General features: G+C 38.1%; 1 protein-coding gene and 1 pseudogene across 1 annotated transcript; both read left to right on the top strand.

Annotated features, from left to right (window-relative positions):
- The first annotated feature begins 9126 nt into the window (after positions 1–9126).
- LOC129411160 (5S ribosomal RNA) lies at positions 9127–9244 on the top strand (annotated as a pseudogene).
- A 17599-nt stretch (positions 9245–26843) lies between these two features.
- On the top strand, positions 26844–181014 carry magi1b (membrane associated guanylate kinase, WW and PDZ domain containing 1b). The gene is given in 26 exon segments (XM_055160545.1): positions 26844–27623; positions 97335–97451; positions 121073–121192; positions 122051–122284; positions 125830–126055; positions 126522–126604; positions 126994–127029; positions 132100–132157; positions 134032–134150; positions 136506–136625; positions 138169–138354; positions 138437–139096; positions 149879–149910; positions 150289–150333; positions 154506–154752; positions 159310–159401; positions 160133–160285; positions 160287–160326; positions 162118–162513; positions 166228–166395; positions 170633–170726; positions 171500–171584; positions 173743–173886; positions 176652–176790; positions 179050–179855; positions 179857–181014. Coding segments are annotated over 26 exon segments (5094 nt in total). The 5' UTR covers positions 26844–27337; the 3' UTR covers positions 180265–181014.
- Positions 181015–222809: the final 41795 nt, after the last annotated feature.

Genomic DNA, 222809 nt, shown 5'->3' with positions numbered 1-222809 from the left:
TTGATTATTGGATAAAGCAAGCACTTAATTACTTGTTTAGATAGTTGCAATTACTTATGATTAAACAACTTTGCAAACTACATTTTCTTACTCAAAATCAGTGCTGGTATGGCCACAGTTATTTTGTATTGATTTATTTATTTGTTTGTTTTTTTGTTTATTTTTTTCATTGTTTGTTTACTAGTAATATTAAATATGTTTAAATACAATTCACTATTGTTGTAAATAAATGTAACACCTCACTAATCAGTTTAGAGTATGATAAGTCAGTAAACAAATTCTCCACAGTTTCCAAATAACAATCTTTTTAAATATTCTAGCAAATGAATGTGAGTAAAGCAGGGGCCCCGGTTCTGCTGGGGCCTTATCTGTGGTTTAAGAGGGACACCTAGTGGTCAGAGTGCGTTCCTTTAGTTTGAACAAATGCAAAAAACAGCACTGACAGTACAGTATGTAGGCACACTTTCATTATAGTCAAATGAAAATGCTATTTTAACATAAATCAAAACAATGCACCCCATTGTTGTCATAGCCACATATTACACAGAAGAACTTAAGTTTTACCGTTGTGTTGTATTTTATTATTTTTGTAATTATTTCCCCTTAAAGTATATGGTAATATTCTTATCAAATAGTTAGATTTTTATTGTTACTATCTGTGTTCTTAATTGCCTTTTATTCTCCTGCTGTTTCTCATGTTTTGTAAATCAAACTTTTTATAGAATCTGTTTCACAAATAAAGATCATTTTATCTTATCTCATTATGGATTGATATGCAAATTCATGCATTTCTTTGTTAGTTCAATATGACTGGCTCTCCACACTAAATAATGAGCAAATACCTTTCCTTAACATCTGTCAAACTATGATTTTCCGACATATGGACTGTTATGAGTCACTGTCGAGAAAAAGCCCACGGGAGGAGTGTGCTGATTGTGCTAATAACTAATTAATGTGCTAATATCACTATCCATCTCTGTACTAATTGCCTCCATTAATATAAACAGTGGCATCATAAGGGAGTCCCGCAGGGTTTGAAAATCCTTGATGTAGGGTATATGCTTGTCAGGATTCATGAACACTTTTACATAGGCTGTACTCAATTATAGCAGCAGTCTTGAACTAATTTATTATTCAATGTACAGTACCCAGTCATATATGTTATTGTTAAAGGCCCTATGTTACACAAAACTGACTCTTTTGAGCTTTAAGTCATGTTAGGATGTTATTACCTCTTTTCACTCACATATGTTTGAGTAACTCTTTATTATTAGTTTGTCTACATGTCCAAGCCTCAAAATGCTTTGTTACACCTTGCGCTGTCATAAAGCAGTAGTTTTCATGTTAACAGCTACCTTTTACCTTTACTTCAATAGTTTGGCAGTTTCAGGTTTGAAATTATCCAAATTATGCTAGTGATAGTGTATGGACTTTAAAAATTCAGCGGAGAACTTCTAGGAACTGAGAAGAACTCAGCGTAATATGGGCCCTTAATTTATCAACATGACACTGAAGAAAACGTTCAAATTCAGGCTTTACTTCCATAGACCTATACAGTAACTTCAGCTGTATGTTTTTGGCTCACATGTTTATTTATTTTATTTTTATTTTATTTATTTATTTATTTCGGTCACAGGTATATTTTGACATTAATTCATAAACAGTCATATTTAACATATACAGACCGAAAAGGTGCAGGCTGAAGCTTAAGCTTATTATGCCTACCCTTTATTCCTTTGTCAGAGCGTCATCTTGACATCAGTTCATCTTCATAAATACAGCAGGAGGAAACAAACTAATCAGTAACAGAACAACGAAGTTCTACAGCACAAACTAAGTATCATATTTCATGTATCTGTCCAGAGTTAAACATTTAAACTTCTTTATGAAGTGAAAGAAAGTGGTGCACAATTTTAGGTTTTCTGTACAGTTGTTCCAGAGCTCCACTCCTTTAACAGATATACAAAATTTCATAATGTTTGTTCTGATTTTCTTTTTAATAAACATGGTCGTTCCTCTGAGCTCATATTGGCTCTTTTGGATTTTGAACATGTTCTGTAACGATTTTGACAGGAGATTGTTGTTTACTTTGAAAATGATTTTCAGAATATAAAAGGTCGACTAAATCATAAAATTTCAGTGTTTGAAGGTTTATAAATAATGCATTGGTTGGTTCGTTATAAGTTGATAATGTGATTGCTCTTATTGCCTTTTTTTGTAGAGTAAAGATTGGCTTTGTATTAGTCTTATATGTATTGCCCCAAATCTCAATACCGTAGGTTATGTAGGGCATTACCAGCCCTACATAATTAATAAAAAGACAGTTTTTATCTAGGGTATATCTATATTTATATATAATTGCGATCACTTTGGATAATTTGTTTATAATTGTATTTATGTGTGATTTCCAGTTTAAATTATGATCTATGGAGACTCTTTCTAGTGGTGTATTATTGAGCATAATTTGTACATGATTTTGTACTTTTCGCTTTGCAAATATCATAAATCATATCATATCATGTGACAGTCCTTTCTTTCTTTCTTTCTTTATTTTTATTTATTTATTTTATGTATTTATTGATGTATTGATATATTTATTTATTTATTTATTTATTTATTTATTTATTTATATTTATTTATTTATTAAGGAGGCCTACCAAAAGTGTATAGAGTACTTCCCTAATGGCTAGCAATACAAAAAAAAAAAAAAAAAAAGCGCACATATGTGGACAATTTTGTGGTTTGCAAATGTTGTAGGCGTAGGTATAATATGATAATATAGGGGATGGGGTAGCGATAATTACAACTGTTACCCTCCCACGGTGTAAAGTGTGATGTTTATATGCACCAGCAGAGGGAGTACTTGCTTTACCAATTTCCTTAAACATACCGGTCATACCAAAAATTCCAAGAGTACGTTTTGGTTTGTTTGCAAATAGTCTGTTTTGATACTGTGGAGGCCATTTTGAAGCTTTGTTTTGTTTTGTTTTGTTTTGTTTTTTTGCCATTTTTGTTTAGTGCTGTGTAGAAATACCAGAGATTTGCTTAGCACTGTGGTATTTAAACTTTTTTTTTTTTAATGCAATTTAAAGAATTTGAGGATTCTAGTTTCCTGCTTGTCATCATATGTGGTGATCTTTTGCTGAGTCAAAACACTGACACTGATTATAATCCATACAGAATGCGGAAGGGAGTAGAAGGACATCACTTTACAGGCTCAACAGGTATATATTTTGTTGATTAGTTTCCTCGTGGTAAATTAGATAGTCACTACAAAAGTATTTGTGTACATAATTGCAAGCCTTAAAGTGGGACATCTGAGCTACGCCCACATTTCAAATAAAGCTGCGAAACTAGCAGTACCTGGAAGACTAAATAAAAGAGTGATGGGGGAGGAAGGGCGGAGTCAGTCTGCTGGGGTATAAAAACACTGTGATTGGTCGAACAGGTATCCGCACTTTAAACTCCATTCCTACAGCCAAGTGTTTGTGATCAGAAACTTTGTTGAAATCAGGGCAGTGTTGAGTGATGTCACATAGTACCTGAAATTGCAGTAGCCTCTGAAGCCACCCATTTTTATACAGTTTGTACCACATTTTTGAGCTGCAAGTTTACCTAGTTTGTAAAAAATGACTAGAAAAAGCAGACAATGCTATTCAAATCCCATATTTAGTAGCAAAAAACATTGATTTAGCATTTAATTCCACTTTAAATCATGTCTGGCATAAAATGAATTCTAATCTGAAAATGAAATGTGTGTGGTAAGTGGCCAAGTGTGTGATCTGTCATGTGGAAGGAGGAATTCTTTGCATCTCCGAACTCATTTGAATATTCAAAAGCCTGTCTGCGCCACTGAAACTTTCTCATGCTCCTTTGGCTCATGTTTGGCCGATCCATAAAAGGGAATCGCTTGTTAAAATAGCATCAGTTGGTAATCAGATCGACTCTTTAGAAATTAAGAGATGGATGACAAACTAATCTTATTTAACCAGTTCTAGACTGGTTCATATTGCAGACAACAAAAAGAACTAAACACAAAAAGAACAGACTCCAGGAGTGCTTTGTAAACCTGCGCATAATAGTAGCTTCATTGTACTTCCACTTGAGGAAACACATTTTGGAGTTGGTAGGACTTGCTTCAATGAGGAACTGAATGGCCAATTATCACACTTCTATTGCTGTGGATAATTGGAGAGATGAATTTTTAACAAGAAAAGAGGGTGGCAAAACTTATACCGCTTCATCTGGTGTTTACAATATAACTAAGAGTCCATAATAAAACTCAAGGTTGTCATGGGTGCCCCTAATTGCTAAAGTAAGTCCTAAAAGTATAAAATTGCCAATTGTTTTCATACTAGTTAAAGTTAAACTAATGAGGAGAAAAATAAATAAAACAGCTCAAGCTTACTTTTTGCATTTTTTTGTTTTTTATTATGTAAGAAGACAGGTAATTTTCATAATCTAGAGAGAATATTCACAGTGCTCCAAAAATTCACAGAAAAAGACCATAAAAAATTCGCACACCTTTTTATTTAAAGGTGCTTTTTGTGTATCAGCTTGTCACTGAGATGTCTATGCCTTTGCCCAGATTATTCCACAGTATAAACTGAAACTAAATGTATCTCTGTGAAGACAAGACACAAGCCCAAGTAACAGGATAGATCTGTGAAGAGGCAAGCCCACTCACAAATGTATGTTTTGAAGATACTATTTGCAATTTTTAAAAAAAAAAAAAAACTTGTAATTTAAAGGGACAGTCCAGAATTTTGGACATAGGACCTCATTTCCTAGTTAGCCAGAGTGTTGGAGACGTGTGGAGACACTTTTAAAAAATATTCCATCCAGTCCTTTTATTTGCAGAGGTCACTGGTGCTAGGCTAGCGCATGTCAATGGCCATAGTTAGCCTGCCATTAAAAACAGTCTTAACCACTCCACAAAGCACCCGAAGCAAAACAATTATAACACCAGGCTGTTGATGTAAATGTTTGTGTCAATAGAATAATTTTAGAAGTAAAACCAACCTTGCATTTGAAGGATTTATGTCTGAGCAGCAGCAGTGAGTTGTACTTCCTGATAGAAAGCTTGGCAGCAGTGGACTGATATATGAGAAAATAGTCCCTCGAAGTTAGTTTTATTTCAAACTTTATTCTATCAAAACAGGAATTCACATCGACAGTCTGGCGTAATAATAGATTTACTTCAGGTGTTTTGTGGAGTGGGTAAGACTGTTTTTAGTGGCAGGCTAACTATGACCATTGACACGCACTAGCCTAGCACCAGCGACCTCTGCAAATACAAGGACTGGATGGAATATTTTAAAAAGTGTCTCCACACGTCTCCAACACTGTGGCTAACTAGGAAATTAGGTCATATGCCCAAAATTCCAGACTGTCCCTTAAATCAACACAATATATTATGTTTGATCCCATTCTGACTAACCACCAAAAATATTACATAAAATGACTTTAAGACTAAGTTCATTTGTTTTGGTTTGGTTCTGGTTTCAGCACATTTTAGTTGTGATGCTGTCGTCTTGTTTTCCTGTCTTATTTCTGAATTTAGTCCTAGAGACAAACAAACTGATCTGAAATCACACTATCATATATCTTAATCTCTGAAAGTTATGCAATCATCGGACTACTATTTTTGAATCCATATTGAATGTCCTGGGAAATAACATTGTTTACATCTATCTGATTAGACATGGATGCTCAACACACCCCTCTATGATAAGAGAGGATAGATTAAAACTTAAAACAGACTAGTCATTACCAGTCTGTGGGAACAAGCTTCTCTGTCACATGCATCAATTATAATTATGTTTGTGTCCGCCCAACAGGGTGGAGTGCTGCAAAGTGACTAAGTGTTATCACCCTATGGTTTGTCTATTTGCATGGAAGATACATTCTGATAAATCAAACTTAAAGGACATATATTACGCTATTTTCTGATTTTCTGAACATTATGTTATAATATTGTTGTTTCTTCATCATTTCTCACACGGAAATGATGGCTCCACTGTGCTTTTAAACTCTATACACCTCTGGGCTCGACATTAAGCATTTACTTTACATTACTAATTACTTGCCCGGGCAAGTGGCTATAATTTTTTATTTGCCCGTTAAAACAAAATAGTGATCAATTATTATTATTTTTTAAATATATATGCACAGGCTAGTGTCGTAGTACTCGAGACTATTTTTTAAGGTTAATCTCGTTTCGGACTCTACCACATTTGGACTAGGTCTTGTCTCGGTCTTGAAGGCACTTAGACTCGGCCTTGTTTAGGACTCTTCAAGCAGACAGTCCATCGCTTTGTTTTTCAACCAAATACATTTTATTATTAATGGGGGACTAGACTTGTGTCGCCGTATTTTCACTTGCCCACTCAAGCAACTAGGCAAAACAGAGCACTTGCCCAAACAAAACGTTTAGTTGCCCCGGGCCAGCGGACAACTTTTAAAATCCAGTACCTTAACCAGAATCATTTGTACAATTTTTTATGATATAGGACACACAAACAGACAATATATTACTAAAATGTTTAGAAAATATGCTTAAAATGTTTCAGAAAATATGTTGAAACAGAATGTGAATTAGATATCATGTACTTTGACTCTACTACCATTGATACAAGATGATATTATTTCAGTCTCATTACTACAACTTATATACAGCTAGTATCTGCTATTACAAATTCTCTCTCTTTAAATCCTCTTTAAAATTCCTATACTGATGTTGTTTTTGTCGAATTGTTTGGCAACCACTCTTTCTTCAGTCTGACCCAGGGCTGAGGTCAGAACAGTCAGAGGTAACGAGTAAGTGAATGTGTAAATTCTAAAGCAGCTTTTGGTGTATCACACATAAAACAATTATTTTGGTTATACATATTTTTTATTTTTTTACATATTCATTTACGTTCTTTTACAATCTAACTTAATAACATTCATATTGACATCAGTGTGGTCGTATCAACAGAAACAATAACTTGTCCAAAAAGGAGTGGGAAGAAGAAAAACTGAACATCATTACACATTATTATCATCATTACACAACTGCAGCTTCATAAAGAGACACAATAAATACACTGTTTTTAGCACTACAGCAATTTAAAGCACAAGATAAATGGTAAATCTTCAACTGTATGGGGAGAGAAGGTGAACAATACAGCAGGTTATTCCGCAGTGTAAATAGAATTGTTTACACTGAGGTCATAGTAGAGGTCCCTGAGGTGATGGAGCTGTTTATGAGAATGTACAAAGAGATCAATATTGTGGACTACAGCAGGGAAGCCAGGAGACATGACATCTGGAGTAATACCAATCTGTGATCGATCAGAGAATGGTCATATAGCTATTGTGTGGTGATGATGTATAGAGCTACTGCTACCACTACTACAACTACTACAAATACTTCTACCTGTCCTAAAGCACTACTACTACTGTTACTACTACTATCAGCACTACTACTACTTCTACCTCTCCTACTGCTCTACTACTACTGTTACTACTACTACAACCTCTCCTACCCCTCTATTACTACTGTTACTAATATTAATAAATAATGCATCAGTTTTATATAGCACTTTTTTGGACTTTCAAAGACACTTTACAGATCATTATTCATTCACTCCATGTCCGGTGGTGGTAAGCTACTATGGTAGCCACAGTTGCCCTGGGGCAAACTGACAGAAGCGAGGCTGCCAATCTGCACCATCGGCCCCTCCGACCACCACTACTCACACACACACCACTTTCATACTAGGCAATGAGGGTGAAGTGCCTTGCCTAAGGACACAACAACAGTTTTTACATTTGGCACCAGTTTCCCATCCAAGTACTAACCAGGCCTGGCCCCTCTTAGCTTCTGAGATCTGATGGGATCAGGCTTTGAAAAGCCGGTATGGCCGGCTACTACTCTTAGCACTACTACTAATACTTCTACCGCTCCTACTGCTCTACCACTACTGTTACTACTACTGCTACTACCACTACTACCATTACTACTGCCTCTCCTACCACTCTACTACTACTGTTACTATTACTACTGCCACTCCTACAACTACTACCTCTCCTACCACTCTACTACTACTGTTATTACTACTACTACTACCACTACCACTACTACAGCTACTACTGCTTCTCCTACTACTCTACTACTACTGTTACTACTGCTACCTCTACTACTACTTCTACTTTTCATACCACACTACTACTCCTAATATAGTAAGAACCTCTCCTACCTCAACACTACTACTACCTCTCTTAACGTACTACTTCTTCTTCTACTACTTCTACTACTACTACTACTACTACTACTAATACTACTACTATTACTACTACTTCTACTACTATTTTAATGTCTCTAAACCTTTGTGTACGTATTGTGTTACCTTACTTACTTACCTTGCCTTTGCCTTGCCTTACTACTACTGCTACTACTGCTGCTACTAGTATTATTATTACTACTATTACTACTACTACTTCTCCTACCACAACAGCACTACTACTCCTACACAAACTACTACTATGTCTCCTACCATAACACTTGAAGCACTTCTACTACACAATGCCTGTATAATAATAGAAGAACAAAGATTGCTAATTCTCTCACTGTCTCTCAGGATAATGTGCTCTTATTGCTATAGTATCCTTTTATCCACCAAGGGAAAAAAGCTTTGCAAGTAATATTAAAATGATCAATAACCATGACAGAATAGACAACACTTAACACTTATATTTGAATGGCCTTTTCTTGTCCATGTACGTATATTGTGTGAAGATTTGCCAGCCTAATGATTAGGAAAATTAGAGGCATATTAGACCATTACCTCTGTAGGTACTGTCCAGTAAATATAACGACAAATGCAGGCGAAGCAGGAAGACATGCTTTCTGGAGTCATTAAATACTAGTTGCTGACTGTAGAATGTCAGATGGCAATTACAGATAGCTACTACTATTACTACTACTGTAGCAACAACAACAACTATAACAATTACTACTACTACTACTACTACTACTACTACTACTACTACTACTACTACTACTACTACTACTACTACTACTACTACTACTACTACTACTACTACTACTACTACTACTACTACTACTACTACTACAATCCAGTATGTGGCCATATTGGCTTGTCAAAGTCTGATCCTGTCAGATCTCAGAAGCTAAGCAAGACCAGGCCTGGTTAGTACTTGGATGGGAGACCACTAGGAATTCCAGGTTCCACAGATTGTACACATTGTGTCCTTAGGCAAGACACTTCTCCCACTTTGACTAGTATGAAAGTGGTGAGTGTGTAAGTGATGGTGATGGTCGGAGGAGTTGATGGTGCAGATTGGCAGCCTTGCTTCTTTCAGTCTGCCCCAGGGCAGCTGTGGCTACAGTAGTAGCTTACCACTGTTGAGTGAATGAATAATGAACTGTAAAGAGCTTTGGGTATCTTGAAAGCCACTGTATAAATGCATAAATGTAATGATAAATTAACAACTAGTACTAATACTAATACCTTCTTCTTTTATGACAACCCTACTACTACAACTACTACAACTACTACTACTACAACTACTACAACTATTAAGACTATTACTACCACTACCACTACCTCCACAACCCTACTACAATAACAACAGCTACTACGCAACTACTACTACTACTACTACTACTACTACTACTACTACTACAACACTAATACTAATACTGCCACTACTTACCTCTTTTATCAAAACCCTACTACTACAACTAAACTACTACAACTGCTAGTACTACTGTTACACTAATACTAATACTGCCAATACCCACCTCTTTTATCACAACCCTACTACCTCAAATACTACAACTACTACTGCAACTACTATTACAATTATTATTACAACTACCACTACCTCTCCTACCACAACACTTAAACCAGCACCACAAACATCACTATAATATTAGAGGAACAAAGACTGCTAATACTCTCACTGTCTCTCAGGATAATGTGCTCTTATTGCTATAGTATCCTTTTATCCACCAAGGGAAAAAAGCTTTGCAAGTAATATTAAAATTATCAATAACCATGACAACACCTTAATAATTTACAGTATTGACCTTTCCTTGTCTCTGGCCAAAATACAGTAAGATAGAATTTTCCTGTGTATATGAGGGGATTTGTCACAGTAATGATTAAGAAAATTGTGGTCGTATTGGACCCCATGCACTTCAGATAACGTCTAGATTACCTAACAAAGCAAAATATAGCAGCTAATTCCCCCTAAGGCATGTGGGGGATGATTTGCTGATGCATAATTGTATTTTTCTGTTGAAAGATACAGGGAAAGACAAAAAAAAAAAAAGTATATATACAGTTCTTAAAGGTCCTATATTACAAAAAATTTACTCTTATGAGCTTTAAGTCATGTTAGAATATTATTTTCTCAAAAAACATAGCTGGAGTTGTGTTTTGTTTCATTCACACATATTTGAGTGATCCTTTATTATTAGTCTGTTTACATCTCCAATGCTCAAAATGCTCTGTTCCACCTTGTGATGTCATGAAGCAATAGTTTTCAAGTTAACTGCTTCCATTTACCTTCTGTTCAGTGAAGGTTCATGGAGTTTAAAAACACATGGAGCACTTCCTGTATTACCACATTACATCACAAGGTGGAACAGAGTGTTGAATGTATGAATGAAGCAAAAAACAAGTCCAGGTTTGTTTGTGATGAGGAAACAACATGATAACAGATCAGAAAGCAGTTTAATATGGGCGATTTAATGTTAAATACCCATAAAATTCCTATTGAGAGATTAGTATTTTTGTTGTGTAAGCGTGATGTCAGGTGATGGTAAAATTCTTCTGGAAGATTCCTGAGGCGATGATGAAAATTGTTATGTAAACTGTAATAGTTTCATAACACACCTCTGAGTAATTTGTTGTTATAGCGAACAAAAATGTCAAAATAATGACCTAAAGTTACAGACTTGTATGTTATATCAGACACATGCAATACAAAACGATGAGTGCAAAATCCATACTGAAACATTAGAAAATAGTTTGTCTGGATATATTGCTGTTGTGCCCTTGGGCAAAAGACTAAAGACAAACAAATGTTATTACGTAAAGTATTTATCTACGTATGAAAGTGTGGCAAACACCATCTTGTGTTCACATGCATGTCTCATATGATAATTACAATATACATGGTCTTAACAAAAAATTATCATAAGTCTATAACATAGTTTAAGCCTTTATGGTGCTACTACGATTAATAATCATTACCATATAAAAGAAAAAAAAAATAAGACAGATTATTTCCTGGTATTTAGAATCAAACTAATAGCCTTATAGAAACAGTTCCTCTGACTTCTTGTTCATAATTAGCCAGGCTGGCGCCACCTTGTGCCTCCACTCAATTTCATTTCTCGCTAGTAAGTAGGTCAGGAATCAGAAACCATTAAACGGTTTGCACAAACCCCAGAAGTGCGAAGAGCCATCTTCTTCTGTGTTGGCAACGATTCCTGAGATCGAGGATTTAAAGTCGGAACAAAGAGAATGTTTGGTCATTTCAAGTTGAAGTCTAATTCCTTTTAGATAATTGCAAGTATGTAAAGAACAGTGGGTGGGGATAGGGGGTAGGTGAAAACAGACATTTCCAGAGCACTGAAGCCTAAGGACAAGATAAAAACACAACAAAGAGTGAGCTAACGATGAGGAAACACTGATAAAACATGGTTCAAATCTTATAACAATTCTGTCTAGTATGTCCCCTTTAATTACACTGTCCCTGTGGTTAAATGGGCTGTTATTGGATGAAACATGACCCTTGACCTTAACTAGCAAAATGTAGCTTTGTTTCTTTATTTCAGAAAACCCAAAATGTATTCATCTCTTGGTTTGTATCAGATTTTTCCACATTATTCTTATTTCTTTTTAGTTGCAGTGTTTTGGACAGGCAAGTAGCATGAATGAATGGTGAAATGGCCTTAGCTGAGCCTCTGCTTTGAATTATTCCCCACTTCCTGAAAACCCAAATGAAACTCAATCCAGGGCTGACATCTATACGAGGAGCTTCAGAAAACAGAGGCACTCCCGGCCCCTCTCTAGCCCACAGGCAGGCCCTCTCTCTGGGGGTCAGCTCTCTCCTTCTCCCCTTACATCTCCTGGAGCTCTGTCAAGCCTTCAGTCAACCCAGCACTGGCACAAGGACCATTGTTACAGCGATGTAAAGAATCTATTAAATCATACCACAAACTTTGGGATGACTTACGGGCAAACTGTACTATAGCTACAAATATGACAAAAACACTGGATTTTCAAAGCATTTTTTTGAATTGTCACTGACTTGTCTAATTATAGAAGCAATGGTTTAGAAATAGAACTGTATTGTGTGTGTGTGGTTGTTTTTTTTTACAATCGTTTGAAAGCCATGTCAAGTGATGTAAGTGTGATAAAAATAAAAGTGTTTTTAGAGATCTTGGTGTATGGATCAATGCAATGTCTATTTGCCCAATGTTACAATTTGCATCCAGTTTATTCACACGTATAAATAAGTAGTGTGTTCTATTTATGTTGTTGTTGGTTTGGTTGTCACTAAATAATCCAAATGTAAAGTACACATGGATTTTTACCAAATACAGTACAACTATAAGTATAACAATGCACCAGAGCAAGTATAACAATGCACCAGAGCACTTAATGGATCTCCTGACACCGTATATTCCACCATGTGTACTCCGCTCTAGTGAGGAATCCCTTTTTGTGGCTAGGACCAATCTGACCACCAGAGGGGACAGGGCCTTTTCAGTTCATGCTCTTGTCTATGGAACTCACTGCCCCTTGAGCTCCAAAAAGTTTAATGTCTTGGCACCTTTAAAACCAACTAAAAACATTTTTATTCCTGCAAGCATTTGTTTGATCGTATCCTGTAGCATTTTTGGCAATTCTTTGTATTTGTATTTGTATTTCATTGTGTTTATTGCCTTAAATGTATTAGTTTTATTATGGGAGGTTTGTATATTTGTGTAACTTTTGTTTTGAAAAGTACTATACAAATACAATTTTATTATTATAATTTAATTAAAAGTGCTCTATGTAGGGCTTGAAAATAATACGATAATATTACGATTTTGCAATACATGCTGCATACAATAATCAATACATGGGAGATGCTACTCTGCAATATATCAGTATTTTTCTAACTAAACTACTAACTAAATACATTTTAACAACATTATTTCTTTTGTTAATCCACTATCTGTATAAACTTAAAGGGACAGTCTGGAATTTTGGACATAGGACCTCATTTCCTAGTGAGCCAGAGCGTTAAAAATGTGTGGAGACACTTTCTGAAATATCCCATCGAGTCCCTCTATTTGCAGAGGTCGCTGGTGCTAGGCTAGCGCATGTCAATGGCCATAGTTAGCCTGCCAATAAAAACAGTCTTCTCCACTCCACAAAGCACCTGAAGCAAAACAATTATTACACTAGACTGTCGATGTAAATGTCTGTGTCAATAGAATAATGTTTGAAATTAAACTAACCTTGCATCGCATGAATCCTTGCATGTTGAGGGACTATTTTCTCAGCAGCAGCAGAATTTTACTTTGCTGGTAAGATAGGTGCTAGGTGATATCAGTCCACCGCTGCCAAGCTTTCTATCAGGAAGTACAACTCACTGCTACTGCTGCTCAGACATAAATCCTTCAAATGTAAGGTTGACTTTACTTCTAAAATTACTCTATCAACACAGACATTCACATCAACAGTCTGGCGTAATAATAGATTTGCTTCGGGTGTTTTGTGGAGTGGGTAAGACAGCTTTTAGTTGCAGGCTAACTATTGCCATTGAGGTGCACAAGCCTAGCACCAGCGACTTCTGCAAATACAAGAACTGGATGGAATATTTTAAAAAAGTGTCTCCACAAATCTCCAACACTGTGGCTAACTTGGAAATGAGACCCTATGTCCACAATTCCAGACTGTCCCTTTAATTTGTTATACATGCATTTTAATAATCAAAACAGTAATTTGTCAAATGTATTTTCAAGCACTTGAAAATATTTAAGTGGTTGTCTTCCGGGTAAAAATCTCAAAAATGCACATAGAAATAGCACTCTGTCTGTCTCTTTAGAAAAGTTAAAAAGCCTTTATTGCACCTTGGCTATTAAGGTTAAAAATATAGAAAGCATGGCCTTCATCTGTCCTTGGTGAAAGCTATGTTGGCCGAAACTGCAAACTGTCTTTTCAAACTACCTTTGTGCTCAGTGCCTAGTTTTTTTGTTGTCTGATTTTCTATACGCATTTTTGAGATTTTAATTATCAGACAATCATTTATCCACCTCACACTGTTTGCATTATTTCAATATTTTGCACACTCCTAACACTGTGCAACTTTTGAGCCACCTTACTCCATGGAGATTCTAATATTTTTGCCTGGATGTCCCACATTATGACATTCTGTTTGCCAATCTTGTATTTATTCAACTGCAACTGTTTAAAAATACCATGAAAAACAAAGCCTATCCATATTGTGAGAGACGAGAGTTGAGAAATAAGCAAGTTTGAGGAAGTTTGGGGAAGTTTTTGTTTTTTTCCTGTGCACATTTTTAGTAAGAATTTCTCCATCCCCAAGTTAGTGAATCTTTAAGTTTTTTTTTTTGGTTTGTTTGTTTGCTTGTTTTTTGCAACCAGGCAGAAAAATTCAATGTGGTAAATTACAAAATGGGAATCAAAACCACATGAAACCTCTAGATACATAATCATACAAGCATTGTAGTATTGACAGGCTGGTCAGTAACATTCACTGTGTTATAATGATCTTATTTGAAACAGAAGACTACCCACTAACTCTATGTTTCTTTAATTTGAACTGACTTTGAGGACCTATATTGCACTATTTTCTGATCTATGTTTTAATGTTGTTTCTTCATGTTCATGTTCATGTTTCATTCACATGTTTAACACACAAATCCTGCATATTTAGGTTAATCTCTCAAATAGAAAACGCTCTGTTCCACCTTGTGATGTCATGTATTGATAAAGGAGGTGCATCAGTGTGTTTTTAAACTCCATTCACCTTCACTAGAATCATTTGGATCTACTGAACAAAAGGTAAACCATAGCTGAAAACTACCACTACATACCATCACAAGGTGGAATGTAGCATTGGAGATGTATGTTTAGGACTTGAGACTTGACTTGATAAAATGGACAAAGACTTGGGACTCGACTTGGACTTGAAGGTCATTGACTAGGGACTTGACTCGGACTTGAGGCCTGTGACTTGGGAAGACTCGAGAAGCACTTTTAAATCTGAATTCTCTCTATTCTAAGTGTAATGATTTACACTAAGATCTTGTCACAACATTTAAAAAGGAAAGATTACAACTTATATACTCTATAAATACTCATATATAAATATACTATGATTTTTTTTTAAAATTTAGTTTGAAATCATATAAATTGCAAAAATCTAACTTATATTTGGTACTTAAGACTTGAAATGACTTGAAGCTCAAAGCAGACAACTTGGACTTGACTTGGACTTATGGGCCACTGACTCAAGACTCAACTTGGACTTGCCTGTATTTGACTTGGGACTTGACTCTGACTTGCGGTAATTGACTTGAGACTTAATTGAGACTTGAAAAACAATGACTTGGTCCCACCTCTGGTATACAGACTAATAAATCAGGATTAACCAAACGTGTGAAAGAAACAAAACACAACTCTGGGTTTGTTTTTGATGAAGTAACAGCATTATAACATGGTTTAAATCTCACAAGAATCCATTTTGTGTAATATAGGACATTTAACGTGAATTACCATTGCCAGCACTCCTTCACTGTACAGACCTCATAGCTGCAGCCTTTTCCACAGTTACATAATAGCCACTCCTGTCTATGTCTATCTAAGTCTGCCTACTGTCAATATTTGCCTCTGTGCTGGTGCGGGTCCAAGTCTGTTGTGCCACTCCAAATATTATAAGGTGCTGTGTCTTCTAAATTTACTGTTGTGTGATATTGTTGTTACATAATGTTAATTCTTCGGATCTCGTGGGCCAAATGTTATCTTTCACAAAAGCCTATCTCAGCAAATTCAATCAAACAATCATTAAAAGTCTCATATTGAGCTATATTGTATCTATGTTATAATGTTGTTCCTCATCAAAAACCTGGAGTTGTGTTTTGTTTCATTCATACATGTTTAATACATAAACCCTGCATATTTAGGCTGTGATCTTCTCTCAAACAGAAAACACACAGTTTCACTTAAAACTCCAACTTCACTAGAAACATTTGGATAGTTTCAACTCTGGATTTGCCCATCTCTACTGAACTAAAGGTAAAAGGTAATTGTTGACGTAAAAACTACCGATTCATGACATCACAAGGTGCAACAGAGCATTTTGATCTTTGGAGATGTAGACAGACAAATAATACAGGATTACTCAAACATGTGTGAATGAAACTAAACACAACTCCACGTATGTTTTTAGTCTAACATAAATTAAAGCTCACAAGAGTAAATTTTGCATAATATAGGGCTTGAGACCCAAGTTTATGACAGTGGACCAGCCTCTCCACAGATCAGACTTGTAACTTTGTTTGGTCGATTGTCTATATTGCAATAACATCTCAAAGGAAAAACAAACGCAGCAGAAAAGTTACATATAGTGCACTTTTAAGCTTAAAATCATGCCAATGTTTGAAAAACCTTCAGGTCTGCAAAAAACAAACAAACGTCCGACCGCTCAGTTGACCCTGCAATGAAATTTCTAAACAACTGGAGCCTATTATCAACACCTCCTCCTATAGGCCTATAACAAAATGTCTTAGCAGCATGTTTCTATAAACTTTCCTCATCTGTATAGTGTTTTACTGTAGTTGTCAGCCACTGATTTTTACTCTTTTATGAGACTTTACACAGTTGTATCATTATTGGTTCCAGCTGCCTCAACATAAAGCGCTTTGTCCACTCCTGAACTGTGAGTAAGAGGGGAAAGCACCTGTCCTCCCCAGACAGTCCAGCCCATCCTCCTGAGGCCAGTCCTCTCCAAGCTCTAAACATTGGAAACTGGACATGTTCTTGTACTTTTAGTTAAAAAAATAAAGAGTGATAATTACGTTTGCACCTGAAGTCTTATATTACCTTTATTTAAGTCTTATATTACACTTTAAGCTGTCATAAAAAAAAAATAAATAAAAAAAATAAAAAATTTGACAATGTTTAGGTTCAAAACGGTTTTGTTTAGCTGTACCGCTTGTTTAGCTGTACCGCTGAGATCTTTTTATTCTGTACTCTTTTCTTTTACAGTTAATTACATATTTGTATTGTAAATTGTTAAAAGCACTTTGAATTATTTGTGTATGGATTGTGTTCTACAAATAGGCTAATTATCCAACTGGGCATGATAGAATAGCTCAGATTTCACAAGCATTCATTTGTGTTGGACTGTAACTGTAAACTGTAAATCTATATCTGTTTTCACATTTGGTCATTTGGTCGTTCTTTCTGGAAATATTCTAATGCTGATGTTCACTTAAGATTCTCATAGCATGTAAAAATATTTTGGATTGCAGTACATGACCTGTTGATACACAGTTTTCCATACATAGCATTTCTTTGTTTTGGCCTGCTTCCCAAAGGCACTACACTCCAAACACACAATATCTAAAAGAAGTAAAAAGACCTGAATCCCACGTTAATTTCAGCAGTTTTGACAGGTTTTATTGATTCGTTATTTCTTTTCTTTTTGTCTTATAGTTGTCTTATAGTTTACTTTTAAAGGCACACTGTGTAATATCTGGTGTGTCCGTCCCCCACATCTGCTTGTCTCCATGACGTTGTTGATTTACGACTGCTTTCCTGCTATGATCTACACTTGTTCTACTCATCTATCTCCATGGAGACAAGCAGGTAGCACCACCAGCCCAATTACAGGTCAGATCTGTGAAGAGGCGACATCACACACAGTAAAAATGCATGTTGTTTAAAATATTTTTGAGCAGTAAAAACTAAAAATAACAGCTAGATGATGCCAGAGTGTAGAACAGAACTAGCAAAGCAATAACATCTCCATGAAGATAAGCAGGTAGCAGAAAAAGTTGCATAGTGTAGCCATTTTCTTCTTGAAATTTGAAAAAAAAAATAACAATTTATCATCATCTTGACCAATCAAAACAATTATCATTCTTATCATTCTTGTAAAACTAAATCAAGGCTATGTTTATATGATGATGGTCTGAACAGAAGATGCAAATGTGGCGTCGTGTCTTCACTTTTGATTCCGCATTTAGACAAGCGTTTTCTGGAGGAAATGACGCAAAAGCATGTGGAATTCGATTGGGTATGCATGCCAGGCGGCTAGGTGGTGACACGAGGTGGTGATGTATGTGACGTAAATGCATACACGATGTGAGCAGATCGGACCAGAGTTTTGCGTCTTGGGCAGTGTAGACGGAAACGCTACGGTGGAGCGTATTCAACTTTTTCACTCTGAAGGGTGGTTTCAGATTTTTGCATTTTTAAGCCCCAAAAACACTGCCACCATCTAAACAAAAGGCACTTCCGATAAACTATTTTGTCATTTTTACCAGCAAGCGTTCTCGTGTAAACAGATCCCAAGATTATCCTGAATTCAAGTAGATTTCAGTTTCAGTTTTCCGCATTGTGTAACTTTTCTGGTAGAGGGCCGGTCATATGGTTTTCTCCAAGGAGATATTATTGCTTTGCCTGAAATGTTTCACAGTATGGCACTGAACTTTTCTATCTTCATGGAAACCAAACCAGACCAACTTAAAGGTCAGATCTGTGGAAAACCAACCTCACAGTCAGACTGCTTGTTTTTCTAGGTATTTTTAACCTATAAAACCATCTATAATTTGTTTAATGTCATACTGTGCAACATTCCAGGCAGAGCAATGTCATATCCATAGAAACAAGCAACCAAAAAGCTAGATAGTCCACCTTTCAAATGAGCTGCACATAAAAACAATATCTTAGCAGCAAGACCAGCTTTAAGAATGCCTGAGCTCTGAAGCGGTGTGTTCAGACATAAGCAGGATATCTTGCAGTGTCATGAAGCACATTCTCACTAAGAAGGGTTCTTTGATTTGTTCTAATCCTGCGCTGTAAAGTGACTTTCCCATGGGCTTGTGTTGTTGGTTAGACTCTGTGATCGTGCCCAGGAGCCAGGCAAGGTCAGGCAAACAAAGACACACCTGGACACAATGGTTGCCTTGTTGGCCACTGAGAGACAGATAGTTTCGGAGTTTCACCAATGGTTCAATTGCACATGAGTTTCGTCTGTAAGAATTTGGATATTTCTAAGCTGACTTAAAGGTGCATTGTGTAACTTTTCTGGTGGAAGGTCCGTCACCTGCTTGTTTCTATGGATATGTCACAGCTCTGCATGGAATGTTCCACAGTGTGACATTAAACAACTCTACCTTACATTTATTCAACTGTTCTAGGTTTTTTTTTTTTTTTTTAGATCAAAAACCTGTAATTTGGTCTGGTTTGGTCTCCATGAAGATAGAAAGATTTAATACCATACTGTGTAACATTCCAGACAAAGCAATAATATCATGAAAGAAAGAAGAAAAGTATCTGACGGATCCTCAACCAGAAAAGTTACACAATGCACATTTAAGAAAGAAGTTTGCTTTTTAATGACAATAAAACAAATAAATATGTAAAAAAAAAATAAATAATAAAAATTAATATAGACTTCCCCAAGGTGATTGAATTTCTTGTCTCCAACTCACACTTTTGTATAATAGGCCCTATACATTAACCAGGAAGACATTTGAAAAGATGCAATTACAACTTCTGGAGTAGTTACAGACACTGGGCTCGCCTAACATGGATCTATTAAAACCAAGACTGAGAAAATCCATTGAAGTAAATGACGTCAGTGGTAAAATGAAGACTGTGAACTTTGGAATCATCTTGAATTTGACTCCCTCATCTCTTCTAATTGCATGTCCCCAGTGCACTCGGAGTTGTGTGTCAATGGGGAAATGATGAAAACTAAGATATGGTTGTAATTGTTGATTAGTCGAACATAACAGAATACTACAATGACATGGAGATGAAGAAAACTGGGTCTGGGAAGTTGTAATCTCATCTTTCCAAACATCTTCCTGCTTTGTGACATAAGCATGAATAGAGCCTATCCCGTTGAATAAAGCATATTGTTTGTTTTTTTAAAGACATTGCTGGATTTGAGATCACTTCTATCTAATATGAGGCTTAATTGAAGGCTTTCCTGTTGTCTCTCCTGAGTTCATCTGGCTCCCCTTGGACACTGGCTGTGATGCCTGGGCTGCAGGACAAAGAGGAAAGACATTTTTGTCCTGAGGGCTGTTTCTCCCCTCGTCTCAAACTGCCCTGGTTTTTGCTGTTTTTCTTTGATGAACCCCCCAGTTGATTTGCACTGAGATCTTTCGGGTTTGTATTATTTACACTTACAAGAGGATGTACCAACACTATCCATTCCTTTGAGGATAGTGAGGCACAGATCTTCGCCAGAGAAAAGAATTAGTTTGAGAGGGAAGTAAAAGAGATTTTTGTTGGGAAAGACAATACATTTTTGAACAGAAATGGAGGGCTCAGACATCATCTCTCTCCTATTTGCAGCTCCATCCTAAATCAAAACAAAGAAAACAATAGTGATAGCCTGTATGCTCAAAGGCGTGAAAGCACCCATCAGGGACTTGAATGACTATGACAATATGATTCAGAAACTCTAAACAAGTAGGTGTGTTAGTTTCAGAGTAGTTGGTGCCTCCCTTCAGGCAGATATAAGGCAGTGTCCACCAGCAATTTGATCAGAAGTGAAGAAGCAGCTTGCCAAACATGTTAGGTCAAAAAACTTTTCTCCAGTTGACAGAATTGAATTTCTCCTTTATTTTAGGTTTGTATTACTTTTTATTCTTGTATTTTTACTGCTAAATGTGCTTTAAATAGCCCCTCGGTGATAAATAAAGATATACTGATTGAGTAATTGATTGATTCACAGCTCTCTAATATTTGAGACGGTGAGCAGGAAGTATGTTTTGTAGTATAGCAAGTTCAAGAGTCTAACCACTTCGAAGAATTTTGTTCTGAGTGTTATACTAAAAATGTAGCTGCTGGGAAAACTGGCTCTTGCCCCCATCTGGGTGCATGTTATCATCACATTGTAGAGTCTGAAAACAACGTATAAGGAGTGAACTCATAGGCTCCTGTGAAGTAAACAAATAATAATACATTTTTAATTCTAAATCCGCTGAATCTTTAAAACTGCCAGAGTAGTTTTATCGTTTTCATTATTAAAGCTAAAATAAAAGCCAATATTTGTAGCCTTTGAGACATTTGGTTGCTCAAGGCAAAATTCAGAAAGCATCCATCAGACAGCTCCAAACTTTTCTAATTTATTTTTTTGTGTTTGCTCACATTCTAAGACTTTTGGATACAGGTGGGTGGAGTATGGCGGACTATAGCAGGCTGGCAGAGCTCTGTGGAGAATTTTTGTTGTAGTGAATTATTCAGTTGCACTTAAACACATGACCTAACCCAGTCATACCACATCATCACTGAGAGTTAGCATCACCCTTCTCTGCACCTCTCTTCTCATGTCCATGTAACTTATACTGCCTGTCCATTTGGAACACATCTTAGTGGTTTTGAGAGTTTCCATAAAAACTCTATGGTATGCTTTGTGCAGTCTACTGTTTTTTTCTATAACAGTGTTTTTACAGTTCAATATCTGTGCACAAAAGTTTAGTTAATACAAATACATAACCAAAAAGTATATTAGATTACATATGTTTTCGTACTAATGTAAACTGCATGCTACAACTTTTTTTGCAAGAATCCAAGACACATTGAATCAGTAAAAGTAGAGAAATAAGGAGCAGCCAGTACAAAGGATTTTATAGAAGACAGACACATACGCGATTATGGAAGTTTATATCCAAAATTGTGTGTTTGGATGAACTGCACATGAACACAGAAATCATGACAAAATGTAATTTAACAAAAAACTAATGTATACAGAAAATGTATATACAGTAAACCGTAGCAATTACTTTTACTTTTTTGTTTTTGCATTGGTTTGCTTTAAAGCAGTTTTGTTTTTGCTCTTAAATTATAAATATACATATGTTTGAGCTACTATTTCCAAATTGCCCATCAGAATGATCAATTTTGCTGATATTAAAGGTGCACTCTGTTACTTTTTGAGGGGGAGGGGCTGTTATATGCTTGTAACCATGGACAAGATATTGCTTTGCCTAAAATGTTCCACAGTATTAAACATATATTACTTGCATGGTCACTTATCCGTAGCTCTGACCTGTAACTTGTCCTAGTAGCTTACTTGCTTGACTCCATGGAGATGTGCAGACAACTTTCCACTACAAAAGTTACGCAAAGCACTTTTAAGTCACAGTCTATCCCTGTTTAGAACTATTTGTTGAACAATCCTTGGTGCAGAATTGGAATTATCTCATCAGTGTCATGTGTTGCTACAGAAAATGCATGTACCCTTCAGATTGAATTTCTATAAATCAAAGTACAACCTATATGTACAGTACCCCAATTAAACACGCACATCTTTGCATACTAAATACCATCTTGTGTTGTTGTGCTTCATCAATGTCTTGGAGAAGCTTAGTGTTTGCAGCATTTTTTCCCCACATGGAGCCCAGCCAGCATCACAAATGTGCTGACGTGAATTTAGGCACTTAAATATGCTGAATATAGTGGATCACTCACTCAGCGCTTACCAGCCCTACAGAGCCTCAGTCAATACGGACGCTTCTGGATTATTCTTAACAATACAGTTTAAAGCCAATGCAAAACCCATCCTTTGTTAATGTAAGTTAATGTAAGGTCATAGAAGTTAATCGTGTATAAATGAAACAACTAAAACTGGCAGGCTTGTTTGATTAAATGAATAAATAAATACATACATACATACATAAATACATACATACATACATAAATACATACATACATGTTTTTCACATTCTCAGTATAAGTCATTCCTCATATGAAATTATATGAAAGCTCAGAAGCCCAGATCCTCCAGAATTTCCTCACTGAGCTGCAGAGGCTGAACTAGCAGTAATTATGGATGGTCTGCAGATGCTCGGGTTTATGCAATCCAAATGTCAAAAAAAAAAAGAGCAAAACTCATGTGAGGCTCATTCTACTTTCTAATTTGATAAGTAGCTTGAGAACCAGTGAGAGAGTAGGGGACACACATAGTTTATGTTTACAAAATCTACAATAAAAATAATTCAGACTGTCCCTTTATAGGAATCATACATTTGTATTTAAATAAAACATAATACTGAAACTGCATAGAGCCCCAGTGGTAATCAGACTACAGTTTGAGAAACACTGTGCTATAGATTACCTACTTCAGTAGTTCTCAAAGACATCAAGTATCACAAAAGAAAAGATTTGGCTTTTCAAGTACCTATATCTATGTACGTATATGACAGGATTATTCAAGAAGGACAAAAAAGTGGATAAAATGAACTCTAAATATTAAGTAGTTAAACCTACAACCTGAAGAGCTGCCCAGATATCACTTGAAGTAGCTTTTACCACAGTCTGACCTACTTCATTTTAGAACTTAGACAGTATTGACTGAATTCATGAACATCTTACATCGAGGGAAGGCCAGTAAAGCCCCAGCCACTCAGTCATGTGACATAAGAGCTCTCCACAGTCTTATAATCTGATGTCCCTTCTCTGCACCTCCATTCATTCTTTAATCTTTCAGAGGAACACTGAGCCGCGCATGGCTGATTTCTAACTAATGCTTTGTGGATATGATGATGAACGAGGCATTATCAGGGCACTCTGGGAAACTAGATTAATGTGACCTGCCTCATTTGCAGAGCCAGGATTGTACAGATGGGTGCACAGAGGTCAAAGGTCAGAGAATGGAGTTCACCAAAAGTTGTCATGGTAACAAAGGGCAAACAGTCACACAGGTTGCAGCTATGGAGATGTCTCGTGTTGGGACTATATATTTTGTAGCATATATTCAATATATCTGTGGAATTTTTCCTTTGTTTTTTTAAAGGGACAGAATTTTGGACATATGACCTCATTTTCTCGTTAGCCAGAGTGTTGGAGACATGTGGAGACACTTTTTTAAAATATTCCATCCAGTCCTTGTACTTGCAGAGGTCTCTGGTGCTAGGCTAGTGCATGTCAATGGCCATAGTTAACCTGTCACTAAATACAGTCTTACCCATTCCACAAAATACCCGAAGCAAATCTATTATTACACCAGACTGTTGATGTGAATGTCTGTGTTGATAGAATAATGTTTGAAATAAAACTAACCTTGCATCGCATGAATCGTCGAATGTTGAGGGACTATTTTCTCAGCAGCAGCGGAATTTTACCGTGTTTTGCCAGTAAGACAGGTGCTAGGTGATATCAGTCCGCCACTGCCAAACTTTCTATCAGGAAGTACAACTCGCTGCTGCTGCTCAGACATAAATCCTTCAAATGCAAGATTGGTTTTACTTCTAAAATTATTCTATCAACACAGACATTCACATCAACAGTCTGGAGTTATAATTGTTTTGCTTCAGGTGCTTTGCGGACTAGCCTAGCACCAGTGACCTCTGCAAATACAAGGACTGGATGGAATATTTTAAAAAGTGTCTCCACACTTCTCCAACACTCTGGCTAACTAGAAAATGAGGTCCGATGTCCAAAATTCCTGACTGTCACATGTTTTTCAATCATATGTTTACTCAGTAATCCACTCTTTAATGAATCACACGCAAACACTCCCCACCCACCCCCTCTTATTGCTCAGCCTCTGTCATGTCATAAGTGAGTGACAAGTGGATTTAACCAAACACAGTTAAATCCCAACAATTACAAAAAATATATGAACCATGAAAAAAAAAAAAAAAAAAAAAAAAAGCGATTTAAGCATGGCCTTCAGATAAATGTATTCTGTGGAACATTTCAGGCGAACAATAGCATCTCCATGGAAACAAGCAGATGGTGGACCCTTCACCATAGTATTTACATAGTGCACATTTAAATACCATTTGTGAATATATCTTTTATTCATTGTTGTTGTACGATATGTTTTTTTGTTTTTTGTTTTTTTTTGGAATGTAGCCCAGATAACACAATTATTTTCTTTGATTAGTTGTGTAGAAAGAGAAAGAATATTGATCTGTGGCTGTTTATAGAAATACACAAACTTCACAAATTCCTATAAGTGCCTCTAATAAATGAAGCTGTAACATCACAGTTGGACACACACACACAGATGAACAGATAATGAACGACAGAGGCCAAATTGTGGTGAAACAAGTTGAAGTAGCGTGCAAAGAGATCTGGACAAGCATAGTCTGATGGATACGTGTAAAAAGAATATGAAATGTGAGGCCAGCGGGTGCCTGTGTGTCTCCATGATTTGGGTGATGCTGTGTGACAGGAAGCTGGCAGACACGCTGGGTGACCCTCATCATTGGAGGTCAGAATGATCAGAGCAAAATAAGAAACAAGCATAAAACTTCATACATAGCAGCAGTATTAGCCGTGATTTTGCAAATGTGAAAAGGATGTTAGAAAGAAGAGACTACAAGCATTCAGAAAGCAGCACCATTTTCTAAAGCTATGGCATATCTTATAAGAAGTAAACAATGAATAAAAGATATATTCATTACTGACTTCATAAGCATGGTTCAGATACAAATGGTATTTAAATGTGCACTACGCAACTATTCTGGTGAAGGTTCATCATCTGCTTGATTTCCATGGAGATGTTATTGTTCACCTGAAATGTTCCACAGAATAAACATATATGTCTCCATCAGACAACGCCACATACCAAGTTACAGGTCAAATTTGTTTAGAGTCGAGCCTACTCACAGTAATATGCATGTATTTTAAGGTATATACAAGCATTTAATAAACCTTTAATTGAAAATGCATGATAAATAAGTTGAATGCCATACTGTGGAGCATTAGACAGAGCAATAAATAAAGCAAATAAATTCATTCTCCATGAAGACGAGCAGATGGCTGACCCCACACAATGAGTTACAAAGAGCACCTTTAAGGTGTTAACAAATTCTGATATAATATGGTTTATTTTGTAGCTCTGAACATGAGGAAAGAAAAAAAAAAACAAAAAAACAAAAACTATTTAAAATCATTACTGGATGACTAAAGGCTGAACCAAGTGGGAGGTTTTCCTGAACTTGTAAAACCAGAATAGCAGATCTGCGACACCGGAAGCATATGATTTCTTTCTTTCGTTTGTGATTGTGAATTGCCAGATTAAAAATGGATTTCAAATAAATGTATTGTACTACGGTTTATAAGAGACTTAATGCTGTGTTAGAAAGAACAAAATTTACTTAATAACCCTAATATTAGTCTAATTATAGACCAACCCATACAACTTTTGCAATCAATTATTATTATTGTAGCCTATTTTATAAAGTGTTAAAAACTCTTCATACATGTGGTCTTTGTCAACTGTTTATTGGCCTAATACTGGAAAAAGAACAAGGAAAGACCTTAACCACTTTGAAACAATACGCATGCGCTCATTGTAATTGTGCTGCATTCAAGAGCCTTTCGTAATCTCTACGCATGTTTGAAGATTTTTCTACTGCAATTTCACTGCTGTAAATCCGTTTTTAATAATTGGCTAGTAATACAGGAATGTCTGTAGTTTCTATTATATGTGGAGTGTTACATTAAATTATGTTTATGTCCTGGGAAAATACCAATGGACACCTCTATTCTATATAATATGTGGGTAAACTTGGGTGGATGTTACATTTTCCCATGGCACATGAAGTGCGCATGAACAGCAACACAGCCAACACATTTGAGCTGCAGAACGAGCACGGAGTAGTCAGATAAGTAGTAACCAACACGAGAGCGGTCTTCCTGCTGTGGGCAGAGGCACTCGGCGATAAAGTCGCTCTTGGTAAACGAGGAGGACAGCGTTTAGTCACTTTTTACGCAGAGGATACAGCAACACGCCAACACCTGAAGTGAGTTTGGGCAACAAGGGGAATTGCTGAGTGGATACGCTATATGAGTGGCACTGTAGCAGATATAAGATGACATCGATGAAGCAGAATTAAAGTGGACAATGATCCGAAGAGTGTAGAGAGCGCGTAAGGGGCCGTGGGGATGCCCTGAATTGTCCCACAGGAGAACCGTGGGCGCACTTATGCTTCTGTGGAGAGGAATAAAGTTTCTACTTATTCTTGGATTTACTGCTCTAAACACACTGCCGCAGTGAGTTTGTTTTATCATTTTGGCAGGGCCGCTTGAAACTGTTCATTATGGCCAAGAAAAGCCACTGGAGCTCCAGAGTGAACGAGTGCGCTGTGGGTAAAGATGCTCGTGGGGAGCTGAACGTAGCGCTGCGCGGCGGCGCGGAGCACGGGGAGTTTGCCTACATCGGTCCCGTGAACAACGCCGAGGTGATTTACCACTACGGGACTGTAGCTGAGGGAGAACTGCTTCTAGAAGTGGAAAACCTGTCTATTTCTGGATTACCGCTTTACGACGTACAGACGGTCATACGGAACTGCAAAGGTCCAGTCAGGTTAAAGACTGTCAGACAAGGTAAGAGTGTGAGAATGAGACACATGACACACTTTTCTATTTTTATTGGCCCACATGAAGTGTATTAATCCAATCTGAACTGTTTTACACTCACTTTTTCTAGACACGTTTTGTAGGCTTAGAAATCCTCCCTCTAGTTGTTACTGTAATTACTAAATGTTAGGCTTCAGTTCAGTCCACAGCTTTCACTGTGTGTGAACACGCCCTCCTGAAACTAGGGTTTTATTTAAAAACATCGCCACAACACTTGGGCATATGATCCTATCGCGTGTCCTCTGAAAATACCCACAAGAAAGGTGCCACCTGTCGCGTCATAGGGCACCAACCATACAGCTCTCACACCCTGTTTACACAAGCTGCACTTATCACTGCAAACAGGGCCACACAAAGCACAGCACACACACCAAGCCTTTCCAGTAGCCATGTCCTCCTGGTAGCACTGGAGCAGGTGTCATACTCTATAGATCAGAGTGGCTGCAGATATTCATGGGGTTATTCCTCTGTTGTTTAAATGAGCAGGTTTTCTAGAGAGACGTGATGGGTGGCAGTTTTGCAACACTTGGCCAGGACCTGTGCCAGCTACAGTCTGTCAGCAGTGTGTCTGGTCGGGGTAGTTTGTGGTCAGTTGCCCTCAGCGGGGCTCGATGGGTGACACTGAGGCACTGTGACATGCTCAGGCACTGCTGTTGAGCGCCAACAACTTCACACATCGACTCTTCAAGGACATTCTCACAATGATATCAAAGTCTGTGAATGCAGGGCTGGCAGCAACTTTAAACTATCTGGTTTAAACACGCACTTTAGTCTAGTGCAGTATTGTACTAGCAAATATGAACCATTTTAACCAAAGAATTTGTCTTTTAATATTTTTTTATTCACTGATATGAATGTTTTAGTTGGGCTGTCTTATTAGAAACTGGATACGGTAAGTTAAAGTGCCAAAATAAATAGGCTTATGTGTGGATGGTCATCTGATACAAAGTTGACACAGGTGGATGTGTGCTGAACAGAATACAATGACAAACAGGAAACTTGAACATAGGTTTAAAATTAGCTGTAGTTATCACAGCAGTCCACCTCTGTTAACAACATCCTGCCTCTTTACTACTCCCAGTCTGATTTGGGACAATAGCAGGAAAGCTCTCCTTACATTCAACCACGGAGAGGGTCCCACAGCCACCCGTCCTGTTTGGGAATGCTGCCTGTCACCCCATACCTTGTCCCGGGACCAGATTCCGTTTCAGTTTTTTTAATAATTCACACTGTCTGGGAATACCCCCCTCCCTAATCAGGTCTAATTGGAAAAATATGCCTGAACAAGGACCATCTGTAAAATCCAAGTGACCTAATTCTAGCCAGCCTATTTCTTGTTCTAATCAAGCAAGATGTGAGCATAGGTGCTGCTGCAGTCTTTGCCAGCAGCTTACAGTAGAAAAGTACAGGCCATTCATCAGTATGTCATGTACTGTATGCTATATAAACAGCCTATAAGACGGGAATGCTTACTTAAGTTTTATTCACCGCCAAACATAACTATTACAAGTCATCAGAGCTCCATATTGTCGTATCGCTGCTGGAGCTCTGGGGAAATTACCTTTGACCTTTTGGGGTTTATTGCAACATGTTTGATGCTTTGAAAAGATAACACAATAGTCTGACCCAGTAAACCACATACGCAATATAATATCTGCACTGTATGACATAATCAATGAGACAAAGAGAGATTACAACTGTGAAACTTGTGAATGATCTTGCGTTTGAGTGAGACTAGGAGTGGCTCAGTGCTTTGAGTGTTCGCCCATTAAACTAAAGACCAGCGGTTTCTTGCTTAGACCAGTAGCTTTATGCTTTATTATTTATAATTTACTGTCTTTTATTGTATTAATTTGTCACAGCACTTTGGAAACTCTCATGTTTATAAAATGTGCTATATACATAAAGTGGATTGGATTTTGTTGTTGTGTTATTGAGCAAGACACGTTACCCATCTTGTCTGTATTAAAGGGACAGTCTGGAATTTTTGACATAGGATCTAGTTTACTAGTGAGCCAGAGTGTTGGAGACGTGTGGAGACACTTTTTAAAATATTCCATCCAGTCCTTGTATTTGCAGAAGTTGCTGGTGCTAGGCTAGTGCATGTCAATGGCCATAGTTATCCTGCCACTAAAAACTGTCTTACCCACTCCACAAAGCACCCGAAGCAAATCTGTTATTACACCAGACTGTTGATGTGAATGTCAAGAGAATAATTTTAGAAGTAAAACCAACTTTGCATTTGATGGAGTTATGTTTGAGCAGCAGCAGCGAGTTGTACGTCCTTATAGAAAGCTTGACAGCGGTGGACTGATATATGAGAAAATAGTCCCTCAGCATGCAACGATTCATGTGATGCAATGTTAGTTTTTCATTTCAAACATTATTATAAACAAAACATTATTATATCGACACAGACATTTATCATTTATTATCTGGAGTAACAATCGATTTGCTCTGGGTGCTTTGTGGAGTTTATAAGACTGTTTTTAGAGTCAGGCAAACTATGGCCATTGACATGCGTTAGCCTAGCACCAGCGAAGAGAGCAAATACAAAGACTGGATGGAATATTTTAAAAAGTGTCTCCAACACTCTGGGCCTCATTTCCTAGTTAGCCAATGTCCAAAATTCTTGACTGTCCCTTTAATATGTGGAGCATGAGTGAGTGAGTATTGGTGGTTGGAGGGGCCGATGGCACAGTTGGTAGCCTAATTTTCTTCTGTCTACTAGAGGACTCCAAGTTTAGAGTTGCTGGGTAATGACTGCAGTCTTGTGCTCAGAGAACTGTGTATATTTTATACACAATAACGAATTTAATGAACAATACAATATTTAGGGTTTTATTGCTGTTTTTATTTCATTGTATTCCAGTTCAATGCAAAATCTTCTTATAACCATTTCACAGCAATTACCAGAGCATTTCCATCTTGAGTTCTGATGCAGACACATGACTCACTGTTGAATTAGTCTCTGTAAATATGTTAATTTGACCTTTTCATGTTTCAGATGATACCGTATAGTAAAAGTAGTGGTATAGTATAGTATTGACCGTACCATGCACCGTACAACCAGGGCTGCACAATAACTATGCACTGTATTGTGATAAAGATATAATTATGATACTCTTTAACATACTTTTTGGTCCAATAAGTTCAGTAAAAAAAAAAAAAAAAAAAAAGTTCATGCTTTTATTTACTAGTCAAACTGTTAAAACAAAACATGACAGAAAAAAACAAGGCTAAACCAAGTAGGACCTAATAAGGAAATTCATGGGTAAAATCAGACTTTTTGTCCATTTTACTTAAAAAAAAACAAAAATTTAGCAAAGTTGAGAACTTTGTGTTATATTTCTTGTCTTGCTATATTGACCATTGCATCATCCAGTATTGCAATATCAATATTTTTGCAGTACATCATGCAGCTCTAGTACAAATCTGAGCCTGGCCTTTACTCCTTTAGTCTTATCTCCATCTGCTTTGTGTCAATCTGATACTCTCAGTGGTAAACTTGTCTTCATAACATTTTGTGACAGCACTCTTAATGGCTCCATGCTGTCAGCTTTTCAAATCTCACACATGTAAATGGGTGATGACATATTTTATTGGCCCACCATTCTTTTTGCGTCAACCCAATGCGCTAGATCTTTTTCTCTCTCTTTCTTTCTCTCCAATGTACACAATGCATCATGGTTCTGATTGTGCCTTGAACAAAACCTGACCTTCTGTGCTCTGTAGGACTTGCGTAGAGACTGAATGTGGTAAAGGTCTCGTGTACTTGATCAAACAGATAAATATAAATGGCGCAGTAGTGGAATAGTTGATGGTACTCCCTGGGATATGTGCGTGGGGGGGTCAGTTGAGTATAGAGGAAGCATGGCCACTTTTATCAGCAAAAAAATCAAAAATCTCTCCATTTAGGGTATTCAAGGAAATTACACACACGATGACTATCGAGACCCAAAATATACTGTTCCAGCTTTCATATATTGAACGAGAAGCCTATGTAGTAATTATCGTGACAGGCCTACTATAAATGGATCCTGAGATTGAAAATAAAAAAAAACTTGCATCTTGGACCAGTTCATATAAAACTGTTTGTTGTTTTCCAGAGTTATAGCTCACTTACCTGCATTTGATCACCCTTATTCTTCACCGCACACTTTATAAGATCAACTCTCAGAAACAAGAGCTGAGAATTGCAGTGGTGATTAAGCAATGCCAAAACTGCAGAGATGTTTTTAAATGTACAAATAAAGTCATTGGTCTTCCACACAATCTATTAAAAAAATTCAGTTATATGAACAGTGTCCTTGTGGCACACTGAAAGGTTCGGTATGAATAACTCTAATGAATGGGTTGAATGTTTTTGTTGTTTCTGAATAGATCTCATCTCACAATTTTAATTTGATAACTCTATGTTCACAATACAGGAAATTCCACTTTCTTAAAGCTGCACTATGCAACTTTTTGTTTTGGGGGTCCTTCACCTGCTTGTTGCTATGGATATGCTATTACACTGGCTGAAATTTCCCACATTATGACATTAAACAGCTTTACCTTACATTTGTTCTGTTACAGCTGGTTTTATATCTCAAAAATGCCTTGAAAAACAGGTATTCTGACAGTGAGCGGGGTCGCCTATGCACAGATCTGACCTGTAATTTGGTCTGGTTTGGTCTCCGTGAAGATAGAAAGGTTTAATACCATACTGTGAAACATTCCAGACAAAGCAATAACATCTCATTGAAGAGAAGCATTTGAAGAACCATCTACCAGAAAAGTTACACAATGCACCTTTAACACTTGGACTTTGCTTTAATTCAGACATGTCCAAACTATGGCCCGGGGGCCAAATGGGGCCCTCAGACAAATTTTTTTGGCACTCAGACTTCCAGGTGAATTGGCCCAAATTACCTTGCATCAATAAAAAATATTTTTTACTGCAAGTTTTTTGAAAATCTACCTTGATAAAGCTAATATTTAATATTTAGTTTGTGGGTTTAAGGATCTTAGCATGAATAAAGACTGATGGCTCATTCTAACGTGTTAAACATGCACATATTTCAATTATTCACTGTACTGAGCATCAGTCTACAGCCCTCAATCGGCCCTCTGCTTCGTCTGTGTTTAGATATGTGGCCCTTGATGAAAAAAATTTGGACACCCCTGCTTCAATTCATCCATGCTTCGATATTTTATGCCACCATTTGCAGTCCAGTTAAAGTTAAAGCAGGTCTATGACTATGAATGGGGGTTAAATAAGGTTTGGTCACACTTGACATCTTCAGTTTCATACTTTAGCTTCGTAACTCAACACCACAAAGAGAGAAAGGGAGCCATTGCACTAGCTGTTGTGATTTGCGTATTGATTTGTATTGATTGTTATAAATTTTTTCTCAAACGTCTGTAAGAGACTGGAGATTTAAGTTTTCAAAGCACGTGTTTCTGTTTAGTGGAGGTTTAAAGAACAAATTTCAATTAAAATATTTTACGTTCCTGTGTTTTTCAACCTTGCTTTGTTGACATATTAAATGACCTATATTTGTTGATATGATATGGTCTTCACTTCCACAGACATTCGTTGTCATTACATCTAATCACCCTATAGTTTATCTTTCCTGATTGCGTCCATAAATCTATACTTGATGTTGTGCCTGTGGACATGTAAAGACTCTCTTCTCCATTCTCCAACGATCTCCATTCTTCACCTTAATTACGTTCTGGTGAAGGCCTCGGGCTCAGTTTACAGATCCCATTAATGTACAGCTTTGTTAGTGCACATTTGCCTTTGCACTACAAGATGGTTTGAGACCAGATTAAGAGGATTTAGTCCAAGTGTGTCTGTCAGCAGAATCTGGCTTCACAACAATACTTCAGCAAGCATACAGGAAAACCGGATAACCCGCGTCGTCCAATTTAAACTGATTTATCAAAATGCATGTAACAGTTAAAGATGCATTGTGTAACTTTTCTGGTGGAGGATCATTCAAATGCTGTATTAAATATTTTTTATCTTCATGGAGGTCAAAACAGACCAAGTTACATGTCAGATCTGTGGAGAGGCGACCACACTCACCGTCAGAAAGCCTGTTTTTCTCAGTATTTTTGAGCTGTAATTGAATCAATGTGAGGTAGATCTGTTTAATGTCACACTGTGGAACATTCCAGGCAGAGCAATGACATATCCATAGAAAAAAACAGGTGACGGATCTCCTAACAAAAAGTTATAGTGCACCTTTTTCGATTTTCCCAGATAGGCCTGTCACGACAACAAATTTTGAAGTACAACATACAGTATATTCTAGTGACACAGTAAATCCTAAGGCAGAATTACCCCCAAAAACTATTCTAAATGTATAACTGCAATAAAATACATAGCAGAATGAAATGTCAAAAAAAGAAAAATGTCATTTTGTATCTATAATGAGTCATAGAAGTTATTTATTAAATTCTCTAAGCTTAAATCTTATTGTAGAACAGAAAAATGTCAAAATAATTCTCCACTAGTACAAAGAAAAAGTACCCATGACAAATATTGACCCCCAAAAATGATTTTTCCAGCCAGCTTTTGTATATTGAAGGATAAGTCGATATAGTATTTATTGTGACAGGCCTACTCCCATATCCTAATAACACATCTGGAGAAGACTGTTTGTACTCTGATTTCTGCTGTCTGTAACCACGTAGTCTGATTACATTAGACACAGGGTAGGAGAGGCATTCATTTGCACACGATAAGAAACAGCCAGGAAAATTTTAGACATGTGTTTGGACGTGTAATCGCTCGTTTCATATCAGCAGCAATTTCAAACTATGAACCCCTTCACTATGTTAAAAGCAAATAACTTGTGAGTAACGCAATGCCTGTCTGATAATCAAATGTTTAAAGGGCCCATATAATGCTATTTTCAGATCTGTTACAATACAAGTTCTTCTCTCAAACAGGAAACGCAATGTACTACCTTGTGATGTCAAGTGGGTGTACAGGAAGTGCTCCACTGTGTTTTTAAACTCCTTATACCTTTATTAGAATCATTTTGATAATTTTTGATCATTTCAGCTCTGTAGACATGTGTGAATGAAACAAAACACAACTCCAGGTATGTTTTCGATGAGGTTACAACATTATAACCTGGCCAAAAGCTCACATTTTGCACAATATACATTACATTATCTTTGTTTGCCAAGAGTGGTTATATGTATGATAGCAGTATTTTAAAGCAATTATAGCTGCAAAGTTTCAGCGCTAATGCCAAACTACTATACACACCTGAATGCCTCATAGCCCCCCCTTCGCACTTATTCGGTTCTTTACCGTGTATGTAGACTGAGACAAGAATGATCTGGTTTATGGGTAAAGACGATTTGAATTAATGGGCTTATACAAACTTTACTGATCCACAAGGGAAATTATTTGGACACAGGAGCTCACACATCACAACATATTCCTACAAAGAGCAAAAATATAAATGGTAATGTTAAATTCTAAATAAGTAGCAGAAATAACAAGAGACTGGTTTCAACAAGGCATAGTTATATCAATGTATATGTACAAGTAAATATAAAAAAATGGAAATATAGTAATGCGTGTATTTAGCATTATCTCCATGCATGCAAACGTAGTGATATCATTTTTCTCTTATTGTTTGCTATCTTTGTCTTTTCAAATATGTCTCCCATTCTTCCCACAGTCTTTGTTGTATTTAGGCCTTGGACCATTGTGATTTGCCATGTCTGCTTCCTGCTTAAGTCCTCTAATGAAAGGGCTCCTCTGCAGGCCACTTCACTGGGGTTATGGGTGACAGGGTTTTGGCAGCTATTGTTCAGAGAGATTAACAGCGAATCACATTTTCTGGATTAACCTTTAAGAAGCATGTTCCTATAGTAAGATCCAAAATGGTGCTGTTTAAGGGGGCTTTGATTTCTTATAGAGCTGGCCATAGTAAGGGTTTGCACAAGGGTTGGAATACCATGCACATTGTAATGTTTTTAAATTATGATGACAGCTACTGCTTCCTTTTTTTTTTTTCATATTTTATCAAGTCGTCAACCCCATCACCCATGAAGCTTAGATGGTGGTCCAAATTTTTAATGACTCCCGGCCAATAAGCTGTTCAGACTCATTTGTTATCACCGGTTGAATCACCAGTTTTTCGTTTTATCAATGTTTCAATGTATAGTATATAGCCGCAAAAGTGCAGAAATATTGATTTATTATTATTTAATTTGGAAGACGCGGCGTTTCTGTCTTTTTAATGTCATTTTTAGTGTTTTAATTGTATATGATATACTATGATATACTATATGATATAACAACAAATGTGATATTATACATTTTTTATATATCTCCCACTCTTAATGGTACATGCATGTGCGGACTTCATCAAAATACAATGAACAAGAAAGACACATTTTTGGCAATAGGTGCAATCTGTTACCTTTTTTGATGAAGAGAATACCACCTGCTCATCTCAATATGTATGTTGCCAGATACTCGGCTCCACATTCTGCCATTAAACATACCTATTTTGTACTTACCAGTTTAACATGCTTTCTTATTTTGACCAGGGTTGTCTCTCCACAGATCGCCACTTACTTGTCTCTTTGGTGCTAGATAAGTTTGATGTCTTATTGTGGAACATTTCAGGTAAAGCTATAACATCTCCATAGAGACAAGCAGATGGCACACTCCCCCATTAGAAAATATTAGAAATTAGAAAAGCCCCATATTGCACCTTTTTAAGAAGTGTGCTCATCAAAGTTGATAGACCTTTTTATTGTTGACAAATCACACCATAAATTTCACAAGAAGCGATGCCCCATGCAGCTTGTGGGGCACCTCCATGACACAAAATGGCTATTGTAATTTCACTTAATGACAGGGGGAGCGCTGGTCTGCCATTAGCTGTGCAGGTGGTCTCTTAGCACTGATAGACCAGCAGTGGAGAAGCAGCTCAGTCTAGTGAGGGCAGATTTCAGCTGTTACTGTTTGCCCACTGCAGCCTGATCCGCTCCATTGTTACTCTCAGTAAATTGGACCACACACAAGATTTAGTTCCTGATCAATAAAGATGCAAAATACAGCTTCAACGTTTTGCTGGTTGTGCTGAAATGTAAAGGAGATTGTTGGACGCAGCATAAGCCAGTTTGTTGATGGCTGTCTGTTCAGGCTTCAGTGGCCTAAACTGCCAATTTATTCGAAGTGGCTTTGTCTGATTTTTCTCTTATTTTATTTTATTATTATTTTTTACAATACATTTGTACAGCTCTTCAAAAACTGCATCAGGTTTTATTGTCTGAGAACCAGGACGTGTGTCATTAGTTGGCATTGTAGCGGCAAAACTGCGCTGGTCGATGAAAGTGGTGAAAAGGGCTTGCAAACTCATTGTGGTGCATAGTTGCTAGGAAAATATTAGGAAGGTAACAATAACTTTAGACTACTTGGGTTCAGTTAAAACAAATGTATTGGTAGAATTTGATGTACTGTACACAGAGAACTTTGGGCTTCTTTGATCAAGCTGTATTTATAATAATGATAATTTTTTTCATGTGATCATACTTCTGTAAAAATGACTGCCTGATTGACTAGGCCTGTCACAATAATACATTTTGAAGATTTCACTACGGAGATATACTGTAATAAACAATAATATTGAAACTACTTTATGCCACTCACATAAAGCAGGATAATCCCAATAAACCAGTTTTTAAATATATTGTATCATTACACAACAAAAAAAAAAAAAAGCAATAATTAGTCATAGAAGTTAGTTATTCTACCCTCTGCAGGTCAGTCTTCAAATCACACACATGACATTACATAAAAATGACTAAAATCTCCAAGTCGAGCTCCAAAACATATTGTTCCAACTTTCATATATTGAACGATAAATCGATATAGTAATAATTGTGAAAGGGCTACAATACCTGCTCAGCTGAGTATCTTGTAGCTTTTTTTCTTGCCATGAGTTTGTATCTAGGTATGACTGTTTCTCACGAGTACTGGGCGACTGCATTATATTTATAGCTCAGTTTTTGTTCAGGGAGCCTTCACCTGATCTGAGTCACCATACTGTGAGGAGTACCACTGGAACACAGGTCCACCCAACAATTTAAACCAGACTCACTTCTGCCTCATTTGTCTTTAGCGACAGAATGACTCCACACGGATAGGACAGGCTCAGTTTAACAACCTCTGTGATGCAATGCTGACAGCCCACTGATAGAATCTTAATTAGACATGTGGAGACTAATTAGCAAAGACAGGAACTGGATTGAGTCTTAATTAAGAGGCCATTGGCGTCCATCTTGTTTCTCGGCGGCTGACAGATGTGTTAGGTTTGGCATCTTCAAAATCCTGTGCACAAGTTTGAGCCAATTATCAAATGTGACAAAATTGGCATATTCATTTTGTTAGAAATTGAATAGAGAAGCATAGATGTGATGAAACAGGTATCAAACTTAAAGGCACTGTACCAGATTTTTACATAAAAAACTTAAAAAAAAACAGATTTTAAATGGTTTGCTGTGGTCCAAAGTTATTCCCCACTTACCTTATGCATTCTGAGTATCCTAATTATTCACCGCGATAAGTTTGTAGTAAGAGTTTTTCATAATTTTCAGATACCAGTGCCTAGTGTTGCCATTACGGTAAAGCTAACAACAACTAATATGCTAACAGTGCATTTCCTGACCATTGGACACTGACATGCTTTATAATTAGATGCATACAATATATAGTGGACTTATTTTGACCTGAAGAGTTGCTTATACAATACCTGTGTACTGGGGCAAGACAGAATTTTGCTCAAATGCATGAGGGTAAATTGGTTACAGGACCCTCAACCAGAAAAGTTAGTGCAATTTTTTAAATAGTAGCCGGTCAACCAGTAAAGTCGTAATGTCCTTTGAAGTGGTACATTTGTCTATGTCAACAATAAATCAAGATAACATTTTCTGAAAAGGTCATCCACCATTAAACGAACTGCACAGAGCTCTCCTATGTCCCAGTGTTGGCGGGCTCCCCTCTGCCTACAGAATGAGAGCTTGCTCATGTGCTGGAGGAATGCAGTGTTTACTTAGCTGGGTCTGGCTCAGATCACTACACCAGTGTCTCAGGTGTCTGCTCCGGGTCACTGCTGCTGGAGTTTATGGACCTCTGCACTCATCTGAAGCTAAACGTGGTACATTTATCAGAGGATTGGAGAGTTTTGATAGATTTCCATATAAAAATGACTCTTCTGACATGAAAGATGCGCTATGTAACGTGGTTGGAGGGCTTAAGTGTACGCCACCTGTTTGACTACTTAAGATGTTGTCTGGAATGTTCCACTGTATGGCATTAAACTTATGTATTTTCCATTCACTCTTTTACAGGCGGTTTATTTCCAACAAAAACACATTGAAAAACATGATCTGACCTGAGCCATGGCCTGGTAGCTTCACTTGTCTCTTTGGAGTAAGGCAGGTGGCGGATGCTTCATGAGAAAAACAGAAAAGTTACATAGTTCATCTTTAGAGGGACATCATGTCCCTTTCTGGAGGTGGCACATCACCTGCATGAATCCCAAAGTAAAGTTTGGAAAGATAAAACCATATTTTGGTACATTTTTAGGGGATATAGATATGTTTAATGTCATACTGTTAAATATTATGACCAAAAGAACAACATTTCGAGGCCCTCTTCCCACATCCAGGCCAAATAATAATAGTCAGGTTTGTGGAGCTGTAAGCTTGCTCACAATAATTCTGTAAAAACCAAGATGGGGGAAAAAAAAACACTTTCTATTTTTTGGCTAAAAAGTTAAACCTATCTATCTCTTTCTTGAGCAGCGTGATGGACATGGGGCCAAAGCTTTTTTTCAGCCTGTTACTTTGACACCTGCATCACCTTCCTGATGAGAGGTGCCTGTACTCAGAGTTAAGTGCAGGATGGCCCAGGCAGGATCCTTTGGGCCATCCTGCACATGAAGGAGGGAGGGAAAGTCATTTAAGTTCATTTCTTTCATTATAACTTAACTATCCTCTATAGATTGTTCTTGTAGTGGTTTTCTTTACAACTTTGTATGACGGATAGACCAAAAAGTTCACTGATTGTTGAACAAATTGTCTTCTTTCTGTTTGATTAGAAAGTTCTTTGCATCAGTGTGTAAGTAGTATATACCATCATGTTTTTTCTTAATGATCTCTCTGATATCCCACCTTGGAAACAAATGACAGCTCCCTCAGCCATTGATGTATTGCACCAATCTACTTACAACACACAGACAATAACTTACTTATAAAAAGAGACAAATCTGCTCATTGGTGCAAATAGTAGAAAGATTGGAGGCGTACACAGATGTCCCTCTTGTCCTGAGGCTGCACTGGGCTGCGAAGCTCATAAATTAGACAAGAAATCTAATTTCCCTGTGGGGCTTTTAGACTCTGAGAGCTCCGAGACACGCGGTTCCTTCTCCGAGCGAGTTGACTTCTATTCCTCCTGATGTAAATGGGCTGATAAAGGGACAGCGGCTGGATTGTGCCCTAGTTATGCACTTGCTGAGTCACAGGGGTAGGGTCTCTCATCAGAGGTGGGTAGAGTACAGGGATGGTTCCATATGGAATTTTTTTTTGCTTATACTGACACCCAGTATTTGTCTTGCTGTTGTGGAAGTATAAAAGATTTAAATTCCATAGCAAAGTCTACTTACGTATCGTAAGTTAATAAAGTTCACAAATTAACTAGAGTAAAAATAATAATATAATGTGGGTGTCTGGGATGTAGAATCAATTTGTTGCAGGATTGTGTAAACATGCTGCCATATTTTTATCCTGCTCTTCTATTTCCATTTTTACTCCTGAGTCTGTTCAAAAAAACAAATCAGATGTATTGAGGACAAACTGGAAAAGACACATGGGCACACACAGACTGGGGCACTGCAGAATAAAGAGATGCCAAGTATCGGCTAAACTTTCTACACTGGACCATTGCCAATATCTGGGTAAAAACCTTACATCACCAATAACCAAGTAAGAGTAAAGTTACTTCCAAATACTTCTCCATGAAATTACTCAAGTAAAAATGTAATGTAAAGAAACTGATACTAAAGAGTTGTAAAAGTAGTTGTCTGGAAGGAACTTCTGAATAAAAAAAAGAGGACAAGAAGCACAAATGTTCAAATCATTTAATATTGTCAGTATAAAGCTTATGTCACTTTTGGGATTGTAGACTCACAGTAAGAAGAACTTTTACTCAAGTGGGAGTATAACAAAATATTTCTCAACTAAGTATTTGAACAGTATCGGCACAATAAAGTTATTCAAGTAAATTCAACAAAACTGTAACTGACTGCTTCTCGCCTCTCATATGTTTGGGCTTGGACTCCTGTGCGTTGTTGAAGTATATTGGTGAACAGTTTTAAACACCCAGGGGTCAAAGAGGGAGACACACTTGGTTTATAATGTTATCGCTCCGAGCAGCTGGATGGGCACTGTGGGAATGACTGTGATAAACTTCTACATTTCACTACTTTGATATTTGACTTTGCTCCTCCATTGTGGAGAGGGGGCTTTAGGTGATGTTGTGCTTTATTCTACTATCTCAGATTCCACTCCTCTCCAGTTCCTGTGTCACTTCCTTGGCCCATTGTCTGTTTTCTGCTAGTGCTTTTAGTTCATGATTGCATTTCCTGCTTTGTTCTTTTAACTCGACTCAAACACATTAAATAAAATCATTTGAAGACGCCCAAATCTGTATTCTAGTTAGGCCACTGTTTTTATCTCATATCTCAGTCATATCAGACTATATACCCACAATGAGAATACAAGTCTTTGCTCAATTAAATGTTGTCATTAAAGGACCTGTACCTGATTTCTTTTCCATGCATTTGAGCAAAGTGTCTTTACCCAGTACAGATATATATTGTATAAGAAGCTCTTGGTATCAAAGTAAGTCAACCCTGTACCGTTCATTGTTGGGGAACTGTGGTGTTAAGGGCAATACTCTGATTTATAAGTGCTTTTTCCATAACTTTTAAAGATAATGTAAGAAACTTGACACATTTTGAAGTTTTTATGCCAGTAAAATATCAGTTCCAATGCTTTTAATTCCTGTCAATGTCTTTTATGTTACTTTATAATTCTCAAAGGCTATATATTGCCAACAGACTGTTAACAAATAGATTAAAAGATGAAAAAAATAAAACAAACTTGTATTGAAATTGCTGTAAGCACTCACTGCGTATGACAAAACAGTATGACCCCACCCTGTAGCTGCCACTGCACTACTCTGATCATTATATCCGGGCCCGGCTGGTTCATTGTGCTTTGGGGAGGAATGGTTGGAATCCTACACAGCCAGTTGGGGCGGTTTATCATCTCCACATCTCTACTGCGAGTTACCGGAGAGTACAGACCCCTCCCTTCCCCTCACCGCATTTGTGTTCACAGTAAATACGCGAACTTTGTAAGGGTGGACAGGATAATGAAAACAATACTAAATATGTTTGTTTTGGGTTTTTTTTTTTTCATTTTTGAGGGAATTGTTTCTAGGTCGCTAAAATGTTAATTGTTGTTTCCAATTGCAGGGCCAGTCGAAACAGGATGGGGTGAAACTGTGGCTTTCTTCCATTGCACCTGACTGTTGCTAAACTGGGTGGGGCTCAGTACAGCACCTATGATGATGAATGGACATGGATAGCAATCAGGGTCGGGCTACGAGATTGCGCAAGCCTTGAGGCGCATAACAGTGTCAACTGTTGGCGGGTTTATTTTTGAGCTTGCTTGGATCTAGGTTTAGAAAAAAATAGTTGGAAATTGGGTGGAGCACAGTTCAATTAAAAAAAGGCGGAGTGTTGTGATAAAATGTTTTGATTTCCTGAAGATAAACAAGACCAATTTCTAATCATGGCCATGTAACACAAAAAAGTCTGTGAAGCTTTTACTGACAAAGCTCTCAATTCAAAATACTGAGCAGTGACGATTAGACATGATTGATTCTCTATTTTCATTAAGAATGTATTTTGAAAATGTAATCATACTTAAATCACCAGGAGCAAATAAAATCTGAAAAACACAAATATTAGTCAAATTCATAAGCATTACGCAATTTGGTACCTACCAACACTGACACAAAATAAGCTGTCCACAAAATTATAATAATCATCCAGCTGAACCTTTTATAGCAACATCCATGTGTATATACCTTTTGCATTTTAATTAGCTTTCTGCACTGGTTGTCCATATTCATAAATACTAAACACTGGATAGCTCTCTTCCTTCCACTCTTCTTCTGCTGAGTGTAAACATGACGTCGGGGGTGATTGGTGTCAGGTGACCTTTCGGTTTCCCGGGCAACGGGGTCCTAAATCCTAAGGCGCCGGTCATCTCCAGGGGCTTGGCTGATTACTAAATAAAATCTTCCCACACACGCACCCAACCACAGTGACTTAGAGGGCAGCAGATAAACAGTGGAGGGGAGTGCATTTCAGTCCCATGATGTTGCAGGCAGATAACTTTGTTTAGCTGTCTCTGTACAGACCGGCTGCATTCTTGTCATTGCTCCGCCAGACACGAGGTATGCCAGCACAGTTGTCCCTGTTTGGGCTGGATATTGTTCAAGTAGTAAACAATCTAGAGTTTTGGATTAGTTTATTAAGTGAATTTAAGATATGTTTGCTATAAATTGCTTCTACTAACTTGGCTCTACTTTCAGGTATTAAAAAGTAAGGATGAATGTCTTTTTCCAGTCAGTCAGCTCAGCAGTGAAGTGAAAGCGCGTGTCCGTATTAGGCTCTGTGTGAAGTGGGCTCTGCTCTTGTTGCCAGCACCTCTCCCCCCCACTGCCTTGCCCTCAGATAAGCTGCCGCCTGCTTTGGAGCCCCCTGCTTTATAATCTATGGCACGCACTGGAGAGGTCAGAGGACTACCTCCACTAACTCACTAATGATGACTTACTCCAGCCATTGAGTTCAGTGTTTCAGGTTTTATAGAATGTTTAATGTACACATGTGACTAAGAGGTAAAAAATTTGCCATTGTCACTGTGATATCCGCCACTACTGGAATAGAACATATTTCTTCTTAATATCCTTCTCTGCAGTCGGTCCTAAAACCATATGTGACTTAATGTATACAGAAAGGGCAGAAGGAGATAGAGCAGTCACTTTTCCACAGGAAATCTGTTACGGAGGTTTATGTTTCAAAACTATATCTAATATGGTCTCCCGCCCGCTCCCGTCTGTTCCAGAAAAGGAAAATCCTTTGTTCTAAGTCGACAAATGCCACCACAGCTTTCTTGTGCAGCTTCTGTGTGGTCTAAATACAGCTCTTTCTGTTACTCAAATTTATAGTGTGCCAAAAGGCACAAACAAGGTCATAAAGTGACTTTGTTTTGTTGCACTAAACATAGACCAACCCTTTATTTCATAGTCCTGTCCACAGGCACTTGTGTCTGTGTTACTCTGCAAGCACTCTATATTCAGCTCCTGTTTACTCACAAAAGGCCAGGCGAGAATATCATTTTGTCATCATTTAGGTTAGCCATTCTCTTATCCAGCCTGTGCACTGGACTGTTCCTTCTCTTGCTCAATGTTAATGATCTGTGGGATATGAGAATGTATCTCACCTGGTGCTGGAGCCTGAATGTGCTGACCTCAGTGTCACACTGGATTAACCCCTGCTCTCATCTCACTATAGAGACACACACAGAGACACAGACAGCAGCACACACTCCAATCTGCACTCACTACTACCAGAGCACACACTCCATACAATTTTGACCACGATATGTTGCTACAGAGAAATACCGACTATTCCCAGTAAACCATTTTTAAATCAACGCCATCCTTTTAATGATGAGAATTACATTAAAAAGCCTGAGCTGCAACAAGTGAATAGCATAATAAACTAATTATTAGCCATATAAGTTATTTATTCTACCCTCTACAACTCAAATCTTGTGTTATTACATAAAAATGGCAAAAATCTCCCCACTTTTGAAAAGAAATTGTACACATGATAAACACTGAGTTCCAAAATTTTTCCAGCTTTCATATTAAATAAGGCCTACACACACTCCACTTGCACTCATAGCAACCAGAGCAAGCACGCACACACACACACACGCACATGCACGCGCAAGCACACGCACACGCACACACACACTGACAGTGTTGCTTCTCTGTGTAGTTAGCCTCTGTCCTGCTGAACCAGCTGTACAGTAACTGAGAAAGTCAACATTTGAATCAGAACATCCAACTTTTTGGTTTTAAAACAAACTTTTTTTTATATCTGATGGTTTGCCTGCGAAAAGTTAAAGATGACAGGTGTGACATTTCTTACCATTCAGTTTCTTATTTTTGACATTTCGCTTTGCCTTGGGGGTTGTAAAATTTGAGAAGGTGCCTTGACCTCCTGTGCACCCAGGGGTTGACTGAGAAGAACGTGCTCAAGGTCTCACCCCCACCCATCACCACCCCTCGAGACCCCACCCCCTCCATATGACTAAACACTCAAATGACAAGACATTCAAGTTCTTAGTAGTTAGTTCATCCTCTGATCTTCTGTTGTCTCTCCTTTTCCATATCGTTATTTCATTCATCTTTCCAAGGCAGGTCTTGTGAATATCTGACTCCTGTCACCTTTCGTTCCCTCCCCTCACTCTCCCCCCCGTCCTCCTTCTGGGCGCGTGGTCTCCAGTGCATTCCCACACTAAACACTGCCATTGTTGACGCTGTTCTTGCAGAATTATCACGTTTTTGTGACACGGGAGCTAGTGAACCATGAATGCGTGCAGAACCAAAGCACAGCCACCTGTATAGACTCTGAATGCGCTCATTTTGTTGTTAGGATGTTGGCAGAGCTGCTTTAACATTTCTGTTGAGTAATTATTGTGCTACTTATTTTATTAGGAGTGTGCTCTCACTTGATCGTGAGGTTGAAGTAGGTAATGTGTGGCCCGGGGGTCTCATTTACAAAGTGTTATATGGAAATGAGCGTCCTAGTCCAAAAACTCTTGGAAGTTTGTAATTTGTCTGTACTCTTTTTAGAATTTCACATGTTTGTTCTTCGGGCTAGAATTAGAGCAGGGCAATATGGACTAAAATGCTATCATGATTTACCAAAGGCTGCTTAGCTGTGGCTTTGATCAAATTTGTACTTTTGGGCTATTTAAGTTATAGCTATTAATTCTGCTTCCACTCCACACATTTTGTCTCTGCAGAGCCTCCACAGTCATTAGCTTTGATCAAAAACATATCCGGTGTTGTGTTTTGTTTGATTCACACATGTTTAACGCACAAATCATGCGTATATTTTTTTTTTCTTTTCTCTCTTCCACCTTCTAATGTCATACAGGAAGAGCCCCACTGTGATTTTAGACTCCATACACTTTCACAATAATCATTTGGATAATTTCAGCTCAGGAAGTGCCAAACTTTAGTTAACAAAAGGTAAAAAGTTAACTTGAGAACTACCGCGTCATGATATCAAAAGTTGGAGCAGAGCATTCTGACTTTTGGAAATAAAGGATTACTCAAACATGTGTGAATGAAACAAGACACAACATCAGGTATGTTTTTGAGGAGCTAACAGCATTTTAACATGGCAGTTTTGCGTAATAGGCTCTTTACAGGCTTACGTCACAAACCGGGAAGATCCTTTGGAAACATGCGATGACAACTTCTGGTGTAGTTACTGACACTGGACTTGCCGACCGACTGTAATAAAACCCTTTGAAGTAAATGTGATCAGTGGAAAAATGAAGACTGCATATGTATGTGCTGTTTAGAATCATCTTGAATTTGGCGCCTCATCTCTTCTAATCGCATGTACCCAGTGCACACAGAATTGTGTGTCAGTGGGGAAATTATGAAAACATGAAATGGTTGTAATTGTTGATTAGTCAAACATAACAAAACGCTACAAGGACATGCAGATGAAGAAAACTGGACCTGGGAAGTTGTAATCGCATCTTTCCAAACATTTTTCTGGTTTGTGAAGCATGACTACAGCCTATATAGGACCTTTAACAATTATATCAGTACAAAATAAACATTAAACATTTGATAGCATCTCCCTGTATGAAGATTTATCACCAGTTATGTGATATTTTTTAGCTTGGCTGTTACAAGATAAAAAATCTCACAATCAAGTCATTAGTCTAGTGGCTGTTCATGCTAACCACGAGACTAATGACTTAATTGGTGGTTAATTAGTTTTACAATGATCTATCCATGATACAAGATGCATACTGCCTTTAGTGCTAAGTGATTGGGATAGGTTCCAACTAGAGATGCGCCGATCCTGCTTTTTCACTTCCGATACCAATTCTGATACTATGGCTTTAAATATCTGCCGATACTCGATATCCGCCGATACAAGTGCAGAGCATTTATTACCTTAAAACAAAAATAAAATAAGTCAGAACTGATCGGAATGTGTTATGTATCTGTTATTTATCTCTCAAGTAACTACAGAACAACTTTGTATAAATAAAAGTTAAACATAATGAAACTTTCTGGGCAACTACCACCAGTAAATAGTCTCATTGCATCAATCAATATCCGATCCAGCAAATTTTTCTGTATTGGTGCCAAAATCTGATAAAAGTATGATCAGGTCTGTCCATCCCTAATTCTAGCCACTCCAAATTCCCTTCATGTGTACAACAAAAAGGTTACTTTAAAAATAATGATAATTGTTACTTTCATTTACACGTCAAAAGTCTTTATAAACATGCATATCAAGGGTCTTCACCATTAAAAGAACACATTTTCTCTGTCTCAAAACAAATAATTATTCTCCTATTAGACCAGTCAGCTTGGTCGATGAGCGTGGGTCTACAGCCAGTCCTCTGTCAGTAAAAGTCTGTGGCTTGGAGCTAAGTGCAGAGTTTTGTGAAAGAAACTTGACTATCTTTGTCTTTTCAAATGGCTATTATTATAAAAAGTCTGTATTATATTAGTCTGTTTATTTTGAGGGCCTGTACCCAATTTTCTCCATAAATTTTCTTGCCCCAGTACAGATATAATGTATAAACAGCTCTTGAAGTCAAAATAAGTTACCTGTGTACTGTATGCATCTAATTATAAAACCTCTTTTTTCTGGGAATCAGGAAGTGTGTAGTTAGAATGCTAGGTGCTGTAAGCATTACCATGATGGCAAAAGGGTCCGCTTACCATTCGTTCCTTTGAATTTCAATTAAGAACGAAAAACAATAGTGACAAACATAAAAACAGGTTTCGACCTCTATTTCCAATATTTTATTTAAAGTTGATTTCAAATAACATTAATCAAAAAACAATCTTGATTCCTATTTCAGTTTTGGTATTTTATTCTCTCTGGTTTATTTGCCCCGGAAGTTCTGCTGCTAGAAGGACTCACCTGAAAAATCGTTGCAGTTCTGTGGACAAACATGTCCTCCTCTTTTATAGCGACGCATTTACTTTCACATCTTAGAAAGTCATTGTTGAACTCCATGACGAGAAACAACAAAACATATTGAAATAGACACAAAGACAGTTTTTTTATTGGTTTTATTTGAAATAACACTAAAATGGAAAAATGAAATAACAAACTGTTTTCCCATTTTATTGTTTTTTGTTCTAAGGAACTGAAATTCTAAAGAACAAATACACGGATAGCCAGGCTGGTGCCACCGAGTGCCTCCGCTTAATTTCATTTCTCTCCAGCAACTATGTCAGGATTCAAGATACACTAGACAGTTCACAAAAACTCCAGAAGTGCGAGTTCAGGCACCAGCCAATCAAAGAAGAGCCATAGTTTCTGTGTTGGCAATGATTCCCGAGATCAAGGATTTAAAGCCGGAACATAGAGAATGTTTGGTGAATTTTATCAAGGGGAAAGACGTTATTGCCCTTCTTCCTACGGGATTTGGGAAAAGCTTAATATACCAGTTAGCCCCGTTAGCAGTGCATTACATACGTCACGACCAAATAGCAGTGATTGGTTAAATGAAAAAAAGTACCCGTCTACTGTCGAGCGAATGAATTCTAACGCTGAGAGGTCAGACGGTTTCTACGAAGTGAAACCAGCTGAGGAATCAGGCTAGTACACGGACCCAAAAGCACTTATAAACTCATTGTGGGGAATGATTAGGATGCTCTGAATACATAAGGTAAGAGGAAAAACTTTGGATCATTGTAAACCATTTAAAATGAACCAGTTCTGTTTTTCATAATACCAAGACAATCAGGTACAGAGGCTTTAACATTGAAATGTATTTTATTGTTACTTTGTCTTTTATAAAAGCAACATTAAATCAAAAATTGGGATTGAACAATATGAGGGGGACATTTGTTGATTATTTTTTTCCTATTTGTTATCATCCAATCCTAAAGTATGTCAGTTTTCTATTAGCTTTTTATTGTACATCTGAATTCTTTGAGCTGTATGCATCCTCCAACAGAAGGTACAAAATATGACCTCAGTATTTTGTGTCAGGAGTCACACTGCCCCTGCCCCTCATCTGTCTAATTAACCTACAGTGGGTGGTGCCAGGGAGCCAAGGCCCAAATCACTATTGACTTCCTGTTGTGGTTGGAGGTGCGATGGAGGTGTGATGGACCTGTACAAGTTTTCACCCTGCACTGTGTGGGCAGGGACAATATGCTAATTTTGTTAATGTATGTGGCTACAGAAGGTATAGACAGATGGAAGTGACTATGGCCTGTAGGTCACGTTTGTGTGTATATATGTGTGTGTGTGTGTGTGTGCATGAATTAACGCAAAACACTTTGAAACAAAACACATTAACCCTGCATACTTGCCGTGTATTTGATTACAGTGAGCCCTGGTGACATCTTTGGGGGATGGGCTTCTGAAAATTGATGCTGTAACATGGCTTGCAGTTATAGAGCTGGGAGATGGGGCTTTTTTTTCTCTTTACATTGATCAATCTTGATTTTTGATTACATTTTTTATTTTATTTTCAGATTTAGCACAAAAAGAGTCACATTTCCTGACAGTCAATTAGTTGCTTGCTCTAACAGACATGACTCATTGTCAGTGTTGATTTAAGTTTGCTTATTTTCCCTACCCAACTTTAAGTGCTGTTATTTGTAGGGATGTAACAATATCAAAATCCCTCTATATGATATTTACTGTGATATTTGTGAAAGCTTACAAAATTGTGAATATGCCACTTTTTCCTTTTAAAAGCCCCGGAAAAGCCTTGAAAAGCCTTTGGTACTGTCATAACATGAAGAATTAAGAATTAAAAGTGCTTAATAACATCTATTTCTTCATGTTGTCTGCACTGACAACACCAAAGGATCATGGTCTATGTAGTTCCCGCTGTTTTTTAGCTATTACTGGACCATGGCAAGGCAGGTTTATTTATATAACACAATTCACACACCATGTAATTCATGCTTTACAGAATAAGGAAGACATTAAAATCACCAAAACTGTTAATTTAAGCAAAGAGACTTCTAATTCGGTATATTTTTTGCTTGGCCCCCGATATTATTGTGACACTTTTGACTATACGTTATCAAGGTATTTATATTTACTTCACAGGATCTGAGAGGCTACATTTATTTGAGTGGTATTTGACATGATGACATAATCTTATTGCTGTGTTTTAGGTGACAATACAACATTCTATAGGCCTGTAATATTTAATGCAATTGTTTATTTATTAAATATGTATGGAGTAAGAAATCTTTCAGAAATATTTGTGTGCATAGGAAATCTGTGCATATTTGGTTGTAGTTGAGCTGAGCATAAAATAAATAGTCATAAACTCTCGAATGAGTCCAGTTATACATAAAATGTATCTTGTGTATTGTATTCACTAGATACAGATCTGATGGATAAAATACAAACAATACATTTTATGTACGACTGGTCTCATTTGAGAGTTTACAGATATTTTTTAAATGCTCAACTGCAGCCAAATATGTATGGATTTCTGTCCTATGCACACAAAGATTTCTGAAAGCTTTCTTACTCCATAAGTATGGAACAATGCACATTAATCTGTGCGTGTGTATTAGTATAGCATGTATTTTCATCCCTATTCCCGCTGGCAGGTTTTTGCAGAATATAGTGATCTATTTACTAAAAGTAATATCAAATAATAATCAAATTATTACCTTCTAGATATTTCTTATGAGAGTACAGTGTAATCAATATGGAAAATTGTCTTTTACCACCAATCATCTTTGCATTCTAGAAAACCTTCAATTATAAGAGATTATTTTCATTTATCAAAGAGGTATAAAGTCCAAGCATACTTTTGTTTAAATGCTTTTATTGTGTCTGAACTGCCATTTGAGAACCAATGTTGTATAAGACATTGTCAAAATGACAAAGAAAAAAATCACTCCAAGATTTATACTCTTTTAAAAGCCCTAAAATGTATCTCCAATTTTCATCTTAATTGGATTAGCTTGACTGATTTTTAATTGGACACACTTTAATGGGGTCAGTATTTGAAAGAAAAAGACATTCAAAAATAATCCCTCAGTTCTTTGTAATAATTAAATATATGGTTGTGAATGAAGGGATATTGTGTGGGATGGACTTATGGTACGTGAGCATATGTTTGTATATTCTGAACAATAAGCATGCACGGAACCTGAGCCCTCTCGCTGTTGTAAACTCCCCAGTTGTAATCGCTTCCACATGGGGTACACTCTGACCCTGCTCCTGGCTCTACACCCTGCAAACCAGCCCGCTCAAACTCGTATTCCAACCGAGAGCTCTCTTATATATCAGCCAAGTGTGTTAATAAGCAGATTTTATGTGTAGAAAAGTTAATATCTCCTTTTATTTTTGTTTTTTCAAATTCATTCTAATTTAAAGGTGCATTGTGTACCTTTTTTGGTGGAGAGTTCAGTTGTTTTTGCTTTGTCTGGAAGGTTTCACAGTATGGTATTAAACCTTTCTATATTCAGTTGAGACTAAGACCAGACCAAGACCAAGTTACAGGCCAGATCTATGGAGAGGCGACCCCGCTCTCAGTCAGAATGCTTGTTTTTCTCGTTTTTTTTGAGCAGTAAAACCACCTGTAACTGAATAAATGTAAGGTTAGAGATGTTTAATGTCATACTGTGGAACATTCCAGGTAGAGGAATGAATGAATCTCTTTAGAAACAAGCAGGTGATGGACTCCTAACCAAAAATTGACATAGTGTTACATGATTTAAGTTTTAATTCTGCTGTTTTTTTTTTTTTGTTTTTGTTTTTTTTTTTTTAATGCCTACAAACCGGGCAGACAAAACCAAAAGCTTTCATGAAACTTTACAAAGACGAATGGGTCTGGAACCGAATTGTTTCTCGCCAATTTGAGCTTGGCATGACTGGCAGTTGGATTAACCAATCAGATGCATCGTCCCTTTGTGTCAAAACATATATGGCGGCTTACACGTTAAAAAAATATAATAGCAATATGACGAGGACCAAGAAATTGCTGCAGAATCAAGCAAACGACTAAACTGTCATTTCTCAAGTAAAAGAAGTTATACATTTTGTTTTGAATCTTACGAGAATTTTCGAGAGTTGTCTTCCATCAAACCGTCCCAAGTTTGGGCACCGAATCGGACCATAGAGTTTCCTACCAGAATGTAGAAGGGACTGGCTGGTAATGCAACCTACAAAGTTGCTTGTGGCTGTTTGCCATGCTGTGTAAGAACTTGTATCCATTTTCAGTGCATTCATGAAATTCATCTTCTTGTTTATATTTTGAGGACTTGTGCCAATTCAAAAGATGTAATATTTAGTTTTGGATCCTTAATTGTTATGGCAACGCTGCTAGATTTCCATCACTCTGAAACCCATGAATAGAGAATTGCAGCTGATTGCTCTAAAACCAGAAACTGAGTGATTATGTAGTTTTTCCTCAAATGCAAGTGGAATATCAAATAAAGTCATTGCCAAAATCTGTACTTGGATTGTAGAATTCTCAGGATAATATTGAAATGTCAGTGACTAAAAATGTATTAATGGGCCCATATTACACAAATTTTTAATCTATGTTAGAATGTTTCCTCATGATAAACATACCTGGAGTTGTGTTTTGTTTCATTCACACATGTTTAAAGCACAAATCTGCATATTTGGGCTGAGTTTTGTTCCACCTTGTGATGTCAGGTGGTAATACAGGAAGTGCTCCAGTGTGTTTTTAAACTCCATATACGTTCACTACAATCATTTGGATAATTTCAGCTCTGGAATTGCCAATGTCTACTGAATAAAAGGTAAAAAAGTAGCTGTTTACATGAAAATTACCACTCCAGCTATGTTTTTGATGAGTAAACAACACTATAACATGGTTTAAAGCTAACAAGACTCCATTTTGTGCACTATAGGACCTTTAAATTGTTCTAAAGTTGTTTTTCTTGCTATATGATCTTTTCCGGAAAGTGTATTTTTTATGCTTTTTTCCCTCCAGTAGTTCCAGTGAAGTGTTTATAGGGGCCTGAGTAATGACTGCCCCCTCTCCTCCTTCACTTATAGCACAGGGGTTATCTGAGGACTTGTCTAAAATCAGCGTTGTCCAGATGGCTGTGCTCTGCCTGTGTGTCCGTCTCCGCTGATGCTACCTGTGTCCTGTGCATAATCACTCCACCTCTTCTCTTGTTGACTAGCCCACTTTCTGACCATCTGTTTGCCTCTGCTCAGTTCATTTCTGCCAAATATCACGGCAATTCTTCTTCCGAACCAGTGATTGTGTTTTTATTGAAGTAATAACATTGTGTGCAAATACGGATGAGATAATAGTTTGTTTTGTCAGTTTTGCTTTTGAAAAATTGTACCTTGTGTCCTATAAGCTTGATTTCCTGTCCATCTGTGCACTTTGTTGCTTGTTCTGTCTGTGTCATCTTTAGTTACTGGTTTACCTCTTCAACACAATGCAATATTGCAATCACAACAGAGAAAAGTTTGGTATTGTTACTTGGTATGTGTGAAACTGAAACAAGATCCTTTACAGCACCATGTATATCTGTAAGTGCATCTCCTTGTAGGGCAGAGAAATATGACCACAAACTTAAAATGTGTGTAGACATGTAATCTAATGTAGTTTAGTTTACTTTAAATTAGAATGTTGTTTTTGCATATACATTTTTATGCACGATTGACTTTTGTGAAAATTAAGAGATGTCATAATGTTGTTACCTCCTCAAAACATGTGTGACTGTGTTTTGTTTCATTCACACATGTCTGAGTAATCCTTTATTATTAGTCTCTCTACATCTCCAAAGCTCAAAATGCTCTGTTCCACCTTGTGATGTCACTTAGTGGTATTTTTTAAGGTAACAGCTACCATTTACCTTTTATTTAGTAGAGACTGGAAATATCAGGGATGAAATATGATTCTAGTGAAGGTGTATGGAGTGTGTGGAAACACTTTGGAGCGCTTCCTGTATTACAACATAACATACAACAGAAACATGTGTGAATGAAACAAACACAACTCCAGGTATGTTTGTGATGACAAAACAACATTATAACATAGATCAGAAAATTGTTTAATATAAGCCCTTTACGTGTGACTCTGTGTTTCCTCCCTTTCCCCTGACATCACAACAAATCTCAATTTAGCAATTTAGCTATTTTTTACATCATCGATGTGTAAACACACAAATGTCCAAATCATTTCTCTTGTGGATCAATAAAGTTTGTCTAAGTAAATAAAATTAATTCTCCATTTTCCTGTAGAGTTTTTAACCAAAGCGGTAGAACTTGTAACCTTCTGGAAACGTCTTAGCTCTCCAAACTTTTATGTATGTTGATGAAAAGCAGAGCGGAGGTGATGGGTGATGCTGTGGAGTTAGAACTGAATGTTACCCATGCGGTCAGACCTGCTCAGAAGAATGTGTGTGGTCTGATGTCAGCGCTCACACACGCACGCAGTTTCTGTTGTTACACCGTGCGGGCCAGCTTTGGTTTCTGTCTTCTATAAACCTTGTGCAGTACTCTGACTTTGATCTCCCATCACATCTCCATCAGCATTTTGGTGAGTATTTTTCTTAGGGTTAGGGTTAGGTTTAGGGTTAGTCTTTCCCAGAATTTGACTTGTCATCTTTCTCTCTTTGTGATTCAAATTCTGCATTTAAAGTAAGTTTCAAAATGTAGTTGTCTTTGTAAAGTGCAGTGACAGAAGTGTGCTGGTAGGTAGCCCGTCCCACAGCGGTACAGCAACGTATCAGCAGGTGTGTTTGTGTAATGCTTGTTTGTAGACATTATCAACAGTACGATTTGCTGAGGAGTCAGGATAAACATCAGAGTCACACAGGACAGGCTCAAGTTAACGCTACTTCTGGCAACGCTGATTAAAATAAAGGTAGGATAAGTTTTTGGTGTATTTAAGCAGTGGATTATATCTTTCTTCTTGCTATGCCATTTCTTAAAAAGGTACATTGGAGTACATTGTTGGCCGTAGTAGTGATGAGAGTTGTCATCATATTGGTACTCAGTATTTGTTAACCTAAGATGTGGTACTTATTTGAGTGTGTAGTACTGAAAATACATATTCTGAATGCAAATTTTGAGTACCAGTATAGTTTCTCTTTCACCAGTATAATTACTCTTTCAGTACAGTTACTTTCTTAAATTAAAAGTACTACATGATGGTACTTCATCATACATTTTTTTGTTTTAAAATGTACAGAATTAGTGAGGGAAAAAAGAAAACACAGCTCTTGCAGTGTGTGCACGTGCAATTTCTTTTGTAAGTAATTGAACATAAATTAATGCGTAACAACAAAAGTAAAGCTGTTTGTGATTATATGTCTTGGTTTTGTACCGCAATTTAAATGCAACTCAGTTCAAAAGTATTCTAAGTATTTAAAATACAGTACTCTGATTTGGTGACGTAACTGAGTGCATTACAAAATACATTTTTATTTGGGTATTCTGTAACTAAACATTTTCAAAGTATTCTTCCCTTCACTGCTTCCTTGGTAAGTGGTAATGCATGGACTACTAGTGGGCTACCTTTTTTAATTTAATTTTTCAGTATAGGGCTGTCAATATATAATACATGGATCTTTTTTGTCTTTCTGTACTTGTATTTATTTAATTTTTCAATCCTGTTCAATTCAATTTCATTTTGTCAAATAAAAATGGTGTAGAATATGAATTTAAAACTAAAAGTTGTTATATTTCTTCTCAAAACTATTGCTTTTACTGAGGGCTTGGCTCAAGATTAAAGGCTTGGCAGTAAATTAAAAAGACCCATGCTGATAATTTAATGATTTAAAAATGACTCATGTCTCGATTAAAATTGCTGATCCTTATTTGGCTATCACAACTTCCTTGTACCTATACCTTTTTAAAGTGAACTACTGACGTGACATCTTCCAGATGTAATGGGCAACTTCTAGGGATGGGACAAGATCTCATGCCACAAGATCTCATGAGATGTGAGATTTTTATTTATTTTTTTTAACATTTGGATTGGATCAAAGGTTACGTGTTGGTGAGTAACATCTATTACAGTTCCAAAAAACAGTACTAGAATGGAATGAAATATATTAAATAAAATAAATAAAAAAATGTGAGGCCAAAATTGGAAACTGAATCTTGTATCTTATCTTGACTTGTCTCTTCCCATCAGTTGTAATTTCATAACCTAAGTCAGTCATGGCTCATATACTCCTGAATTTAAACTATGTATTACCCAACTAACTTAAAAGTACACTGTGTAACGTTTTGGTTGGGGGTCTGTCACCTGCTTATTTCTATGGATATATCATTGCTCTGCCTGGAATCTGCCACAGATCTACCTTACATTTATTCAATTACAGATGGTTTTATAGCTCAAAAAATACCTTGCATTCTGACCGTGAGCAAGGTTGCCTTTCCACAGGTCTGACCTGTAACTTGGTCTGGTTTGGTCTCCATGAAGATAGAAAGGTTTAATACCGTACTGTGAAACATTTCAGACAAAGCAATAACATCTCCATGGAGAAAAGCTTTTGATGTACCCTCCACAAGAAAAGTTACACATTGCACCTTTAAACTATAACCATTAGCTCTGTCATCCTTTTTTATGGTATTTTGCTCTTCTTTGGAGCGAACCCACTGCATGCACACGTTATGGCCCACTTTGTTGTGTCAGGCTTAGCAGCTGCTTTGTCCCATGAGGCTAGTGCCATATGCTGCTTTTGATTTAGCAAAATAGCTTGTCCTGTCAGAGAGATGTGCATGGAAAACAAACTGCAAGATTAATAGAACTTTTGTCGTTTCCATTGTCTAAGTGAAGATCTGATTTTTGTCCCCAGAATGTGTTTATTTGGCCAGTGTCTGGTGTTTTTGTGTAATGCTTGTTTGTAGACATGGCAAAATTATGATCCCTTAATCCTTCACTTGCTTGTGTTTCATTGTTTTATGTCCAGTAAAAGTTTCTAAATCACAGTACGATGTCCTCTAGTATCTGTTTGATATACATGGCTGATTACATCAGCAATTTCTATTAGCAATTAAAGCTATCTATAATGCATTGTAAATCTAAGATAAATTTAAATGACCTGAACCAGTGTTGTTTAACCTTTTTGGAGTCATAGCACATTTTTTGGTTTAAAATGACCTGAAACATAATACAATCACACATTTAGCTCATGCCACATTGATATGAGTCACTCTGAATTGAATTCTACACATTATTCATCTGGGATGGCTCTCGCTGAAAGAGATCGGAAAACGTGAAGTCATGACGGCTCTTTGAATTTGATTGTCGCAGTGTCAAAGCAGCAGAACAAGTTGAAAAATCAAACTTTAGTTGAAGCCATGTTTGATTTGGTTCTTTTGGGCGCTTCCGCACACACCTCAGTGCTGCTCTGTGATTGGTGTGACCACCGCCTGGCAGGTCCTATCGCACCATCAGGCACACACCAAGACGGATTCTCATGAGTTTGCGAACTCACAAATATTGCAAGAATACATCTTGCTGTGCAAGGTACGAGTATTCTCAGAGTATAATCGGACACCAAGCATACTGTGAGTACTCATATGTGCATGTGAACATTGTGGGTGAGTTTGGGGCGTGAATCTATAATCCCAGATGTGTTGTATTTCTTCCGTGAGGTCAGGAGCCGGTCACCACTACCGTACATGAAAGTCCACGCTGATGTGCAGTGGGTGTCCTGGAGGATGATTAGATAATTGTTCCCAGTGCACTGGATCTGGAGCGCTGAACTTATTGAGACAAGCTTATTGAGACTTGATGACTTGTAAGACAGATGGGGAGGTGTGATGTAATGCGAAAAGAAGTGGTCATTGAAGAGATGTTAATAGTGTCACGGTACACTTTGTCAGATCTATTAAGGAAAGCCTTGGTTGCAAAATGTTAATGTGTTCTGCTTGTGTGAGGAGAATGTGCCTTGCACAATCTTTGAAATGTGCAGAATTTCAACTACTACATTTGCTAAACCATTTACTTAACATATAGGCTACGTGTGACCCACTCACCCTAGGCCGCCACAGCTGTAGTTGCTATGATACTCTAGCACTTGGGAGGGGCTTGTTGCGTTGCTATGGATTCTTTACATCTCTGAGGAGCTTTCATTGATTTGATCACAAGTGCGGTATTGACACCAGCGTCCATATTATCTCAACACAAAGATTTGAGTTGACCTTTAACAAGTACGCAAGTAGTTTAAAGTTGTACGATATATGGACATTTTACAGACTTGTTTGGTAATGGATGATATAAGTTGTTTTACATAATGATTTTTTACTTTTAGTAGACGTTTCTATCATGTCCTATCAATAATGGACTTAATGATCCAGATCTAAACCAGGACTAATCCATGATCTTGACCAGTAAAGCAAAACTGGATCAGGATTGAAATGATAAGATGAATAAATATCCCCAGAAGAGCCCTGTTCTCTGGTATCAGTTCCCGTTTCTGTTTCATAGAGTAATCGATCAGCTGACAGTGGCCTTAACCGCTGTGTTAAATAATAAATAAACAGGCTTCATATAGTTACAAGTCACACTTTAAAGGGGACATATTACATAAAACCTACTGTTATGAATTCAACCATGTTATAATGCTTTTCCTTCTTCATTAGCTTACTCAATGTTATATTTTGATTGAGTCATGCTTGTTTGAGTAATCTTGTATTGTAAACGTTTGAGGCTTGAGTGCTTAGAAAATTTCAGCTTTCACCTACCCCCTATCCCCTCCCGCTGCTATTTATACTCTGTACTACAATTTTTAAATGAAAAAATACATTTTACTCCAGGCCATGAGCTAAGGAGTCAAATTTGTCATGTACATTATCCAACAATAAAAATACAATTAAAAAGTTCTGTAATTTTAAATAGGATATCATTACATCTGAGTATTATTATGCTGTTTTAGGTTAATATTGCAATTTTGAAATGAACAAAATGTAAAATAATTAATAAAGTTATTGTTTCATACAAAAAGCAGAATATGTCTCCTTTAACTGCATATTCTGGCCCACAGAAGTCTGGGGCAGATGTAAAGTTACAAGTGCACTATTAGCGACTCCAGACAGTGGCATCATTCACTCTCAGTCTGTGTTGATTCTGTTTGTCCATAAATGTGTTTTTGAGAGCGGATACAGTGCCTCCGTCTGCAGTGGTCCACAGAAATCAAAGTAAACAATATTAACTGCTCAGCTCACAAAGTTTCATAGGAGCATTTTGTTGTTTTTGCAGCAACTTCCAATAAAGTTTGTAATGTTTTCGACTCCACCATTTTGAACTTTACAATGTTACTAGACTGGACAGAGGCAAAATGTTACAATAATTTAAAAAGTATAACTTACATAGATGGGATGAAAGTTAACTCAGTTTCCCAATATTTCCTAGTAAAAGACGCGGGGTAGTGCAGATGGACAACATACAGGGCTGAGAGACTCCAGGCTTACTTTGAAGCTTTCCTCTGTTTTGTCCATATTCCATTGCATTATAAAAAATGGAAAACAGTATTGTAGTCATCTGAAATGACCAAACCAATGGTGGTGATCCTGTGGCTGATTCCAAGTTAGTGTCATGTAGCCACTCATCACTGTCTTTTTCATGTTATTAATTCAGAACAAAAATTTGTCTTTTCTTTACCAAACCTTAAAGGTGCTAAATTGTTTGCAGAGGGCCAAACTCATTCCTAACTTAGCTTATGAATTGAGTGAATCCTTTATTGAAGTTTATGAGTGTGTTTTACAACTTTCAGAGGTAAGAGCAGTTTTGTACATCATACTAATGCTAATTGCACACTTCCTGATTCTCATGGATTTGTTTGATTACAGCGTGTATAGTATTGTTCTCAGAATAAAGAGTAAAAGTGATGTTTCTACATCATACAGATTCCAATACAATTAATTTTAAAATTACACAATTGCACTTTTAAAACACAAAATACTCTTTTGTATCGTCATATCTTATATATCTGATAGAGATCATTCCAAAACTATTAGGAAAGGTCCATCTTTGTTCTTTTTGAGTTTTTTGTCTGTAGTGGTACTTCATCTGATCATCTAGTAGTGATCTACTAGTTTTAGTCATAATTCTTTACAGTCCTAATGTACAGTCTAAAATAAGTGAAATTTGCCAAAGTTACATTTTGACACGAACAATTACAGTGACTGAGCAGTATTTGCACTGGTGGATTATACAAAGCTAAATCATCCTGGCTAATGGGTTTTCAGTGGTCAGCTCTGCATTGTTGGCACCTCATAAACCTGCACCATTATAATTTCACTCTGCACTGGCTTCTGCCTCATCTTGTTTCATAATAGCTCCCAGAGTGTGCCATTTTGACCCCATTTGAACGCAAACACCTTCTACATGATAATTAGTCATTGATTTGTCTTTGTCCGCACTGCGCATTTGTCATTTACTGTGTAATTTTACTTTTCTCATTACCTTTCACCTCTTTACCACTTTATATTGATGCGTGTATTGTCACTGTACTAAAACTAAGTTTTGATACTATGGGAAAGGCTGGGTACTCAATACTAATTAAAAAAAAAAGAAAAAAGAAAAATACAAAACGCACATCTTTAGACATTTTCTGGGATTACACAGACATCTTTTAATATGATTTTATTCCAGTTCTTATATTCATGGATTTTAAAGGGCCTATATTACGCTATTTTCTTTTATATATTTATATATATTATTATATTTATTTCATATAGTATAAAAAGACATCAACAGTGTCACAACATCAAACATACAAGAAATGAATGAATGAAAAAGAGCAGAAAGAAGGGTAATCTTATGTTATCTGCCCCCTTTTCCAGACAATACATCAACATCGATAGTTACTTTAAAACATTTCAAATGAGTACATTTCACTTCAGGCACAATTATTAATCGACTGCAAACAGAAATCTTCACTATTATGCACAACAACTTAGTTTCCTTTTTCATACATACACATTGCATTTGATTTTATATGTTTTTTTAATGCCATCATTGTACTTGATTCTTTTATATCTTTGTCAAGACTATTCCATAAGTTAACTACTTTCACAGCGATGCTTCGCTCCATAACCTTGGTTCTGAATCTGGGTTTTTGAACATGTAGGTTCCTTTTAATTTGTAGCAGCTTGTTCTTATCTCAAACAGACCTTGAATATTTACAGGTAATACTTTGCACTTTGCTTTATACATTAATTTGAGGAGAGTTAAGTCAACAACAACAACCCCATTTTCTTTATTTTCTGATCTGTTATAATGTTGTTTCCTCATCAAAAACATTCCTGCAGTTGTGTTTCTTTTTTTTTTTTTTCATTCACACAACAACACACAAATTCTGCATGTTTAGGCTGTGCTCTCAAACTGAAAACACTCTGTTCCACTTGTGAGGTCGTTTGTTAATACAGGAAGTGCTCCACTGTGCTTTTCAACTAGACGTTCACTAGAATCATTTGATCAATTCCAGCCCTGGACTTGCCAGTCTTTACTCAACTAAAGGTAAATGTAGCTGTAGCTTGTCTAAATGAAACAAAACACAACTGCAGGTATGTTTTTGAGGAGATAACAACGTTCTAACATGGCTTAAAGCTCACAAGAGTAAATTTTGTGTGATTTAGGACCTTTTTAAAGCTCTGGCAACAATGCCCTATCGCCATATCAATTAAGGAATTTAAATTAGACTATTACATCTTTTCAATCTTCACAAAAACTTCAAATCAGGAAGGAAATGTTTGCTGAAAATCCATTAGCAGATTACAACAATTGTAAAACTGTTCAACAAAGCTTAACTCTTGTCTTATTTATGCATTTTTTAGTAACGGTAGTTCAAACGAGTAGCTGATTTTTACACTATGTTTTTTTCCCCTTTACTTCTGTTTACAGTAAAATTAAAAATAGAGACATGGCGTTTCCATAGATCAACTTGAGTGTCTACAGTTTCTTGTTTTATAGTTTAGGTCTTAACATTTATAAATGACTTGCTACACAGTTTTGAAGGATCACTAATTTATACAGTGCATTAAGTGGGCTTTTCCTTTGCCAAAACCCTTGTTACCCCGCATGTGTTCCGCATAAAAATGTCATCCGGGGAATTGGCTTCTTTTTAATGAATTTTCCCCCTTAAGGAGATGACATCATTATGGTACAGGGTGAGTTTTCTGGGTTCAAAAGAATGAAAGGGAGGGGTCTTGTTGTAGGCCTAATTCAATTGAGCTTTGAATGGAGATCAAAAGGTTGTGTTGAAGTTGTTGAATTTTAGAGATTTATAGATTTACTGTTTTTGAAAAGAAATATTCAAATGTCAAACGTTTAGACCACAAATGTTGAATTTTAAAGGTGCATTGTGTAACTTTTCAGGTGGAAGGTCTGTCAAATGCTTTTCTTCTTTGAGATGTTATTGCTTTGTCTGAAATGTCAAACCTTCTTATCTTCAGTGAGACCAAACAAGACCAAGTGACAGGTAACATCTGTGGAGAGGCGACTCAGCTCACAGTCAGAATACCTGTTTTTTTTTTAGGTATTTTTTGAGCTATAAAACCACCTGTAATGGAATAAATGTAAGACTTGAGTTGTTTAAATGTCATACTGTGGAACATTCAAAGCCGAGGATTGACATATCCATAGAAACAAGAAGGTGAGGAACTCCTAACCAAAACACAGCGTACCTTTTAACAGTGTTTGTTTGGGATTGTCTCCACATACTTGTCATATTAATCTTACATCTTAAAGTCCTTTCAGCTGACAACAATCAGATCTTTGCGGTTGAATAATGGAACCACTTTCTGAAGCTATTGTGAAAAAAAATCACTTTTAATCATTATGTGTATACGCCCAGTAATTACAGAGATATTAACCACACACAGACTGAAAAACTTCTCAGAGTTAAAAGGCAAATTCTAGCATAGAATTCTGACCTGAACTTAAACAAAATTTAAAGGTGCATTATGTAACTTTTTAGTCCGTCACCTGCTTGTTTCTATAGATATGTCATTGCTCTGCCTGGAATGTTTCAAAGTGTGACATTAAACAGCTCTTTTTTACATTTATTCAATTACAGGTGGTTTTATAGCTCAAAAATACCTAGAAAAACAGACTGTGAGTGGGGTTGCCTCTTCACAGATCTGACCTGTAACTTGGTCTGGTTTGGTCTCCATGAAAAAAGTTTTAATACCATACTGTGAAACATTCCAAAACAATAACATCTCCATGGAGAAAAGTATTTGCCGGACCCTCCACCAAAAAAGTTAAATAATGCACCTTTAAATTATAGTTACTCTAGAATTTTGTGATACAACCTATAGGATTTTGAGCTTTTTAGAGCGTTGGCTTAAGCTTTAAAATGGGAACTGTTCTGACCCAACAAATTCCCAATCTGTTGTCTGTCAGTCAGTATTTTCCCAACAGCAGCTGAACACTTTGTAATTAGTCTACCAAAATTAAAAAATAATAATAATAGAAAAAAAAGAATCTAGGCTGGTTTTAAAATCTGGTTTCCCTGTACAGACTCTCAGCTTTCACAAAGAGCCCAGCCATTTGTGTATACTCCAAAGGGTTCAAAAACAGCTTCAGTTTTAATTGGGGGTAATTTTAGTCAGGCGTTTTAGGAAAAATCTGCCATCATGATAAAGAATTCAAAACAAAACTTTCCTAATGCATTCCTAGCATCCGATTTATTCACAGATGAGTTTCTAAGCACTTTTCACAACTTTCAGAGACCAGAATGGAGTTTGGCCTTCGCGCTAATGCTGACAACAACTAGCATGCTAACAGTGCACCATTGGATTTGCTTCATAATTAGATGCATCCTACAGTGCAGCCCTTTTTTTTTTACAATATGTCTGTGCTGGGGCAAATTCTACTCTATCACATGAACCTATAAATTGGGTACAGCCAGGGGTATAGTGAGCGGGGTACGTGGGGGTACACCATCCACCCACTTTTCCCGACGTGAAATATAAAAAAAGTATACAAAAATTTGTCCTGGTTTAGACTTGGTGTAGTCCTGGTATAGTCCTGGTATAGTCCTGGTTCAGTCCTGGTTCAGTCCTGGTTCAGTCCTCCGGGTTCAGTCGCGAATCATGCAACCCCACTTAAAAAAATCCCCACTGCATCACTGGGTACAGCCTCTTTAAAGGCCCTATATTACACAAAATTGACTCTAGTGAGCTTTTATCTATGTTATAATTTTGTTACCTCTTCAAAAACACACCTGTAGTTGTGTTTTATTTCATTCACACATGTTGCATTATTACTGCATATTACATATTGTACATATAATATTATTGCATTATATAATATCTACATCTCCAAAGCTCAAAGTGCTCTGTTCCACCTTGTGATGTTACAAAGCTGTAGTTTGCAAGTTAACAGCTTCCTTTTACATTTTTGTTTAGTAGAGATGGGCAATTCCAGGGCTGCAGGGGGTGTATGGAGTTAAAAACACAGTGGAACACTCACTGTATTACCACATGACATCACAAGGTGGAACAATGTTTTCTGTTTGAGAGGAGAACTCTAAATATGCAACTAAAACAAAAGTCCAGGTATGTTTTTGATGAGGAAACGACAAGCTTCAAAGACATAAATGCCTTGGCTCATCTTCTTTGTGGTAATGTTATCTGAGTGCAGTAGAGCAAATACCAAATACTCCTCCCTGTTTTAGTGCATGTAATATTCCTCAAGACACTCCCTTTCGTTTCTTCAAAATGTTCCCCAGTATTATTTCTCTACAGGGAACTCAGAGAAATTCCTCCAAAGGGTTGAACTCATTTTCATTGCAACAGCTCATGGCTCGGCCCCAGGTTAAACAGAGAAAAGATAATATTTGGTATAAGATGGATGGATAACAAAGAAGTAATGTTAATTTTTGGCCATTTTATAAAGAGTCAGTGTTGTAGTACAAGCACAACTTGTTGTACAACAAGGCCTGTCATGAAAAATACCAATAATATGGAGTTATCGTTCAATACATAAAACAAGGAATACTAGTCAATATTTATACCTGCTAAAAGTACTTTCACTTTTCCTTGCACTAATAGGAAATTTTTGGTTATTTTTCTATTCAAGGATGAGATTTGTAGCCTGATTCATCAGCTGGTTTCACTTTGCAGAAACAGTCTGACCTCGCAGCATTAGAATTTGTTTGCGAGACGGTAGGCGGGTACTTTTTTTCATTTAACCAGTTGCTGCCATTTGGTCATGATGCATGTAATGTGCCGCTAACGGGGCTAACTGGTATATGAAGCTTTTCCGAAATCCTGTAGGAAGAAGGGCAATAACGTCTTTCCCCTTGATAAAATTCACCAAACGTTCTCTTTGTTCTGGCTTCAAATCCTTGATCTTGGGAATCGTTGCCAACACAGAATATATGGCTCTTCGCTGATTGGCTGGTGCCCGAACTCACACTTCGGGGTTCTTGCAAACTGTCTAGTCTACTCTGTTTCCTCATCTAGTCGCTGGAGAGAAATGAAATTGAGCGGAGGCACTATGTGGCACCAGCCTGGCTATGAGATTTGAGCTGTACAGGGTTGAATTATGAACTGGTATGACTTATTATAAATACAAACTTACTATGTATACCTTGTATTCTGTTAATTATTTTTTGCAGTTTGTCATTTTTTAACAATTTTATACATTTAGATTTTGTTTATGTGGGATTATTCTGCCTATGGTTTCGTTTCAATATTATTGTTCATTGTCTATATTTACTTACTGTGACAAGCCCGTGTACAAGTTATGTCATAATGTTCAGTGCAGCAAACCAGCTACAGAAGTTTTTATGGTTTCTTTAGACTGTGTAATTGCAGTAGTCAAGTGTCTTGCCCAAGGATACAAAGGCAATTATGTGATTTGAGCCTCTCATTATCCAGTTAGTCCAGAACTGCCTATGTTAAAGAGTCTCTAGTGGGAAAATGGTTAACTTGTCTGGTATGCAGCACTCTATTGGGTTAACGATACCCAGATACCAACACTAAAAATTCTTACTGAAACTGGATAGTGATTTGAGGAGGTATTGCTACTAGGGATGGGCACGATTAGTCGATTAATCGATAATTGATCACTAAGAATTTCATCGATTACGTTAATTTTAATCGACAAACCGAATGTAGGTTGCTGTGTGTACATGTGTCTCTCTGCACACAGAAGGAGCAAGCAGACACAGACAGTCGGTCAGCCTGCAACGTACTGAAGCACAAATGCATATTTAACGATGACTTCTACAAGAAATTCCACGCTTTCCGTTGCGTTCGGGACAAGTGTGAGGCCATGTGCACAGTGTATAAAGCAAGAACATATGTTTCGGTGTCCAGTGGGAAAAAGCTTTGCCAGGTGAGAGAAGCGCAATGTCGATGACGAGTCCCACCTCCCACCTCCCGTACGGTGTCCTGGTTTTGACAAACGCAAATATGGTCACATTAACCTGTATTCCATTGAGTCATGTCTTTTAATCTGACAGAAGTTGACTGCATCAGCGACACAAGAGCTGTAGTTTTATCTTTGCTGAGTTTATGCAAATTAGTGATGCGGTTTTAAGTTTCGTTTCTGTGAGAGTTGCGCAAAACTGAATTAAACACATTATAATGTCAAAAGGATTGATGTGGCTCTAGAGTGGTTACGGTTTATATGTCGTAAAGTTGAATTTATTTATGCAGATTAGTAGTGCAGATAGTAATAATAATGATGATCATTTTAATATAAAAACGTTAATGATTAATCAGTAATCGATCGATTAAGAAAATTTCATCGAATGCCCATCCCTAATTGCTACTGAAAACAAATTACTACTGTCATCATCAAACGATTCTAGTGAAGGCGGGTGGAGTTTAAACACACAGTGGAGCACTTCCTGTATTACCACATGACGTCACAAGGTGGAACAGTGTGATTTCTCAGAACTCATCTTAAATATGCAGGGTTGTTTAACACGCACATGTGAATGAGACAAAACAACATAAGAAACAACATAATAAGATGAGAAAATGGCGTAATATGAGCCCTTTAATTTCATAATTTTACATTGTGTAACTGATTTAATCAAATGTCTTGCCCAGGGACACAATTATGTGATTACTCCACTATCCAGTTAGTCCAGAAGTGCCTATGTTAAAGAGTCTCTAAATGCTTAACTTGTCTGGTATACAACAGTCTACTGAGTTTCAAAAATATCAATACTGAGACAACTGATACTAAAATTCTTATTGAAACAAAAATTCTTATTGAAACTGCATACTGATTTAAGGAGGTATTGCTACTGAAAAAATGCATATATTGTCATGTCATCTTAGTATGAACTACAAGACTAGCGCTGTGCAAAAATATCGAAATAGTTATAGATCGTATCATTTAATGTGATGATACAGTATCGATATCGAGGGCTGCTGTATCGATATATATCTATATTTTGGTGTATTTTACTAAATTATTTTGTTACAGCATTACAGTTTTGTTGCTTGGTATGTGTCGTTTATGCGATGCATTTAGCCTTTATTTTTTATTGAACTGTATCAAATCGATTTGAAATATATTGTAGCGAACCGAAAGTGCACTGTATAAAGTTATGTAGCGTATCGTAGCCTGTGTATCGTATCGGCAACTTCTTAATGATACCCAGTCCTATACAAGACTACATAACTGTCTACCTCTATTGCATTGTGTTACAAAATTACATAAAAAATACTGTTTAATTATCATTGTGACTTTGGAATCTGTATTCTGAAATTTCAGTATCATGCCAGCACTGGTACTAACCTCAGCCTTCAGCCTTGGCCTCAGTGCTATCTCCCACAGGCAGAGGAGGGAGTGTTTGCAGAAGTTGACTAATTATTGTATTATGGGATGCGGTGCTTGGCGCTCATTCACTCTATCACTGTCTCTGCTGCAGCCCCTCCCCTCTCTGTTTTCACTCCTGTGGGACCCAAGGCCGCTCAGTTTATCCATTCCTTCTTCCTACTGTTTGTTTTGCCTGCATTTATGTCATCAGGTGAGATTTTCCCAGAAGGCTCCCCCTGCAGGCCTGCACAGTAATGACACGCTATTGACTTCAGCTTTGGTTAGAGGTAATAAGTGCTGCATGCTGTGGAGTTATGAAATCTGGTCTCCCATGGTTCTGAGAGGCTTAGTAAGGAAGAAATCTTAGTATATTTGTAGATTAGACTGTTTTCTCTTCACTAAAATTGGCTTGGAGCAAAATGCTGTTCTTGCATTTTGTGTGATAGGGTTCCTACTGCTTTCCCCACACTCCTAATTGAGACTTTGCAGCTGATGCCATCAACATTCCCTGGGGGTGTGATGCTAACTATAAGCATTGCGCTGTCTGAAATTACTCAAATTAGATTTTAATCTGAGCCAGAAGAAGCAGATTACGGTGTTTTGTTTTGTTTGTTTTTTTTAAGTGGATTATGTAACTTTTCTGGTGGAGGTTCCATCAAATACTTTTCTGGAGATGTTTTTGGTTTGTCTGGAATGTTTCACAGTATAAACATTTCTATCTTCATGGAGACCAAACCAGACCAAGGTACAAGTCAAATCTGTGGAGAGGTGACCCCGCTCACAGTCAGAATGCCTGTTTTTCAAGGTATTTTTGAGCTAAAAAATCACCTGTAATTAAATATATGTAGAAGGTATGTATAGGTAGAGCTATTACATTTCATACTGTTAAAAGGGACAGTCTGGGATTTTGGACATAGGGCCTCATTTCCTAGTGCGTCAGAGTGCTGGAGAAGTGTGAAGACACTTTTTCAAATATTTCATCTAGTCCTTGTATTTGTAAAAATCACTGGTGCTAGGCTAGCGCATGTCAATGGCCATAGTTAGCCTGTCACTAAAAACAGTCTTACCCACTCCACAAAGCACCCAAAGCAAATCTATTATTATGCCAGACTGTCGATGTAAATGTCTGTGTCCAGAGAATAATGTTTGAAATAAAAATAACCTTGCATCGCATGAATCGTCATTTTGAGGGACTATTTTCTCAGCAGCAGCGGAATTTTACTTTGGTGGTAAGATAGGTGCTAGGTGATATCAGTCCACCGCTGCCAAGCTTTCTATCAGGAAGTACAACTTGCTGCTGCTGCTCAGACATAAATCCTTCGAATGTAAGACTGGTTTTACTTCTAAAATTATTCTATTGACACAGACATTCACATCAACAGTCTGGTGCAATAATAGATTTGCTTCAGGTGCTTTGTGGAGTGGGTAAGACTGTTTTTAGTGGCAGGCTAACTATGGCCATTGACATGCACTAGCCTAGAACCAGCGACTTCTGCAAATACAAGGACTGGATGGAATATTTAAAAAGTGTCTCCACACGTCTCCAACACTCTGGCTAACTAGGAAATTAGGTCCTATGTCCAAAAACTTTTACATGAGTTGTGATAAAGTCAAAATCATGATATGGCTCAAAGAAAATGTTCATTATTATGATCTTTTTCCTTCATTTAGTCTGCCCCACATGGAAGAGTGATTGGCTGGTTCTCTGTTGCTGATTCTGCAGTGGGCAAGATGCTGCCAATTTCAGAAAACATAACTCAGACATTTCTGCAGTACACACTGAATGCCTTCTTTAAATGTTATTTTATTTATCTGTTACCTAACACAGCACCAGCTGTCCCCTGTCACTCACCTGACCATCCCCTTCACTCAGACTGAAGTTTCTCCAGATTTCAAGAGTTAGCCACACCTCACTGCTTCTGTCCATTCTATGAGCTGTCACTGATTGAAGCTCATTTGCATATAAATGTACCACTAATTCTCTTCTATTTAATTGTGCTTGAGTAAGGCCAAACTGTCTGAGCAAAGTTTTCAAGTAATCTCAAATACTATTTGACCCCTTACCTTTTTACAGATGAGAGAGTGGTTAGTGTAGCCTGTCTAGTTTTCTTTCAGTGTCCTTTTGTACTTCACCTTTTGGGTAGATTGGCTGTAGGGTTATAATGGACTAAAGAAATGCTGTTTGACTAAAACATGCCCTGTGTAGAAAATGGGCAGTGTAATTGGCAAAAACATATCTTTGATTTGGCAATATACAGTGTACTGACTGAACTAGGGCTGCAAGATTAATCATAATGAAATCAAAATCACAATTTGATTGAAATGAGCAAAGAAATTAATGTTTTAAATCCTTTGCAAACAGCCAAATATCCTGTCTTATGATCTAAAAAAGTGGCTAACTTTGTAGTTTAGACCTCTAAACATGTTCTGAAATATGAGTCTTGTATTCTGTATGTTTAGCAGTTTTTATTTCAGTCTTCTCTCAGATATTAATGTTTAAAATGTGAACTTTGAACAGAATCTGAAATTGAAAATGTAAATCACACATCATAACCAAAATGTTTGCCAGAAAAAAAAAAAAAAAAAAATATATATATATATATATATATATTATATATATATATATATATATATATATATATTTATTTATTTATTTATTTATTTATTTATTAAATTTTTTTTTTTTCAAATTTGGCCAAAATCGTCCATCTTTATTGACAAGACAAAGAAAATTGCAGAATACGTTCTCAATTGATTCATAAATCTCTGGCTCATATATGTCTTCTCCTTTGTCCATGTTCACAATTCACAATTAAACAACTATAATATTTGCTCAACTGGGAAAACATTGTCCGGTTAATTATCTCAACATCTAAAGCCCTGATGAGTTGTCTGCTTAGGTATGTGGCTCATTTTGTTATTTTAAATTTGGAACTAAATTATCAGGAGAAAGAATAAATACTTCATTAAAATTACAGACATAAATACACAAAAGAGCTTAGTGAAACAAAACAAAACAACAAAAAAATGCACTCAACAATACATTTATCAATATTTTGCGTATATTTTATTGTGTATTCATTTATTTAAAATCCAGGACCTTTTTGTTTTGTTTTTATTTATTAATGTATTTGGTTCTTATCTGGATTCAGACCATTGAAACAGCGAGCACCAAACAGAGAATCTTGTATCCATAGAGCTGCCCTCCCCTCCTCACTCCTTCCTGACCCTCTCTGACTCATATCCTCTGGACATTCCTTCTACTCTTTGCAACATTTCCCTTGTGTTTTTAGCTATTTTTTGTTCTACTAAAATTGAAAGCGTAATTTCTGATTCTAACCTCAATTCTGGACCTTAAAGATTAGATTTAAAGACATGTAAACTGCAAAATCCAATGTGAGTGATCAGAAAATATATAATAATGAGAAATAAATGAGATGATTTGGGTTTTACATGTCATTTAAATAATCGTATGACTTCAATGATGTGATATTAATCAGATTTTGAGTGTGCATGTAACCAACGCCACATTGGAACATCCATGGCTTTTCGAAACCTGATTTTAATACTGATATTCTGAGCAGTTAGGGCATGTTTCCTTTGGGAGTTTAGATTTGTTTACATTAGCAACTAGAACCAATATGGCCATAGGTGGTGTTTTTTTGTAATTATGTCATATTTGAGAAATTTAAACTTTTGTTTTCATTGTAAACAAATATATTCGCCCAAATTGTATTGCATATTTTGAATCTTTACCTGTGTAGAACAAAATTATACCAAATAGAAAGAGGTTTGTAGATTCAAGTGTTCTGGGTCTTCTGAGTTCAGGATTAACAAACTGTCAGAGTATGTATTCTTGATGAATGAATAATATTACTGTGAAATTTTGACTGTGATTTGTAAACCATAAGATTAAAGGTGCATTGTGTAACTTTTCTGGAGGAAGGACCATCAAATGCTTTTCTCCATAGAGATGTTGCTGCTTTGTTTGGAATATTTCACAGTACGGTATTAAACCTTTCTGTCTTCATGGAGATCAAACCAGACCAAGTTTTTCTAGGTATTTTTGAGCTTGTAATTGAATAAATGTAAGGTAGAAATATTTAATATCATACTGTGGAACACTCCAGTCAGCAAAAAGTTACATAGTGCACCTTTGAAGGCATACTAGTGTTTCCCATAGATTCTAGGGAGACTACGGTGGCACAAATAATAAAAAAAATATACAATCTGTACAATTTGTGGAGTATAAATTGTGTTTAATGCCTGTATTTAATCTCAAAGGTACACTGTGTAACTTTTCTGGCATCTTTCACATTGTGGAAACCATTTGACCTTGCAGCATTATGATTCATTCGCTTGACGGTAGGCGGGTACTTTTTTCTTTTAACCAATCACTGCTATTTGATTGTGATGTATGTAATGTGCCGCTGACAGGGCTAACTGGTATATTAAGCTTTTACCAAATCGTGTAGGAAGAAGGGAAATAACGTCTTTCCCCTTGATAAAATTCACCAAACATTCGGCTTTAAGTCCTCGATCTCTGGAATCGTTGACAGCACAGAATATATGGGTCTTCGCTGATTGGCTGGTGCCCGAACTCACACTTTATGGGTTCTTGCAAACCATATAGTGTATTCTGTTTCCTGACCTAGTCACTGGAGAAAAATGAAATTGAACGGAGGCACTAGGTGGCGCCAGCCTGGCTACTGGCATCTGGAGATGTTGCTTTACCTGGAATATCTTGGTATGGCATTACACGTATCCATCTTGCCTTTACTCAATAACATGGGTTTTTATTGACACCAAAACTGGAACATGCCAGGCAACATCTCCATGGAGAGAAGCAGATAAAGGACCCTCCACCAGAAGTTACACAGTGCTCCTTTAGAGTATTCCTTTGTGTAGTTACTTTTAAATGTTTATGATAATACAATGGGCAACAAAGTATGATTTTATAATGCCAATGTCCTGGTTGTTTTCAGACTATGGGAGAGAATTTTAGACTATGGGGGTAGGAGCATCATAGTCTCCTCTACCAACTGGAAACACTGGGTAGACTTTAATATCCTTAAGGGGGTGTGAGATGAATTGCAAATCAAATTGAAATTACAAGTTGAATAGACGCAATTAGCAAATCACAAAGGCTGCAAATTTTTGAAGTTTCATAATTTCCACCACAAACAACAAAATATCTTGTCCCACTCTGCATAAAAATTGCTAACTGCCTCTGGACTTGTTTTTAAAATGTGAACTTTGAACAGAATCCAAATCGTGACGCTTGTTAGAAAAGTTACAAATTTGGTATTTTTTCCCAAATCTTTCAGCCCAGTCCATAGAAACTTTATCTTCTGCATTGGACCCATCCTTCACTGCCACTTGGAAAACCTATCAGGAGCAGTGGGCGACCGCAATGCACCCATCTTTAGATCTTGAGCCAGGTTTGATCACTTGACTGCCTTAGCTGGAGCATTTTCCTCATTTTTTTTTTGCGACACATAGTTGTTGACAAAGCACTTCACTTACCAAAATCATTTTTTTTGTGAACTTATATCGAGCATTTCTTCAACTGCTTTTTTATATATAAAGTTTCCAGCGACGGATACCCTTAAATTGATTTTAATGCTGCTGAGAGTTTGTCCAGGTTCCAAACAGCCATAAAAAAGCACTAGAGTTATATTTTCTTATATCCTATAGCCTATTGGATCTGCTTTTTGGCACTAACACAGAGCTATGTTTTAAAGTCTGGCATAAATTCAATTATTGAGCGCTGGAGCCCAAATAGATGGTCTCTCGATTAATCTTCACACTTGAGATATAATGGACGCGGTTTGTAATGAGCAGCTTCTTCCTGACAGGCTGTGACAGGAAGTGTGACAGTGGCTGACCCCTCACGGTTTGAGCTTGTCTATCCATGGATCCTCTCAATTAGCTTATCATTGTCAATTTTCACTTTGACATCCTCTTTCTGTACAGTTATATGTACTATAGACCCGTCCAGTGTCCATAAACTGTGCCATACATTTAGCTCCAAACATTTTCAAACTCCCCCCATAAAAATCAAAGCTGTTTTGGCAACTAAAAACCTATCACACGTAAGTAACACAAAGAACCTCATTAGTAAGCATTTCCACGTGTAGCACTGTTTTCATTATTAAAGGTCCCATATTACACTATTTTCTGATCTATTATATAATATTGTTTCATCATCAAAAAGTAGTTTTTTTGTTTCATTCACACATGTTTAACACACAAACCCTTCAAATTCTTCCCTCAAACAGAAAACAACTTCTGATGTTAAGTAGTAATACACGACATAATCCTCTGTGTCCCATTTACATGAACACAGGTATTTTAAAAACTGAGACATTTCTCTTCATTTGTACCCATCTTTTATGTGCAAATGGCAAATTCACCTCTGAAAGTGAATCTTTTTTAAAACTTTGGCTAAAGTGGAGATTCAGCAAAAGTACGGTTTGCGTGTAAAGTGTGATAAACTGAGTTTTAGGCAGCTGATGCTCCAAAAGTGCAACCAGTGTTCCGTTTTGTTATGATGACGATCATGGAGCATTCAGAGCAGCATTCCCATTTGTTCTGGTGCAAACACTTTTCACCTGTTTGCATTTGCACACACAGCTGATAGATCATATCCATGACCAGAGACGAATGAGCTCAGAGGTCAGTGATTTTGCCACCTCTTTAACATATCTGTGGAGAGGCGAGCCCACTCAGTAATGCATGTTTTCAAGGTAGCGCTTGATGGTGTATTTATGCGGGTTGATGTAAATGAAAACTTTTTTGAAAACGATGCTATGTGCACAATGTTATTTTGGAAAACAGAGGGAGGGAAATATTGGTTTCTCAACATACCCAGCTATGTGTAAATGTAGCCTTAATCTCCATACATCTGCTCTAGAATCACTTAATTTCAGCCCTGAAATTGCCAATCTAAACAAAAAGTAAAAGGTGACACTTAACTTGAAAACAACTACTAATAATAAAGTGTTCAAACATGCTTGAATGAAAGAAAACACAACTCTAGGTATGTTTTTCATGAGGTAACAACATTCTAACATAACTTAAAACTCACAAGAGTCAATTTTACATAATGTATGACCTTTAACATTAGCAACTGGTTCCAAAAAAGGGCATATATGCCAACAACCACATTATAAACCTTTAAATAATAAATCTGCACAGTAATAATATAACAGGCCACAACAATTTGAATATGAAATTTTACTAACCACCACAAATCCTGGGTAGCCTGTAGTAAACTTGAGCTGGAAGTTAGATATTGGCAGAATTACTCATTGTCAAAACACATAAACAACCATTTAGCTGTTGTTTTCAAGTTAACAGCTACCTTTCCACTTTTTATCAGTAGAGATTGGCAATTCCAGGGCTGAATGATTATAGTGAGGGTGTATGGAGTTCAAAAACAGTGGAGCAGTGTTTATAAATATAAAAATGAATGTTTATTTTAATTTTATTTTATTTTGGTGTTCTATTAAAATGAATGGACTAAAACTTTGATATCAGTGTTACCAGACTATGTACCCAGCCTTTCTACACACATCACTCCTGGAAAGGTTCATAGAGAAGGAGAGCTAGCGATATGCAGCGTTCCTTGCTTTCCGAGACAGTGATAAATGGCACACTATTTCTAAGTAGGCAAAATCAGCGCCCCAGTTTTGAAGAGCATTAATTGCATCACTTACAAATGCTTTTAACAACAAGGGACTAACATGTGTTTTTCATTTTAGGTGGTTTTATGAGTTTATTTTTGGGTAGCCTACAGTGGAAATTTGTTTTCTGTTAGTTCACTTATAATAATATTTGTGGATTCATCAATTGGTAGTACTAGCAGCAGTAAAAGTACCAACAATTGTATCAAGATGTTGGAGTCTTCTTAGCCACAGTCCACAGGTCTACAGTATAGTTATAAAGGGAAAGTAGTTAGTAGACGTTGACGACACATTTTAGGCTATCGGTAAGCTTTGAAGTAGTTGAAGTGGTTTCAGTCCTTACATTACAATACTGACACTTACAATGGTAAAAAACATACTTTATAATGCAACCTGTAATTGAATATTCCACAGTATTTATTACATTAAACTTTTCGAAACAAGAAGTTCACGCCACTAGGCCAAGTTACAGTCACATCTGTGGAGAGGCGACCCTGCTAACAATTACGATGCATGTTTTTTAAATTATGTTGTAAATGTTTTATATCATATCGTGGAACATGCAGATGGAAAAGCTTGCGTGTAATGCATATAACTTGAAAAACGTTGGTACGTGTTTTGATCCTTTCCTACCTTCGTGTTATAATAGCTTTGGATTTGACTCTTAAATGTGCTTTATTCAGGAAAATTGACTTTAAGCCATGTTATAATGTTGCTGCCTCATCGAAAACATACCTGGAGTTGTCTTTTGTTTCATTCACATATGTTTGAGTAATCCTTTATTATTAGTCTCTCTACATCTCCAAAGCTCAAAATGTTTTGTTCCACCCTATGACACCATTTAGAGGTAGTTTTCAAGTTAACGACTACATTTCCCTTTGGTTCAGTAGAGATTTGGCAATTCCAGGGCTGAAATCATCCAAATGCTTTTAGTGAAGGTGTATGGAGTTTAAAAACACAGTCAAGCACTTGCATTATCATAGTGTAATAGGAGTTTTTTAACACTGGTACCACATGATTTTACATTTTTAGATCTTAAGACACTATCATCAACACCAGAATCCCTTTACGCACAGTCAAAACTTCCAATTTCCACTCTCTCATCTCACATTCTCATTTGACCCCCAGATCTGCCAGGACCTGCACACATGCTGCTTGGGTTATCAAGGCCAGATTGTGTTACACTGAAGGGATTTGTAATGGGAGCTTAAACACCTCTTAAATTTCACCCCCTTAAATAACATCCCCCAATTTTTCTATTTGCAGCCACGGAACCAAACAATTGAAAGATTTTTGTTATATTTGTTATTTTCGTGTGTGTAATAAGTTTCTAACAAGATTCTTTTTTCTTCTTCTTTCATGGTTTTGCTTCCCTTGACGTGTGATTACCTTGACGCATCATTCCCTTCAATTTTTTAACCAGGTAAGCAAAACACTCACAATACACACAAACCCTCTGCTTGTATAACTGAAAAGATAAAAAAGATGTGTTAAGACATTACACATAAGTATCTTCAAAATAGGGCTGTGCAATTTTCTTTATTGAGCTCAAGATTAGAGATTGACCAATATGGGTTTTTCAATGTTTGATGCAGATTGTTTTAGAATAGACAGCAACTAATGTCCAATAAGATCTGCCGAATATTTTTGGGCCGATTTTGATTACTTTCCTCAAATTATGAAACTTAAATTCACTACAAACTCATCCACAGTCTTCTCTTTTACCACAAACCTTTAAGAGAGCAGTGTAGTCATGTTTTGTTCAGAAATCTATTCATCTTTAAGTGTTAATAAAAAGTTTCGTGTGTATTTTTAGGCAGCAAAACAAAACACCAGGCTATGATGAGATTTAAGACCGATCAATAGCTGATATGCTAAAAAGCCCAAATATCAGCCCAATATATCAGCCAACCGCCATATCGTTCTATCTCTACACAAGATTCATTCATTAATTTCTAATCATCAGTAATATGTGTGGGTCTGTTTTATCAGATGGTCTCTACAGCCAATCCTTTGTCTGTAATCTAAGATAAGAAGAACCTTTATTGTTCCACTTTCAGAATGAATGCATAATTTGATGTTTTTGTATTAAATGGCAATGATTCAGGTTTTAATAAGCTCTATTCATATTGTAAATTGTTATCAGTCATTATTAGGGAAGCAGTCTGGGTTATGTTTGTGCCATATCACCCAGTATCATCTTACATTTTATCTCTAAATGAATCGGCCATTCTGAAGTGTAGATTTTTTTCAGCTACTTTTTACACACCGGCAGTTACACATTCTTACAAAAATATTCACCAAGACTGAATGCAATGTGGGTTACATGTCTTGCTCAAGAACACAACAACAGTTTTTTAACAACTCTGAGCAGACAGAAACATAGACCAATTAGATAACAGATGTATCTCTTAAAGGGACGGTCCAGAATTTTGGACATAGGGCCTCATTTCCTAGTGAGCCAGAGTGTTGGAGACGTGTGGAGACACTTTTTAAAATATTCCACCCAGTCCTTGTATTTGCAGAGGTTGCTGGTGCTAGGCTAGTGCATGTCAATGGCCATAGTTAGCCTGTCACTAAAAACAGTCTTTTCCACTCCACAAGCACCCGAAGCAAATGTTTTATAAGGCCAGACTGTCGATATGAATGTCTGTGTTGATAGAATAATGTTTGAAATAAAACTAGCCTTGTATCACATGAATCGCCGCATGTTGAGGGACTATTTTTTCAGCAGCAGCAGAATTTTACTTTGCTGGTAAGATGGGTGCTAGGTGATATCAGTCCGCCGCTGTCAGGCTTTCTAGCAGGAAATACAACTCGCTGCTGCTTCTCAGATATAAATCCTTCAAATGCAAGGTTGATTTTACTTCTGAACACAGACATTCACATCGACAGTCTGACGTAATAATAGTTTTGCGTCAGGTGCTTTGTGGAGTGGGTAAGACTGTTTTTAGTGGCAGGATAACTATGGCCATTGACATGCACTAGCCTAGCACCAGTGACCTCTGCAAATACAAGAACTGGATGGAATATTTAAAAAAGTGTCTCCACATGTCTCCAACACTCTGGCTCACTAGGAAATGAGGTCCTATGTCCAAAAATCCTGACTGCCCCTTTAAGCTCCTTCTGCTGGCATGAAGTAACTATCACTATCAATAATGAATAGAGTTTAAGTATCTATGAGTACAGAATGATTAAATATTTGGAGTGTTGGCATAGCAATTAACATTTTAAAACTTCATTATTATATCTTTTGAATGGGGAAAACATCCTCAAAATTTTTCGTGCAACAGGAAGCTAAAATCCACGAATTAAATCTGTGTGTGGTCTATATGAGCTGTCCAGCCAAAGCTTAAGCACAATAATAGTTTTTCAACAGAAACTTGTGAGGAGTAAATAGCTGGTGCCATACAGTAAGGATTACGTTAAGAGCTGTTTTCTCTGGATGGTAAAAATCTGACCCCCTTTCCCCATCTCTGGTTTTATTACCCACAATCCCTTGAGCCAAGTTTGTGTGTGTCACTGTTTCTGACATTTAGCGCATTTTCCATCCCACTTGTATGATCTGCTGAAATGTACGGCCATAGAAAGGATCCAGAAGTTGCAAACTCTTAAGAGGGTTAAAACTTAAATATAAATTGTAAAAGTAATTTGAAAAGATTGCACTGGAAAACTGAGAATAATGTTTCCAGAGTGTATGGTATGGCCCACTTGAGACCAAAGAAAACAATTAAACTCCACATTGCAGTATTTAGAGTGTGGGTATGAGCTCCATGGTTCCCTACCTCACAAAAATTATTCATGTTTGATTCAAGGTCCTGTATTACACAAAGTGGATTCTTGTGAGCTTCATGTCATGTTATAATACTGTTTCCTCCTGAAATACATACCTGGAGTTGTGTTTTGTTTCATTCATACCTTTGAGTAACTATGGTTTATTAATCTGGTTACATCTATAAAGCTCTGTTCCACCTTGTGATGTCATGTAGTGGTAGTTTTCAACTTAACAGCTACATTTAAATTTTAGTTCAATACAAGGGCGTAGGTTTGCATAGGGACAGTGGGGACATGTCACAACCAATATTTGGGGAAGACACAATAGTCCCTACCAATATTTCCCATTTTATTTAAATAAACAAAAGTATACATTTATTCAGATATTTTTCCAAACTCAGCAGTATTCATTGAACATGTTTTGAACATGTTGGCTTCATTTTCAGTTAAACTTGCCTTATAATGAGTTGCTGCAGAAAAAGAGCAACTACAAGTGCACCTCCCAAACGGAGCCCTACTCCATACTGTTAGCAGCCCGACTCTACTGACAATAGAGGGGTTAGAGTCCCCACCAAAGCTGAGACCAAACCTACTCCCTTGGTTCGGTACAGATGGCAGTTGGCAATTCCGGAGCTGAAATCATCTAACTGATTCTAGTGAAGGTGTTGATCCATCCATCCATTTTCTTCTGTTTATCCAGGGCTGGGTGACGGGGGCAGCAGTCAAAGCAGGGACTCCCACCGCTTGTATCTACAATCTTGACCTTTCGATAATTTCCCAAAGCTCATGACCATAGGTGAGAGTAGGAACGCAGATCGACCTGTAAATCGAGAGCTTTGTTTTTCGGCTCAGCTCCCTCTTCAACACAACCGTCCAATACAGGGACCACATCACTGCTGATGCTGCACTGTGAAGGTGTATGAAGGTGTATTACCACATGTGACCACAAGGTGGAACAGAGTGTTTTCAGTTTACTAGAAGAACCCAGCCTAAATACGCAAGGTTTGTGTGTTTAAATATGTGTATGAAAGAAACAAAACACATCTCTAGGTATGTTTGTGAAGAGGAAATAACGTTATAAAATAGATCATAGAAAATTGTGCATTATGTTTCCTTTAAAATGGCAGATTAAAGGCACACTACCACTGCCATTTACTCATCTCCAGAGATACCCTTGCTGTGCATAGAAAGGGTCTACCATATGGGATTAAACATATCTTATGCTATACAATGGAACTTTTTGGGCAAAATAACATCTCAACAAGCCTTTTGTAAATCATCCACCAGGAAACTTACTTAGCTGAACTCTTGTACTCCCATTCTTTTCTTGTGGTCAGTGGAGACTTTATATTGGAGAATATTGGCTGTGTAATGAGCAGTCTGTGTGTACATTTGAAACATTTACCTGGAACATCCTGTAGGAGAACTTTGCGTTGTGTCCACTCAGCACATTCCCTCTGTGCATGTGTATGTGTGTATATGAGTGTGTGTGTCTGTGTGTAGGGCACATCTGTGGCACACTGACTTCTCTGGAGCACTGCCAGGACTCATGCTTTCCTCCCACACCCTGTCCCCTCCCCCACTCAACCCCACTCTTCCCCTGTGACTGCACTCTACATTTTTGCCTGCTGTTTTGGTTCAAAGTTTCATAACTATTTAGCTGAAACTCACAATTTCCCAGCTATAAATACGTACATTATGTGACCTTGTATCATGCGTTTTTGCAGAATCTGTCTACAAGATTTCATGTTTTTCACATTTAGTTTGAAGAGAATCAACTATCAGTGAGAATGTACTCTTTGAACTCTCAAATTACATGTTAAGTTTTTTAAAAGAAGCACTGTGTTACTTTTCTGGAGGGGGATCCGTTTGCCACTTTCTTGTTGTTATTGCTTTGCGTCGCCTGTTTGTGTCCATGGAGATAGAAAAGTCTGTGGGCACTGCTTATCCCCTATTTATCCAGAAGTGGTCCATGATAGAAGAGGTTTCAAAGATAGTCATCTGAACAGTGTTTTTGGGAGACATTTCAGCTGCCATCCGGAAACCGTTTTCAAACATTTCAAAACCATACTTCAAATGTACCTTGGAAATGGTTTTTACCTTACTATGGAATATTCTAGGAAAAACAATAACCTCCCACCTGAAAAGTTATAAAAATGCATCTGTTTTGACTTTTGAGTGACTTTTTGGAACTATTTGTTGGGCTTGATTTTTAAATATTTATTCATTCTAAAGGTGAAACTTTTTGGCAGAGGGACCGTCACCTTCTTATGTTTCAAACCCAAATCTCACATTTCGAACCCTTAACTCACATAAAAGTGTATTTGCTCATTTCAGGTGAATTTTGATATATGAGTATAATGCATAGTGCATTTTGGGCAGGTGGAAACACATTTAAAAGTGCATTGTGTAACTTTTCTGGGGGAGCATCACCTACTTATTTCTATTGATATGCCATTGATCTGCCTGGGATGTTTCACAGTATGCCAAGTATTCTGACTGAGATGTGGTTGTCTCACCATAGATCTGACCTGTAACTTGGTCTGGTTTGGTCTCATTGAAGATAGAAAGTTTAATACCATCCTGTGAAACATTCCAGACAAAGCAATAACATTTTCATGTAGAAAAGCATTTGATGGACCCTCCAACAGAAAAAGTACACAATGCACCTTTTAATGATAAAAAAAAAATAAAAAATGTAGCACTATAGTTCTGATATAGTTCTAATAAAGCTCAGGATCATTCTAAAGTGTGATTTTACATATTCAAAGCTTTAGTTTTAGTATCAATTAGTATCTGATTTTACTTGCTTGTGGCATGTGTGGAAGCTCAAATTACACTTATTTCCCTTCTTCTGCTTTGCATACATTCAAATGTGTGGAGCCATGGGTTTGTGAGATCACCAATTTTCAAAGCAACTTTGCTGAAAGATTCAGCCTGACAGTGAACTGAAGAACTTCCAACATGCTTTGAGTGCCTTGAAGGTGGAAAAACTTAATATAAAAATGTAACCATTGCCTAACCCTAACCCTAACTATATAACTATGCCTTTACCAACATGCTTCTCTAGGGCTGCAAGATTTTGGGAAAAAAATTTAATTAAAATTTTTCTGACAAGTATAGTGATTTACAATGTTTCAGATTTATCTTTAAACTGTAGGATCCTGTTCAAAGTGCATGTGAATAACTACTTGCAGTGTGGTTGAGTGGTTAGTTCATAGTGGCTCTCCCCTCACAGCAATGAGTTACCCGCCAGGTTTTACTCCAGGCCCTTTCTGAGTGTAGTTTGGATGCTTTCCCCCATGTCCGGGTAGATTCCTCCGGGCACTCTGGTTTCCCCCCATCAACGCAAAACACCCAGCTAAGGTAGCCCTGACCAAACCTAGTTCATGATCTGGGTCAAATGCAGAGGACAGACTTCCCTTTGGGGACATTAAAGTGTGCCATTTTCCTTACCTTACCAAGGAGCATTAAGAGACTGAAATAAGAAGAGATACATTAAGAATTTCAGAGCATGTTGGTAGGGATCCACACTCTATATTTTGTTATTTGAGAACATTCTTTTTTCTGAATAACTGCAAATTTTATAATTGCATCTACTCAAATTTCAGTTTGATAGCGTTACATAGTGCTGCCCTATACTCCTCTGCTGTAACACTTCCAACATAGCGAAACCACACTGAAGCCTGTTTTCATGTGGTCCACTTGGCACGCCCGCACACACCCAAATGCCTAAAAACCCAACTAAGCGTAGTGAAATACTGCTCAGTCATTTCGTATGTGTGTCACTTACTGCGCTCTGTACATGGTTGGCTGGGCTTCATGCTGTGCTGCTAGGATACCCCGCATAAGTCAGGGTTAAGGATGCTTCTGCTGTAGTGGACATATGTGCGTGAGTCATGGGAGAAGAGATGCAGAGGACATTTTGCACTCATTTACATGGCTTGTATTTAAAGATGGCCGACAAGCTGTACTGTAGTGTTGGATGTGAGCACTGAGATGTTTGCTTGGTCAAAAGTGGAGATGTAGACTAATAATAAAGGATTACTCAAACATGTGTAAATGAAACTAAACACAACTCCATGTATGTTTTTTCATGAGGTAACAGCGTTCTAACGTGATTCAACATGAGTCATTTTTGCGTAATAATGTAGGACCTTTTCAAAACATAAATAAGACTCACATCTCTACTACAAACTGAACACAGCACTAAGACTACAGCGCCCCTACTGGTCACACACCCACACTGCTTCTGTATAGCTGCTGTGTGAGTCTCCATGTGGCCTCCAGTCAGCTGTGAGGAGAAGCTGCACTGGATGATGATGATGATGCTGACCCAGAAACAGCTGTAGATGTAAACCAGCAGTGACTGATGCCCCACTAGCCTACAAACCCCACTATAGCTTTCATATCACTTTAAGTTAAAAGGGACATATTACTCAAAATTCATTTCCAAAAAATTACAACCATGTTCACTTATCATTAGTTCACTGAGAGTTATATTTAGATGCTTTGTGTAAGTTTGTGTAATCCTCAATTATCCTCCATTTGAGGCTCGAGTGCCTTGAAAATCTGTGGGGCTTAACAAATCAGCTTTTTTAACACCGGAGCTCAATGGTCCTGTTTTATTTTAGATCAATTTTGTGGTTTACACAGAACAAAATATTGAATTACAAATTACGTAATTTACAGAGGTGGGTAGAATGTATAAAAATTATATTAAAGTAAGAGTAACATTACTTAAAAACAATATTAGTCAAGTAGAAATACACAGTAGTGGTCCAAAAAATTACTCAGGAGTAAAAAAAAAGTACTACTCAAGTAAGCGCAAGTGTCAGATTTATAATTTGACGTGACATGAATGGAAGTTGAAGGATAAAATGTTAAATAATGCATAAAATCGGGTATCTAAAGTAACAGAGTCTGGATTGACACATGAGACAAACTAACAATCATCTGTCCAGATCCTTGCATATTGTCAACATAAAGCTTTTTGACTTACTCACAGAGAGAAGAGTAACCAAAACTTTACTTGAGTAAAAGTACTGTTACTTCAAAAAAGATTGTTCAAGTAGGAGTAAAAGTATGCTGTGAGAAAAGTACTCTGAAAAGTAAATGTAACTAAATAAATGTAACCGAACACTACCCGCCTTTGTTTATAGCTGAATTCTAAGTTCTAGAGAAAAATAGTATAACATGTCTTCTTTAATATTAGCACTATACATTCACATAGATTTTTTTCATTTGAATATTCTCTCTTTTCTGTTTAACATGGAGCTTTTGTGCATTGAAGTGTATGTCCTTGTTCTAAAATTAGCGTAGTGAGCAGATGCGTTGTGCAGCCTGTTTCTTCTGGGTGTGTGAGCGTATTCCAGTGCATGAGACGGGCTGTGTGTCTGTATGTTCACGTAGCATCTTGAGCGCGCCTTGACTCAGCAGAGGACAAGAGGGGGGGCACACAGAAGTGGGTCAGCTGTGCCCACCCCAGGCTCCAGGGAGATGATGATGGACAGATGAGGTGATGGAGGAATTCTGGTTTGAACAAGTGTATACAATAGAAAATCATAGGAAAGTTATGTTGACCATATGGGTGTTTTATGAGAAATACCCAGATGCATAGATTAAAAAGTTTCATTGCAGGAAATATACTGATTCAAGTAAGTACAATATATGAGTGTTTTGATTACTGACTGTGAATAAATGTTAATTTATATTTCACTTGGGATACATGGTAAAGTGGAAAACATTCTCTCTTGCTGTCAAAGTACTCTAATTGATTTTATCTTGTAGTTCAAAAAGAGGTAGCACAATTAACAAGCAGTGTACTGCATAGTAGATTTGATGGGATAGGGTAGAAGAAGATAAAATTACTACAAGATTGCACTCCTTGCAGAAGCTGTACTTCCAAAACATTATATAACAAATGCATGAAATATGAACTGAACTGCACAAGGTATTTAAAATTACATCAGTATCTTTCTCATGGCCCCAAGCTCATGTCGTGTCTCTTCTTATTGCATAGAATTCATCCCGTGTAGTTGTAGTAGTAGTAGTAGTAGTAGTTAGCAGTAGTAGCAGTAGCAGTAGCAGTAGCAGTAGAAGCAGCTGCTATTATGGTTGTAGTAGTAGTGGTAATAGTGGTGGTAGTAGCTGTTGTAGTGGTAGTAGTTGTTATAGTTGTTGTTGTAGTAGTGGTAGTAGTTGTAGTACTTGTTGTAGTGGTAGTAGTTGTAGTACTTGTTGTAGTGGTAGTAGTTGTTGTAGTGGTAATAGTGGTAGTATTTTTAGTAGTAGTAGTTGTTGTAGTTGTTGTAGTGGTAGTAGAGCTTGTAGTGGTAATAGTGGTAGTATTTGTAGTTGTAGTGGTAGTAGTTGTTGTAGTAGTGGTAGTAGTTGTAGTACTTGTTAGAGTGGTAGTAGTTGTTGTAGTTGTTGTAGTGGTAATAGTTGTTGCAGTTGTAGTGGTAGTAATGGTAGTTGTTGTAGTAGTTGTTATAGCTGTAGTTGTAGTAGTTGTAGTAGTTGTTGTAGTTGTAGTAGTGGTAGTAGTGGTAGTTGTTGTCGTTGTAGTAGCTGTAGTAGTTGTAGTAGTAGTTGTTGTAGTTGTAGTAGTTGTAGTTGTCCAGTGCTAAAATATGCTAATTTAATTTAACTTGTGTATGTCCAAAAACATAGAAAAAATTTTGTGAAATGTTTCAAATATACAGTTTATTTAAGTATTTGCATATTTCAGGCCAGAAAGCCTAATCAGCAAAACCCAAATATCCCCAGCATCACAGCCCCTTTACTTTCACATGACTACACATTCTTGCTCACTTCATTCCACCCCTTTCACCAAATGATCCTGACTGACATGTGCCCCCTGGTGGTGGATCTAATGAGCTTGCCCTAGGCTCAGAGGCCAGACAGACTACAGTTGTCAACCCAGCCTAATCAGCCTAAAATAGCACACATTCCCTTCCATTTTTTCAGCTCACTGTTACCTTTTCCTGTGCACTATTGTTCTGATATAACAATATTATTCATTTCTTGCAACTCTACACTTCTGTGCACATTTGTATCAGCTTTTACTTGTTTGTCGTCTCATTAAGATCAAATGTGTAGCTGGCTCGCTCCGGGACGCGGCGGTGGTTGCTGAGAGCTGTGGTTGGTCTGTCGGCGCAGTTGTTCACCCGCTGTGGGCTTGGAGGGGACTTAGCACCACGCCTCTGATTACACCCCAGCAGTGGTCCATTTATCATGCAGCAATCTGGTGAATGAGAGCCAGAGAGAAAGGACAGTTATTCTTCTCCCTCTGCAATCAAAATCCCAATTATGAAACCTATGTTTGGTTAAATATAGACACCATGTATGAGCTTTTATCTCAGGTTTAAAGGTGCATTGTGTAACATTTCTGGTGGAGGGTCCCTTATCTGTTTGTTTCTATGGATATGTCATTGCTCTACCTGGAATGTTCCAAGGTATGACATTAAATAGCTCTACCTTACATGTATTAAATTACAGCTGGTTTTATAGCTCAAAAATACCTAGAAAAACAGGCATCCTGACAGTGAGTGGGGTTGCCTATCCACAGATCTGACCTGTAATTTAGTTTTGGTAAGGTTTAATGCCTTATTGTGAAACATTTCAGAAAAGCAATAACATTTTCATGGAGAAAAGCATTTGACGGACCTTCTACCTGAAAAAGTTACACAATGCACCTTTAGGTTGTTTTTGGTGAAATAGAAACTGAAAACATCTTCCATAATTGGTGTAGAAAATGTGTTTTGGGTTATAAATTGGTTATGTAAATGGGTTTGTAAATGGGTTATGTTTGTAAATTAGTTCTCAAATATTTTACCTGGTTAAAGGCACTGTACCTTTTTTTAACTGTCTTTAAAAATGTGAAAAACAGAACTAGTTCATTTTAAATGATTTGCAGTTGTCCAAAGTTATTCCTCACTTACCTTATGCATTTTGAGCATCCTATTTATTTTCACCACACTGAGTTTATAAGCACCTTTCCCAACACTCAGAGGGCAGAGCAGAGTTTTGCTGTCAGAGTAATGAAAACAATTAGCATGCTAACACACACTTTTGGATTATCAATGAATGACAATGAAACATTTCATAACTGTATGCAGGCGGCATACAACGGACATATTTTGACTTCAAGAGCTCCTTATACAATATATCTGTAATGGTGCAAGACAAATGTTGCTCAAAAATCAGGTGCAGGTAAAAGGTTAAATAAAGAAGAAAGATCAGATGACATGATTGCCTGCTCTGTATAGATTAAATATAATATTGAGGTGAATTTGCTAACAACATTTTTTTTATTATTACCATAATGTGTCTGGGTATGTCAGACTTAACATGCTCCCATTTTAACACAATCCTAATCAAGATTCTATACAGTTCTGCAGTTCATTAAATTATTATTAACGTGATGATCAGAAGCCTTATTTAAATATATATATACTTTTAAAAAAAATGATGGGTCCATATGAGGATTTATTTATTTTTATTTTTTCATAATGCCCAATAATGCCCTACAAGCTCCTGTCTCTGGGTAAAATTCCCTACAAAGACAGGAACCAATCATGTGTCACCTGTCTTCATGACTCTGGCTCCTCTTTATTACAGTGTCATAATAAAAACAACACATTTAACTGGGGCATTCAAGGTTAATATCTGGGTAAATGACTAGAGGACATGATGCATTCCCCTTTCACTCTCCATCTTTACCACTTCATGGAGCCATTGACTGGAAACTGCTTTTTCATGGCTCATCAGGCGAATAGAAAAGACTTGTTGTGTTGCAGCGTTTGAGCAGTGATGGAGTCTGCGACATTTTTAAATCAAAATCCTATTCCTTCTTCAGTTTCCATCAAATCAAATGTCCCCTGACAATACACATTTCCTTGTTCTTTGTTTCAACATGGCTTTGTTTTTGTAACACCCTCGTCGTCCAGAAGGGGGCGGCAGATTGTGCGCTAGCCTGCCTTTTCACTGTTCCCACTTTCCTCACAGCACAGCCTCTTTCAGCAGCTGTTGCTATGGATACAGGGGCTCTGCTGGTGCTGTCATGCAAACCACATCTCGCACAGCAATACAGGGGCTAGTGTTGTGGTCACATGGCTACTAGTTTGATGTGGAATACTTGCTTCTAGAGATTACACACAACCACGCAAGAATCAGAGCTGTTGTTTTTTTGTTTGTTTTTGTACTGGAGAGAAGCTTGGGTCATTTTTAAGTAGCCTACTAGCCAGAACAATAACTAAATAACCTACACAATTAATTGTAATCAAATTGTGATCTAAGATTGTGATTTCAGTTGGCAAATTAGAAAATAAAAGAAACAAAGAACAAAATATCCTGTCTTTTTTATTGAAAAATCTTGCTCTACCTGTAGTTTACACCTCTTCAAACATATTCTGAAATGCGTAAGATTTTTGTATTAGTTTTAGTATTTTGTATTAGTATTATTAGTCTTTCAGCTCATATTTCAATCTTCTCTCTAAAATTAATGCTCCTGAAACTGTTTACATCATGTATTCTACAAAATTTTTATTTTTATTTTTTTTATTTTTGGTGCTTTTATTATGTTCAGTTTCACATACAAAAAAAAAAAAAAATCTTGGTTGGCATTACAGTAGACTAAGGAAGCCCTAAGCGGCAAGAGAGAGAGAGAAAAAAAGAAGCACATCATTTGGGGTCTATTTTCAAAGTTTATTTATTTATGTATTTATTTATTTATTCATTCATTTATTTATTTGCACCAAAAATTAAATAAAAAAAAAAGGTCTGTAATTTCCCCCCAACAGCTCTGGAGTAGTAAAAAAAAAACACACACACACACAAGAGAGAGAGGAAAAAAAAATATATTTATTATTATTATTATTATTATTATTATTATTATTATATTATTATTATTATTTTATTATTATTATTATTATTTATTTTTATTTATTTATTTATTTATTTATTTTTTTGAGTTGTTGGTGTAAAAAAAAAAAAAAGAAAGAAAATAGAGACCAAATGAGGTGCCTCTTTTTTTTTTTCTCCTGTTGCTCAGGGCTTCCGTAGTAGACACAGTATTTATGTTTTGTTTTTTATTTTTTTAAATCCCCATTTTCCTCCCATCCTTACACTAAAACAAACAACTTAATATTGTCAACGAATATACCAGAATTCTACATGTTAAACATCGCAAATCTAATCACAGTACTTCACAGTTTTATTTCTCTTCCAAACTCATGCAGCAACACATAATAAGAAACTAATAGAATCACACGATAGGACTTGGTTTGGTCCTGCTTTGGCACTTTCATAACGCCTGTCCCTAACTACAATGTAGCTCAGCTTGTTTTAATCAATTAGCCAGTGATTTCCCTTTATAATGTGATTAGACAGAGCCATGGATGGACTGCTCACTTAAGAGATGATTAGCAAAGACATGACCAGACAGTGTACAGTCACATGAACAAATGGGTGAGTTCTTATGTGTTCAGAGAGGATGTAACTTCTAGTCCCATTTAACAACAGAATACTAGTCTGATTCATCAGCCGGTTTCACTTTGTGGAAGCCGTCTGACCTCGCAGCATTAGAATTTGTTAGCTCAACGGTAGGCTGATAATTTTTTTATTTAACCAATCGCTGCTTTTTGGCCGTGACATATGTAAAGCGCCGGGGCTTTACAACGTTGCTAACTGCTATGTTAAGCTTTTCCCAAATCTTGTAGGAAGAAGGACAATAACGTCTTTCCCCTTGGTAAAATTCACCAGACATTCTTTTTGTTCCAGCTTCAAATCCTCGATCTCAGGAATCGTTGCCAACACAGAATATGTGGCTCTGGAAAATTAACTTAAATGTCCTATATTACACAAAACTGACTCTTGTGAGCTTTAAATCATGTTATAATGTTGCTACCTTCTCAAAAACTTACCTGGAGTTGTGTTTTGTTTCATTCACACATGTTTGAAGTTAAGTCAATTTAACAGCTCCTTTTACCTTTACTTCAGTAGAGATTGGCAATTCCAGGTCTGAAATTATCCAAATTATTCTAGTGAAGGTGTATGGAGTGTACAAACGCAGCAAAGCGCAGAGCACTTCCTGAATTATCACATCACAAGGTGGAACAGAATGTTTTCTGTCTGAGAGAAGAACTCAGACTAAATACGCAGTGTGTTAAACATGTGTGAATGAAACAAAACACAACCCCAACAACATTATAACTGAGATCAGAGATTAGTGTAGTATGGGCCCTTTAATTGTGGCATAATTTTTTATCAGATTTATAAATGGTGCCACCTACTTGACATTTTAATATGTGACATCATTCTTAGTTGGCACCTTAGCATATGACTGTGCTCTGGAGAAAACCCAAACAGACAATTTAAAACTATGCCTACATTACAAGTTGCAAGTTGTTAATTTAATAGAAACTTATATTTTTAAGAAACCACATCTACTGGTGTTCCTACTTTTGTTTTTCTTGTTAATGCTAGCTCAGGCACCTTTAATTAATGACCAGCTGATGTTGCAAAACTGACCAACCCGGCCCATGCAGCCTGCTAGTGTCTATGGTGTCTAGACTTATGTTTTTCTTACTGTTGTTCACATTAGCGTTATTCAGCAAATTAGCTCTATACTGACTGCAATGCCTTTTTAAAGCCACTCAGAGAAATTGCTGTCAAATAGATTTTAGTAGCCTGAGAATTGAAAGAAGAGGCATGAGGCTGAGTTCTAATGCAAGTTTATTTACTGTCAGTATGAGACCCAGGACTCGAGACACATGGACCCTCAAGACATCATGACAGTATTGTCCATTTTAGTCTAATATAAAATCTGAAGATGGCTTGCAGCTAGCAGCCGAAACATGTCAACAAGGTAAACACACTTTACTGCATTGTCTTTAAAAAGAACCCAAGATGTTAGTCTAATATAGTTCAGTCTGGCTATGCTTCCATTGTAGGGAGTATTATACCTCAGATGACATAGGCCAAGATACTGTATAATATTTTAGCTGTCTCTACATCTCCACTGAAATAACTGGAATTCCTGCTTAACTGGAAATCACAGCAAATGTTTGGGTTAGTTGCATCACAAGTATATAAGAAGTGTATTAACTACACAACCTCTCCATTTCCTCAACACCTTATGGTACAGATTTGAATAAAAAACAATTCAATCGCAATTATACATAAATGAGCATTATGTGGTGTGAGTTCTGTCCTAACCAGCAGAAAGAGGTCAGCTTGTGCCCTTTCTCTCTCTCTCTCTCTCTCATGTTTGGGCTCTTGGACGACGCAGCGAGTGGAAGATTGGGTTTCAGCTCTGGTTTTTCCACGCTGTGACTACAGATGTCCGCTGGCTGTGGAGGGCCCACTGGTGCCTGCCTCTGCATGTCTGAGCAGGGCTGCGGCTGCTTGATCACTACCAGAACTGGCCCCTATATATGCACACTGTATATGTTCTTTCCAATTCAATTAATACTTGAAACTATGAATGAACACGCCCATGCTATTGAATCACAAAAGGCTATTCATCAGCTTTATGGTTGTATGCAACAATTTGAGGACTTTTTCTAATACAAAACAAATAATATTTTGTTTTCAGTTGTTAATCACTATGGCAACTGTCTAGATTTTTCATTTATTTTTAGGCCCCATCCACACTTGTGCATATTCGAGTCGTTTTCGTTGTGGATGCAGTGCTTGTCCACACTAATCTGATGGAAAATGGCTCCAAAGATGGAACGATCTGGTGCCACCAGCTCCCATTAATTCATCTGAGTACAGAGCTGATCCGGCACAGTGTGGACACCTGAAAATGCTGATATGCTGATGTAGGTCTATGCGCCGTGAAGTAATTCACCGCCAAAATGCTAAGAGGTTAGAATATATGTCCATTCATATATACGGTCTATGTGTATGACCTGCAGACGTATAATCACTGAAAAGTTTAACATGAACCATCTCCAACACGATAGAAGCACAGAACAGACTCACCATCAGCAGAACACCCCTCTGTCACAGAATGAACACATATAATCCAATGAGTCATGTCCTTTAGTCCAACAGAAGCTGAACCGCATCAGCGCACAATAGCAAGCTGTTTTTTGAGCGCTCAGTTTATGCAGATTAGCCATACGGTTTTAAGTTTCGTAAACGTAAACAAATATGTGCAAAGCTATGTGAATAGGGAAGGCTTGCAGATACAGAAATGACGTGTCTTGACACAAATTGTTTCCAATTCGTTTCAGTGTAAACGTAACCTTAAACCCATGGATAGTGACAAAACAATCTTTGGTTATACAGTGCTAGAAGACCTTGTGGTTTCATCAGTAGCAGATTGATCTTAGCTCCCATAGTTTAATACTGTTGTTGTGTCCTTGGGCAAGACACTTACCCACTTCTTCCCCAGTGTCTGTGTGCACTGTTGGATGAATGTGTGTGTGAATGGGTTAGTGGTTTCTTTACGTTAAGTGCTTTGAGCGCCTTGAAAGTAGAATCCAATGTGACCATTTGCCATTTACCCGCACATAATGGACTATACCATAAACCAATCAAACATGTATTGAATCTTTAGAAGCATTTTCGACAGAGAAGAGTTGTCTCCACATTATTTCCCTCAGCACAAGAGGCTTAGATCAAATATAAAACAGTTGAAGAAAAACATTTAACATTTTTTGCAGCTCAAACCATCAGTAAGTTGCTTGAGCTCTTTCTTTTTCTCTTTTTGTGCGGACCTCCACATACTTCAAAAATACTGACTCTGTTACCAACTGATTTGCATTCTCAATACTTTTTCAGCTCAAAATTGTCACTTCTATTCTTTCTTTGTTCTTGAGTTTCTTTTGCTGGACTGGCTCTTTCCTGCTGAATAGCCCCTCTGCTCTGTTCCCCTTCTGTGGTGGATTGTGAGCCTCTTTCTTCAAACCAGGCTTGTTTTTTGGGGGCTCAGAGAAAATCTGTACCAGGTGGGCTGTGTTTGAGAGAGATGTCTTTTCTAATCATGTATCTGCTGAAGGATTTGTGGCTGATGGACCAGCACTACCTCCAGTCTCACACAATGAGTTGGGCCTCACTCTGGTACAAGCAAAAGTTTCAATTTCAGTTTTAAATTTAGGGGGCCCATACTACTCTGTTTTCTGATCTATGTTATAATGTTGTTTCCTCATCGAAAATATTCCTGGAGTGTTGTTTTGTTTCATTCACACATGTTTAACACACAAACCCTGCATATAGAGTGAGCTCTTCTCTTCTGTGAATAAAACAAAACACAGCTCCAAGCATGTTTTTTATTAGACAACAGCATTATAACATTGCTTTACAAGGGTCGGTTTTGTGTAATATGGGACCTTGTATGCTAGAAATGTGTACAAGTTATGGAAGTGTTGATATACTTCTATGATGAAATTGGCAGTACTGGTATAGACAGGAAGTTGCCATGGGAACCCCATATCATATGCATGATTTTTGCAACTGCCGGTCCTAACAAATAACATGTTTTCAAGCCATGCAGAGAAAGGCTGCTTTGTTGACTTGTAAGTAAATAAGTAAGATATGGCATAAAACATAGTATGGTTGTTTTAACTTTCTATTCCCATGAAATCATGCAGGTGATATACTAGAAGCAGCAGCAGAAGTCAGTTCTGTCAGTAATTTTTAGAACCTACAATAATTTCTAAGAACCTACATGCATTTTGTTGTTGTAGACCTCATCATGTAGAAACAGTTCCCTTTTCCCCCCTAACCGGCTACTGCTTTTTTTTTCTTTTTCTTTTTTCCCAACCAACAAACAGCTCAACAGTCTTTACCATATAGAGCACAGTTGTTAATTTGAGTGCATCTTATTATCTGTAGCCCCTATTATAATTAGTCCCATTACAGAATAAGGGAGCAGAGCAGTGGTTAATGGGCTTATAGTGTGACTGGAGGGACAGATGGGCTTACTTAAAAGCTTAAGCTGAGGTAAGTCATGATCCACTTGACCTCCCAGGCATTGTCAGATTACTGTCAGAGCATTCGCACAATATTGACCCCCCTGATCACACAAAGTCAAATATTCATGGCATCTGGCTTAAGGCTGATTGAACAATATTTAGATCTCTTTTGCTTTTTATTTTCTATCTAGATTTAGATTTTTTTTCTTTCACTTTATTAGGTGCAGGAACACTTCCTCCAGTTCTTGTGGGGGGTATCCTGAGGCATTCCCAGGCCAACTGAGAGACATAGTCCCTCCAGAGTGTCCTGGGTCTTCCCCTGGGTCTCCTCCTGGTGGCACATGCCTCTCCAGGGCTCGCACCACCTCAGCTGGGCCCTCTGGGCGTGAAGGAGCAGTGGCTCTACTTTGTGCCCCTCCCATGTGATTGAACATCACATAGGTTGACTTTCTGGAATATAGATTGACTGGAAATAACAAATGTTTGCTTTAAAAATGGTCACAATAATAATTTTATTTACTCATGATTGTATTATGGTTTAGATAGTCCTTGATTAACTAAACAGTCTTGTTTCTGAACCATTCTTAAAGGGTTTATTTCTGTATTTCTGTTTTGTCTGTGACCCATCAAGGCATTTGGTGATTTACAATGTTTTCACATAAGCTCATATTGTATTTTACCAAGTTGTTTGCAGTGTTTAGTCCAGATTTCCATGTACTGTCTGGTAATTGCTGTGTGTACAAAGATATCTGAGGCTACGAGGCTCCATTTTTTGGCTTGAATTTGAGCCTGTGACCTGTTGTGAGGATTACAACACAACTACAAGTCCAGATGGGCCTGGGCCAGAACCAAAATCTTTCCAAGAAAGTGCTTAGACTGTGAGACAAAAACAGGGGTGAAGTCTGCCTCTGAAAGGTGTCTGCAGCTGAGTTTACTAGGTTACCAGTACTATGATATCTGCCAAATATGAAAACTAAATCTTATAATAGTTTTTGGACTATTTTACTTTTTTTTGTGGACTATAACTTATATCTTGGGGATGACATAAAAAAAATAAATAAATGACCACCTAGCATTTTTAGTTTTTATTGGGGGTCCACCAATCTCTTTCCTACATGTAGACTGATTTTGCAATGTGTCATTGCATGGCATTAAACCTATCTGACAATACAATTCAAATTATTGTGAGCCGGGTGGCCTCTCCACAGATCTGACCTCTTACTTGACCTGGTGTTGTCACTGCTTGTCTCCTGACATTAAACCTGTCTATAAGTTTAATGCAATATTATGGAACATTTGAGGCAAACATTTTCTTAACCAGACGCTCTTTTTTCCGTTACTTTGAAATGCTTTGGCCCTCAGCATTGCTGTTTTAAAATAACAAAATGTAAAATAACAATCTATGTATGTTACTAAAGATTACTAACTACCAATGAAAGAAATAAAATATTATTTAATTTTGGCATTAGGTGTTAGATTAAATGTGTGTTGCCATGGGAACCAGATATGGAACAACTAAAGATTTGAGGCATGAGGTTTATTTTTTATAATGCATGTAAACCTGATATTGCAGATAGAGCTGAAGTCAGTGCAAGTCATGGTCGAGTATGTTCTGAAACATGGCCTGGTTATCATGGCAGTGGGGTGTGCCTGTTGTGCTTTGCATTGTGAGAATGTACAATCAGTGCCGAGCGATTCCATACTAACAGTCTCAATCATCTTATTAAACACACACGCACATCTTTCCAAACGTGCATACACACAGTTTCCATGGAAACAGGATCTGGGGCCTTTTATGACTGGTCGTTTGCTGGAGACAACCAAATGCTTCCAGCTTACCTTTCAAAGATATTGGGTAAATTATGTGTTGCAACAAATGAAAGACTGTTGGTCAGTGGCTCTGTTTACAACACGAAATATCAGATCATTATCTGACTTCTGGAGTTATCAGAGTACTGAAATATCACGTAAACAAACACTGCTGATGACAAACACGAAGAGGAAGATTACATGTTAAATACTGAGTTTTTTGCTTTATTTCATTGTATTTTATCTTTCAAATACAACAGTGAAACAGTTAAACCCACTAATTAACTCACACATGTCTCCAGCTGTTTTTTGTGATCAGATTTCTTTTATGCATGTAAACTTGCACCAAATAGCAGATTTAATTCTTGGTCATCTGATTTTTACTGACCATGTACACTACCAGTCAAAGGTAATATACAAGTTTATATAGATACAGAAGACATCAAGCATATATATATATATATATATATATATATATATATATATATATATATATATATATATATATATATATATAGAAAAGGCTCCACCCTTAGCTTTCTTGACTTCACTGCAAACCCTTGGCCTTCTCTCAATGAGCTTCTTGATGAAGTCACCTGAAATGGTTTTCACTTCACCGATGGGCTTTGTCAGGGTCAAGAAATCCCAAGTGTCTAAAGAAGTGCTCAAAGCAACAAATGGCTATATTGAATTTTGAGTTATTTCGACTTCATTTTTTATTTACTACATTCCATATATGTCAATTCATAGCTTTGTTGTCTTCAGCGAGAATCTACAATGTAAATAATCATGGAAATAAAGAATAAACAGTGTGTTAAAATGTTTAGTAGTTTACCTTCCCACTATAATGTGTTCCTTTATTTAGTCTTGGTTTAATTTTTCTTTCTCACGGTTCATAACTAGTTGGTGGTGGTTATGTAGTGGTTTGCAATTTTCCAAACACATTTACTAGCAGACACTTTCCAGCCTCTCTGCCCTTCAGTGCCCTAATGTGTGTCTGAGGTCCAGATGGTTTAGCAGTAGGAGGCTTGCTTCCCTGTAGAAACCATGGCGCGAGCAGTTTGGGAAGTTATGGTGGGAGAGCACGCAGCCAGCCTCCAGCCAAGTGACAATGGCAAATGCACAATTCATGGTTACGCACACAGCATCAAGCTTTGTTATGTTTTTTTGTTTTTTTTGTTTTTTTCTTTGTGGAACCAAAATAATGTTGCTGTTTCACACTGTGTAACATTGTTAGCAATTAAGGTGTTTTGGTTGTGTGACTGGGCTCACCAAGTGTTTTTTGTTTTTGTTTGTGTTTATAGGAAATAAGCTGAACAAAGACCTCAAACACTACCTAAGTTTGCGCTTCCAGAAGTCTTCGCCGGACCACGAACTGCAGCAGACCATCCGAGACAACCTCTACCGCCACGCTGTGCCTTGTGAGTACATTTAAGATTCTGACATTCAGACATGATTCAGACATGTCGTCAATTCATTTCATGCTCATCATTGGTTGAGTGGTCAGATTGGTGGTGCTATTCCAGCTCTCACAGATGAATGCTGTCATTGTGTCCTTAGGCAAGACTCATAACCCACCTTGCCTCCAGTGTTTTAAAGTGCTCCGAGTGCCCTTAAGATGGAAAAGCTCTGTACAAAAATTTGACCAATTACCCATAAAGTCCCATTCAAACATGCCGCCTGACCTGGGAATTTACCTAAAATTTTGCCTGAAAAGGGACATGTGTGAACAAAGCCAAAGCCGATTTCACTGTATTTTTGATCTGGCAATTTTCTGGATAAATTACCAGGAAAATGCAGGGACTGCTTGTGTGTGAAAAGAGCCAGACAATTGCCAGTACTACCACCCTCCAGGTAGAATCCATGGCAAAAGACGAATTTCAGTTTGTCACCTGGAAAAAATTTTATTTTGGTCAAATACGTTTCACAGCTCATCCAAACTGCTTCTTCAGTTCTGGTCAGATGCTGGTGGACACTTCCTTACTGCAACAAGTTACACTTCAGAGTAGTTTCAGAGTAGCCAGCTCTTCCCTTGAGGCAGATATAAGGCAGTATCCACCAGTGTCTGACCAGAACTGAAGAAGCAGCTTAGATGAGCTTCGAAACAGTTTACCAAAATAATCTTTTGTCCAGTTCACATATTGAGTTTCTTCTTTTGCCACAGTACCACCACTTGTTTTTTTATTCTGAGCTTGGTTTCTGTGGTTGTGCTGTGCGAAGAAGACTACTAGCCTTTCATTTTAGGAGGGGGTGAGCAATATTCCATAAATTTCAAATGACGATTGGGAGAATCCTAATTTAATTTTTATAATGTAATGTTGTCTGTGGAAATTAGAGTGGATAGCCATCTTCTACTTCTGAGAGTCCACACTGTGACTGCTTAGATCTGTCTGTCAATCCCAGGAGGCCGACCACCATATTACCATATTGCCCCATTTTTGTCTGTGTACCTCTAAATCAACAAATTTGTCCTCTCTGCCTTAATGTTTGTAATAGTTCATGTTGTTTTTGTGGCAATATCATTACTCACTCTTGAGGTGCTTCTTGAATTACCAGAGTCTCACACTTCTAGACTTTTCAAATTCCAGACCTCCTGAATTCTAGACATTTTGAATATGAATCTTCTTCGAACCATGAGAACGGGACTCGAGAATGTACGAAATTTAAGTTGCACATTTTGCACAAAACAGTTGCACATTTTTGTCTTCACCTCTTTTAGTGTAGTGTTGCTGAGGTGACCTAATGCCAACTGGTTTTCAGACTGTTCAAGGTGATGTCTTATAGTTTTGTCGTTTTAAAATGACTAGATTGCTGGTTACTCCCTGCTACTAATGGCGCCATTCCAATACTTAGAATTCAAACCTCTAATTTTTAGGCATAATTTTTTCTCCCTTCTTTTTCTTTCTTCAGACCAAACATTTGTTTTGCTTCCTTTTCTGCACGTTCAGCATTCCCAAACTTTCTTTACACCTCCAAACCCTCGACCTGCCCAATATTAGCTGAAGATTTGCTATGTTTTATTATGTACGCCTGTGTAAAATGCAGATAAACTCATGAATCTTAACTACACAATAATACAGATTCAGTTTAATATGCAAACTTCAAATTTCAAAGTCTTTTTTTTCTCTTTCTTCAGACCAGGCATTTGTCATTTTCTTTTTCTGCATGTTCAGCATACCCAATCTTTCTTTACACTCCCAAACTCTCAACCACTCCAAAATTAGCTGAAGATTTAGTATTTTTTTCTACGTAAAAGACAGATAAACTCACGATTCTTAAATTGAGAGTCTGTTTACACGAAATGCTTGCGGATAAAAATGACTGTATGAATATTTTATCTGAAATGCCTTTCATTTAGACGGTGATGGCGTTTTTGGGGCTAAAAAAACACGCAAAAATCTGAAACCACCCTCCAGAGTGGAAAAGTTGAATACACTCCGCCGTAGCTTTTCTGTCTACACTGCCCAAGACGCAAAACTCTGGTCAGATCTACACACGTTATGTACACTTTTACGTCACATACATCACCACCTAGCATTACCACCAAGCTGCCTGGCATGCATACCCATTCGAATTCTGACACTTTTGTGTCACCGTATGCATGCAGATTTCCTCCCGATAACGCTTGTCTAAATGAGGATTAAAAAGTGAAAACACGATACAACATTCTTCTACATCTTCTGTTCAGACCGTTATCATATAAACGTAGCCTGAAACTTTTTTCTTTTTTTTTAGTTAGTGTTCAAACTTCTCATTTTTAGGCTGTCTTTTTTCATTCTTTTTTCTCTTTCTTCAGACCAGACATTTGTCATCTTCTTTTTCTGCATGTTCAGCATCAGCATACCCAAACTTTCTTAGACTCACAAAGCTCAACCTCTCCAAAATTAGCTGAAGATTTTGTATTTTTTTGATGTGTAGGTCTATGTAAAAAGCAGATAAACTCATGATTCTTGAGTTTAATTTATATTTTTTCCTAGTTAATCTTCAAACTCTCATTTTTAGGCTGTATTGTTTCCCCCTTCTTTTTTCTCTTTCTTCAGACCAGGCATTTGTTTTGCTTCTTTTTCTGCATGTTCAGCATGAAGTCATGATTCTTAAATTGAATCTGGATTTTTTGTTTGTTTTTTTGTGTAGTTAATCTTCAGACTTCTCATTTTTAGGCTTTTTCTCTATCTTCAGACCAGACATTTGTCATTTTCTTTTTCTGCTCGTTCAGCATACTCAATCTTTACACTCCCAAACCCTCAGCCTCCCCAAAATCCAGCTTTCATTTCTGATTCAATTCATGACATCCTTGCTGCTCCTGCTTTGCCTCACTACTACTGCTGCTGCTGTCGTAATCCTCGCCTCTTCCCACCACACAAGAGAAGGCGGGACTGCTCTGTCTGTTTGCCATCCACCTGATCACAAAGCTGCTTTCTCTGACCAGCCGTTCATTATCTAGGCAAGTAGCACCATTCTTTGCCTGTTTTTCTAACGCTGAGCTTGTCGGATTGAGTGATGCTAGCCGGAGTCTTCTGATGAATCTCGAGCTAGCTGCACAGACCATTGGGTGAGTCGTATATAGGCTAAGAGGACGACTGGTGGGGTAGCGGGGAGGCGGGGGCAGAAAATGGGGGTGGGGTGGACTTTGGGGTGCGAGAGGGGGCAAGAAGGGGGATGGGTACAGGCAGAGGCACGGATGGAGTGATGCTAAACTCACTGGCACCGGGATCAACCGTGGCAGCTAGCGGTGAAGCTAACATAAACAATACTGGTCTGACACATGTGCGTATGCTCATAGACAGTGATATGATACTCCCTCTGGCATTTGTAAACACCACAACGATTGGATTTGTAGCCAGTCTGGTGATGTTTTGGTGACGTCTTGCATTGCACCCCGAGATGCAACTTGTTGTTTTTACCTTATCAGCGTCACAAGAGGCATACACAGGTAGAATATGTTATTTCAACAAAAGAGCACCCGCATTTGGAAATACACAATGGTGGAAGTGTAGAGATGAGGGAAAGGAGGTGTTTTTCACTGACTCGGCTGTCAGTCATGCACGCAGGATTATGACAGTAATCTCCTGCTCTACCTGTTTTTGTAACGTGTGCTAGAATTAATACAAAGTTAAACAGTGGGTTGAACTTTGCATCTCACCCACAGTTCCCATTTGAACCGCTCATTTACAGATATACTAACTAGGTCTGCTTTCTTTTAGTCATTTGATCAATTATTCAGTCAGTGGTGTTCGTTGACCAAATTTGTATTCATCAATTATAGGTTATAAGGATTTGTATGAGACAACAGCAGAAAAGGGAAGTTAGTGAGTGAGTTGAGCTGAAGACATGTTATTTTTGGGATTATGTACTATGTAAAAAGGTACATTAAACTCATGATTCAAGTTTAATCTGTATTTGTGTAAAATCCCTCAGTCTTCCAGGTAGAATCCTAGCCTGATTCATCAGCTGGTTTCACTTCGTGGTGTTAGAATTTGTTCACTCGACAGTAGGCGAGTACTTTTTTCATTTAACCAATCGCTGCTATTTGGTCGTGATGTATGTAATGCACCACTAACGGAGCTAACTGGTATATTAAGCTTTTCCCAAAGAAAAGAAGGGCAATAACGTCTTTCTCCTTCATAAAATTCACTAAACATTCTCTTTATTCTGACTTTAAAATCTCAGTCTCAGGAATAGTTGCCAACACAGAATGTATGGCTCTTCACTGATTGGCTGGTGCCCGAACTCACACTTCCAGAGTTCTTGCAAACCGTCTATTGTATTCTGATTCCTGATCTAGTCACTGGAGAGAAATGAAATTCAGTGGAGGCACTAGGTGGCGCCAGCCTGGCTAATAGAATCCATGGCAAAAGGAGAAATTCAATTTGTCAACTGGACAAAAGTTTAGTTGGTCAAAACCAGTTTATTCGGTTTGATTTAATCTGTATTGTGTCGTAATACTTTTTTTCTGAATAAATAGTTGTGTTCTCCCATGCAGTTGTAGTCCTGTACAGTTTAAGTCAGGTACATAATGGTTTTGAGGGTTTTTTCCATGTCCCATTTTTGTCCCATTATAGCTAAATCCCTACATAGTTTCAAGTATTTATGTTCAGTTGAATTTAACAACAAACAATAACCGTGGATCTGACCACCAGACACCATCTGCACGTTTATGATTTCATGGACATTTAACAAGATTGTTTATATCCACTTCGCTGTACTAATGGATTCGGACACCTGCTTAATCTATACAGGCTGGAGTGGGCGTACTGAAAGGTTATGGGCAGAGAAGGGGTCACAACCTTTGACCCCTGACTCTCCCCATGACCCCGCTCCAGTTTCCCACCAAAACCCCCTCATTTTTGGCCACTCAGCGAGACAGAATGAATGCTATATGCAAAGCTATATAAACAGTGCTTTAAAAGTCTAATTTGCACTCATGTTTGAATGAGTGGTTGGGTGAGTTTCCTCACAGCAAGAAGGTCCCTGGGTTGATTTCTGAGCTGGGTGGGGCCATTCTGTGTGGAATTTGCATGTTCTTAGGGTGTTTTTTCTCTGGGTTCTCTGGTTTCCCCCTTCAACGTAAAATATGCACAAAAGCTAAAAGGTAGGACGGACCAAGTAACTCAAGATTTGAAGTCTTTGGCCACTGTAAAGTATCCTTGATTCATCAACCGGTTTCATTTTGTAGAAACCATCTGACCTCGCAGTGTTAGAATTTGTTTGCTCTACAGTAGGCGGTTACTTTTTGCATTTAACCAGTCGCTGCTATTTGGTCATGATGTGTGTAATGCATCACTAACTGGGCTAACTGGTATATTAAGCTTTTCCCAAATCCCGTAGGAAGAAGGGCAATAACGTCTTTCCTCTTGATAAAATTCACTAAACATTCTCTTTCTTCTGGCTTTATATCCTTGATCTCAGGAATCGTTGACAATACAGAATATATGGTTCTACGCTGATTGGCTGGTGCCCAAACTCACACTTCCAGAGTTTTTGCGAACCGTCTAGTGTATTCCGATTCTTGACCTAGTCGCTGGAGAGAAATGAAATTGAGCGAAGGGACGAGGTGGCACCAGCCTGGCTAACTGTAAAGTTGTTGCTCTCTACTTTTAGTACTTCATAGTAGCAGTGTAGGATGTGTCAACGCAAAGTACACATTTCTATAAGCTTTGAAAACTGCTTTAACCTTTAACTTAATGGTAGGTACTTCATATCAACCTTTACATAAACTACTTCTTTCATAGTAAAAGTAGAGTGAATTGGTAGCACTACTTAAACCTACTTTTTCTGCAAGACTGCCCATTCCACTCTTTTTCCATTTTCCTGCCGGCACGCTGTCCAAGAACGAAACACAAAGAACATGTGTATGGACTCTTTGTAATCAAATCAGCGGCCAGTGAACGCGAGGTGTTGGTTAGAGGGCTGGACAGGCAGAAGAGGGGAGCAAGGGGGGAAAACTGGAGAGAGGAGAGGAGAGGAGGAGAGGTGGGCGGGGGCATGTAGGCGCGTGCGAGACAGCGAGACAGAGGCACCAAGTCACTCAGCAAGATGCACAGACCTAGACAAGCTTAGTATTGGTATGAGACGTGCGGATGCTGCTTTTAGCCTAGCTCCCCGTTAGCTTAGCATCACAAAGCCAAGCGCTGGACAGAGGACAGACGCACGGGAAGAGGAGGAGAAGAAGGGGAGGGTGGATCGGACAGGACTGCACCGCTTCTCCTAGCACCCATCCACACCTGGTTGGAATTTTATCCCCTTTTGTTTTGTTTTTTTAACCCCCCTACTGCTGCTGCTTTGTTGACTGCATCAGGAGGCACAGATAAGAGGAGGAGGAGGAGGAGAAGGAAGGAAAAGCCCTAGCTTCTCTGGCTCCGAGGTACGATGTCGGGGTGGCTGTGATTTGATGGTTGGGGGTTGGGATGGAGAAGCAGTTGGAAGCGTCAGGCAGTAATGGAGGGTGTTTGTCTCAGGTGTTTCCAGACCGCTGTATTGTAAAATGAAAAAAAAAAGAAAAGAATAAAATAGCTTGCAAACCTGAATGATATCTTGGAACACATAAGCACTGTGACCATATTGCTACCTTTCTACACGTCTGTCTGCAGCTGGAGGATGCTAGCTGTTACAATACACCCCTTTCTCACTGTACCATCTCGTCTAGCCCCTTTTTCTTGACTGCTAAATTTGCCAGTCTGCTAGCTTTGGCGTATCCACCTCCCAGGCTAAACAGTTTCTCTTCCATTTATATGTTGGTGCTGTAGGTAGTGGCACACTCATGGTGCATTTTCTGGATGGAATAAAAAGACAAAGGCTGGCTGTTTGCATGTGTGCACAGAGGGGGCAATTTGGAGCAGGTTTATGCCTGATTTAACTTCATGCTGCCTCCGGTGTTTTTTGTTTTTTGTTGTTGTCCTTTTTTTTACATTCTGATCTGGCTTTTGGTTGTCAGCATGTGTCTGGTGCACTGACAAGGACCCCTGCCATGTGCCCAATATTGGCATGTTAAGGATGCATTCAGGAAAAGGGGGGATTGTAGCATGTCATTAAACAGGCCTGTTTTGGTGTCATTGTGGTGTTAAAATCCTCACCTTGCTTTGCTTAGACAGGAACACATCCTATACAACTGCTTATAATTCAAGTTCAGCCATCATAGTCACATTAAGGGTGAAATGGGGTGTAAATGTATGGTACTGTAAGAAGGCAAAAACAAGAACTGTTTCAAGAAAATTTGGGGACTGGAAAATGCTGGAATTTGCGGCCTGTGCTTTTGGTGGGATTAACCCTTTACTGGGACAGATGGCTTCATCCCCCTGCCGTGCTAACATACCCCCCCTCTGTATTAGTGTGTGTGTGTGTGCGTGTGTGTGTGTGCATGCATGTCCATGCTTGTGGTAGCTACACTACCCCCAATCAGCACTGGCAAGACTAGATCTGTTTGGGTTTTGGAATCTGATGACAGTCTGCTAGTCTCCCCTTTTGTGTGTGTGTGAGAATGAATCAGGAAGTATCTTGTTGGAAAATGTGGAGTTGCTGGCTAGCATACCACCAGAGCATGTTTATTGTGGAGACTGAGGAAAATGCTTCTGTAATAGCTTGTGCACAACAGTTAGTATGCCAACAGTGGCCAGAATACCAGACAAAGCGTCTTTGCTATGTTTTCTCTTTGTCTCTATTTGTCACTTTTTTGGAAAGGCATTTAATTTAATTATATGGGAAATATATATATGCTTTTTGTAGTCATAAGAAGGTCAGTGAAGATAAGTTTAGAAGGAACTTTAGAACTTAAAAGTTACAAAATCTGTGTAGGCTCTTCTATATAATTATTCTACTTTATGGGCTGGGCGATCAATCAAATTGTGATAAGATCCCTGTGATAATCTGCCTTTTTGTTGAAATAATCACATTGTCATTCAGTGCTTCTCTTTCATGCACCTCTACGCTCAAAAACACTCACTCACCCACTCCTCCTATTGGCCAGCCTCCATCCTGCTCTGAGTGAGTGATAGGTGGGTTTAACCAATCACATGAAAATGTGATCACTCAGAAGTGGCAAATGGCTTCTGTTATCTCTTAAATGCAATATAAAAATACAATTGTGATCAAATCAAACTTGTTAGAGAAATTGCACTGCCGTGCTTCACTGAGATGGCAGTGAGTGCCCCTAGCACAGCACAGCAGTGCACCTTCTCTAAGACTTGTGATCCAGGGTTTGTAAAAGTCGTGATATCATTCTCATGCTGCATCCCTCACCCCAAAGAGTGCTTTAATAATACTCAGCTTTTAATACTGTAATGAATTCACTTGAGCTAAGTATCATTATCATTTCTATTAAATTCGGTTGGTTTGACTGACAAAGGGAAATGATCAAGACATATTGAATTGGTGTTATGGATCATGGTTGGATTAGTTTGAGAAATTTCCAGGAACCTTCTAGAAAACTGGATATCAATAATACTTGGTAATGCTCCAAAACACATTGGCACAATTATTTTCAGGTTTGACAATAGTTGGGCTGCGTAATTCTTCCATACTTTAATCAATTCTTTGAAACTGAAAAGGCATTGTCGCTCCTCACGCTTGCTCACTTATGTTCAGTATTACTTTTCACTTCCCAAATTCGACATTCGTGTGTGTTGAATATGCTGTCACTGCTGATTTGAGTGAGTTCACATCGAGGCAGCAGTGGCGTCGTACTCTCAGATAACACAAGGCAGTGGGAGCTTTTGGATTCAAGTTTTGCTCATCGGATTGTGAAGAAAGCAGGAGCTGTTATATGCAGGGCCACACAGGCAGTTGTCACAAATGCCAAAAGCAGTGGAGACCAAAGAAACGTGAATGAGCAGATCAGAGGCTGGGCGGAGAGACTGGGGCTTTAAATGTCTTCAAATCCAAAAAGGAATGAGGGATAATGACTGTAGATTAAAAGAGTTGCTTGCGTTACAGAATTCAAGCAGAACCATAAGAAATTTGGGGAGGAAAAAAATATGTGACATTTAAGACAGTATAGCCCATCCCAGAATTAATTTAAGCCTTAACTACCTGATTTTTACGGTCTTAAAAACATGAAAAACAGAACTACTGTTATTCATTTTCAACTGTTTTTAGTGGTTCTTGAAGTTATTTCTCGATTACCGTGTGCATTCTGAGCATCCTGATTATTCACCGCAAGCGCTTTTCAAGACTTTCAGAGCCCAGTTTTGTCGCCGTGGTATTACTAACATCAAATAGCATGCTAACCACCTACTTCCTGATTCTTTGGCAATAAAATGCTTTCTAATTGGAGGCAAATGGTACACATTGGAGTTATTTTGACCTCAAGAGGTGAAAAATTGTCAAATCGTCTTATTATGATGAAAGAAATGGCCTTTATCAGTGGTTCTCAAAAAATGGGGTATTATACTCCTCTTCTTTGCAGGTCAAATATTTGCTGAATTTAAAGGTAATTTATTCCACATTTTCGTCCTTCTTTGGGTTAGTCCTTGGTAGAAATAGCAATTGTGTAGACCTTTTAGGCCCTATATTTTAGATTCTTAAGTGGTAGTTGGTATGAAAATTCGAGAAACACTGGCCACTATATTATGGAAGACTAGCATTTTCTGCGGGCACTGCTGTTGTTCCTCAGTCAGTCTATAATTCACTTTTTCAATTGACTTTTCTCCCCAATGACCTCAAGTGTTCTCGCAAGCCGATTTAAAATTCTATTAATAGTGCAATTATGAAAATCACCTCCACTAAACACATTCCCATGACCTACTTTTCACTCACACTATAGTCAACAATTAAAGATGAAGAACATGAGCATGCCCTATGGCACTCATCACAGGTACTGAGTGAGAGTTGCGGAAAAAACTAACTTTATTTACAATCTGTGCAGCAGGGTTTTATTTAGAAACTACACACTTTTTGGTCTTGATTTGACCTTTTTAGAATAACATAGGTCACACTCATATGCCTCCAGCACAAGGCGGTATTTTGTTTTTGTGCAGAGTGACCACCTGAAATGAACTAGAGGAAGCGTTCTTTGTAGGGCTAAAAAAAAGTCTAATTTGATTTTTCTGACAAGAATTGTGATGGTGATTAGGTTTGCAATGAATGCTTTTAATAATAGGATTGTCTACAGAGTTCACAACTTGAACATGTCTAGAAGAATTTAAAAATATACTGAAATATGAACTGAGTAATAGAAGAAACACATTTCTGAACATGTTTGTACAGACAGCAGATTGATACAGAATAAGGATTTTTGGAATTTTGTTGTTTGTGGAGGAAGTGATGTTAATTAAAAAAATGAGCCTTATTTTGCTAATTGCATCCATTGAAATCACCATTTTTATGTACAATTAATCTTGCAAACCTACTTCTTTGAACACTTTGGTCCATTGGAAAACAGCACTGGATTGTCAGTTGTCCCATGGATTTATAAGGAAACAAAGTGGATAACTAAAAGTTATTCCTACAGATACTTTTCATATACTGTTCTAATGTGAAGTAGAGATGTACTGACAATAGGTATAATACGTAAAAATTTTGTAACACAATTATCATGGCAACAATGCCTATCTTAAAAAGTTATAAAGACATTCATCATTTCCTATAATGAATAATTCTAGGTGTTTGATATAACCAATGCACATAGCTTTAAAAACAACTATGATCTAGAGCAGGCATGTCCAAACTATGGTCCTTGGGCAAAATGCGACCCTCAGACAAATTTTTCTTGAACCTCAGGCTTCCAGGTGAATTGGCCCAAATTACCTTGCATCAATTAAAAATGAACTTTTTACTGCAAGTTTTTTTTTTTTTTTTTTTTTTTTTTTTTTTAAATCTACCTTGATAAAGCTAATATTTAATATTTAGTATGTGGATCTTAGCATGAATAAAGACTGAACTAAAGCTCATTCTAACATGATAAACATGCACATATTTTAATTATTCACTGTATTGAGCACCAGTCTACAGCCCTCAATCAGCCCTCTGTTTCGTCTGTGTTTAGAAATGTGGCCCTTGATGAAAAAAGTTTGGACACCCCTGATCTAGAGCATTGTTTTCCAAAGACTTTGTCGTGACCTCAGGTGGGTCGCAAGAGATTTTTTTTTGGGTCGCCTTGTCACGATCTGCATGTAGGTATGTTGAAATACTTCAAATCGTAATTAATTATTAAATAATTATTTTATTGACTATTTTGTTCCAATATTTCTGGTTCATTTGAATGTTGAAAAGAAAAAGAAATGGACTAAATTTAATGGACATTTAATAGCTGACTTATGGATCCTTTTATTGCTGGTTCAATTACTGTTTTTCATAATTTGAAACTTGAGTAATACTAATAGTTCAGAGAGACACAATCACTCAACAAAATATCCTCATTAATGTTCAATAATGGTCAAATGCACCTTTATTTTGTGATTTACTAATAATGTCTATTGACTTGGGTTGCCAACATTTGTTACTTTTAAAATATGGGTCCCCAGAAAAAAAAAACAACTTTAGGAAACACTGATCTAGAAGATAAGACAATGGATAAGCAGCTTTATTGTTGGGGACCAAAGTCAAATAATCAAAATCAACTATGTGTGTATAGATTTATTTATACTATGACTATTTGGAGAGTTCTGTTCAGTTATCAAGTAATCCATCTGAGCATAACCTTTGCAAACATAGCATTAGTGTGTCTGTTTGCTGTGGAACTGGACTAGCTGGTCGGTCACATGTTGTCATCCGTTATAACAAATAACAGGTCAAACTGTTTTTATATTAGTCAGTAGTAATTTTTGTTAAGCAGAGGAGTTGTCTTGTCATTTGTTTTTCTTGCACAACAAAAATAAAGATAATCTGGACAGAATAACATATGCCTTATAGGTGCGCACTATAACTTTGTGGTGCTGGTGCAGGATATGCTGTTTGCTTGTCTCCATGGCCATGTGGTTGTCTGCCTGAAATGTTCCACAGTCTAGTATTAAACATGCATCTCCATGAACGCAAGCAGATGACACCACGAGGTCGAGTTACAGGTTAGATCTATGGAGAGACGGGTCCACTCACCGATTGTTTAGGAACCAGAGAAGCCAATGGCCAATGTGCTCTGCCCATATTTTTGTACTGATATATGTAGGGCCGAGTTTGATTATTTTTCCCCATATTCTGTACCTTACTGACTGTCCTGTTTTAACGTAAGCCTATAAGAGAACAGAGTCGCATTTTGTGCTGTTCTCTCTTTGCACTATAGTGTTCAAATACAACTTTATATAGTTTCTGTAGGAAGCTGATTGGCCCAAACAAAACATCGGTCAAAAACATGCTGGAGATTTAAGGTCGATATGCAAACAAAACGTTAAATGCAAATATTGTCTATCTCTAGTAAGAATGGAAGGTAATATTGGGTAGTAAAAACACCTAAATGCAAGATAGATCAAGTCAATACTGTGGTGCTCCACCTGAGGTGACTCCAGAAAACTTACATACTAGTACTAGCCCCTGTAAGTGATTTGAGTTTTTGTTGCTTTTACTCACTCCATTGTAGTATAGCTTGATTTTTGTATACTAGTCAAAGAATACAATCAAATAACATTGTTTTGCAGTAATTGTCTTTTGGCTTGCTCTCTTTTTGTATCTTTAATCTAAGGAGCCTCAGGCCAAGAAAGAGGCCCTCCTTCTCAAATACTGGAAGCCACTTTAATCAGCCGCTGTGCTACTGTCAACTTACACACTTAGACAACATTTATTGATCCACGAGGGAAATGACTTAAAACCAGGCAGACACTTCAACTGATCCTGCTTCAAAAAAAGTTTGAAAGACTGTTTTGGATTTGCTCCCTGCTTATTTATATTGTACGAGAATGCCGTCAACAACATCGGAAAACTTTAGGAATTTTGTCATGAACATGATTTTCCCACCTGAACTTTGGTCTTGTTTTGGGGCACGCAAGAAGAGAAGAAGTCGCTCCAACAATATGAAAGAAGTCTTTCTGTCTGGCTCATTGGACGTGTTTTTCACTCAAGACAAATATAAGGACAAGTCTTTGAAACTCGCAACTACATCTGTTGAAGATTCCAGGCTGCCAGCTCGTGTCCGTAGAGGAGGACCCCGCGTTGGCTCAGTGAAAGGAGTTAAATGTAGGTCAGCTAAAATACAGGGGCAGCCAGGGAGGAGATGTGGGCCTTGGGTACTTGATTGCTTTAGGGGAATGCAAGCTTAAAATATAGTCAGTCTCCCCACACAAGTATTAGGATGTTAGGTTGCATTCAAAATGTGTTTTTCATTGCAAATAATCCATACGTTAGAGATCATTCTTTCATAAATGATGCTGATTGTTTAGAATCCAGAGCAACGAATGGCTAATAAGCTCTGCCGATATTTTTGTGTTGATATTTAGGACAGATTTTGATTATTTTCGCCAACTTATGTAATTTTACAAGTACCGTATTATGCCATTTTCTGGTCTGTGTTACAATGTTGTTTCCTCATCACATACATACGTGGAGCTGTGTTTTGTTTTGTTTCATTCACACATGTTTAACACACAAACCCTACATATTTAGACTGTGTTCTTCTCTCAAACAGAAAACACTCTGTTCTAGCTTATGACGTCTTGATGTCTTACACTCTATACAGCTTCACTAGAATAAATTGAGTGATTTTAGCCCTGGAATTGCTAGGTGTAGGACAACGAATATTGCCAGAACATGTGTGAATGAAACAAAACCCAACTTCGGATGTGTTTTTTTTTTTTGAGGTAACAGCATTCTAACATGGCTTAAAGCTCACAATTTTGCATAATAGAGGACCTTTAATTTGACTACAAACTCACCTACAACCCTTTTTTGCTGCAAACCTTTAAGAGAACTGTGTAGTCATGTTTTATGCAGTTATTTCATTGCACTAAAGTGGTAAAATAAAGCTTTGTATGTACTCTTCAAGCAGAAAGTCGGTCAAAACTAAATATTTGCTAGTACTGGAGATTTAATACTGATAGACCGATGTGTTTTTTTTTTTTTTTTTTAAATCATATGATCCATCTCTAACTATGTAACTTTACTGGTGAAGGGTCCACCACATGATTGCCTCCATGGAGATGTTTTCCCTGGAATGTTCCACAATAAAGGATTAAACATATCTTGTCTTTTTTCCCCATGATAGACATGCATTTTTCTATGAACAGGGTCACCTCTCCACAGAGCTAACCTGTAACTTGTGGAATATTCCAGGCAAAGCATTAAAATCCCCAATGAAGACAAGTTTGTGGCAGACTCTACCAGAAAAGTTACATAGTGCAGCTTTAATGTCATTGATTCCGATCTGCACTCTGTAAAGCTTTATACTTCTAAAAGGGCTTATCACTGCCAAGATAAATTACCATTGCTTTTCTTTTTTTCGATTAGAGATCGGGTAGCTTGAGAAATACTTATCTTGGTGTCTTGAGTTATGAAACACTTACTTTCGAATTGTGACTGTAATTTCAGAATTTCTCATTTCAGTCTCTGTAATTTGACAAATTTGGGTTAGATCTAGCTTTTGAGACTCATCTTCAGCCTTGTTTTGTCCAGGCTGAGAAACCAATTCTTGCAACCAGTTCTGTTCATCCGTCTTGTTTTTTGTCTTTGGTTGTCATGATACTAAAATTTCAAGCTCTTTTTTGAAACTATGGAATAGATTTGATAACTTAGTGCTGATTTCAAAAGTACAATGATAATAAAAAACACTCTCTTTAGACAATAATATGTGATTTTCAACATCAAATCATAGTACTTTCTGTATTTACTATGTGGCCTTATATCTGTGCAATATCTCAGTCGTCCAAGTATGCTGGTAATAGTAGTGGTCCTTGGGCGTATAGTAGTCTATGTGGTCTTATACTTGTTCTGATACAACTCCAGATCATTCTAAAGCTATTCAGGAAAAGTTCATTTCTGTCTTGAGAATTTTTACCTTTTGATTTGATACCTGCTCAAATGAGTATATAACTGGCCTCGACATTAACGGTTGTCCGCTGGCCAGGGGCAACTAGAAGTTTTGTCCGGGCATGTGTTCTCTTTTGCCTAGCTGCTCGAGCGGGCAAGTGAAAATACAGCGACACAAGTCTAGTCCCCCATTAATAATAACAATTTATTTGGTTGAAAAACGAAGCAACGGACTGTCTGCTCGTAAAGTCCAAAACAAGGTTGATTCAAGACCGAGACAAGACCAAGTCCAAATGTGGTCGAGTTCGAGACGAGACCAAGACCCTAAAAAACGTTCTTGAGTACTACGACACTAGCCTGTGCATATATTTAAGAAGAGGTGTCGGGCAAGTAAAAAATGATAGCCACCTGCCCGCTCAAGTACTTGTAAATGCTTTATATTGAGCCCAGACTAGTTTTAGTATCGAGTAGGATCTGATTTTCGATACTTTTGACAACCCTAATGTCTACTTTAACCAGACCCTAGACCTCAAGCAACCTAACATTTCTTTTAAATGTGTAGCTTTTTTGCATTCAGAGTTGTGTTTTTGCCACTTTTTGTTACAGATACAATCACTTAGGGGCAACAGTTAACGTCGTTTTTGTGTACTCATGTTGTTATTTATTTATGATGGCAGAGACGGTAGAAGGGATCTGAGGACTGACACACAATCTCAAACTCCAAATAGAGATTCCTATTTTTAGAACAACTGTAAAATACTGTATTATTAAAATGTTGTTTACTCAGACGGGATGATGTTGTTGACGGCACAGTTCATCGCGTTCAGTGGAGTGACAGACATTTACTATTGATTCTGTCTATGAGTGAGTGACGATGTGGATGGGCGAGGAAGGCCAAGGTCACATGGAGGGTTGGGACGGGCTGCTAGTGTTATCAGATATTGATTTGGGTGTAACGTCATGCTGTCAGTCACAGGCTTGGTGTTTGGGTAACCTGTTTGTTTAAAGCTGTGGTATCTGAGTTTCACATCGCAGAAGGAGGAAGTGGGTGTTTAACTCTGTCTAACTTGTCCCCAGCATTGACAAATCCTTCAGGACATTTGTGCGCATTCATTTTTGGCCGTGTGCTTTTCTTAGACAGCAGAAGTAACACTGTGGTGGACCCATAGGCTATATATTTAAATAGACGGAGCTAACATGCTTGCTGCCTCTTTCCATATATGAAGTGAGCGTGGGGCTGCTTCCATCTTCATCAACTCTGGTTCCAGTTGACTTTACATTGAAAAATGGTTACCCCTCTGTCTGTAACTGCTGCAGTGAGCCTTGTCATTTTGATCTTAAAATGTCCATATTAATCCACTCTACATGATCCTAGTGTTTTTATTTTGCAATTTTATCTGTAAATCAAGATATGGACGTTAATAACAGACAAATCAGGTGCCTTTTTTCCTGAGGTTGCACCAGCTAGTGTGAGCAACAGGTTTGATTGTCCGCATTGCTAAGCGCTCCCTCCCTGCTAAACCAGCGGTGAAGAGGCGTTACCTTCAATAGCCTAGCTCCGGATTGGCTCTTTGGTTGCTATAATACTCGCAGTTGTAACTCCAAATATGAAATTTGGTTCAAAATTCACCCCAGAACTGCTAGTCTCGGTCGAGCTTCATTTGACTGCAGCTTAATGCTTTGGGTGATGTCACACATACTTAGTTCACTTCTTTAAACAGTCTATGGGTGGACCGCCCAAGCACAGCCAATCAGAGCACTGCTTTCAGCACTAATGTCTGGATTAATGGCAAATAAAAATACTTTATTAGCTACAGACAGACCACAGCAGACTCTTTTTGGCTAAAAGTGCTGCTTTTACAATATGCTTATAAAGGGAAAAAATAAATAAATCTACCCATTTACAAATGTTTCGTACTCCAGCTTTAAAGACATTACAACCTTTTATACAACAATGTAGAATGCCAGATGCTGTTGTGGATCAATACTTTCATCTACTCATTCATAAGAAATATGATGAATTGAATTTGATGAATGGCCATCAACAGTACATTCTTGGACATATCACTGAATTCTTGATCAGCAGTTTCCCTTGGCGGTAATCTGCTTTTCTGGTTGTACTTTGATTGATTTGAATCTGGTTCATATTATGCATAGAGCTGCATGATTATGGCAAAAAACAATTGTGATTTTTCTGACTAGTAATGTGATTTGTGATATGCTTATGAAGTAAACCTGTAAGACTCCTGTACATTTGAGGACACTGTATAAGTCCAATCTACAGCTACAACAAGATTTATCTAGAAAAAGACAAACTATTTTATACATTTATACATTTGTGCATTTTTACTGTAGAGTGTCCATTGTTCAAAGACAGCTACTGTATGCTCTAATGGCATATTTACTGAGTCCTAATCTGGTCACAGTAGGGGGTGCCCGGTGGCTGTTGTAATAAAATGGGTGCTCTGTGGTGTGCTCCATTAACGTTATTAACCTTCAGTATTTCCCATTTTGCCCCAAACCAGCACCACTGACCTCCCCTTGCCTGTCCATTGTCGTTTAATCAATCAATATGTGTGCATTTACTGTCAGGACCTGGCAACGGATTATATTAACACATTTAGAGCTATGACAGCACTGGTGGGACATAATCTGCTTTGTACATTTTAAAATATAGGACGTTAAATGGATCGTGCACACTTGAAAGACAACTGAATGGCATTTAATTTTGATGTTATTTTGATATTTAACCAGTGGCATGTGTCATTTAGCACAAAAAGTTTTTTCCTCCAAAGTCTAGTCTCCTTTTCATAGCACATGTTTTTACTGTTATATGACCCCATTCCCCAAGATGATCTTATTTGAAAAACGACTTTGAAATATATAATTTGTTTTGCACCAGCTTTCTATATTTCCCTCCATAAACAATACTTTGTTTTGAAATGGAAGAAAATCAAATCACTAAAGGCATTTGTTCTATTGAAGGCTGTTTCTCTTTCACTGTATAGATTCAATTGCTTTTCATACATTTTCTATATTGGCAATGTATGCAGTAAAGGATCTGATTTTTAGCTGCTGCCAGATGTTTGTGAATTAGAATATACATGGTCAGATTAAACAAATAATTTCATGTACAGTATTTTCCGGACTATAATTGGTTCCGGAGTATAAGTCACACCAGCCAAAAAATGTGCAATGAAGAAGAAAAAACATATATAAGTCACAATGGACTATAAGTCACACTTTCTGGGGGAAATGTATTTTATAAAATCAGAGACCAGGAACCGACATTTCATCTTGAAGGGCAAGTTATAGTAATAACAATAGAACAGAGAACAACAGGCTGAAAAGGAGTCTAGTATGTTAATGTAACAAGTTTACCAAAATCTCCAACTCACTCCAAATCACTAAATCCATTGAATTCTTCATCCTCGGTGTCACTCCGGACCTCCGGAGGTAAACAGAGCATCGTTTCCTCTTCTGCTTAGCTGTCGTCAGACTCACCATCAGTTCCAGTTAGAATTATTCTGCCTTTCTGAATCCTGACAGGATGGTTTTGGTTGTCACTGAAGTCCAGGCTTTGCTTGATCCATCCAGTGACTTCCAGGAAAGTTGCATAGCACACCCATCCGGGTGCTGTGAAGCTGTGTTCTCCATCCTTGCTTTCCGCCAGTCCCTCACAAGTTTCTCACTCACTCTAAACTTTCTTTCTGTTGCTTGTTTTCGGTTGAATATTTCACTACTTGCAGCAGGACAGCAGCTTTTTCTGCAGGAGACATGCGCAGTAGAGGGTGAAGTGACAGTGGTACAGGAGTAATAGAAGCAGCACATACGGGCACACAAGCCTAGAGCGCCCTCTCGCGGCTGTCAGTGTGAACATTTTAATATATAAGTCGCACCGGAGTTTAAATCGCAGGACCACCCAAACCATCAAACAAGTGCGACTTACAGTCCAAAAAAAAAGGCAATGTAATTTATCTGCTTTGTCTTCTTTGCCCACTGCCCACATGTATTACTGATGGAGAGGTGGGTGGCACTGGGCAAAGGAGACGGGGCTCAGCTAATTTCTGCCAAAAGCTGGATTATGCAAACACATGCTAGGTCTGTTATGTCTTTTTCATTGTGTGGCAACTGGCAAGATCAAAACTGTTTGAACTGTATCATTCTGATCTTTGTTTGCATGCACAGAAGAAATCTGATCATCAAAACATATGGTGACGTCAGTTAGACAATGGATTATTAGAGTAACTATTGCATTTGGAAGACAAAGTACAATGAATCTCTCCTTATCAAATCCTGTACAAGTGTGAACAATCAGAAATCACATTTTAATAAACTAGTCATTGGATAATTATCAGATTTTTGGTATACATGTAAACATAGAGACTGTCTTACTAACCTGCCTATAGGCTATAGTTATTTTGGCTGCTGCCCACCACAGTACAGCCCAGTCCCACATCCTCTGCCTGCCTTTGCTTTGGTCTCTCCTCCCTCACTTCTCACTGAAAGGAGCTTTTGTTACAGGGATATTGGATAAATTAACCCTTTTAGTGATTAATTCTACTTACCACCGGATCCAAGGCAAGGAAAGGTTCTGGCTGTGTGTGCTTTCGGAAACACTGGTCATGATTCCACTTCCTGTTTGATTTTTTTTTTTTTTTAGTTGGACTGGGAATTTATGTATGGGAAGAGAGCACAGTTCTTTTATTATTTATATTACAATTGGGAATAGAGTATAGTACTATAATTTTTCGAGTCGTAATTGGAGCTGGTTCTAACACATTCTGCTCCAGCTTCTATCCCAAGTACTCGCCATCAGAAGTGATTCTTTTCCTGATTTCTTAACCTCATCCTAAATCGCTAATTTGAATACATGAATCAAACTTTTTTGGTTTGTTGTATTTTTGTGTTTCCTGTATTGACTGTAGCGGAAATAGAAACTTTGGATTGCTCTATGACAGTTTGGTAAGAATGTGCATGCTAGATAAATACGTATCATGTTGTACAACTTTCTCAACAAATAATTTTACAAACTGCACAATTTTCCCATTTTTATTCTAAATATAACTGGACCTCTTATAATATATCTGATCTATGTTATAATATTGTTTCCTCATCACAAACATAGCTTTTCTTTTACACCTTGTGATGTCATGGAGTAATATAGGAAGTGCTCTGCTGTGTCTTTAAACTCCATACACCTTCACTTGCCAATCTCTACTGAACTAAAGGTAAAAGGTAGCTGTTAACTTTGCTTCATGACATCACAAGGTGGAACAGAGCATTTTAATTTTTCCAGATTTAGGCGCCCCAGTAATGCAGGGTTACTCAGACGTGTGAATAAAACAAAACACAACTCCAGCTATGTTTTTGATGAGGTAACAACATTTTAACATGGTTAAAAGCTCACATGAGTCAATTGTGCGTAATAAAGGCCCTTTAAACCCACCCCAAAGAAACAGGTCCTCTATTAGATCAGCATGAATAATACTAATAAAACACACACACACAGATTCTGCTTGTTTATGTGTGTGTACTACATGCTAACTTGAATAGGTTTTTCACACACGTTTGATTTATCTCCTCTGTCACCACACATGGCTGCAGCAGGACTTCCCCCTGCTCTTATCCTCCATACATGCTTCTATTTTTACCCTCTACTCCTACCTCCAGAGGTTCACTGATTGGGACATGGGCAGATTAAAGAAAGGAAAAGCCCTCTCATGTTACTATAGAAATGTGTATCATATGAAGTAGTGTTTTTTTCTGAAATAAGCTGTAATTGTGTAACTCAGACAGTGTGAGCTAAGGATAGGTCTGTCATGATAATTAATATATCATATTTATCAGTATTTATCATGTGTATAATTTCTTTGCAAAAATATGGAGCATTTCTGCTATTTTTACGTAATAAGGTAAGATTTGAATGGTAGAAGGTTGAATAAATAAATATCTGTGACTAATTATTGGTTAATTCTGTTATTTATTTGTTGCAGTTCATGTTTTTTAAAGATACTTTATATTTAAAAATAGTTTATAGATATGGATATGGATATGGATGCTTTATTGTTGTTAGGAATTCACCGATACCCATATTGAATATCAGTGCCAATCCAGGAAAAATTGCAGTATTGGGTATTTTTTCTATAATACCGGTTCAGTCAATATCTTGGTTGTACTCTTTACTGACTAATTGTAATAACTTAATTGTATTTTGAGAGAAAAAAAACATTTTCAATTCCACACTGGTATCGGTTAATATCTGATATCGGCAAAAATGCTATAGTAGATATTCGTATTGCAACTGAAAAACCTCGAGCGGTGCATCCCTAATTGTTATTGTATCAGTGGCATAAATTAGTTTCAGTATTATCCTTTATTATCTATATTTTGTTATCGTGACAGGTCTAACTAAGGTTTCAGGTTTGATAAAGTTTGATCTCACATTGCAGTGGACACCTATAAAGTTAAAGCTAAAGTTAATGTCTCTATTATACAACTAGGCCTGTCACAATAACAAATTTTAAAGCACGACATATTACTACTGAGATATACTGCGATAAATTATAACATTGAAATTCCTAGTACTTAATCTAACTGACTCAATAACGATAATGCAAGATCATTTCAGTAAACCAGTATCATTAAAAGGCTTGAGCTGCTACAAATAAATAGCAGAATGAAGCAAGAATTAGGCATTGACTTATTCAACCCTCTACAGCTCAAATCCTATTTTATTACAACCCAAAAATACCCCAAATTTCTCCACCTTTGCAAAGAAATATTATATACAATAAATATTGAGACTCAAAATATATAGTTTGAGTTTTCGTATATTGAACGATGAGTCGATATAGTAATTATTGTGACAGGCCTATATGCAACTAATTGGTTTTGCAAATCAAGTTACAATATTGGATTTACATATTGCAATGTTGAGGAAAAAATTAAGAAGGACGTGGCTAGACTAGAGAAGGCATCTTGTACAAAATATATTCTATTACCGTGTGTGTACGTTTTCTGCATATTTATCAGGTCAGTATAAATACATCTTAGTGTTGTTGTTTATAATGTTGCTTTCAGATGTACAAATATTGGTATGATAATGGTGATAGGGGGTGTGTTTATTGGAGCAGGTCAAAATGTGCTTAAAGGTGCACTCTGTAACTTTTCTGGTAGACGGCCTGCCAGTTACTTGTCCCCAATATTCCAAATTATGGCATTAAACTTTTCAATCTCCATAGAAACAAGCAGGAGGGCAGTTTACAGGTGAGATCTGTGAAGAGGTGGCCCCACTCATTGTCAGAAGGCATGTTTTTAAAGGTATTTTTGAACAAAAGAAAAACATAATTGAATAAATGCATCTTATGGATGTTTAATACCATATTGTGGAACATTAAAGGTAAAGGAATAGCATCTTCATGGTAGCGGACCTCCAACCTAAGGGCTGCAAGATTAGCTGCAATTAAATCTAAATGTTTACTTAATAGTCAAAATTAACAAACCACAACAGCTGCAATTAAATAAGTAACATGACCCCTTTTGAATCACCAAACGTGTTCTGAAAAACATGGTGTCTCCAATTATTTTAGTAGTTCATATTTCAGTCTTGCTCCAAATGTCAATATTCCTCCACGCTGTGAAAGTAATCCTGACTCTTATTAGGATCAAATCAATACTACAATGGTGGTCAGAAAAACTTTGCAAAGATGTGTTTTTCCAAATTCTCTCAGCCCAACCATGTTTTATTAACCACCTTGGAATACTGAGAACTATGATATCACGAGGTCACAGGGGCCAGGCTGGATAGACGGTTTGGGGTTTTTCTGTTTTGAGTTTTCATGTACTCTGTGTGTCAGGATCTATTTAATAAGCTACTTTATGTAAATTTCCTGTTTAATATCATGCAGTCTTTGTTACTAATGATGATGTGGAGGACTAATCAAATCCATTTACTTTCACTGATGGATGGGCGATAGATTTCTACTTTCCAATGTCGGTATATCAGGAAAAAAAATGTATAAAATATTGTTTCAGCCCAGTCTGTGTGTCCCATGTGTCATTCCAAGTTTGTCCTCTGTAGATACGATTTGTCTTTTTGAACAGAATGATGCTTAAAAAGTTTATCAATAGAGCAATTAGGCTCTAATATGACTGTATGTTTCACACACACGTAAGAAATAATTTTATATCCCAGACAAAACATGTTATTATTTTTACTAAAGTGAAAAGTTAATTATTATCTTTACATCAACTTAGATGCATTTGTAGGTTAGCTTATGAATTTTAAAAGCTAAATATCAGTATAGTCAAATATCGTTATTGGCCACAGCATTAAACCAAGTATCTGATATCGACTCAAAAAATTTATGTTGGACCATCCCTACTTCAACTCACAGATTCACAATTGCCTCTGTCGTGAGCTATTTACCACTGACACCACTGCTACCAACTGTTAAGTCACTGAAGATGCCATGCCAAACCATACACGCATTCACACACATTTGTAGCCAAACATATGGTAGGACCCCACCAAGGTGCTACTCTGACGCCTCACACTCTACCCTCGTGTGAAATCCCATCTTAGACTCAAACGCCAGCAATGGAATACGCTGCTGTGTCTCTCTGAATGAATCCTCTCTTCTGATTGGCTTCTCAGGTACAACCCGCCCCCCTCGTGACGGAGAAGTTCCTGGTGTGGACTACAACTTCTTGTCTGTGGAGGAGTTCTTGAAGTTGGAGAAGAGTGGGACCCTGCTGGAGACAGGCACATACGAAGGTGAGAGAAGATTCTAGTTATGCTCAACACTTGACATTTCTTAAACAAGCTAGTAATTCTAATGAATGAATACTGCCTGAGTCAATATTAGTCATCCCTTCAACCTGAAGACCCAATCAGAGGAGAGCTAAGAAAGAATACAACCAAAAGAACTAAAGCGATATGGACTAAAATTATATGGACAGCCCATACCTTATGTGAAAGCTCAGAATCTCCAGACTTCACTCTCTGAGCTGTAAAGGCTGCACTAGCACTGATTCATGATTGGCTGTAGGCGCTGAGGTTTAGGTAGTCCTTTAAGATTTCAACCAACTGGATTTCAGCACTGAAACTGGCAACCCAAATGGCAGACTCATGCTCATTCTGCCTGTGATTGGATAATCATTTTTTGGAACCAAAACACCAAATTATAGCATAAACAACATGGCCATCATGCCCAATGTTTTTGTAATTAAGAATAAATCATAATTACAACTGTTACTGTCAGATTTGAACATATTTATCATGTATCTGGAGATACAGATAGGTCATGTTTATGGAATTTAAAATCTAAATCTTACATACGGTACCTTTTATTTTTATATGTAAATGTTGTTGCCAAGATGAACTATAGTGTTTCCTCACTTAGGTTGTTGAGGTTGTTACTAATATGGTATGGGAGTTTAATTCCCTGACATCAGTCCAATATAGTTAATCATACTGTTTTATCAGCGATCATTGCTTTCAGTGGTTCTGCATGCACACACTTTAATTAGCATACAATAGCAGACACACTCCCAATCTGATCTATCTGTCCTCCTCTCACACCCCTCCCAGTTTTATCCAATCACTCTCTGGCTTTTTTCCTCCATTGCCTAGGTAACTATTATGGGACGCCCAAGCCTCCGGTGCAGCCCCCCAGTGGGACAGTGATCAGCACGAGCAGCGGTGGTGGTGATGCCCCTGTGTCAGACGGGCTCAGTGGAAGCTCACAGTACTCCTCTTCTCTGCGCTCCAAGTCCTACCATGACATGCACAATGCTGGACTAGTGCCCGGAGAGACGCTGCCGGAGGACGAAGACGACCTCCCTGACATGAACAATAGCTTTACAGGTAAGCGGGGGCAGGGAGGGGTTAAGGAGGAGGTTAGGCTAATGAATGACCGCTTTTTACTCTATTATAGTAAGTTTTACTAGTTGACCATACAAATTGATCCATCAATCAAATTATTTGGATAAATAGCTCACACATTACAATATATTATAATAACAATGAGCAAAAATATAAATGGTAATAATAAAATCAAAATAAGTAGTAAAAATAACAAGAGACTGGTGTCAAATAAGGCATGATTACATAAATGTATTCTAAATGTACAAGTAAAAATAAAAAAACATAAAAATATTGTAATAGAAATATATCTCTCAGCTATATACAAGAGGTCATGAGGTGCAGAAAACAGTGCAAAGATTAAATGGAGATTGACATGACAGAAGTTATCTATTAAATAAGGGTTAGTCCTATATCTTTCACAGGATTATTTTAGTATGTAAATCTTCACTAAGAACAGCTATAGTGATAACCTTGCCTGACGTTAGTAGTGTCAGAATCCATTTTGCTAAACTTAATTTCACTTGACTATATTGTTGTTATTATATACTTGAGCTTTTGTATACATAAATTGTTAGTATTTATTTAAATGTGACCTGTAATGTCCTAAAATGCTCATAGTTTAATACTGAGGGGGAGTAATAATTTCATGGTATAGTTTTGTGCCTTGTAACTGTCAAAATGTTTGCCCTGATTTCGGTCAAACGCCTATACAAGGAACACAGACCAGCAGTGAAATTATTTTTTGCTCTATGATTTCTTTTGTGTTATTGTAAGAAGAAAAGTAAACAAGGAAATTACAGTTATCTGCTTTTTGTGATGTAGACAAGTCAGTATTGTGAATCCATGAATTCCATGTAATGCACATAAAAGTACAGTAAAAAAGCAGACACAAAGGTGATGTCAGGTGAAATTGAAAGGACTTTAAAAATGACTAGATTAATTGGGCTCGTTTGTGAAAAAAGGTACGCGATTGAAGAAATAAGCAAACAAAAAATAGCACAAAGACAGTGAATAAAGCTGTATTAACCCCTTAATTTTAAAATAAATTACTCACTACTTATGATGTTACAAGGCTTCTATAGCATCGTTCTTTTAAAATGTGACCCTTTGTTAAATTACATTATTTCTGGGCTCATTCATTCAGCAATAGATTCATTTCAGATGCATTTTTGATTAAAATAAGAAATTGCCTGATTTATATCAAGCTCTACAACCTTGACAAGCTTCTCAAAGCGCTTGAAACTTGAAACTTTTTCTTTACAGATTTCAAGACCTCTACTATCCTTACCAGCCATAGGTATAACTGACCACATATGTCTTTGAGTTAGTGAAAGGGGTCATAGTGATTTGAAGCATTAGCTGAGACAGTTTTGTAGGTCTCAGCACTTCCATACCTGTTTGAAAAAGTCCAGACGGAAAAATGTGAGCCAAGTTCAAGTAAAGCACACTGCCTTTACTGTAAAAGAACATTAATAATCAACCATCTTTCACTCAATTTGCGTATTTTCTCATTTAAAATTACTCCCCTGATTCTTTTGGATTCCTTTATTATTGCGTACTATAGATTCCTTTTTTAATATAGAATAGACCTCTTTTATGCTTTTTCATTACTTATGTGGCCCAGCTGAAGAGGAGGAAAAGTGGGTGCGATGGGAGGGGGCAGAAGTAACACAAGGTGGAAGGAAATGAAAGGGAGAGGAGGAGGAGGTGTGGTCGGGGAAGGACTGTGAGTTTCAATGAGACTGGTCAGAGCAGAGAGGCAGAGAGGCAGAGAGCCAGCTTGTGAAAGACGATAGATGCAACAAAAAGGACAAAAAACTGGAGACAGAGAGAGGAAGAGAGGATTTCTTTTCTTCCTTTTTGCTTTGTTTTGAGTGTCTGCTAAGGCTGGCTGGTTTGGTGAGTAAGTTGTGTCTGGGTTTGATTAAACATGTCTATACCAACACATAGAAAACATGTAAAATAGTGCCACCTGGCTGTTAACATGAAAGCCTAACCTCCCATAGTCCCATAAAATAAGGCTGTCTTTGTTTGCTTTTTACGTGAGGTAATCTTGATAATTAATAAGTGGTAATATAGAGCAATGGAGGAAAATTTTTCAGAACACAAAGTAAGAACATATGTCTGAAATTGATTTTAAGACCTTCTAGTTTTGAGGAGTTTTGTCTTGTCATTATTAGAAACCTCATGATTTAACATTGTCTCATAATGTATTACCATTATGAGCTTTACTAAATCAAACTTTCTGAATGATAAATAATTGATATTTCTGTTTACTTTTTGCGAGTATGAACTGAATGTTTTTTATGTTTTCTTTCTCAATTTTTTTTATTTCTTATAATTAAATAATGATCTGCACAATCCTCAATTAACCAAAGATTCGGATCAGAATTACTGCATCTCACCACATCAAATTGAGTTATCAAAAATTAAGTTAAAAGAAAACTGCCAGAACTAAACAAATAATGTCTATTTGCCACTAAGTGGGAAACAGGCCTGTCATCATAATTCTCATCATTTTGGTGGATCTGTATTTATTGTTGGTTCTTAGTCGTACTAATGGATAAATTTTTTATATTTTTCTGCACTACCATGAGGTTTAAGGTGTAGAGGACTGAATAAATTACTTCTATGAGTCGCTATTTCGATGCAAACTAACTAACCAATTCATTCTGCTATTAATACTGCAGGTAATTTTTTAAATAATGTTTATTTCAAGTAATTTTGCAGGATAATTCAGCTTTAGGGTTATATTGTCAGTGGGATAATTTATTTTCATTTATCGTCTATATTTTCATCAGAAATGTATCTTGCATCAAAACTAGTTTTCATGACAGGCTTAATAAGAAGTAGTTGCTCTGTTGAAATCTACTCAGTTCTAGGTTGTCATGTGTTTGGCATTGGCCCAAAAGTAGTTTATTTGTCATTTTGGAGGTGCCAGTCGTGTGAGAGTGGAAACGACACTTGTGGGCTGGAGGAGGTGGAGGTGTGAACAAACATCTCAGTAAACTCGGGCAAATGGTTCAAAGGCAAACCAGGATGTCTGTGGATTAGTCAAACATTGCTTTAATCAACATTTCTACTAATGGAAGAGTAATTTAATTATCAAGTTAAGAATTTCAACGTGCTGTGTAGTGTAGACTATCAATACTGAAAAGAACTGACTATATACTGTATACTGTTTTATTACTTGCAGTTTATTGACTAAGAGTTTTATTACAAGACCACTTATGACATAATTGTATTTAAGATCAAACTAGGAAGAGAAATGGCTCAAAATGACTTGAAACTGTTCCAAATTAACTTCATTAATCCACTGTGTAAATGTTTAACTTAATAGCATATAGTAATAGCAATAGAAGCAGTGAAGGATAGGTCCAAGGCAAATTTCCCTATGGGGTCAATAAAGTGTACCTTGTGTATTTTTTGTATGTAACACTACTACTGCCTGATTACAATATTTGCACTATCATATCTTTTTTATTATACACTGAAAATGATGTTGAAGTTGTTTCTAACTGTGACTCCCACTTTTGATTGTGCAGGAGACTCCAGTGAATTTGACGAGCTTCATCACTCGGTGCACCCCTTTCCCCCCCATCAGAGTGCCCCGTCCTATCTGGGGACGACTCCCTCACCAGCGGTCACCACGGAGAGCACACAGCAGCCCCACCCTCACCTGAGCCAGCCTCCCCCAGAGGACCCGCTGGGACCTCTGCCGGACAACTGGGAGATGGCCTACACGGAGAACGGAGAGGTCTACTTTATAGAGTAAGTTGGATTCTTCAGGGTATTCTTATGACAGAACTGATTTACACTGCTTTACTCAAGAAGTGAATGTGTGAATGAATAACAGCAGCTTTGGGACTACAGGGAATTAAACCTACTGCAATAACAGGCCAACAACAATAGAAAATATTTATTACATAATAGAGTTAAAGAAGTTTTGTGCACTCTTGTTCAGTGATGTTTGACCTCCAGGCTCAAACTTCTTTAAATCCAAAGGCTTTCATTCTGATTTAAACCTGGTGAAGTTATCTTTAGAGTGTTGTATAAAATCCCTTAATTCCAGATAGCTTCTGCCTCATCTTTCATTGCACCGAGCTGTATAAAGTAGAAATGAACTCCTATACCTACTCAAAATATTGGTTGGCCAGGTATTCATGATAAAGTGACTACATCTATAAGACGACTGTATGCACTTCACAAAAGTTATAATTACAATGTTGTTTTATAGCCACAATACAAAGACCACCTCGTGGATAGACCCTCGGTGCCTGGACAAGCCTCAGAAACCCCTGGAAGAAAGTGAAGACGATGGTCTGTTTTGTATTTTTCTCGAAGTTCACATGTATGAGTTTATCTGCAATGTTTTAATAATATGGCATATGTTTGTTATCTGTGATCTATGATTTGATGGTTATTATCTTTAACTGGCTTACGTCAGATAATAGGTAGAACAATATAATACTCATTGTGACACATAGGTGTCAGTGTTGAGCTAGTTGGTGCTGGTCCTGCTGTTGCTCAGTAACTCACTTCAAACAGAGATGACATCATTTGCGGTATACTGTCTAAACATACGTTTTCTGCCATAAATAATAAAAAAGGCAGTGTATATAACAACACATACTTATATGTATTTGTGGCCACACTGACTGACCTGTGTTCTCTTTATCTATTCGTCTTCCTCCTGGATTTGTGAGCAGAAGGGGTGCATACAGAAGAGCTGGACAATGACCTAGGTGAGTACTAGATTGAAGCATACCTCTTATAAGCACCATATTTGTGACAAACACATGATGCACTGTGTATGGACGAATGTTTAATTTAGCTGATTGCAAATAAGAATGTAATTAGATAATAGAGGTCAATTATAATGTTGGAAGACATCCTGAATACAGATTTACAGTTTTGATTTATGTTTTTAACACTGCTCTGTCAGTTCAGCTAGTTTGAAAAATGCAGCTGCACTTGTGTCACAATTTGCTGAGCTTTGCACATTATTTTCATGGCCCAAAATTCAGAATCAATTCATTTACAGCACTTGCACTGGGTTAGACATAGATTTCCCTCCCACCACAATTTTCTGCCCTGCTTGCACTCGCTTAGTTTCATTTTCATGTGTTTATCTTTGGCTTGAAATGTCAGTGTGCCTTTGGTGTTTCCAGTACAAGTGTTGTCATATGCTCCGTGCAGCCTGAAGTCTAGTTAACACTTTCCATAGCTGAGCATCTGAATGAGCTGCTAATGTGAGACCTTAAGGTTAGCCACACTAACAGCTAAATGACCACATTCAATATCAGTGTCCTTGGGTTATTCATTAGCAAAGACAATGTAATGACTTGATGCATAATTTGTCTTTTTCAGCAGCTCCTTGATAAAAAAATCTTTAAAAATCAGAAGCGCTATTTACAAAACTGCAGTGTAATCTTGAAATGGGTATACAGTTAAACACCTTATTTCTACAATACACTGAACATTTGATAAATCACACAACAATAGGGTTAGCAGCTTTTACCTCTGACATCACAAAACTGGGAAATTCAAAATCGGACATTTTTATGAAGCTTAACGAGAGCAGCTTTTCTAAACAAGGGTTAAGCTACTGTGTCCAAATAATTTCCCTTGTGGATCAATAAAGTTTGTCCAAGTATAAGTCAGTCATCCTCAGCAAAAAAGTGAATAAAGCCAGATATCACTCTTAGTATGTTTTTGATGAAGGAACAATAACTTAAAAATAACTCTTCAAAAAAAAAGCAATAACTCTAAAAAAACAATTAGCTTAAAAAGTCAATTATCTTAAAAAAAAAAACAATTTAGCATAATATGTGTTTGTTAAATTTTAGGATCCATTCACGTTTGTACTGGATTGCTACAAAGTGGTCTGATAATTGTCATTGAGATAATGAAAACAAATGTGGAGATAGATTATTAGATTTTTTTTTCTTGCCCACCCTTTGTCCTTGGTGATTGCAGACTAAAGACATATTGTGAAAGAGCAATGTCAAATAGAAAACAGCGATGACTCACATTCTTGCCCTTGTCAGTCTCATCCTCCCTGTTGCTGTAAATCCCGTACACCCCTGTCAGTGTGTCTGACTCCAGCACACATGCAGATACTCAAGGAAAACTCCACTAGAGTACTGTCAAATTAAGTCAGCTCTATTTTTTTATTTTGATTTTAACTTTAGAGAGTGAGTTATATTTAGGACACAAATTATGCATAATGTTATATTGTCGTCTCACCAAAAACATACAGTTGTGTTTTGTTTCATTCACACTTGTTTCAGCAATACATTAATCCAAATTTGTAATCTCTGAGCACTCAAAAATGCTCAATTTGTATTCTGCCCAAATTGTTGCTTCACAGGTAAAAATACAGAATTTTTCCTGCATAGTTTTTAAGTCCATAGTAAGACAAAGTCAAGCTCTTGTACTGTGGGTAACACAACAATAAACCCATGGCTTTAGGGTAACATTAGCACTGCCTAACAGCTTCATTTATTGTCCCGTTGTGTACAGCAGAGGGAGCACCAATGCCTAAATGCCTCATTGGAAACTGAGATGTAGTCCTGAAGTGTTTTCCGAATGTAGAGGTTGTTTTTAGTTAGAAAATGTGAAATACTTATCTCAAGGTGACCAAAAGCATGTTTAAAAGGGAATTAAAGCAACAAAAATGCATACTTTCTCTTCTTTACGTGATGTGAAGAATACTTTGAAAATTTATTGAGTTACAGATTACTGAATACCTAAATTTCTATCGTTTTCAGATACATGGTCCAGTCAGAGTACTGTATTCTGAGTATGTTGAATACTTTCACGCAGGGTTGCATTTAAATTATAGTGTAAACATTCAACAAAGGATTAAATACAGCTTCATATTTCATTCACCATTTCTGCATTTACTTATCGCTGTCCAGAGATGGAAACGTCACACTTGCACGCACCACAAGAGCAGTGCTTTATATTTTTATCACCAATTCTGTGCAGTTTGAAGCTTAAACTGTGTACCGACATGTATTCCTCGCATTTGAAGTACTGGAATATAGCTACTCAAAATTAGTATTCAGAATCAGGGATGCAATGATACAGGTACTGGATATTGGTGCCAATACTGAAAAAAAATTGCTGGATTGGATATCATCTTCTGGTTGGGCATATAATTTGATGTAATAAGACTATTTAGTAGTCGTAGTTGGTCCAGAAAGTCTCTTTTCTTTTCAAAATGTTGCACTTTAATTATCCAGAGCTGTTCTTCGGTTACTTGGGAGATGAATAACAGCTCCACAACACACTTGGATCAGTTTTACCTTATTTTATTTCTGTTTAAATGAAAAAAAAAATGCTGTTTCCAGTCTCTTCACTTTATTGGTTGATCCCAGGTATCAGCAGATCTTTAAAGCTGTAGTATCTTAAAGCTGGATCAGTGCATCCTTATTCAGAATATGTTTTCTCTGTACGTGTATTCACTTATTCCCATTGTATTTAACATTCCAACTAGCAACATTTCAACGTCAGCTTTTTGCATTTACCCACTACGATGAACTTTTTCTCCATACACCCTCCTGCCACCTTGATCGGGCTCACAGATGTAATTGTGTATCCGGCATCTCCGTTGGTTAAAGAGCTTTACTGGGCCATAGGCATTACGTCTCTTTGCAAACCCCGTGCGCCTGAATCCACTCTGAGGCGTCTCATTAGGAAGCAGAGGGAGACTCTCGAGCTGGATGACGATAATTGCTGTCTCCCCACACAGGGCTAACCATAATTGGCCAAGGGTAATAATATGTAAAACTGATACATTTCACTAAAGGACTATTGGCAGTCTTTACATGCAGCTAATTAGACAACCCTGACAGACCAGCCAATAATCACAATAACAACTGAATAACATGGTTCAAGTAGGGTCCTATTTTCTAATAAATACCACAGACATACATCGATTTTTAGCCCTTTAGCACATCATTAATATTTAATTCTTATTATGTATTATTTATTATGTTACTTTTGACCTCTAAGTTTAAAGGAGACATATTATGCTAAATCAACTGTTAAACGGCCCATATTACGCCATATTCTAGTCTGTTATGATGTTGTTTTCCTCATTACACACATGTTTAAAACACAAAAGGCTTGGTTCTTCTCTTCAACAGAAAACACTGTGTTCCACCTTGTGATGTCATGTGGTAATACAGGAAGTGCCCCCCTGTGTTTTCAAACTCCATATGCCTCTACTAGAATAATTTTAATGATTTCAGCCATGGAATTCCAAATCTCTACTGAGCAATAGTTAAAAAGTTAGCTGGTAACTTGAAAACTATCTCTTCCTGACATCACAAGATGGAAAAGAGCATTTTGAGCTTTGGAGGTGCAGACAGAATGATAATAAAAGGTTACTCAAACATGTGTGAATGAAACAAATCACAACCCCAGCTATGTTTTTGAGGAGGTAACAACATTATAACATGGCTAAAAGCTCACAAGAGTCAATTTTGCGTAATATAGGGCCTCTAAGAGCTTTTAACCACGTTGTAATCGTTTTCCCCTATCATTTACCCTCTCTAAGTTGTATTTAGAGTGATTCATGCATGTTTGAGTAATCTTTATTCTCCTGCAATCAGAATGCCATAGCTGTGAAAATTCCCCATTTCACCAACCCCCCCATACACACCCACTGCTCTCTGTTTAATTAATTTCCTTAACTGGTGATACACGTAGGAGTCGGCAGTGTTTTGAGAGCCATTTTGGTTCAAATTAAGGAAAATAAATCTGCTGTTTGCTACTGTGAACTGTAGCTATTCATAGGCAGGCTGTGAGCTTGGCACTTTGTTTTTGACATTTATTTTAAAGAAGCAGGAAATCAGGGCTGTAATTTTCAACCAGAACTCAGCGAACTTATTTCTTTAAACGTCCTATATTACGCACGTTTCTGATCTCTGTTATAATGTGTCCTCATCAAAAAAACATACTTGGAGTTGTGTTTTCTTTCATTCACACACGTTTAACTCACAAACTCTGCATATTTAGGCTGAGTTCTTCTCTTAAACAGAAGGAACTCTATTCCACCTTGTGATGTCATGTGGTAATATAGGAAGTGCTCCACTGTGTTTTTAAACTCCATACACCTCCACTGGAATCATTCAGATAATTTCAGCCCCGGAATTGCCATCCTCTACTGAATTAAAGGTTAAAGAAGCTGTTAACTTGAAAACATCACAAGGTTGAACAGAGTGTTTTGAGCATTGAGATGTAGATAAACTAATAATAAAGGATTACTCACACATGTGTGAATGAAACAAAACACATCTCCAGGTATGTTTTTGAGAAGGTATCAACATTATAAGATGGCTTAAAGCTCACAAGAGCCAGTTTTGCGTAATATAAGAGCTTTAATATGGCTTTAAAATGTCCAAAAATACGACAGACTTCCCCATGGTCATCATAGATCATAACAGCAGACAAAAACACATGTCTTAACTCTTTATTCCTCACACACAACACTATCCTCCCATGTTGTTATTTTTACCCTGTTTCCTTTCTCTATCTCTTAATCCATCCTTGTATCCATCCGTTCGTGCCTGCGGGGGTCTACCTCAGTTCTTATCTGACACTGGGAAATGTCAGGCGAAGAGGGGCTGTGTGAGGTGTGTGAGTCATGGCTGCCCTGGAGAGGCTCACACAATACAGCATCTTGTGGCCTTCCCTTGAACCACTATCCCCAGGCCCTTGTATTTCCCCTGTCATATCTCCCCTGTCGTATCTCCCCTGTCGTATCACTGTTGGCTTATGTCTCTCTCCCTCTCTTTCTTTAGAACTTCCACCAGGATGGGAAAAGATAGATGATCCAGTGTACGGGGTCTACTATGTTGAGTAAGTAGTGATTGTCCTATCTTAATGCTGTTTTTCTTCTTTTTGTTGCATTCCAGATCAGCATAGATTGGTACTAGATTACAATTTTGAAACAATAAGCAAAATACTAAAACTTCACCTTAATATATGGTTAAAGATGCACTATGTAACTTTTCTGGAAGAGGGTCAGCCGCCAGCTTATCTCCATGGAAATGTTATTACTTGAGTTGGAATTTTCCACATTATATTAGTAGGTTTAAACAAATTTATCTTCAAGATTAGTAGACTGATAGTGATGCAACCAGGCCTAAAGTTCAGATCTGTTTCTTTTTTTGTTTTTGAGCATTAATATAATCACCATGGAGACAAGAGGCTGGCAGAACTCCTACCAGAAAAGTTACATTGTGCATCTTTAAGTGCAATATTGAAACTTGCATGTAAGGCTTTCTCCACCTCTGTACCAGCATCCTCTCTGTATTGTTTCTTTTGTAAAGGGGGATGAAAATGGCAAACATTTATCTTTCCTATAAAGTTAGTCCTGCACGCTAACAAGAATAAAGCGTCCTTAGCGTTTTCATCTTGGTGTTATTTTGCATACAATACTACAGAGTGCAGATGTATACATATCTCAAACTCCAGTGTAAGCCTTATTGCACCACAGTTCAGTTCAGTTTAAAGACATCGTCAAATTTCTCTCATTATCATGTAAAAAACATTGACAGTTCTCTTTTTACTTTCTATAGGAATGCTTTATTCACTGTATAAATAATTTAGCATACAATAAAACATGCACGCCTTAGATTAAATGTGTACAAATAAATGTAAAACAGTAGTTATTTGCCCATTTCCAAAGTCGTGCTTCACAAAAAATAGTAGATTTCATTTACCTATTCAAAGCTGGTAATTTTGGTTCCTCCACTGAACTTTAAAGGGTGTGAATTTTAAAAGATGTTTTTGAATCCTTTTAAATGGCAAAGAGGAAAAGAGGAGAAAAAGTGAATGGCATTCTCACTGCCTGATAAAGAGCTGCAAAAACCTTTCATAAGATTTGATTTTTGTGTGAATACTCTGAATCTAGTTCAGATCTATCACTATTTTGTCTTGTTGGTTTATATAGAAAGTAGAAATAACAAAGAATCATAAATACAAGAGTATAAATAAATATATATTATCCTTTTTTCTTTTTTTTTAGAACACACACCAGTTTTTGTAGTGTAATACAATTGGAGCTGTTGAAGGTCGAACAAGTAACTTCTACGACTAAAAGAAATAGTGTTTCATTCTTTTTTATTGCAACTTGTGTTTTTTAACAACAAAGATTCCAGATTTTATTGTCATAGAAGAACCACAAAATTCTATCTAGAGCAACCTTTTTCATCCTGTGAGCTACTTTCTGTAAAATGAAAATGCTAGAGAGCTACTAATTTTAGCAGTTCCCAGAAATGTTGTAAATATAAGAGCCATGGTAAGCCAAAGATGAGGTACAGTTAGATGTCTATAAAACATAACTCATTGTCCAGTTATCAGGGCACAAAATTAGGCATCAAAATTATACATTTACAAAGGAAATAGGCATTTAATAAGTCAGATTTGAGTTATTCAGCGCAGTATGTATAATTCAAAAATCCCTTGGTGAGCTACTTGGAAGGGGGAGGAGAGCTACTGGTAGTTCCCGAGCTACAGGTTGATGCTTCCTGATCTAGAACATCAAACACTGCATAGTTTTAATATTAAATGCAAAACTGAAGGTGCAAGATATTATAAATAACATAGGATTACATGTTGGTCAGTGTGGTTGTTCTGGCCTCTAAGGAGGTTTTACTTTAGTCAGATTTCTCTTTACATATTCTAAGTTGCCATCTTGTGTCTCTTACCCCTTTTTGCCTTTTCCACAGTCACATCAACAGAAAGACCCAGTATGAGAACCCAGTGCTGGAGGCTAAGCGACGCAGACAGCAGGAGCAGCCCCAGCAGCCCCAGCAGCCCCAGCCCCAGAGCCAGCAGCCCGCCGAAGGTGAGCGCTACATCCGAGGTTCGTCACTAGCCCCTAACCAGGGCGTCATTTTCCTTTTCTTCTGCCCATGTGAGTGACTGATCTGTCTGTCTGTCTGACTATCTGTTAGAAGTGGGAGATATATCAGAAAATCTTTCAATACAGTATTCCAATTGTTCTTTTAGAGATGTGCATTATAGATTATAGAGTATGAATTATCCATTTAAACAGTTAAAAATTACCTTAAAGTTGATATACCTGATTTTTACAGTCTTAAAAACATAAAAAAACTGAACTTTTCTTTCATTTTAATCCTCATTGACTTTATGCATTCAAACCATCCTAATTATTCACCACTATGAGTTTATAAGCGCTTTTCACAAGTCTCAGAGACCAGTGTGGATATACAGTGTGTGATATCTTCATAATTAGACGCAGATAGATGGCTGATTTTATTTTGACCTCAAGAGCTGATTATACAATATATATATATATATATATATCCTCCTATATATATGTTTATATATCCTTAAATACATCTAAAAAAGAAAAGTACAGGACCTTTAAAATGAGATTTGTAGTATAGCAATCTCCAAAACATCAGATTACCCAAACAAAAATGGTTACTTTCATGGTCCATTCATAATTTGTGCAAGACCTTGAAACCCAAACAAGACATTTATGCATGCATTTCAGCACATTCCTGATAAATCTTTAAAATATTGTCTGAATATTGTTATCGAGACTATGCAAAACAAAAAATAACAAATTCTTCTACTCCAGTGTCTGTCTGTATGCCGTATGGATGTGTGTTTTCCCAGCTACTATTACTACTGCTACTGCTGTTGCTTGCTACTTATCATTTGCTAAGCTTCAATCCATTAAAGCATAACTATGATTTGGCTGTGTAATTCAGCCTTTACCAACTTAATTTCTGCATATTATGACGGCCTTGGCGCTGTGTTAATAATTTAAAAGCTTCCACAGGTAAGTTTAGCCTTGAATGTGCTCCCTATATTGCTTTTAATCAACAGGCTATAGCTGTGTACCAATACTGATGTTGCATTTTGATGGTGACTAGTTACTCTTTAATGTTAGCTGTCCTTGTACACATGCATATGTTTGAGAAAATTGGATTGTATATGCACAGTAGCACACTTGGGGACCCTGCACCCCCTGCTCACTCAGCAGAAAGACTTTTATTTCCCTCGATTACCTGCCGACTCGTCCAGCTAGCAGCTCAGTCCTGCTAAAAAACTCAATACCTTCAAGCATGTTCTTCACCTGCTTATGCTCTTTGGAATAAAAATGAAGAGACTATTACGTAGCTTTAGCTCCAGTGTCAGCAAGTGGGCTCATTTTTCTTTTGTTATATGAGCTAAGGCGGCAGGTTTAATTGCGATCGAATTAGGATCGCAGTTGGAATGGGCACAATTAGCAAATCGAATAAATTTTAAGTATCATAACGCATCTTTTGCACGAAAGCTGTAGTTTAGATCTGTACAAACATGTTTTGAACTTGAGTCTTGTATTCGTTTGTTAGTTTGTTTCAGTATTTGTTTCAGTTTGAACAGAATCCTAGTACTAAAACATACATTTCAAATCGAACCATTAAAAAAACACAATTCGAAGTTTTTCTAAAATTGTGCAGCGTTAATATGTCTACAAGACCTAAGACTTAATTTTTTGACTATGTAACTTTTCTTAGATGAATGATCAGATCTATGTAGAGGTGACCCCACTCATAGTAACAATGCATGTTTTTCAATGTATTTTCTAGCAATAAAAACACCTGTAACTGACTAAACACAAGATACATACAAGCAAATTCATACTGTGGAGCATTTCAAACACAGCAATAACATATCCATCAAGACAAGCCAACACCATAACCTCCAGGTAGATAGTGCTTATTTAAATACCACTAATTAAGTAAGTAATCAGTAGCAGACCATGTTCCCCCATAGCCTAAAAACTGCTTTGTAGGAATGTCTGATATGAAACAGAATTTCTTGGGCCAGCATACCAATTTTATCACGGAGGACATGCATGCAGTTTGGTTTGCACTTAGCAACTAGATTTTGAATTACATCTTTGGGCTATGTTTCCTAACTCAAATCTCCGCCCAAACACTCCACATCTGAAGGTGAATTAAAAATGATAAAAGTATGTCAAATTAATCTCACTCATCAAACAATCTCTACATGAATTTGCATATTAATTGCTATTCCCCTGGATATGTGAAAAGGCCAAATAATTAACACATTTTCTACCACAGCGTTCTACCGCGGTGGTCCAGCTGATACTGTCCTTGCATTCCTTCACGTTCATTGTGCCCGTACTCTTCTAGAGAAAGTGTGCAAATTGCTTTTACAGAATGGATTGAAGATTCCACAATGGCCGGAGCACCGCTGGCCAGTTATGCTGCCAACCACCAAGAGACCTACAGGGACCCGCAGACTACCCCCGCGGTGCCCAACGCCATGGGACAGAAGCGTAAGGGTGACTCATTCCCACATGGTCTTATTATGGCTTCAACAATGGGGCCTGGCTGTTTGTTTACATTATGTGCATGCTTAAGGCTATAGCTAGGTTTTAATGAAATGTCACTACAAGGCTACCTTCTATCCCATCTTAGTTATTATATTAGATTAGATGTCAGATTTTCATTGGAGGAACAGGGGACTATATGTGAACTACCTGCATTTTTTAATACTGAAATGTAACTGCATTATCTTTTATATTTTTATATACTGGAGTAATTAGGTGAAATGAAATGCAAGTTATTTTTTATTTTTATACAAGTCTATTTTCCTCTGTTGACAGTCCCTAATACTTTGCTTTATTAGTCAACTTTAGACCTGTTACTTATTTAATTACTGCATCTACTTATTGTTCTTATCGTTCAGTATATGAAAACTGGAACAATATATTTTGGGGCTCATTATTTATCTTTGTAAAAGTGGAGAAATTTGGAGTATTATTTGTTGTAATATCTGACTTTTGCAAGACACGGCACAAAAGCCCAAAGACACCACCGCTAGTAGTATCAACATTATCCGTTATTGCGGTGGATATCACAGTGATATATAGCAATATATTGTATTTAAAAGTTTGTTATTGTGACAGGTCTATTCAACTCACCTCTCACCAGCACACTGTGTAATTCGCATACTTATTTTTGGTATACTGAGCCAACTTCCTACTTATTCTAATTGGACAGTTAGAAATTTCCTATGTTGCATTTGGCTTTCTGTTCTCTCCGGACCGTCATCTTTGTATTTCCCACCTTAACAGTGTTGTTCTGTCCCAACCATAACCTACACTGCCTCAGTCAAAGGCATCATTTAAAATCTCTTTATCTTTCTGCCCGCTTTCATGTCCGCCTGGCTTCCTGGTTTGTTCTTACATCTCAGAATCCCTGTGGATAAAGCTGCCATACCAGCTTACCATTGTGTTAAATCTCAACCCAGTCTGCTTTACAAAGGCCGGGCATTGACAAGGACGTAAATATAATGTATGGACAAAACCAACTGTGGATAGAGGAGATTGTAAACCTGTGAATTTGGTACATGCAAGGAAAGGACTCCACACATTTGTTTAGTTGGAATAAAGCAGCACAAATTATTGTAAATACACTGAGCATTAGATATGCATTTTTACAGTAGGAGTGGTGTTTCTTTCATCTGCAGTAATTCATCTGCATTTGGAAAATCGAAAACACTATATTGACTTTTTTTTGTTGAATGGATATCTCATCTGGCTCCTTTCGTGGACTCATTGCACATTTAAGAAATCAATATTGCCCCTGCCATGCAGCCGCCGAGTCTACACAAGATCCTGTGCCCTGGATCATATTCAATGAGCCTGTTGCAAGCTAAAGTACCCCTAAACTGTGCTGCCTGACACCTGTGAGACATGGCACAAAAGCCCAAACACACCACCGCTCAGACCAGTTTTAATTAAAAACACCAGGCTATTCAATTCACTTGAAGCTGTTTCACTATAGTGTAGTTACACTGTGTATCTGTGTGTACAGGAGGGAAGCCATTCTTTACCCGCAACCGATCTGAGCTCAAGGGCACGTTCATCAATACCAAACTGAAGAAGAGCCGCCGAGGCTTTGGCTTCACTGTGGTGGGAGGAGACGAGCCAGACGAGTTTCTGCAGATCAAGAGCCTGGTGTTAGATGGACCTGCTGCCCTGGATGGCAAAATGGAGACAGGTACTTTGCTGTTTTTAGACTCCAAATATTCAAGTACTGTATTTAGAATGTCCTACTTATGTGTTTCTCTTATTTCTCTCAGGTGACGTGATTGTGAGCGTCAACGACATATGTGTGCTAGGTTACACACATGCCCAAGTAGTAAAAATCTTCCAGTCCATCCCCATTGGCTCCATGGTTGACTTGGAGCTTTGCCGTGGCTACCCACTGCCCTTTGACCCAGATGACCCCAACACCAGCCTAGTTACCTCAGTGGCCATTCTTGATAACAAGGACCCTATTATTGTAAACGGCCAGGAGGTGACTAACAGCTACGACTCGCCATCCAGCCATGGCAGCCAGAACAACAACACTGTCTCCACCAATGGAGCGGCGCCTCTCAACGGGCTGCCCCGCCCTCATAGCCCCGCTGCAGAGGTGGCTTCTGACACCTCGTCCCAGCACGGCTATCCCAGTGATGTGGTCACCCTGGCCTCCTCCATCGCCACGCAGCCTGAGCTCATCACCGTGCACATGGAGAAAGGAGACAAAGGCTTTGGCTTTACCATAGCAGACAGCCCGGGAGGGGGAGGACAAAGAGTCAAACAGATAGTGGACTACCCTCGCTGCCGTGGCCTCAAGGAGGGGGACATCATTGTGGAGGTGAACAAGAGGAATGTGCAGACCATGTCCCATAACCAAGTAGTGGACCTGCTGAGCAAGTGCCCCAAAGGCAGTGAGGTCACCATGCTGGTGCAGAGAGGTGAGTCCAGCTCTTTCAGCTCTTATTCATACTGTGTTCACTGCTTGTATTAAAACGGATGAGAACAGATGGTGGTACGGAACAGAGGGGAAACGAGTGCCATCTTTAGATGCAATTCCTGATTTATGCAGCCATATGTTGAAATATTCCCATTCCACACAAAACAAATATATCTCTTGATGGAAAATAATGGGCATCTGTCTTCCAGGCTGTTCTTTTCAGTGAGAGCTCATATATTGACATATTTATTTATTCATGTGAATACAGGTTGCAGCCTCAAAACAAGATTGGTCCAAAGGGACAATGGAGAGATAATCGTAGCAGTAAAGGAGAGAGGGAGCCGTAGGGATTCACTACATTCATGTATGAGGTCTTTGGCTTGACTCAAGGCCCACTAGGACCTGTGCAGTCACAGAAAATAGCAGGTTGTCAGTAGATTATAAGGTGAAAGAGTTCTGCTTTCATGCTCTCATTCAACATACACTTCTCTGTATACTCCCAGTTACTCCCTGTCTGGTTTATTTTGGGGTTTGCGCGCTGCTGGACTTCTGAAGGCTGTCACCACTAGTTGCCTTTCATCACCACCCTTGCCTCTCTTAGCTGACATTCTGCTGCTAACATACGTCCTTTTTGTCATTTAGTCTTGGCTGCCATCAAACAAAGCAAGTGCAGATGAAGAATGAAACAGAAATGATTGGACTTCAGTATTTTCCCCTTCAGTTACTGAAGACACTTTCTATACCAGCCAAGTTCTGAATGCACTGTATGATAGGAGTAATTGGACAATTTTTTCCATTGCACTGTTCATAGCCCTTACCCTGTGCTGGACCTTATTAATCCAAGTCTTTTCTGCTGTCCATGTATCCGAACACTTTTTATCTCCTCTCTGAGGTTCATGCGCGGGCTGTAGCTGTCAGGGGAATTGGGGAAAAAACGAGTGACAGGTTGGTTGCGTGGTAACCTCATCTGGAGTGGCGTTCTCTCCGCTCGCGTTAAACATGCAAGTCCATTTGTACGTCTTCATCCATTCTCCTACTTCTTCTCCTCTTCTCGTCTCTCACTTGGTCCCACACACTCACACAGCCACACAAGCCAATACGTTTCACTCCCCCTCGCTGTCTGGGGCTAATGAGCACCAGCTCGTAAAGTGATACAACCTCATCATGGAGCTTAATGCACTGTCGATACAACAGTACACAGTTTACACGCAATGACTCTTTCTAATAGCCTGAGTGAAGACAGATAGGATTTGAGCTGAAAAGGTAAACATAATCATAATACATAGTGATGTCTTTAATTGATCTTCCAAGTGCAGTTTGACATACAAATGCAGGGAAACAAATGTAGACTATTACATGCGCACCTGCCCATCTGGAGATCGGGGCTCAATATTAAAATGCCTTCTGTTCAACGCATTATTTGGACATTCTGGTAGAACAGCGAGCATGCAGCATTAATGTGAGTAATTGGTGAGTAAAGGTCAAAGCAGTTGTGGGATTACTTAAAACTGCACTCAAAAAACAGTGCTATGATTTGATTTGTGCTGCGTGACTGAAGTTTGAACTGGCGTACAGTAGCGAGTGTAATGACTCATTTGTCCAGGAGTGGTACATAGTAGAAAAGGCAGCCGGAAGCTAGCGCCTTTTAGATTGAAACTGACTTTAGTTGGCAGTCGAAACATCTTAAAAACAATGTCCAGACAATTGCCTTTTAAACCTAGAGAGAAACAAAACTTGCCTTAAAGAAGTAGTACTGACCGGCAGAAGAATCAAAGGCACTCTACCGCGCTACTTAAACCTATTCTACATGTCTTTTGTCTGCTGAAACCAGTGAACCAGTGAACCTATTATAAATCTATTTCATTATGATAAAATGTAGCAATTAGCAATTTAAAACCAAATCCATCTTTTCCAATGTCCTACAAATGGCGTCCATAGCAGGAAAAAGTCAGTAATTGAAATCCATAAATACAGTAGATAGTGTTACTTCAGTGGCCTTTAAATGAACATGTATCTATTCCAGTTATAGATAAACGCATAATGAATGGGTACTCCACCAATTGTTTAATTTCTGTTGCATTAATTATGAATTCATAAGTATAATTATTATTGCATTATCAGTCTATGTAATAGGGTTGTCAGAAGTATTGATATCCAGGTACTAATCAATGCTAAAACTAGATATTGGATTCTCAGTTTAACATTTTGAACAAAAATTACTTCAATAGGTTAAAATTAAACCTTTATCAAAAACAATATCATAACAATCATACAATCAAAATCAGTGAAAGATGATTTACTAATAATATTGAAGAAACTGCTAATAATTCATGTTGAAAATTGTATTCTTACCTTATCAAACCTTTTCATTTGTTTCTAGTATAAAAAATTTATTCAAAAAATTATATCTCTAATGTATCTTATTAATATGTATTTAGATGACATTCTTACTTATTATTTCCATTATCAAACCAGTGATCTGACAAACCTTTAGTAGCTCTGTGTCTAGTGCCCCTTATTTGCCATATATTTGTACGTATGTTAAAAAGCGCATCCGACACTTGGCTCGGCTATATTCTCCCCCTGACTAACAACAAGGGGCACGCTTCTTCTAATTGGCGTCCCTATGTCAGTTTTGCCTATCATACATCTTCTTCTCCCCCTCACTATTGCTACGCGTTCTATTCCTCACCCTGCCATCCATCACGAACATCTCCGGGACACATAAACTGTCACGGGGAGGCGCCAACAGTCACGCATACCATTACAGCATAGAGCGCTGGCATGGGCAACCCCGTGCTATTTTAATTGGTGGTGATTCCCTTTTCTCTTTCTATAGTCTCTATTCATTCACTTCTTCCCATTCCCAAAGCTGCTGTAGGGAGTCAAGCCTCTCGCCCACGTCAACCTGCAGAGGGAGTTCCCAGAAGGCTAGCACACGCACACAGGCTGATTATGCAGGCCCCACTGTTCAGCGCACTTTGGCGTTAGCATGAGCAAATGTGTTGTGAAGCGCGCTGTGAAGCTGGCGATGCCTTTTTCCTGCACTGTGGCGGTGGTGGAGTGTATCCATGCATTTCAGAATGATGAGAAAAAATTAGGACCATTGCCATAGAGATTAATAATTCATAACAAAATATTACATCTGTTGAATGTTGAAAGAGTCGCATAAAAATTAGAAGTATTAGATGAGTTATTGAATCTTAAGATGAATTTTATGATCGAACTTTGTAAGTTGTTTGACAGATACTTATATTATATACTGTATTATTAAAATAGTGAAGCACTAATCCAGCTTTTTCAGTTACGATGCCAAGAATGATACTTTAGCTTAAGGTTTGTGCATAATTTATATACTCAATATACCAGAAACAGTAAGTACATTTCGTTCGAACTATGCTGTAAAAGTATTGGGAAAAAAAAGTTGTGAAATTGCAAAAAAATTTCTGCAAACTCATGATTAGATTTGCGATATGATTAAAAAGTTGCATTCTGTTTAGCGTCCACATTTGAGAGAAGATTGAAATAAGATCTGATAAACTAATACAAAAATTCCATGAATTTCAGAAGCTGTTTATAGAAGTCTGAACTATAGTTATAAAGAGATTTTTTTCTATAAAACGACGGATGGTTTGCTTTTTGCAGAGGACATTCTATTTTCTAAATAATTGCAGTCTTTGAGATTTAATAATTGCACCAAGTGAAATTGCTATTTTCATTTGATCTACAACTACAGAGTATAAATAAAAGTGCAAACATAATGAGATGTTCTGGGCTATATTAATAGATTGTTTGGATGGATTGGACTGGAACACATATGATTATTGGTACCAGTGCATGTCTACCTAAAAATATGCACAATAAATACTAGAACATGTGTGAATTTTGTGTACTTTTGAGTATTCTGTGAAGTAATTGCAGCCATAAGGGTTTATTACCGAGTTCTATCTCCCTATCCCCAACAAATTAAGACATTTGCGTTAGAAAGGGCAGCAAATACAAAACGCACATGGCAAATATGCAAATACGGTGCACTGGGTGACACCATGTGCGCTGGTGAGTGACTGTAATGAAACAGCATATTTAAATAATGGGGAAAAAACGCTGTTGTTAGTGCGTTAGTGTGTTCCCATGCATGCATATAGCTTGTGTTTTATTCAACCAACAGCCTGCACAGATGAATTACACTATATATTCCTGTGCGTTCCTAGCTCAATCACATAGCAATTTCACCCCCATTTTGTACGCCATCTTTAAAAGTCTCACGCTTGATTTATAGCTTCAATCGTGTCCCTGTTCCACTAGACACGGTTTGTCTAATTACACCGCTCTAATGTGCTCATTTCCTCCTGTCTATCCTTTCTGCCCTCGCGGATACCACCACACGCACTCCTCTTCTTCTCCCACCTTTAAAATGCACTGCGCCGGATCTACACACCTGCCCTTAAAAGCCTTTGTCAGCGAAAAGTTTCCTCGCCGTTACGTTATCTGAAGCATGGTCCCACAGCAGACGGCCAGCCTAGACATTACTCTATTCTAGAAAAATTGGGGTTATTTATTTTTTACTAGGATGTGTTTTTGTGCTACACCTTGGCATTTTCGACAATAAATAAAAGTGAAATTGCTGCGTTGGGGTGACAGGACAATTGCCGCATGGTAGAAAGCGATGAAATACAATATGTTCGATAATAGGTTAAAAGTGGTGTACCTTGCCAGCACACAAGCCACACTTCTATATATGGCCCATCAGTACAGACCTAATAGTGTAACATGTTCATACACATCTGTTTAAAGGGCCCATATTACGCTATTTTCTTGATGTTTCAATGTTGTTTCCTCATCACAAACATATGCAGAAATGTGTTTTGTTTCGTTCGCACACAAACCCTTCATATTTAGGTATTTTAGAGTTCTTCTCTCAAACAAAAAACACTGGTCTATACTGTGATTGTGAAGTGGCATTACAGGATGCATTTTTAAACTCCATACACCTTCACTAGAATCATTTACATCCATTACAGTGGAGGAAGACGTTGGATGGATCATGGGGAAGTGTAGGTTTAATCCACAGTGGCTCTTTGATTCTAGATATAGTAGTTGGTAGGTCATTATTAGAATTGGATGTGGTGTTTTTCGCCCACATAATGGGTGCAATGTTGGTCTTAATTTTCATTTAAATGGTCTAAAAAAGGTCTTAAAAAGTCTTAAATCTGGGGTAGTCAAACCTGGGGATACCCTGATGTTTTTGAGGAGGTACATTATAACATGACTTAAAGCTCACAAGAGTCAATTTTGTGTAATATAAGACCTTTAAATGCAATTCTTATTGATTTGCATATTCCTGTCAGCGGTCATAAGGGGTCTGAGCTTATCTAGGGAAACATGTATGCTCAACAAAGAATAGTGGATGCAATCTATATATTCAATTCGGGTTGTCAAAAGCAGCAAAATCATATACTAATTGATATGAAGCAAGGCAAGGCAAGTTTATTTGTATTGCACAATTCGTACACAAAGTAATTACAGAATAAGAAATACATTAAAATCACAATAAAAATAAATGAAAACATGAATAATCATCATAAAATTAAAAAGAAAGAGACTAGACAGTGCTAAAACGGCATAATCATTTGAGCAAGTATCAGTACGAATCACATAAAAAAGACAGTGAACATGAGTTTAATGATCTTGAATGATCCAATATTAAGTGTTGAAAATTAAATCATGTTATCGAAATTGGTATCAACTGTTATAAGAATTTAAATTGAGTTTGATATTTTAGAATCTTCATGACATTAATAGTTAAACAGTGTGGATAGGTAAGATGAATAAAGCCCATGGGGAATCTAACCCTGAACCCCTCTCACTGAAAAGCTCTAAAACTAGTAATTTTAATTGCAGTTGGTATTTCTTTTAGACTATCTTCCTGAATTTGAAGGATTACTATGATCTGATTTGCCTCCTGACTTCAAATTATTTTTTTTCATAACCAAAGCGATGATAAAACGCTCTGAGAAAAAGCGGTAGTATATTAAGGTACACATAAGCAGTTGACCCATGTTTAAGTCTCCCCTCATTGATTCTAAGTGCCATTGGCTGGAGATTTATAGCCCCCTTGAAGACAGAGCCGTGTGTGAAATGCTCGCGTGCCTTTTGTCATCCGCCGATAGTGACTTTTAAGAGGCTAAAACACCAGAGTGGATCACTGCCACACTTGATAGCACTTATTGGCATAATGATGGGCAGGCGCTGCACTGGCTTTCAGATTGCCCCTGTCAAAAAGCACTGCCCCTGTCAAAAAGCACTCTGCCGACGGGGGCCATATAAGGACAGGAACGCGCCAAATGTCAATAAATGGGAACTTGCATAACCCTCGGACTGAGTTACCGGCATCATAAGATTGGTGAAACTTGTATACTTTTGTACAGAGCCATTATGAGGAGATAAACATCCAGAAGGGACCATATCGATTGACTGGATGGGAAAGGAAGTCTTGTATTTTTGCCCTGCTTGCTCGCATTTAAAATTCTGCTGACTTAAAACTCCTAGTGGCACCATAATGAACAGCCAGACCTGAAGGGGAATGAGAGCAGAAAGGAGAGAGGAGAAGGGTCTGCCAACAAAGGTGCCAATGTATCACTACATTGTTTTGTTTTTTATTTTATTTTTGGTGAGTATGGCTGGAAAATGTGCCCCAAGCCTGTCCTAACTCTCGTTGTTACAGATATAGGTTGGTAGAGTAGCCTGAAATTGCAATGTTATATCAAAATATTACTAGAATAGAAGTACAAAATAGTGAGAGTGAAAAATACATAACCTGGGAAACTACTCTATCCGGACATTATCTAATCTGTCATTTGAAGTTAATGTAACTGGAAGCACCAAACATTAAATAACCTTTGATTTTTTTTGTTTCAAAGGATAAAAAAATTACAAAATAATGAATGTCTTGATACTTGTAGCTTTATACTCACAGTGGAAAGAATAACAAAAACTTTTACTCAAGTAAAAGAGTACTGTTACACTGTCTAGTAGCCTATATTACTCAAATAAGAGTAAAAGTATGGTGTTTGAAATTCACTCAGAAAAGTAGATTTTATTTTTTTTTAAGTATTTAAGAGAACTTTAATAGCGATTGGGAAAGTCATGCTTCTTGACCAGTGCACCATTTCTTTCTGTATTTCATGTACTGTGTTTCCATGACAATCCTCTGCAGATAATCTACAAAGCGGTCCCTTGTGCGGGGTGGGCTTTTGTGGGTTCGTGGGAAGACCTTGCAATCCTGTCTTGAGAGAACTCCAATCTTGCTTTTTATTAATGGAAAAAAAAAAAATCATTCAGAAATCCTATGCCAACGCCATCGCATTCAATGCAGTAGTAAGCTCACCACAAACACTGTTGCTTGGAGACCGCCTGTCAGACCCTCATGGTCACTGGGCATTGTCGCCACGGTGACAGATGGACCTGCCTGTTGGAAGCTGCCGGCGCTAACTGTGAACTAGCATCACGTTCACACAGGAACTGGAAAGGATAGTATCGTCTGCTGTGTAATGGGCAGTGTTTATTAAAAGGTGTGTTGCCAACAATGACCTGTTTGCTGAAGAGGCCATGCAAAGCTCTTAATCAAGGTTATGTAAAATCCAGGCAACTATTGATGCATTTTCATTGTTGCCATATGTGTCAAATAGAGATTGTTTTGGTTAGCCGTTTTGGGCAGCCTAATTTTAAAAAGACCTACTGTACTTGTGTCTGCTATGTAGTTATAATCTATGACACCTGTGGATCATTATACATTATAATTTGGACTGCAATGTTCATCTAAAATTACTTAATTTTAAAAACAACGAAAAACATTTTTGGGTGAGTAAGTGGTGCATGGACCCGACTATAACATGGTTAAAAACTCTTTTAAAAAAAAAGTCAATTTCACATAAAAGGTCTGCTTAAAATTAGATTTGAAGTCGCTAAATTGTTGTTTTTGTATATTCATTTGGTAAGGCATCTCTATGGACATTTCGCCCATCTGGTCAGTAACTCAAAATTTTTCATGTTCAATCCTGAGCTTTATCCATGGCAATCAGAATAATGGAAAATAAGAGCCATTACCATCGCGATTGACAATTTAGAACAAAATATTAAATCTTTCTAATGGAGGAAAAAGTTCTTAAATTTTGCATAACAGTAAGATGAAACTCATTATTTTTTATTAGTCCTTTAGCAGTTTATTTCTAATTTTATATTATAATTTTCACTCTTTTCATCTATCGTATTAATAGTCCTCATTGGAATTCAGGGCAAAATGTTGATCATCCATCACAAACAATGCATACAAATAATGTGCCGTTAGCTTGGACAGTCTGTCATTACTTACTTTTGAGAATATATGTGCTGCCAAGCACTGGAAGATTGAGCAAGCAGAATGAAATGAGCTTCGGGGCTGTGGTAGTTGATTATTTGAGAGTATGCAAGTTTTAGTAAAAACCAGAGTGCACACAATACTTGTTAGGCAATATTTGAAAATTCTCATTGACAATTCAGCTGAAAAAACAAAACAAAAAGGTGAGCACAAGGTGGACCAAGCAACTGTTCGGCTGGATGGTCTGACACTTTTTTTTTGTTTGTCTCTTATAAATCTATATAGAGACAAGCAGGTAGCACCACCAGGCCAAATTACAGTCATATCTGTGGAGAGGCAAGACAGTTCACAATAAGAATGTATGTTTTTGAGCAATGAAACACAAGTAGTCGAATAAATTAAAGTTATACATTTCAAGCAATACCTGGCAACTTTCAAGGCAATGCACTTACATCTCCAAGGAGACTGACAGATTGCAGGCTCTTCACCAGAAAAGTTGCATAGTGCACCTTTCATTACTTTTCTGTCAATATAAATTCATCCAACCTTAAATGCGGTGTATGAGTATATTAAGAAGTCAAAACACAGTCAACAGCAACAAAAATAGTTCTCATTTTGTGGTTCGGGAGTTCTGACATAGAATTCTTTGCATGCATTGAATCTAAAAGCAGGATTCTCTGCCGGGAATTGATTTCTTTTGACGTGATACATAGGTGAAAGGGGGAAAAGGGAGAGAGTGAGAGAGGGGGGAGAGAAAATGTGCAGACAAAACACAGTTGGAGCTGTCAGCTGTGAACGGAGCAGATGTCTGAGATGTGGAAGAGAAGGCGTGTATGATCCATATCTGATCCTCTTCTGTTCCCTCATGGTTTGACTTGCACAACTCGACCAATTTCTTTATAATACTTGTAGTAGCCCCTCATTTAAAGTGGAACCAAACACTACTACTACTACTACTACTACTACTACTACTACTACTACTACTACTACTACTACTACTACTACTACTACTACCACTACTACCACTACTTTTTTTTTACTATTCAACTGTGTATATTGTGTTTTAATAGCATTATCTATCTGTTCCTAGACATTTTTTGGCAGCTTTAGTAGAAAATGTGCAGATTTCTGGTCAAAAGCGTTTAAATAAGGTGGCCTCTGCAATTTCAAGTAGTTGGTGACATCACACAAGACTGCCCTTATTATACCTTGGTATTTCTGATTGCAAACACGTGGCTGCATGAGTGGAGTTTGAAGTGTGGTCACCTGTTAGACCCCCACCACCTCCACCACTTTTTTCTTTAGTCACCCAGTTTAGGCGCTGTATTCGAAACGTGGTTGGAGGTGGAGTTTGGATGTTTGGTTCCACTGAACATTGTTGTACATTCAGAGATTACACATATCAGTCTTAATATCAGCGTCTCATTTCCATAACTTCATACAGCAGATTATTTCAGCAGGCAGAGTAAGAGAGGCAGAGTGCGCTTGTGTGTGCTTAAAACACATTTGCGACTAGATCTCCACTGAGTTAGCGTAGCAGCCATCAGTCACTCCTCCTTTTGTGTGGCGTAATGATATTTCTCCATGATATTTGTGTGCTCTGCTCGTTCACGCGCGGCACTGCCTGTCACACCTTAAGCATGCATGGATTTGTGTGTGCCGCTGCATGGATGTGAGCTTCAAAAGGAGGGGAAATGGGAGGAGGGCGAGGGAGCGCGCTTCACTGATGCTGAGGGGAAGAGAGAGTGAGAGGGGAGGGCAGTGTGCAGAGAGGTGAGCGAAAGAAAAAAGGAAAAGCAGCCGGAGAAGGGAGAGACAGGAGGACGCGCTAACTGCCTATAGATGCTGGAGCCTTCGACCGAGGAGTGCGGCGCTCAGTGGACACACGAAGATGGTCTCAGTAAGAGGGGAACTGACGGTTGCCTATAATTTAGTGTTCAGTATCTTGGACTCCTTTTCCATGGGTAATGCTACGGCATGGACTCTAGAGCACAGCTGTCTTTCTCTCTTCTCTTTTCTATGGCATTAGTTGCTCTTTGGGCTCTTGTGAACTCCCCCCTCTCCTCTCCCTCTCATGTCACCACTGCGCCTCGCACTAAACCCAGGCTGGAGCCCTGGGGGTTGTCTCTGGCCAGCCTCTCTCTTCTGTCTCTTGCGCTGCACCAGTCAAAGCCGGCGCTGACCGCGGCAGTGATGCAGATAGATCGCGGCGCTGCCTGCCCCCCCCCTCCTCCACCCCCACCCCCCTGCCACTGCCACCGCCGCCGCTGAGCGCAGGATCCGAGCAGGGGACGCGATAGTAGCAGCCACAGCGGCAGAACAGGGCTTGGCGCGCACTGTTTTGACCTGTTTTGTTTTTCTATATTTTCTGGATTAAAACTATTGTGGTAACCTACTTTTGTTTTTTTTTTCTGTTTGGCTTCACAGGAGTGGCACCTGCAAAGAAGAGCCCCAAATTGGTGAGTAGTTTTGCTTTGACTATAAATTGGCCGTGTTGCATAGTACAGTATCGTGAACCTGTTAACTCTGCTTGGAACTTAAAATGTGTGTGTATGTGTGTGTGTAAGCTACATCCAGTGTGCTTTATGTGGGTGGATCCTGGTATCCTATCTCCCCTCCTCTCTCTCCCCACTTTTTCATCATCACCCCTCTATGCTCCGGGGGTGCGGGGGGCTTTGATGGCCACGTGAACTGGGTTGCTAACAGGCTTATGGAGGCTGGGTGCTCGGCTGCTGCTGTTAGGTGCTCCCAGTGTGATGTGAGGTGCTGGGAGAGGGGCTCGTGCTGTTGATTTGATTCAAGTGTTTTATCACGTGTTGTTTTTTGTATTCTTTCAGGATAATTATGAGTTGGCCCCACCGTACAGAGATTACACTAGGACGGTATGTGATGGTATTGTAGGAATGGTGATGGGTCAGACTGCAGTTTTCAGCTTTTGTATTACTATAGATGCAATATGGTAATACTTCGCTCAAGTGGCTATAAAGGGCTTTACTTCTATACTGTTTGGTATGGTGCTGTGAGAGTCAGTGGATACTAAGATGTGCACAGCTTTCATGATAAATGAATTATGACCTTATGGGATGTGGGGAGCTCGGTGATTGGCCAGTGTCTTCTGGAGTAGGAGAAAGTAGCTGTTTAATACATGCACAGAGACAGTATAGAGAGTATAGAGAATACAGGCTCCAATATACCAAGAGGTTTAAACAAAAGAAACAAACCTCTGGGTATGTTTGTAATGAATATATGTCATTATAACAGTAGAAACTGAAATCTTAAAAAAAAAAAAAAAGGTCAGATTTTTTAAAGGTCTTATATTATGCAAAATATTTTCTTGTGAGTTTTCAGCCATGTTACAGTGTTGTCACCTCATCAAATACACACCTGGAGTTGTGTTTTGTTTCATTCACACATGTTTGAGTAACCCTTTATTATTTGTCTATATCTCTGAAGCCACCTTGTGACATCATGCAGTCGAAGTTTTCAAGTTAACAGGGTACTTTTTACCTTTTGTTCAGTAGAGATCGGCATTTCCAGGTCTGAAATTATCAAAATGATTCTATTGAAGTTGTATGGAGTTTAAAAACACAGGCCAGCAATTCCTATCTTACCACATGACATCACAAGGTGTTTATGATTTAGAGAAGAACTAAATGCCTAAATATGCATGATTGGTGTGTCCAGGTCTGTTTTTGATGAGGAAACAACATTTTAACACAGCTCAGAAAATAACGTTACATGGGCCCTTTAAGGTAGATAGCAGTTGTTCATTGATTTGATGAAGCAGTACATTTGTTTGTATTGCCCCCACCCAGTCTGTTGCCTGTCTCCTGCCTCCTTAATAAGTTATCGGACTAGACAAGGAGCACTGTGACTGCCGAAGGTCAATTCTAATAGACCCATCCCGGAATTCAGAGTGGGTTTTCTCAATTTTGTGTCTCATCAAATCGCATAGGCCCTGATTAACTGCAAAAAAAAATCATTTCTCGGGTTGGAGTTCAGCTTTACATCTGCGCCTAATTACAAAAGTTCATTGATTTTTCCACATTTCTCCTTTGAAGTGGACCTAAAATAACCTTACCATTTAGGCCACTGGACTTAGTCAATGTTTACTTAAAGATACACTGCGCAACTTTTTGGTGGAGGGTCCGTCGCCTGCTTGTCCCCATGGAGATGTTATAGCTTTGTCTAAAATGTTCCACAGTGTAGGTTAAATTTATCTATCACAAGGGAGACGAGCAGGTTAGAGCACTATGCTACATTACAATTCAGATCTATGGAGAGTCACCCCTATTCATAGAAGGAATTATTGTATTTTGAGCAATAGAAACACCCATAATGGCTAAAGGCTAGATGGATATGTTTAATGTCATACCATGGAACATTCCAGGCAAAGTAGGTAGCGGACCCTCCACCAAGAAAGTTGTGCAGTGATCCTTTAAAGGGCACATATTATGCAAAATTCATATTGTTAAAGTTTAACCATATTAATGTCCCCTCATCAGAAACATACCTGTATTTTGTTGTATTTTACACATGTTTCATTTATCCATAAATATAACGCCGAGTACTCTAAAATTCTCCTTTTTTATTTTGCCTGGATTGTTGCATCACAGGTAAAAATCTAGACTTCTTCTGCACGGGTTTAACGGCCATAAACCATCACTGGACTCATTCTGTGGTCAAATTGCCTTCACAACAAATGCATGGCTCCACTGAAATGTTTTTTTCCAATTGATTATAAGTTAATCATTGTAAAATACTCATCCTGAGGTAACCAAAAGCATGATTTGAACGGGATTAAAGCCACAAGACTGCATAATATTTGTTCTTTAAAGATTTGAATGCTTTAACCAGAGCAATAAATGAAACATGGATTGCAGAGGTGCGTGAAACTGATTTGAGTAATGAGAAGTACTTTGAAGCCCTTTGATACAGAAGAGCAGATTAGCTCCTTGCCTCCACCCATTTTCACAGTGTATTTTTATCCTTCGCATCCAAAGGACAGGATTGTACGGTGCTGTAAGGAGACTGGGTTGGTTTTATACTCTTTGTTTCTCCTATTGATTACTTCATTTACAGGCAAGGGTGGGAGAAATATGATCTGCTATTGCACAAAAAATACAAGTTACTACCAATATTGAACAGCTACAGTCAGGTTTACATCTTCTTCAAGGTAAACCATATATAACATTTTTATTTCACATTTTGTAAACATGACCAAGTGGTGGAATTTTTTCATTTGGCATTGAGAATGAAAAAACAAAACAAAACAAAAAAACATGTATGTGTCCACTACATCCAGGTGAAAGCACTGGCAACACAAGTTTAGTTGTAATTGTACTTCCTTTTCTAAACCAACAAGAGTGCAAGCTACGTGTTGCACCTTTTAAGTTGAAAATACTAAAACCAAAGACATTAATATTTTACTTATTATACATGCTCAAATACAAATAGGAATGTACTTTCTGTAGTACTTTCAATTAGTTACTTTTATGCTGCCTTTCTTACTACTAATACTGCTATTACAACTCAGTATGTTGTAGTATATAGTGAAGAAAATGATGTGAAGGACTATATAGATAAGCTTATGGAGTAGAGAGCAGTGAAGGTCATAGTTAAACCAGGTGCTTAAAGGCCCATGCTACAGGGCACTGCAGTATCTCTGAGGAGGTCTACACTGTCAGTAGTTGAATCCTGCTTTCTGAACCTGCTGTGTGTATTATTCAAGTCTGTATCACTGCTTATGTAGTTTTAATATATTCCACGGTATTGAAGAAAAGAAAAGAGCTATCCAGTCCCTTCAGTTGAGTTGTAGTTTTTTTTCCCCCTCTTTTACTTAATCATGAGAAGCCACCCGACTCTATTTCCCGCTACTGTTTGATAATCCTCTGTTTAAATCCCTTTATCATTCCTTGTGTTCTATGAAATTCCCACCCAAGTGACAGTGGATTTTTCACATGTGCTATAGCAAAGGAGTAACCTCTCCCCCACATTGCAGTTTAATCTGTGTCAAAGCTGGACACATATTTTTATGAACTAAATTCGACTTCTCAGATCTGTAATGACTGATTTGTGCGTAACTTATTTATATATTTTTTAAAGAATCAGTCAAATTGTGATCATTAATTCTAACGGACCAACAGTTTGTACCTTAAAATACACTGTTGTTGTTTGTCTCTGAGCAAATGTAGTCACGTTGAAAAGCTACAGACCAAAGCCACAACAAGATTCATTCATTCTTTATCAAGACATTTGCTCAGCTTCTTGAGTTATTTTTAAAGACCGTACAGTAGGAGATGTATTTATCTTGTTGACATGTTTCAACTGCGAGCTGCAAGCCGTATTGTCTTTAAAACGAACCCAAGAAGTTCTGGTACAAAAGAAGAAAAAATTAACGTTTTTGAATTGACATTTGCTCAGGATTTGCACATTACAAAACTCCCCCACTGTACCTTTTGTCCCATCTGTACCTTATTTAGTGGCTATGCTTACATACACACCAAAATCTGATCATTATCTGATTTCTGAAGTTATCAGATTACTGAAAGGTCATGCACAGTTTCTGATTGTTCACACGTGTACTGGTTTGACAAGGAAAATTATGCAAAAGTGGCAAGGACAAAAATGAAAAGGAGTGTTAAAAATCAAAAGAGTTGTTTTAAAATCCATTGTACTTTGTATTCCAAATATAACAGTTACTCTAAAAATCCATTCACATGCACACCAAAACTTGATGATTATCCGATTTCTGGACATTTAATATAATTTAAATTATCTCTAAACCACAAAATCTAATGTGAGTGATCGGAATGACAATGATCAGAAAGAAATTTTGCTTTCTTGTCTTATCTAATCCTATAGCTGTAAAAATATGATGACAATGTATGTAACTGCAGTCATAGAGGAAACCATTTGTTTATGATGATCAGATTTATTTTGTATAAGTAAACACTCACACAGTGTTACTTTATGATCGAGTTATCTGATTTCTCTAGTTATCTGATTTCTACTGGACATGTACTGGACTGACCTTCATTTGCTTTGTTAACAGCAACTCACGAGGAAGGACAGTCAGAACAGCTCCCAGCACAGCGTGTCCAGCCACCGGAGTGCCCACACAGACTCGCCTGTGCACTCGTCTCTGGCCGCCCCCCTCAACGAGACGTCAGCCCCCCCTGCCCCGTCACAACCCCTGCCCGGCCTGCCCCCCCAGGACTCCCCCGCCGACGGGACCATCCAAAGGAAACCGGACCCTGTCAAAATCTGGGTCCAGTCCAGGAGCATGTATGAAAGTAGGCGTAAGTATATTTTATTCTGGTGGCGGTTGGAGAAGGGCTGCATGGTGCATGGGGTGAGTTTTATAGGGGAGCGATGGTGTGGCTGGTGTCGCGTATAGTTGGATTAAAGGTACATTGTGTAACTTTTCTGGTGGAGGGTCCGACAAATGCTTTTCTCCATGTAGATGTTATTGGTTTGTCTGGGATGTCTCACAGAATGGTATTAAACCTTTTTATCTTTATGGAGACCAAACCAGACAAGTTACAGGTAATATCTGCGGAGAGGCAACCCCGCTCACAATCAGAATACTAGCTATATAAGCAGGTAACGGACCCCCAACCAGAAAGTTGCATAGTGCACCTTTTAAGTGTTACATTTGGGTTTAGTAGATTAGTTTTAGTATGAATGAATGTTAAGTTTAGATGCTTGCTGTAGAGTTTAAAGCAGAACTCTTATGCAAAATTGACTTTTCAGAGCTTATAGATGTTTCTCCTTCTCATTTACCCTCTTGAAGTTGTTTTTGGAGTGATTAGTGCATCTTTGAGCAATCTTTAATTGCTTATTTTTAAGATGCCATATTGCAAATCAATCCTCGTTTTCACAACCCCTGGCATACGCCCACTGCTCTGTACTTACTTTGCTTTAAAATTTTATTTTCTTAATCTCTTATATGCGTACAATTTGGCAGCATCACATTGTCATTTTGGTACAAACAGAAAAAAAAAAAATCCACTACTCGCTGCAGCTATCTATCAGAGATGCATATGATACTACCAAAAAGAAATAACAAAAAAATCCCCACTAGTGTACAGAAAGAATACAAAAGATAATTATAGTGATCCAAAAAATACTGTTCCAGCTATAATTTATTGAACGATAAGTCAATATAATTTTGAGACTAGCCTATTGGTTTGTAGTAAGCAAGGCTATTTCAGTCATAGATGAGACAAAAAGAGAAGGCTGTCGTATTTTGTTACGCTCATTTCATTAACACTGTATTTCTAATGTGTTTAATAAGCCCACACAAGTCCAATGTGAGCGACTTTGTTCCTATTGCCAACAATACCGCCATTGACACACTTTTACTACACCAGACATCCCCGAAGACACTTTGGGCATATTTTTAGCGTCCGTAGTAGAATGAATGTCAGTGGATTGCACGCCTCTGTCAGGCCTGCCTCTCTAAAGGGAGGATGCTCCAATTAAATAGAATAACCCTTGCATTCACTGCCAAGTTCAACACAGGAGCCCAAAGCAGAGATAGGATAACATCGTCCCACTCCTCCTGGATACACTTGTTATTAGAATTTAAGATGCCCATATGGCGCAATGTAGACAGAAAGACTGAGGCTAGTAAAACAGGTTTCCATGAATATAGCAAAAATAAGGGAGGAGAGAACAGAGTAAAATAAAACCAAGAGGGACACAGCTACATTTCTGCAGTGGGATTCTGGCTGGAGCTGCAATATTGTGCCTCCTCTACACAGTTGTTGGCATTAGATAGAAGGCTAAATTGACATCTGGGAGTAGGGAATAGCACAAGGTCACTCTTAATGGGAAATTAACCGGAGACTTCGCTTTAAATAAAAAGATTAACCACAAGCACCGCATAAGTACGGGGCTATTGAATGGTTCTAGCTAGTTGGTTTTAATAGCGTGAACATGAGGGGAGCAGGGAGGTTGTGGACTGACCTGTAACCGTAGGTGTAAATCGGCCCCCTTTCTTCATGCTGCATTGAGTCTTCCTCCTAAAACCTACTGTACTAACCCTCTAGGCCTTGGCTGTGGCTAAGAACTTTCTCTACGCAACATTTGGCGTAATGAAAAAGTCTGCAGAGATCAAGGTCCTATAAGCACACAATGTACCCAGCTGAGAAATCCCTTTAAAGAATGACCTGCTGTGAGACTTAAAACTCACCTGCGGAATTCCAGCATTCACACATTAATATTCCATCTTCAGGTTAAAGGTGCACTACGTAGCTTTTCTGGTAGAGAGTCAGTCACTTGCTTGCCTCCATGCATTTTTTTCTTCTTTTAACATTAACCACTTAGGTTTTAAAGGTGAACTGCGCAACATTTTTAGTGGGGGGGTCCACCACCTGCTTGTCTGTGTGGAAATGTTATTGCTTTGTCTAGAATGTTCCACAATATGACATTATACATATTATCACAAGGCAGACAAGCAGGTTACAGCACGGCGATACTTTACAATTCAGATCTGTGGAGAGTCATCCCTATTCACAGAAGGAAACAGCTGTAATGAATGCATATGTTTAATGTCATAATGTCACATTCCAGTCAAAGCAATAACATCTCCATGGAGACAAGCAGGATGTGAACCCTCCAGCAGAAATATTGTGCAGTACACCTTTAATTAAAGCGAACATAGTAGGAGATGTGTTTGTTATTTTGGCTGCTATCTAAAAGCCATCTTGAGAACTGTCCTACATACATCTTTTACTGTATTGTAAAGAAAAATCGAAGTCAAGTTACAAGTCAGATCTGTGTAGAACGAACCCTTCACTCATTGTAAGAAAGCATGTTTTTCAAGGGATCTTTGTGAAAACATCTGTAATTGAATAACTGCAAGCTAGATAAGTTTAATGCAGTACAGGTAAAGCAATTACATCTCCATGGAGACGAGCAAAAAGCGGATCCTCAGACAGAAAGATTACACAGTGCAACTTTAATCTCCCCACCATGCTGCTCTCATTAGTGCCCAACAGTTTTTCACTGTAATGCCATGAACTCAGCATATGGTCATCCGTCTTTGGAAAATATCGATCCGTCCTCACCCAGATGCCCTGCCATGGCGATCACTTATGGATCTATTCATTGACAGCAGTGCGGCCTAACCACGACTGACCCCCCCAAAGTGGAAGCACAGATTGCTACAGTTAACCCGGTGACTTTTCCTCTCCGGTCCCTTTCGCAGCTCCATGGTGATAGATTGGAGCCGATGGCAGCACTCCGCAGGGATTTTAGCTGTTGACGAAGGGAACAGATTGGTAGCAGCCTGGTTAGGCCTTCTGCCGCTCGGATCGCGTCTCCCTGGCTTCCCTGGCCCTGGAGATGGTGCCCTGTGATAGCTCTATGGAAATCTCTGTTCAATAGTTAGTTCGCTTGTACATACATAAAGACAAGTATAAATATGCAAAACTAGGAGCGAAGAGTCCTCCCACTTACACCAGAGGACACAAACTTAATTCGGTATGCGCGCGATCCGTCACTGGCTGTGGGTTCAGATTAAGGGCGACAGGCTTGGGCGCACACATCAACTTTGATTTCTCAGTCTAATCAAGTAAATAGATAGAGAGCAATAACAACTCTAGCTTGTATTAATGTCTATGTCAAGCGGTCACACGAGGGGGTGGTGGATGGATGGATTTCTTGCAGTGACACAAAACGATCATGAAATCACCCACATACAGTAGCAATAGATGACTGTTAAAGCATTTTTTTTCCTCTACTCTCAAACTCCTTACTTTAGACAGAGCTAGGACTATCATTTGGAGTTATTTAAAGATCTATAAAAGAATAACATATTTTTGGTAGGACGAGTACTGTTTTTAGCTCTCTCAATTTTTTTTTTTGCTGAAAATAGATCCCCTTTGAAACGAATAGTTCATTTGCCTGGGATCAAGAAAACACACTTCTCCAATACTTTATAAAGATGTTAGTCTCCGTCTTCCTGAGTTCAGATGGGCACGGTCTGTCCGTATCAAATCTGAAAAACATCATGGGTTTCTGCAACGTCAATGAACCAAGCTTGCTTGGGATCCAGAGTACACACTTCTTCTGTACTTTACAAAGATGTGAGTCTGGTCACTGGTGAATCTTCCAGTTTCCAAATGGGCACAATTGGGAGGTGAATTAGCTAATCAGGGACATGCGTGGTACATCTTATCAGAAAAAAAGGAAAAAATATTGCAGGTGCTTAAAAAACATTGCGGATTTCTTTCGAATCAATGAGCAAAGCACTAAACTCTGTTAATCTGAGGTGAGATCAATTTAATCTTGTTTGTAAATGATGTGTGACCAGTGAGCTCCTTCGTTTCTCATACTGAAAAAAACAACTCTGAGAAAAAAACAACGAATCTGATTGCACAAAAGCATTTGAGCGATTGCATTTGAACGGGCTTGAGATTCAGCGAAGGGCGTGGGGACCAAACTGATATTGATCTGTATTAAAAAAAACAGAGCGATCATTCTGGATTTCCAGGTGAAGACAAAAAGCACTACAGTAAACTATTTGATTCAAAGTGGGATGCTTTTTAGTTTTCCATGCGTCACTGAAATAAACAAATCTGATTGCATGGCAGTGTTTAAGCCTGGCTTGAAACATGGTGAAGGGAGTCGTGACCAGACTGCATAAAATCTCACTGTGTTAAAAATGAGCTATGAGCTTACCTGGAAAATATTTCATACCTGCAAAGCTACAAATCAGACATAAACGTGTGGCTGTTTTTCTTGTATGGTTGTGGACTAAAGTAGAGCCGTGTTCTGTACTATTGGTATTGGCATGTACAAGTATAACTGTAGATCCTGTACATTGTTAATGTTTGATTGTTCTTCAGTTCCAGACTTCCAGGAGCAGGACATTTTCCTGTGGAGGAAGGACACAGGCTTTGGCTTTAGGATCCTCGGAGGAAATGAGCCCGGAGAGCCAGTGAGTCAATTATAACCCTTCTCAAGTATCTCTCTACTATAGTGTTTCCACCATATACAGACAAATTCATATTAATAGGTATAAGTGCGTGGACCGAAGTATCTGTAATAGCCATGGAAAATAATCAATAACAGTGTTTGAGGTAGTTTCTTTTTTTATCAGGCATAAGCCATTCAAAAAAGAAAAAAGGGAATAATTAAAGAAAAAAAAAAAGACTTAAAGGCTCTGTATCTGATTTTTACTCTCTTAATAATGTGAAAAACAGAACTAGGTCATTTTAAACAGTTTGCAGTGATCCAAATTAATACTTACTCACCTTGTTTTTATAAGCACTTTTCACAATTTTCAGTAATCAGAACAGAGTTTTGCAGCCCTGGTACAGTTAGCAACAACTAGCATACTAACAGTGTACTTCCTGATTATTGGACAGTTTATAATTGGATGCAGACAGTATAAGGGTTAATTTTGACCCTAAGCTGCTTACACAATGAAAAAATCCAGTACAGGACCTTTAATTCTGCATATTTGTATTCACTTGGCCTCAAATGCACTCTTTTATTGAACAACCTGACGTATTTCAAAGACTCATTAACAGCGGTCAATAGAAGTTAAACTGACATCACTAATCAGAAATGTGTGGACTGCACTTTCTCTGAACCTTTTTGTCTCTAGTTTAGTTTATTTATGCACTTATTGTTGATTAGGCCTGTCACATTGTGCTTGTGTTGCAGATTTATATTGGCCACATAGTGAAATATGGTGCTGCAGATGAGGATGGGCGTCTCCGCTCGGGAGATGAGCTCATATGTGTGGACGGCACAGCGGTGGTGGGCAAATCACACCAACTGGTGGTGCAGCTGATGCAGCAAGCAGCCAAGCAGGGTCCACGTCAACCTCACCGTACGACGCAAGACCAACTACGCCGGTAAGAAACACACAGGATATTAAGTAGACTACAGCATTCTCTGGGGCTTCTGATAAGTGCTATGCTGTATATTGTATGCATATTGGTAAATTAGGTTAAAATTCCTTCATTCAGATGATTTGATTCAGACTAGCTATCTGTATTTGATCTGACTTAATTTTTAAATGTAGTTGCTTGTAGGGTCTATTTGGAACTTCATGACATTTTTGGTGGTTGTTAAGATTTAGGCTTGAAAGTTAAAAAAAAAAAATATATATATATATATATATAGATGTCTTCCTTATCCTAGTGGAAACTAATTTAGTTTGAAATAATAAGCAATTTATTGCTTATCACCTTACAGAAAGTTCTAGGTTCATCTCCTGGGCTTTTGTGTGTGTTTGTTTTTTTCTCTCTATGTCTGGGTGTTTCTTCGTTGGACGCTCCAGATTCCCCCATCAACCCTAAATATATATACATATATACTGTATACATAATAGGTCAAATCCTCCATCTATTTTATATATTTATAAACTATATTAAAGGCCATATTTAACCTTTTATTTTACCAGGAAGTCTCTTCAGATAAAATCTCTTCAAATTAAGAAGAATATGCTGAATCCAAGTCATCTGAACTGCATCTGGCCATTCTGTTTTGCAGTGTGCTTTTCATTTTATATACTTTTGTTGATACAAGTGGTTCAGTCACTCTGGGCTTTTAAATCAAGATATAGATCAGTGGTTGTGTATTTAAGTACCAAAGTGCTTTTGTTGCAGAGTTCCCCTGTTATTGCATGTGTAGAACTTCAGAAAGCAGCAGCACAGTTTTGCAGACTAACAATCTCCCCCTGCACACGATAAAGAAAGAGCCATAAATATGATGGAGAGGCCAGTCAACCTTCGGCCCGATGACAGCAAGCAGACATTAGTGCATTTTCTGCGTCTCTCAGTCTGCCTTGGAGCGTTGAGAATATGAGGCGCCTCCTTTGAGTAGCTGTACAGGAAATGAAATGCCCAGATACACAGCGGCACACAGCGCGTTAGTTCATATTTTGGTCTAAACAGATGAGCAGATAGTTGTGGAGCTTCTTTCAGGCTGATCTCACTGGACTTGTCTTATCAACTTAGCTGGACCAGTGAAATGTGTCGAGGTATAATCATCTATAATCTTAAGAGATGATTACTAAATTAGATGATAATCGTCATTCTGGCCACAATATAAATGATCTTTGAGAAGCAATTCAGTTTTTTTCTAAAAGTACAGGAGAATGTATTTTTGCATCTGACTGTAACTTCTCAGTCTCCATGGAGATGTAATTGTTTTTTCCCTGGAATGGTTCATAGTGGGACATTAAACCGGTATGATTCCATGGCAACATGTACATAAAGGTTAGATTTTGGGAAAGGCAACCACACTCATAGTAAGAATAAATATTTTCAAGGTATTTTAAGCTATAAAAACACTATTCCTCTGAGCATTTTTTGTGGACATAAATTTAATGTCATACAGTGAACAGTCAATGCAAAGCAATGACATCTCAATGGAGAAGGTGTATGGACTTTAAAAACACAGTGGAATACTTCCTGTATTGACACATGACTTCACAAGTTGGGACAGAGTGTCTTCTGTTTGAGAGAATTCAGCCTAAATATGCAGCTTCTGTGTGTTAAACATGCGTGAATGAAACAAAACACAACCCCAGCTATGTTTGTGATGAGGAAACAACATTATAACATAGACCAGAAAATAGTGTAACATGGCCTCTTCAAATCCTCTTACCTTGTTAACCACATCTTCTTTCTGATCTTTAGTGAAAGCCGAGGGAGACGTGCCGCCCTCGCCTGCTTCGTCCCACCACAGCAGTAACCAAGCACCCAGCCTGACAGAGGAAATCGGCAAACGTACGCCACAGGGCAGCCAGAACTCTCTCAACACAGTCAGCTCGGGCAGCGGCTCTACATCGGGCATCGGGAGTGGGGGAGGAGGAGGAGGAGGGGGAGGAGAGAGAGGGGCAAACAGCAGTGGAAATACAGTCGTCCCAATCTCGGCCCCTACCACGTCGTCCCAGCCCCCCATCGCCACCTCCACTGCCAACACAAGCTCCGCCCTGCAGCCTTATGACGTAGAGATCCGCCGCGGGGAGAACGAGGGGTTCGGTTTTGTAATAGTCTCCTCCGTGTCTCGACCGGACGCGGGAACTACTTTCGGTAAGATGCTTCCTGCTACACAAATTGCAAAGCGAGTCAATACACAATACATACCTGTGTTAGTATAGTCAGCAACGACTTTTTTGGCAATTTATTATTTGCTGTCAAAAATGTAACAAAAATAAATAAATTCAGATTAAATAGCTGAATACAACTATAGCTAAAATTGTATGTATTTTTGTTAATGCTGATGAATGCTAAATTAATAGTAGGGAAGTGGAAAATGGATCCAAGCTACCATTGAAACAACATGATTTTAATTTTAGGCCATAGTGACGCAAAGTAGCAAACTCAACATCCTTTGTACATGTGGTTGATGGTCTATGCTATTGATATTTTGAAGCAGATATCATCAACATTTCCTCAGGGTGTGTAACTAACTGTAGACACTGCTCTATCTGAAGCTCTTAAAACTTTTTTGACAGTGTCTCCATGGTACCTCCTCAACATTTGACTATAGACTTGCATATAGAGCACCCCCATCATGATATCACTGCAAAGTATCCATATAATTCTAGAAATCTAGCTTTAGGGTTACTAATTGTATTATACAGTTGGTCAACTACAAGACTTTAGCAAGACTTTCTGACTAGAATTAGACTAAAATTGAGAAGCATAATTTAACTAAATCTTAGCTGAATATGCTTTAAATCTTTTTTTCATAATTACCACTGATAAATATACACAGAATTTAGTCAGAATGTCCCAAGAACTTTTTCATTTTCGTTAAGTTAGGGCTATTAGCAGATCGTTTTATATGTTGTTGACTGAAATACTGATAGGGACTGTATTGTGTTGCACTTAGTCAAACATAAAACACATTTTATAGCTCCCTCCCTCTCTCTCTCTCTTATGACTCGGGCCTTTTATCCTTCCAACTGTACAGCCTGACTCTGCCTCCACTATAAAAACCTCTGCATGCTAAAAACTCTGACAACCTTCACCGATCCAAGCTATTTACAGTGTCTCAAGATCAATACGGGCGCTCTTCAAAGCAGCGTTTCTTCTTGCTCATTTTCATTTTCTGCACATGTCAAACTATACGACGCTAAGACCCCTTTCTCTGCTGCTACGGCTGCTGTTCTGTGTGCTTTCATAATTGATCACAAGTGGAGTGGGTCTTACATAAGCCACTTGTATTATTCAGCTGAACCTAAATGGCTTCTCCTCCCCGCCAGGTTGCCAACAGGAGCAAAATGGCAATTTAAACAAGCAGCTCTGTGACATTAATAGGGATGGGCGAGCTCTCGTTGCACAAGATCTCGTGAGACAAAACTGCCACGAGATTGTGTACACATGCTGAAAATTATCTTATAATATAGTCTTACAATGGCAGCAGAAATATTAAATAAAGTAGATCAAAAATGGTGAAGCTAAAATTGGGAACTGGATTTCACTATTTATTTATTATAAAGAATGTCAGAATCTCGTTTCGTCTCGTTCTCTTAGATCCAGTCTTATGTCTTGTCTCGTTTTGTAGAAATTGTATCTCGTCCCACCCCAAATTAGTGAACAAAGAATTGATTAGCAAGGTTAATGTGTTCATTCAAATCGGAAAGTCTTAGCATCCTAGTTTTTAGTTCATTGCCTGATTGCCGCTGCACTGTTGAGTTGACATAGCCACTGAGTTGATTTGTTCAGGCACTCTGCAGTGCCGATGCCCTGTTTTGAATTGTGCTCTCCTTTTTTGTAGAACACAAACAAAAACAGTTCTTAATAAAAAATAAAATAAAAATTGTCCAGCCGCTCTGCAGATGCTCTAATCAAGAAATGTGCTGTTTGTTATTTGCTTGGTGACAGCTAAATAGTCAGGTCCAGAGGATGGTCTGCTATGATTGCTCAGTAAAAGAAATGAAGTTTAGGAACAGAGTTATAAGTATGATTATGGTCAAAGTTAGGATTAGGAAATGGTTAGGGTTTGGTTGTTTAAGATTAGCAGCAGTTAGATAGTTGGCATAGTTGGCAATTGGTGCTAATTACACTACAATATACTGTATTTGAACATTGTAATTAATTCATTCATTACTAGGGAACTTGCTGAATTTCTTCCAAATATCGTTTCATATGAATTGATGTAATAAGACTATTTACTGGTTGTTGATGGCCAGAAAGTCTCAGAATATTTGAACTTTTTTCTCAAAGTGGTTCTGTAGTGACTTAAGACATAAATAACAGCAACACATTTAGATCATTTCAGTCATATTTATGTTTTAAGGAGAAAAAAAATCCACCAGTTGATATCTGGTATTGGCAGTTACTTAAATCTATAGTATCAGAATTGGTAACGTAACTGAAAAAGCCGGATCAGTGCATCCCTATTCATTATAATGAACAATGTAATATGACATTAAACAGCTAATTATACTGCATACTTATGTTACAAAAATATCAAATACTGAACTGATTCAGATAAACACAAGTCCCTCTTTTCAACAAGCTAGTTTTAATAGGCAGAGCTGTTGATTGTACCTACAATCAGATCTCGAAAAGGCATACCAACTCAACAGAGCACCGGCTTGACATTCACTTAAAAGTTTGACTGCAGACCTAAGTGGATAAGTCTCATCTTTTGTACAACTTTTACTACGCTTCCTCCTTTGCCTTGTAGTGCTGTCTACTCCACTATGACATTTCACTACTACTAACTCTTTCAGTGTGGGTGGACTGGAAACGTTCATCTTCCCAGGTTGGCTCGCAAAGTGCCCAAGCTTTATTTCAGCAGCCAAAGTAAAAAGAAAGGCCTTGGGGCTGGTTTGCTTATGAGTTAACCCAGCTTTCACATCTAATAGAAAATTCAACGTTCGTAAGCCAATAGGTTCTCCATGTCTGTTTCGCAGTAGAGAAACCTCATAATTCTGCCCACGCTGCCTGTGCTGTCAATATTGAGAGAAGCACGTTATTATTGTCTCCTGAACGACAGCAGCTCAGCCAGCCTCTGTCCACACATTTCTGAGTCGTTTACAATCCACAGTGGATAGAACCTTTTTAAAGGTCAGATTTATATTAGAGTGAAATAAGCCCAATACATTTGAATAGAGATAAACAATTTGGTGTAATCCCTCATTCATCCAACAGAGGTCCAATGGAGAAAAGGTTTCAGAAGTTTTCAGAGGTTTCAAAGGTAGTCATCTGGACTATTTTTGAAATCAACGTTTTGACTGGCATCCAGATGTCATTTTAGTCTGATGGTAGCAGTCTGGACTTATTTAGCTCAGTGCATTACAAGTTTCTCAGACCAGCACCATCAGATTATCAAATGACTTCTGGATGGGAGTCTAGATGAGCTTTTGAAACCTTTTCTGCCTTGGAGATAAAGAGTGCCCTTTCAAGACATCGAAAGCTAATGACTGATATTATTTCAGTTTATAGGGGAAGACATATGATAGTTCAAAATATACCCATTTGGTTGATATATTGAATTTCTAACAGTCGTGAATATAAAATAGTCATGGATATATAAGACATTTTTCTTCGCCGTCTCAGTACAAATGAGCCTACTTTGTCCTTGCATTGTAACCTGCAGTTCTCCTGGTGCTTTGGCTTGGCTTGCAATCGGTAATTTAACCCCTAACATTCTTCTTCTTCTCTGCTCTTATTCCAATTTTCCCTTTTCCCGCTAATTTCCCTGCAAATGAACACCACACATAATGCTTGAAAATGTGACAATGGTGACCACAGCTGGCAATGCATGTGTGGCCATGCCCCATAAAATAGGGCGCATCATCGAGGGGAGCCCAGCTGACCGCTGCGGGAAGCTGAAGGTGGGGGACCGCATCCTCGCTGTGAACGGCTGCTCCATTACCAACAAGTCCCACTCGGATATCGTCAACCTCATCAAGGAGGCCGGCAACACCGTCACACTGCGCATCATTCCTGGAGATGGTATGTACACAAATGTTTTGTTTCATGCACAGTATTTTGCTAAATAATCCTTCGCTAGAAGTTAATGAATAAATTGTTAATTAAAGGTGCACTATGCAGTTTCCTTGTATCCATGGAGATGTTATTTTTTGCCTGGAATGTTCCACAGTAAAGCATTAAACTGAAACTTAAATATTGCATTAAATTACGAAGAGACTAACAAGTGGTGGAAATGTTACATAATGCACCTTTAAATCTTTAGATCAGATTAGCATAGGTGCCCTACAAACGTGTATTTAGTCTGATCTTATTTTAGTCCTACAAGAATTTGAGAATGACCATTTCTTATTGATGATAGTGAAAATGAGGAGACAGGGGTTGAGGAGGCTGATATTTCTGCTACTGAGAAGGCAGAGCATATAAATGACTTGAAACACAATTGGTTAAGACAGTTGTTTCATTAGTACTCAAGGGCTGTTATTTAAGAAGTTATAAAGTGCTCACATACCACCTCTTGTTTAAATAACTGCATCCTCTCTTTATTTTAAATCCATTTTGTCTTATTTGTGCTAAGAGAAAAAAAACCTTGCTTTTAAAAATCCTTAAGTTGTCATGTCAGGAAGATAAAACGCCTGGGTGTGTCCTCCGTGTCAAATGGGCTTAAAGTTTTTCTAAGTCATCCCGGCCTGAGAGCTCTAGCTGCTTTGTGCTGTCAGATTCGCTTTTCAGCCCCTACAAATACTGTTTAATTAAGTGTATGTGTGCGTGTAGAGGAGGCGCTGCTTCCTGTCAACCTGAGCGCCGCTAGAAATTGGAGCTATTTGTCCGCTCCGGCTTGCTTTCCGGCTCACTTCTTATGGATGAAGAAGCATTTTTTTTATTTTGTAACTTTCTGTATACAGACTCAGATGATCAGAGTAAGCCAAAATTGTGCTGCTAAGAAAATACGCAACACAGTGCAGAGGAAGGTGAAATGACGAGATGTGATTTGTTGGGAAATGTTTACATGCATGCTACAACTGTTTCAGACTTGTTGTTGTCAATCTTTTAACTGTTTAAAATGCTGCAGTGTGCTTTGTTAGACTTGTATTGCATAGTAATATTATGCCTATAAAGCCCCGTCTCCTATAGCCAGATCAGGAAAGAAGAGTTGTTTTGGTTGATGTAGGAAATATAACTACATCCATAAGAGTTCAATAACAAACTTTGGAGGCTTGGTGCAAATCTTGGTGTAAGGGAAATTTACAAATTGATTCATTATTCATCAAGTTTTATGTGAGTTTAGTAGTCTGCTTAAAGCCATAGTATGCAATTTTTTGCCCAAAATACACAAAAATAAAATATTTTCTTCATTATGTTTTTAATGCGCTGAAAAATATACAGTATATTCTTACTCTTAGCGGGCTTTTATATCCACAAACCTGGCTCTTATTTGACTTGGAGGAAGGCCTTCTTCTTGTTTCCAATTTTGTTCCTTGGCTGTAATATTCCACAGTGTAGTATAAAACTGATCTATCTCCATGGAGAATGTGTCCAAAGTATGGATTTAACTTTCTGTTTCCATGGAATCACGCAGTTCACTTTCCATCTCCAGAAATTTTCATGCGGTCATCTTAAATTTCCAACCAAATAGATATTTTTGGTATCAGTATTGTTGATCAGAGGTGGGACCAAGTCATTGTTTTGCAAGTCTCAAGTCTTTGACCTGAAGTCCGAGTCAAGTCCCATGTCAAATACAGGCAAATCCAAATCGAGTCTTGAGTGGCTCTTAAGTCCAAGTCAAGTCCAAGTCTTCTGCTTTGAGTTTCAAGTCATTTCAAGTCTTTAAACCAAAGCCTACCAAATAAAGCTTAAATTTTTGCTATTTATATGAATTTTAAACTAAACTGTACTTATAAAAGTCATGCTATATTTACATATGAATATTTATATAAAAGTTGTAGAAATGCTACTTTTTCCTTTTTAAATGTCTTGACAAGATCTAAGTGCAAATCATTACAGTCAGAACAGAAAGTCTTTTCAAGTCACAGACCTCAAGTCCAAGTCGAATCCCAAGTCAATGAGCTTCAAGTCCAAGTCGAGTCCCAAGTTTATTTTATCAAGTCAAGTCTCAAGTCAAGTCTCAAGTCCTTGCAAGTCGAGTCCAAATCACGACTTGCAAGTCCCCACCTCTGTTGTTAAATACTATGTGATTGTGCTATACCATGATAAATACAGGATACTTATAGTTTCAGTCATCCAAAAGTGAATAGTCCAAGGTCTATGATAAAGTAAGAGATTAAGTTGTTGCAAGATGAGAAAAATGAAATTGTGTCTTCCATGTTATGTTCCTTCCAGACCTACTACTCATGAACAGAAATGTCAGTAATTGATGTCTTATTTAAAATGTGACATTGTCTATGAATGTGTAGAGCCTGGTATTGAACCGGTTTCATTCTCTCGTCTTTTGGCTAAGGAAATGACTCAATGACTTGCACCGACCAGCAAAAATCACACAATGGCGTATTTTAAGTGTAGATGTCACGCTGAGAATCACACTACAAAGTCCCCCCCCCCCATGGATTTTGCTTAAGGTTTATTTCCAGCTGCGTCGCCGTTCATTTGACCAGCACTCTCCGTTGTGGGCTTAGCTTAATCAAAGTTTAGCCTACTGGCCATTATAGAGTGGCTGGTGGAGGTAGAGGAGATGAATAGGAGAGGAAGAGGAGGGGGTGCAAGATCGTGAGAGGAATGGCGAGCAAGGTGCCGAGCTGTAATCAAATAACCGCAGATAGACGAGGGAGAATAGGCTGTTAGGGAGTAGGAAAGTTTCTCCATGCGGCAGGAGCGGTGTAATGATGCACTGTTTCTGCCACTAAGACTCGATGTGATTCACTGACAACACAAAATGATTGAATTGGGATGAGAGAGAGAAAGTAGTATTTAGATTTCTGACACGAGCGCAGCCTGCTTGATCAGTCAGAAAGGAAGTCTCTGGTGATACGTTTAAGAAAAAAGAAAATGCCTCGAAGAAAATTGACAACTGTGATGACAAATGATCAATACAACAAATGAGAAGGCAGTATTACTCTAGCGTCCTACTGCTCTTGGCAAACAGTCAATGGAAACCAAAGGGACAGCTCTTGCTATTGACTGCGCTTTGGCTGGTCACATTATTAGCAGTCCTTATGGAGGTGTGATTAGAGCTGCACTGTGTAACTTTTTTGACGAGGGGTAAGCTGCCTGATGGTCTCCATGGAAATGTGAATGCTTTGCCTGGAATGTTCAACAGTGGGGCATTGAACGTATCTACCACCAAGAAGAAAGCGGATAATACCACCAGGCTAAGTTACAGCAGATCTGTGGAGAGGCAGACCCACTCACAGCTGACAGTAAATCTAGCCAGGCTGGCGCCACCTAGTGCCTCCACTCAGTTTCATTTTTCTCCAGCAACTAGGTCAGGAGTCCAAAATACACTAGACGGTTCACAAAACCCCGGAAGTGCAAGTTCGGGCACCAGCCAATCAGGGAAGAGCCATATATTCAGTGTTGTCAACAATTACCGAGATCAAGGATTTAAAGCCGGAAAAAAGAGAATGTTTGGGGAATTTTACCAAGGGGAAAGAAGTTATTGCCATTCTTCCTACGGGATTTGGGAAAAGCTTAATTAGTTAACAGCAGGCCCCGTTAGCAGCACATTGCATACATGACTACCAAATAGCAGTGATTAGTTAATGATAAAAAGTACCCACCTCCCGTCGAGCGAACGAATTCCAACGCTGCAAGGTCAGACGGTTTCTACCAAGTGAAACCTTCTGATGAATCAGGCTACAGTAAACCACCTGTAATAGAATAAATGCAAGATAAGTTTAATGCTAAATTGTGGAACATTCCAGACAAAGCAGGAAAAGCATCTCCATTGAGAAAAGCAGGCTGCGGATCCCCCGCACAAAAAGTTCGGTACACAAGTCACGTTTAAATAAAAAAAGTGTGGCTTATGAATTAAAATCTTTAGCACCAGAACTAGGCTTCATTTTGTGCTTATATTGTATTGATCTAGTCTCCGTATGGACTTAGCACACGTCAATAATATGTGCTAATTGAAGACTTTTTCATGTTTGCTTGAGGCAGAGTCATTTTCAATAAGATACATGAGCCACACCAACTGACAAAAAGCAATATTATGACTAACGTGAACCAGGTTTAATATCGATTTCTTTCCTTCACAGTGCGTGGAAATTCTGGAAGTAACATATTCACTCTTTTTTCCCTGCTTTAGAATCTTCAAATGCGTCTTTGTTGACCAACGCGGAGAAGATAGCCACTATTACCACCACTCACACAGCCCAGCAACAGGCTGCACCGGAGGCCAGGTAAGAAATGTCAACTTATGAGGCCAGACAATTTGACTTCGTACTTTTTTTGCGGATGCATCTGACAGAATAAACTGCTACAGAAAAGATAATGGCAAATGAAAAAGAAGAAAACAGCAGCAAAACAGAAGATTGTAACACAGCCAAATAAATAAAATAATATATAACATATCTGAAGAGAGCTTAATGAAAATAGTGCTCCTTGTGTACCCCAACAATTATCCCCAACCTCACCCACCCCACCTTCCCTACACCCCTCCTATAGGACCCTAATTCATACTTTTCATGCACAACTCCCTAATTTTTATTTTTATTTTTTGGCATTATTTGACATTTGAATGAAACAGAAAACTCAATAAAAAATTACTCTGTTGCATCTGTGGGTGTGGCTCTGTCCTCAGCCAATCAGCAAGATTTTACAGCCCCCAAAAAAAGCAAAAACCTCACAGTTATCTTTTTTTTTTCTTTTCAAATCTTGAAAAATTACGTAACATATTATTGCTTACATGTTTTGCACATAAACCGTTATTGGATAGTAATAAACACTGCATTAGCCATAGTAACAGACAAGAAAAATACTGCATTTGCACATTGTTTTGAAGTTTATGCATTGCTCTAAATTTTTATGTGACTGAGATTTCCAATATTCTTTTTACAAGACGTCATAAAGCTATTTATTATGCTAACTAGCCGTCCCCATCTGGCCTTGATCATTTATAGGCAAGCTTTTCTTCTATTAAACTCCCTTTTTTTTTTGTCTCTCCTCTTTCCAGGACCAACACCAAACCAAAACAAGAATCGTTTGAGTTCAAAGCACCGCAAGCTCCGCCTCCACAACCTCCGACTCAAGTCTCACAGGTGAGACTAACACTGTATAAACCCTATTATTGTTTCATTATATTTTTCATCCGCCCATACACTGTTCATTCACCCTTCTGCCCACCCAGCTGGCCAAGGACAAAGCTTGTTCTTATTTATTTCCTCGCACCGCTACCTGCTGGCCTTATCGGGATCAGTGCATTATGGGAAGCCTGTTTTCTTTCAGAGTAGCCCCTCAGTCCAGTGCGTTGGCCGGCGCATTAATCTGCTGTGGTAGAGATGGCGTTCCCTGATAGCATTGATCCAAAAGCAGAGCAGATTAGGGAGAGACGCGAGGACAGGAGTAGTCGGAGCTGTTTGCTTGTCCTTTAGCTGCCCTGGCTCCTCCTGTCTCTCTCTCCCTCCCTTTCTCTCTGTCCGTCCCCTGTCTCTGTCCACTTCTAACCCGAGGCATAAATAATTCACCATCTCTCCACCGGGGCATCTGCAAGTCTGGGAGAGTGTGGCACCACTATTAAAGGCGGGTGACTTTCCCCAAGGTGGCATTCGTCCCCTAGTTGTGAAATCTCTTTAAAGGACACAACAGTAGAATCTGAATCGCTAAAGTGCCCTTGCTGCTGTAGTGGTCTGCCTGGTTGCCCCTATATCTTTATCTTCTTTATGTTCACGCTGTAGAAATGGATGATGTCATGATTTCAGATAGAGAGCAGGGACCTATGGGAGATTTGCTATTTTGAAAGAAAAAATACTCACATCAAGTAAACTTAACTGAGTACTTTGCTTTCAATTAACTGTAGCTGTTGTTTAGCTTTTGAGGTCATCCTGTCGTCTATTAAAATGTTGTATCAAATTTTAAAAACCACATTTAAAAGTTGTCTCTTGTTTTATACCCATTTCACGTTGCGTCACTCCCCAGTTCAGTGAGTTAATTGAGTCCTTGTGCCCTCTGTTCTTTTGTTTTGTTTTTTAAGATAATAGTTTTTGCAAGGAAGTAAAGAAGCAAAGAAGCAAGGAGATATTACAGCTCCACAAATGTTTTACCGTATAATTATTTATTAGGGATAAGCTCCACAAACTTGCTGTATTAATCTTACACCTTACAGTCCTAACATCCATCACATCTTTGGGGTTGAATAATTGCACAACAAGTCCACATTTGTTTATTAATTCTGACTGAGACAGAATAAATAATTTAATAAATAGACTGAATAAGTACTTTGTCACAGTTTTTGTTTCATGTGGATAGGGCCTGTAATTACAGAGATTAAGTATAAGCCACAACACATCTGCAATCTCACAGTTTGTCCAAATGATTAAGTCAGGGGTGTCCAAAAATGTTTCTCAAGGGCCACATATGAAAACACTGACTCGGACGGCATTACAGGTAGCCAGGCTGGCGCCACCTAGTTTCTCATTTCTCTCCAGCGACTAGGTCAGGAATCAAAATGCAATAGATGGTTGGCAAAAACCCCAGAAGTGCAAGTTCGGGCACCAGCCAATCAGCGAAGAGCCATATATTCAGTGTTGTCAACGATTCCCAAGATCGAGGATTTAAAGCTGGAACAAAGAGAATGTTGGGTGAATTTTATCAAGGGGAAAGACATTATTGCCCTTCTTCCTATGGGATTTGGGAAAAGCGTAATATACCATTTAGCCCCATTAGCGGCGCATTACATACGTCATGACCAAATAGCAGCGATTGGTTAAATGATAAAAAGTACCCGCCTACCGTCAAGCGAACGAATTCTAACACTGCAAGGTCAGACGGTTTGTAGGAAGTGAAACGAAGTAAAACTGGCTGATGAGTTACCAAACCTTTATTAACGATTAGATCCTCAACAGGGCTAAATATTTGATATCAACTTTATCAAGGTACGTTTTAAAACCTAAAAAACTATGGTTAAGGTAATATGTGACAATTTACCTGGAAACCTGAGGGCCAAGAAAAATTGGTCTGAGGGCCGCATTTGACCGCCGAGCCATTGTACGGACAGGCCTGGTTTCACTTTGAACTTTAGTTTTTTTGTATTGTATTGACTTTCCTTCAGGATCAATAAAGTATGTGTTTATCTTGTCTATCTAAACAATAGATTTTGCTATAGAAATCTGACCTGTCCTTTCACTCTGTTTTACACTATAGAGATAGAATGTTGAGCTGACACTTACCCTGTTGCTCTCGTGTTTTTGTGTGCACCAGGATGGGGAGTTCTACTCGGTGGACCTGGAGCGGGACAACAAAGGCTTCGGCTTCAGCCTGAGAGGAGGCAGAGAATACAACATGGACCTGTACGTGCTGAGGCTAGCAGAGGAGGGGGCAGCTGTCCGCAACGGCAAGATGAGGGTATGAACCACAAGGGCAACAATGTGCTCATTCAGTATTCACTATGAGTCATCTTCTTAGCAAATATTGATTGATTTGATTTTTGTCCCTCTGGGTTTGAGAATGATAAAAACACCACTCCCATAGCAAATAACAATATCCTTATTCAATATATGCAACATTTTGAGGACTTTTCCAGAGATATATTTTTTTTGTTTTTAGTTGTTAATCACCATGTTTACTGTTTTAAATTTTGATTATTCTGAAAACAGTGGAAAAGTGCCCTAAAACTATCACACATAAACACGAAGCTGAAATCCCATGAATATTGGATTGTGGGGATCTTTAAACAAAACTTTCTTAAAAACATTCTGCATTTGGTAGAGGTGAACCTAAGGTGACATATGAGTGAGTTGTTTTGCTTGTGATTTTGTGTGCCCAGAGCTTTACAATCAAGAAAAGAAAAGAAAATATTTAAATTCACGCACCTCCAGGTCTGAATACTTATGTATAAATAACAACTACAAAGCAGACTGAATCAACAATATCTGTCTTAAGTTTGACCTGTTGCATTCTCGTGTAGTTAATAAAATAAAGTGGAGCTCTCAGGTACACTAGAGGCCCCTGGCAGCTGATTGTGAGTGGCTGATGAGAATGGCACATTGCCTTTTGCAATGTGGAGGGAAAAAATCTATCAAGATAATTGCTTATGCATAATGTACCCTCCAATTACTGTTAGATCTGCTTGGCTGGCTACAAACACACTGCATTCAGGCTCGGGCAATCACTTTATACAGCGCATACAGACATGAGAACAGACTCCAGATATGCCTTTTGAATTAATTGATCTGACTGCTGCTAGATTTAACCTTTTGTTTGATGAATTGCACAGATCTGAAGCTCTTTCCTCCGTAATTTTGCAGTGTTTAAACATAGCATTGTACCTGGTGTCTTTTAAAAAAAACTACGACTACATAATTAAATTTTTTTGCAATGCATGGCTACCATCCTAATTATTCACCACAAAGATAAGATTTATAGGAGCTTTTCTTCTTTCATAGGCCAGAGCAGAGTTTCCCGTCACATTAATGTTAACAACAACTAGCATGCTAACAGCGCACCAGCCTTATTTACTGGTTTGAATGAGACACACCATTCTCATTTTACCTTAAGAGCTGCTTTGACAATACAGTATATCTGACCTGGGGGCTAGACATGAAAAATATTGTGTACAGCCGCTTAAGTGATTTGATCTTCTTCATAATAGATAAAACAAATTAGTTCTTGTTGTTTCTCCGACTAAGATTCTTTTTTGGGTTGGGTTGTTAAGTTGCACCAGTGGAAATGAGCCTGAGAACTGCTTTTACAATTTATCTGGGGCAAGGTTATAGACTGTGAAAATAAATGGACGTAGCTGACCTGGCTTTAAATTACAATTAACTTTACATTGAAAAGTTGTCACCCCTCGTTCTGCTGCTGTGAGCTTTGTCATTTTGGTTTTAAAGTGTTCATATTAACCCGCTCTATATGATCCTGGTGTTTTTATTTCACAATTTTGTCCATAAATAAATTGCTCCAAATTTGCTCCGATAACTGCAAGCCTCGTGAGCCGAACGCTATGGGTGACGTCACGCTCCATTAGTCCACTTCTCTATACTGTACAGTCTGAGGCAAGAGACATTTTACTTGAAGAAAAATACTGTGTACAGCCCCTTTATGAGATCTGATCTTTTCATGATAGATAAAACAAATTAGTTCTTGTTGTTTCTCGGGCTAGGATTCTTTTTGGGGTTGTTAAATTTCACCAGGGCATTTGAGGAAGCGCGTGTTTGCAGACTTGGCCTTTATTAGCCCTGATATGAATAGCAGCAGTTGTGTGAGACAGAGGTGTTGGGGCGAGATCGCGCTGTAGGGAGGATTCCCCTGGGCACAGACAGCCCTGACAGATATCTGCAGGCATCGAGACAAGAGCAGAGGAGGAGTGCAGAGCTTTTCTCTTCCTCCAGTCTGTCTCTCCCTCTCATTTCCCCCTCAGCGTCACAGTAGCTGCTTCCAGACACAATTTACCTCCCCTGGAATCTGTTAATATACAAACAGGAAAACATACTATAGGCAGCATGTGGAGATAGATATGTATGTATGGACACTTTAAGCGATGTCATACCGAGATGTCAACATTCCTTGGGGGAGTAAAGATAACTGGAGACACTGATCTGTCTGAAGCTCTGTAACTCAAGTGTGTTAGACTGTAATCTGGGTTTTGTTTTAACATAATCTGGATGTAAACGTCTCTATTGCTGTAGAATAATCTGATAAACTGTTGGAGCAGTACTGGTAAATACATCTGCTAGTGAATATTTGAATGAACATGTAAGTTTAGTATTTAACCTATTGTTAAACCTTCATTGATTTAACAAAACTTACAAATATTTCAATTCCCAAACTCTAGTCACATTCACCTTTTATTATGGAGGCAAACAAACTTCTAAACAGGGCAATGGGCGCTCATGTTGATCACAAGCTCCAATGGAAAAAAAATCACTTCTTTACAGACATGTTAATCATGTGTTGCCATGGTAACTGACCCCCCAGCAGAACACAAAGCAATTTCCCCGAAAACTATCAATTCTGAAGATGTTCTGCTTTTCCACGATTTTACAATTTTATCTCATCTTCCTGTCTGCACACTTTTTCCTCACATTATCACATTATCTGCTTCCATCCACCACAGATATTTCCTTCTCATACCCTCCGCCTGTATCTGATTTTGCTTTGCGTTTTCTTAGGTCGGCGATGAGATCCTGGAGATCAACGGCGAGAGCACCAAAGGCATGAAGCACGCCCGTGCCATCGAGCTCATCAAAAGCGGTGGCCGGCGCGTCCACCTGGTGCTCAAGAGGGGAGACGGTTCAGTGCCCGAATATGGTGGGTCTATCTACGAAAACATTCCCTTCTCACCCATCTTCACGCCCTGAGTAGGGGGGACTCTGCAGTGGACGGTGGTGGGCGTGTAAACGAACTGACCGGGTGTCTTTGGGTGTCTTTCTGGTGGAAGTCACTGTTACCTCTGTTTTCTATGGAAGCATTAGCTGGACGGGCCGCTCACCTGCTCTGGCCCTGCCCTTTTTCATCTCGCTCTCTCTTGTCACCTTATAGGCACTGAGCAAAAGCACTGGGCTTGCTGGGACTTTACATGGTGTGGGTGTCATGTCAGTGCTACGTTACTACCGTTTACATGGTTTGAATGGGCAGATTAGTACAGTCAGTATTCTTCGTGGATGGAAGCGTTATAAATGTTTAATATTATTTAGCATTAAGGAAAAACTTGATCCACTGCATCCCGTGGTAAAATGGGACATTCTTGTTAAAGCATTACTCTTTTGGTTAAGATGTGTCACAAACATATTTATGATATTTATTGAAGGTGAATGTAAGCTACTGAATTCAAAGGATTGGAGCTGAGAACGGACAGAGCAGGGGCCTGTGCTCTCTGAAACTGAGAAAATGTCACTGTATTGTGCTTGACATTACTCACTAATCCTTGGATTTATTTGCACCCACTGTTAATGTCAATGATCAGCTGTGGTTCTAGGATCTGCCCCTCCCAAATCCCGAAATAGAATAACTGATTAAAGTATACATTTTGTACAGTGACTTAAAGAGGCATTTTTACAAGTATTTTTGTTCAATGTACAGAGCCATGAACTAAAACCACATATTAATGGATAAAAGTCTATTGCTGCATGAATTGTTTAACTGTAAATTTGATTTTTATGTCTATTCTCCATAATATTTATGGAACATTTCTTTTTTTAATTACTGCTCAGTTTTACTTAATAGTCCAGAGTCATTGTTTGTTTTTTTATTACTTTTTTATTACAGTGGAAAAGCATTTGCCTGTCTAGAGACGCTCATTGGTGTAAATTGTTTTGCGCTAAGAATGTGCTGTCTTTACATGCACCACTATCACATGTGCGTATTTGTATATTTTGATCATGGTTTATATTTTGAGTTGGCACGACTTTGGCCGTCCTGCCAGTATTCTTTTTTATTTGTCGGCTATGTAATACTGCTTCATACGCTGGTGTTGTGGGTCTCACTGTCTTCTTTTCAGTTGGGTTTCTGCTGCTTCTGTTCACATGTGCGTGTGTCTGGGTGTGTGGGTCCACTGGGGCAATATCTTGGACTGTCTCTGTTCTGAATGATTCAATGATCCAATAAACACTTTTTTATTGAAAATCAACACAAACAGTAATTCTTCTTTTCTTGCTTCAGGTTGGTTCAGTGTGATTTAAACTGTACTTTTCTCTCTTTCTCCTCTTCTTTATTTTGCGCTGGGCTCTTGTCTTTCTTCAGGGATGGTTGCTCCCCATCTCACTGCATGTATGAAAATGACAAGCTGGGGGAGGCCTCTGTCCTCCAAAATCAGACCACGGTTTGTAACTGTCCTCCCCTGTCGTCCGCCACACACAGCCTGTCTTCTTCTTGGTTGTCCTCTGTCTTGTGCGGTCATCCATTCTATTTTCTCAGTTATTTAAATACATTTGTCCATAAATGCATTGTCATTGCCGTCGCATCCGCAATCACAGTTCATACTATCTACTGCTTATTTTGAAGTGAAATGCAGTCAGTGTACTAGGCTTTATAACCAAACTCCTATTTTTACATATATTCTTAGGTGTTTTCAGATAGTTAATGTCATGTCAGGAGAGCATGAAATAGCATGGCTAGTCAGAAAACTCATCAACATCCAAGTGTTGAGTGTAATTAGGCTGCATAACCCACTTGTACCAAACAGGCGTTTCTTTTTACTCTATGGCTGCTCCATGATTCTGTCCATGCTTTTTATTCTCATCTTTAAGCTACCACTGGCACAAGAATTAACTTCGACATCACAATGGCTTTCATTGCTAATGTTTTCAGTTTCTTGTTTGAGCGGTTCAGCATGGTCAGAGAAAGTGAAACCAGATAGGAGTGCTTAGGGTCTGGGTGCCTATCTCAGAGTGCTTAATAGTAACTGGCTGAATATGGTTTCTAATAACAACTGATTGATGATAATTGTAAATACAAGGTTAAAAGCCTTTAAGAGCAGTCAACCAAATCAAGTTGATTAGAGTTTTTAAGCACTCTGAGATGCCCCACTTTAGATGTGATGTATGTTTGATCCACTGCCCTATGTTACAGACCCCAGCGACATCAGTGCAGTCAACGCAGCCACAGGGTTACAAAACGCTGCGGAAATGAGTGGCCTGCCCTCATTCAATGAACCGTCAGAGGCAAGCATCCCACCAGAACCCCAACACTCATCCAGGAGCAAGAAGGACACCAACCGTCACTCCAGCGGCACAGGAAGGCACCACCACTCCAATCATCGCCATCGATCCCCCCATAAAAAGAGCGGTACAGGGAAAAGCAAAGGGAGGAGGTCCCCCGTCAAGCTGTTCAAGAAGAAGGACAAGGATAGCAGCAGTGGGCAGCCTCACCGCAGCCGCCACCGCTCCCCTGAGCGCAAACACCGCTCTCACAGCGCCGAGAACGCACTGGACAGTCGCCATAGAAGCGGCCGCTCACCGGACAGACGTCATGGCCATTCCTCAGGCCACCACAGACATCGCTCTCCAAATCGCTCCCCCTATCGCCACCGCTCTCCCTATCGCCACCACTCTCCCTATCGCCACCGCTCCCCACACCGCACCAGGAGACACTCCCCCACCAGACATCACCGCCACTCCCCTGACCCCTACCGCAGGTACGCCTCCCAAGACCGACAGCGGCAGCCCAACAATGAGAAACCCAATGGGGAGGTCTTGAAGGAGGTGCCCCAGTCTCCTGAACCCACCCCACCTTCAGAGCCGAGTGTGCTTCGAGAGCCCCCCGCCCTGGACCGTCTAAACCGTGAGGCTACACTTCCATCCCTGCACAGAGAGGAGCGGCTGTATGGGGAGGACAGTCTCCTCAACAGAGCCTCTTCTTTGGAAAGAGCCTACAGGGGGGGAGAGCCTGATGCGCGATGTAGTGGCCCGCAACACCAGGGATCCCTTCAGAGATGTGACTTTACCCAGAGTACGCACACCTGACTCCGACTCTGCCTACCTGAGGTACAGCTCCCTCCTCAGGGGTCGATCCCCCGACAGGCTGGACAGGGACGAGCGCTACCCCAGCCGCGGGAGCTCTCCAGAGCCGCGGTACCGAGCACGCAGCCTTGGGCGCGACGTCTCCCCCCTCCGCAGCTTCCGGAGAGAGGACTCAGAAGATGAAGAGGATGATGACAACTTTGTAGCGGCCAAAGTAAGAGAGTACTACAGCACGCTGAAGAGTAACCCCAGCCGCCCGTCAAACTCCACTCTTCCGGAGCCCAAGAAAACCTACAAGGGGAACCCCAAAGATTTGAGCATTTGATTGGCTGTTCATAATACTACTATTGGTATTAGACCACTCAGTCTCATTACCATTATTCCTAACGGCTGCAAAGTATCCTATTGTGACCACATATGTGATAAGACTTACAGTCTGTTAAATATGTGCCAACATCCAGACACTGGCAAAACAGAGATTCCAGAAAGACTTTGAAAAGCTTTGTTTCTCTTTTTTTAACTGTATGTTTTATTTTTATTTTTTGTTGAACATTAACATTTAAAATGACACTTGACTTTTACAGAAAATGTAAAACCACAAAAAACAAAGATGTGCCTAACAGTTTCATCAACAAGCAACTTTTGTTTCTGACCTACTCCATGGCAGGCAGTCTGTGCCTCTGTCCGATGATGAAATGTATGGACTTTTCCAATGACCCCAAGGACCACGCACTGGGACCACCACAGTTGGTGCTCTCAATAATGCTGTGCATGTCTTTACCACTTTCAATGTCTTCTCTCTTTCTCCCTCCTAATTTCTTTCACTCTCTCTCTCTCTCTCTCTCTCTCTCTCTCTCTCTTTCTCTCTCTTTCTATATAGCTCCTCCCAGTGCCACTGTTTTTAGACATTTGACCAGACTATAGCACAAGCCTGCATTTGTTTGTATATTTTTGACAGTTTGCAGTTTGTGTACATTCAGAGGTGGTCATTTTAAATGAATGAAGGGAAACTTAAAAGTTCAACTATGACAATGATGTTAAAATAAAATAATATATTCAACAAATAAATACATGTTTGTTTATTTGATTCACTGTATAACCTTAAGACTACTCATATTATACGTCTTATTATGTGTATAGATGAAGTATAACTGTGAAAATCTTGGCTTTATTGACTTTGAAGAAAAATATGTCTTCACTCTTCTGCAACATCAAAGTGAGATTACAATAGAAAGAAAGATATCCACCTTTCACTTTGATTTGAGCTTTATTTATTCACTCCTTTATCTTTGCTGCCCATTTCTACATCCCTACCCATTGTCTTTGTGAAGATTTTTGTGTATGCAACTGCTGGTTTTGTTAAGGTGTATCACGCTTTTACATGCAAATATCCTGCCTTATATATTAGTGGACCATGGCATCCTCAAACAAATCCGACCTCCTTTGTGGAGTCCACTGTTCTGCACTGGTATACCACAAAATTTGAAAGCAAGAACAGTAGTGAAATAGCAACAAGTGAGCATAGTTGATCTAAAATAGGCCAATAGCTTTGAAATCTGCAAAGTTGTAAGCCATACAGTCATCATAAGTCAGTGTTAAAAGCCAGAGAGTCATAAGATTGCTGTCAGTGCATGGGGCTGTAAGATTCATCTCAAATCTAATCTAAATCTAAATTTGAATACACACATTTAACAAATCTCAAAGCTTGCTTTATTTGAAATACCAGAATTTTCTCCACAAACAACAAAATATCCTGACTTATTCTGCTTAAACCTGCTATCTCTTTAGTTTACATCTGTGCAAATATGTTCTGATTCTTGAATTAATTTGTATTTATGACAATTCTTCTAGGTGTGTTTAAATGGTTAACTTTGAACAGAATCTTGTTATCAAAATATAAATATAATCCAAAATCTAGTCACAACTGCCATGCTTGTTAGAAAAATTATACATTTTTCAAATCAGCTCTAGTGTGCATCCAATTTCCATGACTTTCTTCTCATCTCTTGAATTGGAGTTATTACAATGTGATCTGTTCCAATAGGGTTTTTGCAGAAGCTTGTTTGTCTCTGCTTCTCCGGTGATGGGGTAGCAGCTCCTAAATAATAGATGTAATCCACTTCCAGAGCTGAGACACTCTCCTCCCCTCTCTTTAAATCTCTCACACGCTTTTATCAGGGCTCCACTCCTCTCCTCCTCATCATCAAATGCACGAGCGCCACCCTGTTTTTTATTGCTCGCGTGACCCCAGAGATGATTAACAGCCCGGGTGTGGTGACAATCTATCAAGTCAGCACGAAGCAGGGGGCGCTAATGAAAACATGTCCATGCGCTCTGTCGTGGCGCAGGCTCGCGGGTCGGACCTCCGTTCACGCCGCGCTTCAGGTGCTCTCGCTCACGCCGACCTCTGAGACGTTTCACTCCCCAGTTACCATGGAAACGCCGGTGCAACAGGATCTGGAGTCAACAAACACGCACAGGGTCATTTTAAGATGTAACACAAAACACTACAGCTGTAGTCCACTAAAGGAATTCTTGGTTTATTTATACAAAAAAAACAATTATTTATCCAAAAAGTACTAAGAAACAATGGATTTATATGTAACCATCTCATTTTTTACATACCTTTTTCTTTCTGGTGTTGTCTTACATAAATAAATCCTCATAATTTAAAGGTGCACTGCGTAATATTTCTGGTGGATGGTCCGCCACCTGCTTGTCTCCATGGGAATAGTTTTGCTTTGTCTAGAATGTTCCACAGTATAGACGAAACCTCTCTATCATGAGGAAGACCAGCAGATAACAGATGGATGGATACATTAAAATTCAGAGCTGTGGAAAGTCACCCCTATTCACAGAAGTAATTATTGTATTTTTGAGCAATAAAAACATACGTAATGAATAAATGCTGGATGGATATATTTAATTCCATACTCCATTGTTTCCCAAAGACTGGGTCGATATCTCAAGAGATTTTTTTGGGGGTCTCCTTGTCACAATACGCATGTAGGTCTGCAAAATACAGTTAGTCACTATTTTGTTCCAATATTGCTGGTTCAATAGACTGCTGAAAAGAAAAGAAATCAGCTACATTTAATGTCCAAATAGGCGACTTGGATCCTTTTATTGCTGGTTCAGTTATTGTTTTTTCATTGTTTAAAACTTGAGAAATATTAATTGTTCAGACAGACACGATCACTCAGTCAACAATAAAATATCCTCATTAATAGGGATGTAACAATAACCGAAATATCGTGATATTGTATCATCAAAGTTCTCACAATAATATCATGGGCCATCACAATATATCGAAGTCTCTTTGCTTAAATTAAGAGTTATGGTGCAGCAGTAGCTAAAAAAAGACAGAGGGAACTACATAGACCATGATGCTTTGTTCCGTTTCAGTGTAGACTACTAAGAAATAACAGTTTTAAGCACTTTTAAATATTAGTTCTTTGGATTAAGTCTTATCAAGGCATTTTAGGAGGAAAAAGTTGCATATTAACAGTTTTGTTAGCCTCCACAAAATATTGCAAAAGATATCGTACCATGAGATGTATATCGTGAAAATATCATACAGAGAGATTTGGATATTGTTACATCCCTAATCGTGAGCCTCCCCGCCACATCGTGAGCTTTCCCACAATAACGCAATCAATATTGTACCGTGAGGTTCAAACCGTGGCGATATCAGATCGTGAGACTTGGATATTGTTCCTGTCCTACTCAATAATGGCCAAATCCACCTTTCTTTTGTGATTTACGAATAATGTCTATTGATTTAGGTCGCGAAGGTTTGTGACTTTTAAAATATGGGTCTCCAGAAAAAAAAGTTTGAGAAACACTGCCATACTCCACTCCAGGTAAAGCAACTAAAATCTCCATGGCGAGAATTAGAAAAGTTGCACAGTGCACCTATAGATTAATCAAAATTTTGGATGAGTATGCCACCACTGATCGATGAATCAACTACAGAACTACAGCCCTACCACATTCATGCAAATTATCCTGCAACAGTAGACGCTAAAATAAGGTGGTGGTTATATATGGGCCTCCACCTTGATGTCACCAGCTCTTTGTCCTCATACTGTAGGTGTCTCATGCTCAGCTGTGCATGGAAATCGGCCTTTTCAGAAAGATAGGTTTGAGCAGCCTGGAACCTTATTATAAACTACTCAACTTGCTATGCTTTATTATTTATAAACAGGTGATTGCTCAAGGGCAATTTGTAGTGGATGGTTTTATTAAAGAGAAAAATGACTACAGCTTCTTGCAGTTGCCACACTAATCAATCAGACGCAGTTAGCCGCAGCTCATTCTAACTCTTGTTACATAGCTCAGAAAGGCGTTCTCATCTTGACTGTTTTCCTCATTAAAATACAACAGATTTATTGTTTGAAATTTATGCGGCGTGTAATTCTGTCAGGATGTATTCCATCTCAAGATTTACAGCAACAACTGACCAGAGCATAAGTCTAATGATTACAGCCTCTTTGTTAATTCATCAACCTGCTGCTGTAGTCGCGGTGGCCTGATGGACCAGTGGTTGCTTGAAGCCCATCTGACCACCAGTTGGGTGAAGTGTCTTGCTCAAGAGGGGCAATAAATCGACCTGGATCATGACACGTAAAGACTCATTGCATTTGCATTCTCCAAAAATTTACCACAGTAACAGTGAAGACTAATAATGATTGTCCCTCCTACAAGCTCTGGGTCTTAATATTCATGTGATGTATACTCTCTCTCAAAATAATAAGAGAGTGAGCGAGAGGGCGATACTTTATTGATCCCGAGGGAAATTCAAATTTTGCTGCAGCAACATTTACACTGAGCTTTGTCACCTCAAAGTCAAATTTAGGTTTAATTTGCATTTTGTGGCACCGATAGGGGTGAAGTTGAAAACGTATATATTGTAGCCTACTAAGAGGGTAATGTGTTTATAGGCACATTGTAAATGAATTGTTACATGACATAAAAGTAATCTATATTTGCACTTACCCCAAATTTCCGTCATCTTCATAAAATATATCTGGGTTCAGTGGTAATAAAACATGTTTTTTGGCACACTGAAATTGGAGAATAAAAGTGTTAGTACAGCAGCAGAAGTCTTGGCACAGGCTATAGGAAGGAAAGGTTTCGCTTTTGGACCCAAATTAATAATTAAAAATACCATAGTGCCATAGGCTGATCAGTGCCAAGTGTCTAGACTTTAAACAATTCAACTTGAATCCAGGATCTTCAAATCTAGGCTGAATAAACATGTAGCATGTCCATGTCCAATCCTAATAAGCTTATCAAAGTAAAATGCTTTTGAGGTTACTTACAGGATACTCACGCACGTTCATCGTAGTCCTGTACAAGGCAGAGCGCCATCTAGAGTTGTGTTGTTGTACTTGCAGTCTTTTGAGCACAGCGGGAAAACTCGGAGCGTGAGTGAACACATGACTTCCTCTCTCGCAGCAGACGGACAATTGTCTTCCAAATCAATAACTGTGAATTGAAACTCTTCCTCCGCGACTGACGTTTTCAACTAAAAGCAATCAACTTTTACGCCCCCACCTCCCTTTCCCCCAGTGCTAGAAGTGTTTGACACGTTCACAAATTTTCCAACCGAGGCCAAGGACGCTGTCAGCGCAGCCGGTCGATACGTCAGACCGTGAATCTGCAGGTGATCCATGTGCTCCCGGCGGGGATCCCCCCTGAGAGGCTGAGCTGTCCCGGGATGAGGCTGTGTCTGCGTCGGGACTGATGGAGCGCAGGAGGCTGTCACTCGGAGCAGCGCTGCGCCCTCTACTGATGAAAGAACTCCCGTGGTGCACACATTCCTATTACCTAACTGAGACAATTCACCAAGCCATAAAGGATAAAGGTAAGTATTTAGGATTCTCCTAAATGGTTTGGGCTATCCTTCTGCATTTGCTTAGCCAATATATAATACAAAGCCAAGAACTAAGGTGATCTGATTTGTCTGTAGCTAAATATTCAAATAAGTAAAAATTTAGGCCAAAAAATAGGCCTATTTACATTTATCTATCATTAGAAGTAGTATTTATGTATTTATCAAAAGAAGAAGCAAGACATTTGTGTATAACTAGGCTATAGGTACCTGTTCACTAGGTAGTGGGCAGTCTTCATTCATAGTATGTAAATCTGTTCTCATTGGGAGGTACACATTGAGACTGGCATCATGAGCTGGGAGAACAGTTCAAAGCAGTTGCTCTTCCCAATAAATTCTATTACAATTTCTCAGATAGTTGGCAGGTCCTCCAAAATCTTTCCTGGATCCCGGAAATGGGGGAATGCGTTTCCCAAAATGGGGGGGGGATCAACCTGAGCTCTGACTGAATTTTACAGAATAATAGTCCTTTGAGAAGAACTAGAATTTATCAACAACTAGGGATAATAGAAGTCACAGGAACTGAGCCGAGAGAACAGAATTTCAAAATTGAAATCCAAAGATCCTGCTACGAGTACTATAATAACATATCCATATGGCTACATTCACACTGCAGGTCTAATTTGATTTTTTTCCCCAAATATGACCTAAATCTGATGTTTTTATGTCAGCGTGAATAGCCAAAATCTGATGTTTCCAAATGAGACCCAGGCCTCTTTCCTATGTGGAAATAAATCTGATTTGAATCTCATCTTTTACAGTGTGCAGAGGAAAATCACATTCATCTGATGTTTCCAGAGGTGAAATGCAACAGGTAACATATTTTTTCACTCTTTTAAACAATGAAATGCCTGCCAGACAATAGTAAAGCTTGAAAGTGCAATTATAGTGATGTTTTAAGCTTAATTGATGTTTTAAGAAAGAAAATATGATAAAAACCAAATACTAACTTTTTTTCTATTTATGGTAAAAGAAAATTATAACAATAATAACTACACATTTTTGATTAGTATAATATAAGACCTGCAGTGTGAATGTAGTTGGACTCATTACAGCACATCAAATCTCTACTAAAAACTCACTTGTTCAAACTGTTATTCCCCCTATGATTTCCACCGCCTTTATCGATTGCTTCCTATTATTTGAAAGCATCTGAGTGTCCAAAAAAGTGCTGATGTATTATTATTATATATTACACAGTTATTGTAGATTGTAGCAAACACAGTACCTGTGAAGAAAGCAGGGCTTGTGCTCAGATTTAGCTGCTGACTGTTACATATTCAGTCAATTAATTTAAATCACTCTATAAAGTGTGCTTCTCACTCCTAGGCAACACTTGTGGACTTTAAGATCATCTCCAAAGGCCAGTAGAAGAACAGAAGGAGGAGAGGAGATCCACCGCATGCTAATCAGTGTGCAGCCAGCCAAGAGAAACACAGGGCCAGATCTGGATGTGCATGCTGACCTCGCTGCTGTGGGCCTGGGGCAGGAGACAAAGCCGAATAATGAAAGGTATGTTTGGAATAAACAAGTGTTCGAGTGGAGCCGTCTGTGTGGCCTGATTATTGTTTGCAGATTGTAGTGGAAGACTTATTCATTTTAGTCATGGGCTTAAAGGGCCCATATTATGCCATTTTCTGATCCATGTTATAATATTGTTTTCGCATCAAAAACACACCTGGAGCTGTGTTTTGTTTCATTCACACATGTTTAACTCACAGATCCTGTGTATTTAGGCTGAGTTCTTCTCTCAAACAGCAAACACTCTGTTCCACCTTCTGATGTCATGTGGTAATACAAAACGTGCTGCAGTGTATTTTTTGAACTAGAATCATTTGGATGATTTCAGACCCATCTCTACTGAACTAAAGGTAAAAGACAGCTGTTAACTTGCTGAAGCTACCTCTTCATGACATCACAAGGGGAAACAGAGCATTTTGAGCTTTATAGATGTATGGCAAAAGAAGAAATTCAAGTTTGCCAACTTGATAAAAGTTTATTTGGTCGAATAAATTTCATAGCTCATCCAAGCTGCTTCTTCAGTTCTGGTCACAAAGCTGGTGGACACTTTCTTATATCTGTCTGAAGGAAGGAGCTAACTACAGTGCAGCTCCTCTGAAACTAACACATCTGCTTGTTCACAGTTTTTGTTTGTTATCTAGCCCTATTGATCGTGCACTTAGTAGAGGGGTCATATTAGCATAATTATTCAGGGCCCTGATGGGTGCTTTCACACCTCTGGACCTGACCTGGCTATACCTATTGTTTTCTTTGCTTGTTTTGATTTCGGTTTGAGCCCCCCATTTCTGTTCAAGGACGGATTGAACCCCTCTCAAACCAAATCTTTTCTCCTTCTAAGAACTGTACCTCACTATCCTCAAAGCAGTGGCCTGAGGCTTTTGGTTAGAGATATACAGCAGACTGAGGTCCACTATCGCGCTCTGGCCAGTGTTGGTACATCCTCTTGTGAAGTGACTGTTTTGTTTCTCCAGTGTAGCACTCACTGCAGTCTTCACTACACTGAACGGAGTAGACCAGTAGCTTTGTTTGTGACTCTGTGTTTTGTCCTTTGGGTGGACAAAACTGAAGAAGCAGCTTGGATGAGCTGCAAAAAACGTATTCAACCAAATAAACTTTTGTCCAGATGAAAAATTTGAATTTCTCCTTTTGTCATGGATTCTACCTGGACGACTGAGAGATTTTACACATTAGAGATGTAGACAGACAAATGCTGTGGAACATTTAAGGCAGAGCAACAACATATCCATGGAAACAAGCAGGTGACGGACCCCCAGCCAAAAAGTTACACAATGCACCTTTAAGTAGATTTTAGCACGTCATGCTTTTAGTTTATTTGCATAATCTTTTGCCCCTGTAGTTGTTCTTTTACTTGATTAACAAAATTGCATACTTCATCATCCACTGCATGAATCACAATTACAAAAATCGTTGAGAAACCAAATTGCAGTAAATGATGACTGTTGTATAGATTTGGACAGAGCGTTCACAAGGGTGTACAACTGTTTTATTTTCCTTCCATGTATTATTCTTAAAACGTGCCAAGAAGTATGACTAAAATATGATCAGGACATTGCGTTAGAGGTAGTAAAATTATGTGTAGACCTCTCCCTAGTCTTAACAATAGTAGTGTGTGGCTCAAACCGGGAAAAGGGGCGCGGTCAGCACATCATATACCTGAACATGAATGAGAATCTCACTTCGGACGTGACCTGCCCAGGAAATGCTCACCCATATCCAGGAAACACGAACCGGATAGATTCAGGGAGCCTATGTGCACTGATAGCGTTAGTCAGATAATAGGTTAAGAATAGAAATATGGATATGATTAATGGTAGAAAATAGAATGACATTTTTGAATCAGGATTTGAATATTGGGTCATGAAAAGAGCTGAGCAGTCCATTTGGGGAGGAGATTCTGAGGAAGTGGGGACTTTCTTTGGACACAGTGAGGAGTAAGATAGGGTCAGTGGGAGTGACCACATAAAGCCAGTGTGTGGGAAAACTGTACTGAGCATGCTCCAATGACCAAAGTCTGCAGAAAACTTCTCTAGGGAGGAAAAGAATACAAAACGTTGTTCTTAGAAGATGGTGAATAATGGATTGAGAAAGGAACAGCTGCATTTGTCTGATAATGATTGTTAATAGTGAAGGTGTTACTCAGATTTATTAGCTACATTTCCTTGAGTAACATTCTGAATAAATTGTACTTTTCAGGTAACATACTTTAATTCCTACTTGAGAGATATATATTTTTGAAGTAACAGTACTCTTACTTGAGTAAAAGTTTTGGTTCCTCTTCCAAGTAAATCTACAAAAGGTTATGTTGACAATTTGAAATGATTTGAACATTTCTGTTTCTTCCATTGCTCTTTCAGATAGGATTTATTTTTGGAAATACCAGATTTTAAACATGATTTAATGTTTTGTACTTGTAATTCAAAATATAAATCGTTATGCCCCAACAGTTACTCTTAAGCTTCAAGTTTTTTATTTGAGTTGTAGTTTTTCCAAATGCATTTGACCTACTTTTATTTATTTTTGGGACTTCTACTTTGTACTTCTACTTGAGTAGTATTATTTTGAAGTAAAGCTACTCTTACTTGAGTACCATTTTTGGCTACTCTACACACCTCTGATACAATTGTAAATGTTGCTCAAAATGTTGCTTAACACAGTTTTTATGTAAGATTGTATTTTTATACCCCATTTAATTCTTTATCTATCAGTCAATCATAAGGCTGCACAGTAGCAATCATATCAAAATCTCAAGACTAACAGGTACATCATGCACCTTTAAGATCTCCAAAAATGTTCTGAAATATCTGAGATTCTTGTATTACTTTAGCACTTTATATTTACTTTATATTTAGTACTTTGTCAAATGCTAATGGTCTTGGATGTGTTTAAAAGGTACACTGTGAACTGAATCCTAATTCATCTCAAATCAAATTCATCATGTATGTATCTATGTCTCATGTTTTGCCTTTACCAGAAATATAACATGAAGGACATTTTATAAAAGTTTTGGAAATCTTTTAGAAAATCTAGAGTAGGCCTAGTTTGTAACTGTTAACCCACTTTGCGTAGCAGATGTCCTTTGAACACATCCTTTTCCTGTTTGTTTATTTATTTATGTGACTGTGTTCCATTCAAAGAGTTCTGTAAACTGTGTGTAGATGTCCCAGATCTGCAGCAGGCCTCAGAGGGTGATCGGTGAATGTTGTGGAGCCTGTTCTCCTTCAGGACTTCCCGCTCGGGGGCAGAGGGCTGATGTAACCGCTCTCGCACACTTGAGTTGTGTGACGTGCACTTTTGGCAGTCCCACAGTTTACAACAGGCTCTGGATAACGCACAGACGAAAGCAGCTAGAGTCTACTGGGACATAACAGGCATGGGACTGCTCAACATGTACGTCAGTTCCCCTTGTATTGTAAGTGCCTGTCTACTCAAAGAGATAACTTGGTTGTACTGTAGCCCATAAAAAAAGATGTTATCTTCACAAAACATGTGCTACAACTATAAAGCACGTAGCCTTTCAAAGTACTACTAAAATCTAGACTGTAACAGGTTTATTATGAACACTGATACCAGAGCTACAGTTGAGAGCCTCTAATCTATGCTAAAAATATATACTGATACTGCAGCTGATATCATCAATATTACCTGGGGACTGTGAAGCTAAATGAAAGCACTACTCTGTTAGAAGCTCTGTTACTCAAATTAAACTTAATCGGAGCTTTATTTTAACACATTCTGGCCAGAAAGTTGGATGGTTGGATGAACGTTTCTTGGAGCTACAACAGGTGAGGTGATTTGTGCTGCTGAACAAGTCTCTCACGCATAAAATTACAGTCACAAGATAGCTATGATAAGCCAACAGTTTTTCCATTTCTCTCTCACCTTTTGTTGAAAATCAAACAACTAAACAGGGTCATGAAAGCTCATATTTATCACAGGCTCCTGAAAATTTGTTGTTTAAAGCCATTTTGTATTTTTTCTTAAGTTTTTAGACTATCTTAACACTTTTTGTCTGTGTTTGCTAATGGATCTGAAACCAACCCATAAAGTGCATCAAACAAACGCCCAGTTTTGGGACATTCGCAATTGCAGCCGCTCATTTGTAGCACATTTAAGGTTACACAGCCCATTGTGTATATTAATGGTTTACCAGGTCAAGTCAACAAACTCTTAACACAATGTAATTTTCATAAACAAAAGAAAATTGTGATCAAGGTGATTCTGGCAGTATTGCATTGGCCTGTATTGTTATTATGGTGCTTTGAAATATGTATGGCCCTGTCACCTCACAGCAATAATGTCCTGGTTTTAAAGGCTCTATCCTGTACAAAATTCATTCTTGTGAGTTTTATGACATGCTTTAATGCTGTTATCTCCTCAAAAACATATCTGGAGCTGTGTTTTGTTTCAGTCACACATGTTTGAGCATTATTAGTCTGTTTATATCTCCAAAGTTCAAAACGTTCTGTTCCACATTCGCATGTTGTAATAGCTTTCAAGTTAACGGCTGCCTTTTTACCTTTTTTTTATTAGTAGAAATGGCAATTCCAGGGCTGATATCATCCAAATCCGCATGACAACGCACAATTGAACAGAACAGTTTTCAGTTTGAGAGACGAACTCAGCCAAAATATGCAGGATTTGTGTGTTAAACTAGCGTGAATGAAACAAAACACGCCTCCGGGCATGTTTTTGATGAGGAATCATTATAATACAGATCAGAAAATAGCATAACATGGGCCCTTTGATCATCCTCGAACCATTCGTGCTTTATTCACCCATTGTGCCGATGTTGCAGATAGACCTGTCCGTTGGTGATGATGTCAGACTGAGTTGCTCTGGGGTTATCACGGTCTCCCATCTCCCCCCAGACTGACAGTGGTAAAACAAGCCATTAGCTGCTGACTCATCTGCCCCATGCTCGCTGGTGACGGTAAAGCACCAGCGTAGCCCGGAATCCTGCACCCGATCGCCCAGACGTTTTGTGTGCGTGTCTGCATTGAATACATAACACGCCACACCACAATACCATTTGGAATGACCTCCGACCTCCACGATCTCTGACTTCAATGGCGCGTCCCTCCTGCTTCCATCAGCTTGTCTACAGGGCTAATGTTATTTGTCAGGAGCATGGCTGTGGTTCACGTCCATGCTGTCAGCTCAAAACACATATGGAGATGGATGCGGTTGTCACATTTGGCCAGTGGGCTCTTTGAAGATTCTGTTTTCTGTTTTTTGTTTTACTTGGCTGGTTCAGACAGCAAGAGGATTCCTATTTGGAAGTTGGCAGTAGATTTTGTAACACAGCCTTGAGAAGTTTGTTTAGTAGCAGCTGCACACAACACCAGATCTGATGTTTTTCCTCAACTAACTCTTAAACAGTTATACACCTTAGATTTGTTTCCTAAATATCCTATATTAATCAAAATTTACTCTTGTGAACTTTAAACCATGTTAAAATGTTGTTACCTCCTCAAAAACATACCCTTAGTTGTGTTTTGTTTCATTCACACATGTTTAAGTAATATTTTATTATTAGATTGTCTACATCTCCAGAGTTCAAAATGTTCTTTTCCACCTTCTGAGGTCATGAAGTGGTAGTTTTCAAGTTAACAGCTAAACTTTCTCAGTAGTTCAGCAGAGACTGACAATTCCAGGGTTGAAATCATCCAAGTGATTCTAGTATTTCTGTATTTTCTAAGATGTATGGAGTTTAAAAACACAGTGGAGCACTTCCTGTATTACAATATGACATCAGAAGGTGGAACAGAGAGTTTTCTGTTTGAGAGAAGAAAAGAGAAGAAACAAAATACAGCTCCAGGTATGTTTTTGATGACGAAACAACATTATAATATATAGATAAAAAATTGAGTAACATGAGCCCTTTATAAGTGTGTTACTTTTTAGTGTCTGAAAATGTGAAAAATGGTCCAAAGTTATTCCTTACTTCCCTTATGCATTCAGATCATCCTAAATATTCACCACAATAATTATATTTAGTCCTTATATAACACTTTTCAGAAAACTTCATGGTAAAGCAACAGCACAATAGCATCCTGACACTGCTCTTCCTGATTATTGGAGAATAAAACACTTTATATTTAGATACAGACAGAACACAGTGATCCTATTTTGACCTCTTTTTTTTTTTTCTAGATGAGTTGCTTTCAAACTTTAGATTTTTAATTACATTCGCTATACAATCATTATTTTGATGTTCATTTGGTGCTTGATTCACCCATCCCTGCTATAACACAAATACATTTAATTGGATCTCACAGCCCACTGTTAATTACTCGATGAGTGCACATTCCCTGGATGTTTGGTGTATCACTGCTACAATGGAGCCAGGATGCCCAGCCATAGGGATGAGTGGGAGGAGGTTTGGCTGGAAGATGGAAAACACCAAAGCATATATAAACTCTGGAGGAACTGGAGGATTTCTATTGTTTATGCTTGTTTTGGTAGATTATCAGTCTTGCCACTTTAGATCATGGAAGAGGGTCTGGGTGGGATACACTGCTGGTCTGTCATGATCATTATTATTGACGTACAACATATTTTGAGGTTCAAATTTTTCATGTGTTGATTTTTTTTTTTTTTTGTTGTTTGAAGAGAATCCATAGATTTATATTACTTTTTTTTGTAGTACAATAACATTGAGCTTTTAGGGGTTGAAACCTTGTATGTCTAATTATAGATACTATTAAATACTAAAGTTTCATTCAGTTTAAAAGTGCATTGTGTAACTTTTCTTCTGTAGGGTTCATCATATGCTTTTCTCCATGGAGATGTTATTGCTTTGTCTGGAATGATTCACAGTATGTTATTAAACCTTTCTATCTTCATGGAGACCAAAGCAGCCCAAGTTACAGGTCAGATCTGTGGAGAGGCAAGCCCACTCACAGTCACAATGCCTGTTTATTTAAAATTTTTTTTTACTATTTTAAAAGGTTCTTTGCAATTATCCGACTTTAAGTTTATTGTGTGTGTCAAAAAGTACTTTCAAATTTCCACTTGTAGCAACTTCACACTTCAAATTGTGTTATCATGACAGGCCTAACTATACCAAATGGCCAAATTATTCCAAATGACGATGATGGCTTTTATTGCATTCATTTTTCTTTTACAAGTAATTTGTGTGAGGAGCAGCCTAGGGGAAAGGTACCTTTTGATAGACTTCCACTGCATCCAGTCAGTGTGTGTTTAGGTGGTCTAGCTGGTCCCGTGTTATACTGGACCTCCATGATGGACGATTGTTGTGCCTCTCATCATGCAGTCTGCACAGCTTCCTTATCGGCCCACAGAGCTTTTCATGTGCCTGCGCCCAGCCTACCCCCCACCCGGCACACTGAAGACCCTTTACCGTCCTGGGCTGGTACTGGACTTATGGCCCCACTGCCTTTCATCTGTGTGAGGGGACATTCAGGGTGACTACATCTCAGTACTCATGTTTGCATGCATTGGAGTCCAAAATGTATACTCCAACCACTGTTTGTGTTTTAAATTTTGTATTATTAATGTCAATATGAAAGATAATTAAAGACAACTTATTTCACTTCATCTGGGGACAAGAAATCCTCATACTTTGTAAACTGATTTCTAAGTGATAAAGCTTGAAAATGTAATCTATGTTCTACTTTATTTAATTGCTAAAAACAACACAGCTATGAAATCTTATTAAGTCAGCCAGCCGTTTAACCTATTTTAACATATTTTAATAAACCTCAGCAGCAGCAACATGTAGAGTCATCCATAGTTGTACTTGTTTTTGTACACAGCTGATATGCATCTGTCACCAAAAGATGACACACATTTCTGTCTACAAAAAAGTAACTAAAAGATGCTTAATTGTAATTGTAATAATTGTACGGTGTTAGTTTAAGTAATGTGTTTCCCAACACAAACCTGAAACTGGATTAATTCAGTATCATTAATACTAAGACAAAGCATAAACATCTCCATGGACACAGCAGGTAGTAGACCCCACCCAAAGAAATGCTACATAGTGATTTAACTGGGGGATTTTTAAGACTCTTTAGTACTAGTACTCTGTGTTTACTTAATCTGTCAAATAAATGTAGCGTATAGTGCTGTCTCTTTATTATTGAGCAGACACATGAGATGAGGAGCAGAGGAAGAATGTGTCAAAATAATCTGAGAACAGCAATTTCTTACTTTGAAACTAATGACTGCTACACTTTCTAATAATAACAGCAGTGAAAGTTTTAAAAAATGTATGGATTCAATCGTCATGGGATAGGGATATGTACAACATAACAAAAAAGTACATTTTAAAAATACACAGGACAAATCTATGCACCTTTTACAAAAGAATTGGCTCGTTATCAAGTACTCATGTTTTCCAAAGCTTGTATTTGTGTTGAGGTAGCTTAAAAGTTTAGCTCCCACCCCTGAAGCATCTCAGAAATGGTATTATCCAGACTGTTGGACTGCTTTGGAGCACGCTTGCCAAACTTAAAAAATACAGACATTAATTGAAGTCACAGAGTTCCAGGAAGCTTTGGCCTCATCTCCCCTGAGCCACAGGACCCTGTTGATTCCTCATTCTCCTGTGTCTGCCCCATCAAGCCCCTCTCATTACACCATGCACGTATACTGGGAACTCTCTGGTGTATACCTCAGCCCTAAAGTCCCACAATACTTTTGTGGAATGTGAAATAACAACAATAGTCGGTGGGAATCTAGCGTCAGGGCACAGAAACAACGACGCAGGCCTTTCATTTACTACAGTCACCTTCAAAATTAGCTACTCTGTTTTTAGTAACAGAATGTTTTTGTAACTTGCCATGTGGGGACAATGTTGATAACACAAATTTGCCTGTATCAAGCTTGATAAGATAAGCATTTTGAGGTTGAGCTTAATTCTGAAGAATGAGAATATTGACCAACTTATAGAAACATTCAGCCACTGACCAAATGTTTGGGGTATGCAGCTCTCTTTATGGGATGTGACTTTTAAGGTCAAGTTCAGGGAGGAAGAACCAGACATGTGGAGCCATGACTTCGACTCAAGTCTTGAATCACTTTTGATCACTAGAGAATGAACTTTATAAAATGGACTAGGACTTCGGGCTTGATTTGGACTTGAAGATGAAGTAAATGTATTCAGAAAACCTTCCTTTGACTTAAGCAAACAAGTCGCTTTGAATAACAAAAACAAATAGCTTACATTTGGGGTTACATTTCTAAATAATTTCAGTTTGCTAGTTGCTTTCATTACTTATTTTAGAGGAATACAATGGAAAGTGCCCCTCCCAACTCTCAATATGTGACCACCAAGACATTTTTACCATACCCAAAAATTACACAGTGACTTGACAGCTGAAGCATAGCACTTTGGATTTGAACTCCTTTGGACTTGCCTGACTTTGACTTGAGACTTCAGGCTAAATACTTGGGACTTACTTGAGATTTGTGAAACAACGACTTGGTCCCACCTCTGGCATTAACAATTGCCTCTGATTCACTAGATTCTTAGATTTTTATGTTTGTTTTTCCTGTATTTTAAACCACTAGAAGACATAACTCCAAACTGAGCTTTAAATAAATATTTGTATTTCTATTTTGTTTGACGTATTCTAACCTCTAGAACCTTCAGGAAACATGACTGCTCCTTACAGGCACTGTAAATTATAACTGCTGCTCACTGCAAATGCATTGTCCAAATCCAAAATCCATATCCACTTTATTTGTATAACACTTTTTACAAACAAAGCAGTTTCCAAAGTTCTGCCCAGAGATCATAAAAACAAATAAACAAAAGTTATAAAAGGCTCTGTGCAGGTTATAACTCATGTGTCTCAAATTAATTAAACAACCTATTAAAATTCAAATGGATTAAACTAAAGACTACCCAATTATTTTTACATGCAGAATACTTCAGTTTGTGTTGATGTTTTAGCCTAATATTTATTATACCTCAAATTTTGCATTAGACAAAAACATCTCTCTTTCTAAACACAGAAGTTTTCATTTTATTTGTCTACTTTTTAACATGTTGTTAGTGACACCCATCCACACTCACAGCCTTATCTTTAATATTCATTCATTTTAGCATGACTCAGCAAAAACCTCATAGAGAACAAATTGGAACAGGAAGTAGTTACGCTAACAATGAAGTTGCCAGATGCTATTGTGCACAGAGCTAATTGCTAAAAATATGATTATACCCGTCTTAAAACAATAAAACTAGTATGAAATAAAATAAAAGCAACACCATAAAATCATAAAATGGCAGGAAATTATTATAGTTTATTATAGTCCATTCAAGTAACAAATTTAACCACAGCATATAAAATTGTACACTGGTAGTTATGAAGGTCTATGGAGGCCTATTTTCTTACATTGCTCATTGTGTGTTGTGTCATATTGGGTCTTTTATGTGCAAGGCTGTGGGCACATCCATATTTATGATGACTTGAAAGCACAATCTGGCCGTATATCACAACGGTGGTGGATGCAGTGGCCTACCATTTAGTCAGAGACGAAGTGTTGACTGGTGATATATGGACAGCCTGACAGCTTATGTGTGACCGTCATGCTCAGAAAGATATTTGAACAGGCCAGTTTGAGAGAGTTTGAGAGTGTCAGAGATCTTGGGGTCAACATGTATTTTACCTCACCTTATGACCTACTTGGCCTTTTAGGTTCGTTCGGCTTGTCTCATAGTGGAGGGTCTAGGAAGTCAGGGAAAAGCTGAAGCATTTGGAAATAGAACTGCTGTGTAATATTCAGAATGATGAGTGTTGTGCATGAGGCGCTGAAGGTCGTCCACAAGGGGTGGTCTTTGCACTGGTTTACTTTTCATTGGTACAAGAGAGACATGTAACAATGTCTAAATCTCTGGATACGATACTTTTACGATATGCATCTTATTGTATGATATTTATTGAGATATTGTGTGTTGGACAACAAAAGTGTGAATATGCTACTTTTCTGTCATAATGAAAATAATTAAATGTAAAAATGCCAGTTATTTCACCTTGTAGATTGGACTGAAACAGCGCAAAGGATCATGGTATATGCAGCTCTCTGTGTTTAGCTGTTGCTGTATCATAATAATGCATTTAAGCAGAAAAACTCGATATATTGTGATGGCCGATGATATTATTGTGAGAATTTTGACGGTATGATATCACAATATTTAGGTTAGAGTTACAAATCAGTCCCCTCTATATTCTAGGCAAAGCAATAACATCTCAATGGAGACAAGTCGGCAAAAAAAAGACAAAGTTGAGCAGTGCACCTTTAAGAATGATTCTGACTTAGTGCCTCCTTGATTCATATTCTAAGCTCCTAAAGCGTTAATTAATTGTTCATTCTTAAACAATTTGTTCAGGTGTTACTATTATAAAGTAGTACTAAGTATTCTAATCTTGCTTTTTATGATACTAGTTGTTTAGAAAATTCAACAGTCATTTGTCTTTATCTACATCAAGTACATTGTTGGTAGCTGGAGAACCTGGAGACGACCCAACATGGAGTAGTGAATTAATGTGGAAGTGGATTGTGCAAGTATAAAAAGGACTCAACTCTTCACCTACATGGAAAAGTACTATTAACATCTGGCAGAGGTAGGTACTCATTGTAGTTTGATGTTTACCCTTGACCTTGAAATCACGCGTGTCACACCTTGGGCGGTGAAATCCAGGACTTGCCGAGCAGAAAGTCAGTAACACAATGCAGTAGACAGGAAGGAAGAATTAGACACACATCCTGGTCCTACTTCTCCGAATGCACTGGCCTTAACCGCTAGTGCCGTAACACATCCGCTAATTCAGTTTCCAAAATCCTCCAGTCACCCATGTTTTTTCCCATACCTCACAGGATCAGGTGTTGTCACGGAGACTGATAGATTGCAATAGAGGGGGGTGGGGTGGGGTTGGGGGTTAAGTGGTCCAACATGTGCCCGTTCTCTTGACCTCGTTCAGAGACAGGGATGGTCCTAAAGAGTGGTTACAAATACCATATTGTGGTTTGTGGTTGGTTGGTAGGTTCCATGCAGCTCGTGCGGCATATTTGAACCACCATTGAAGATGTAACGAGATCCATTCAGCTGGGAGATGTCATGTTTTAAAGCTGGATTTTTAAACCATGAAAAATTAAGAATGTATTTAAGTATATCTAATCTCTCACAAACCTCTTGGCGCTTCACTGGTGAGAATTATTTGGCCCTTAGCACTCAGAACAGATAGAAAAATGAAGCAGGGGGGAGGACCACCCTTGGACTAGCCTGATTCATCAGCTGGTTTCACTTCGGGGAAACCGTCTGACCTCTTAGCATTAGAATTTGTTTGCTTGATGGTAGCGGGTACTTTTTTTTAATCTAACCGATTGCTGCTATTTGGTCGTGACTTATGTAATGCGCTGCTAAGGGGGTTAACTGGTATATCAAGCTTTTCCCAAATCCAGTAGGAAGAAGGGCAATAACGTCTTTCCCCTTGATAAAATTCACCAAACATTCTCTTTATTCCAGCTTTAAATCCTCGATCTCGGGAATCGCTTGCCAACACAGAATGTATGGCTCTTCGCTGATTGGCTGGTACCCGAACTTCGCACTCCCAGGGTTCTTGCAAACCGTCTAGTGTATTTTGATTCCTGACCTAGTCACTGGAGAGAAATTAAATTGAGTGGAGGCGCTAGGTGGCGCCAGCCTAGCTACCCTTGGACAGCCAAAACCACCCTAAAGCAGCATATAGTAACATAGCTCAAGATTGCAATAAATAAAAGTATAGCCAACACTTTCTTATTTCAGGCAGGTTTTATCAGGTCTTATTTCGGATTTGGAAAAAAAAAATGCTAACAATGTCTAATTTTGTCAGAAAATGCAGCGTTTGCAATATAACCAATATAGGAAAAGACTAACTATAGATAAATGTACTAAAGTGGGGTACCTAACTAAATCTAATACTCTAGGCTTACAATGATAAATACTCAAAAATATAACTGACCAATTTGCATGCACACTAATTATTGTCCCACATATTAACTCTTAATGATGCATTGACTGTACCATTGTGATTACTTTGCCTATTCCTAGACCAGCGGAGACACAGTTTAAATTATTTTAGTACTCATTAGAGCTGGTTCAGTAGTTGTAGTTGCTTATACTGTAGTTCCTGGTGCAAAACCTCTTATTTGCATGTATACAACGGTGTTAATTCCAGATTTTTTACCATTATACCACACATGACCAGATCAAGGCAACAGAACTGGCCTTCTATCATAATGTAACAATACAAAAATATCAAGAGCTTCCCCTGTTTGAAAGACCAGCTGCCATTGCTATAAAAATATATTAATTAATTCAACTACTGTGGGTGGTTTTACATGTCCTTCCTGTGTAAAGTGTTGCCATCAGTGAACAGAGTATGATAGATTGTGGTGGATTGCAGGCAGTTAGTTGTGCTGCTGCGGTGGAGACACAGTCATGCTTTAACTCAGCCAGTGCAACTCACTAACCTCTGTTTCTCTTTGCTCTTTCCCCACATCCGAAGCGGTTAGTGCAGAATTTCTATTTAGAATCAAAATCTTTCAAAATATTTAGCTTTCTTTTCAACAATTCAAAACCATTTGGAATACATTTTAATAACGTCTACAACATGTGCGGACAATATGAGCAACAATGGGTTTAAACAATTATTGATTATACAAAACACACGCAACACTGACATTGGCAGAGGCTTAGAGGGGAAGATTACAACTGCAAAAAAGTTGGAATGTTTTGTATTTCATGATTGGTAAACAAAGCATCGCTTTTAATCAATGGACAGCAACCTAAGCCAAAATCTGTTAAAGATGAACTGTGTGACCTTTCTAGAGGAGGGTTCATCACCTGCTTGTCTCCATGGAGATTTAAAGTTATTATTTTACCTACAATGTTTTCACTGCCAGGTCACAGGTCAGATCTGTGAAGAGGCAAGCCCACTCACGCAACACGTTTGTTTTATCAACACAAACCTGAAATTGGATTAATTCAATATTATTAATACTAAGGCAAAGCATAAACATCTCCATGGAGACAAGCAGGTGGTAGATCCCACACCAGAAATGTTACATAGTGGTTTAATAGGCAGATTTATAAGACTCTTTAGTACTAGTATTCTGTGTTTACTTAATCTGTCAAATAAATGTAGCATATAGTGCTGTCTCTGTGTTATTGAGCAGACACATCAGATGAGGAGCAGAGGAAGAGCTGGATGAGTGCATGTCAAACGTAACAGCAATATTTAGTCTGAGAGTCCATAACTCTCCAAGGTCTTGATAACACAGCTCCACATGCATTTGACATTACAGTCAATAGTGCAACAGCTGCTCCGGTTTCTTTGTTATGTGATTATGTGATTTTTTTTCATATTTTATCTCTGACTTTCTGAATGGCAGCCAGTCATAATTCAATGTGTACTTTCTTAAAAACGATAGATTTAACCACTGAAATAGTGTATTTTCTCACTTTTATATTTCATTAAAATTTGATGCAATCGATGTTCTGTCTGTAGCTACAAACAACTTCTCTCATTTCACATTGAGGCAACTCTGAGATAGCTTGATTCATCAGCCAGTTTCACTTCATAGAAACCATCTGACCTCACAGCATTAGGATTCATTTGCTCGACGGGAGGTGGGTACTTTTTTTATTTAACCAATCGCTGCTATTTGGTTGAGACGTATGTAATGTGCCAGAACGCTCAGTGGTGTCCAAGTAATTGCCAGCTTCACAGCTCTTCACTGATTGGCCAGTGTGTGGTCTACAACTTCCAGGGTTCTTGCAAACTGTCTAGTGTATTCTGATTCCTGACGTAGTCGCCGGAGAGGAATGAAATTGAGCGGAGGCACTAGGTGACGCAGCCAAGCTAACTCTGAAAACTATACAAGAGAAATAATGAAATCTCCAGTGTACGTATCTGTATTCCAACTTGGGTTGTCAGAAGTATCAAAAATCACATACTAATCAATACTAAAAAGACTCTCATTTCACCAACTATTAGTACTAGTGAACCACTTCCTGTATTACCACATGACATAACAAAGTGGAACAGTGTTTTCCATTTGAGAGAAGAACTCCTAAGGAAATAGCATAGTTGGCCCTTTTAAATAGTACTGAATTTGAGATCTACTGTACACACCTTTGTAGTAGTTGTACATAACATCTAGTCTAGTGGCACAGTGACTCCCCTTGGGCATGCTCAGCCCCCCCATACTACACACCACTCCAGATGGCTCTAGTCTTGTGCGCTCATGAGCTCATCTGAGGTCCGTTCACAGCTTTCCAAGAAAACACCACTGTTAAACCATTTATATGACTGTGTGGCACTCAGCCGCGGACACACTATCTCCCTGAGAATGACAACACTCCAGATCAGATTATTTTTGAGGGATTAGCCTTAGAGCCGCACAGTGAATGAATCAATCAGTGAAGAGAAGAGGATAGGCAATAATGAACCTAATGTGAAACAGGCTGGTGACAGGCTGCAGGGGCCACGCACGGTGATACACGTGATGCTTAACATGGAGCTTACATTTCAACTTTTGATATGGGAAATGTACTAAAGGGTTGCATGTTTAAAGGTCCTATGTTACAGAAAATTGACATGTGAGCTTTAAGACATGTTAGAACGTTGTTACCTCCTCAAAAATATACCTTGAGTTGGGTTTTGTTTCATTTGTACATGTTTGATTAACCCTTTATTATTAGTCTGTCTACATCTCCAAAGTTCTAAATGCTCTGTTTAGGAGAGATAGACAATTTCAGGTCTTAAATCATCCAAATGATTCCAATGAAGGTAAGTTTGAAATTTAAACACACATGGAGTACGTGTATTACTGCACAACATCACAAGGTGGAACAGAGTGTTCTCTGTTTGAGAAAAAAACTCATGCAGGATTTGTGTGTTAAACATGTTTGAATGGAACAAAGCACAACTCCAGGTATGTTTTTGGTGAGGAAACAACATTAAAGTTTAGATCAGAAAACAGCGTAATATGGGCCCTTAAATAACAACAATAATGAGTTTACAGTGTGTTACGTAATTTTTCTGGTAGAGTTACCGTCTGCATGCCTCCATGGAGATGTTTTTGCTTTCTCTGGAAGATTCCACAGTGAGATATCTTAATCTATGTTTGTTACAAGTGTTTTTATTTCTCCAAAATCCCTTTAAAAGCATGCATTACTGATGTTGCTTCTCCACAGAACCGACTTTTAACTTGGCCTGTTGCATGACCTGCTTGTCTGCTTGAAGATAGATAAATGTAATCCCATACTGTGGTACCTTCTAGACAAAGTATGGAGTAAGTGGTGGACCCTCCATCAGAAAAGTTACATAGTGCCCCTTTAAGGTTACACTTAACTGTCTCCATGGAAATTTGTCCTCTGCATTTGACCTATTCAGTGGCGCTGAGGCAACTTGTCACGAACCTCAACACAGCATGGCTTGGTCAGGTGTGTCTTAGCCAGAGGATTTTACCTGTTGTGAATGTAAACTTGGAATCACTCAACAAGTCTTTTTGCTGTGAGGTATTATGATGTCATGTTTAGAAATTTTATTTTGTCATAGTTTTACATAAACAAGGCTAAATATCTTATTGACCTAATATGTTTTGGCAGTAGCACTTTGCCGTCATCAGAGGTGTTCGCTGACAGATTAAACATGCCAGGTAAATAAGATATTTAGTTTTTTATGTTTGTCTTATTTGAAGAAAATACAGTATCTGTATTATGATGTCATAGCACTTTTTCAGGTGTTCATGGTTGCAAAGTCAGTGCCCAATTGAAATATTTCGGTGATTTGCTGTGGTAAGCAAAGAGAGAGCACAACAACAAGCTGTTAAGGACATAATAACTCATATACTTTTCTCAGGTGGTAAGCTTATGTTATCACCATTACCATACAGAAATATGGCCTCCCCCATCACCTTAAAATCACACTTGCAGGCATTGCTCTATTTATTTTTTGTTATTTCAAACCCCATATCATGCATTGCCCATTATCACATATTATATTTTTCTTTTTGGAAACATGATGTATTTGTTGTATTTGCTGTCTCCTCTCTGCTGCAAAGAGGAACTTTTGCCACCTCTACACAAAGGAGATGCTTGTGGGCTTGTAGAGGAGAACATCTGGTCTTCCCTCAGATTAAACATCCTGACTGTGAGGAGAGCTGGAAACCATTTATTCACCGGCAGTTCCGTCATTGCTGCTTCAAAGGCCAGTGGGTTTGTAAGGGTTGGTGGGCGATAACTCCCTGTTACGTAGCAGTAAGTATTCAGAGGTGGGGAGTATAGTGCAAATATTTAGCTTTTCTTCAGTACATTGATTTAAAGTGCATATGACAGGTTTTGTTTTGCTAATTATTACTTGGTTTGGTGGGATGGTACCTGTGGTAAATATTTATCATTGTTTTAGATCAGTTAAGTGGCAGTTTATGGGAAAAATGCAGACGAACAGTAAAAATATTCATGTAGTAGCGCTGTTCTGTTTTAAAATGAAGTACCTCTGTAACCTGTATTATCAACACCAAAAATGCCAACTAAAATGCAGCAATTTAAGGAAGGCATTTAATTTCAATATTAATTTAACAAAAATCTCTCGTCTAATTATAACTTACATGTATTTTAAGGAATTTCTGGAATGTAGGATTTCTGGTCTACTGTATATGCCAGTTCTCCGGTTTTTCTAACATGCATGTAAACATAGTGAGTGAAACATACTTTTACTGGTGCTGTACACGAAACGTAAAATTATGTCAAATTCTTCAATGGTGAGAAGTAATCAGACATTTATTAACATTTATTATTATTATTTTCCTTAATATCTAAAGAATTATAACATTATGAATGTTGTTTTGAAGATATGCAAACTTTGAATGTCAAATATATGGTTTATGATAATAATATAATAATAATAAAACAAATTTATAAAAAAAAAAAAAAAACTCTCAAATAAGACTGCAGAAGAATCACTTTACACTCTTATTTAGACTTTTTAAAGTGATTTTTACAACTTGAACCTTGAAGATACTTGAAGACATGTTTTAGCATATTTGGGTTGGACTGACACAATATCAGCTGAATACATTTATTTGGACGCTAAAAAAGATTTAATATACATATACAATCACCCTAGGATGATTTATACTTTTAAAAATATACTTGCCACATCTCTATTATTCCATATTTGAATAGTTATCTAGAGTTTTGTCGACCAGCGCTGAATTGAGAGAAGCAAACTCTTTTCTAGTGAATGTCAGATCCAAAAACATTGTTTCATTAATCCAGTCATCAAAAGTCTTGTTCTATTTGCATTTTGCCTGGATTGTTACGTCACAGATAAAAAATCCAGACTTCCGCACAGTTTTTAAGTCTATAAATCATCACTGTACTAGATTTGGAGCACATCTGTGTTCACAACAAATACAAGCCTAATGCAATCACATTTCCATGATTTCATTTGTTTATATTCTCATTGTTCATTATTGTAAGTGACAGCAGGGGGAGCTCTAACACCTAAATGCCTTATTGGAAACAGAAGTGCAGTTTGTAAAGCATGTTTTCCAATTGTAGACATTATTTTAAGTAAAATGTGAAATATTTGTATTGAAACAGCATGTTAAAAGGGAATTAAAGGCACAGGAAAGTGATCTTTAAACTTTTTTTTCTTTTATTTAGCATTATTTGTATAAACGTTTACCTGTCTTTTTTGTATTACGTGTATTTGCTTTTTGGATCAAGATACCTTCACTTCATCTTGTAATCCATTTATCAATTTGAAGAAGTGCATTAGTAAAGCAACATTTAATCTGAGTGAGTGGATTGAAAACTAATACTGGAAAATCTTTTTGAGATGTTTTCATTCGCTTACATGAATGCAATTGATGTTTATGGAAAAGCAATAGTGTGGATAATCCAGTGACATCACCTGCTTTTTTCATGGATGATTAGGATAAATGTACCATCAGTTAAAGATTTGTTTATGTTAAAGACTGTTATTATTTCCGTACAGATAACAGATTAAAGTCTTTTGTGGATTACTGGTCATGTTTGAGAATCCCACAGTGATGGGATTATGTGTGAGAAAGCGCATCCCTCATCTTTTAATGAGCATTTCAAAACAGTTATTATAGAGTTATCTGTAATATCACTGTTGCAAAGGGTGTTTTCTGTATACCTGATGCAACCAGACCTGACTGGCCAGACTGTGTGCTAACTGGTAAATGATCACGATTTTATATAACGCTTTTCCATCTTCAAGGCACTCAAAGCGGTTTACATCAAGGAACCACTCATCCCTTCACATACGCATTCATACACCAGTGTACATAGACAACGCAGACTGTGGGGGCAAGATGGGTTAAGTGTCTTGCCCAAAGACGCAACAACAGCATTTGTTTGTGGGGGCTAGAATTGCACTGTGAACCTGTAGGACAGTTGATCTGATCAGTGAATAAACGCTCTAGTAACTGAGCTACTGTCGCCCAATTGAAGTCTGATTCACAAATGAAACAAGAGTTGGACATCGGTAGTGCATTGTGGGTAAAAATGGAGCCATGTCTAAAGGGCATCTCAGGGCAGCTGCCTTATCAGATGCATACAGACTGGAGCAGCCATCAGGTTAAAAGCACTGAGTGAATGAGGAGGAAATGAGGTAATAGGCTTCATCTGTGTTTCTTTGGATGCTCAGTCTTCATCCAGGCGCTCAGAGCAGAGGGCTTAGAGAAACTCTATTTGAAATCTACACTTCATTTATCATCTGTGGATCCTTGTTAAAATGTGCTTTATGCAAGAGGGTTCTTTGAGTTTATTGTGGTGTAATGCAGTACAGCCGCATCCTGGTGTTCAGCCCCCAAGTTGGCACAGCTCGCAGAAACAATGAAATGAGCTTGTATTTTATGAAAGAGGTATTTCTTTAAAGCCAGCCGTCTGACAAGAGATGACATGCTTCACGCTCCTGTAGCTCTAATAAGTATGCTTCTAAAGGACTCACGCAGTAAACCCAATGGCACTGTGCAGCTCGGCTTATTGCAGTGCTTTCGTGAGCTTGAATAGTTTGTGGTTCTGCACAAATGCTTTGCTAAATGACAAGGTTTGTCATTTTGCACACATGATTTAAGTTGGTATTGTGTTATAGAAACAATGAATAAACATCCATCTTTGGTGCTCTGTGGTTGTAGCATGCAGTTGAGAGCAGTGTCCTCTTTAACCTTTTCCAACAGGGACACCATAACTGAATAGTGCAGGCATGTACAAGATTTCCTCTGACTGTTAAAAATGTGTTTGACATGCTGTTTCACATGCACTATGTCATATATTTGTATCTGTTACTTTAAAGCAGACTTTGAAGTTGTGTATTAACTGAAACAGACTTTCCCTCTATATTTGAATTTATGTTAAAGATGCACTGTGTAGCTTTTCTGGTTGAGAGATCCATCATCTGTTTGTTTCTATGGATATGTCATTGCTCTGCCTCGAATGTTCCACAGTATGACATTAAACAGCTCTACCTTATATCAAATTACAGGTAGTTTTATAGCTCAAAAATACCAGAAAAAAAGAAAAACATGCATTCTGACTGTGAGCGGTGTTGCCTCTCCACAGATCTGACCTGTAACTTGGGCCGGTGTGGTTAAATGAAAATAGAAAGGTTTAATACCAACTTGTAAACATTCCAGACAAAGTAATTACGTCTCCATGGAGAAATGCATTTGAAGGATCCTCCACCTGAAAAAAAGTTACACACTGCACCTTTAACAAGAGAAAGTACAATGAGTTTGCTGGTTTATTAAATTTGCTTTTATGTGATGCTGTTTTCTAATAATAATTCTCACACTATCTATCTTCTGTCTATACACCGCAGGGTGGAAGTTGGTGCACAGCGTGAACACTGTGAGCACTTTTGATGTTACATATGCACTGGTTTATTTGAATGAGATGAAATACACAGTATCCAAACACTATTTCCATATGCGTTTCTTTCACTGGCCCATGACTACTAAAAGTCGTCATAATAGATCAAAGCTGACCATATCGTGTATTTCTACTGCACAGTCAAAAAGTGCATAGGAAAATGGGATGTAGTAAAATGTAACAGACCTTGTTTCTTTCCATTTTCACACAAACTAATAATAAAAATCCTTTCATAATAGCTAAGGCTTTTCCTCCACCTGATTAGATCTGAGCTGTTCTTGGGTCAAATGTTAAACAAGCGTGACAGGGGAGTGTATAAAATGAAACCTAAGTTGGTGAGAATAGACATCTTAAAAAGCCCGTTCTAAAGGCAAACTGCTGTGAAGGTTTTTCTAACATTCAAAATAGACATGTATCATGATGACTAACTGCTATTATGTTTTACAAGGGGGCTATTCTCTCCGCGCAGTAATGAATCCAGTCTTTGTTGAGGTCCGTAAAGTATATGATTAGACTTGATTTGTGCTTGTCCTGTGTCCTCGGGCCATTCAAAAAACCCAAGCACTTACAGATGGGAAACCACAGCACCAAAAGGGATCCCTCATCATTGTGTGTTTAATATACACTACAGAGAACAAAGGCTGTAGCACTGGCGAGGCTGTGGTGAGCTCTGCATTGTGAAAAAGGCTGAAATAGTAATAGCCTGATGACAGGCATCAGAGGAGAGAATACTAGAAAGTTCACTGACGGCAAATGACAGATTACCATTGATGTCTCCTACATGCCTTTCTATGATGGAATGTTTTTGCTTCCTCAAACAGTCCTGGAGTTGTGTTTTGTTTCATTCACACGTGTTTTAGTACTCCTTTATTATTTGTTGGTCTACATCTCTGATCAAAATGCATTCTTCCACCTTGTGATGTTATGAAGCTATCCTTTGCCTTTTGTTCACTAGAGATGTGCAATTCCAGGGTTGAAACTATCCGAATGATTCTCGTGAAAGTGTGTGGAGTTTAAAAACATAGTGGAGCACTATCTGTATTACTATTTAACATCACAAGGTGGATTATTTTCTATTTAAGAGAAGAACACAGTCTAAATATTCAGGTTTTGTGCTTTAAACATGTATGAATGAAACAAAACAAAACTACAGGTAAGTTTTTGATGAGGTGACAACATTATAACATAGATCATAAAATAGTACAATATGGGTCATTTAATTTTCTAATCCACAAAGCTCCACAGAGAATCAAAATCTCATTTAACCTCATTTGTTTGCATTGTCACTGTGCTTGAATGTCATATTATTGAACATTTAAGAAGTGACAGTAGATATTGTAGTAATATTTATTGTATTATAGTGTGTTTACTCTTCATGAGCTATCCATGGGTTTCAGAATGATGGAACATTAGGGCCGTTGCCATAGTAATTAACAATTCAAAACAAAATATTTTATCTTTTGAATAGTCAATTGTCCTCAGAATGGCACCATATAACACGGAGCTGAAACCCATGAAGGCATTGTGTAACTTTTCTGGTGGAGGGCCCGTCAAATGCTTTTCTCCAGGGAGATGTTATTGCTGTGTCTGGAATGTTTCACAGTATGGTATTAAACCTTTTTGTCTTCATAAATACCAAACCAGACCAAGTTACAGGTCAAATCTGTAGAGACGCAACCCCGCTCACAGTCAGAATGCCTGTTTTTCTTGCTATTTTTGAGCTGTAAAACCACCTGTAATTGAATAAATGTAAAGTAGAACTGTTTAATGTCATACTATGGAACATTCCAGGCAGACATATCCATATAAACGAGCAGGTGACAGACCCCCAACTAAAAAGTTACATAGTGCATCTTCAAATGCGAATGGGGCAACCTGCCAGGGTTGAGTACCAGGAATCTTCTTCAGGTTTATTATGCAAAATAATATATAGGACATGAGTATCTTTGTTTAGTTTGATTGAGGATTAAAATCACAAGAACACTGCAGGAGCAAATGTCTCTTTTTGCCTGAATGAATGAAGTTTCTGGAATCTACCACATGTAAATACTACTTCTTTGTTGTGTCATTCTTATTCATAACAGTTCTATTCTGGGATGGCCCATTTTCACCACAGAAGCTTAATCATCCTCCACCACTAGTATTTTGTTTATTTCTTCAGTCTTTGTCAAAAAATATCTGTGGCTGTTATTTTGTTGTGATTAATTGTCCACTATGTAACTTTTTGGTTGGGGGTCCATCAGCTTCTTATTTCTGTGGATATGTCATTGTTCTGCCTGGAATGTTCCACACTATAACATTAAAGGGACAGTTCGGAATTTTGGACATAGGACCTCATTTCCTAGTTAACCAGAGTGTTGGAGACATGTGGAGACACTTTTTAAAAATTATTCCATCCAGTCCTTGTATTTGCAGAGTTCGCTGGTGCTAGGCTAGCGCATGTCAATGGCCATAGTTAGCCTGCAACTAAAAACAGTCTTACCCACTCCACAAAACACCCAAAGCAAATCTATTATTACACCAGACTGTCGATGTAAATGTCTGTGTTGATAGAATAATTTTGGAAGCAAAACCAATCTTGCTTTTGAAGGATTTATGTATGAGTTGTACTTGATAAAGTTGGACCTGATAGAAAGCTTGGCAGCGGCGGACTAATATACGAGAAAATAGTCCCACAGCATGTGACGATTCATCCGATGCAAGGTTAGTTTTATTTCAAACATTATTCTATCAACACAGACATTCACATCAACAGTCTGGCATAATAATAGTTTTGCTTCGGGTGTTTTGTGGAGTGGGTAAGAATGTTTTTAGTTGCAGGCTAACTATGGCCATTGACATGCTCTAGCCTAGCACCAGCGACCTCTGCAAATACAAGGACTCGATGGAATAATTTTTAAAAAGTGTCTCCACACGTCTCCAACACTCTGACTAACTAGGAAATGATGTCCTATGTCCAAAATTCCTAACTGTCCCTACAGATCTAAATTGCATCTATTCAATTACAGTTGGTTTTATAAGCTCAAAATATCAACAAATACAGCCATTCTGACTGTGAGCTGTGTTGTGTCACAGATCTGACCTGTAAATTGGCCTGGTTTGGTCTCCATGAATGATAGAAAGGTTTAATGTAGAAAAGCATTTGACTGACCTTTTAACAAAAAAGTTACACAATGCACCTTTAAGCTTATTAACTGTATTAGCTTCAAAAGTCAAGATTGGGGGATTTATTTTCATTCTCACAAGGAGCAATGATATTACTTTTAGAGCATTTAAACAGTAGTGTGGCTATAGGCAAACAGTATCAGTGCAAATACTGGAATGTAAATACTGTTGAGTAGGGATGTAACAATAACTGAAATACTGTGATATCGTATCATCAAAGTTCTCATAATAATATCGTGAACCATCACAATATATCAAATTACAAGCCTCTTTGCTTAAATTAAGAGTTATGGTGCAGCCATAGCTAAAAGAAAAAAAAAAAAAAAAGACAGAGGGACCTACATAGACCATGATCCTTTGCTCCATTTCAGTGTAGACTATAAGAAGAAATAACAGTTCTAAGCACTTTTAAGTCTTAGTTATTTGGATTAAGTCTCGTCAAGACATTTTAAAAGGAAAAAGAAGCACACTAAATATTACAATAATGATCATACAGTGAGATGTGTATCGTGAAAATATTGCACCGATAGATTTGGATATTGTTACATACCTAATCGCGAGCCTCCCCACAATATCGTTCGCTTCCCCACAATATCACAATAAATATCGTACCGTCAAGTGCATAGCGTGATGATATCGTACCGTGAGACTTGGCTATCATTACACCCCTACTATTGAGGTGCTATTGAGGTGTTTGAAGTTTAAAGATGCTTTGCGCAATTTTTCTGATGGAGAGTCCGTCACCTGCTTGTCTTCAAGGAGATGTTATTGACTTGTCTAGAATGTTCCACAGTTGAAATTAAAACTAGATTAAAGATAGATCTATTTCCAGGGAGATGACTATAGGCTACATTACAGGTCAGATCTGTGGGGATACAACCCTGATCACAGAGAGAATTATTGTATTTTTGAGCAGAAACACCTGTAATGAATAAATGCTAGATAGATGTGTTTAATGTCACACCACGAGAGAAAAGTTTCACCTTTAAATGTAATTTTTAGATCATATGTGATGTGTTTATGTGTAAAACAGTAACAAGAATTCGCCTCACTCCCGTACAAACACCTTTTCATACAGCTTGTGCTTCACTAAAGTCATGCTGTTGTGGCCTTCGGTGTCAAAGTTTGCATTCCTGTAAAATTAAAACATTCTTGCACAGCTGTTTTCGAGAACTAAGATTTTTCATCATCATTAAGGTGATGCAATGTTGTGGTGTTTTTTTGTTTTTTTTTCCTCCTGAATGAATTTTAATCCAAAGTCTCTCAGGTATTTAGTCTAATCAATAAGGAGAAAGAAATATGGAAAACAGAAGAGCCCGCTTTAACCTCTGCACTCCGCTGTGTGACAGAAAGTTCATGTCATAACAACACCACACAATCATAACACGCTCATTTGTCTTTCAAGAACCATCTCTCATTCTGAAAGTGTATATTAACTTTAAAGAATGTATATTACACTCTTAACACATATTTAGATCAGTATCTTGACCTGGAGTTGTGTTTTGTTTTATTCACAGATGTTTAATGCACAAATCCTGCATATTTAGACAGAAAACATTCGCCAAATCACTTGGATACTTCAGCTCTGCATCGGAAATCTCTACTGAAGAAAAGGTAAAAGTTAGATGTTAACATGAAAACTTTGTGACATTAGAAGGTGGAATAATAAGATCAGACATGTGTGAATGAAACAAAACACAACTCCAGGTGTGTTTTTGAGGAGGTAACAACATTATAACATGAATAAAAGCTCACAAGAGTCAGTGTTCATAATATATGACCTTTAACTCCCCACACTTAAAGTTACTCCCCTCTCAAAGTGCTATCAAAACTCAATCAGCGTGCGTTCTGCTGATGAGACTTTAATAATAATGATAAGTTGTTTGTGAGGGCTATTGTCTTGTATCCTGCTCTTGTCTATTTATGTACAATGTCTGTGTGGGAGCATGAGCAAGAGAGTTTTCTGGTCACATATGCTGGATGGGCTTGTGGGCTGAACTCAGAATAGTTATAAGACAAACTGTGTATATGATATGTGGGCTCTGGATTAGTCAAACTCACTTGCAAAAAAAAAAAAAAAAAAGTTTTGCTTGTAAGTGCACTGTGTGGTAATGTTATTGTTTGGCCAAGGATATTCCACAGTATGGCTTTAACCAAATGTATCTTGTATTTATTCAATTACAGGTGTTTTTTATTTCTTAAAACTATCACAAAAACATACATTAATAACGTAAGCAGGCCCACTTCTCCACAGATCTGACCTGTAACTTGGCCTACTTGTCTCCAAGGAGAAAGTTAAATTAAATGCCATAATGTAGTAGCCTGTTCATCAGCCGGTTTCACTTCGTGGAAACCATCTGACCTTGCAGCTTTAGGATTCATTCGCTCGACGGTAGGCGGGTACTTTTTTTTATTTAACCAGTCGCTGCTATTTGATCATGATGTAATGTGCAACTAATGGGGCTAACTGATATATTAAGCTTTTCCCAAATCCCATAGGAAGAAGGACAATATAACGCCTTTCCCCTTGATAAAATTCACCAAACATTCTCTTTGTTCCAGCTTTAAATCCTCAGTCTCGGGAACCGTTGTCAATACAGAATGTATGGCTCTTTGCTGGTGCCGAGACTCGCACTTCCAGGGTTCGTGTAAACCGTCTAGTGTATTGCGATTCCTGGCCTAGTCGCTTGAGAGAAATGAAATTGAGCAGAGTCACTAGGTGGCGCCCTCTACCAGACCCCGTACCAGACTTTTCTTGGGAGAGGGTCCATCAAATGCTTGTCTCCATGGAGATGTTATTACATTGTCTTGGATGTTTCATGTATGGTATTAAACTTTTCTATCTTTCTATAAATTACAAGTCAGATCTGTGGAGAGGCAACCCAGCTCACAGTCAGAATGAGCGTTTTTCAAGGTATTTTTAAGCCGTAAAACCACCTGCAATTGAATAAATGTAAGGTAGAACTTGTTTAATATCCAGGCAGAGCAATGACGTATCCAGAGAAACAAGCAGGTGATAGACCCCCAACCAAAAATTTACATAGTGTACCTTTAAGGGCACAATTCATTTATATTTTTCTGTGAACATTTTTACACTGAAAGCTCGAGTGTGATATACCATGCAAGGCTTGTGAGTATTAACACCAAAGCATGGAGCCAATAAGACAAAGCTGGACAAAGTTAACATCCTCTGAGTGTGTTTAAATCATCACTGCTCTCCTATCCTGCACACATGCATCAGATGAATCCACTATATTCACCAAACAATTTTCCATACTGCATGTATACATTTCTATCTCTCATCTAAACATGGCCAGGTTGACACTAGTTGCCGTGGTAATGTTTTTCCTGTCTGTATCTAGACTCAGGTGACCCCCCTCTCCATAGTGCTCTGCCTGCAGGCTGTGCTGACACCCACACAATACAGGCCCTGACCCAGAACACTAAACTAAATACAATATGACAAAGTGCAAGATGGAGCACAGGGGGAGGGAACTGGTTCAGATGTGTGGGTTAAACTTGTGTTTAGAAAGATTTATGAGTTTTCAGATTAGAATATTCTTCACTTTAGTGTCATTTAGTATCATTTATTACTGAAAATTTACTCTTGTGATCTTCAGTCCATGTTATAATGTTTTTACCTGGAGTTGTGTTTTGTTTCAGTCACGCATGTTTGAGTAACTTTGCATTATTAGTCTGTCTACATCTCGAAACTTCAAAATGCTCTGTTCCACCTTGTGATGTCATGAAGCTGTAGTAAGCTGTAAAACACAATGGAGCACTTCCTGTATTACCACATGACATCATAAGGTGGAGCCGAGTGTTTTTAGTTCGAGAGAAGAAGAGCAGAAGAGCCTAAATATGCAGGATTTTTGTGTTAATCATGTGTGAATGAAACAAAATATAACTATAGGCTATGTTTTTGATAAGGAACCAACATTATAACATAGATCAGAAAATAGCTTAATATAGGCCCTGTAGACTATGATATTTTGAATAAAAGTGTGAAACCTGATTTTTACTGACTTAAAAATTCACAACTATTAAAAGTAATAGCTAACAAAAGTAGGATACTAACAGTGCATTTCTTGATTATTGGACATTAAAACACTAGATAATTCGATGCAGGCAGAACACAGCTGACTTATTTTATCTGTACTAGGACAAGAAACAAATTGCATAAATATGTGGGGAAAATCGGGAACAGGGCCTTCAAGTTTAGACACCAGACTATGTAAATTTTTTATTTTATTTTTTCTGGCATACATTGAATAAGACTAAACCTGGTCTGATTAGAAGTTGCATTTGCTGAAACTATTTTAATTGTTGTTACCTATGCAACAAAAACATTGTTATTTTCTCCTGTTGATTGTCCATAATTAAATAAAAATGTAATGCAATACTTTTTGCAATATTTTTTAGCTACTACTGACTCTGCTCCAAACCACATGCTGACAGAGGACTAGCCAAAGACCTCTTGACTTAAAAGCTCTAATTATATCATTGACATTTAGAAATCACTGAATCTTGATTAAAATTGGATTAATTGCCACTGCATTAATAACATTTTTCATATTTGCCAATAGAATGCTGGGCTGTTCTCTATATAACATAATTGTACGTATTTATTATAGCATACAGTAAGAAAATTTGCACATGACAGTATTCGTGTTTTTTCAAATTATTACTTGGTTTTGTGGACTAGTACCTGTGGGAAATATTGATTGTCCTCAACACTGAAAATTTCGTCCAAAATCCAGGGATAAATTACACACAAGGAAGGCATTTTCAGACAGTTTAAGCCTTTATTTATGAAAATAAAGGTAATTTTTGGTAATTTTGTCAGTTTAATCATAAGTATTATACAATGTAGGTAGGTTTTGGTCTTTGTAAACACTGTATTTGTTCGGTAACAATTGTAATATTTATACTCGTATGTCATATCTGATTCCTGTGTCCAAACAGGAAATAAAATTATAATCTTGATAAAAGATGAAAAAGTCGAATATGATCGTGTCAACTACGTTACTGTGAAATGAGTAGTCCTACCACATGCACTTTAAACGCCTCATGTTATGTTCTTCTCTCATACACCTTGTAATGTCATGTGGTAATACAAAAAGTGCTCAACTGTGTTTTTAAAATCCATACGCTGAATTATATTGGATAATTTCAACCCTGGAATTGCTAATCTCTGCTAAACAAAAGATAAAAGGTAGCTTTTAACATGAAAAAATACCACTTCATGACGTTACAAGGTATAACAGAGCATTTTAAGCTTTGAAGACAGCCTAATAATGCAGGATTACTCAAACATGTATGAACGAAACAAAACACAACTCCAGGTATGTTTTTGAGGAGATAACAACATTGGCTAAACGGCTAAAATCTCACAGTCCATTTTAGAGTCCATTTTCGTATAGGACCTTTAACCTAATTTGGAACAGACGTCCGATTATCCATTGCCAAAAGTGCTGATCATTCATAATTAGTTCTTTATACATTGCAAAAAAAAGAAAATCATAAAGCTGGAAATGTGACGGGCATGACATCACCCTATAGAGCAAATGCATTGATTCTTCCTAAACACTAAAAGCTTTATTTGTAATATCTAGAGGAGCCATGGGTCTGGCTCAGCTGGTTTCATTTTGAAGCATGTACATGTGATGACTTCATTTCAGCACAAAGAGAACATATCCCCTCTCAGTGAATGGGAATTGTCACTTGCCATATGAAAAAGCAACACGTGGGGAAAGCACATGTGTGGTGGATTAGCATGGGGCTGGTGTGTAAGTGAGCCTAGGCCAGATAATAAGGAGCATGTCACTGCGAGGTTGTGAAAGCACAGATGAAGCCGGGCTTGTACAGGGTTGTAACCACACGGGGTGAAACCGCACTCAAAACATGGCCAAATACGCACTTACAAGTACATAAGCTAATAGTTAAGATCACCCGTGAGTACAAATTACTTACTTAGCTGTGTTCGTTTACGCAAGGAAATCCAACTCTGGTTAGATTTACTCTACTTTGGCTTTACCTTTTATAGAAATCAGATGATATGGCGCTGGTGCAGGTACCACTGTGGAATTTTCATATATGCAATTCTCTGTTTTGACATTCAATTTCAGCCCTGATTCAAAAACGTGGTATTACAAACACACCTGAAGAGGTTTTAAATGTCATCCATACGTTTTAGTAATTTGGCGATCGCTCCTGGCCCATATTCAACCCTAAAGTTTTACGATTAGCTATAAGATTCTGTCCAAGGCTCAGCCAACAAACCTACATCATTCATACTGTCACGCGACAATTCTTCGTAAATATACAAAAGCGTGATGTAAAACTGTACACAACAAACCTAATGCTGATAGTGTTGTGAAAAGGGAGTGCAGGAGAGAGCAAAGGAAGGGGGGCTCTTATGAACTTATAAAACTTTGAATGTCCTTTGCCAAAAGTGCTGATCTTTCATAAAACCTGAAAATACACGTTAAGAGTATGACGTCATCACATCACACCGCTGACAAGCACTGGAAATCGCTTCATCATGAGTTTTACAAACACAGGTCTGTTAGAAATACTGATGATTTTATGAGCAGATGAACAGAAAACAGAATAAATCAAGCCATCAAACTTGGAATACAAATAAATGGTCTGACGTGGCTGATGTGGAACAAATGAGAAATACAAAAGACACCATTTCAATCACATTAATGAGAGAGAAAACGTGTGTATTCTGATGGGCCTCCACCAGCTGTGCCCCATCCACAGAACTGTCAGCCGGTCAAAGGGCTATCAGAGTCTGCAGCGTGTGAGAATGGAGACCTTTTCTCAAACTCCATAATAGGGCAAGCTCAGTAAAGTTATAGCTGACAGGCCTGTGAAAGAACAGTGCACCGATGATCTTAATATTTCCTGTTTACTTCCTGTTCACAATTTTAGCCTCACCATTTTTTATTTACTTTATTTAAAGAGCTCATGTTACAGTATTTTCTGATCTAAGTTATAATGTTGTTTCCTCATTGCAAACATACCTGGAGTTCTGTTTTGTTTCATTCTTACATGTTTAACTCACAAAGGCTGAAATTTTCTCTTAAACTGAAAATACTCTGTTCCACCTTGTAATGTCATGTGCTCCACTGTGTTTTTAAACTCCATACAGATTCACTAAAATCATTTGGATGATTTCAGCCCTGGATTTGTCTCTCTCTATTGAACCAAAGGTAAAAGTAAGCTGTTAACCTAGAAACTACCACTACATAACATTACAAGTTGGAACAGAGCTTTTTGAGGTTTGGAGATGTAGGCAGAGTAATATTAGCCAGACTGGCGCCACCTAGTGCCTCCGCTCAATTTCATTTCTCTCCAGGGAGTAGGTCAGGAAACAGAATACACTAGACAGTTCGCAAAAACCCCAGAAGTGTGAGTTCGGGCACCAGTCAATCAGCTAAGAGCCATACATTCTCTGTTGGCAACGATTCCCAAGATCGAGGATTTAAAGCCGGAAAAAAAGAGAATGTTCTGTGAATTTTACCAAGGGGAAAGACATTATTGCCCTTCTTCCTGTGGGATTTGGGAAAAGCTTAAAATACCAGTTAGCCCTGTTAGCAGCGCATTACATACGTCATGACAAAATAGCAGCCATTGGTAAAATAAAAAAAGTACCTGCCTACCACCAAGCAAACGAATCCTAATGCTGCGAGGTCAGACGGTTTCTACAAAGTGAAACCAGTTGTTGAATCAGGCTAGAGTAATATTAAAAGATTACTCAATAATTAATGAAACTAAATACAACTCTGGGTATGTTTTCGATCAAGTAACAACATTCAAACTTGGGTTAAAGCTCCCAAGAATCAATTTTGTGTAATATAGGACCTTTAATTCTACTTTCAGATATGCAGGAAAACAGCTCCATAAACAGCTCTGCAATGTTTAAACAGAGGTGTGATTATGTAATTGAATAAAATGTTATGTTTGTTGATAATGATGAAAAGAATAATAGAGACCTAGTTTGTTTTTGTTCTTATGAGGCCAAAAACATATTACAAGATGATATCAATATTTATATCTAGAGAAAGCGATACTGTTGCATCCAAAGTAATTAGTCATGAAAATGGGGCACATCTGTCATTCTGGTTTATTACAAGGTTTTATGATTGAGCCAAACATTGACCCAAACCCACTATTAAGTCTAAATCACCAGGAAAAAATGCATTATTCTTGGTTATATTATGGAAACAGGTCTGCAGATGCATGTGTCCTTCATTATGCCAGTTACAGGTTGTATTTGCAGCCTTTTAACATTACTGTGCCGTAAAGTAAAGTACGCCTCTTTAAACAAACGACGCCAGGTCATCTTGAGGAGACATTTGACCCGGTCTCTACTGAACCCTGTTGAACTCTGCCTCTTCTTATCTCTGCCTGATGAGTCTGGACTGTGCAGCCCGTACCATTCCTCAGAGAGAGAGAGAGAGAGACAGAGAGAGAGAGAGAGAGGGAGAGAGAGAGAGAGAGAGAGAGAGAGAGAGAGAGAGAGAGGAAAGAGACAGGGAGACAGAGAGAGAGGGGGGCAGAGAGAGAAAGGGGAGAGACATGGAGACAGAGAGAGATGGGGCGAATAGAGAGAAGGGGGGAGATGGGGGGAGGGGGGCAGAGAGAAAGAGAGAGAGAGGAGGGGAAAGAGACAGGGAGAGACACAGAAGAAAGAAGGAGAAAGAAAGAGAGAGAAAGAGTGAGAGAGATGGGGGAGGGAAAGAGACAGAGAAAGAAAGAAAGAGAGAGAGGGAGAGAGTGAGTGAGAGAGAGTGAGAGAGAGGAGGGAGGGAAAAAGACAGGGAGACAGAGACAGAAAGAGAAAAGAGAGAGAAAGAGGCAAAGAGAGAGAGAGAGACGGACAGAAAGAGGGAGAAAAGAGAGAGAGTAAGAAAACGAATGAGGGGAAGAGGACAGGGAGAAAGAGGGAGAGAGAGAAAGAGAGAAGAGAGAGAGAGATCTGGAAAACACTTGTGTACAGCTGTTAGACTTGTGCAGTAAAAGCTCCTCTCAAAGCAAAAAAACATACACATAGAGGTGACCCAGTGCAGAAATGAGTAGTAATACATTTATTTGAGTGGCAATACTTCAAACTTTTGAATGACTTTTGATTTTTGAAGTACTGTGAGTAACTCTGCAGTGTTAAAAGCTTTATGTGAACAATATGAAATGATTCAAACATCTGCACTAATTGATATCCTGATATGTAAATTCTCTGTTAATCAGTACACAAGTAGTTGCTTCACATACTTTTAAAAAACTTTTCTTACTTGAGTAATTATTTAGTGGCTATACTCTACCTATCTCTGCCCACTGATTTATTCATGCATTCATATAGTTTATTCCTCTAGTGGGTTAGTAAGGTAACTTATTTTTAATGAGGTATTTATTTGTGTTTTTGACCAATTAGGCCCAGTTTTTCAATCAAATCCACTTTTCATTGGACTTCGATTCTCGAACTGTGAGGAAGTGTGATGCTCAACCTGTGGTTTCTGAACTCTTGCGTGGAAAAAAATGACCTCTTGTGTTTATTATTTTCTTTTTCTTTTCAATGACTAAGACTCATTTCCAAAACCTGGAATTTGAATCACTCCCCACCCATGAACTCATGTACCACAGAGTCCACTCTCTGCTGTACATGTGTCAATCCCTGTCTGTAAAAGTCTCTGCAGAACTCCGTGGACCCTCACTTCAAATCCTGCTCTTTCATGACTGGCAGCTCACGCGGAGACTGTAGTCTGTCAGGGCGGGGTCAAGTCAAATGAGATTTTGAAAGCTCTCAACTTAAAGGGTCTCTCTTTGAAATCCTTACACCAGGCAGGGCCACTTCATTCAAGCTCTGCTCCCTCTCAGCCTATTATCTGATTTAAAGGGGAAGTGAAGTTTACACTGCTGATAGCGGCTCTCACTGATACTGTCTGTGTACAACTCACTGTCTGACCCCAGTGACCGTCCATTGAGAACACACACCCTCGGAGGCTCCATTGACAAGCACAAAGCTGAATGATGCTGAACCAAAAGTCAAAAAGATGTAAACTTTTGTGTTTTGAGTATTTGTACTTAATTTAAAGTATTTGTACTTAATTTAAATGTGCACTATGAAACGTTTTGGTCAAGATCTGTCACCTGCTTGATTCTATAGATATGTCATTACTCTGCCTGGAATGTTCCACAGTATGACATAAACACCTCCACCTTATATTTATATAATTACAGGTGGTTTTATAGCTCAAAAATACCTTTAAACGTAGACATTTTGATTGTAAGCGGGATTGCCTCTTCACAGATCTGACCTGTAACTTGGTCAGGTTTGGTCTCTATGAAGATTAGCCAGCCTGGTGCCATCTAGTACCTCCACTCAATTTAATTTCTCTCTAGCGACTAGGTCAGGAATTGGAATACACTAGACGGTTTGAAAAAACCCTGGAAGTGTGAGTCCGTTCACCAGCCAATCAGCGAAGAGCCATACATTCGTTGTTGGCAACGATTCCCAAGATCGAGGATTTAAAGCCGAAACAAAGAGAATTTTCATTGAATTTTATCAAGGGGAAAGACGTTATTGCCCTTTTACCTACAGGATTTATGAAAAGCTTAATATAACAGTTAGCCCCGTTAGTGGCACATTACATACGTCACCACCAAATAGCAGCGATTGGTTAAATGAAAAAAGTACCCACCTACTGTCAAGCGAACGAATTCTAACATTGCGAGGTCAGACGGTTTCCACGAAGTGAAACCAACAGATGAATCAGGCTACATGAAGATAGAAAAGTTTAATACCATACTGTGAAACATTCCAGACAAAGCAATAACATCTCCATGGAGAGACCGCATTTTTAAACAGGACTGAAAAGTAAATGTATTTTTTATTATTGTCAGAGACCTGCTGACAAACCTGTGGGGTTTATTTTGAGCATGTTTATAGTTTGAGCAAACAAAACTACAAATAAGAATAGCTAGATTTCTTTTATTGTTTCTGTTGAACAAAATTCAGCACAAATCTTTAGTAAAATCACTACATCTCAAGCTTTATTGCTTCTCAAAATCTGTACAAAATACATTTACGTTTTACTCTTGAAGCACGTTTTTAAACTTAATGCTTTTACTGAAGTAGATTTTTTTCATGTGATACTTTTACTTTTACCTGAGTATTCCATTGCTCATGAGTACACGTGTTCACAACTTTTGACCTATACCTCAATGTCATTAATCCTAAATACCTCAGAGTAGGCGTTTTTACACTGGAGCTAGATGACGAGACACAATTTTCACAAGAAGAGACAAGAGATCATTAGACATGACTCAATTTTGATATAAA

The sequence above is a fragment of the Boleophthalmus pectinirostris genome, unplaced genomic scaffold (genome assembly GCF_026225935.1).
Source record: "Boleophthalmus pectinirostris isolate CB_2022bp ecotype Guang Dong unplaced genomic scaffold, ASM2622593v1 HiC_scaffold_3, whole genome shotgun sequence".
Classification (NCBI taxonomy): Eukaryota; Metazoa; Chordata; class Actinopteri; order Gobiiformes; family Gobiidae; genus Boleophthalmus; species Boleophthalmus pectinirostris.
This window is presented reverse-complemented; position numbering and strand designations above follow the sequence as displayed.